Raw genomic sequence first — 238,680 nt, forward strand, 5'->3', positions numbered from 1 at the left:
GATGCGCTGCGAGGCTTCGTGTTGGCGCCTCTGTTCGTCTACCTCTTCATTGGCACGTCCTTCCTGCTGGCCGGCTTCGTGTCGCTCTTCCGCATCCGCACCATTATGAAGCACGACGGAACCAAGACCGAGAAACTGGAGAAGCTCATGGTGCGCATCGGCGTCTTCAGCGTGCTTTACACTGTGCCGGCGACCATCGTCCTGGCCTGCTACTTCTATGAGCAGGCCTTCCGCGAACACTGGGAGCGCACCTGGCTCCTGCAGACTTGCAAGAGCTACGCGGTGCCCTGCCCGCCTGGCCATTTCCCGCCCATGAGCCCTGACTTCACTGTCTTCATGATCAAGTACCTGATGACCATGATCGTGGGCATCACCACTGGCTTCTGGATCTGGTCCGGCAAGACTCTGCAGTCGTGGCGCCGCTTCTATCACAGACTCAGCCACAGCAGCAAGGGGGAGACTGCGGTATGAGCCCCGGCCCCTCCCCCACCCTTCCTTCCCCCATCCCCTCCGAGGGGGAGAGGCACGGGAAGGAGAGAACTGCTGGGGTGGGGGGTGTCTGTAACCTCCTTGCCCTCCAAGGAGAAGGGACCTGGAAGAGAGATGAAATATGTAGATTTGGGACGAGGGGTGTGTTTGGATAAGGAGGTCTGGGTGGAAAAACGGTTTGAATGAAAAGACTTCTGGCAAAGACTTGCAGGATGATGATCATGATGATGATGATAACGATGATGTTAATCACGTACGGTATGGGCCGACCGGGTTCTATCAAGATTGAACCCAGCAGAGATTGCTCTGAGTTCTTCCCGGCTCCAGGGCTGAACTGGGACTGTGAGCGGTTCCCCTGCTGCAAGACAAGTGGCCTGTCCTCACTCCTGTGAGGCCCGGGTGAAAGGTACAGCTCTGTCTGCGGCGGCGGCTTTGTTGGGAAAAGGGAGGACTCCCTGCGGTGTCCTTGTCAAGCGGTGGTCAAACCATAATCTCCTTTCACTGGGGCCAAACTGGAGCCCAGATGGGTTAATTTCCAGGGTCAGACATTACAGGCTCTCCTCCCCTGGCCCCTCCCGCCTGTTTTTCCTCTCCTACGCCTTTCAAGTTCTTGTAAAATAAGCATTTGGAAGTCTTGAGAGGCTTGCCTCCTCGAATCCTAATGTGAGGATGCAAAGAAATGAAGATAACATTTCGAGATGAGGCAGAGGAGACGAGTAGTAGGTATTTCTGCTACTTTTTTATTTCCTGCAGAAGGCAGAAGGAAGAAAGAAGGGTGTTTTATTTGGTTTAATACTCTGAAAAGAAGTAATGACTTGTTGCTTTTCAAAACAGGAGTGCATTTTTCCCCTTGTCTTTGTTGTAAGAGACAAAAGAGGAAACAAAAGTGTCTCCCTGTGGAAAGGCATAACTGTGAAGACAGCAACTTTTATAGGCAAAGTAGCACAAATCAGAGGTTTCCTTTTGGATGTTAATTTGGCTGAGATAAACATTCCTTTTTAAGGAAAAGTGAAGGGCAGTGTGCTCCCATACCCCAATCAGGCAGAGGTTCTGACTCGGCTGAAGGAAAATGCAAGGGGTTTTGTTGTATTTGTTTTAAATAAATTTAATTCAGAACACATGATCCTGTCTACAGGCTCTGTTAAAATGTTCAGGGAAATCTCTCCCTTTATTTTTTTTTCTTCCTATAAACCTACATTTAGGTTTTCTATTTTCTTCCAATTTGAATCCTTCAAGATGAAAAGAATAATACCCTCAGCCTCCATAATAAAGAAGTTAAAAAAATTTTTTTAAGTAAAGAGCCATTTTTGTCCTGTTTTCTGAGTTCCATAAATCCGTTTATAAAACATCATGTGTATGCTGACCCTGTTTTTGTGTGGCTGGGTGGGGAGGTGACCTACAGAAATGATAATGAACGAAGCGGACAATTCAAACCATGGGTCCCATTTTTAAGGAAAGTCATTAAAAGAAGGTAAACTTCAAAGTAATTCTGGAGTTCTTTGAAATGTGCTGCATGACTTAAATTTATTAATCTTAAATCATGTACTTTTTTTTTTCTATAATAGAACTCTGATTCTTTTGCATAATGCTCTAAAGCTGAGCAGAGAATCGTGGGAGCTAACCTTTACTCCACCTTTGACACCACCCTCCAATCTTGCAACACTATCCTATTTCTCAAAACAAGTTTTAAAATGCTGTTTTAAACAGTTTTCAGATCAGAGAGGGTACTGTCAGGAGTACAAGTTACTTTATATATGTAATGTTCACTTGAGTGGAGCTGCTTTTTATATTAAAGTTAACATCAACTTTGTGTTTCTTAAACTTCCAAAATGGTCTCATTTGTCAGATTTAAAACTCCCACTATACAGTTTTTTGGCATCTTTTGTGTTATATCTCTTGCATGTGAAATTTGTAAAATAGAGACAAGTGCAGTATGTATATTTTGTAAATCTCCCATTTTTGTAAGAAAATATATATTGTATTTATACATTTTTACTTTGGGTTTTTGTTTTGTTTTTCCTTTAAAAGTCTACAAGGAAGCCCCACTTTATCACATGTACAGATCACAAAATAAATTTTTTTAATACAAAGTGAATGTTTAGTTTACAATTTCTATATATATTTAAGCTAAAGAACAGAATTTTGTGTTATGAAAAGAAGGTGTGGAGGGACACCATTGGATCTGTCTGTCACGTAGATGTTCTATATTAGTGAAGTCTTATTGCCTTTTAAAATATAGTGTAATGAATGCTTTATCTGTCCTTTAATTTTTTTTTTTCCTGTTGTTGCTGCTTCCTGCCTACTACCTTCCACACAACCCTAAGCCTTTTCACATCTTGCTTTGGATAACTTATTAACTTACTGAAGGTACAGAATAAGCATCTTTTAGAGAGGTGCTGTCTGACCCTTCAGAGATGCAGAACATATTTCAAAGAGGACTAGAAAATATTTTTGGTCTGCTTTTCTGGTGATGTTTTTCTTGGGAAGAATTCAGTGAGTTCTTCGTGTGTGTGTGTGTGTGTGTGTGTGTGTGTCTTTTTAATTGATGTTTTTGTATTCTAATACACCTTACCTAATTTGTTAATTCTTAAATCCTTTGGGTTCAGGAGGCTGGTCAGATGATTCCAGTTAATAGCAAGGGCCTTTAGTATGGAGGCTTCTCAGCTGTAGGCTTCACTCTACCTTCTAGGTCAACCAAACCAGAGGTCAAGTGATTCCCCGAGGTGGCAGTGACTCAGCAGCTCCGGCAGGAATAGACTCCATGCCTGACCCCAGGATGGCCTCAAGCCACTGAAGCTATTCTTTTCTCTGGTCTGAGAGGCTAACTTTGGAATCAGATTAGACTGAGAAGCCTTCCTAACCAGGCACTTTGATATTAAACAGTCCCTCAGGGAAATGATAAAGGCATTCTAAATACTTCCAATTCCAAGAGCCTCACTAGCTTTAATTTTTTTTTTTCCACTCTTCTCTCTTCTTTAAATCAGGTGCCTATTTTCTGGCTTTTCCTAACAGTCGCTCCATTCTTGGGCAGCCATCAAGACCCAGCAGCAGACTGGACGCTGCTATTTCTCCTTCCCCACTTCAGCTCTAAGCTTCTGTAGTTCTAAAGCTCAACAGAAACAGTTCCGTTTTTGTTTTAATTAACAGGCTTGCTCACATGGCTGGCGTGTTTTACAAACACGCAGAAGGAAAACCAATGACAGTCCTCACCGGGAGGAGGGAGCCACACCGCTGCACTCTGTGCAGAGCATCTTTTAAGATCCTCCTGGGTTTTGAACATCACAATGAGTGTGAGGTCATCTGAATCTGTGAAGATTTTGGCTTCAAGGAAGGAAAAAAATAGCGACTTAAAGTCTCTTTAGGTTTATCCAGTTTTTGCTCATAAAATGACACCTTTTAGGTTAAAGCATGCCTCTTTTAACACCACACTAATACCGCCTGTTAAGAATGTTTGCTTTTAGAGTAGGTGGAAGGCTCCCAATGGGGTTTTTTGCTCACAAATTAACTGCTAAAGGCACTTAGACCTTTGTGTGGGTAGAGCAGTGTGACTGCTCCTATAAATGTGTCCCCTTACTCTTTTCAGAGCTGCTTCATCCTGAAGGACGCCCAAAGATTGAAGAGCGTTGGTCTTTAGTGAGGGAACAAAGACTGTGTATGAATAAATTACTACCTGCTTTTTTTGTAAGCAAAGATAAAAGTGTTCGGTTTAATTCTTTTCACACTGGGATGCATCCTTACACAGTTGACTCTTACCTAAGAATTTTTAGAAGCTCATGGATTTTTAAAGAGGCACATCTTAGCAGAAAATATGTGAGAGAGAGTGCTTGTGAAAGGGCATGTGTAGAGTTTAAAACATTGGCAGCAGTTTGGTGTTAATCCCTAGATAAGGAGCAGAAACACTTGTGAGAATTTTTTGTAGTTTATAAACCAAAATTATTCTACACAATAATCCTACGCAACACGTAATATTTTTAAGTGGGTATGTGGGAAATTATGGCAATAAATAAATGTGCTGTTGACAACATTTTGTAATTAAACAATTTTTTAAGTGCTCTTGATAAAAAATAGTGATATTAGAAATTCTTTGGGGAGAACTATAGGAGGACAGCAGCTGTAGGTTTGAGCCCTGTAATTATACTGGGAAATTCTCTTCTAACTCTCCCATCTTTAATTTCACTGAAAAGGCAAATGGCTATTTATAGATGGTATATTTTTATATATGTATATGTGGGTGGTGAATAAGGTCTACAGGGCTCCAGGAAATCCTAGAGGAGACCACAAGCACACCAATGTGGACTTAATTCATAGGCCTATTCTCTTTTTCTCTTATTTCACCCTTAGTGGCATTAAACTGATTTCATAAAACTCGCTTCTTCAACTGTTTTCAATTTGTGACATTTTTTACATCTGAATCTGTATTCCTCACATTTCATACAAAAATAAACTAGTTAAAAGGGCACCATTAAAATGTCCAGTGTTTTGGGGCACCTGGGTGGCTCAGTCAGTTAAGTGTCCAACTTCAGCTCAGGTCATGATCTCACTGCTCGTGAGTTGGAGCCCCATGTCAGGCTCTGTGCTGACAGCTCACAGCTCGGAGCCTGGAGCCTGCTTTAGATTCTGTCTCCGTCTCTCTGCCCCTTCCCCACTCGCTCTCTGTCTCTTTCTCTCTCAAATATAAATAAAACATTAAAAAATAATAAAGTAAAATGTCCAGTCTTTGATAACCACACATTGTATCTCTTATTCTCTTTGGTTGGAAAAAAAAAGCTCAGTCACTTGTGATTTTCTCAATCAGTACAAAAGTGGTAGAAAAAAGGAAGTTTGTCTAAAACAATGGTGGTTTACTATAAGTGATCCAGTTCAAGAAGCACTGCTCAAGAAGTCACTATATAAAAGGTGCTCTGATGGGACTGGAAGGGGACTAGAGGGACACAGATAAAAGTAAGAAAGACAGTCTACCTGGAATAACTTGTGACATAATTCATGGTGAGTAGGGTGTTTCCCAAGGAGGAATAAGCAACTAATTACATTTCTAGACAGAACTTGGTAAGTGTCATTATAGAGGTTCAAGTGCTGTTTGGAATAATATTTACTTGACATATGGTGGCATTTACTACTTTTTAAAAGCTGCTTTCACATTCATTATTTGACTATCCTCATAATTACTATAAGAACCCTTCAATATATAATCATTCCTACCTTATTTTTTAATTGATGTTCAAAGTACTGTAGTTATATGATAGAGATGTTTTTACTTATTTATTATTTTTTTTAAGTTTATTTATTTATTTTGAGAGAGCATGCAAGCCAGGAAAGGGCAGAGAGAGAGAATCCCAAACAGGCTCTGCTCAGCATGGAGCTCAATGCAGGGCTCAATCTCACAAACCGTGAAATCATGACGAGGGGCCAAATCAAGAGTCAGACGCTTAACCCACTGAGCCACTTAGGCACCCCCGAGATTTTTTTTTTTATTAAACTAATCTCTACACCCAATGTAGGGCTCGAACTCACAACCCCAAGATCAAGAGTCACATGCTTCACTGACTGAGCCAGCCAGGAACCCCTATAATAATTCCTATTTTAAAGATGAAGAAGCTGAGAGGCTCAGTGAGGTGAAGTGACACCTGAGGAGAAAGGAATCATTCTCATGTGTGCTCAGATTCTGAACTCAGTGCACTTTCTATAATATGCCACACAACCTGTCCTGAAAAGTGCTATGGAAGTTCAGTGGTAGGAATGACCATTTAATTGCAGGGGCAGGAGGGTGTCCAGCAAGAATGCATTTCCCAAGAACCCAGATTATGTGATCCATAATTTGTGCACTCTTATATTGGTTTCTTCACCTCTGTGGGTCTTGCTTTCCTCATCTGGTGAGGGTAACTTGTGAGACAAAGGTATTCCTCCAGCATCCTGTGATTCCAAGCAGCCAGGAGGAAGTATGAACTGGCCCACCCCTTTGTGGATTATCCATAGCTGGTTTGAAATCCCTGTTTTGTTTTGTTTTCTTGTGTTTTTTTCCTGTGGGCCAGTATGTCTTACTTCCTAGCCAACCAAGCCAGTGTGTGCTCTGTGAAGGAAAATGAGGATTACATTGACCTTCACAAGCCCAATTCAAAAAGTAAAATCATTACTGTATTACTATATACTGAAGCCAAAATGTAAGTTTAGGAGTTGTCTAGTCTCTTGAACTGGCTACTGTGTCATTCCTTGCTCTTCTTCATTAGCAATTGCATTCTGCCATCTGATAATTCATCTTCCTCAATACCAAAGGGGTGTTATTGCATGGAATCTTGGTTTCTCTCAAAGACCATGTCTTTATCACAACCAGGTTGGCTGCAGTCTTGTTATCCTGGAATTGCCGTTGCTGGGTGTTTCAGTGCCAAATCAACATTTTATGTGGCTGAAATAATAGGACAGAGGCTCTTGATTTGGATCAGTTACACTCAGCCAAAAACTTGAATGCTTCTTTAGGTCATTGTCCCTAAAGTCTTCTTCAGAAGACTTCAAACTAACAAAATTAAATGGAAGCTATTGTGAGGAATTCAAATGTACTTTAGCTGGGGAGTCTGCTTCACTCTGCAAAGTCCTTTTAGGGAGCTCAAGTCCACCTCTTTTGCATTTCACTTCCTTTAATGCTTCACACCTGCAAATCTCTTTATGTATCTTGACTCTGGCATCAGATTCAGCTTGGACCATTAGAAGTGATCTCTGAGAGATGGGCATTTCAGGAGCAAGAAAGGGCATTTAGGAAGCAGAAACAAAGGCAGGAGAAGATAAAGTTCCATATAGTCCATGAATGAAAACAAGCTGCTCAAATGATCTTGGTGAGACAACAACCTAATACTACTCACCTTTGGAAAACTTGTTCCCCAAACTTCAGCTTGGCCTTGCAGAGGCCAATTCAATCAGAGGGAAAATCATCTTGGGGAGGGTATGACAGGACAGGGAGCAGGAAATATAGTACCAACAATGAAAGCTTGTATGGCATAACTTAGCCCCAATTATATTTTTTTAATTTCCAAAGAAAAATAAATGGCATGTAGCATTTAGTTCCAGTTTCCAGATCTGGGATAGCTGGAAGGAGAGATGGGTGGCAGCTGGTCCCTGAGGTATAGCAGATGTAGGGAACAAGTCCTGGAGCTAAAATCATGAGTTTCTTCAGTGCCAGCAAATTGTTTCTTGAGAAACTAGAGCATGCCAGGTGCTGTGTTAGGCCTTGGGTATAGCACACTGACTTCTGGAAGGTGTTGTCCTTTGTTGAACCTTTGCCAGAGGTAAGCACACACTCCTCACCTCACTTATTTCCCACACCAGCCTCTCAAATGGAGATTGAACCAAAACACCATCTTTTGTGTTACAGATTATCTTTCTCTCCATGATCCTAAAGTACTAACAACAAATGAGGAGCAGTATCTTTATTTTACTTTTATTTTTTTGAGTAGCAGTATCTTGATCACATTCTGAAGATGGGAAATCAGTGAGGCTAAACACAGCCTGTTCAGTGTCATGAGTAATCACAGGCCAGGCCACACTGAAAGTTCCACCCAGGTCTCCCAAAGATTCTGACTCTGGCCATCTTTTCCACAAAGCAGTATGCTTTGAAGATGTGGTATGACCAGCGGGAGAGAGACCTAAGAGGGAGAGGGGAGTGACAAGTGATTTGGACCAGCTTTGTGAAAGGGAGCATGACTGTACAAATATGTTGCCAACAACAGTGAAGATTGGCCCTTCTTACTGTGTTAATGATCATTACCTTTATAACTGCTAACATTTATTAAGCATTGACATTATGCTAAGGTCTGAGTATGATTTAGTATGGTAGTTTTAATCTACACAAAGTCTTAACCATAGTACTTGGCATCTAACAGAGGTCAGTACACGTCAGCACTATTGTTATTAATATATAATTATTTCATTTATTCTTCACAACAACCCTAGGAGGTAGGTATCATTATTCCTCATTTTACATACAAGGAAACTTGGGCTCTGAAAGGTGAGCCACAGACCAGCAAATTGGCTATAGCTTGTGCCCCTAATCACCATGCTATAAATATTTACTGAGGCCTTAATGTCTTCCATTCTCTATTATTCTTTTTTTTTTAATTTTTTTTTCAACGTTTTTATTTTATTTTTGGGACAGAGAGAGACAGAGCATGAACGGGGGAGGGGCAGAGAGAGAGGGGGACACAGAATCGGAAACAGGCTCCAGGCTCCGAGCCATCAGCCCAGAGCCTGACGCGGGGCTTGAACTCACAGACCGCGAGATCGTGACCTGGCTGAAGTCGGACGCTTAACCGACTGCGCCACCCAGGCGCCCCACTCTATTATTCTTTTTAATTTAACCCAGAATTGAAGAAAGAATAAGTGAAGAAAATATTTCACATCAGGACTGAATGGAATTAAGGAGGGCATTTTCAGTGCTAGTCCCCAGAAAATTTGGGGGTTTTATTTTTGTTTTTTAAGTGAGAAGCAGAAGACTCATAAATGCTGTTTGAATTCTAGAAGGCTGGATGCTCCCTGTTCTTGCATATGCTTCTACATTGGGGTTCAAGGGCCTGGCATCAAGAATAAGCCTGAGAAGTACTTCCCAGAAATCACCAGGAACCATTTGGAAGGTTGGACTAAGAGTCCCTCCAGAGATTTCCTCCATTGCTATGGCTTCTGCCCTTGCTCATTCTAGTCTGAGGATCAGGACACAGACTTAGTGAGAAGGTTCATGCTGCTTACAAACCAAGAACCCACTGAACAAGAGCATGAGAACAACAAACCTTAGCAGCATGGAAACCCTCTTTCTAAAGGTCTATTGGAAGAATCACAAGAATCTTCACAGTATTATTATCATATATACCATAGCAGTATTATCATAATGAAATGGTAAGATGATAGCTATCCTTTAATGAGTGCTTACAATGGGCAAGTTCTGTGTTAAGCCCTTACATCAACTCACTTAATCCATACATTATAAGGTGGAAATTACTCTCATTCTCATTTTACAGACTCTTAATATGGAATTCTGGAATCAACCTGAGCATTAGCATTGAACATGAGCTCAAAAGAGAGTGTGTTCAAGCACCCCACTCTAAATACCCTTTTATTATCCACACTTTACAGAAGGAACAACTGAGGCACAGAGAATTTAGATGGCCCTTAAGGTTATGGAATGGGGAATAATTTAGGTCTACCTCCCATTGGAGTGCTCCTTAACAAACAGGAAATGATTTTGGGCAAAGAGTGAAAACAATTCCAGAGAACACAGTTAAGTTTCTCTTCTTTCTACCACTGGCTCCAGGAACTGTGAATTTTGAAGGCAACACTCTTTTTGTTGTTGTTCTTTTAAAAAAACAAAAAGCAAACAAAAACCCTCAAGTTCCAACAACAACAGCAACAATAATTTCACAAGTTCCAACAACAACAGCAAATCCAGTAAGTTTGCAGAGAAAGAAGTGAAACATTGCCTCTCTCCTGATGCGTTTTTGCAGGCTTGCAACATTTGCCAGCAAGATAACTGGATTTCCAAAAGAGGGAAGGGTCCAATCACAGGAGACTTTATAGCAGAAACAGGTAAATAAGCAACTCAAAAGGGTTTGCCAGTACAACTGTTTGCTAATCTGCTAATTAAGGCCTGTGAGTTAGATATGATGGGGATATAGAGTCCATTCTTTAGTTTATGGGCCTAGGTGAGCTTTACGTTGCTTAGAAATTATGGATTTCTTTCATAAAAGAAATGAAAGGTTGGTGGTGGTGGCGGCGGCTGCAGTGGTGTGTGTGCGTATGTGTGTATGCAGACTATTTTAAATAAAAGGGGTCTTGTGTGTATGAGACGGTTCAGACTGGTCTTTGATGATCTAAAGGAAGGCAGACTTAAGGAGAAAAAAACCTAAATGTTAAGGTAAGATCTTTTTTCATTTAATTTGTTTTTTAAAAAACTGCATCTCACATGTACATCTCCCCTCTTTGTCTCTCTCTTTCTCTATCCTTCACGATTAACATTGAAATACCATAGTTATAGCTGCATATCCCATTGTTAACTTCTGGGTTTCATTCCATGAGGCTTGACATAGATGTCAAATGGATGCACTTGACACCCTTGCACAAAGACACATACCAGCCTAAAAGGAAACTATTTAATTTTTAGCAGAATTCATTCTAAGGACGATTTGTTGCCATTTTCATCACCATTTGCACTTAGAATTTCCAAGGAATTAAATTTGTAAATAGCACACTTTTTTAGGGGAAAGTCAGTCAATGCTGTAATACTTGGCTTGCAGTGCTCTCAGCTTCTAGCATAGCATGCATTTGCCAGTGCTCCCTGTAGCATTCCTGAAAAGCCAAATGGCTTGATAAAGTCAAAGGAACCCCAGAAAATGAGAACAAATGTTTCAAACCAAACCATCCTCTCAAGTCACAAGGAAGTTTCATTTTACTGTTAGTACAAGTGAGTGACAAAAAAGAAGGTTGAAAAATAAACTTTCAAGTTCTCCATTCAGGTCCTGCTTAGGGGATCTCCCCCTATAAAAGTGGATTCTTACTTTATTTAAGGTGGGAATCTATTTCACTGTAAGAGTTAAATGGGACAGCAAGGAAATTCCGTTAGTTCATCTCTGATGAGAGAAAGGCGACCGACAATTCCTCTATTCATTAAGTGGCTTTTGGTCCACAAGTTGTACAAAATGTTTACTTCAGATAACTTAAGTCTCCTTTCAGTTCACGCCACCACTATTATATATTTATAACTGCTCCGTGTTTGTCTCTCAGGATTCCCCAAATCTGTCCAAGCAGTTCAAGTGGCTACCGAAAAAAATCTAAATGCAGTCTTTGCCGTCCAGTCAGAATGCTGTCTCAACTGCCTTTTCTTATTTTTAAATTAAAAAAACACAATTTTCTGTTCGTCAGAACACACCAGGTTTGGGCTCTGCTTATGAATAGAAATACTCAAGTTTTGGGGCACCTCGTTGGCTCAGTTGGTAGAGGATGCAACTTTTGATCTCAGGGTCTTGGGTTCAATCCCCACATTGGGCACAGACATTACCTTAAACAAACAAACAAACAAAAATAACTGCTCTTTAAATAAAAAATAAATACTCAACAGTTTCTACCTCCAAGGCACTTACAGCGTGTATAGAGGTAAAATTATTGTGTCTCTTACTCTCCTGTCCTGGACACTTGATTTAAAAAATGAAAGAAAGGGTTAGCCTTTTGCATAGTATCAGACTTCAAGAAAAATTAGAATGGAGCTAGCTAGCTTCATTCTCCTTGGGGACACTTCTTTTAACCCAGAGATCTTTCTTACCTGTCACTCTGAACCAAGAAAAAGGAAACACAAAGATGGAATGCATTAAAAAAAAAAAAAAAGGAGAAAGAAAAAAGAAAAAGATCAAAGGGAAAACCCAGCAAAGAAAGAGAGAGAGCAAGATAGCAAGAGAAAATTCTGAACACAGCACTGCTTCTGAGCCCCTGACACCTTGATTCAGTCATTCCTTCTACAAATATTAGTTGACTTTCTATTGTTATTCTCATTTCCTGTATCCAAGAGTTATAATAAATGGTAACATTGAGGGTTTTGATGCACCAGGCACATATGTAGAGTGTACTAAGCACTGTGCACTTCTTATCTGATTCTCTCCAAACTCTCTGAGATAGATACTATTATTCCCATTTCCCTAAAGCTGAGATATAGGGAAGTTAAGTAACTTGCCAAAGATCCCTTTATTTCTACACTGTATGCATTTTTCTCTTTCTGCTTTCTGCTTTTTTCCCCCCAACCCTGAGTGCTGAATTGTGGGTATCCATAGAATCAACTGTTTCTTTGAAATATCACTAAAACTGTGATTAACTTCTCTTGGGATTGTGAAATACATTTATTCCAAGTCATGTGTTACTTATTAGCAGGGAATTAGACCCTGCTTTTCCATGATCTATGTTTAATGACTTCATCCCACACGAGAGGGTATCACAGGAGGATCATGGTCACCAGTGGGGAAGCTTATACACTTGAGGAGCCAAAGTGGGTTTGATTTAGCTCACCTCATTGTGTTCTTACATAAAAGGGGTTGCAGGGGAGCCCAATAAGAGCCCCCCACCAGGGCAAAGTGACTCAAGAATTACAATATCCAAGTCCAGATGACCCATTTAATGTACTCCTCAAGTGTTCACCCTGTGTCCAGTCTCCAAACTCTCCCTGAAGATGAGAAATTTGAGAAATAACGACAGATTCTCTAAGAAGTTTGAGAGTTGTTTGGAAAAGATGAGTTAATTGCTCCCTCCAAGCATGAAAAAGTCACCAGTGTTATTCTGGTTTGGGGAAATAACTTCAGCTCACTTGTTGAATGCATAGTGCTAAAATGGTCAAGGGACAAAAGAATCTCTCACAGCCAACCTAGGCTATCACCTCCTAGCTTGAGATGTCCCTTTTCCCAACCAAGGCATCCTGGAATGTTTAAAAGTCCACCCACCAACACTGCTGTTAGAATAAGCAAAGCAAGCATCTCTCTGTCAGAGAGCCAGTTATTGTAGCTCCCTCTATGGGACTTGCCTCAGAGAACAGAGGGTGATTACAAGCGAAATCATGCTCCCCTGGAGTTGTCAGCCTTCCCCTACAGCCCAACAGGCTCTGGGCACTTAAGAAGCATCGTGGACCCCTAAGACAAGGTCAGTGGTTTGAGATCCAACAGCTGGTGCTATGTATTTTCCTCAGCCAGCAACTGCAATTTATCCTTGGCTGTGTCCTCTCCCTTAACCCCTCCAGTTGGCCAATTAACTTGGATTCTAGTTCTTCCCCATGACTACCATTTCTCGCTTAGATCATGGTAATAGCCCCCTAACTGGTCTCCCTACCTGCATTTTGGTCCCTCCTCCAATTCATCTCCACCCTGTGCCAGAAGAAATCATGGTACATGTAACTATGACTGTCTCTTCCTCACTTAAGACCATAAGCAAAGCATGCAAGTCCTTCCATGACTTCTGCCTACCTCTTCAGCTCATCTCCCAACATTGCCGCTCTGCAGAGAGTACTCTGGTAATGTTGATCTGTTCACAGTTGCCGTACATACCCATGTCACAAATTCATTTTTTGAGGAAAGAGAAAATTTGTAGCTATTTTGACCACAGAAAGTTAATCAAGCTCTGTACTGGATGAACTCCAGCTCTCTTGCTCCCTGCAAAAATAGACAGGAATGTGGGCTCAGAAGAAAATCAAAGTGAAGGCCTAGATACCTCCATAATCACCCTGGGACATTCCTACACCACCCTGGGACAACTAAAGGAATCCCAACAAGAAAGAACATTACTGGGGGAGCCACCAAGGCTGACTGAGGTGGCTCAGTCAGTTGAGCGTCTGACTTCGGCTCAGGTCACGATCTCACGGTCAGTCAAGCCCCGTGTGGGGCTCTGTGCTGACAGCTCAGCGCCTGGAGCCTGCTTCAGATTCTGTGTCTCCCTCTCTCTCTGCCCCTCCCCCAGTCATGCTCTGTCTCTCTCTCTCTGTCAAAAATAAACAAACAAAAAAAAACATAAAAAAAAAAGAAGGAACATTACTGGACTAAATAAATAAATAAAAATTAAATTAAATTTAAAAAGAGCATTAAGTATTATTATGCCTAGGCAGTGATTTTTCTTATATTTACCTTCTAGTGCCCAGCACAATATCTAGTACCTGGAGATGCTCAGTGTATTGTGTTGATAGTATCCACCCAAAGTTCATGTCCTTCCCAGAACCTCAGAATGCAAACTTATTTGGAAATAGGGTTATTGCAGATGTAGTTAATTAAGTTAAAATGAGGTCATATGAGAATAGGGTGGGCTTTTAATCCAATATGATTGTTGTCCTTACAAGAAGAGATAGAAAGACACTCCAGGAGAATGCCATGTGATGACAGAGGCAGAAATTGGCCTGGTGTGTCTACAAAGCAAGGAAATCCACAGATTGCTGGCAACCACCAGAAGCTAGAGGAGGCAAGGAAGTGTCTTCCTCTAGAAACTTCAGAAAAAGCATGGTATTATTGGTACCTTTTTTTAAACTTCTAGCCTCCAGAACTGAGAGAGAATAAATTTCTGTTGTTTTAAGCCACCTTGTGTGTGGTAATTTGTTACACCAACCCTAGGAAAATAGTATACTCAGTGAATAAGTCTGTTGGATAAATAAATACAAGAATAAATAAATGGATCACATCTGGAAAATTATTCGGAGCCAAATAATGTATTAGCACCCTTAGAGATATAATTTGTATGTTATCAGCCAAAATCTATTCCCATTGCCCCATGACCCTATAACTAGATTAGAGCTGAATGCATAGTTGGAACTCCAAAATACTAGTCTTTCTCTAGACTGGCTACAATACCTTGCTATAGCTAGAGAACAAAACTAAGAACCCAGAGTTCAAGGAATCGCAGATCCTTTTGAAAATCTGATGGAAACTATGGGCTGAGTCCCCAGAAAAATGCAAGTGCATTCATATATGCCCAAGACTTCAGGCAATTTCCTCCTACCTCCCCAAACTCATTGAACCAAGATTTGAGAATTCCTAAATTAGAAGATACATGTAGAATGTTTAGGAATTTTCACCAATTTTTTGGACACATGGAAAACAGAGAAAGGCAAGTTCCCTGTTTACGCCATGCCATGGGGTGTCTGGGTGGCTCAGTCGGTTAAGCATCTGACTTCAGCTCAGGTCATGATTTCCCCATTTGTGGGTTCAAGCCCCACATTAGGCTCTGTGCTAACAGCTCAGAGCCTGGAGCCTGCTTCAGATTCTGTGTCTCCCACTCTCTCTGCCCCTCCCCCACTCATGCTCTGTCTCTCTCCTCTCAAAAATGAATAAATGTTAAAAACAATCTAATAAATTAGGTCATGCCAAATCAAGAGGCTCCCATTACTTGGAATGGGCTCAGATGGCTCATCTAAGAGTCATAATGGACCACAGGAGAGCAACCTGGCCTGGAAATGTAGGGACCTGAATTCCATTAATTTAATGGAATTCATTTAATTCTTTTATTCTTTCTGTCTTCCATTCACACCCATACCACTAAAATAAGGTTGCTTTTAGGGTCAAAGGACAGGTTAATGAGATAATGTTGGTAAAGCACTTTGCCCTCAGGAAAATGTTGCTTTGTAAACATGAGATATTATTAGACTTTATCAAACTTCAGCCCAGCCAGCAGTGGCCCAGACAGTGGTGAGTCCTCTTTTTTATTTACTGTTTGGCCAAATTGGGTTCTTTCTCTAAGGCAGACAGTGTATGAGGTCTCCTGATGGCTGGTATAGAGGACCCTGATAAGTGGACCCTATCACCTCCCCTTGAACAGTGCAAACAGATCATTTGACTACATTTGATCAAAGTCCCCATCCTTTACTAACAGGCCCAAATCTCTTTGTGCATACATATTAAAGCAATAATCTTTAGGGAATTCTTCCTTTCCTGTGTGTGTTAATTTCAATGTGAATTATTCAAATATATCAACAAGAAAATAAATCTTATTTCATGTTCGGTGGTTGTGATTTTTTAATTACTTCTTAGGAATGATTTCATAGAACTTCCCCCTTTATTTCTGCTGTTCTTGGCCAATTTGAAAAAGGAGAAAAACATGATGATCACTGGTTTCAAAGACATTGGTTTTAGAACTTATTAAAAGTAACAAAAAGAAAAGAGTAATTTCTACAATTAGCAAATTGTAGTCAAACTTAAATGTTTCAGACTAACATTTTCTAGCCTCCCAAAAAAGGGGGGGGGGGGAGAAAGGAATTGCTTGAGTTCTATGGAAATTTGTTTTAAAAAAATCTCAAGGGAGCTTTTTTCATCATCAGAATTGACAAGGACAGAATGAACTGAGAAAAACCTAAAATGACAGCAGTAATTTTCATCAACATGAAGATGACATAGAATCTTAACTCAGACCCTTAAGAAATCCCACTACAAAGGAAAAAGAGTTCTCCCACAATTACCCACTCCTCATGCACACATACTAAGGGTACCTGACAGATGACATTAGCCAGTGCTCTGCATTTGGTCAAATACCATTTCACCAAATTGCACCAGTCAGACTTATTAACCATAAAGATGAACTTGCAAAGAGATTGTTGAATCCTAACGATAGAGTATGAGAATTTTCTCTTCTTCCATCCCTCCTCCCTCTCCATCTCCCTCCCTCCTTCCTATTATGTACCAGGCACTGTGCTAAGTAAGGGTTAATGATGTACATTCTACTACCTATAAGATCAGTATTTAAATCATTTAGATTGCAGATCTTGCAACTTTTGGAAAGATAGAGATGTACCTTGGGAGGAGGAAATTGTGTTTGGTGTGGCGGGGGACTGGGGGAGTGGAGGAGCAAGAGAAGGATAATTTGTAAGAATGGTTGCCTTTGGAAGGTCCTACTTGAGACACAAGTTTGAAAGGTGAAATTATTTTCTACTGCTAATATTCTCACCATTTTCCTTCCTCCCCTTTTCTCTCCAGTAAATCAATATTTACCAGTTACTCAGCACTATCTTAAATGACCCCCCAACCTATGATACATGATCTATGTGTATCCGGGATACATGTATTTATATTACAGGCAGTAAAGGCATGGTAGTCTCCAAACTTTGCCTCTCAGAATACTGTGTCCTAAGAACATTTATGCCTCATCAAAAAGGAGGAAGAATGAATGAAAGAGAACCCCAATAGGTTTTAGAAAAAGTATACATGAAAGTTGTTTAAATACATATTTAAATTTGCTAAAAATAGCTCTGATTGCAGGAGAAAATTAATTAAAGTAGACGAAAAGCTTCTAATCAGATTTATGCTATCTGATCCTGTAATTAGACCTGGCTTTTAGGCCATCCTAATAAGTTTATTTGAAAAGGAAGAGAGATCATTGTTTATTGGAATGGCAATAATTTGGGTTTCTTTAATTGACTCCTGGTGTGAATACGTTGATGCCTGCTGTTCTCTAAGAGGCAGCATGGAAAGTTTCCAGGAAAAGTTCACATTCCAGGGGCGGCTTTGGAATCTACTTTCCACTGCAACCCAAGTCTGCCATTGGGGCTTGAATTCGTCCCAACAAAACGCCAACTTTCAAAGGCAGGCTCACCAGGCAGCAATCATCATGGCTATGCCAGGGGGCTGGATAAGGAGCCCAGTTTTGAGCTGGGCCATCAAGATAATAGAGCGCATTTCCGAAATCTTACCTTCCCTATGTCCAAAGCACTAAAAAGCACAAAGGGTGCCAAAGGCTGTGACTTCAGGAGCCAACAGTCAGGATTTGTAGACAGCATTAACATTCTGACATTGTCAGCCGCAAAAGAGCTGCAATGAAGGGGGAGAGAGGAGTACTAGATCTTTCTCCTCCCAGAGCTCCCAAATTCCCAAAAGCAGTTTTGTCAGTTGCCTGCTAGAAATGAGTACATTCCATAGGAAATTAATAAGGTGCAAAATAAAAATAATCCATAACTCATTTGAAAGCAGAATGCATTTTGAAGTCTCTCACTACTTTAAGTGCTAGTAAATCGATGTTTTCTTTATAGGGCGTTTTGGTCAGAAAGAAGGTAGAGACCCCTGGGTAGCTCTGTTGGTTAAGTGTCCGACTTTGGCTCAGGTCATGATCTCACAGCTCATGAGTTCAAGCCCCACATTGGGCTCTGTGCTGACAGCTCAGAGCCAGGAGCCTGCTTAGGATTCTGTGTCTCCCTTGCCTGCTTGTGCTCTGTCTTTCTCTCTCTCAAAAATAAATAAAGATTAGAAAAAAATTTTTTAATAAAATTTTTTTTTAAAAAGAAAGAAGGTCGAGAAGAGAGGTCCTGAAAGAGGAAGTGGGGATTTCAAATCCTGGTTTGACCCTGAAGACCTAACAGATGACCAACTCTCTATACATGATCATAATGGCAACTCTCCTCCCTTCTTCTAAGAACATCCAGCATGCAACCCCACCATGTTGGTATAGCACTAATCATGGCCCTTTCCCTGACACAGTCCCCCTGAACATAGTTAATCATTTGAAGGTAGGCATCTGACCCACGCTGGGTCACATTGAGCTTTTCCCAAGGAATTAGAACTGGAGCTAAAGAAGAAGTCAGTCTCTCTCTGGGTCTCTGGGCTGTGGGATGTAAAGTCCAAGAGCCATTAAATGCCATCTCACTGGCTTCAGAAATGAAAGGCAGAGTAGCATCCCAGTACCATTCAGGTCCCTGATTCTGCTTGTTCCTGAGATGTAGCTCAATGTCATCACCATCATACTAGTTAACCCTTTTTGCTTAATCTAATTTGCCTTGGGTTTCTGTCCTTTGTAACCAAAAGAGTCCCGACCAATAAAACACACCTTTCTGTTTAAAAAAATAAATGTTTAAAGAAATAATTAGAATAAGAAAATAATTAGGATGTCTTTCTAATAATCTTCTAGGTCTTCCTCCTCTTCTCCACAGGATTTTCCTGATTTTTACTGCCTAAAATGTCTCTTATCGTGGAGAATATCTGATAGTGCCAACTTCTAAAGCATAGTGGTAACTGGGAAAGAGGTGGGAAATAAAGCAAATGAAAGAGTAGATCTGAAATGCATTGAGGACACCTACCTGGCACCTCCAGAAGGACTGGGTCCAAGTCCTCCAAGAAGCAGACACGAAGACAGGATTAGATGTGCAAGAGATTTATTAGGAAAAACACCTGTGAGGGAAAATGGGGAGGGAGCCAGGAGAAATGTCAGACTGGGGACAGGTCTGACCTTGTGAAGGAGAGGGGTAAAGGAGGAAAGTTAAGATGGAAGTATCTTAGACTATTTTGCAGTTTTAAGAAATTCTTTTTTTTTTTTAATGTTTATTTATTTTTGAGAGAGAGAGTGGGGGGAAAGGGCAGAGAAAGGGAGGGGGGAGGACAGAGGATCTGAAGCAGGCTCTGTGCTAAGAGCAGAGAGCTCGATGCAGGGCTTGAACTCACAAACTGTGAGATCATGACCTGACCCTAAGTTGGACACTTAACCAACTGAGCCACCCAGGCACCCCAGTCTAAAATATTCTTTAAAGGTTTGGCAAGGCGGGGGCGTCTGGCTGGCTAAGTTGATAAAGCATGCGACTCTCGATCTAGAGATCATAAGTTCAAGCCCCATGTTGGGCATAGAGCCTATCTGGAAAAAAAAAAAAAAAAGTTCGGCAAGGCAGCCAGGGAGTCCTTGAGACAAAGTTACCCACCGGAGGAGTCTCCCATCTGCAGTGTCTCCCAAGAACAAGCCTGCCCGCTACAGTATTGCTGTCATACTCAGTCATCAGCTAGGAGCAGCCTGTGGGAAGCTTGGAAGCAGGACAACTGCAGTGATGGATTTCAGAGCAGGCAACTGGGGCCCTCAGTCAATTATGCTCTGCACAGTTGGAGATCTGAGAGGTACTTTTTCATGGTCACCATGGTCTGCCTCTTCTCTCCACAGGGCCTCATTCAGCACCTATTTCTTCAATGTCCACTTGAATGCCACCTGCTCCTCTGCCCTGATTTATACAAGCAGAAGTATTCTATTCCTCTGGATTCCCACAGCATTTGCTCCATCCTTCTCTTAAACAACCTAATACTTTCTACCTTCTGTTACTTTCTTGCAATACTTTCTATTTTATATTGTGAGTGATATATGCGGCCCACCCAGATACAACTAACCCCTGTAAGCCACTATTCTATTAGGGGACCAAAGTGGGAGTAGAGGCTGCTTACTTTATTTGCCTACTCTGGGCACTTGAATTTTGACCTGAATACTCAGAGTTTACCTCATTTAGGCAGTTGCTTTATTCCCTCTAGTCTCAGACTCATATTTGTTCACATCTTAACATTTCTAAAATTGGGAGGCCACTTAGAACTTATGTTAAAAGAAATTTGCCACCTGCTGGCAGGAGAGTAAGTTGAGACAGAGCTGTTACTGTCTGCCCATGGGAGGACTTAGCACGGCATATTTACAATAAGTGAAGCAAATATTTATTGCTGAAGGCATGACTACACTTTCATGTTTTCTAGCAAAACAACAGCCAAGCACTCCAGAGGACCCTAGAAGAGGATTGCCGGTCTACACAATGGGCATAGTAATTACATACAATAAAAACTGACAGACATCTCAGGAGAAATAGCAGAATTTTTAAAGTTAAGTTGGTATGATTAACTCATTCATCACAAAATGATTCTCAGGCACCAAATATTTTTTAGAACCTTCTTTATAACTTTCACAAGAAGCTGTTTACCTTGTAGAAAGGGTTAATTTAATTAACAGTAGAACAAAATTATGAATTTAACCAAATAGGGAATACAAATGAAACCCTGGTATTCTACAATATAGCTAACAATTAGACTGCCTAAGCCTACATTTGCTAAGAAAGTCAAGATCACTAGGCCAGGTGATAAAAAGCAGAGGATCCTTGTGATGCTATCTATGCACAACTGTCAATGGTCACAAAGGATTCAGAAGAATCCATAGGCTGAATCTGAAAGAGATTTGTTCTTGGGGTGCCTGGCACAGTTGGTAAAGCATGTGACTCTGGTCTCAGGGTTGTGAGTTCAAGCCCCATGTTGGGTGTGGAGATTACTTAAAAGTAAAACTTTCAGGGGTGTCTGGATGGCTCAGCTGGTTAAGCTTCCAACTCTTAATTTCAGCTCAGGTCATGATCCCTGGGTTGTGGGATTGAGCCCTGCATCAGGCTCTACAATAAGCACGGGGTCTGCTTAAGACTCTCTCTCAGGGTGCCTAGGTGGCTCAGTCGGTTACACATCCAACTTTGGCTCACGTCATGGTCTCATGGTTCATGGGTTCGAGCCCTGTGTCAGGCTCTGTGCTGGTAAGCTCAGAGCCTGGAGCCTGCTTCAGCTTCTGTGTCTCTCTCTCTCTCTGCGCCTCCCCCGCTCGCACTCTGTCTCTCAAAAAAATGAATAAATGTAAAATAAAAATTAAAAAAAAAGACTCTCTCTGGCTCTCTCTCTCTCCCTCTCCATCCCTCTCCCCTGCTCTGCTCTGTCTCTTTCTAAAAAAACTAAAAAACAAAACAAAACAAAAAAAACACTTTAAGAAAAAAGTGAAGAGGTTTTTCTCAAACATTGAGTGAGGTACTGAAAAAGAACGTACAAATAAGTGTTATATTTATAGTAGTCTTTTCCCCCTTAAAACCTGTTATTATATTATCAGTGTATCTAAAAATGTATGGCATCTCGAACTTGAGGAACTAGGGTTACTATAATAACAATGGAATAGTTCTTCAACTTTTGACTTTAGGTTGATGCCAAAATGATTTGTTAAGAATGACTAAATGCAAACTCTGTAATAAGAATTCTGTACAGTTTAAATATTGAATTGGCAAAGCTCAGTACCAATGGTCATCAATTTGCTGGTTCAGTTTACAATGGTTCAACTTCAATGTTTCAACTTTATGATGATGTGAAAACAAGGTACACTCAGCAGAAAGTGTGCTTAAAATTTTTAATTTTGATCTTTTCCCAGGCTGGTGATATGCAGTATGATATTCTCTCATGATGTCTGGGCAGCAGCGAGCTGTAGCTCCCCATCAGACCATGATCAGGAGGGTAAACAACTGATATGCCAACCACCATTCTCCACCCATACAACCATTCTGTTTTTCACTTCCATTTCATTATTCAATAAAATTGCTTGAGATATTCAATGCTTTATTGTAAAATAGGCTTCGTGTTAGATGATTTTGCCCAGATTTAGGCTTATGTAAGTGTTCTGAGCATGTTTAAGGTAGGCTGGGCCAACTGGTGATGTTCAGTAGGTTAGGTATGTTAGTTGCATTTTTAACTTATAAAATTTTCAACTTACAATGAGTTTATTGGGACTTAACCCCATCGTAAGTTGAGGAAGATCTGTATATGCATCACAATTCACTCTCCCTCCATTGCCTATGGGAGACATAACTGATCAGCCATGGAACTCCTTTTTGCTAGGCCACAACTCTGCAGAATTATTCTCAATTAAGTGTTCTAGGAAGCCACTACCAACTGATTGGATTTAGTACCGAATAAAAAACCTGTTTGCCATCCCTATGTTCTTATATGGAATTATCTCCACAGAATATACAAGGGGTTCTGACACCAGTCTCCTCTCTCTCCACCCTGAGAGATTAGTGAAAGCTTACAATAGCATGGCCAAAGAACCATTTGCAGTTCAGCTTGGAATCTTCTTGCAGGTTCTAGAATCTATAGACCTAGTGTCCCACATTGTTTTAAGCCATCCCACCCTGTTACTAATCACAAAAAGGTGTGATTTTCTTCCTTAAAATATGCCCTATTGGGGCGCCTGGGTGGCTCAGTCGGTTAAGCGGCCGACTTCGGCTCAGGTCATGATCTCACGGTCCGTGAGTTCGAGCCCCGAGTCGGGCTCTGTGCTGATGGCTCAGAGCCTGGAGCCTGTTTTCAGATTCTGTGTCTCCCTCTCTCTGACCCTCCCCCGTTCATGCTCTGTGTGTCTCTCTCTCAAAAATAAATAAACGTTAAAAATTAAAAAAAAAAAACATATGCCCTACAATGCTTGCTGCCTGTTCTGCTAACTAATGAAAATGGCAGTGTGGTACTTCATAAAATTTAAAACTCTCACCAAGTGTTCTGTGTCTTAATTCTCTTGGTCTTTAATCAGAGTGTGCGATCCTCTGTTAGGAAGGATAAGAATCACTTCCTGCTTAGAACTGAAGCTGAAAATGTATCCCTTATTTCAGGGTAGCTTGAAATTTTTTGTGCCATACCATCAAGCTCCTCCTGGGGAAAAGCAACTCAGGGTATTACTATTTAATCACGCCAAGTAACATATAGTCTTATTGGAGCATGTCTTATTTTCCCTTGCTAGGCTGTGAGCCTCCTGAGCCCAGGGACTGTACTATTTATGTATCCCAATTATACCATCTTATATCAAAACATTTATATAGAAGGTGCTCAATAATTTTTTTCAGAAAGGGGCTCAAAGGGGAGAGAATTCTTTTACAGTACTGGGTTACATCTCCATTGTAATCTGTTGTGACTCTTGGATGTGAGGAAGGATTAAAAGAATTTTGTTTCTATAAATATTAACCTCCTCATCTCCATCCCCAAGAATCCCTGATATTCAAGGAATTCCTCAGCCTAAAAAATATTCTTTCATTTGCTTCATCTATGGTTCTCAATGCTGGCTGAACATTAGACTCACCTGGAGAACTCCTAAAAATCATAGTACCAGGGCCCTAGCTCAGAATAATTTAAGCAGATTCTGTGGGGGTGAGGGCACTGGCACATCATTTCTCCTAGTTTGTGCAACACCCCCACAGGATAGGTGCTATTATTCCCATTTTCCAGGTGAGAAAACTGAGGTTCTGGGAGGGTAGGAATTTTCCCATTACACATCTAATAGGAGATAGAACAAGACTGGTTCCCAAATAGCTCCCAAATGTGCGATGTTTTTGATAAGTGCCCTCCTTAACATATTTTAACAACATGTGAGGTAGTGCAACTGAAAGCCCTTGCCCAGCTAAGCTGTGGACAAGCTGGCATCAGATACAGAGAGCCATTCATCCACACACAGCAGCAGGAGAGGACCTTCACTTGCCCAAGCAGAGCAGGCACAAACCTTAACTGTCTCTGAATTGTGAACTGTCCTGTTACATCTCAGCACCATGACCAGGATGACTGTTTTCTCTTGAGAAACCATAAAGTTAGGGCAACACAAATACTAGGGCTGGATGGCCAGCCAAAAGTCACCATCTTTTGTAAATATTCTTGAAGTTTGAACATTTTTAGTTCCTGAATGATGCTACTATGTATTTAGATTTCAGTGAGTGTAAGTGCATGGGATAAGGTTTGATTTTTAACAAGATAAGATGATTTAAATGGATTGATATGGGGAAACCAAAAGTGAGAACAGCTTGCCTTCTTTCTCATCTCTACTTCGGTACTTTCACTTGATATATTCCCTAGACAAAACAAGAAAACTCAAAGCAACTCTCAAGAAGACTAAAGAATTTCCACTAAGAATGCCCATCTTTATTAAAGAATTTAATAAACGTTTTTTCCCCCAAATGTTGCACAAATGGCTACTTTTTCCTGCTATTCTGAAGCTACTGAGACATCTTGGGGTGGGCAGAGTCACCGCCAGACTCCCCGGGTTATAGTGGAGGCAGACTTCTTTCCCCAGCTTGTGGCTGACTGGGGACAAGCCTTCCACAATATGGATTTCGTTGTTTGAACTCCCTCAGCTCAGCAACGCCCCTTGTCAGAGCACAGAGCCTATAGTTATATCACAGATCAGCCCAGGAAACAGCTAGTCATGAATCACAGAGGCTCATGGATTTCTGCCGAACAAAGAACTTCAGCTCTGGGAAACTTTCTGGCTCAGACTTTCTCTCTGTCCCAGTGGTAAAGCAGGTAATTTCCAACCATCCTGTAGAAAACCAGTGCAAGGATCACACAAGGCAGGTGTATTCAACCCAGCCATGGCTTTATCTTCTCACAACCACAAATGCTATTTTTCATACCAGCTGCATCCCAAACCCTGAGTTAAGATGGTGATTAGTGGTGGTGGTGGGCGTCTCAGTAGGAGCTTTCTTAAGAAGAAAGGGCTTTGATTGAGCCAATGAAAGCTGTTGCCAGGGAACCAGATGCCATGAACAGGCCACTCCAGCAGCGCAAGAATACAAACCGGGAGTGCTGGACTGAGCATTAAGTGTACTTGGCAGCCGAGTCCTACAAGGCCTGTTAACCCTTTGTGCACCTAACTACGTCTAGACAGTGAATCAGGAGAAGGATTATTGTAAAATCTTAAAAGCCACTCCTGCTCTCAGTGTCTCCCATTGGAAGGCATTATTGCAAAGATGTTCTCCCTGCTTGACTAACAACTCCTCTGGGACACCTGCTTTAGAGTAGGTTGGCATCAGAAGTGGGCATGACCGAGGGCTGGCTATCAGCATGAGGTTCTACAGACGGCACTGCTCATATCTGACCACACTTGTTACATATGACATGATCCAACTTGTGATAGAGTTTTATCTGGTCTTTTGGCCCCTGGGGAAGGAATTCTGCTGCCTCAGGTGAGTCTGCTCTGTGAGATGAGAAGGAAATACTTCTCTTCTTCCTTAAATGTATACTTACAGAGTAAGCTGCTAGAAGTTGGCAGCCTCTTCCCCATTTTAAGCCTGTTGCTTGGAGGAGCGTGGGCATAGGCTGGCTCTCAGGAAAACGGGGGAGCAGGCAAAGCTGCTGTGGATGGATCTCCCAACCTACCTCCCAAGGGATACTGTCCTCAGTCTTGCCCCACTTTTTCTCCCATTTTCCCTCATTCTTCCCCCATCCATCCCAAATTCAGACATCTACCCTGGGTCCCATTCCTACACAGTGTGGTTAATTCAATCTCTACAGAGGGACTTGCATTTTAACTCCATTCTCAGGAAGACCTGACTTTCCCAAAGGAAACTATAAAAATTGAATAACAGGCAGGGAGGTCATCTGTGGGCTAGGGGCTCATGGGTTCACAAGATGACCTGTAGCAGTGCCTGGGCCTTGAGATGAAGGTTCTCCCAAACCCAGGCTCCCTGATGCCCTTTCCTCTTCCTCAGACTGTCAGTCCCAGCTCCCTGGGGCTGAGGGTGGGGACGCATAAATCCAGACATCAAAACCTTACCACTGTGGGCAAATGGTGGGAAGAGAATTTGTGTATAGCTTGGGTTACACAATACATATGTCCCTGAAAAAAATATATGGTTTAGACATCAAATTAATATTTCTCTAAAATTATTAGTAGATGGCTTACAATTTTTACTCTGTGGTGGTTAGAAAGTATAAAAATTATTCTCATCATAGAGTTTAGAGAGTCAGCTGGAAGCCAAGTGACTGAGTAGTGTCTGATTGTGCAGCCCAACAACTTAGACTTACTGTCCATTCCACATGAGACTCCCTACCATGAGGAAATGACTCGCAGAACATCATTTTGTACAGTAAAACCTCACTACTATGTGCTAATGGTGGAGAGAGAATTCATGTGTATTCTAAATTATGGAATGGAATTTTTGTTAAATGATAATTTCTATGCATTGAGCACATACTATATGCCAGACACTGCACTCAGTGCCTTACATAAATCATCTATTTGTTAATTGAATAAACACCATCATAACAATACTTGATGAGAATCAAAAGAAGAAATTTTCCTACAACCATGCTAATGACATTGATAAAATATTTTATCTTCTTATTCTAATGTTCAAATTATCAGAATTCATGTAGTTTCGATGAATGGCATCTCCTCTGAGATTATCCCTTTAGAATTAAAATCACCGCTACTCTCATCACCCTACACAGGTTGGTTCCTATGAAGGTTTGTTACTTTTGTCCCCAGTGACTGAGCTGCTAGCCAGAACAGTGATTGATTTTCCCCATGTTATGAAAGATCCAAAAATGTGTGATTTTTGTTTCATCTCCAACTTACTATCTCCCCACCATAAATTTAAAAGCTTCAATTACTGTGAGTGCTCCTACTAATAAAATGAAGCCCTGAGCAAAAGCATAGTTAAGTATTTTAGACTCTCAAAGCAAACCCTTTAGAAAGATCTAAAATAAATAGATCTTCAGTCCCCTCCCTTCTGAACTAGGCAGGCCATGGGGTCATAATTTATACATAAAGAGAGAAAGGAAGCCGGAAGTCATCAGTTTCTCCCTTGCTATGATTCTTGAATATTCTTTATTGCCTTTTGTATTTTCTTCTTTCAAACCTGACCTGCACCACATGAGAAATTAGCCCCAGCCTCTGAGCAAGCCAAGTAACTTATCCTCAGCAGGTCTGTGCTTCTTCCAACAAATTTACAGGGCTGTATCTTACACACTGATTCTCTTCGCGCTCTTTTGGCGCTTGAATACCAAGTTTTTGTTGGTCAGTCTTTGTCCTATAGCTCTTTGTACTATAGGCAAACTATAGCCTATTAAAACAGGCTTTGACCTAATTATCTTATTTTGTGTATCTTTCCTACTGGCCCAAAGATCATTGCACACCTCTCTGGGCATATGAAAAAGCAAGCAACAAATTTTATGCAGCTCCTACGATATGTAAGGGTGCTATGGAAAGTACTAGGAACCATAAGACATAGTCCTTACCTTCCAAGACTTACAGTCTAGTTGGAAGTATAAAACACAAGCAAATGGAGACTTAACAATGCAAGGCGATGCTGATTGGCATCTACATAGCCTATATTTAAAAAAATCCTTTGTTTTCACTTTCTCATAAAACTTGTCTTTGGTGCTTGTGGTAAATAACTATGGATGACTCTATCAACCTTCATTCTACTTTCCCTCTAGAACAAGAGGTCAAAAAACTGAAAATGTGATTTCCAAGACTGTCCTGTAACTAGATTTGCAAGGTAAAGTGAGAAGAAGCAAGGTTGGGGAGACAGGAGTGTTTTGAGGCCTTCACAGAGCCAGACACAGATATGGTGTCCAGTCACCAGCTTTGTATCTGAAGAGGGCATTGTGGTGACCTCAGTCATAGCAGCTTCCTGATTGCTGGATTTTAACCATGATGTAGCTTCTCAGGAATAGTTGCTACTACTCTGTTGCAGAAATGGGATGAACAACAGGCTGGGATGAGGACTGAATTTGGACAAGATCCCACTTCACCTCTGGTTTGCTCTGTGGCTTTGTGCAAATCATTTAATCTTTCTGTGCACTGGTCTTTCCTCTTTGGGTAACAAGGGCAACATCAATGACTCTTCTTGTAGGCTGCCCCTGCGGGTGATTACAATTCCTGGAAAACATTATCATACTGGCCTTTAAAGGAGAATGAGGATCCTGACACTATCCCACAGGCCACTTTCCTAGAATGGCATCCACTTACCCTGAGCACTTTGGAGCAAGGGACAAATTCCTGGATGCAGTGGGGACATGGCCATTGAATAAATCTTTTCTTTGTTTCATGTGGTTTCTATTTATTTACAGAGTGCCATGGTTATTCATGATGCTTTACAAACCATAAAAACAAGGTCTCCACCCTATAGAATTTACAGTGTAATTTAAACAGACATGCTGCATGGGCTGACAGGTCAGGCATGCCAGGAGATGGTGTTGGTGTTATATAACATGGGTGTGGAGGGTTTCTTCTTGAGTTATAAATACTTTCCAGTTACAAGGGCCTTTCATCTGAGATTCCCAACCACTTTAGAATAGCAATAACCTCGATTGCTTTCTAAATGCACTTTCCATAAACTGCTGTGGGGACTGAGTAAATGCTTTTAAACATCTATTAATTGATCTGTACATCTGTTCATTGTCCATATTAAACAGCATGGATGTAAACATGACAGTTTAGGAGAAGTCTGCTTGGGGTTGTGGTCTGACTGCTCACAGATTACAACCCCAAAGAGGCCTGGAGCCTTGTCACAGTGTTGGGAGAGCCAGATGGGCACCTGGGTATTTTGCTCACTCAAATTAGGCTCAGCAAGGTCACTTCCTGGAGTTTGCCACATATGGGTGAATTAACAATTCAAAGTCAGTGGAAGAATTTCCACTGGAGAAACTTGGAGTCATTTCTTGGCTGACAGTAGTGGTTCTTATTTGGGTCCCAGATAATCTGTCCCTTCCCTCTTGTGCTCCTTACTCTCTTCCCTGAGCAATGGCATTTTCAAAACAGCAATAATTGTAATTTAGTTCGGTTGATACAGAGTTTCACCCTCTATGTCTCACTCAAAGTTCATTTAGGGAGTGATTAATCCTGACAATTTGACTAATTCATTCAAATCCAAGAGAAAGTTGGCCTGGGCTACAAGGTCCTGCAAGTTCACCTGGAAGTTTATGAGATGAGCATCCCTCATCCTATCCATCCTTTATGCTTTACTCAGAGTTATCTTTCTACAACCCAGATGGAATCCCATCACCCCTCTGCTGTAAAAAACCTACCCAAATGAAGTATGTCAATTATTTATCAATGAAAATGGAAAAAATAAATAAATTAAAAGAAAAAAAAAAGAAAAGAAATCAATTCTACTGGAATTCACCCACTTAAGCCTACAGTGAAAAGAACCATGTTTAGTCCCCACTACAAACAACACAGCATAGAAATGGCTAAATAAAGGAATGTTTGAGACAACAAACTCTATAGTACTTTACACAGTCTTTTATTAAAGAACAAGTAGAACTAGTGTCATACAGATTACTCTGAACTACTATGTTTTATGATATATTCCATGTAATTTAATTTTCAGCAGTGGATTGGGGCTGTTCCTTCCTTTGAAATTCAAAATAAATCTCATTATGAACCTGTGAGGAAAACAAACTTCAAATCTGAAGTTCTATAAAAACATGAAGGTTAGGAAATGACATGTGTTTTAATGACCAAAATGTTTGAAATGATACTACTAAAAATAAGCAATCTAATTCTGAATCCTGTAACTTTGCTGATTTTACCTCAAAATCCTTCACATCAATTCTTTTTGTCCTTCTCCCACTCTTACATCTCATAAAATAATAAACAAACAAACCTGAAGAATAAAGTCCAAAGTGCCTTAGCAGGGCACATGTGGCCTCCATGACCTTAGCCTGCTGGCCTGTTTTTCTAGCTTCATCTCTGTCCACATGACCCGTGGCTTTGGCTACACCAAAGAAGTTGCCCCTTCTCCAGAGATCTCAAACTTTCCTGTCCATGCCTCCTGCAATATCCTCTTTCATCTTCCCTCCTTGCCATATACTGCTGTCCATTAAAGCCCACCTTTAATATCCCTCCTCTTTGTAGCCTTCTTTATATATATATATATAATATATATTATATATATATAAATATAATATATATAAATATATATATAAATATATATATAAATATATATATATATTTTTAAGCTTTATTTATTTATTTTGAGAGACACAGAGACAGTGTGAGCAGGGGAGGGGCAGAGAGAGAGGGAGAGAGAGAATCTCAAGCAGGCTCCACATTGCCAGCGCAGAGCCCAACGTGGGGCTCGAACTCATGAAACCATGAGATCATGACCTGAGCTGAAACTGAGAGTCAGACGCTTAACAACTGAGCCACCTAGGCGCCCCTCTTCATAGCTTTCTATGAAGGCCCACCACACATCACCTCCCCACCTCTTTTCCTGGAACACCTACTTCTCTCCATCTCCATGATCATATCTGTCACGTCGCCTTTTGGGTGCTGGTTCATATATGCCTGTCTTTTCACCCTTCTGGGAGCTTCTTTTTTTTTTTTTTAAATTTTTTTTTTTTAACGTTTATTTTATTTTTGAGACAGAGAGAGACAGAGCATGAACGGGGGAGGGGCAGAGAGAGAGGGAGACACAGAATCGGAAGCAGGCTCCAGGCTCTGAGCCATCAGCCCAGAGCCCGACGCAGGGCTCGAACTCACAGACCATGAGATCATGACCTGAGCTGAAGTCGGACGCCCAACCGACTGAGCCACCCAGGCGCCCCCTTCTGGGAGCTTCTTGAGGGCAGGGACCATATATAGTAATATATGTCAATTATATTATATATATAATTACATATTTATATATATAATTAATATATCTTGCTCAGTAAAGTTTTGTTGAGGGTCCTTTTTGCACTTCAAAGGGACAGAGAGGGAGTAACTGTAGCTTAAGACCCCTGTAAACGGGGGCGCCTGGGTGGCTCAGTCAGTTGAGCATCCAACTTCAGCTCAGGTCATGATCTCACGGTTCGTGAGTTCAAGCCCTGCTTGGAATTCTCTATCTCTCTGCCCCTTCCCCTACTTGGACTCTCTCTCAAAATAAATAAATAAACTTAAAAAAAAAGAGACCCTTGTAAACTATTTGGAACCTTCATTTTGTAGAATTTGTCTTACCTGCTGTGGGGAGCTCACTCCAAAATAATTATGACCAATTGGTCTTCAGATTATAAAATGATAAATTCCATTTTTTGTTTTCTTTTCTTTTTTTAGATTTTAATTGTGGTAAAACATACATAACATGAAATTTATCATTTTGATCATTTTTAAGTGTACCATTCAGCGACATTAAATACATCCATGTTGTTTTACAATTATCACCACTACCTATCTCCAGACCTTTTTCATCTTCCCAAACTGAAACTCTGTACCCATTAAACACTAACTTTCTATTCCCTCCTCCTACTTTCCCTGGAAAACACCATTCTACCTTTTGTCTCTATGAATTTGACTACTCTAAGTACCTCATATAATTGTAATCATGTAATATTAGTCCCTTTATGACTAGCTTATTTCACTTAGCATAATATCTTCAAGTTTCTTCTGTACTATATCATGTGTCCAAATTTCTTTTCTTTTAAAGGCTGAACAATATTCCATTATATATGTTATATTTTGTTCACTCCTCTGTTGATGAATACTTGAATTGTTTCCATATTTTGGCTACTATGAGTAACACTGCTATAAACATGGGTATTTAAGTATCTATTTGAATTTCTGCTTTCATTTCTTTTGGATTATATAGCCAGAAATAGAATTGCTAGATCATATGGTAATTCTGTGTTTAATTTTTTGAGGAATTGCCATATTGTTTTCCACAGTGGCTACACCATTTCACATTCTCACCAATAGTGCACAAGGGTCCCAATTTCTTCGTGTCCTCACTAACATATTTATTTTCTGTTCTGTTTTGTTTTTTAGTAATAGCCATTCTAATGTGTATTGAAGTGGCATCCACTGTGGTTTTGACTATATTCAGTTTGGGGCCTCTGCATCCAATGTCTTAATTTTCCATGATAAACCCAATCTAACTATATAGCATGACCTGTACTTCTTCCTCATGAGACTTGAGCCTGCCTCCTGGGAAAGTTGCCACTACAGAGGAAGATCTAAAAGGTAACAGGGCCCATAAGGGCACCTGAGTGGTTCAATTGGTTAAATGGCCAACTCCAACTCAGGTCATGATCTTGCAGTTCACAAGTTTGAGCCCTGCATCAGGTTCTGAGCTGTGCTGACAGACAGCTCAGAGCCTGGATCCTGCTTCAGATTCTATGTCTCCCTCTCTCTCTGCCCCTTCCCTGCTCTCTCTCTCTGTCTCCATCTCTCTCTCAAATAAATAAAACATTTTTTAAAAACCTTTTTTCTTTTTTTAAAGGTAACGGGGCCTATAGCCTGTTGTACTTCTTCACACAGGTCAGCAGGGGGCACTCTCACAGGCTGCCCTGGAGGTTCAACTGACAAATGACAGGGCAGTTTGCTTTTCCAGGCCAAAGCAAGGTCCTAGATCACCAGCAAGAGTCCTTTGGTTTCTTGACGCTCTTCCCCCATCCTGTCCTCATAGTGTCAGCATCAAGGAGAACCAAGCAGCCGAGACTATAGTCATGTTTCTCAAAGGAAGTGCTACTGGTATGCAGAGTGGGAAAATTCTGCATCATGTAGGACAATGCTACACACTGCAGAACATTTAGCATCTCAGGCCCCTGCTTGCTAAATGCCAGCAGTGGTTCCCAGTCATTGGGATAACCAAATGCCCCTCCCCCACCTACATCTCCCAAGTAACCCCCTCTGGAGATTGCAAGTTGCCCAAGTGAGATATGCAAAGGAATCTGGAGATTTCCGGTATCTGAACTCAAAGCAACAACTACCATAAAAAGGCTTCATGTCCAGTTGAGTAATGCTGGAGCTTAGCCAAGGAAAACGTCACAGGTTGCTTTAGGTGACCTGGATGACTCCCCTGAGTCTGTTAATGGTTAGTTGACAGTGTAAGGCTTGCATACCAGGAGAAAGGGAAAGACACTTTCTAAAAGCAAGATGAGTACTATAATCAAAAAAATATCCCAATATCGCCCCTGCTCCTGCAATCAAGACTTGAAATCTGAGCCTAGTCCCTTAAACCTTCCTCTCCCCCCCCCCCCCGCCTCCCTCCCCCCCCCCCCCCCCCCCCCCACCTCAGTGTGTGAGCACTGCCCTCAGCAGTCTCTGCCTTGCCTAGGCTGGTTTAAGAGACTTCACTTCCCTGTGCTGCCATAGCAACCAGGAAACAACCTCTGCTCACAATGAGAAGGATGGTGCCATGGCCCAGATCTGTAGATGCACAAAGCCGGTAACAGAGCAACAGGACCAAGGGACAACAAGGGCAAGGCAAAGAGAAGAGAGAGGTTGCCCAGAGAATAGACAATCCAGAGCTTGAGGAGTCTGAGTTTGCAGTTTATTTTTTTCTCCCGACAAAGACACACACTGTCTAAACTGTGTGGCTGGTTGTTATTAAGAAGCTGCTGTACGAAGGAAAAATGTATTTAATAAAAGGCCCAGTGTTTGTGGTCTTCTAGGGCTCACTGCTGAGCTCAGGAAATCTTGAGGTGTGACCAGTTTTCAGCCTTCAAAACCAAGATGAACTGCCCTTGAGAAGGGTGGTCAGGAGGGAAACATGTTCACGCTCTCTCTACTGAGCCGGGGACATGGGAAGTTGGTCCAGAATAAACAGAAGCTAGAAGTCTATTTTGAACCAGAGGTAAGTCTTACAGCTGAATAAAGGCATATTTTGGGGGCGGGAAAGGAATGCTCTATTTTTCCATTTGGGGCTGAGCCATGTGTGTTTTGGTTCCGTTTGTTAGTGAGGTGGTGGGGGTCACTGGTAGACTTCCCCTTCTTGGTAAAACTCAAGAAAATAAGAAAGTTTGCTTGCACATCAATATTGCCACTGGGACCCTCTTCCTTCCCATTGGACACTAACTTACAGTCTCATTTGCTTTAGACTGAAGGAGATTCCAGATTGTCTAGAATTCAGGTGGTTTGGTTCAAGATCAGAATTTCCATGTGGGTTCTAGGCAAATTGATGGCTGTTTGGTTTTGAGAAGTTGTCCTCTGTGATTGAAATGTTGCGTATGTTCATGCCATTTCAATGGCTTCCTTGAACTGTCTGAAATTCAACCCAGAGGACTCACACTTAACATAGGCCAAAAAAAATTTTTTTTTAAACAATAAAAATAAATCTCATTTTAGAAGATTTTAAAGAGGTGGCAAAATTCCCTTGTACTGGAATTTTATTTCATTGAATCCTGCCAGGAATAAGAAATCCAGTGGTGTTCTTTGAAAATTTTTGGATCATACAGAGATTTCCATTGTCTTCGTAGTTTGTTGTGATATTTGACCTTTGCTATGTTAAAAGACATATAAAGTTTCAAAGGACCTCTGTAGCCAGCAGCATTCACTTACTTACAAGATATGCAACTACTTTATAGGGTCTTAAATAGCCAAATTAGGTAATGTTACATAGCATCTGGAATGTATAGAAATTCTCCCTGTGTACAGTCAAAGTGATGGTTGGAACGGTTTTCCCCTAAACTGCCAGCTAGTCCAGCTCTAATTTCAAAGTTATCTGCTGCCCTTGATGATTCTGACTACTTATTTGCATACTAGGAAATTTTAACTGGCCTGTAGCCTACACTCTACCCTATTTAAGACTCTGAGCATGAATGGCTCTCCTGAAAGTTGCAGAGGGTAAAACAGAACAGAACTCTGCTCTGGGTTCTACTAATTCTGAGGTGTGGAGAATAAAACCAGTTGCTAAGAAGAGTGGTTGTGTTCTGTGACACCATGGAAGCATTCAGAGAAAATCAGTCACTAAAAAAATGTCGGGGTGCCTGGGTGGCTCAGTCAGTTGAGCATCTGACTTCAGCTCAGATCATGATCTTGTGGTTTGTGAGTTGAGCCCCAGAACTGGCTCGCTGCTGTCAGCACAGAGCCCACTTGGATCCTCTGTGCCCCCTTTCTTTGCCTCTCTCCTGCTTGCACTCTCTCAAAAATAAACATTTTTTAAAAATAATTTAAAAAACTAAAAGATGTCAAACACCTTGCACAAGTAGTATTGCTACAAACGGGCCTTGGATCAAGGTGGTTTCTTTCCATTGCAGGATTACTTGAACTGGAAGTCCCCAGAAGATTATGTCCTGGTCAGCAAACCGCAGGATGACGGCATTGCCAACCAGCACACCTGGAGCCTCTTTCTTCCTAAAACATTCAGTACTAGAAAGGGAGCCCTGATCCTCTACTCAGAAGGTTTAGCCTTATCAGCATGGACACCCGAAGGGAGGAGAAAAGGCCCCTACCGCTCCAAAGGCCACAGGAAGAGGCTGGGTTTTGAACTGCACACACTCCAGGACCTCAAAGAAGCCATCCTGGCATATGGAAGGGGACAGGTAGGCAGAACAGTCCTGGGTTTGGGGAAGATGCTGGCCTGTGGGTCTAGAAATCCAGTTGTAGCTTTGGCTATAATTTCTCAGACCCTAGAGAAGGTATAAAACACTTGGATCTCCATTTCTTCATCTCTATAATGGGATTGTACCCTTGGCCTCATCTGCCTCACTCAGTTGTCAAAAGGCTTAAATGAGATAATGTATGTGAAAAGGCTCTGAAAGGATAAAGGGCTATATTACCATCATTTTGTATTTTCCTTTCCGTTAGAGTAATACAAAGTCCTTTTCAGCTTCAGACAGATCCAGGCCAGCAGACATTTCATCAGAATCCTTGAAATCCTGTCTCATAGCCACAAGCATCATCATCATACCTCTGATGTTTTTGGCTTTGTGGAAATGAGAGGGAGAACATTTTAAATATTTACCTTGAGCCCTTCAGCATCTGCAGAAGTTAATGAGTTTTTCCATTCTGAATTTAATGTTAAGGGAAAATCCCTGTGCTCATTTTTCTGATTCATATGTTCTAACGTCTTATGAGATGTCCACATGGCCCCTGCTTTATATAAGTGCATGCATCAGCCCTTTGGCAAGGCCATGTGAGAGTCTAGGAAGATGTATCACTTTATACAATTCTAGGCCATAGATGCTGGGTCACTCCCTAGTTGGTTTGTGTTTTTTTTTAAGTTTATTTTTTGAGAGAGAAAGAGAGTAAGAGATTGAGAGTTGGGGAGGGGCAGAGAGAGAGAGAGAATCCCAAGCAGGCTCTGTGCTGTCAGCACAGAACCAGACATGTGGCTTGAACTCACAAACCTCGAGATCCTGACCTGAGTGGAAATCAAGCCTCGGTCGCTTAACTGAGCTACCCAGGCGCCCCCACTCCCTAGCTTAAAAGTCTGCTGGCTTCTCATTCCCCACAGGATAAAGTCATTGGCTACCTATACCAGGCTCTTCACGCTGACTTTCTCTTCCATATCCAGCCACATCTACCCCTTGTTCTTACCACCACCTGAACTGTGAACCCGAGACCCTACCCATATGAATAGCTTACCATTCCCCAAATACTCTGTGCCCTTTCCTGACTCTATGCTTTTGTATCTGCTTCTCCTGCTCCTGCTTACCCTTCAAAATATGACTCAGATGTCATTTCCTCAGTGACGTTTTCTCCACTTCTCTAGGCAGAGATATCCCATTGCTCCCTCCTCTGTGAACATTCCCATACAATCATGCATTGCCATTTATCACTTTGTCCATCTCTCACCATCTCCTTGAGGGCAGGGACCATGTCTAAATCATTTCCTGAAAATAGTGAGTACCCATAAATGTTTGTGGAATGAATAAATCGATCATGTAGGATACTTCCAGTGTTTCTTACATCATCTCCCAGTATCATTATTGGGCAACTTATCACCTACCCCACCCTAGGCAGAGCTTCCAAAAGGAAAGATTCCTCTGCCCCTTTTCATTCTTTCAAAATACAGAGAAGTATTGTATGAGAAGTATTTTATTTAATCTTCACAGTGACTCTGTGACATATGGTTTTTCTTGCCCCCTTTCATAAATGAGGGAACTGAGGCTCAGAGGAGTTAAGTGACCTGGTCAAGGTCTCAGAGCTAGTAAATGACAGAGCCAGAATTCAAACCTGGGATTGCTGACCTCTCCAGGGCAGGCATGCTTTGCACTTGTGCCCTATTGTCCATGGACTTGGAAGGGCCTCCAGATGTCACTGTGCCAGGACTTGGCCTGTTTGCCCTCACATTCATTCCTCACCTTTAACTTACTTTGCTCTACACAAAAGTAGGGTTGACCACAGACTATATATAATTCCACAAACATCTGTGTCAACTGGCTTCTAATTGAATTTGCCAGTGGGAGACACTGGAAGGAGACTGGAGAGAGAGAAGAGAAAAGCCAAGATATTTCTTCCCTTCCATTCTATCTGCAGGTGGTGAGGAACACTTGCATCACCTCTGTGGTCCAGCTCCCAACAGACAGGCCCAGTGTGACTCTTCACCAGGTTCCTCCAGCTGACCCTACCTGTTCCTCCCTCTGTCCTTGAGCCCAGGGATGGTGCTGGTTTCCTGATGTTACAAATATCAGTGTTGCTTCACCATATTTCTGGCTTCTGAGCTCTCTAATCACCAGTGCAACCAACTCCCTGAATTAAATTTTTGCTGTGTTTAAATACTTGAGTGGTTTCTTTTTCCTGGTTGGACCCTGCTGTATAGGCTAACTTATTGTCAAGAGTAAGAATACCTTCCACAGCTTTCAGACACTTGTCAATATGGCTTAAATATTTCAGGAAGCAGGGATATTTTTACTTTGTAAAGTAGAAGAGTCTATTTGGGGATGGCTTCATTTGGGTTAGACTTGGGCTCAGTGAAAAAGGGAAGTTCCTGTCTTCCTGTGGTACCCACTTAACCAGATACATAACACACACCTGTAACGAAACAGAACACTGTATTCTACCACCAAATGGGTAGAAGAGAAATGGTGTGAAGAAATCAGAAAGAAAAGAACTAGTTACAGTGTAGAAATTTAAGATTAAAGGACATTGGGGTGCCTGGGTGGCTCAGTCAGTTAAGCGTCCGACTTCGCTCAGGTCATAATTTCCCTATTTGTGGGTTCGAGCCCCGCATCAGGCTCTGTGCTGACAGCTCAGAGCCTGGAGCGTGCTTTGCATTCTGTGCCTCCCTCTCTCTCTCTGCCTCTTCCCTGCTCATGCTCTGTCTCTCTCTCTCTCTCTCTCTCCCTCTCTCTCAAAAATAGATAAACATTAAAAAAAAAAGATTAAAGGTCATTGTAGGTTGAAATAGGAGGAGCAACCTGAAGGGATCTGGGATTAAAGAAAATGAACAGCTTGGAAGAGGACAGCTTTGTGAACTGTAGACCACCATCTGATTATGAAACCTACAGACTGGCAAGAAGCTTTTAAAATCATAATATCCGGTGCTGGGAAGGCTCTGGGGAAATAAGCCATCTCATACATTAGGAACACACATTCACAAGACTTTTCTGAAGGGCATTTTGGCAAAAGCCTATATAATACTCTGATTTAGCATTCTACTTTTAGGAATTTGCCTTAGGAAATAATCAGAGATGTGCCCAAAGATTTATGCACAAGAATGTTTACTACAGGTTATTTATTACTATACAAAGTATTGAAAATAATAAACATCCAACAATGAAACATCAATTAAATAAATTATAGTACAGTCATATAATGGATTTGGGGTTGGGCAATAAAGTCATGTAGTAGTCATGAAGAACATGAGAAAATATCCACAGTATGTTTTTAAGTCAGGTTACAAAGTAATATTCATATAATAAAAACACCAAAGTTCTTTAACATTTTTTGGGTATTTACTATGTTCCTGCCACTGCTTTAAGTACTTTTTGTATGTAACTCATGTATGCTTCCCATAAGTCCTGAGGGTAGGTACTATTATTATCCCATTTTAGAGGTGAGGAAATTAAAGCATAGAGAGTTCGAGTCATTCACTTAAGATTATACAGTCATGTAGATAATTGCACCAGAATTCAAGACTAGCAATATAGAAAACATCATCTCTCTAATGTAATTCCAATTTTTAAAAATTAGTTATATAAGTAGGGGGATACATGTCAAATTTTAACGATGGGTGGTGGAATTAAAAGTCATATTTTTACTCATACATACATTTTTACCAAACATTAATTTTTTAAGTCATAGAATTTTATGAAGTCATGGTATTTTAAAAATTAAATTTAAATCTATGGGTCATCTTTCATGTTTATGTGGATTCCCTGTACATATGTAATTAAATCAGATTTCCTCCTGTTAAAAAAATGAATAAAATAAAAAAATTTTAAAGTAAAAATCTATAACTTTGAAGGAAGTAGACAGTGACAGAGAGTGAGGTTGACCTTCAAGAGCCAGATGAGATCAGGAAGGGAAATGAGATAGAAATAGTACTGTAAATTAGGCCCACCAATCACCACACTATCTGTTCCTCAGGGTCAGTATTTCCTTATCAAAATAGTATATAGTTCAAGAGTTAAAAACACCACACTCAAAGTAAAAGAACCAAAATGGGGGTGGGAGGGAAGGGGAGATAGTTGACAGAGTAGGGCTGCTTACAGAAGGATCTATACTGGCTGAACTGTGAATCAGGAAACCTGCAAAATTCCAGCTCATTCAGACCTGTAATAATAGAGCCCATCACAGGGAGGTGCAATTAAGTTTTTAAAGCATCTCACATTATCTCCAGTTCCATATATGGATCTAATGACATTCAGTGGCAGTGTGTTTGGGTTTATAGCTCAACATACACTTATTCTTTAAATTTCTTTCTTTTTTTTTTTTTTTTTGCTTTTTTTTTTTGAGAGAGAGAGAGCACTTGTGGGGGAGGTTGAGAGGGAGAGAGAGGGAGAGGGAGAGGGAGAGGGAGAGAGAGAGAGAGAGAGAGAGAGAGAGAGAGAAAGAATCTTAAGCAGGCTCCACACCCAGTGTGGAGCCCAATGCTGGGCTTGATCTCATGACCCTGAGACCATGACCTGAGCCGAAATCAAGAGTCTGATACTTAACCAACTGAGCCACTGAGGTGCCCCTTCTCTTTAGCTGTCTTGATGGCCCAACTCTTAATGAGCAAAGATAAGTGCTAAATCAAGAGATTAGATGTCAGAGTTCTCACACTTCTAGATACACACAATATGTTGCTTTGTTTTTCAAAGAAAATATTGTTAAAACATTCCTAAAGTGATAATCATTTTTCCCAAGGGCTTTAATTCATTCAGCCTCTCAGTATTTAGAAATCAAATAGTGGGGCATCTGGATGGCTCAGATGGTTAAGCATCTGACTATTGGTATCGGCTCAGGTCATGATCTCATGATTTCATGAGTTGGAGCCCTGAGTCGGGCTCTCTCTCTCCCTCTCTCTCTGCCCTTCCTTTGTCTCTCTCAAAATAAATAAATAAAATTTAAAAAAATTTTTTCAGTAATCATATAGCTATAAAACCTAAATAACCATAGTTTGGGGTAGTAGGGTAGCATCTAAATGATAGTAATAATGATGCTCTTGAAACATAGCAGAAGCAAAGCATAGAGAAAGTACTTCCCAAATCATCAGAAATATTAAATAATTTTCACATTATTTTAGTATTTCATATTTTTTAAATGTTTTTTTATTTTTATTTGGTTACAAAGAGTGTGTTTGTTTTGTCTTTTTTTTTAACGTTTTAATTATTTTTCAGAGAGTGCAAATGGGGGAGGGGCAGAGAGAGAGGGGGACAGAGTATCCAAAGCAGGCTCTGCACTGATAGCAGTAAGCCTGATGTGGGGCTTAAACTCACAACCTGGAGATCAAGAGTCACATGCTCTACCAACAAAGTCAGCCAGGTGCCCCCAGTACTTCTTATTATATTTTTAGAATTTTGTAAATCTGGCAATATTTTTTAAATATCCAACAATGGAACATTGATTAAATAGTGTGTTAAAAATAATTTGTTTCAAAAGTTCAATTCACAGAGCATCCCATTTCTCTGTCCCATTGAGGGATAGATAGGATTTAGATTACTATAGTTGATTTCAACCAAGGATATATTGCTTCTGCCATCTTCCTTATACATGTAGCTATGTTTAAGAGTAACATCAAATTTGTTCCACTTTCAGTGTATCCTTATGCATTCTACACTGCCTAATTTTTCTCCACATCTCAATACTGAATGCTCCTAACTCTTCATTTGGTGTTTTCAGCCAATGTCCAAGCCATGAAGGCATCTTCAGGCTACTATTTTTCAAGTAATATTGTGAGAAATATATTTTTCTGTTCTAAACATAATGATTCATCATACAAAATAGAAAAATATAGAAAAGTAGGAAGAATAACAAATTACTTTTTGAACCAAAGATCAGGAAGAAGAAGTTCCTTTTGCAATAACCTGCTATTTGTTCAATGGTGTTCCTAAAAAGTGATCAGAGCTTGAATGGTTATCAACAAACTGTCAAGTAGGCACCAAAGCAGTGAAGGGGAGACAGAGTGATTTGACTGTACTCCTTCTGCAGAGTGTCCTCCATCTGAGCAGCTCCTGAGTAGTTGTACTTAGGAAAGATCAAGAGCAAATCATGGTTCAGCCATGACAATGAAGTCAAAGGTATTATCAATAATAGCCAGCACTTATTGAGTGCTTAATGTATGCCAGGCATTTTATCTACATAACCACACTAAATTTGCACAAGCCTATGATCTGGGTGCTAGTTTTACCCCCTTTTTGTAGGAGGAAACACTGGGGCTTGAAGTTAATTAACTTGCCCGAAGTTACACATCTAAGGGGTGGAGCTAGGCTTAGAATCGAAACAACAGATTCCAAAGCCTCACTCCTAACTCCCAGAGGGTCTCATTTTGAAGATTCCATATGCTCCAGAGAAAAGAATTATCTCTCTTGCTTTAACAGCCTTTTTAAAAAAGAGATCTGGCTCTTCCAGGGGTGCCTGGCTGGCTCAGTTGGTTAAGCATCTGTTGATTTCGGCTCAGGTCATGATCTCACAGTTCATGAGTTCCAGCCTTACATCAGGCTCTGCACTGACAGCACAGAGTCTGCCTGGGATTCTGTCTCTCCTCTGTCTCTGCCCCTACCCCGCTTGCTCACTCTCTCTCGCTCTTGCTCTCTCTCTCTCAAAATAAATAAAAATAAACTTAAAAAAAAAAGAGAGGGGCGCCTGGATGGCTCAGTCGGTTAAGTATCCAACTTCTGCTCAGTCATGATATCCTGGCTCATGAGTTTGAGTCCCATGTGGGCTCTGTGCCGACAGCTCAGAGCCTGGAGCCTGCTTCAGATTCTGTGTGTGTGTCTCTCTCTCTGCCCCTATTCCACCTGTGCTTTGTCTCTCTCTCTCTCTCAAAAATAAGTAAGCATTAAAAAAAAAATTTTTTAAAAAGAGAGAGAGATCTGGGTCTTCCAAAACATGCCTTAAAACCATTTACAATTCTAGGAAAGCAAGTCAGATTTTCATCAAATTAATCTGGGTTATAGGTAATATGTTCATAGTTAGCCATAAATATGATTCAGTAGACTTCTATTTTTCTAGGCTTTATGTACTTCATCCACTGATCCCATGTATACTAGATTGAGAATATTTATAATGGCCAACACATAACACTATTATATCCATCACTATTCTAAGCACTTTATACTTACTATCTCATTTAATCCTCACAACAACTTTATGAGGGGTGTACTTTTTCATTGCTGTAAAATAGGCATAACATAAGATTTACCATTCAATTTTAAATATACAGTTAAATGGCAGTAAGTACATTCACATCATTGTACAACCATTACTTCCATCCATCTCCAAAACTTTTTTTTTAACATTTTATTTTTAAGTAATCTCTACACCCAACATGCACTCGAATTTACAACCTAGAGATCAACAATTGCATGCTCCACTGACTGAGCCAGCTGGCACCCCCAGAACTTTCTTTATCTTGCAAAACTGCACCCATTAAACAATAACTCCCTATTCCCCCTCCCCACCAGCTACTGGCAACCATCATTCTACTTTTTGTCTCTATGAATTTGACTAAGTACCTCATCTGAATGGAATCATACAGTAGTTATGCTTTTAGTATTTTGTGACTGGTTTATTTCACTTAGCATAATGTCTTCAAGGTTCATTCATGTTGTAGCATGCATCAGAATTTCATTTTTTTTCAGCTGAATAATAGTTCTCTATGTATATACCATGTTTTGTTTATCCCTTCATCAGTTAATAGACATTTAGATTGCAGCCAAATTGAATGGCTATTGTGAACAAGGTTGCTATACACATGGGTGTACAAATACCTATCTGTTTGGGGAGTCTGGCTGGCTCAGTTGGTGGAGCATGCAACTCTTGGTCTCAGGGTTGTGAGTTTGAGCCCTACGTTGAATGTAGAGATTACTTAAAAATAAAATCTTAAAAAATATATATCTATCAGTTCATGTCCCTGCTTTCAACTCCTTAGGGTATATACCCAGAAGTAGAATTGCTGGATCATATGGTAATTTTACTTTTAATTTTTTGAGGAATTGCCATATTGTTTTCCATAGATGCAGCTGCATCATTTTACATTCCCATCAGCCATGCACAAGTGTTCCAATTTCCCCGCATCCTCACTGATACTTTTTATATTCTGGGTTGTTTTTTGTGTTTTTTTTTTAATAGAACCATCTTAACAGGTGTGAAGTGGCCTTTCATCATGGTTTTGATTTGCATTTTCTTAATGATAAGACACATTAAGCATCTTTTCATGTCCTTATTGGCCACGTGTATATCTTCATTGGAGAACTGTCTATTCAAGTCCTTTGTCCATTCTTAAAATAAGGCTGTTTTGTTTTGTTTGTTTTTGAGTTGCAGGAGTTCTTTATATATTCTGAATATTAATCCCTTATCAGATATAGAATTTGTAAATAATTTCTCCCATTCTCTGGGTTGCCTTTTCACTCTGCTGATGGTATTCTTTGATGCACAAGTTGCATCATATTCAAGAAACTATTTCCAAATCTGATGTCATGAAACTTTTCTCCTGTGTTTTCTTTTAATGTTTATTTATTTTTGAGAGAGAGAGACAGAGAGAGACAGACAGATAGAAACAGAGTGCAAACAGGGCAGGGACAGAGTGAGACACACACACACAGAATCCCAACCAGGCTCCAGGCTCTGAGCTGTCAGCACAGAGCCCAACACGGGGCTCAAACCCACAAACTGTGAGATCATGACCTGAGCCGAGGTCGACGCTTAACCGACTGAGCTACCCAGGCACCCCTCTCCTATGTTTTTTTTAAGAGTTTTATAATTTTAGCTTTTATACTCAGGTCTTTGAGTTAGTTTTTGTGGATCCTGTGAGGTAATGGCCCAACTTCATTTTTTTGCATGTAGGGTATATACTTTTATCATGCTCATTTGACAGTTTCTTAACTGAGGCAGAGATGGGTCAAGTAATTTCCCCAAAGTCACACAGCTAGTAATCCTGGTGGAACCAGGATTCAAATCCAAGCAGACCAAGCTCTTATAAGAACTAAAGCTTAATTTTTGCTGGTTTTGATTCTAGTTGTTGCACCTTTGCATTTGTGACATATGGCTCGTCAAATCTTTGATGCTAAATTGTTTGGCCAAGAATCAAGCCCTGTTACAACATTGCAACTTTGGAAAAATTCAGACAGCTTTATGATTCTCTTTTTAATGGCTTGATATCCAGGAACATATCATCACCAAAGACATATGGGAGAGAGATAGTATCATTTGCACAGAATCACAGAAATTAAACCTGCAGAGAAAACAACTGACTGAGAATGGTAGTGTTTACACAAAGTTGATTGAAGTCAGGCTGGAGGTGGAGAAGACTTCCCAGGCACAGCTGCAAGTGGCTGAACATCTCTCCCTTCCCATCCCACCCCGACTTCTACTCCAGTTGCACTTACCTGGCATCTCCAAGGCTGGCTCCAGTCACACCTGCACAGGTGCAACAACAACGGGTGGTCACCCTCTCTTTTAAAGTTTGGACTTTGGGGCACCTGGATAGCTCAGTGGTTTCAGACCCTGACTTTGACTCAGGTAATGATCTCACCAATGATGAGTTCAAGCCCCACGTCGCGCTCTGTGCTAACGGTGTGGAGCCTGCTTTGGATGCTCTGTCTCCCTCTACGTCCCCCCGCCCCTGTTCTCACTTGCTCGCTCTCTCTCTCTCTAAAACAAATAGATATTTGGGTGCCTGGGTGGCTCAGTTTGGTAAAGTGTCTGACTTCGGCTTAGGTCATGATCTCACGGTTTGTGAGTTTGAGCCCCGCGTGCAGCTCTGTGCTGACAGCTCAGAGCCTGGAGCCCGCTTCAGATTCTGTGTCTCCCTCTAACTCTGCCCCTCCCTCACTCATGCTCTCTCTCTCTCTCTCTCTCTCTCTCTCTTAAAAGTAAATAAACATTAACATTTTTTAATAAACATATAAATACATAAATAAATAAATACATAAATACATAAATAAATAAATACCTTTGAAGTTTTATTTATTTTTTAACATCTTGACTAGTTATTAACTAGTCAGTGCCTAGAACAGTACCTGACATATGGCAGATGCTCAACAAATAGTTGTCAGATAAACATATTAGTTGCCAGGGTGTGTCAGGGAGAGGCCATAGCCTCTACCCAGTAAGGGTGTGCAATCTGGTCAAGGACCAGATTAGAGTGACCACAGTGGTATCTTGGAGGAGGGGGAATTTGAGCTGAGTCTTGTGGTAAAAATAAGTGTAGAGTAACTATCCAGCTATAGGTAAGTGAAGGCATAGAGGGAAGACAGTCAGGGAAATTAGACAGGAATGGCTCTTAGCTGGAAAAAGAGGGTGGCGTCAAGTTGCACAGGGATTTGCCTGCCAGTCCTGGGATTTCTGGACTTTTCTCTTCATCCCTCTGTCGACTTCTGCACACAAAGACTGGCCACCATCTGTGGTAAGAAAGCGGCTGGCTGTCCAGGCCTTTCTTGCTTTCCTGGGGAACCTGGAACCCTGCCACCCCATATCTGCTGAGCAGGAACACAGCCTGCACCAGCTCCTTCCATTCTTTGCAAACCGTCACCTACCATCATTGGGTCCAGGGTGGACATGACAGCCAGTGCAAGGATGGGGACAGGTGCTGGGGTCCCCTTTTCTCCTCTGCACATGGAGGACCGGTGAGCACTGGGAACATGGCTGGCCAGAGAAAGTCCCTTGTTAGAGGAAGCACTCTAGTGGAGTGTAGATAATAGGCCACTCTGCACACTAATTACTCATTTCAGAAGAAACCAGAGCTGGAGTTGATTGGCAAAGCCAAGGCAGACCTGAAAAGTTTGAAAACATCACAGCCAGCCTCCTGCTGTCACTCATTTCCCTGTTCCAGAAATTCCCTTCCCAGCTCCCTTCTGTCTCCTTTTAGGTTTTATAGTAACTTCTGGCAGTTAGAGGTCCAGGATAATGTTGGAGAAGGAACTGAGATTATACATATGAGAGGAGGGTGGGTGCAATAAAACAAATTAATTTTTTTAATTTTTTTTTTCAACGTTTATTTATTTTTGGGACAGAGAAAGACAGAGCATGAACGGGGGAGGGGCAGAGAGAGAAGGAGACACAGAATCGGAAACAGGCTCCAGGCTCTGAGCCATCAGCCCAGAGCCTGACGCGGGGCTCGAACCCACGGACCGCGAGATCGTGACCTGGCTGAAGTCGGACGCTTCACCGACTGCGCCACCCAGGCGCCCCAACAAATTAATTTTTAACATGTTTTCCATTTATTAATATAATCTAACCACTGCTGATTTTTTAAAGTATATTTATTCATCTTTGAGAGCAAGTGAGCAAGTGCATGTGAGTGGGGGAGGGCCAGGGAGGGATAGGGAGAGAGAGAGAGAGAAAGCAGGCTCCACACTGCCAGCACAGAGCCCAACACAGGGCTTAATCCCACAGACCTTGAGATCATGACCTGAGCTGAAACCAAGAGTAGGACGCTTAACTGACTGAGCCTCCCAGGCACCCCTATTTTATTTTTAAAAAGGAAGAAGAAAAAAACTAGCTGTAATCTTATGCCCAACACTCTATTACCACTGTTATTAGAATTTTAATATATTTTCTTCTAGTCTTTCCACCATGATTATATACTTATATATTTTTATAAGATTATAATTGTACTTTACATTCTCTCTTGTATCTTGCTTTTTTCTACTTAACATATTGTTTCACACCTTGGACTCCCATACCAAGTACTAACCAGGCCTGACTCTGCTTAGCTTCCGAAAGTAGATGAGATCGGATGCGTTCAGGGTGGTATGGCCGTAGACTCCACACCTTGGAAATGAGTGAATAGATTCAACCCTGACTTGTCTTCTTGGTAGCCCTAAGCAAGCCCTGGGCCTCTCTCACTGCATCAGTTCATCCAATAAGATGTGAAATTTACCAACCAACTTCACAGGCATGATTTAAGAAACTTAAGAAAAACCAGAAAACTAGAAAAAATTTAAAGAAACTGTACTAGACAAAATTATGACTCTCCAAGTTGTTTATGTCTTAATCCCTGGAACATATGAATATATTAGGTTAAGTGGCAAAAGGAAATTAAGGTTGGAGATGGAATTAAGGTTGCTAATAAAATGGCCTTAAAACAAAGATATTATCCTGGATTATCAGGGCTGGCTCAGTATACACACAAGGATCCTTAAAAGTGGAAGAAGGAATCAAAAGGGAGAACCAGGAGAGAGCAGCATGAGAAGGACTTAGCCCAACTTTGTTAGCTTTGAAGATGGAAGAAGGGGTCACAAGCAAGGAGCCTCTAGAAACTGGAAAATGCCAAGAAACAGATTATCCACTAGAGCATCCACAGAAAATAGGGCCCTGTCAACACCTTGATGTTAGCCCAGTGAGATCTATTTTAAACTTCTGACTTCCTGAACTATAAGATCATAAATTTTTATTGTTTAAAGCCATTAAGTATATGGTAATTTGTTAAAGCAGCAATAGGAAACTAATACAGAGGCAAGATCAGCTTTCAAACTACAGGCAAAAATGTATCTAAATACCCCAAATTCCAGGACAAAGGATTTTCTAACTCTTCTTGGCAACACCCTGCCCCATTTAGCAAACTTCCCAGTAAAGCTCCAGAACCAAGCTGATAACTTCAAAAATACCCATGAAAGAGAAACAATAAGGGGCTCTTGTCCAGATCAACATGTGTATCATGCTATCTACATAGGGCCCACAGACTCTCAGAGGAGGCTCAGTCTTGTGGCAGAGAGAAGTCATTTGAAGCAAAGATTTACACGGAGGAAATGAAGTTCCAATTCACCCAGAAAGATCTAATGGCTCCATATTCCAGGGCTTACCACAGTGCCTGGCACAAAGATGGTGCTCAGTAAAGACAACTACATGACCAAATGAAAAAATGGAATGAGAGAGAACTTGAATCAGTTTGCCTCAGGACTGCCTGATCCTGGGCAGGGACAAGAAGAAAGGCCAGTTTGCAGCCCTGCATGAAAATCCCGACATAATCATTGCCACCCCTGGGTGCTTGGTGTATGTGGCTGTGGAGATGAACCTGAAGCTGCAGAGCATGGAGTATGCAGTGTTCGCTGAGGCAGACAGGCTCTTTGAGATGGGGTTTGCCAAGCAGCGGCAGGAAATCATCTGCCGCCTCCCTGGGGGCCACCAGACGGTCCTGTTCTCGGCCATGCTGCCCAAACTGCTGGTGGGGTTTCCCCGGGCGGGCCTCACGGAGCCCGTGCTCGTCCGGCTCAGTGTGGACGCCAAACTCAACGAGCAGCTCAAGACCTCCTTCTTCCTTGTGGCGCAAGGACACCAGAGCCACCGTGCTGCTCCACCTGCTGCACACAGTCGTGAAGCCCCAGGACCAGACGGTGGTGCTTGTGGCCACGAAGCACCACGCGGAGTACCTCAGCGAGCTGCTGAGGACCCAGGGGGTGAGTTGTGCCCACATCTACAGTGCCCGGGACCAGACGGCCCGCAAGATCAACCTCTCCAAGCTCACCCATGGCAAGTGCTCCATCCTTATCGTAATGGACCTGGCAGCCCATGGCCTGAACATTCTGCTGCTGGACAATGTCATTGACTACAGCTTCCCTGCCAAGGGCAAGGAAGGGCATTGCCCTCCCTATAATCCTTCTCTTTCTTATCCTCTGGAAAAAGCCTCAAGATGTATGTGGGACTGAATTTTTCAGGGTCTTTTTGCACTTGAAGTACCTGCCACATAAAATGTTCAGACATCAGAGACCAGTTGATGCTTTGTGTTTGGATTCCAAACATTCGTTTAAGTTACAAATTCCTAAAGAGGACAACCAATTGAGTAATTAGCCATGCTTTCTTTTCTCTGTTACTCAAATTATTTTGTTAGTTATCAATCTTATTTGTCCCTTTTTCTCCAGTGCCTGACATATTGTTTGATGCACTGTATGTATGAATGAATAAAATGGATGAATGAATGAATGAATGAATGAATGAATGTCCTGGATACCTGTTTCTCTCTTCCCAGCAGAGATATTCCTTTATCCTATGGCCTTTGGCTTCCCAGCTCTCTCTTTAGCTGAAGAAGAGTCTCTGGTGGTCTTGAATGCTCAGCTACAGCTGTGGGCTGTCTTTCTGTGGCATTTTGATCTCCTGAATACATCGAACTGGAGCAAACCAGAGCAAGAACCCAAATCCTAAGGCCTTCCTCTCTACATCAGGCACGTTCTATATTTCCATCACATTTTTTTTTCTTTTTTCCTACTTTTTAAAATTTAAACATAAGCCTTCTTTGATAAATTTTGGCAGGATACAGCAAAGTAGCTCAGGCCACTGGCTTACTGACCTCACCTGACAAAGGTGATTACCTGATGGGTGGGGAGAAATTGACCAGGAAGTGGCATGAAGGATCTTTCTGGGCTATATTTTTCTTTTGTGTGATGGTTACAGAGGTGTATACAATTGTCAGATTTTATTAAACTGAACATTTTAGCCCTGTGCATGTTATTGTATCTTAATTATGCCTGTTTTTAAAAAATTCTTTAAGAGAAGGACTCAAGTCACAAACTGTTCATCAGTCAAGAATGTCATGATTGATTGGTGATGTCTACCACAGACAAGGGGGAGGAGGATAGATGTCAACACAAGTCCTCATGTTTGCTATTCTTGTGCTTAACTGATCATAGTTAGAGAGTTTCTGCATCATTTAAGTAGTTATAGTATTAACTCATCCACATTAAAGGATTATAATGAGGTGAAAGTTCTCTGTAGAATATATATCCCCGGCCAAGTGTAAGATGTTCTTATTCACATTTATTCCACATGATGTCTTGCACAGTGGAACTGACTTTGGCAGGTAGGTTCCCAGAAAATTCTCCTGGGCTGAAATGAAATGCAGCAGAGCCAGATATTTTCAAAATGCAAGGCTTCCCGTTAACATGAACATAGTTTGTCTGTTCCATTATTCATATTGCAAACATTAAATGCTGATGCTGACTTGTTGAGCTGACTTTCCCATTGCCCTACAGGGCCACTTTTTAAGGTGCTAAAATTCTTTCCACAGGCTGAACTAAGTAATGTGTTTTCTTTTGAAGCTCTTTATTCTTTTCTGATGCTTTGTCTCAAGATGGGGTCTGGAATTTCTCATTTCTCCTTCTCCTTCCAACTGAAAATCTACAGGGGCCTTTCAGAGCTTTGCTCTGTGGGCTCTTGGTTTATGTCTGTTGGCTGAGACATCTGTGCCTTTAGGCACCTTCCAGGAGTCTCCCAGTGTACTGATGAGGATTGTGCTAACCAGCCTGTATCACTGGGAGGCTCAGGGCTCAGCAGCCATGCTATTTCCATGGTGTCCCCACAGAGGGAGCAGGACAGAACCTGGCAACCATACCTCCACTTCCGAAGCCAACCAGAGAGCCAGGCCCAACGGCAGATGCAGCCTGGGTATTCAGCCAAGAGATACCTCCGAGGCCTCTTGCGGACATGGTCCCCTGACACAATGTACAGGCTCCAATGTGCAGGTCAGTGGGGCAGTGGGAGGACATACATCCTGAGCTGCCCTGCCTTCTGGTCGTGAGAGTCTTTTTTCCATCAAGTCCTGAAACATCAGAATTTAGGTCCAATTTTGTGTTAAGGCAAAGGTGCTCAAGCTTGGGAGCTGAGAGCCTCTATCATACCTTTTACCTTTTGTCCTCCCCAACATTTGCAGAGGAACATACAGCCTGAAGTTTTGCCTTCTCTCTAGCTCCCCTTAGGACCTTCACACTGTACATTCTAAGCAGAATTTTCTTCCCAACCTTCTCTACTCAGAGACTTCAGATCCTCCAATCAATCCCTCTCTTTTACAAGATAAAGAAAAGAGGCCCAGGGGACAAAATAATTTGCCCAAAGTCATTCAGCCAAAAGCAAAGCTGGGACCAGAAGGCAGATCTCCTCATACCGCCAGCTCCACATTCACCCCAATATTCCCTAGTTCCCATTCTGAGGTGATCCCAGATCCTCCAGGAAGTAGAAATATTAGGCTTCCTCCTCTTAAAGATGGCAGCTCTCCAGCATCATCCACTTAGGAGATGGACACCCTTCTGCTGAACAGAGACCCCAAATGCACTCTGTAAAGGCTTGAAAATGAAAACAGGAAACTACTGGGGATTCGAATTGCCAGAGATTTAGCAAATAAACAGAGACCCACACAGATAGATACATACACACAGAGTAAAACTTGCAACATTTGGTACATATTTCTGCTAAAAAAGTATTCATTGTTTATCTGAAATTCAATTTTAACTGGACATCCCATATTTTATTTGGCAAACCTACTGGGGATGAGAGGAGTGAGAAGTAGGATTTGCCAGTGCCCACTGCATGTTTGCCATTTCTTCAGCACAAACAGGACCACAAGAAGACTGACTTTCTTCTTACTTTATAGGTTTACCTTGGAAAAGGAGAGAAAACAACTATTTCCCCAATGAGTGATGACTTGAAGGAAGATGAGGTGTGGGCTTGTCCAGTAGGTTTTACCTTCATGGCAGGCCCAGCATTGCAGGCAGTTCCATTTATTTAACACTTGTGAGAAAGAGCCTCTTAACTAAAGATATGTTTATCTTTGGGTGGGGCAGAGGACAGAGCAGACCACTGCCTCAGAGCCTGGCCCAAACATCTTCAAGGACAATAACTCCTCTTAAGATAAGAAAATGTCTCCTCAAGTTGGGGGAACAATAGCAATACTGCAGTATGAGATCACTGGACCAATGGCCTCGGCTACCCCTTCCATCACATCTCAGAGCTCATTACCTTTATAATCCCAGTATGTTCTTTGGTCCCATATTTCCACCCCAATGATAATCCCTCCACACCCTTCAGACCCACATTTTCTACAAATGCTTCTCTGACAACTCTAGCCAATATTGAGCTCCTTATTTTCTGACCTTATATCACATCAACATTTGGGGCCAAACAATTGAACGCAGAAGAGCTTCATCTCTCCAACAGACTATTAGTGCCTTTAAAAGAGGCCTATGTCTGGTTCTTCTGTGTCTATCCCACTGCCTAGCAGTGGTAACCCCCAATAAATAATTGTAGAATGACTGAATGGAGAATCATGGGGCCTACGTAGCAAGTAGGATACATCCAGTAAAAACCATTAGATTCTCCCCCTGAAGCAGGAGGAGCCTTTTACCCAAACCCAAAGAAGCAGCCATGTTTCTTCCACCAGGGAGACCCAGTTCTTGGGAATGGTGAAGTGGAAGAAACACATATGTGGCACAGGACCAGAAGCATGAAAGACACTGAACAGAGAACCCTCTATGGGTTCTATCTGATTTTTAATCCCTCCCATCTACTAACTGTCTTCTCTAATGGGCAATGTCCAAGGCCAAGACTAGTGCAAGTGGGGAACCTTGTAGTTATCTCCAAGACCTCTGGACCGGTGACCACTCTTTCTACCAATAACTCCTGGCCAATAACTCTACCAATACTCTTTAGGATACATCAAGGATTCTGTGCTGCTCCAGGACAGTCAACTTAATGTACCAAAGAATCTCAGGCCACAACAGGATCTTTCAGGTGTACCCCCGAAATACCATCTCTTGCCTGTCTTCCCTTCATTTTGGATTCAACAAGGAAAATCTTTTGAACAAGGTACATGTTGATTTTATGACCAGATCTCAAATATTTGAATTTTTAACACTTTAAAATGGAGTTCACCAAAATAAGTTCTAGGGATCCTGGGTTTCATTGTCTTTAGAGTCTAGACCAGCATTATCCAAACATACTTCCTGTAATGATAAATTGTTCTATAATACGTGCTATATCCAATTAGTAGCCATTAGTAGCCATTAGCCACATGCAGCTATTGAACACTTGAAATGTAGGTAGTGTGACTATAAAACTGAGGTTTAAAATTTTACCTTCTTACAACTAACTTACATCTAAACAGCCACATGTGGCTATTGACTACTGTATTAAACAGTGCAAGTCTAGACTCTAGATTTTAGATGATTTCTTAAGCCTATTCTACTCTAATATTCTTTAATTCTATGGTTTTGTGGCAATGTTATAAGAAAAAATTCAGGCTTTGGAGCAATGTCTGTCCTTTCTCTTACTAAATGTAAGATCTTGAGTAAGTCACTTAACCTCTTTGAACTTCTGTTTACTCATCTCTGTAATGAACATGATGAGACTTGCCTCATTAGTGTACAGAAAATTATTGTGAATTGTCTGTAAGTTGTTCAGTGCTATGAACATTTTACTTATCAGTAATATTCTTGGGAACTTGCAGCATTAAAAGAGCCAGAAATTGCCTTTACTAAGGAGAAATAGGAAAAGATGACTGGGTAGCACTAATGGACAAAGAATAAGGCATTGTCTAGTGCCAGGGTTTTTGAGAAAAGAGAAGGTAAGAACAAGAGACTAACATCATATGAAGCTAATTTTTCTGAAATGAAGAAGTACTTTTCCAGAAATTATGGTAGTGCCTACCTGAGCCCTGTCCTTGGAAAAAGATCTGGCCAGGATAAGTAGAATATCTGGTCTATCAAATGAATGGAGAAGAATGTGGCAGGTCCTCAGAGCCTGGTGCCATTAAACATTCCTGCCATACACCACCCTTAAGACTTGACTCTGGAACCATGGAATTTTGGTCATAACCTTGTCCACATGTAGCTCATCTATAGGAAATATGCTGGTCAGGCAATTATATTTCTCTTTGTAAATTAATACACTGGTGTATAGAGTCACTCTACACTTTGCTAATGTGGGTCAACATCCAGACCAATTGATTCTGGGACACTGAAGAGATCAAGTTTCTGGGCCACCCATGTCCTGGGAATGGGTTCTTCCCCAGGTAACACCCAATTTTGACATTGCCTTATGCACTCTGCAAAATCTTACTGTCTCCAGTTAATATCCTTAGACTTTGATGCCCTAGGGTCTATAAAAAAAATTTTTTTAACGTTTATTTATTTTTGAGACAGAGAGAGACAAAGCATGAACAGGGGAGGGGCAGAGAGAGAGGGAGACACAGAATCTGAAACAGGCTCCAGGCTCTGAGCTGTCAGCACAGAGCCCGATGCGGGGCTCGAACCCACAGACCGTGAGATCGTGACCTGAGCCAACGTCGGACGCTTAACCGACCGAGCCACCCAGGCGCCCCCCTAGGGTCTATAAATACTGGACTGGGGACTGCAGTACTTTTATTCTGGGAGTGGATCAACACTACACACCTAAGGGATCAAGCGATTTCCTTAATTAATCCCATATGCCAAGGAGTTGTAATAAGCAGGAAGAAAACAGAGGACATATAGAATTATAATTAAACATGTGACCATTAGCACCAGATCTCAAGCCATGTGACCTCTCTGGGCTTCAGTTTCCTCACTTATAAAATGGAGATGACCACACCCACCTTCACCTCATAGGGTTGGATGTTGGAGTTAAATGGCATAAAGTAGTATCTGGCACATAGTAAGTGCTCAATAAATGTTAGTTCTAGACCTCCCTGCCTTGTGTTTTCAAGCATAATTACTAACTAATTGCAATGCTCAAATGCTCAAAATCGCAAGGATCAAAAATCAATTTGTAAAGAAGTAAAAACAGCTCAGAGGCTGTAACTTGAATGCTGACTGATTGTTTTATTGGTTTTAACTTCATCTCCCCTTGGCTTCCCTCTCTTTTCCACTTTATTTGGAAAAGTAGGAAAATCCCAGCTGCAAATCTAAGATTCCTCCAACAATGTGATATTGGTCACATCACTTATGCTCCCTGCATCCTTAGTTTGCTCATCTGTAAAATGGAGTAATGGTATTCCACCCTCTCTGTGTTGTTGTTAAAAATCACAAAAGAGGTAAAATAATAATAATAATAATAATAATAATAATAATAATAAGGCTCTCTAAGACCTCTAAATTGTTAACCAAATTCACATTATTTGGATAATCTGGATTCATATTTTGAGACAGAGAGACCAAGTTTTGTGGTCTTATTTCAACAACTGAAATTCCAATACCTTCCTTGCACACCTGTTTCTATTAAGCATAAGCAAATGAGCCAGAGATGATGTTTATTGAGAAAAATCTTGGTTTCCCTTGCATAGATTGAGTCATATATTCAACATCACCTAGAATACAGCCAAAGGGAAGAATGCTTCTCCATATCCCCCTACCTACAGTGCCCTCTGCCCCAGTTTAGACAGTTTACCATATAAGCGAGTGGCCACTTGGCCAGAGTTTCACTTCCCCTACTCTCAGAAATATATTTGGTTCCAGGTGAATCTGACCAGGAAGAATGGACCTGAAGTCTGGCTTGGCTCCAAAGGATCATTCTAGAACACACAAAAAGGTCTTTAGTGCCACACTCTGTATGGACTTGAGGTCCTCTTGGGGGCAGACCTAATGTGGCCCTGGGCCTCCTCAGATTGAGAGGTCCCAGGGCTCATGAGGCTTTCTTGGGCCACTAAAACCTGAGCAGACCCCTCTAAACATGAGCCTGAGTCTGCCTCTGTTCCACCAACATTCTCAGCTTTGGCTCAGACCCCAGAGAAGCTCTCAGGAGCCAATGGTCAGAGGAAGGAGAGTTGGAGGGAGGGAGTAGCCTATTGAGTGGGCATTTGGCCTTTGACCCACTGACACTAAGGATGGGAATGATGTAAGGGAATGACAAGGGTTGGGGGTAAAGAGGGAAGGTAAGGCTGGCTGGGAGCCTCCAGAAGTCTGGAGTTCCAACATATACAGGGCCCCTGAAAGGCTTCCAGAGCCCCTGGTTGAAAGTCAGCCTCACATTGTTCTATGCAGAGGCATGCCAAGAGTAGAGGTGTTGCTAAAACGGCTCCAACAAGGAAGGTTTGCCAGATCGTTTCAGCAATAAATCTACCTTGAGTAAGTGATGAAAATAGCTGCAGGACCCTTTACCCCATCGATGAAAGATTTGTTAACTATGCTGGAGTCATCTGTTGACTCAGATCCTTCCTGAGGGTTGCACAGACAGGGTAAGTTCAGAGAGCTGAGCAGCCGTCCATCACAGAGCATTCAGCAAAGGCTTTTCCACAAGTAAACAACCAGCAGACAGCCCAGGAAATCAAGTGCTTCAGACTGAACATCTCAATGACAACAGAGCAGGACTGCTGGTCAGCCCACCATAATCACACCACTGTTACCCTCCAGTCCCTCACAGTTTGCAAAGGGCCAGCATGTTCATTCTTTGAGTGCCAGACAACTTTGTAAGGAAGCAAAGGCAAAAGAAATCAGTATCCCCCTTTTACAGAGGAGGAAACTGAGTCCAAGAAATGAAGACTCAATCCTGAGCCTCCTGGATCCCAGTGAAGTTCTGTTCTATAGACCTGGCTGTAAGCCAACCTCCATATAAGCACAAGCAGAAATGCAGAAACAAGAAAGGAAGGGGAACAAAGGCCTTGATCAACACTTTTGCTCATAGGAGCAAGAAGGGAGGCAGTTTGGAAGCAGCTAACAGTACCATGCCCATCTCTGGCTTTACAAGGCTGATGCACTGTTCACCTTTGCAGGTCAGCAGGGCCTGGATGAAGGGGAAGCTGGGACTGGTGGACGCATGGACGAGGGCTGTGTAGCCAAGAATCACAGCCAGGGGATTCACTTGCTGCCACTCAGGAAGCAGCCATGCCAGGAAGATGAAACCCAGGCGGAGGTACCATTTCTAATAGGCTCCCCTGTGTCATTGTTCTTCTTGACTCCAGAGGGGATACTCCCTCCCTTCACCATTTCTTGGGGTTCATCCAGAGAAGGGAAGAGTACTTCGAGCCTATTGACCACTGTTTTCCAAAGGGTCACATGTGGAACACTGCCAGCTGCTCAATGAAAAAAAGAATTTTGTGGCCATATACATTTGGGAAACGCTGCATACCATATCCTCCTCCCAGAAAGTCACAGGACACATTTGAATATAAACCATTTGGGGAAGTTCTATAGGTGAAGTAGCTGGTTTAACTTTAACACATGGTTTTCCAAATTTCTTTAACCACAGAGTCTCCCTACACTCTTTGCCCCATCTAGGCAACTGGAGTCTTCTAGAAAAGAGCTCTTGGCCTTACAGTTGGAAAAGCCTTGGTTTGAATCCCGGATATGACTAGTTGTGGTGAGCCTGATAAAGAAACGTAACTGACTGAGCCTGAATTACTTATTTTGTAAAATGGAGCTGTTATCATACATACTCACTAGCTACCATGAGGATTAAATCCATTAAAATGTAAAAATGCTTTCTAAACTCTAAGGTGTGTGTGTGTGTGTGTGTGTGTGTGTGCGCGCGCGCGCGTAAGATGACAGTGGTTCAGAGCAATATAGACAACACATGCTCCTATCTTCAAGCTCAGTTGACTTACAAGAAGGTCACTGTGAGCTGGAAAGGGGGAGAAGAGAGGTGCCACATGGCAGAAGGGCAAAGGGAGAGACCTTTTACAATGCATAGAGATAAGGATCATAGAGCTTTGTTTTTTAAATTTTTTTTCAGGAAAGCACTATATGCAAGAAAAAGAAAGTACTATATGTCAGGCATGGTTAAAGGTCATTCCTCCTCTATGAATAGTAAAATGTTTTATTATAACAAACAACATTTGAGATCTTGCTATTACAACCATGTTTTTCTTCCTAGGCTGCAAAGGAGATTTCTTCCTTGGAACTACAGTCTAGCACAAGGTCTGACTGTTAAAGGAACCTGCTCTATTCCTTTACAAAGCCTGTTTACAGGAATGTGTATCTGTCATTCCCCAGGACACATCAATAGAGAATCACCCTCGTATACACACTTCAAAGGAGAGCCACAATGAAAAAATACAGCAAACCTCCAGAAGGGCCTTTGGGCATGCCTGCATCGATCATTCTTGGCTCCTGAGTGACAAATCCCACATTACATTCTATGGAGGGGCCTTCCCCAATAGAAAGGCAGATCTCAGCGGTAAGAAGCCAAACGTCTTTCTTGTTAATATGGGTAACCCTAATCATGCAGAGTTCATTTAAGAACACTGAGGCATGGCGACCATCACTTCCTCATGTCTTTTATCTTAGAAAGTAACAAAGTCCAGTCGAAGGTGGCAACAGGACTGACAACCCCCTTTTTTGCCTAGTACTCAAGCACACGCATACTGCAATTAGACCGCCTGGGTTTAACCCCACTTTCCAGTTGTGATCTTAGGCAAGTTATTTGATCTTGCTGAGGCTCAGTTTCCTCACCTGTAGATTGGGGATAAGAATAATCCCTTCATAAGACTATTGTGGGGATTAAGTGAGTTATTGCACATAAAATACTTTGTATAATTCTTTTCCTATATTTAGTACTTAGTATGTGTTAACTGCTACTATTATTATCATTCTCTCCATCACCTGACTTGCCAGCAAGAACCCAACCCAGGTAATGAGATTAGGACTCCTTGAACCTACCTCAGCCAAAGTCATGGCTGTCTCAGTGTCTGTCCTTGCCTCTATTCCTATTAACCCCAAAGTGGTAGAAGTTGAAAGTCAACTGTCTGTCCACATACTTGCAACTAATAAGTTCTCATTCCCATCCTATTTCTACAGACAGACAAGAGAATATAAAACTCTACAAGGGCAGAAGCAGTCACTTGTTACAGGAGCCTCCTGCTGAAAGATGCCTTTTCCCTCCTATAGCACCTGCCACTGGCTCAGAGAAAAACACAGCTGGGGAAGTGAAGAAGAAAAAGGTTGTGTGTGTGTGTGTGTGTGTGTGCATGTGCACATGTGCATGCATGCTTGCTCTTAAAAGATTAATCTCAATCTAGCAATGAGACAATTAAAAGGGATGTCTCAGAGAACTGGCCCTACTTGCTATTGAGCTCATCATGTGCAGCTAGAATAAAGCTGTAGTAATTTACTAAATGTTGAAAATGGTGCACTACAAGGAGTTTCAGCTGCCCCAGTTCTACCTTAAAGCATATGATATTACCGCACTCTGGTGGCAACAGAGTCCTTTGTGCTATTAAGGGGTTGGGGGTTATCTGTAAATTTGTAAGGACGGAATTTGAGCTTATAAGCAGTTGACCCACTTCAAACTCAAAATGCTAGAGATCTTGAATTTAGCAATGGATTTGCTTGAGGATCTGTCACCTTTGAAAATGTACAGTAAATTTGGCAAGTTTATCAACCTTTTCAAAAGTCAAGTACACCATTTCCCCCGAGAATGTTCCTAGCTGTCTCTGGCATCATCCTGCCTTGCAATTCTACGTGGGTCTTCCATGGTTTGGAGGTACCTGTGCTGAGCAGGAACAAGTGGGGACTCTGGAATGCTCTGCCTGTAGCAGTTGCATGAACTCAAGCCCTCTGAGCTGCAGTGACCTCATCTGTGCACATAGATAATAATGCCCACCTCACAGGGCTGATGGAAGGATGAAATGAGTTGATGCATTTTTGTGAAAGTATCTTGTCTTGGATTGGGAACTATAGCAATGTTAGTTCATTGTGGGGACTCGTCCTCTGAAGTGACACTGGAGGAGCCATGGGCATTCCAGGTGGTCCTGGTGTTGATGAGGGAGGTTATTGTCAGTCTGTTCAGGATTTTCTCAGATTTCCTGTATCTAACCTGATCTAAACCTTCCCATCCATACCAGAAAGTCCTCTGTCTTCCCCAGTTCCTTTTGAACCAGGGTAAACAGTAGGCCTGATCTGCCAGAGTCACTGCATGCCTAAGGAAAGCCCTTGATTTCATACCCCAGGTCAGCCCAGAACCAAGGCAGGCTCAGAAGACAGGAGTCCTTTCCTTCAACCCTTGTATATGGTTTAGCAGAGGAAGGCAGTATTTTCCACTATATTAAAACTCTATATAAAGTTTTAATTGGAATAAAGAAATTAAGGCTTGGCTTGTCAGCATACCTCACACAAATCATTTGGATTTCCACATAGATTTCTCAATGCAAACCTTGTCAAACAAAATGCACAAGGTCAGTATTCAGAAAAGGGCAGTTGGTGGGCAGCTGGCACCTAGACAGTTAAGGTCTCTAGGAACATAAAGATCCTATGTGCATACACTTGGTTAATCATTTTCTTAATGTCTCAAAATTATAAATATCATCCTGCATATACTTGGTTGAATTTCCTTCCTCATCCAACTCTAAACATGTAGGGTGTTTGCGTGTGTTTCTGATCATTGTTTTCTCTTTGAACACACACACAAAATGAAAAACAGTTTTCTTTTTCCTCCTGTGAAATTGAACTCCTTGAAACCCAGAACACGTATACATTTCACAGAGCCAAGTTCATATGTTAAAAGCTGCAAGCTAAAAGGAGGAATTTTCAGCAACTTTTTAAAAAAATTGTTAAATGTTTATTTATTTTTGAGAGAGAGAGAGACAGACAGAGTGTGAATGGAGGAGGGGCAGAGAGATGGAGACACAGAATTCAAAGGAGGTTCTAGGCTCCAAGCTGTCAGCACAGAGCCCACCACAGGGCTCGAACTCATGAACTGTGAGATCATGACCTGAGCTGAAGTCAGACACTCAACTGACTGAACTACCCAGGCTCCCCTCAGTAACTTTTGAGTAACTGGAAAGAGGAGACCCTAAGTACTACTACCCTCAATGTCTCATTCTCTCTCTCTCCCTGTCTCTCTTTCTCTCTGAACACACACACACACACACACACACACACACACACACACACATTTTGGGGTTTTTTGGACACAAAAAATTGGGCTAAAGTTGCCACTGATTCTGTCACATGGTGATTCATTTTCAGCTATGTTTCTATTGCAGAAATGTGAAGATACCTAGATATTCTTCAAGTGGCAAGATTATACCTAATGAGACAAGAGCCTCTCTCAAAGAAATATCCCATGAAAAATTCTAATCCCAAACATTATTGTAACTACGTGTAATTAGCTCATTCTGTACTCACAGCAACCTTATGAGGTAGCAAGTATGATTACTCCCATTTTACAGAAAAAGAAATTGAGGCTTAAAGAGTTTACATAAAGTAAGCAAACACAAAATGCATATTCCTACTTTCTGCTCTTTGTAACCTAAAATGTTGCACAGTCAATGTTCTGTACCTTGCTTTTTTCCCTTAGCAACACACACAGGGATTCCTCACTTTCCATACACAGAAATCTCAGCTATATCATTCCAACCCGGCTTAGTTTCCTCGGCTGCAAGACAAAGAAAGACTATATTTTGTCTTGAAGGCTGTCGAATTTATCATGTTTATACATCTCAGAGGAATCAAAGGATGGATTAAGGGAGGGGCATTTCCCAGTTCCCAAGAAGCAAAGCGGCACCACTCTGATCATACAGCCAGCTCCCCGGTTAGTCGGTTGGTCGGCTTTACTTCTCAGCCATGGGTACTGAAGCTACGTCACACCCAGCAGCACCTGGTGCTAGAGATACAAGAAGATACAGTGTTGTTTGTCCTCTGCAAGCAGCAGTTTTTAAATACCTGCCATGTTGGGTTTTGTTTTGTTTTCAAATTTTCTCCAGGTGCCCAAGGCTTTGAAACTACCTCCCATCTCAGAAGAACCACCCAGAGTCCTGAACCCCCTGAGGAGTCCATTTAAAGCCAATGAACCTCCAGCAGAACTCTTTATCTTCCCAGTGGAGATTCATTTCCACACCCAACATCCCTCAAAAGAAAAGTCACACAGAAGAGGTAGATCACCTGTGTTTAGGTGTTCCTGAGGGAACTCAGGCAGGCACTTGGATGTGGGTCTCCCTAATGTAAATGTCTCCTAAATCATGGTTTACCCTCCTCAGAATCATCATCTTCAGAGAACATTTTTTAAAGGAAGAAAAAGGGTAAAATCTAGAAGTCGATGCCTTCTGGTCATATTCACATGTCCCCATATGGTAGTAAAGATGGCCTCCTGCATGGGTTGGTTTTTTTTCTTTTTTTTAAGTTTATTTTTTTGAGAGAGAGAAAGAGAGTGAGAGAGTGCACACAAGGGGGAAGGGTCAGAGAGAGAGAGAGACAGAATCCCAAGCAGACACTGCACACTGTCAGCACGGAGCCAGACATGGGGCTCAAAACCACAAACTGTGATATTGTGACCTGAGCCAAAATCAAGAGTTGGATGCTTGGGGCGCCTGGGTGGCTCAGTCGGTTGAGCGTCCGACTTCGGCTCAGGTCATGATCTCATGGTCCGTGAGTTCCAGCCCCGCGTCGGGCTCTGTGCTGATGGCTCAGAGCCTGAAGCCTGTTTCAGATTCTGTGTCTCCCTCTCTCTCTGCCCCTCCCCCGTTCATGCTCTGTCTCTCTCTGTCTCAAAAATAAATAAACGTTAAAAAAAATTAAAAAAAAAAAAAGAGTTGGATGCTTAACCAACTAAACCACCCAAATGCCCTGGCCTCCTGCATTTTCATGCTAATCTCTTATCTGTTAACCCCACTAGAAAGGATATGCCCCTTAAAAGCTCTTGCAAAAGTACCAGAATTGCCTCTAATTGGCCAGGCTTGAGTTGCATGCCCAACCTGGACCCAATCATTGCAGCTAAGACAATGAAATGTGCTCATTAGCCAGTCACACACCCATCCCTGGAGTCAGGGAATGGACACAGCTCCACCCAAACCACATAGTGTGAGCAGGGGAGAGATGGGTCCCCAAAAAGAAGAGACAGTTGGCAAAAACCACAGACATCTACAAAACTTGGCTTTCTCCTTGTCTCCTAGGTGCTCCACATCCTGAGTCAGGACCAGAAACAGAAGAAAAGGTCAGGGCTTTACGGAAACCTCCCATGAAGCATGCATGCCTAGAAAAGCCAAGGGAGTTAACAGTGCATCTCCCAGTGGACACGGGCAGGGACATGCTCTCACCTCAAGGTAGCTATTCATTCCCTCCAGTATCCCACAGGACTCTCACCCCAAAAGGAAGCAAGGCAAGACACACAAGGAAGGAGCCATGAAGAAGGAGGCTGGAAGGGAAGCTAGTTGCTCCCCTGCCACTCGAAAATGGCTTAGTTCAGGCAGTGGCTGTCTTCACCAAAGTGCTATTATAAGACCAACTTAGTGTCTAGTTCATGCAACTTACTCACTGAATCATCCCCCTACTAACAGTTTCTGGTTGCAGATGTAAAACAGCACCAGACTTACTAAAACTTTGCTGCATGCTTTATAGTTTATCTTATGTTTTTAGCCAATGAAATTCCATTTCTAATCAATTTAAGAATATTTATTTATTCATTAACAGTCATAATATCAATAAAAGACTTCAATTTTTCAAGACATCACATGGACATTTGAAACTATACATATGAGTATACCTAAGGGAATCTTTTATGTGTTGATAGGTTGGAAGTAATGGGTCATATTTAGAAAGCCCCTCATTTTCACAAAACCGAATGTCCTTTCCAATGGGCAAGATGACTGTACGATAAATGTTGAGTGGTCTCTGACGGGTGCTAATGAAAAGTAAAAGGATGAGCATTCATATTTATAGAGTTCTTCCTCTGTGCCAGGTACCATCCTTAGTTTATCTCACTTACTCCTCACAACAACCTTACCCTCATTTCAGAGATCAGAAAACTGAAGGCCTGAGAGATAAGTAACTTGTTTGAGGTCACACAATTACAAGTGGCCTAGCTGGGATAGGAGCTCAGGCCTTCTGATGCCAGAATCTGTCTTCCTACCCATTACACTGTCTTTCAGAATAAACAATACAATGAACAGGTCAGAACATTCTTGAGATGTTTCAGTATTGAAAGCTTCCTTTGATTATTGGGGAAAGAGCTCATTTACTCTATCTCTTAAGTGAGAGTTAATCATCCTAAAGACTCTGAAATTCCCTTAAAAAAAAAAAAATCTAGATGTGGGCAAGGGTTGCTCTGTGTGCAAACAGGTAGGAAAGCAGCTTTCCACCTGTGGGTCTCAACGTCAGGTGCACAGTCTGAGCCACTGAGATCAGTGGCAATATTGGCAAATTTCATCTTTGGTATTGCTCACCTCACACTGCTCTCCACTTGTTTTGAGCTGCCATGTTCACCAGGTATCTAGAGCTTGTGCATCGTCTGCCACCCTGCCTGAGGGAACCTGGTCTGAAAAGTCCCTGATACGTTGGTGTGAGTTAGTTCAGTATGTGACCCAACCTAGTGGTAGAAGCATAAAGAAGAGTCTAAAAAGGCAAGATTTCCATGACAATCTTTTTTACAAGGTTCCTAGGACAAGGGTGTTTAAAGCTGCTAAGCAGAACTGCCCCATTGCTAGAGGTTGCACATACCCATTTACTTGCTTAGCCCTGGATAATCTCACCTCTAATATCATAAAAATAAAACAAGATTTTATATATGCATATACACCATATATATTTTTTTGATGAACCACCTGAGATTAAATTGCAGACTTTGTGTATTTCTTCCTTTAGCAGCACATATTTCCTGAGAGCAATGAGTTTCTCATTCATAGACACAATGTAATTACCACACTCAAGAAAATTAACATTGATGCAATATTATTTTCTTTTTTTTTTTAATTTTTTTTTAATGTTTACTCACCTTTGAGAGAGAGAGACAGAGCACAAGCAGGGGAGGGGCAGAGAGACAGGGAGACACAGAATCAGAAGCAGGCTCCAGGCTCTGAGCTGTCAGCACAGAACCTGATGTGGGGCTCGAACTCACTATCTGTGAGATCGTGACCTGAGCCAAAGTCAGACACTCAACTGACTGAGCCACCCAGGTGCCCCACAATATTACTTTCTAATACATAGTCCATATTCAAATTTTCCTAATTATACCAATAATGTTCCTTATAGTTTTTCCCCCCAAGCAATCCAGGACTCTACTCAGGATCATGTATTATATTTAATTGTCTCATGTCTTTAGAATCTTGTTCTTCATGACATTTGACATTTTTGAAGAGGATAGACTAGTTGCTTTTCAGATTGCTCTCAATTTTGATTTGTCTGTTTCCTTGTGATTCAGATGCAACATTTTTGACAAGAAGAGTATGTAAGTGACAATACATCCTTCCCAGCAATCACATCAAGAGACACAAAATATCCCTTCATATTTATTTCATTTGTTATAATTTGTTTTATTATAGGGGATGTTAAATTTCATTATTTAGTTAAAGGTGGTGTCTACTAGATTTCTCCATTGTAAAGATACATTTTCCCTTTGTAATAAATAAGTAGCCTGTGATACTTTGAAATTGTGTGTGAAGCCAGCTTTGAAACACAACAGCAACAGTGTGTTAAACGTGAAGTAAAGACCACTCTCTGAGATTAAGACAAGGTCTCAATCACTTAGATTACTGGGTTTCACCCTTCCTAGAATAGTCCCTACTGATTTTGAAAAAGAGCTGGAGGAAGAGAACAGAAGTGAAGGGAATGATGTGCTTTGTGTAGCATTATCATCAATCCCATTACCCTCTATCATCTGGAAGGTGTTACTTTGTACTTTATAACCTTCAGGAACTAAGTGATCGTTGGTTCTGCGTAGAAAAATTGCTTTGTGGTTGAAACTCTGTAATCAACAACCCCATGAGCCCCAAGATGGGGGCTTTCTAATTTGAGATTTTGGTCTAGAAGGTTCTCATAGCCTCTCTAGTCTTTTTTTTTTTTATCTCAGGAGCCTGTGAACAAGATGAGAACAATAACTACTGCTCGGGTCCTCCCAGTGCTTACAGGCTCCCCAAACTGAAGGGCCACTGTTCTAGCTAGCCACCTTGGCCATGGGAGACACCTGGCCTCCACTCCTTAGCAGGGCTAGAAAAGAGGGACAAACTTAAGAACAACTGGAATAAACCAGCCTAAGCACAAGGAGCTATCAACCAAGTAAAAAAAAAAAAGGTTCTTTCTCCTTCTTGCCAATTCAGAAATTCTCACTTGTGCTTTTTCTCCTTTTGCTCTGGAAGGTGATGATGCCCCACCCCAAAATATGACCCCACCAATGTCCCTGATTAAAGGAATAAAAAGTCCAGAGAGCCAGAGGGGCCGGGACAGCCCCAGGACATCAGGCTGCAACAGCTCCACAGGCCCCATGGACGTGAGAAGGGCCAAGGGGACACTCCCAGCAGAAGGACAAGGTAATCACTTCTGGGGTATACATATGCTCCCCACCCCCACCCCCACCCAGCTTGTCTGTGGCTCTTGGCTCATTTAAAGCATCTGCCAGGGCCACACAGCAGCTGTGATGTAAGCTGTCTGAAAGCCACCCCATTGAAAAGAGGAAATGAGCAGTGTTTCCAACAATGTCTGGGATTAATGTTCACCATGCATATTCCTAAAGAGTCAGTACATGTTTTAAGGGTTTGCTGCACCAACATGCACTGCCAAGCTGTTCTGTGCTCTCCTCACTCCTGGCAGCAGTATGTAATGACACAGCTCCCTGTGCTCATCAGGGAGACACGCTACTGGATTTACCAGGATATTCAACACCCTCCCTGGGGCAAGGGAGCCTGGTGACATGACCCTGCCAACAGGAAGAGTCCCCTGAGAGAAGCCGCCCTCCAGCCTGAGGCCTGTTCACAGAGAGAGAAGGACCCTGGGTTTCTACTGAAGGGTGAGGCAGAGCAAATCCACATCCTCTATGACTTAGGCCCACTTAAAGTTCTTATCCTTAAGGGCTGACAGTCTAGGAGGAGACTAAGATGCTTATACAAGAGCAATAATGCAGAGACAGTGCAGCAATAGCTTCCATGGGGGGCTTTGATCTAAAAGCAGCTCATAAAGCAAAAATTGCTTAGAGTCCAAATTACCCGAGAGTCCCTTAGGGAGGTGCCATGCTGGACACTTTCTAGACCATTTTCTAGAAAGTGCAGCCCAGCCAGCTATTCCTCCTTCATGGGAGTGTTGGGCTGCTTTCTCTGGCTGAGCCCCAGATGAAGGAGATCAGTGTGTGTTTGGGTGCCAGACAATGTGAAGAAAGTATCTCTGTTAACAGCAGAATCACACTCAGGGCTGCAAGAAACTCACTCTCTGAGAGGCACATGGGAACTGAGAACCACAAAGACAGCAAGTATGGCATCTTTCATTTTCATCTCACGCCACTCAGGGACAGGATGCCTCACTGTTTAAGTCTCTGACTCCCTCCCTCCTTCCCCCAAGCATGTATAGTTGAAACCTTGTAAGCATAAATTAAATACATAGATCAGTAACTCCTTTATGTGTTTGCAGCTTCTCTAACACTGCAATGGTCAAAATCAAACTCCTCTCTTTCACTACCTCTCTATCTCTTTCTCCAAAGATGTCATTTTCACTTATAAACTATTTCTGTAAGGTATCTTTCTCCTACAACACTCTCCCCTTTTATACTTGCATGGCAGTGATCCTCTATTAAATTTGATACAAATGAACCAAACTTTAGGTACAGTCATGTCAGTAACAAGGGTGTTCTAGGAGGCTGCATAGCCCAAGACAAATCACAGCAAACACACACACACACACACACACACACACACACACACACACTTGGACATTTTTATAAAGGGAGTATCTGATTAGAATGGGGGCACCTGGGTGGCTCAGTTGGCTGGGTGTCAGATTTCAGTTCAGGTCAGGATCTCACAGTTTATGAATTCAAGCCCAGCATCGGGCTCTGTGTTGACAGCTCACAGCCTGGAGTCTGCTTTGGATTCTGTGTCTCCCTCTCTCTCTGCCCCTCCCCTGCTCATTCTCTGTCTCTCTCTCCCTCTCAAAAACAAATAAACACTAAAAAAAAAAAGAAAAGAAAAAATGAATACCAGGGCCATGACTATGATAAGAATGCAGCCTAAAGCCCCAAGTGTGTTGGCTAAGTGTGTGTAAATGAATATGTATATGAGAGCACATGTGTGTATGAGAGTATGTGTATGCTTATATGCCTACATGAGTACTTGTGTGTGTATATATGTGTGTGTGATTATGCAGGCATGCATGCCTGAGGACAAGTGTGCATGTACTGATGTGTGTCCTTGTTCATGCATGGTACATGTGTACATGCGTGCACACATGCATATGTGGTTGTGCATGCATGCGTGTGCACACTCGCTTTGCATATATATGTGTGTGCACACCTGTAATCAGATGTGTGTGCACATCTGTAAATGTGTGTGTTTCTGTGTGTGCATCTTATGCCTGTGTGTGTGTGTATGTGTGTGTCCTTGTAAGCATCCACTGTGGCCAATGGCCAGCTCTACTCCTGACCCCTGTGCCAGTGATAGGGAAGGGAACGTTACAGAAACACCTTCAACTCTTCTAAGCAACAGAGGGAAATACAGCTTCCTTCTTCTCAGTGGCCTGAGGACCTGGAGTCACTGAGCAGTCCCAGCATTGATCCATAGGGTAGGCTGTACTGCAGAGCACTGCAGAGAGACATGTGATGGAAAAGGGAAGCAGAGGCTGAAATCACATAGCCCTGTGCCCAGGGGCTGGGCTACACACCACCTTAGCCTTGCCAATATAGGGCTGCTTGAGTCCAGAGAGACCCCTTTGCCAGAGTCTCACAAAGGCATGACATAGGCTAGTGGCAGTCCCACACTGACCTCCAGAGAGCAGGAAGTAAATGCTGGCCCTGCTCTGCCAAATCCCAAGAGTAGGGCTGACCCTGCACTCTGGCAAGCACCTGAGCACACTAGCATCTGCCTCCTGGGGATTCGGGGAGCACAGTCCAGGTGAAGCCTGCCTCCCCTGCACTGGGGCTAACATTGTCCATGCTTGTGTTTATTTTCAAGAAGATTCCAAAGACCCCACACCGGGACACTTCTTGCTGGGTCCAGATGGAGAAAACATCTGCCTATCCCTCCCCAGGCCTACTGAAACCGAGGAGCCTCTTTCAAGTAAAGGTAAGATGTTACACCGCAGGCCAGCCTCACTTTTATATGGAAAGATTTTACCTGTAGCTTCCAAAACTTCCCAGCAGCAGAGACATCATTAAAAACAGATGCAAGTCAGCCAGTTTCTCCCCTCTCACTGACACAGAGGTGCTTCTGTAGCTCAGACACAATAACCCAATGTTTGCATGACAAGTTTACTCTTGCTGGAGCATCTGGAGAGGGAAGTTCCTGTGGAATGGCTTGGAGGAGGTCTAATGTGCTGTGTTGATGCCTTGATGAGAATGATAAAGCCCTTTTGGTAATTGCCCAAACTAAACACTGCCTTTTCTCTTCTTTCCAGCCACCTTCCAGAGGTGGAGATGGTTAATTGGTAATCCAATCAGGTATCCTTGTTATGTGCGTTGGTTCATTGCTGCAAATCATTTGGCTTCTGACAGATATCAAAGCAGTTTCCAAAAACCCTCTGGCACATTACCTTTTTGGAGAAGAGATGCTGGCTCTGGGCAATAGCCATTTTGCAAAGGGAAAAAAAAAATGAAGTCAGAGGGTGATGAGTATCAACCACCCAGGAACCATCATGATGTGTATGTGTGAGACGTATGCCCAGCAGGCCTCTTGATGAGGGAGATTAAAATCTGTACTCATTTGGTGAGTTATGTCACCACTGGCTTAATAAAAAGAGCATGGATTCAAAGCCAGGAGATTTGAGTAGCCCTGGCTTGTCCTCTGCCTCCATCTACATGTCAGATGACTTTGGGTCAGTCCCTCCCAGTGTTCAAGGTCCCTCATCCAAAATGAGAAGATCAACTCCTCTACCTCCAGCAGCTAGGAAGTTTCTTGACTATTGCTGCAGTTTACGTATTCCATCTATTGCTTGGAAATAGATGATTAGTACATAGGTTTCCAGAAACTAGAATGCATTCAGTTCCAAATTCGGTGTTAAAGAACTTTCATCACCACTTGGGTTATCGCATGATATAAGTATAAAAATAACTTGGATCTGTATTGGCAGAAGCAGAATTTGGACAGGTGGAGGCCACTGTCAGTGTGACACAGCTGGTACAACAACTGGAGAGCAAATATGATTCTGTTCACCTGCCGCACATTTGTCCACTCCGTTCTAGGAGAAATAGCTCCCCTTTTGGTAAAGCAAAAGCCAGAAGCAGAAAAGGAAATATTTAGGCTTTAAGTTCGTTGTCACATTGTCAGTATGATGCTTCAGTCATTTTAGTATTCCCAGCACCTAACATCATCCCTAATACATACATAGCAGGATCACAATCAATTTTCATTGAAAAGTCTTTCAATAATGTCCACACAAAAGGAGGAAAGAGAAATGAAACTTATGCTGAATAAATGGAGACTTGTCTGCCATCTTGTGCTAGTTCCATGAACAATACATTTAATCCTCTCAAGCCTAAAGGCATTCACGGTAAGCTTGTTGAATGAATCAATCCATCAGTCAGTCAGTCACTGGCCTCTTGCCAGCCTTTCCTCCACATACAATTGGTGGACCTTTAGCCTTGATGGTGATTGGAATGTGTCCTGGAAGACAAGGCAGAACCTGAAACCCACATCTCCCTACGGGGGGCCCATAGAACAGGTCTAGCCTTTGGAGAGTCTCTGTGAATAGGAAAGATTTTGTTGCTGTTGTTTTCTTTCATTTCATTTTGAGAAGGAGTATACTAAAAAAAAAAATGTTCAACTCTTGCAAAGGACTTGCTCCAATTACACCAAACTCTTTGTAGCTCAGTTTGTTCAGATCCATCTCTACCATCCTCCCCTCCCTATCCTTCCAGGCTCATCTCCCATCACATTCAGGCCCACTCTTTCCTCATCTCTCCGATGGCCCAGACATTCAGGCTTCCTTCTCTTATGCCCCTCCCAGCCTTTGCCCAATTGCTCACAAATATTGAGAATTGTTTTAAGTTCCAGGCAAAGGCTCATCTTTTCTGGGACAGTTTTCTTAATAAATCCACCTCCTCTCTTATAACTGCCTCAGCCCATTCCTCTCTCTCAATCCCAGCTTTGTGATTATTGTTTTTAATCTGCATCTGTTTTCTGTTTAGCTCCCCAAATATATTACATGAGTCCCAGAGAACCTCTTATCTTTATCATATGTCCAAGAAATACTTGCTGATTGATTTGAATACCCCAGGTACCACAAAGGAAAGTTCTTTGGGGATCACGTTGGGTTGTTGTTGTTGTTGTTGTTGTTGTTGTTGTTAATTTTTTAAAAATCTTGAGTAAAGGAGACAATATGATCTGTCTGATCTTTCTGAGACTCTCAGACTCTGTCAACATCTATTTGGAAATACATTCTTAGGCAATTAGATCATGATATCTTGCTTTCAGAGAGCATAGAGAAATGGATATAAACCTTCAGAAGAAAAAAAAAAGATGTGAAGGCTAGAGATGGAATTTGACACTCTTGGTTATGTTGGGATATTGCAACACTTAGAAAATGCAAAGGCTTAAGAAAGGAAAAGTTCACTTGGAAGGATATAAGTCAAAGCAGTGGCTGTGCTCTCTGCATTGCTTATCCTTGAGTCAGATCCTTCACCTATGTTCCCAGTCATGGTGGCCACAAGAGAAGTTTTCTTTTATAAGTTTTTTTATTGCAAGAAGTTCAAGGATGTCTGTGCCAGTGATTCAGGTTGAGACTTCAGGTCCCATGTAAATTTAAATTCTTTTTTATTTAGTGTTTGTTTGTTTGTTTGTTTGTTTGTTTGTTTGTTTAGAGCGAGGAGGGGCAGAGAGAGGGAGAAAAAGAGAGAACCCCAAGCAGGCTCCATGCTGTAAGCAAGAACCTGACACAGGGCTCAATCTCACGAACCATGAGATCATGACCTGAGCTGAAATCAAGAGTCAGACACTTAACCAACTGAACCACCCATATGCCCCCATGTAAATTTAAATTCTTGATCCCTTTCAGAGTTTCCAGTTAGCACTTGTTCTTGTCCTAAATGGATTTTTACCCCAAATATGTTCTTTATGTTTTGGTCATTTATTTTATTATTTTTTAATGTTTATTTGTGTGTGTGTGTGTGTGTGTGTGTGTGTGTGTGTGTGTGTGAGAGAGAGAGAGAGAGAGAGAGAGACAGACAGAGAGCATGAGAAGGGGAGGGGCAGAGAGAGAGAGAGAGAGGGAGACAGAGGATCCAAAGCAGGCTCTGCACTGTGAGTGCAGAGTCCAATTCAGGGCTCAAACTCCTGAACCACAAGATCATGACCTGAGCCGAAATTGAGAGTTGGCTGCTTAACTGACTGAGCAACCCAGGCACCCCTGTTTTGGTTATTTAATTAGCATCCTTCTTCTTACAACTTTTTCTTGGTTCTTGGTATGGTGGTTTTAAAATATGTCCACAGGGGCGCCTGGGTGGCTCAGTCGGTTGAGCGGCCGACTTTGGCTCAGGTCACGATCTTGCGGTCCGTGAGTTCGAGCCCCACGTCGGGCTCTGTGCTGACAGCCTGGAGCCTGTTTCGGATTCTGTGTCTCCCTCTCTCTGACCCTCCCCCGTTCATGCTCTGTCTCTCTCTGTCTCAAAAATAAATAAATGTTAAAAAAAAAATTTTTTTAATTAAAAAAATAATAAAATATGTCCACAAATTCTCTGACACTTGTTCCTCCAAAAGGGAGAAACTAATACTCCTTCCCTTGAGTGTAGACGGGACATAGTGGTTCATTTCTAATAAATGTAGAATGTGACAGAATTGACCCACACTGAGCCTGGGTCATAAAAGGCACTGCGGCTTCCTCCTGGCTCTTTCTCTTGGATTCCTCACTCTGGGGAAAGCCAACCACCATGTCTGTCATGAGGCTACTCAAGCAACCTTGTGGAGAGGTCCATATGGCAAGGAAGTAACACCTCCTGCCAACAGCTAGAATAAACTTCCCAGGCTTATGGGTAAACTACCTTGAGAGGAGATGCTCCAGCCCCAGTGAAACCTTCAGATGACCACCCTGCCTGACATTGTGACTACAGCCTCACAAGAAACCCTGCACTAGAATCACACACCAAAGTCACTCCCAGAGTCCCACAGAAACTGTGCAAGATATAATAAAGGTTTCTTGTTCTTAGGTCAGTAGATTTGGCGATAGTTTTAGCAATAGATCATATACTTCGTGTCACTTCCTGGTGATCTGCAATTTGGTAAACAGAAACATGTAGGGTCTGAAGAATATTCCAGCTGGTCTCGAAACACTGGTTATTTGGAAGCAAACATACTAAACGGTTGACTTTTTCTTTGCTTTCCCCATTTGGCATCTGTGATAATGCTGGTTGTGGCAACCCATGGGTAAAAGAATACAATTTTCCTTGAGTAGTCTTTCTCTTAACAACTGGTGCCTTAAAGAAGATGACAGGAGAGTTAAAGGAGGAAAAGTCCATTGGGGTGCCTGGGTGGCTCAGTCAGTTGAGTGTCTGACTTTGTCTCAGGTCGTGATCTCACGGTTCACGGATTTAAGCTCTAAATTGGGCTTTGCACTGACAGTGCAGAGTCTGCTTCAGAGTCTCTCTCTCTCTCTCTCTCTCTGCCCCTTCCCCCACCTCTCTCTAAAATAAATAAACATTGAATTAAAAAAAATAAAGGAGGAAAAGTCCTTTAGACAAAGTAGTGTTCAGGGTAAAAAGAAAGAACTCCAGACTAAGGGTCCAAAGTCTTGGGGTTTATGCTCAGCTCTACCACCTGCAATTTCTGTGATCATGGCCAAGTAATTTCACTGCTGTGGACTTCAGCTTCCTCATATGGGAAAAGAGTAGATGGAATTAGATCCAATCCTCCCAGACTATGTCCCATAGAACTCCAATTCCTCAGAAGATTAACAGGCATTATGTAAAAAACAAAAGATTCTGAGGTCAAATAAGTGTGGAAACCAGTGAGCTAAATTAGCTAAGCAGATTCCTTACTGCAGGACTTCACAAGGCCTCTAATATGCTAATGTGAATTACTGCTCTTTCAGATGAGGATATGCATTGTTGCCCAACTTATTTGACCACTTAATTATTTATTGTTTTCAGCAAAGCACATGTGGATCTAAGTCATTTTTGGAACACTTTGGAAAATGCTAAACTGGTGCTTTCTAAGGTTCTTTCCAGCTATAATGTTGTATGTTGCTAAATGTGCCCTTTTCCCAAGGAGACTCTCCTGGTGGGGCAGTTCTGCTGTCTAAATCCTGAAGCTGGATCTCAGCCATTCAATAATTCACGACTGTTCTTATTCTCATTTTCCAAACATCACTTCTAATCATAAGGCCCACAATCCATCCATCTCTGAGTGAGAAGTAGAGGAAAGTAAGAAGCAGCCAGTGTGCAAATTTTAGACTGATTGCAAATTTTGTCCAATCAGTGTTTGTTAATAACCCATAAGAAATAATGTTGCCAGTTCTAACAATCTCAGGTCAATTGAAATATAGGAAAATGTGACTGGATATGGTCACTTGGCACCTAGCACTGTCTTTCCAGTGGGCCTTCCTGTATTGCAGAGGCAAGGCTAAAAACACTTCCTGGATAACCTTTGCCATCAGGAGGCTACACGCAAATTGGGTTCTGCCAAAGAGCTGCTCTAGCAAGAGCCATGGAGGGCAGAAGCAAGGCAGAAGCTTTGGGCTACTTGTGCTGACAAGTAAGCTCATGAAGACTGAGGTAGTTGCTACAGCAACTTTATAAGCACCAAATTCTGTATAGTAACTCCATTCCTTTTTAAAATACATGGTGGTTTCTGTTCACTAAGCCCTGACCAACATACTCTCCTTACAGAAATTATGGGAGATTCCCATGAGGCTCAGCATGGAGCTAATTTGGGTCTGTCACATAGACCACACAGCAGGCTGTGATAGCTGTGCTTATTCCTGGACTTCATAGAGAAGTAGGGTTCTTTCCCTCATCACAGTGAGGCCAGCAAAGCCCCAGCAGCCCACACTGGAAGGTGTTCTGATAGCCACCAGCAGAGAGCCACTAAAAAATACTAGGAAGCCTCCTTTCCTTTGACAAAAACCTCTCATGATTCCTATAAGCACAAAGACTCCCCTACCTCATATTTGGCTAAAAATGTGTCATCACCACTTTATGCCTGCCAAAGAAGAAAAACGTCAAAAATAATAGTTCTCTCTGAATCTGTTGGAAATTATTTTTTAAGGAAAAAAATCAATAATGAAGTATTGAAGAATATTTAGTTCCTCTTTATTTTTTTGCATATGATGATACTTACATTTTTTAGAAAGCCCGTGAAATTATGAATTCTACCTCCCTTACGTTTGTTCTATTTCGGATAACCCCAGAGTCAAGATGGAATGGAGGCATGACCTTCATCATCATTTAAGCAGAGGAAGCGCTTATCAAATAGACTTGTTGAGGACACTAGTAAATTATATGGATAACAGCAAAGCTGTCTGGTTGAAGTGGGGTTGGTCTGTGTCCCCCCCAACTTCTCCACAGCTCAGCTAATTCTTCCCCTCCTAAGATTGTTCCTGGGTAGGGGGTCTATACAGAGCCACTAGAGATATGAGACCACAGTTTGCAAACTCTCTCATTCTATAGATAAGGACACTGAGGCCCAGGAAAGTATGGTGATTTGCCCAAAGTCACACAGCTTCTATGTGGCAAATCTAAGGCTCAAATCCAGATCTTCCTGCACCCACTCAGGTCAAAGCTCTTCCTACTAAATCATATTTACCTCCAGTCCTTCTTGTCCAAGTTTCCAGGCTTCAACGACTAGCTGAATTCCCACCTTCTTTGTGACGGCTTACCTGATGTCATGCTAATTGCCGATTTCTTAGATTCCACTAATTCTTAATGCCTGGGCCTCTCACCAGGCACTCCATCACTTCCTTTACCATTTTTACTTTTTATCTTCTTTCCTCAAGATTTAAAACTTCTATGGGTTAATCCCCTTTATCTACTTCTGAATATCCCAGAAAATACCACGGGCACTCCTGGAATACTGCCCATAAATAATGGTTGAAACTGTGAGTAGCAGAGACTTTAATTGTTCACCAATATCCATTCTTTCATTATTCCTTTTATTAAAAGAATCCAGGGGCACCTGAGTGGCTCAGTCGGTTGAGCATCTGACTCTTCGTCATGCCTCAGTTCATGATCTCACAGTTCATGGGCTCGAGCCCCTTGTCCGGATTTGTACTGACAGTGCAGAGCCTGCTTGGGATTCTCTCTCTCCCTCTCTCTCTCTGCTCCTCCGCCACTCACACATGTGTGTGTATGTGCATTCTTTCTCTCTCCCTCTCTCAAAATAAATAAATACACATTTAAAAGCATCCAAATTTGGCTGAATATATAGCTGCTGGCTAGAAATTACGTTTTTCCAGCCTCTCTTGCAACCAAGTATGGCCATGTGACTAAGTTGTGGCTAATGAAATGTGAATAGAAGTAACGCGTGCAACTTCCAGGTTATTTTCTTAAAAAGGACACTGCTTGCCTTCCTCTTTACCAAAGGAGGTTGGTCTTCTTTCCCCTTGGACTCGGCTGAGGTGGTAAAACAGCTCAACCAGGTAGAAGAGGGCAATAGTCGATGAGATAATGGAGCCATAAGATATAAGAAACATCAGTGCTCAGATAACTTCATGAAGCAAAGCCACCCTGATCTGCCCACCTACCTCTCAACTCTTATCAGAAAGATAAATAAATGTTTATCTTTTAGAGTCTCTTGTCACAGCAGCTCACCATGTTCCTTAGCTAAAATAATGTGACTATAATAACATCTGCCATCCCAAACCATAAGAGACTCTTAAAAACAGAGAACAAACTGAGGGTTGCTGGAGGGGAGGTGGGCAGGGGGATGGGCTAAATGGGTGATGGGTATTAAGGAAGGCACTTGTGATGAGCACTGGGCATTATATGTAAGTGATGAATCACTAAGTTCTACTCCTGAAATAATTATTACACTATATGTTAACTAACTTGGACTTAAATAAAAATTAAAAATAAAAAAAAAGTTCATGCTACCTAAAAAAAGGATTATTCTCAAATGTGTTCCCAATTCCAGTCCTCAGAATGATACTGAAATACATGATAAAGTGTGTTTCCTTGTTACCATCAAAAAATATCTGCCATCCCAGTTCCCACTTAGTAACATACTTGCAGTACATCTTGTAAAGTATTAAGTAAACTTCTTACATAAAATATTATTGGACCTAAAAGAGAGAAGACCCATTACATGTGTGTTTAACTCCTATAATAAAATGTGAATGCCTATCATATGCAAGGGACAGAGAAAGAGGTTGAAATTGAGCACAAACATTCTCAGGCACTGTGTCACCGGTGTCATCTCATTCCATCAGCCAGTAATCCCATGAAGTGAGTATTTTCATTCACATATCAATGTGGGGAAACAAACACAAGAGCCTAACTCCCCTGCGCACTTTGATTTCACCCTGTAAGCAGTGAGCTTATTCATTCCCAGGCATCCCTATGCCAGAGCTTGCGCTCTCTCATCCTGTTTCCAAGGCTCAGCATCTGTGGCTACTGCCCAGCAGGGCCTCACAGCCCATGTGAGGACAGACTCACAAGGAATGAACTCCACCACAAGACAGAATGGCAGGAGTGCTGCATTAGAGGCCTAACCAACACGATTCAGGGGTGTTCAAGGAAGGAGTGATCAATTCTAACCTAGAGTATCCAGGGGCTCCAGGGAGGGATTTTTGCAGAGAAATTCCATTTGCACTAACCTTTGAGAAATTAGTAAAAGTGGATAAAGAGTGCAGAGAGAAAGACATGACCAGCTGAGGGACCAGCATGAACAAAGACAGGAAAGTAGAATATGTGTAGAAAATGACAAGCGGCCATGTGTATGGATTGTGAGGGGCTTTGCAGGAGGAGACGGGGCTGAAAGTCAGGCCAGGGCCAGAGCAGAGAAGACCTTGTGTTCCAGGACAAAGCTATCGATGCTGCTTTTTAGGCAACAAGGAATCACAGATGTTTGAGGAGGGGTGTCATGTAACCCAGTGCGTGTGCCAGCATGAAGGAACAGGCAAGAGAAAAGGCTGAGCACTCAGGCTACTGCAGAGCCATCCAGGCAACAGCTGATGAGGGCCTGAACATAAGGCAGTGCGCAGACGTGGGGGATGCTGCCTGGACGTGGGGACGTGCACCAGCTCTCTAACTCTGAACAGCCAGTGACAAGCCTGATACTAGAGTCTCTTTACAAAACTAGCTACAATCTTCATCTCCAATTTTCCACTCAAATTACCTTTTTTCTGTTTTCACTTTCTTTTTTTTCTCAATGTTTTTATTTTTTTTTTATTTTTGGGACAGAGAGAGACAGAGCATGAACGGGGGAGGAGCAGAGAGAGAGGGAGACACAGAATCGGAAACAGGCTCCAGGCTCTGAGCCATCAGCCCAGAGCCTGACGCGGGGCTCGAACTCACGGACCGCGAGATCGTGATCTGGCTGAAGTCGGACGCTTAACCGACTGCACCACCCAGGCGCCCCTTCACTTTCTTTTTTTCAACTTTTTTTGGGGGGGGGGGCAGAGAGAGACAGAGCATGAACGCGGGAGGGGCAGGCAGAGAGGGAGACACAGAATCGGAAACAGGCTCCAGACTCCGAGCCATCAGCCCAGAGCCTGACGCGGGGCTCGAACTCACGGACCGCGAGATCGTGACCTGGCTGAAGCCGGACGCTTAACCGACTGCGCCACCCAGGCGCCCCTGTTTTCACTTTCAGTTAAGAGGGTTTCTTTGGAGGCTGTGGGTGGGGAGGGGGAGGGGGATGTATTACACTTAAGATAAAGCAACAGTTAAGGCCCTGGAGCCCATCACCCCCACAGCAGCACACGCAGGGCCATAGCTCTCTCTTGAGTGGCATTCAGTTCCAGCCACGTCCCTCATTTAAAAAAAAATTTTTTTTTGATGTTTATATTTATTTTTGAAGGAAAGAGAGACAGAGCGTGAGGGGGGAGGGGCAGAGAGAGAGGGAGATACAGAATCCGAAGCAGGATCCAGGCTCTGAGCTGTCAGCACAGAGCCCCACGCCCGCCCGGCTCAAACCTGTAAACCATGAGATCATGACCTGAGGAAGTCGGAGGCTTAACCGACTGAGCCACCCAGGCGCCCCTCCACCCCCCTCATTGTAAGTTACACTCCCCACCAACACACATACAAAATAAATTTCAGTGTCACACACCTCTCAGCTTGTCAGTGTGCAGTGTGCCTGTTTTCTGGCTTATGTGCTCTTGGGGAAATGGTTGAGCTTCCTAGCAGACAACAATGGTATACAGTAAGAGTCCTAAGGAAAACCCTCAGAGCAAATTTCTTGGGAGCTGTAAGGCAAAGGGTGAGGTGGTAAGCAGTGATGGAAAGTGTGTGTATAACCCTGTACCCTCTTACCCCCACACACAGCGAGGTTTCTCTTTCATGATTGTTTTAGCCTCTTTTTCCTTTCCAACCACCGACCACTCAATTCTTTGAGGGAAAATTAACATTCATTATGCAATTTATCTCTCTCCTTTTAATCCGGAGTGTCTGTCTCCAAGGTCCCTACTCAATAATTAATGTTTGTTCTCATTTCCCATTCTCCAGAGCATCTATTCTTGAACTGTAGGGTCAACAATTAACACTAATTATGGCTTTTCCTCTCTCCAGTGTTGGTTCTCAGAATCCCAAATTGCCCTGCTCAGCCTAAGTTGTGTGTGTGTGTGTGCGGCTGTGTGTGTGTACTCGAGAGGTGGAAAAACACCAAGGAACAGGCTTTTCCAAGCCCACCACAGTTTAGCAAATCAATAAAAACAAACATTCTTTTTTGGCACCCTCCCTAGTTTATTATCAGTAATGAGACAAAGAAGCATAAATACATACATACATACATAAATATATTTGGAAATGAGTCTGGAGGGGGACGGTTAGAAGATTTCAAAATATTTTCCAGTTGGAATTTTCTATGATTCCTTCTGACTTTTTCCTCCGTATTGTTACCTCCTCAATATCACAAACCCGCCCTGCCCCACCCCCATACCCACCCCCCAAATTTCCCATTAAAAACTGTTCTTCCATTTCAGATCCACTCAGTTGACCCCTTTGCAATCCATTACCACCACCACCCCTTAATTTTCCTTCTCTGGTCTGTCATCCAAATTCTCCTCATCCATTAAAACAGCATTGCTTCAACGAGTTTTCATTTTGACTGACAAGGACAGCCAGAAGAATAATTTTTGCCCAAGGTAACTTTAAGAGATTGCAAAAAAAAGAATCATGAGGGCTGTGCAAAAGCCTGTCTGTCTTCTTGGCTGGAATCAGATGGGTTAGAATCCCCCCCGACTCCCCTGGTCCAACCCTTGTATTTGCACTACAGCTGCAGGCTGGGGCTCCTCACGCTTGTCTGTCATCCCCCCATTGCTGCGCGCTCTGGGGCCCCATAGCACATCTGCTGTTCAAATCTGGGCATCTCCTCACAGCATGTGTCAAGCATTAACTGTTTCATGCTCTTGCTCTGTAAAAAGTTTTCCTCTCAGAATTTCAGCATCATGGTCCCTACAGGATTTCACTCTTAAACATCTTCAATAAAAGTATTATTTTCTTCAGCACTTTTTAAATCCCAGATCAACCTTCTCTCCATGATAGCACCAACAGATTTTTTTAAACCATTCAGTTTATTATGAGGCTTACGCATCAAAGCCTCCACTGGGTTTTCCCTTGTCTTGAGGTAAGAAACATAGCTTTTTTCAAGACTTTTTCACACTCACAGGTAAAACCCTTATTGTTTTTCAGCCTATGAATCTATCAATTCAAATACCAGCCATGAAAAGGAGGGGTCTAGTATTCAACACCTCCTAAAAGGTAAGCTTTTCCTCTAAAAAGGTCACTTCTAGGGGCACCTGGGTGGCTGAGTTGGTTAAACATCCAACTTCAGCTCAGGTCATGATCTCACGGTTTGTGAGTTCAAGCCCCATATCAGGCTCTGTGCTGACAGCTCAGAGCCTGGAGCCAGCTTCAGATTCTGTGTCCCCTCTCTCTCTGCCCCTCCTCTGCTCGCGCTCTGTCTCTCTTCTCTCTCTCTCAAAAATAAATAAACTTAAAAAAAAAAAAAAGGTCAGGGTGCCTGGGTGGCTTAGTTGGTTAAGTGTCCAACTTCAGCTCAGGTCATGATCTCACGGTTCATGAGTTTGAGGCCCGCCTCAGGCTCTGTGCTGACAGCTCAGAGCCTGGAGCCTGCTTTGGATTCTGTGTCTCCCTCTTTCTTTGCCCCTACCCCGCTCACGCTGTCTCTCTCTGTCTCTCAAAAATAAATAAATGTTAAAAACAATTTTTTAAAAAAGGTGACCTCTACTTCTCCTCTATGTCATTTGACTCCCATACATATTATTTGATACCGAGACCTCCAGAAACACACAATTTCTCCCCAAATATAGCAATAAGTAGGAAAGAGGATTCACTTCTTGGAGAGCCTGAGAAATGTGGTGTCCTCATGAGTTATGCATGGGCAGCACAGTGTGCTATGGTCTGAGTGTAAATCTTAGGGGAGAAGAGAAGCTGAACCAAGTGCTTGTACTTGGCTGGCCCAGGAAGGGAAATCTGCAAGGATGCCCTGTAGGTTCTGACGGTTACACACTGCACAATTCACATTATGATGAGGTAGACATTGCCCCTCGCATTGTGCTCAGCCTGCACAACTACAAATGAGGAAACTTTGAAAAATGCTCCCAGGCATGGGTTTTTTTTTTTTGGTTGTTTTTTTTTTTTAAGAGAGAGAGAGGGTGCAAGTGAACGAGGGGCAGGGAGAGAGAGAACCCCAGGAGGGACAAAGAGAGAGAATCAGGGCGTAAGCATACAAACTGTGAGATCATGACTTAAGCCGAAGTCAGATGCTTCATGACTCAGCCACCTAGGCCCACTCAGGCATGTTTTCTAAATGGAGGACTGAGGCCAGCACTACCTCTTCCAAGCTTTCTTTCATACTTCACTCCCCCCATGCAGAAAGAAGCCAAAACGAGAAGTGTAGGCTGACTTTGCAGCTCATCCTCCACCTACCACCATTGCTGCTTCTGCTTCAGACCAGGGGTAAAGGATGATTATGTAGAGACCGCCTCTCTCTCCCCAAAATTGTCTTTGATTAATAGAGAAATGTGTATGGTCTTCCTCACTGCTTATTTGGGGACAGGCAGCAATGAATCTCCAATGAAGGACCTGCTATAGTGACAGGAAGCAAGCCACAGATGGTGTGCTGGAGCCAGAGCTGGGGGGAGGGAATTGGTTTTGCCAGATACCACAAGACTAAAAGGAGAGAAGGCACAATCATATGCTTGCCAATCCCAAAATCTGTAAGCAGAGAATACTTGAGAGCCTGGCTTTCTGCATTACCCTTCCTGCCATTCTCCTTGGATGGACATGCTGACCATGGTAGGAAGTTTCAGTGTCAGTTCTGTTCATTCTCACTTATTAGTTGGAACTGGGCCAGAGCAGCTCTTAATAGGAGCTCCCTAGTGAATGATGATGGTGATGGTGAGATGATGGGTACCACTGTTATCTCTCTTTGATATGCCAAGCATTGTGCTGAATGCTTTACATTCATTATTTCACCTCATCCTCACACCAATGATAGGAGGTAAATTCTATCATTATCTTCATTTTTCATCTAGGACAACGTGGCTCAGAGAGGTTAAGTGACTTGCCTAAGGTCACACACTAAATGGAGAAGCTGTGATTGGAAGCCAAGAACCCTTCCTTTTTTACCATGATGCAGGGGTAGTGGTGATATCAATCTAAATAGGCATGTTGCCATCTGACAGTATGGAGAGTTTAGGAAATTACTGACCTAACAACTCCTATAAATAAATGGTTTTTGTTACACATCCTTTTATTCCTCCAATTTCCCTTACTCAGCATCAGACACCCTTTTGTGGGTAACAGTGAAAATGATTTACAACTTTCAGAGACATGGGGAGGACAGAAGCTGAATAAAAGTAGGAATAGGTTGGGAGAACCAAACTCTTGAGACAGATTTTCAAGTAAGATAGGCCATTTACAGAGTAGCTCTCCAGACCAGAATCATTCTTCCTAATACGGCCAAAAATGTTATAATTTCATTTCACTCTGCTATTGAAAATCTTACTAGGCTCACTTTGAATTCAGAAGTATTCTCTTATAAGGTTGACACTTCTGAGAAGCTATAGTCATTTACACTTTAGTAAAAATTTATTTGATCAGATGGCTGTCCTCTTGCAACCTAGCTGAGAACAGCTGCTCTGAAGGACTAAAAATTCTGACAGGGGTTAAAACAGAGGTGGGTAATTTGAAGGTAAAGAGTGTTTTAAGAATTGAAACATTCCTAACTGGTGGGTTGCCCTGGAGAGCTTGGATGAACAGAAGGATATTAGCTATATGAGGAGAAGGCCCAAAAAGAAAAGTACAGAAAGGGAAATAGTAGAGTGCCAAAGACAAATTTAGACTATTTCAGAATTGCTCCATGGCAAGCTTTATATCCATGAAAGGGAAAGAAAACTTATTTTCTCTCTTCTCTACTCCTAGTAACTAAAAGACCTTAGGCTAATGCAAATCTCTTTCTTATTTCCAAGCTTTTGAACATACTGTTGCCTCTTCCTGGAATACGATTCCTCATCTCCTCCTATCTCCTGTCATTTTTAAAAACTGTGGTAAAATACATACAACCTAAAATTTACCATCTTAATGATTTTTACATGTGCCATTCACATTGTTAAGTAGATTCACATTGTTGAATCTCCAATCAATCTCCAGAGCTCTTTTCTTCTTGCAAAACTGAAATGCTATACCCATTAAATAACAACTCTCCATTCTAATGGGACTGCAGATATAAGCACCTCTTTCGGGGCTTAGATGTAGGAACCATATTTGTTCCTTTGATTTGCTCAATGACCTTAACAAACAATTCTTGCATCTCTTTGTGCGTGACATTCCCCATTTGCTTTTAAGTAAATGGATATAACACTACTTTGAAAATACTTGATACTCCCTGGAATTGAGTTCAAAGAGCAATTTAAGACATCTATTCATTGGAATCACCTGTAGATCTTTCACAACTTTTTGTTTTCTTTTTGGTCATTTGGTTTTAATGAATATTTTCAGGAAAAAATGATATGATTCTAAAAAATTATGTAGATGGTGGAACTTGGGTATTTGTGGACTGGAAGTTCAGTTTCAACTATTGCAAATGACTTCACAAATCAGGGACACATACACTATGTCATCTTACAGAGGCATGAAGTCATATCATAGACATTTTGAAGCTGGAAAACAGAAGACCATCACTAAGCTAGTGAGTGAACCTAGCCCTCCTCTGAGTACCCACATCTCACTGCTGTGATCCATGTTTATTATAACACCTGCAATTGCTCTTGAGAAGTTATTTTTCAAAAAGAACACTGATTTTTTCATATAAATATTTTTTAATGGCCCGAAAAAGAAGGCCAGCTCCTTGGGCTGGTAATGAACGTAAGAGAAAGTAAAGTGGTTTAACATTTTGATGATTCTCTGCCAAGAAAACAGTTTTATAAATCACTCTAATGCTTTATTTATAGACTCATTAAGAGCTTGAAAAACTCCCCCTCATTTTTCATTTATACTTTAGTTTTATTGGGGATATGATATACACTAGGGGTATTCACAAAACTAAAGATTCTTGAAATTCGTGGAATGTGTCCCTCCCAGGTAGCCAGAATCTGCTATTCACTTAGCGTATAATATGCACAAGGGATCAGGGCCTTGCTCAAGCAGTGAAGTAGTGCTTAGCACAATGCATTATAAGGCTGGTGTGGATTTTAATGTGTGTGTGTGTGTATCAGTTATATTTCTCAACCTATGAAGTTTATAATATGTTTTCTTCTGTCAGAATGATCAAAAAATTGTAACTTTCCTTAACTAGTAATCCATAAATACTCTTTCCTGTTTCACCACTCTTCAGACATTTGTGCTATAAAGAAGCATGAGGCTTTTCTTTAGGAATTTTTGCCTCCTAGCTTCTCTCTTGCTTCTTTCAGTCATCTCCCTGTGGCCTATGGATTTTCGTTTGCTGTTTTCTTAGTTCTCTACAATTCCTTATTTGAAAAATAATGAAGATGTGAGCATTGGACCATGTCCAACAGAAAGAATTAGTGAATCTGTTTTACAAAGCACATAAGCTTGCTTATTCATTTATTCATTCAACAAACACTAATCGATCATCTCCTAATGCCATATACTGTATTAGGCACAAGAATAGAATTGAGAGACAAAGTCTATTCCTTAGTGTCATCCATAGTAGTAACGTGTGGTGAGAGCTATGAATACTCAGAGCTAACTCAGCCTGCAGCTTGAGAAGGCTTTGGAAGTAAGAGAGCACTTAAGCTGAGTTTCTAAGGGTATACATAGCCAAGTGGAGAAGAGTTAAGGCTGCTTCAGGGAAAGGGATCACATTAAGGTTAGAGAACATGGTGACACGGGAGAAATGTAAGCAGCTTATAATGACTGGCCCTCAGGGTACATGTAGGGAAGGGAGTGGGGAGAAATGCAGTTAGCTAGTGGGGTAGGCAGAAGCCAGATCATAAAAAGCCATAGCAGCAACTAAGAAATTTTCCCAAAGACTGTGAGATCCCATTTAAACAGGAATTGGTATAACCAGATTTTTATTTTAGAGAAATGACTCTTCCAGCTATCTAAAAAAACAATTGAAGGCAGTAGGATTAGAGGCTAGACCAGATGTCTATTCTTGTTTGAGAGTGAGTGACCAAGAACAGTATCTTCTACAGAATTAAGATCACCACATGAACTGAAATGACCACTTTGTGTGTAGCTCCACCTTTAGCCTCTTTTGTTAATTCCCTTCTTCCTCACAGTCTTCCACCACAGGTATACTTATTAATCCTACCTTGACTGGAGGGTTTCTCATGTAGTTGATATTTTGTTGCCATACAACTTATATTTAAATCCCATCATCTAGCTTGTGTTCCATTTGGGGCGTGGTAAACTGCCATGTACCTTTCAACCTCTCCATAAAAAATAATTCATGAACTTTGAGAGAAGTTGGTATTCCCAAAGCTAAAGCCAAACCCTTGAGACTGAGCTAGAGTTGATCTAAGAAGAAAGACGTAAGTAAAAGAACTGTTATTTCAACTTGGAAGAAAAATATTGCCCTTGCATTTACTAGGCATTTCCATATTTACATTCAGACTGACTTATAGCTTCTAGATGAGTCTACTTGGCTCCTTTAATAGACCTTCCTGGGGTATGTCTTTAGCTTGGAGATTTTCTCAGGTCTTTAGTAACTGTTTGATATGCCCATCTCACCCTCCTCGTCATCTAAGAAGATTTAAAGTAAAAATGTGTAGCATAAATAACGTCTTAAATCTTATCCCAAGTATTTGATAGTGACAATACCAAGAGGCCATCGTGGGTCTTGGTTTCCTGCACTAAACAAGCAGATCAAGATTTATTATAGCATGTCCAACACTCCATAGGTCATAGACATCTTGAGTCATATCATATAAAATAAGTATTTTTAGATATCATTTTTTTTTAATTTTTTTTTCAACGTTTATTTTTATTTTTGGGACAGAGAGAGACAGAGCATGAATGGGGGAGGGGCAGAGAGAGAGGGAGACACAGAATCGGAAACAGGCTCCAGGCTCTGAGCCATCAGCCCAGAGCCCGACGCGGGGCTCGAACTCACGGACCGCGAGATCGTGACCTGGCTGAAGTCGGACGCTTAACCGACTGCGCCACCCAGGCGCCCCTAGATATCATTTTTAAGGAAAGGTCATAGCACTATGTAAAGGAACCAGAATTACCCTTCCTTTTATGGTTTAATCTATACTGGGAAGATTTTTTTAAATTAATCTGGAATTTGCCTTTGCATTTTCCATCTTTGACCAAAAATACAAAACCATGAAGGTACAAAGGCTGACTTTTAGGACTTCTTCCACTGGCTTCGGCTGGGCTCAGCAGGTCCAAGTGCAAAGCTGTGAGAAGGCAAAAGTGCTTTCTGAGATCTGCTTGGCAGTGGATATATCCCCTCTCCAATGAGGAACCACTGCAAATTATGAAGAAAGTGTCATGGGAGCATACTAAGGATCAAAGAGTAATCATGCCTTAGAAATGGCATGTGTGAGAAAAGGCCCTACACATATTTAAAGAGGCTCCTGCCAGCACCTCCAAAAGCTACTGCCCTTGTAACCACAGAATGTTTGGCCACGTGGAGCCTGCAAGTCTCTTGTTCTTTCCAAGCCCTGACACACGACCATGAAGGAGCCAGGTGGCCCGGTTTGCCTGATAAGATGACTTTTTGGTTTGGTCTCTATTCTGATACCAGATGAGGCCCACCAGAGTATCCCATACCAAGGAAAATAAGTTTTCTGAAACAATGGGAATAAATATGATTATATTTCATTTTTATCAAAACAATGAATGATAACTTCAGTATTAAACACCATTAACATAAGTTTAAACAGAAGGAAATTTTAAGGCACCCTATTCCACGCTAGAATCAGATACTCTTTCCTGCTTTTGAGTGTTTGGTGAAGGATCCCATGATTTGAAGAAGGCAGAAGAGTTTGGGATGAGACCCCATCTAGCAAGGGTCATCTCTGAAACTGCCTGATTATCTGGTGGGAATGCTATCTCCTTGCTAAAAGCCTGTGGTTAGATTAATGCTAGCAGTTGAAAATCTGCTCTGGCCTGATGGTGGGCAGCCAGAGAAGGAATGTGTTTTCTGTTTATCTCTTTAGTGGCAGAAATATTCATCACAGAAAGACTCCAAGCTCCCAGTTTCAGGCAGGCCTAGAAGTTGTGCAGTCTGTAGTCTGTGAATGTACACACCAGCTCAGAATGATGAGAAAGAGCCAGGCCTGTGTTCACAGCCAGTTGCCTGCATTGGTTGATGGGTCAGTCAGTTCCTTCAGCTTGATAACAGGGGTAGATCCTGCCTCATTGTTCAGAGAGGAAGTTTTACCACCCCCATTGCTTTATCTCCCAGGAATGTAGTTTGAGCTGTGTCTCCTCCTTGACAGCTTGGACCTCAGTAAATTACCAGGGTCTTGACCCAAGAGATGGAGAAGTCCTAAGCGATTTTTTTTAGTCTCCTATCTAAAAATGTGTTTACATTTCTTGAACTCTGGCTGACTGATTCATTCTCCTGGTGTTGCAAGAACTTTCTTTATGCATTAGAATTTATAAGTTTCATTTCTAAGAAGCCCAAAGTTCCTTCCAAGCCACAGTGAAGTGAACCTCATCTCAATGCAATTCTACTGGGCTGGGTTTGTCCAGAGGATGGATCACGGCCAAGCAGCTGTGATGTGGCAAGCACAAGTCAGGCTAATGGAGGGAGTGTGATGTGGAGGGAAAAATATTAGATGCTATGTTGGGAGATCTGGGTTCAGGTTCTGGTCTTACACTGTTTCAAGGAACAGCCTTAAGCCAATCTCATGAAGCCACTCTCTGGACCTCAGTTCCCCCAGCTGTTTTAAAAAAGGAATGTTTTAAATCTGTCCTAAAGCCATTTCAAACCAGAAGAACAGGACAGCTGAAAAACAACAGAAAACGAAAGGTTGGCCCACAAGGAATGAGTAGAGGTTTCAAGTCAAAGAGACAAAGATGCCACAGGCTCTTAAAAGTAACAAGCATGGAAATAAGTTTTTGTTGGACACTCAACCCACACCAGAGACTAAAACCCTTGTTAGTGGAGCCATGTGCTTAGCTAAATCTGCTCCCCAAATAAACATTCCTTTATAAATATTAAATTTACTTTCTTAGGGATAAAAAGAAAAGCAAAACAAATTCTATCCTTTTGCAGCACGGGGTTTGAGTCTTGGGCTCAAATCCTTACTCAAAACCTCACTAGTGGTACAACCTTAGGTAGATTAGTTTACCTTTCAAGCCTCAGCTTCCACACCTGTGGAAAGCAGCGATAACTCAACCATGGAGGAAAGCCACACAGATTAACATCGTCTGCGAGGCACCTGCTTTATGGAAAGTTCCATGATCTCCCACCAGCCCTACTTTGGCCTTTGCCTTTGTTTGCTTTATGTTTCCACTTCTTTTCTTTACTTTTTTTTAGTGTTTACTTATTTTTGATAGAGAGAGAGGGAGACCCAAAATCCGAAGCAGGCTCCAGGCTCTGAGCTGTCAGCACAGAGCGCAATGCGGGGCTCGAACCCACGAACCAGGAGATAATGACCTGAGCTGAGGAAGGACACTTAACCAAATAAGCCACCCAGGCGCCCCTTTATGTTTCCACTTCTGTTGCCCCTCCACATTATGAGGGAAAAGGGAAATCTCTGATCCCTCTATCTGGAAGGTTGCAGAAGCATTTTCTTCAGTGAAGTACAATCATACAAAATTTATATTCAACAGTATCAGCAGATTTTTTTTCATCAATATTTCCTTTTTAATTTCAGCTGTATCTGAATTTTAGTAGCACAAAGAATTTACTTTTGTTCTTTTAAAAAGCAACCAAAACAAGAAAAATAGAAATTTGAGTGTAAGTTCTCAACACTATACTTAACATGGTATTTATACTGTGCTTATAGTGGGGTCCAGGTGTCGTTTAGTGAGTAAATATGAATGCCATAGGTGTATGTGTGTTTATAACCCTATATACATGAACTAGGTGTGTTTGTATATAGTATATATAAAAATTAATGAGACCTAGATCTGACAGCTTTGATCCTTTTCTGATTTTCACCATAGCAAACAATGCATCCAGAACCTATCTTCACACGAATCTTAATGAAACCTCACCTTTGACCCAAAAGCCAGAGAAGCAGGTACAGTATTGACTCTGAATGAGCATGAGACTGGGAGGCTGGACTATTGGGTTCTTGCCTCAGCTTGCTGTGTGACCCTGGGTAAGAGTCTTCACCTCTCTGGGCCTCATTTGCCTCTTCAGTAAAATGAGACAAATGGACTACAAAATCACAGAGGTTCCTTGGAATGTCTTAACTCAGCTTGGACTGTTTTGTGTGGCTCTTCATGTGCCTGAATAAGTTGAATAGGCCTCTCTCTGACTTCTACAAAGCCAAAAAGGGAAGAGGGAAAACAGAAAGGCAATAGCCACTCAGACTCTGTACTAAAGGGCCCATTTTTTTCCCATCCAATTCTCATTCCTAATGGGGAGGGAAAAAAAAAATAACAATCAAGAAAAAAATGTAAGGCTACTGTGAAAAAAGGAGAAGTATGTTTCATCTGGATGGGTCAGAAATGTCTATTGGTGTTTCAAGGACATACATTCATAAGTATCAGTTTGTTACTTCATTTGAAGCTTTGAGGCTGGACTGTCTTCAAATTCACTCTAGAGAGACAACTCAGGAGGAATTCCTGGAGCTGTATCCAGGGTCTCAGAGAACCTGAGGCAGAAACAGCACAGTTCCAGGGCACGCTCAGGTCTCTCGACCTGCTGGGCCACAGCCTGGGCGGACAGAGGGGTGCATGATCTCTATTTCTCCCTTATCTCCAACTTCCTGCCACAGCCTGGCTTTCTCCTCTTTCCTCACATTTATTAAAAAACAATAATAATAAAAGTAGTTTTAGTTTCATGTGTGTGCCTAGCTGGGTTCTGAGAAAGGACCTGAACTCTCACTGTTAGAACCCCGGGCTGGGTCAGGCCTCCACTGAGGTAAAACACAGCTGAGCTGACCCTTCTTGCTACTGAGGAAACACTGAACCAACGTTTGCATTTTTTTTTTTTACATGCCTGCTTTGAAGACAGCCTTTATGAGGGATCTAGAAGGTTTTCTTTTTTAAGACAGTCTGTAACCAAGGAAAATATACCCTGCTATATTTTGATAATTCCACAATTCCAAAGGCCTTGCAGATGCCTCACTTACCCGAAACGCACTCCAAATTCACAAAGCTCCCCTGGTTGTATTTCAGGAGACCTAATATGGCCAGCAATAAAACAGTGGCTCAGTCACGTCAGATGAAGCCCTAGACTGAATTATTAGCCTTGCAATCAGAAAGAGGAACACCAGGCCGAGGGTCTTAAACCCTAATCCTGGGTTTCCCCGGAGAAGCTGTGGCAAACCAGGTTACTGAGAACCTCGTGTGCCTTTTTTTGTGAAAGGAGGGCCGTTCCTCCCAACAGAACCGGTTGGTTTGTTCAAGTCACAGTGGTCTTACTTCCTTTAGAAGTAGCCCCCAAGAGGAAAGCCATTCGAGGAAAAGCCTAGGAAGCCCCACCAGCCCCTAAACACAGAGAAAATGGCAGGGGGCAGGGGAGACTGAGGAAGGTGGAGGCTGCTCCCATGCCTCCCACCCCCTTACTTCTTGAGGCTAATGGCCCTTTATTAGATTAATCACTGACTTCAATTTTAACTACTTCCTCAACCTACTCCATGTAAATGACTAATTTCATGTTTACTATAAAGCATCTGGAAAGGATTTAGAAACAAATTTCTGCCCAGCAGATTTCAGTTACGTACCTTGATGGGCCGCTGGCAAATCCAGTGGATTCCTTGCAGGGTTGCCTTCCCACTCTGAAGCAGGCTAGGATAGCACACAAAATTGATCTTTATCAGCATCAGCAGTTTCTACTTTTCTTTCCTTCCCATTAATTCCTCACTGACTCGCCCTCTCCCTCCTCTCACTAGGGTCTGACCTTATTAGGAGTTCAGTCACATAAAGCACTTTTACTTTTTATCATTGCGCTAGCTGTGAGGAAAGAAAGAGAGAAAGAAAAAACCCAGAGGTGGAATATATGGGCATCCCTATGTTTCCATGAGAAGTCACAGACCTAGACGTGGAAAACAGTTTCTGACGCGTGGGTGAGAGGAAAAGCCAGCCGTGACCGGGTTCGTGGATTTAGCCCCTGGGCGCGGGAGGCTGCCTCCGGGCGCCCCCTAGCGGCTGCATTTGAAGCCTCGAAGGCTCGTGTGCGTCTGTTCCGTGGAACCGAGCGGGAAGGACTGGGGCTCCGGCCTCCCACACGCGGGGTGGCGAATTGCGCGACTAGGTCCTGAGCCGCCCCTTCCACAGCCGGCCAAGGATCAGGGCCTCGAGGCAAATCCACAAGTAGAAATCGGAGTGGCAACGACATCAACAACTTCCTGGGAGTTGGAGGAGGGGGTTAAGCGGAAAGAGGGGGAAGAAACGACAAGGGGGAAATGTGCAGATGAAAAGAGCAGTGAAAAAAGAAAAAGGAGACAAGCAGACATGTTTCAACTCCAAGCTCCCATTTCCTCTTTCAAATGAACGGCCTCCCCACTGTGAACAGAATCAAGTATTTATGAAGGCATTTTTTGCATATTAATGGCTGCACACGGAGCATTGCCAGTTCTGAAGTCCTAAAGGTATGATGCCCTTTTTTTAATGCAGGTCCTTCAAACTCCTCACAGAATTTGGTATTCTCCTTCACATATATTTTCCTTTCTGCCTTGTGGCTCCTCCTCGGGTCTTTCATTTGATTAAGAGAAATGAGTTTCCACTACCGTCAGCGACCGAGTACTGCTCTTACCTCGGTGGCTGACATCAATCGCGAGAGAAGCTTCTCCTCTTCCCCAGGGCCTCTCTGTATAGAGGCTGCAGGTTAGGTGAGGTGACCAGCACCTAAAAAGAGTATTAAAATTGTAAATGAAAATACCAGCAGGAAACGTTAACATATCTATGCTGGAGGGGCAGAAAAAGCAAAACTGAAAAAAAGAAAAGTTTTTTAAAAATTGCGTTAACTACAACAGCATTGCTATCTATACTTGATAAAGATTACATTAAATGTTAAAAGGAAAACATTGAGAACCAGTTAGAAAAATAAGTAAAAGACATAAACAATTTATATCAAAAATAATAGCAATAGAAAACAAGTATGGAAAATATTTATCCTGAGTAGCTAAATTAAATGCAGATTGAGGGAAACTGGAGGTACCATTTTATATTTGAGATGTATGCCTCCTCTCACTTTTTTTTTTTAACATTTTAAAGTTTATTTATTTATTTTGAGAGAGAGAGGAGAGAGAGAATCCCAAGCAGGCTCTGTGAAGCCCAACAGGGGGCTCGATCTCACCAAATGTGAGATCATGACCTGAGCCAAAATCAAGTGTCAGAAGTTTAATAGACTGATCATCCTGGTGCCCCAAAGTTTTTTTTTAAGTTTGTTTGTTTGTTTGTTTGTTTGTTTGTTTTTAAGTAATCTCTACCCCCAAAGTGGGGCTCCAACTCAACTCCAAAATCAAGAGTCACATGCTCTTCCAACTGAGCCAGCCAGGTAGTCCATCCTCCCACTTTTTTTTTTTTAATGGCAACACCCAGTACTATGTTTTGGTAAAACTGGTACACTTATACACTTCTGGTGAGTTGCAATTTGGTTCAATCCAGTTGTAAAGCAAAATGGCAGGCAATATAATTTGTGAAGCATGATAAAATATTGCTACTCATTTATTCAGTACTTCTGACTCCTAGGAATTTATTTTAAGGAAATAATTCAGCTGAAAAAATGAGTGAAGATGTCCACTGCAGGATTATCTATAATAAGGAAAAATTGGAAACAGCCTCATAGTCCAACATCAAAGAAATGATTACATTAATTATGACATATCCCTCTCGGTGAAAGGTTTAATTCATTCATTAAAAATGATACTTGTTCATACTAGAAACTGTAATTTAATACTAACAGTTTAACACAAGGTTTCTCAACCTCCACCCCATGAACACTTTGGGCCAGATATTCTTTGTCATGGGGAGCTTTCCTACGGGTTGTAGGATGTTAAGCAGCATCCCTAGCCTTTACCCAGTGGATGCCAATAGCACAATCTCTCAGTTGTGACAATAAAAAATGTGTCCAGACCTTGCCGAAGTCCCCTGTAGGGGAAAATCACCCCTAGTCGAGAGCTATGGATTAAATTTTAAAAGTGGAAATCAATGTAATTATTAACTAGAACTGCAACCATGTAAAAAAATAGAAAATTTTCCTGGAGAAATTCAGTGCCATGCCTTTGGGAATGAGTAACAGAGGGTAGGGAGTAAAGCCTACTTCTCTGGACAGGGAGATGCAGACAGCTAATTCTCTTAGAAATCAGTGCTGGGCCCAATCTCACTTATTAGCTTCAAAAATATCTCCAAGAAGGACGCCTAGTGACATCTTCAATCTGCAAAGAAAAGACTTGCAAATAATGCATGCAAAAAATTTCTGTCATGCTAATTTGAAATTAGGGCTGTGTTGAGTTGAGGTTTTTTTAGTTTGTCTTATTTTTCACTATTATTCATTTTTCTTTCAAAATCCTCCCTGTAAGAAGGAAAAAGGAATCAAGAGGAAAGCTAGTTTTATTCACATCTGGCTTTAAATGATCTAGGAGTCGGGGCTCCTGGGTGGTGCAGTCGGTTAAGCGTCTGACTTCAGCCAGGTCACGATCTCGCAGTCCGGGAGTTCGAGCCCCGCGTCAGGCTCTGGGCTGATGGCTCAGAGCCTGGAGCCTGTTTCCGATTCTGTGTCTCCCTCTCTCTCTGCCCCTCCCCCCGTTCATGCTCTGTCTCTCTCTGTCCCAAAAATAAATAAACGTTGAAAAAAAATTTTTTTAATGATCTAGGAATCACAGTAAACAACAAGTATACAGAAAGCTAAACAAGAGGAAATATCATAGTGCCATTATTTTTTAACTAACTGTTAAAATTATTTAGTTTTTACTAAATTGTTGGAGAGGGTCACCAGAATTCTTCTTCTAAGGATCTCAAACCCTTTTCACTGTTTTATCCCACTGACCCTAGACTTTGGGGGACAATGAATTTACCTCTTTTTCTGAAAAGTTTGGATCTCAAACTATGAAACTCTCTTGTCCACACAGATCTATCTATGTAAGCTTGGAGCAAGAAGGGTCCTTAGCCCAGTGGTTTATAGAGCTATCAGGGCAGAGAGGTTGTCAGTAAAGAGTATCAAAGTACAAGCTCAAACCTTAATTAGATTTCCCAAGAATCATTGCATCTCTTTGTTTAAAATAAGAAAGAAACTACCTCACCAGTTTTCTCATTGTCAATTTTCTCCCTTTGTTAAGGAAAGCAAACATCCTTTCTTGCATGCTTTATCTTGGGTTTTGTTTTGTTGCTTTGTGGGGATTAGAACTTTGGTAGTGTCCTAAAAATCCTGTTAAACTGGAATTATGTCCTTTTTTCCCACTTCTCATAGCCACTTCTATTTCAATGTGTATTATCTCTTAAGTTCAGGTTTCATGAATTTACAAGAGTATGAATTCATATTTGATCTTAGGTGTCCTAAATTTACTTCTTGGGGATTTCAAAGAGTAGCCTGTAATTCTAGCACACTAAGATTTAGGTTGAATAAACCTATGTTTACCCCATCTGTTTCCTTGGTGGTTTGACAGATGGTGTTCATATCCCCTTTCAGCCTTCCTCTTTCAGGACAAAACACACACACACACACACACACACACACACACACACACACACACAAAACCCACCTGTAGACACGCTAAGTTTTTGTACAAAAGGGTACAAAGATAACCTTTTGTTTCAATATCCTTCTGAGCCATATCCTGCTTTCTATTGAATTTTTTGGCTATTATCTAAAAGAACAAGATACTAATCTTTAAAGACAGATGCCCCCCACCCACCACTTCTGCCTTATTCATCTGTGTATCCCTTGTGTTTACCACAGTTCTTGGCACATGGTAGCTACTGGGAAAAAACTGACCATCTTTAGTTGACATTAAGGACCATGTTCTGGGTAAAAAAGCCATAATCCTCCAAATAGGATTTGAAGAATTGCACTTGTTTTATTTCCAGTGATAATGATACGGAAGTTCAGCTGACATTTCTCTAACAGCTCACACAATCTCCAGACACTTCCTGCTGTTGGTTGGCACAATTTGGTATTTCAATCTCTGGGTCATGTGCAGATTGAAGATGTCACCAACCATCTCCTTCTTGGAGATCTTTTTGAGGCTGATAAGTAAGTTTGGGCCTAGCACTGATTTCTAAGAGAATTAGCTGTCCTCATCTCCCCACCCAGAGAAGTGGGCTTTGCTCCCTACCTTTTGTTACTCATTTCCAAACGCATGGTACAGAATTTTTCCAGGTTCCATGCTGGTCCCCTCTCCCTCTTCTTTCCCTCCTCTCCTCTTTTCTCCCTCCCTGGATTTGTAAATAGTTTTGGTTGTGAAGCTTGATTCAAAGGTTTTTTGAAGATCTAAGCAAACTTCAACTTCTGGTTCAACCTCACCCACAAGATTATTTTGTCAGCCCCAAATTCCATTGACAATTTAAGGATAATTTACTGAGAGGGGTTTGTTTTTAATTACAAAACCAGGCTTTTATTACTTGAATTTTCACTGTGACTGTCATTTATTCCAGGACATCTGTATTTATTAATCTATTGGCTGCTAGTTCCAACTAGACACATGATATGTGCCTAGTTGATTTCTTTTTCTTTTTATTATGGAAAATTTCAAACACATGCAAAAGTAGAGGGGCTAGTAAAATGAACTTCCATTATATTATAAGTATCTACAGTTATCTCCCCATTATCTTGAGAGGGTCTTTTTAGATGGTAATTACAGCCAATGTTTTTGAGGTTTACTATGTGCAGGGTTTTAGGATTATCTCCTTTAATCCTTACAACATCCCTATGAGGTAGGTATGGGTATTATCCCCATTTTACAGATGAGGAAACAGATGTCACAACAGACAGAATCCCATTCAACATGTGACCTGCACTTGTAAAGAAGCCTGCTGGTTTGGGAATCCCACAAAGCTGCATTTAGGTCCCTGCTTCTTGCATCCTGGCTGTGTGGTTTCAGGAAGGTATTTAACCTCTCAGAGGCTCAATTTCCTCATCAGTAAAGGATAAAAATATGTCCCTCATGGGGTCATGACAAGAATTAGATGAAACAACATATGGAAAGGGATTAACACAATGTTTGTCACTAAGTAATCCCATAATTTACAATAGTAATTATTATTCCATTGCCCTGCTCTCTGCTTGAAAGCCATTATAAAACAGAAGTTGGGGAGTTTATATATCTAAGGGGTCAGATGTGGAAAAGGAGAAGCTTGAAAAGCAGGAATAATTTAAAGCACTGTGAGCCAGTCTACCTAACCATTTTCCCCACCCCCCATCACACCCAACCACCAAGCCCAAATATCCCCCCAACCAAGTATCCATGCTGTCTGGATTTTGTTTCACTGCTTACAGGTCTACCTATCAGAGATTCCTTTGGGTTTCTCATATCTCATTGTGATTTTTTTTTAATTGTTTCCTGTCTTGCACCCAAGGAAGCACAGCTGAAGGCCTGAGACGGGGGGAGGCAGAGAATTTTGGCACCAGGAGCACTGGATCCAGCAGTGCTGCCCAGGAAAACTTAGAAGTCAGAGGACAGGAGGACCCAAAGGAAAGGAAGGGGCAGGAAAGAAAGAGAAAGGAGATTTTTGTTTCTCTTCTTCCAGTCCTCTGCCATCCCAGCACTACCAGGGCTACTTCAGCTTTTTAGTCCAGCTAAATTATGGGTTAGATCAACTTCAATGGGCCAGTGTAGAAATCAAAGCAACATGGGCATCATTTCTTTTTCTAGTGAAAATCGGCTGATTTTAAATGACCTATTACAGTGGAATCAGTTTGCAAGTTGAGATTCCCTGTCTCTTGGTTGTCTGTCAGATTGGAAAAGTCACACCAGATCCAATGTAAAAAGGAAGTCACACAGTTTGGGGTTAAAGTGTTGGGTTAGAAGCAGGTAGGGACTCGTTCAGATTTCCCACTCTGCATCCCACCACCTCCCGTCTCCCAGTCGAAAATAGGATGTCATCTCTCAATCACAGGCACAGTTACAGCCTGAAGGCAGCCAGACACCCCCTCACAGAAAAAGCTAGTTTCTACCTCCCCTGGGGCAAAAGAGATCACTATTTTGGCTTAAAATTTTTCTCCTCCAGCTCCTGCTAAGCCAGATAAACAATGATTCTGTTGTGTCAACAAAGCACTTAATTAAACTGAAGACAATATCAATTAGAACTGATGGATAAGATTTACTTCCAGATAGTAAAAGCCCTGGAATTAAGGTGTCCTGGGTTTCATTATTCAAATGCTCCCTGAGTGGAACATTATTCAAATGCCCCATTTTATAGGTAGGAAAACTGAGGCATAGAAACTTAACGAAATGACAAAAGTCAATAAATGAGTTTCTCACAAAAGCTAAGACTGGAGATTGCAGTGTTTCTCTTCCTAATCTAAGTTTGCTAGCTATGAGGCTAATTTGTTAAACACTCAGGAGGATGTCAGATCCTTTTCATAGAGTTGAGGCATAAAAAAGTAGAGACCAAAATTTGTGACAGGAGGAAAAATAAGAAGGCTCTTCTCTGGTTTCCAACCAAACTGTCTCTCTACCATGCCTCCTTGCACAGCCCTCCTAAAACTGTCCACTCAGCACATCTCACCAGCAGCAAATTGCCTTTAGAACACAAAACACAGGCCAGGATGTCAAGTGGCCAAGATGAACAGCATGAACCCAAGTGACAGGCACAGGGACCACAGGGCAGACTTGTGATGAGTGGAACCACACCATGGCTTGGGGTCCTTTCTCCTCAGAAAGAGCCTATGCAGGCAAATGGGGTTTTGAATTGAGATCCTGGTGTTCCATCAGGCCTCCTAAAGACTAGAGGTCTTCTGTTTCTCCAGGCCAGGGAAACCTAGATTGAGACAAGTTCGCAGAGGAGGACCTAGGGTGGCTGGGGTGACTGACCTTGCACAGGCAGGGTCTCCTCCCAGTTACCCTGAGTTGATAGTGTATACAAAGCCCCTGGCCCACTGAGATCCCCCCCCAGGCAGCCCAGTCATAGGGAGCCCTATAGACCTACATTCCCTTCTTAGCCCCCACTGTGTCCCCATTCCTACTGCATCCTTTTAGTTCCACAGGCTTCCATGGGCAAGAAATAATAGGGCCTGAGAAGGCCAAGTGCTGGGGAACTGGCCAGACCCTTCAGACATCAGGCAAGAGTGACCCTTTCCAGGATTTGGTCCCCACCCCCCCAGCAGGGAACATGGTGAGGGGGAAGTTCAGAATCCTAGTCCTCCTCACCCCTCCCCACCCCCAGTGACTAAATCTCTCAGATCTATTCATCCCCGCTGGGATTCAGAGTCCCCCAACCCCCAGGAAAGTGGAAGGACAGACTCTCAGCCAAGGAGGGGGGCCTGGTGGTCCAAAGGAGAGACTCGCTCTTTTCCTTTTGTTTGCTCACAGGAGGGGACAAATGCCCTGTGTGCACAGAGGTTTGATGTGACAACTTGATAGACCACATAAGGGTTTCAGCAAAGGCCTCCCGACCCTGCTCTCCATGCATTAAGATAATGATGGGGTGTGTGCCCCAGTACATTTCAGATCTTGGCTACAAAGGCCTTCCTTCCTTCTGTTTTCTTCCTCCAGCTCAGCTTGCCCACAGGTTCCCAGAGACTCTTGGCAGCTTTCTCTCAGGCAGAATGAAGTTGTGAGCTGCGTGGGAGGCAGTTAGACAGCGAGAGTGTTGCAGCCTTCTTAATGAGGGACAATAGCTCCTCTTGGAGCCATTAAGCCACAGCTACAGAGATGGGGAACCCCAATTAGAAAGGAGTGGGAGAAGTAAAGAGGAGGGTCTGAGAGACGCCTGCAGGACAGATCTATATCTTTGGGGCTCTGTGGGCCCCATGGGTAGAGATATAGCTGACTGCGTTTAGGATCTGCTTTCCTTCTTAAGGTAAAACATTCCATTGACTAGAGAGCCAACCCTGGGTGGTGACCCTTCAAAATACACAAATTGAAAGGAGGAGGCAAAATTACCAGAGAGAAGGGTTTTTCTTTAAGTTTGTGGCTCAGAGATTATAAGAGTAAGAAAGGAAATTATATTTATTTAATGGACATCCTCTGTAAGTTTTGCTACATTATGTATGTGAGCATATGGATATTTGTATTACAGCCGATAGCTCTCTTTTGTTCTGGCATTCAACTGAATCACATTATGTTTACAGCAAGATAATAATCCTGGATTTTCCATGGCTCACTCTGTCAGAGTATAAGATTAGCTCTCGAATTCATTAAGAGCCATCTCCTTTTAAATGTCAGATAACTTTTTAAATGCCAAGTACTTACGCAACACCTTCTGTGCAATTCAAATCAGCTTTACCAAATTAACTCATTAATCTTTATTGTTTCACTTACTGACGAGAAAGGCTTCCAGGTGTTTTTAGCAGAACATGAAAATATTAAGGTAGTTACAATACAATACAGGTGGGTTTTGATTTTCTGCTAAACATTGACCCTTCCACTGGTTTTGTAATCATTCCCAGCAAAGCATCCATGTAAAAGAAACATAAAAGCTTCAGGCATCTCTCCTTTCTTCTAATTCCCCCATTTTCCTTCCCTTCTATTTTTCCTTGTGTTTTCTTCCCCTTTCTACATCTTCAGATACCTTGACTCCTGTTTGCTATTTATCCTGCTGTCTTTGCTCTCAAAATAGCCCAAGAGCTGCAAGTGTCAATTATGATGGTTCTCCCACCCAGAAACAGAAGGGCGCCTTGCAGGATCAGGGATGGAGCTCAAAGGGCTGCTTAGAACAGGCCTAGAAATCAGGAATTCCACTGTCCTTTCAGAGAACCCCCACCTGGTTTTACCTCTGAATAATCAGATACAGGCTGCACTGACTGCTAAAGATAGATCCTTCCAGAGTTGGCTTCTTCTTGTCCCCCAGTTTTCTGTTCAAGTCACCCTGGAAAGGTTTTCCCTCATCACCCAAAGGCAAGTCCCACCCCTCCCCATCAACTTCCATCTTATTCCATTTCACTGTCTTCATAGACTTATCTAAAATCATCCAGCTTGGGGCGCCTGGGTGGCTCAGTCGGTTGAGCGTCCGACTTCGCTCAGGTCACGATCTCACGGTCCGTGAGTTCAAGCCCCGCATCGGGCTCTGCGCTGACAGCTCAGAGCCTGGAGCCTGCTTCAGATTCTGTGTCTCCCTCTCTCTCTGGCCCTCCCCCTGTTCATGCTCTCTCTCTGTCTCAAAAATAATTAAATGTTAAAAAAAAAAATTTTAAATCATCCAGCTTGAGGTTCCTGGGTGGCTCAGTTGGTTGAGCGTCCGGCTTCAGGTCAGGTCATGATCTTGTGGTTCGTGAGTTCAAGGCCCGTATCAGACTTGCTGCTGTCAATGCACAGCCCATTTGGGATCCTTTGTCCCCCTTTCTCTGCCCTTCCCTCACTCATTGTCTCTCTGTCTCTCTGTCTTTCTCTCTCTCAAAAATAAAAATAATTAAAAATAATAAAAAACAAATAAAATCATCCAACTTATGTATGTGTTTGTTTGCCTGGCACATACAATATCACCAAATAAATATCAGTTTAATGAATAAATGAAAAACCATCCCAACACATGGCTTTGTCGCCTGATTTTAACTTTCTGACTTTTTCTCTTCTTCTTACCACCTCCCAGAATCCTCTTTATATATTCAATCTTTTCTTTCCTCCAAACCCCCAAACCCCCAAACCCCCTTTCACTATCATTTATTTGTTAGAACAGTTGAATGTAATAAGCAAAAACAGTTCTTCACATTCCAGTGACTAGAGAGCCTTCACTGAAGACATTCCATCAAGCTAGAATTCATGGCCCCTAATGTTAAAGAGGTGAGCCATACAGTTGGAAGAATTGTTTTATCACAAAATTTATGGTCAGATAATTTGGAGAGACTTTTCTCAAAGCCTCTCAACTGCCCACTCTTCAATCTGAGCTCCACATAAGGAGTTAAAATAAAGTGTCTGATTCTTGATTTCAGCTCAGGTCATGATTTCATGATCTCACGATTTGTGAGACTGAGCCCTGCATCAGGCTCTGCACTGACAGCATGGAGCCTGCTTAGGATTCTCTCTCTCCCTCTCTACCCCTTCCCTGCTTGCTTGCATGCATGCACGTGTATATGCTCTTTCTCTCTCTCTCAAGATGAATAAATAAATAAACATTTAAAAAGAAAGATTTACAGGTCAGATGATTTGGAAGGACTTTTGTTTTAATTTTGTTTATGTTTATTTTTGAGAGAGAGACAGAGCATGAAGGGGGGAGGGGCAGAGAGGGAGACACAGAATATGAAGCAGGCTCCAGGCTCAGAGCTGTCAGCAAAGAGCCCAACATGGGGCTCAAACTCGTGAACCACACCAACACGATCTGAGCTGAATGAAGTTGGACGCTCAACAAACTGAGCCACCCAGGTGCCCCTTGGAAGGACTTTCCTCAAAGCCTCTCAACTCCCCACTCTTCAACCTGAGCCCCACATAAGGAGTTAAAGTAATTCTAACCATTGGAACTGGCTGTGACTATGCTTTTGTCTTCTGGGCTAACACAAAACCTTCTCTGGAAGATAATGGAGAAGTTTCCCTCAAATCAGTATTGTCTGATTTCTATTATTCCACCCAGTGATTCATGCATGATTTTGGAAGCTAGAAAGCTTCAAATTTTTTGTGTGATTCTAGCTCAGACCAAATGTTTTCATTTGATCTAGAAACAGGGAGGGGCTATCTTACTCCAAGAAGCTAATCAGATATATGACTGAGATGACAAAAAATTGGATATGTAATTGTCCAGGAAAGTCTTTATCTCTAGCCATATTTCAAAACAAAGGAAATGGGTGGGGGCGTGCATCAAAATGATGGCTGCTTGTGGGGGCCCAACAGTTAATTCATCATTAATACTTTAAAGTAATATAAATGTTATAGGAGGGGGAGTTTATAATGGCCCAGAGAGACAGACATCTGAGATTTAGTCTACTAGAAAACATGGAAATGATCAAATCCACACCCAGGGTGATCTCATGGCACACTAGTGACCCCAGCAAGTCAGCCCTAAAGAATAACAAATAACTTTCTTCTTTGTGAAGGAGGAGCCAGTGCTATGCAGAGGATAGGCCTCTGGAGGTCAGCACGTACTTCCTGTTAACGATGTTCTCACTGGCTGTACCCATTGTAATTGAATTGGTCTACAACATGTAGCTTGCGCCCAATGTGATTGTTACTCTTTTGTTCAGCAAATGTGTATCAAGTATCTGTTTGTTTCCATACCCTGTGCTAGGCACTACTGTTACCTAGAAACAGCACAGTCATGGTTCTTGCCCTCATGGAGCTTGTAGTCTAGTGGGGAGGGGAGTTGGCTGCACAGCATGAGCATCATTGTGGGCAATGAGGGAAGTGCTCAGTGCTCTGGATGTCATGGAAGGTACATGGGACAAGCAAGCCAGACCGGAAGGATGAGGAGGAACCCGAAGGGAGGAATGCGTTCCCAGGAGGGGGAAGGACAGTCTCCAGGAACTGGCCTTGGAAAGGTCAGTATTGATGGTAGTTCTTTGCACTTGCTATTCCCACAGTGAAGTAAACAGTTCCTGCAGAGAGCCCCACAGAACCTTCCCTGACCTTCAGAGCTTTGCTCAAAAATCACTTTCTTATGGGGACTTCCTGCTTAAAATTGCAGCCTACACTGCCATCCCAGCTACTCCTTACTCCCCTCTCTGCTTTATTCTTCTCCAAGTCACAAATCACTGGCAGACATAACTTATGTTCCACTTACTTGTTATCTCTTCCCTCTCAATGAAATCTATGTGCAGTTTTCATGGGGCTGGAGACTTGTTTGCTTCTTGCACTGCTGTATCTGCTCTACTGGGCATAGAAAAGGCACTCAATAAATATTTCTTGAATGACTGAATGAGGCAGGAGAGATAGTCCAGGGCCAGGCAAGAAGGGTCTTATAAGCTTTTTAAGTGGGTTGGCCTTCATGCTGAGGGCAAGGGCCTTTGAATGTTTTAAGCAGAGTGGTATGGTCCACTTTGCATCTTGGAAAGATCAACCAGGTTGCAGTATGGAGCATGGCTGGAAAGCGACATCAGATCAAACTTTGTAGTGTTCTAAATCATGACATCATTTTCATGTTGTGGTAACAGGAGAGAGAGCATGGCCCGAGACATTGGAGAGGCCCTAGGCCCCTGTATTAGCCCATTCTTCCTTCCTTGTTGCTACATTCATCCAAATCACTCCTCCTAACACATCAAATACATTTTAAGGTTGCAAATAAACTGGAGTATTGCTGTAACTTTATCAGCAAGGTAGATTTGATAACCATTTGTGGAAGCTATATGGAGTCTGGGGCACACGGTAATTACCAGCTGCATAGCTTTGGGCTATTTACGTTAAATAACTCTCAGAGCCTGCAGTTCCTCATCTGTGAAATGGGAATACCAAGAACTGCCTCACAGGGTTGTTATGAGGATTCAATAAAATGATTACAATCCTGAAACACAGGAAGGTCCTTTTTTCCACTTTCCTATTACACTGACCCCAGGTATGAATTAATAACCAGTCTTGGATTATCCTCTATATATATGTGGGTCCCCTGTGTCTTCAATGATAAAAATAGGTGTTATGACTAGTGTTCCAACGATGAAAAATTACTTTCTATAAATATTTGGGGATTTAGACTAGCTCTTGTCGCACTGTATATCATTCCTATGAAAGTTGGGCTTTCTGCTTCTCTTCACAGGGAGCCCAGCAGTCCTTGGAGGCAGCAGCTCAGAAGAGAGGAGAGCCTCAAAGTTGTATAAATAAAGGGCTGATATGTTCAAACAGAAAAGAATTTTACACGCGCAAGCTGCACATCGACATGACGCCGTTCCTGAAGGTGATCTCACACTGAGAAGACGAGGAGTTTTATAGACACATACACAGGCATCCCAGTTAATACATTTCTGCATGGTACAAAAACAGCTTCAGAAGTCCCTCAGAGTTCCTGCTTTATCAGAAAGGACAGAAAATAGGCAGTTTGTAGCAGATGAAGGAAGAACAAATTAGGACGGTAATCACAGCCAGCCATCGGGGACAAATCAGTTGGGTGTCTGGTTTGGGTGGTGGGGGACAAAAAAAAGAGACGAGAAAGGATAACCTTGAACTACCTCATAAAACAAACAAATATAACTCATTTTATCTTGACAGTAGCTAAAATAATTGTTACTGTTTTATCACTGTAACTGAGTAGAGCTGGTATTCTGACTGGAGAAGATTTATTTTTGGTAACTATTTACAAGTCAACTGCATATCCTCTTTGGATGTCTGACCTTATTGTCTGTTCTCTGAGAGTTCATTATTCTCCTAAGCTCAGTTTCATATCTAGTTAAGGGTACTGAGAGTTGCTATGGTGGGGATGTCATTTGTCCACCTTTGCAATACTCTGTCCTGCCCCAGCATCTAACACAGTGCCTGGCACATGGAAGGTGCTCCCTAAATGCTCCATAAATTGACTGCCTTCTTATCCAACAGCTCTTTGGGCTTAGGGTTCTCTTCTTACCCATTCTTTGCCCCCCTCGGAGCTAAATGGACCAGAAATAAATGATCAGGGAGTAAAAGAAACTAATCAGGAACAAAGCAAGGCTCCATAAATTGACTGCCTTCTTATCCAACAGCCCTCTGAGCTTAGGGTTCTCTTCTTACCCATTGTTTGCCCCCCTCAGAGCTAAATGGACTGGAAATAAATGATCAGGGAGTAAAAGAAACTGATCAGGAACAAAGCAAGCCTTGGCTTAGAAGGATCTCAGATCCTTTATACTACCCTAGAGAACAATATCCCAGGCCCTTGATAGTGACGAGGAAAGACAGAAACAGAGGAGAGGAAACCAAATATATGTAGGTTCGTGATGGTGGCACTATTCAATGCTATAGACTGTCAGAGACTTCAGGGGTCATGAGGGTCACCCTCATAACCTCAGCTAATCCAGAGTTCTCAGGTTACATCTTCTCTGGGCTACTCCAATCCCAGCCAGAACTGACAATGTGGGGCTTTGATGAAGAGTGATGTATTTGCCCCAAATCTGTCTCACTCTGTGGCTGGGCTCTGCTTTCTTCTGTTTCCTCTTAGATAGGCTCTTTCCCCATGTAACAAGAGGACTATTGACTTCTCTTTCTAGATCATTCTGGAACTGAATCTTATTGACCCAAGTTGGGTCACATGCTCATGCCCAAATGAATCACTGTGGCCAGGAAATTGGAATACACTAACTGACTCAGCTTGAGGCTACAGGGACTAAAAGTGGGGAGAGGAAGAATGTTTCAAAAAAGAAAACAGGGTCCTTATAACCAGAATAAGAAAGAATGATTCTGGGCAGGAAAAAAAATGCTACAAGTATTCAAAACAATTACTTTGATTCATTTCTTATTATATTAGTTTCTAGGGCCACCAAACAAAGTACCACAGACTGGGTAGCTTAAACAATAGAATTTATTTTCTCACAGTTCTGGAAGCCAGAAGTCTGAGATCTAGGTGTTGGCAGGATTGGTTTCTTCTGAGACCTTCCTCCTTGGTTTGTAGATGGTCATCTTTTCCCTGTGTCTTCACATGGCCCTCCTTCTGTGTGTGTGTCTGTGTCCTAATCACCTCTTCCTCTGAGGACACTAGTAATATTGGATTAGAGCCCACCCTAATGATGAATGCATCTCATTTTATGTTTTAAAAAAAATTTTTAATGTTTATTTATTTTTAAGAGAGAGAGACAGAGTGTGAGCAGGGGAGGGGCAGAGAGAGAGGGAGACACAGAATCCAAAGCAGGTTTCAGGCTCTGAGCTGTCAGCGCGGAGCCAAACATGGGGCTCGAACCCACAAACCATGAGATCATGACCTGAGCCAAAGTCAGATGCTTAACCTACTGAGCCAACCAGGCATCCCTGTTTTTAAAGACTGTATCTCCAAATGCATTCACAGTCTGAGGTACTGATGATGGTGGACTTCAATATACAAATGTTGGAGGAACACAATAGAGCCCAAAACACCTACACTAATGAAACTATTCTTTTTTTCCTTAGCATCAGTTTAGTTCTCCCTTTAAGGCCTAAAGAATTCTGGTTGGTACTTTCCAGGATGAGGTATCATCAGTATCATCACTATTCATTCCATCTATAGTGAGCATCTACTGCTACTCTGTGCCTGACCCTTTCTGGGCATTTGGAATACATCAGCAAACAAAACAGACCGAGATCCTTGTCCTGCCCCAGGCAACACGTATAGTATGTTCAAAGGTGATAATTACTATGGAAATGAGATAAGTATATTTAGGGAACATCTGGTAACTGCAGAATTCAGAGTAGAGAATTTATAATAATTGTTTTGCGTATTTAATGTCCACAGTGCTTTTGTGGTACACTTTTTGTTCAGTAATGTTGGTACCATGTTACCGAGGGAAGGGGATGATCATCCCTAAGGTCCACTTTCTGGTCCACCCTTTTTAAGACTAACAGAAATTGTAACTCAGTCTGCTTTTACAGGGGACTTATAGGGACACACTAGGCTTTCTGACTCCCAAACTGTCCTTGTCCAAAAGAGCACACCCTTTCTTGCAAATGTTCAGTGTTAAAAATCTCCTTAGGTAGACTTTTTATTTGACATGGTAGCTCCTAGATTCTTAGGGGTTGCCTTCTAGAAAAGGACAAATCTCAGGGCTTGTATAGAAAAGGATGGTGAATTCAAACAGAAAGTTCTGTCCTCAGTATCTTGAGCTTTATAGAAACCAATTCATTCTACACATGTCATTTGTGTATTTCCTGTCAATCCACACAACATTTCATTCATTTTTCCTGGTGCCTATAGGAAGCATTGCACATTTCAGGGGATAAGGGTGGGAGATAAAAATATCGAGGCTGAAAAGGGAAATGGAAAGAGATGCAAATAATCATAATTGCTAACATTACTGAGCACTTTCTCTGTGCCAGACTCTGTTCTAAGTTTTACATGCAAGAACTCATTTAATTCACAAAACGAATCTAGGAAATAAGTAACATTATCCCATTTTACAGGTAAGAAAACTAAGGCATTGAGAGGTTAAGTAACTTCCCAAATGTCATACAGTTGGTAAATGACAGGAACAAGATAAAGACAGCCCATCTCCAGAGCCCATGTTTTCAACCATCTGCCACAAAGCCTCACTGCAGACGCCAAATGAGTGACAGTCATTTCTGTGACTGTGCTTCCTTTTTAGTAAAATGGAAATCATAATACTGGGACCTCCATACCCATCTCTCAATGGTGAGGCAAGGGTCACATGAAACAATAATTTTGAAAGAATGTTCACACCTACAAGAGATTCAACTCATAAAGGAGAAATGAACAAACATTCATTGACTCCTGCTTAGGACCAGGGCCCTCACATATTGGAAATTTATTTAATTTTCCTACCCCTTTCCTGGTGAGTGTATAGATTCCAGCTGTACAGATGAGGAAATTGGGGACTGGTAAAATGAGACAATGATCAGTGACATGGCTGCCAGCAGAGAGAACTGGGATTCAAAGCCATAAAACCCACAATACGTGATGTCGATGAGGTCTATCTACTACATTCCTATGAAAATTTAATTATACATCTTTGTTTTGGCTTCAGAACCTAGGAGAGGAACAGAGATTTAATAATATATTTTAATCTTAACACAAGATACCTTATGATTTTCATAAATTGGTTTTCTTTATTAAAGAAAATGTGTGGGGTCTTTTTTTTAATTTTTTTTCTTTATTTAAAAAAAAATTTTTTTTAACGTCTATTTATTTTTGAGACAGAGAGAGACAGAGCATGAACGGGGAGGGTCAGAGAGAGGGAGACACAGAATCTGAAACAGGCTCCAGGCTCTGAGCTGTCAGCCCAGAGTCCGACGCGGGGCTCAAACTCACGGACCACGAGATCATGACCTGAGCCGAAGTCGGCCGCTCAACCGACTGAGCCACCCAGGCACCCCTAAATTTTTTCCTTTAAATGTTTATTGGTTTATGAGAGAAAGAGACAGAGCATGAGTGGGGGAGGAGCAGAGAGAGAGGGAGACATAGAATCCAAAGCAGGCTCCGGGCCCTGAACTGTCAGCACAGAGCCTGACATTGGCCTCAAACCCACAAGACGACATCGAGATCGTAACCTGAGCTGAAGTTAGACATTTAACTAACTGAGGCACCCAGGCGCCCCCATGTGGGATCTTTTAATGCATAAGAAAAGTTGTACTACTGCCTTGAAGTTAAAACTCTTAAAGGAGATACTGATTTTCTTCCATTATTAAGGAGGTCATTTAGATGTATGTATTGTGGTATGTTACACAGACTTTCTAAACGTATTTTCCTAAACAGGCCTTTTAAGAACTCTGTATGTATTTATTATTACTCCATTTCAAAGGTGGAGAGAGTGAGTTTCAGTGATAGGTCATGCGGCTGGCTCCTGGCCCACAGGAGCCCCACATCTGACTCCAGCATCCCATGCTCCTCCAGTCCCCTGGCAGCTCCTCATGAAAGCCTGCTGTGAGCCTAGAAGTACCATGCTCAGATAGGGTGCTGTGCATGAGGGTAGTGGGCAAGACCAGAGGAAGATTCTCCAAGGAGAGATGAGAACTTAAGGTCACCTGGCCGAGCCCCTGTCAGTTGAAGCAATTGAGGCTCAGGGTTTAAGTAACTTGCATGATCTGTAAGGCATGATGTGTAGGAGTCAGGGCTTCCAGGGCAGGCAGTCCGACTCCAGGACCTGCACCCCAGCCACTCAGGCAGCTGTGTCTCATGTCTGGTTTCGGTGCTGCAGTTTGTGTTTTCAAAGTGTTTGTTACTATCCCCACCCACCCACAGCCCTATAATACCATACTGCTGCCAGTGCTCTTTCTAAATACAGCTCAGTCATATCACTGGTTTGCTTGAAATTCCTTACCATGTCCCCATTGGCCTTCTGGTTAGATCCTGGCATCAAAGATGTATTTCTTTCATAAATAGAAAAATATAACAAATCAATTTTTTTTAACTCCATATTGCAACCGGCAAAACCTGGCCCCTGTCTAATTCACACTGTCCGTGCACTGCAGCCACCCAAACTGCCCCCTGACCAGCACATGCCTCTTCCTCTGCCAGGAACTGCCCTACCTCCCTTTCTCTGCAAGACTTAGCACCATGTCCCCTGGTAAACAAACATTCCCCAGACTAATTTAGCTTCACCTTCTGAGGTCCTGCAGAAACCTGTCATAATCTGTCACAACATTTATCACACAGCATTGCAATGCTGAGGTTTTATGTCATTTCTCCACAAGCCAGCAAGCTGCTTGCGAATAGATCTTTCATCCTGGTGCCCCCAATGCCTAGCACATGACCTGGCAAACAACAGACACTCAATAAATGTTCATGGGCTGAAGGAACAGATGAAGAGCAAATGACTTGGCCAGAATAACTGAGGATTGAATTTTCAGTCCTTCAGCTTCTTTGGCACACTCACCAAGTGTCATTACACTTGTTTCAATGTTTCAATCATTCAGTTTAGTCATTGCACTTGTAACTCATATTAAAAATGACAGATTGTGGGGTGCCTGGGTGGCTCAGTCTGGGAAGCATCCAACTCTTCCAGATGAGGTCACGATCTCACAGCTCCTGAAATGGAGCCCCGTGTCCAGATTTACGCTCAGTGCGAAGCCTGCTTGGGATTCTCTCTTTCCCTCTCTCTCTACCACTACCCCCACCTCACCCTGTGCTGTCTCTCTCTCTCTCTCAAAATAAACTTTAAAAAAAAAAATGACAGGGGCACCTGGGTGTGTCAGTCGATTGGGTGTTTGACTTCAGCTCAGGTCATGATCTATGTCATGGTTCATGAGCCCCACATCAGGCTGGCTGCTGTCAGCACAGAACCCACTTCAGATCTTCTGTCCCCATTGCTCTTTGCCCCTCCCCCACTCACACGGGCATGCGCACGCGCTCTCTCTTTCTCTCTCTCTCAAAAATGAATAAACGTTTAGGGAAAAAAATGACAGGTTGCATTTTGTTTAGTTTTAGGTGTTGTGTGTGTGTGTGTATTTAAGTGGGCTTCACACCCAGCATGGGGACTCAAATTCATGAGCCTGAGATCAAGTACTGGGTTGGGATCAAGAGTTGGTGCTTAACTAACAGAGCCACCCAGGCACCCCTGTAAAGAGATTATTTTTAACAGTTGTGTAGTATTCCATTGTATGAATTACCATAATGTATTTGACTAGTCCTCAATTGGTAGGACTTTTAGGTGGTTTCAGTCTGTTGCAGTGAATAACCTTAGGTATAAGTCATTTCTCATGTGTGTTCATATATCTAAAACATGACAGGTTTTTTTTTTTATAGTTTTCTAAGCAACAGACAGAATTTCAAATTAAGACTACTTCTTGGGGCACCTGGGTGGCTATCAGTTAAGCGTACGACTTCGGCTCAGGTCATGATCTCACGGTGTGTGAGTTCAAGCCCCGCATCAGGCTTTGTGCTGACAGCTCAGAGCCTGGAGCCTGCTTCAGAAAAAAAAAATTTTTTTAATAAAAAAAATAAAAAAAACTATTTCTTTTTCTAATAGGGATGTGCCAGAAGGTTCTTTCAAAGTCCCTGACTCTCTCTGCCTCCATCTCCCCATCTGTAAAATGAGAAGAATATTTCTTGCCCCTGAAGGCTCATAGCTACATATTAAGACTGAAGGTTTATTCTTCTTGCCTTTGAAATTCTTCCAAAGGAGCAAGCTTGTTTCTCCCTTTTAATCCAGTTTCCTGTTAGATTAATAGGGCATGTCTTTCCGTTTATCTTTTTTCTACTCTTATAACTTAGCAGTTTACTATGACTGAGGTGGGTTTTCCTGCTGTAATTTTTCAAAAACCTTTCCATTTATTTAGGGATGATTTTTTTTTCTTTACTGCACCAAGACCAAATCCTGTTTGTCTCCAAAATGAGAAATAACAAAAGAAAGAAAATTACTTTGCTCACTTTAGCAGCACATATACTAAAATTGGAGCAATACAGAGAAGATTAGTGTGGCCCCTGCATGAGGATGCTATGCACATTCCTGAGCATTCAATATTTTCTTGTATACCTGAAACTAATATAACACTATGTTGACTAACTGGAATTAAAATAAAAACTTAAGGGGAGCCTGGCTGGCTCAGTTGGAAGAGCACGAGACTCTTGATCTCAGAGTCGTGAGTTTGAGCCCCATGTTGAGTATAGAAATTACGAAAAAAATAAACTTAAAAAAATTTTTTTAGAAACTTATAATAAAAGCAAAAAAGGAAGGAAGGAAGAGAAAGAAAGAAAATCACTTACCTGCTCTAGCTCTTTTATGTCAGAATCTCATTGGCTACAAACGGTAAGCTAACAAGTGAAAAATACACAGGGTAAAAAGCTATAGGGTGAGAAGAGAATGTCAAACAAATTAGATTAATTGTCTCTTTCCAGAGCAGCTTGGGTATTTGATAATTAAGTGGAAAAACTGATTGTCACTAAAGGTAGAGGAACTTTAGTCCTAGGAGAAACTTCCAGGGCTCTCCATATCCAATTCCTTCTTTGTAGCTGAAGTGAAGCTAGGGACTCAGCAGAGATCCACGTGACAAAGACCAAGAGCTGACTTCATCAGACACATTGGCTTTACTTAAGTCTTTGACTCTACCTGTCACATCACTTTGGCTACCAACGAGTTTCTCTTCTAATCTCTAGAGGAGATCAGTGACTCTCAATCCTGGCTACGTGTTGGAATCACCCAAGAAACTTTAAAAATGCCCTAGTTCCAGGGGCGCCTGGGTGGCTCAGTCAGTTGAGTGTCCCGACTTCAGCTCAGGTCATCATCTCACAGTTCATGGGGTCAAGCCCTGTGCCAGGCTCTGTGCTGACAGCTCAGAGCCTGGAGCCTGCTTCAGATTCTGTGTCTCCCTCTCTCTCTGCCCCTTCCCTGCTCATGTTCTGTCTCTCTCTGTCTCTCAAAAATAAATGTTTAAAAAAAAATTTTTAAATACCTTAGTTCCAGATTTTATTGTTTGGGGGTAAATATTAGATATCATACCTTTTAAGTAATTCTAACTCATAGCCAGGGTTGCAAACCACTATTATGGAAATTTCTAGATGGTGGATTGCAAGCAATTTGTATGACTGAGAGAAAGAAGGAAGAGGGGATTCAATGTGATAAGAAACCTAATCCGTGGCAACCTTGGAAACTCCACAAAAGGCCAATCTGACCCTTTTGCTTCCTTGCCTTACACCTTCAGTACTTTCCATTTGTTCGAGATAAGACCAAAGCCCTTAATCTGCCTTCAAATCCTTGGGAGTCTGATTCAACCCACCCTTCCTATTCTTTCTGCCTCTGCTCTCATCACATCAGTCATCCATCAAGTCCCTAGAGGTACCTTGCTTCCTTCTCCAGTTGGTCTGTGCCTGTGGCATTCTTCTCCCCACCCCCTCCCCCCAGTTAACGCCAGGCATGGAACACTGTACATGTGGATGGGACAAGCCTCCCACAAGAGAAATACAACTAAGACCCCATAATGCTCAACAGTGCAGTTAAGCCCACCTGGCTCTTTAGGGCTATTCACACTGGTACTAGACTTCTTGGACACTGAAATTAAAATAAGTTGACAAAGAAGGAGAAGAACTGGGTTTCCAAAGGGCATAGACAATAGGAGTGTTTGCCTTTATTTTGTCTTATGTACTTTTTTTTATTGTGTATTAACCTAATAGGAAAATGGAGATGAAATGGACTATCATGAAGAACCAGGAGGACCCCTCAGAGAAAATCATCAAGACACCCAAGGTAGAGACAGCCAGGTTGGGTTTTAAATCTTATCACAACAATCATCTGATGAGGTTTGCATTGGTTCAAAGATGTTAATGGGGAATGACCCTTCCATTTCCTCTCAGCCTGGAAGTCAGAAAACAGACCAATGTGCTGAGTTCAGACTCTGATTGTTCTTACTTAATGCATCACAAACCAACTGATGACGATAACATGCTTTCATATTTTTGGACTTACTGAAAGGTTTCTTTCCTGCCAGAGGCCACAGATTAATGGAAAAGAGCGGAGACTCTGGGGTATCACAAAAAGGTCACATAGGCACTTCACAGGGGCGTGGATATGCAGGTACAGGAGCTGAGGCTCCCTGGCTAGAGGGTTAATATTCCAACGATGGTGGGGGGCAGTATCTTTAGAGACACAGACCCTGCTGCCCACCGCCTTGGGTGGTCAGGCTGTTTGAGTGTGGCTTCCTCCAAAAATGATGCTGCATTTAATAATGATGATTCTAGGAAACATTGGGCCCAGAACTGGGCTTTTTGGCATAGTTCATATTCCCAGACCCTGAGCTAGACTCTAATCTCTTCCCTGGGGGTACCTGTGCATGCTGTGTGATACTGCAGTTGGGTAGGCCCAGGTACCAGAACTGTTCTTTATCCTCACTGCATCTTGCAGGAATGGAAATAGATAGGTGAGAGACACTTGTGTTCTCAAGGAGTGGATGCAGTGCCAGCCAGAAAGAATTGCTTATTGTTTGCTGTACAAAGTCATCCATCAGAGAGAGCAAATAGGGGCCTGTGCTCTGCCCCCTAAGCCATGCACCTCAGGACTGGGGGTATCCATGCAGAAGGGGCTCCTTTCCCCCTTCTACCAGCCCTTCTACTGGGGTGCCTTTCTTGAATTCACATAAGGTGCTCTATATAGGCTAGCAACAGCAGCTCTGTTCAGCTGAGTGGAGAACGTGGGCTCTGCAGTTGGACTACTGCCTTAACCCCTCTGTGCCTCAGTGTCCTTAACTGAGGCTGAAAACAGTATTCCCCTCCTAAGGTTGCATGAGAAATAAATGAAGTAATTCATATACAGTAACCCTTTAACAAATACTGTATTATTTTTTTTTAAGTTTATTTATTTATTTTGAGAGAGAGAAAGAGTCAGAAAGGGGCAGAGAGAGGGGGGGAGAGAGAGAGACTTCCAAGCAGGCTCTGCACTGTCAGTAGAGAGCTCAATGTGGGGCTTGAGCTCACGAACCTGAGATCATGACCTAAGCTGAAATCAAGAGTCAACCATTTAACCAACCGAGCCACCCAGGCACCCTAATACTGTATTATTTTTTACTTGGATATCATAATGATTAAATGTCTACCCTCTCGGGGTCACAGTTTTCCAACCTTGAAATGACACCATGACTCTTCCTATCTCCTCTAGACCCCATGAGATGAGGAGACCATGAGAGCTCACTAGAAATAAAAGTGCAAAGTCATGGATTTGGAATTTCACCTTAAATTTGATATTTTTCTGTTTACATATTTTACTGTTTCTTTCATTTGATATTCTAAACAAAAATAATTTTATACTCATTTAAAAAGATTTCACTGCTGGGTACGTGGGTGGCCCAGTTGGTTAAGTATCTGACTTCAGCTCAGGTCATGATCTTCAGCTCAGGTTCATGAGTTTGAGCCCTGCTTCGGGTGAGCAAGAGCCCTGCTTCAGGTGAGCCCTGCCTCACTCCCTCTCCCCCTCTCTCTCTTGCTGCTCCTGGCTCACTTGTGCCCTTTCCGTCTCAAAAACAGAATAATAAAATAAAAGATTTCACTGTTTCTACATATCAGACAATAAAATATTATGGTAGCCCAATCTCTCGGTTTGGTCAAGCTTTTAAGCAGAGTTCTTGCTAAAATAAGTCTCCTGCCCCCTCCATTTTCAAAGCTGAGTGACAGTAACCAGGGAAACAATGCTCCAGTCTTCAGACCTTCCATATCATAAGTCACATATGCAGAATGTGAACACTGACAAGGCTCCAAGTGCAATGGGGGTTTTAGGCAGTGCAGAACATGGCCAAATCTAAGCAATGACCACATCAGTTGAAACAGTTTTCCTTTCTCATGACAGAGGAACAGGCTTCGGCTGTTCCACAAAGGTTATCCAGACAGTCTTTAATGCAGTGAAATATCACTGCAGAAAATTAAAGAAGGCATTTGCCTGTCCTGAATGATAAATGCTAATGTTTAAAAAAAGATTTCAAATCTTTGTAGGAAGAAAAGAGAGCTTGCCAAGGAATTTTTTTTAACTATTTAAGGATCGATTTTCCCCATATAGGCCTTACATCTAATTGCCAAGATTTTATTCTCTACTACTCTAAATTAAGTAGTGATCTTCATGTTTAAATTATGAGCAGTGAGCCAGTGCCATATCTACCAAGAATACCTTGCATCTTACACTTGGTGAAATCACTGCATGCGAGTTTTCACCAGACAAATCAAATTGGCAACCTCCAAATCAAATCGGGTTTGGAAAATTGCTCATGTTAAATACAAAACTTTCCTTTCCACCTCTTTTCCCCAACCCCTCAGTCCAAAAAAAGAATAAAATTTCAAGTCTTGTTTATTTCCTAGGCCAGTTGTTCTCAAACTTCAGTGTGCATCAGAACCCCCTGAAAGTCTGGTTAAAATAAATTTGGGGTCCTGCCCCTAGAGTTTCTAACTAGATCTGGGTTGAAGTCATCTGTAAAATGGAGGTGCCAATACTACTTACCTCATGAGGTGGCTGTGAGATAAAGGAGTTAATACATGTAATGTGCTTATGAGAGTGCCTAGCACAGAGGAAGTGCTCACTATGGGTTAGCTATCAGTCTATTTCTTAAAAACCTTAATTTAGTAGCTGTAAGTCTTGTCTCCTTGTCAGGAGAGACTTGTTCTAAGTTGATAACATGATGATTACTTTCTAGGTCAATCTCAATGATGGGGGCTTGAACTTGGCAAGACTGGTTGAGTCCGTTGTGTAAGTCCTTCTTTTACTTAAGTCCACATGTGGACAGCAGACCCAGTCTGAACAAAGCAGCCTTGCCAGCCTCTGCCTTCTGTGAAAGGCTATGTTCAATAGTGATGTAACCCCTTACTATGTGGCAGAATTTGAGATACTCTTAGAAAGAGTGAGAGATTTGAGGAGCCCTGCATGAGATACAGGGGGGTCCCTAATGAGTAGCCTGAAACAATGGGGGAAAGACAAAAGGCAGGTCTTACAGAAACCCTTAGAAACCAGTGAGCCATTTCTATTCTACTAGGGAAAAAGAGGCCCAGAGCATTATTGCTTTATTGAAGAGATGGGTATGCAGTACTTAGGATATTGATGCAACTGTTCTAACAAAGACCAAGATAAAGTGACTTCAAATAAGATGGAAGGTTTATTTCTCTCTCTCGGAAAAGTCCAAGCTGGCAGACAAGAGGTAGGACAGCCCTGCCCCAGGTTCCTTCTCTCTGCCATCCCCTTTGCCATTACCCTTCTCTACATCTTAAAGCTGGCTCAGCATCTCCTCATCCTGAGGACAGGAGAGAAAACATCAGTGTTGGGCCCACAGCTGCCTTGTAGGAGCATAAATCCCATTGGTCCACTTAGCTGTAGGGAGGTTTGAAGGCCTTTCCTCGGGGGCAGTTCCTGGCTCCAGGAATAAACAGCTCCAGAAGGAGCAGATATAATGACTGCCCAACTTGTGCAATGAACTAAGGAGTAGCCAGTGTTGCAAAAAATTTCCCTTAAAGCTGTGGGAAAAATAGATCAGAAGTGTGTGCCCAGAAGTTGAGACAGTGCCTCTGCCCCAGAATCTACAACCTGGAAAGTGGCACCCCTGTACAGGGCTGCCACCTGAGGTCAGTCAAGACCCCTTGCTCCCCGATTTGCTCTATATGAAGCCTACACAGTCACTGCACACTGCCAGTACTGGGTTCAATTCTGGTGCACACTGCCAGAATTATCTGCTAGTTCCTAGCAGCCTAGATGACCTCCACGCTCTGTTACTGCTTTATCTTTCCTTCTGAAAAGTATTTCAAAGCCCTCCTCCATGTCGAGCAGTTGTACATCCTTAAGAATGTTTCTAGCTTAGGGCGCCTGGGTGGCTTAGTCAGTTGAGTGTCGACTTCGGCTCAGGTCATGATCTCGTGGTTTGTGGGTTCAAGCCCCATGTCAGGCTCTGTGCTGACAGCTCAGAGCCGGGAGCCTGCTTCAGATTCTGTGTGTCCCTCTCTCTGTGCCTCTCCCCCACTTGTGCTCTGTCTCTCTCTCTCTCTCTCTCTCTCTCTCTCTCTCAAAAATAAATAAAATGTAAAAAAAAAAAAAAAGAATGTTTCTGGCTCACTCCACTTAACCCAAAATAGAAACCCCAGGGAAGTCCCCAAAATCCCAGAACACAGCTGTTGCCCCTTGATCCTGAAAATTCTCTTCACCTTCCAGGAAGTAAAATTTATTTCTAACTTGAGACCCAAATTCATCAAGACCAAAAAGCAGTTGAACCTACAGATAAAGACAACGTAAGAAAGGCAATTTATAGACCAATCTCACTTATGATCCAAGATGCAAGACTCCTAAATAAAATATAGCCAATCAAATCATTAAGCTTACGTTTAAATATGTAATATTTTATATAAATATACAAATATACATATAGTGTGTGTGTGTGTGTGTGTGTGTGTGTGTGTGTGTGTGTGTGTATACATATACCATGACTGAATTTGGTTTATCCCAGGAATTCAAAGATGGTCTAACATGTGAGAGTCTGTTTATGTAATTCACGTCAAGAGGCTAAAGGAGAAAAACCTTAGGGTCATCCCAATTGATACAAAATGAAAAATAACTTTATGATATCCACCCATTCATAATTTAAAATTATCAAACTGGGAACAGAGGAAGACTTCCTGATTTTAATAGAGTGTCTATCAAAAATCTGAAGTACGCATCACACTTTAATGGTAGAACTTTAAAAGCATCCTCTTTAGAGAAAGAACTAGGATAAGGATGCCCTCTGTCATTGCTTCTATTTCAACATTGTAGTAGCACAGTAGGGAAACCAAAAGAAAGGAAAAGGAAAAGGACAGAAAGGAGGAAATGACACTGTCATTATTCCCAGACAATAGCATTATATGGAAAATCCAAGGGCCTCTACAGACAAGCTATTAAAAGACAAAAAGTCAGCAAGATTACTAAATATAGATCAAAACATAAAAATCAATTGTGGAAAAAAGAAAGTGTCAAAACATAAATTACAATTTATAATGCAATTGTAAGATAATTGTTATTATGAAAACCCCCAAACATACACAAAAATCAGCATAGGAATTCCACATATCCATATCCTGGCTGATATTGTTCACCCACATCCCTAACTCCTTCCTCCCTCTCTTCCATATTATTTTGAAACAAATTTTCCAGCCTCATGTCATTTTATGTATACACACTTGAGTATCTATCTCTAAAAAACAAGAAAAGACACTTTGGGGGCACTTGGGTAGCTCCGTCAGTTGAGCGTCTGACTCAATTTTGGCTCAGGTCATGATCTCATGGTTCATGAGTTAGAACTCCATGTGGGGCTCTGTGCTCACTGCTTGGAGCCTGCTTGGGATTCTCTCTCTCCCTCTCTCTCTGCTCCTCCTCTGCTCATACTCTCTTTCTCTCAAAATAAATAAATACCCTTAAAAAAAAAGACACTTTTGACATAACTGTAATACTACTATTGCACCTAAAAATTAGAACTATTCTTTAATATAATTGAATATTCAGTTTTTTTAATGCTGTAACTGTCTCCCAATTATTATAATTGTTTCAGAGTTTGTTTGTTTGTGATTGGTTGGTGTGGCCTTCAAGTCTCCTTTAATTTATTGGCTCCCTTTCATTTCTTTTCTTAACTCTCTTAGTTTATTTTTAGGAAATTGAGTCACTTGCCCTATAGAGTTTCCCACAATCTAGATTTTGCTGATTGCTTCCTCATGGTGTAGTTTTACGTGCTTCTCTGTCTTCTATACTCCCTGTAAGTTAGTACTTGGATCTAGAGATTGATCAGATTCAGGTTTGGTTTTTCCTTTTGGAAGACCATTTCATGGAGGGCATTGAGCTCTCCCATCAGGAGACATCGTGTCACCTCATGGTGCTCGTAGCTTCAGATCCATTCATTCATTACAAGCTGCAAAATAGTGATATTGAAATTCTATCATTCTTTTTCCACTTATTACTTGGAAAACTCCTACCAAAAAAACCCAAAACAACTTTTCCTCTTCTATTAGTTATCCACTGGTACAGTTTATACAGGAAGGTAGGATAAATGTAATTTTTAAATATATATCTGTATAGATAGAGGTACATATATCCTACAAATAAATGTAAAAAAAGATATGTGAGACTTTCTTGAAGAAATTACAAAATCTTGTTAAATTAAATAAAAATAGACTGAAATAAATGTAACATTCTATATAATGTTGTATGTAACATTTATAAACAGGAAGGTTGAAAATTCTCCCTAACTTAATCTATAAATTCAATGCAGTTACAATTTTTTTTTTAAATCCCCAATCAGGTTTTGGTGGAACATGATAAGTTGATCCCAAAATTCATAAAGGGGCCCAAAATAACCAATAGAATTTTGAAGAAAAACAAAGAGGCCAAATACTAAAATATCAAAAATATTAAATATCAAAAATCACTTTAAGGCCATATGATATTGGCTTAGGGACAGACAGAATAGAGAATCCAGAAATAAATGCACCCATATATGGAAACAACATATGGCAAAAGTGTAAAGAATGAGCTATTTCTCAGTATATAACTTTGAGATAAATGGTTATCCAATTTTTAAATCTTTATCTCACATTATCAGGTGTGTTTTTTGAAAAAGCAAAAAAAAATTTTTTTAATATTTTCTTTTTAAGTTATCTCTATACCCAACTTGGGGCCTGAACTCACAACCCCAAGATCAAGAGTCTCATGCTCTTCTGACTTAACCAGCCAGGCCTGTTTCTGAAAAAGCAAAAATTTTAAACTTTTTAGAAGAAATATAGAAGAACATCTTTATGAATTTGAGAAAGGAAAAAATTTCCTACCCCTGAATCAAAACATAAACCATAAAGAAAATTACTGACAAATCAGGTTATATTAAAATTTAAAGTTTTTGACAAGACAGCAAAAACAAAGTTAAAAGACAAATACAGGGGTGCCTGGCTGACTTAATTGGCAGAGCAAGCAACTCTTGCTCTTGGGGTTGTAAGTTTGAGCTCCATGTTAGGTATAGAGATTATTTTTAAAAAATAATAAAATCTTTTGGGGCACCTGGGTGGCTCAGTCGGTTATGCGTCCAACTTCGGCTCAGGTCATGATCTCATGGTTCATGGGTTCAAGCCCCACATCAGGCTCTGTGCTGACAGCTCAGAGCCTGGAGCCTCCTTCAGATTCTGTGTCCCCCGCCTTTCTCTCTCTGCCCCACCCCTCTTGTGCTCTGTCTCTCTCTGTCTTTCAAAAATGAATAAACATTTAAAAATAACATAAAATAATAATAATTTTTAAAAATCTTTAAAAAAGAAAAAAAAAGACAAATCACAGACTATAAGACAATATCTTATAGCGCATAAAACCAATAAAATATTGGTATCCAAAATGTGGCAAGAACCGCTACAAATAGAGAAGGAAAAGATCAACCCAATGAAAATGGCTGAGATATGAATAGGCAATTAACAGATGAGGAAGCCTAAATAAATGGTCATGTGAAGAAGTCAACTTGCTGCTAATCAGGAAAATTGAAATTACAACAAAAAGAGATATCATTTCAGGTATATATCAGATTAACAAAAATTTAAAAGTCTGCAAACACCCATTTTTGATGAGGATACAGAGTTTTAGAAATTCAGAGCAATTTGGAAATATCCAATAAATTGAAGATACACATACCCTGCAACTCAACAATTTTATTCCCATGTATACCTCAGAGAAACTCTTTTATGTATGAAAAGTGACTCACTCAAGAAGGTTCATTACAGCATTGTAATCACAAAAAGTTGGAAATAATCAAAACAGCCATCGCCAACAAAATGGATAACTAAATTGTGGTATGTTTATACAATGGAATAGTGTCAATAACTTAAAATAAATGAATGGAAACTACATGTATCATTATGAATTAATCACTAAAATGTTAAGCAAAATAAGTTGTAAAATATATAATGATTTAATGTATAAAATAGTATATGTTGTTTTTTAAGTTTTATTTATTTTGAGAGAAAGAGAGCACAAGTGGGGTAGGGGCAGAGAGAGAGGGAGAGAGAGAATCTCAAGCAGGTTCCGAGCTGCCAGCACAGAATCTGATATGGGGCGCATACCCATGAAGCTATGAGATCCTGACCTCAGCTGAAACCCAGAGTCAGACATTTAACTGACTGAGCTACCCAGGTGCCCCTGTTATTTATAAGTGTATTTATATGTGGCAAAGATATAAACATATGCCTGAGGACACTGTAGGAAAAGAAAAACTTTTCCTTGACCCTCTTAGGGTCTCCTGGCTGGGCCTAAAAAATTAAACTGACACAGATTTAAGAGGAGAAAAGCACACAAATTTATTTAATATAAATTTTATGTGACATAGGAGACTTCATAAGGAAATGGGGACCCAAAGAAATGGTTAAGCCTGAGTGTGTGTGTGTTTGTTTTTGTTTTTTTAAAGATTTTTTAATTTTTAAGTTATCTCCACACCCAACATGGGGCTTGAACTCACAACCCCAAGATCAAGAGTTGCATGTTCCACAGACTGAGCCAACAGGCACCCCAAGCCTGAGTGTTTTTATACGAGGTTTGATGAAGAGTGGAAAGTTGTGGGATAATGTGATATTACTTAAAGGGAATGGGCTAAGGAAGGATAATAATTTGGGAGAAACTGAGCAAGGCCTGTTTGCTTGGATTCCTCTTGAAGTTTATCCATCTTCAGAGATAAGGATGCCTCTTTCCTCTAGGTGGCACTTCTGGTGGGCACCTCTCAAATGAGGCTCTTAGAAGGGGGTGCTTCAGGGGGAGAAGGGGGTGGTGGTCAGAGAATCCTTCCTTCACCTGCCATTTTTCAAATTCCTTCAGCTTGAAATATTTAATATGTGAAGGTGCCATATTTGGAGTAGTGTGTTCAATGGACAAATACCAAATTTAAGAAAACGGTTACCACTGGGAGAGAGTGACAGAAATGAGATCAAATGTTATACAATGAAGTCTTGGACTGTATCTGAAATGTTTTATTTCTTTAGAAAAAAATGTGAATCAGATATGGCAAAATGTTAAGATTTCACAAAGCTAGGTGGTACTCATATATAGTATTTTTTCTATACTCTGCATTCTTAAAATATTTTACAGATTTTTTTAAAGCAGTTAAAAGTTGTAAATTATTATTCAAAGCACTGTCTTAGTTTATCCCAATATTTCCTAAATACCAGATTATTTTATTGGGGAGTGAGGGGAGCTCGTTTCTATGATCCACCTCCCAGAATTTTCAATTCTCATCAATACGGTGAAATTACACTAATGTAGAAACTCAGCTTTTGGTCAATACAAATGCGCCCTCTGCTGGTCCTGTAGTGCCCTGTCCCAGAGTTCAAAACAGCTATAATGAGCCATGAATGTCCAGTAAAACAGCTTTTACAGCCATGTTAGGGAATGAAACTCCCACAGAATTTCTCTTATCACGAAGATACTTAAATCACCTCCAACTCTCTGTAACATTACATATGATCCAAAACAAAATAAATTCTAAGTAACCACCCCAATCAACCTTCCCAGCTTCCCCAACCATCCTGTACATTAACAATTTTGTCCCCACTGCTATTTCTGGAGGTTGATGTGTGAGATGCTATCCTTAAAGTTTGGGAATGGCAGAAGAAAACCCAAGCTACAAAGGCGCTCTGGGCTGAGAAGGAGTGGGGGTGTCATGGACAACTTTGAATGCTGAAAAATGGATTAACTATCATATTAAGGAGATGATTGATGGTAGGAAGACAGGTGAATTTTTTCTTTTCCAATCTTTCTTTAAAGTTATAACCTCTTTAAATAAAGAAAAATGAGGAAAAATAAATGAATTCATGCAGGAATCTGCTGCTCAAAGAGAAATAGGGATTGAATATTAGAGTCTACCTTTTGAAAAGTTTTTATTTTGTGTTAATATCCATCTTCCCCAATAAAATTTAAGCTCCCTGAGACCAGGGGCAGGTAGGGGGGTGTCTGTCCAACTCCCCACTCTATTTCCAGCATCTAACACAATTCCCAGCATGTGGTCAGTATTTAATAAGCATGTGATAAATGAAGAAATAGATGACCATTTTTCTCAGAGTGTTAAATCAGTACAAATTTTGGGGGGAATGATTTGGCAGTCAACATTGTGCCTTAAAGACTGTATATCCCTTAATAATCATAGATGTGAACAAAGAGTAGGTCTTTTAATAATCAAAACCATTCCTTTCAATGAAATGTTATGCAAAGTTCTTTATAATTATAAAAACTTTGAAACAATCTGAATTTTACAAGTTACATGTCTGATTAAGGTATGGTACATCTGTACAATGAAATGCTATGCTGTTTATTATGATAATTTTTAAGAATATTTAACTATATGGGAAATTCTAATAACATAAAAGTAAATTAAAATTATACATATATTTAATTCTATTAAAATGAGTGTATATGGAGATGGATTAATTTTTTTTAATGTTTATTTATTCTTGAGATAGAGAGAGACACAGAATGTGAGCAGGGGAGGGGCAGAGAGAGAGGGAGACAAAGAATCTGAAGCCAGCTCCAGGCTCCAAGCTGTCAGCACAGAGCCCAATGCGGAGCTCGAACCCACAAACCATGAGATCACAACCTGAGCCAAAGTCAGCCGCCCAACTGACTGAGCCACCCAGGTACCCCAGATAGATAGATTATATATGCATGAAAGTATATGCACCAAAATATTTGCATTAATTGTATGTGAGTAGAGTGATCATGGGTGAGGTGTTTTGGTTCTTGTTTGTTTTTACCAAGTGCCAACACTGTTTAGGCACTTTATTTGTATTAATATTTTTTCTTAAGTTTTTTTTTAAGCAGATTTATTGAGGGATAATTGATATATGATAAATTACACTTATTTAAATTTTATGATTAGATAAGGTTTTTAAAGTGTTAAATAATACTTTTTTTTTCCTGTAAAGATTTTAATGCAGTCAACTTTCCTTTTTCTTAGGCTTTAATGATGTGTAATTATTTGGTAGCGTATAAAATTATTCAGCCAATAGATTTTCTTTCATTGAAATACTAAATATTGCTATGATTTGGGGGTGGTTCCTAGTTTTATTGAGATATAATTGACAAATAGCATTGTATTAGTTTAAGGTGTACAACATGATTTATGTGTATGTTGCAAAATGATTACCACAGTAACTTCAATTAACATCCATCACCACACACAGTTACAATTGTTTTTTCTTATGATGAGAACTTTTAAGATCCACTAGGTAAGTTTTGATATGTGTATATACCCATGAAACCATCATCATAGTCCAGATAAAACATTCATCTTTCCCAAACGTTTCCTCATGCCTCCTCCAACTCCAGCCTCCCTTGTCCCCAGCCTCCCAGTATCCCCCATTGATATGCTTTCTGTCACTATAGATTAGTTTGTATTTTTAGAATTTTCTATAAATGAAGTCATACTATATATACCCTTTTTTGGGTCTGGTTTCTTTCATTCCATGTAATTCTTTTGAGATTCATCCATAGTGCTGAGTGTATTAATGCTTCATTTCTACTTACTGCTAAGTAATATTGCTTTCTATGTATATACCAGTTTGCTTATCCATTCACCTGTTGATGAACATTTGGGCTGTTTCAAGTTTTTGACTATTACCAATAAAGCTGCTATGAACATTTGTGTACAAGTCCTTATATGGACATATGCTTTCATTCCTCTTTTTTTTTTAAGTTTGCTTATTTATTTAAGGAACCTTTACACCAAACATGGGGCTCAAACTCACAACCCCGAGATCAAGAGTCACATACTCTTCCAACTGAGCCAGCCAGGTGCCCCTCATTCCTCGTGAGTAGGATACCCAGGAGTGTAATGGTTGGGTGATATGATATATATAACATTTAATTTTTTAAGAACCTGGCAAACTGGGGTACCTTGGTGGCTCAGTAGGCTAAGTGCCCAACTCCTGATTTTTGGCTCAGGTAATGATCTCATGGCTCGTGGGATTGAGCCCCATGTCGGGCTCTGCACTGGCAGTACAGAACCTGCTTGGGATTCTCTCTCTCCCTCTAACTCTTTACCCCTCCCCCAGTCACACTCTCTTTCAAAATAAATAAATAAACATTAAAAAGAAAAAAGAAACTGCCAAACTACTTTCCTAAGTCACTGTTCCATCTTACATTCCAACTAGCAGTAAATGAGAGTTCTAGTTCCTTTGCCTCTTTGTCAATACTAAGTATAGTCAGTCATTTTAGTCATTCTAATAATTATGTGTTGATTGTGAGTTATTTTTTCTTCCTTATGCTTCTGTTTTTCAAATTTTCTGCAATGAAATATATCTTTCATAATAAAAATATTGTTTAAAGTGAAATAAAAGGTAGCCTAGTCCAATATGAAGTCTTAATCTGAGGACTCTTCTCATTTTAAAGGAGTTACCCAGGGGCACCTAGGTGGCTCAGTCGATTGAGTGTCTGATTCTTGATTTAGGCTCAGGTCATGATCCCAGGGTCATGAGCTTGAGCCCAGCGTCAAGCTCCATGCTGAGCATGGAGCCTGCTTGGGATTCTCTCTCTCTCTCTCTCTCTCTCTCTCTCTTGCCTCCCCCCGCAAAATAAAAAATAAAGAGCTACCCAGTTTGGTCTTGAGAGAGTCCAGCAAAGAGTGATAGCTGTGTAGCCTGAGTAAGCCTTCCTTATAGGGTAACATTTGTTTTTCATTTTTTTATTTTAATTAAAATTTTTAAAATTGAGAGAAAATAGATATGTAGCATTATATTAGTTTCAGGTATACAACATAATAATTTGATATTTGTATACACCACAAAGTGATCACCACAATAAGTCTAGTTATCAACAGTCATCATACAGTTACAAAAAAATTTTTTCCTTGTGATGAGAACTTTTAAGATTTACTCTTTGCAACTTTCAAATGTGCTAAATATTATTGACTATAGTCACCATGCTTTACATTATATCCCCATGACTTATTTATATTGTATATCTAAGGTTTTTTTAAGTTTATTTATTTTGAGAGAAAGACAGAGATAGAGAGAGAGCAAGCAGGGGAAGGCAGAGAGAGAGGGGATGAGAGAGAATCCCAAGTAGGCGCTACACTGTCAACACATAGAGCTCAACGCAGGGCTTGAACCCATGAACCATATCATGACCTGAGCCAAAATCTGGAGTCCTGATGCTCAAATGACTGAGCCACCCAAGCGCCCCTATATATATAAGTTATTACTGCTTGATCCCCTTCACCTATTTCTCTCAGTTCCCAACCCTCTTCCCTGCTGGCAACCACGAATCTGTTCCCTGTATCTATGAGTTTTGTTTTGTTTGTTCGTTTAGTTTTTTTTTTTTTAGATTCCACATATAAATGAAATCAGGCAGTATCTGTTTTTCTCTGACTTATTTCATTTAGCATAATACCCTCAAGGCCCATCCGTGTATTTGCAAATGGTAGGATTTCTTTCTTTTTTATGGCTTTTTTTGTATATATACCACATCTTCTTTATCCATTCATCCATCAATGGACACTTAGGTCGTTGCCATATTTGGCTATTGTAAATAAGGCTGCAATGAATGTAGGGCATATATCTTTTTGAATTAGTGTTTTCATTTTCTTTGGATAAATACTCAGAAGTTAAGTTGTATGTAGTTGAAGAAGCTACATACTGTTTCCCATAGAAGCTGCACTAATTTACATTCCTACCAACAGAGCACAAGGGTTCCTCTTTCCCCACATCCTTGTCAGTACTTATTTCTTGTCTTTTTGATACTAACTATTCTAACAGGTAGGAGGTGATATCTCACTGAATAGCATTTCCCTCATAATTAGTGATGTTGAACATCTTTTCATGTGCCTGTTAGCCATCTGTATGTCTTCTTTGGAAAATGTCTGTTTAGATTATCTGCCTATTTTTTAATTGGATTGTTTGGGTTTTTTTGCTATTGAGTTGTAATGTTTGGGGTTTTTTAAGCAATTTCATTTTCAATGTTATAATCACACTAGGATTTTAAGAAAAAATTTAAACAAATATAAACTTCCTAATCTATTATTTTCTTTTTGTTTTCTCTTCCAGCCCTTATTCATTTACATACATATTTTATAGTGTTCTACCACAATATTCTATATTTTACATTTTTACTTCTTTATGTCATGTTTTCCATACTGCTTATCTTTTAAACCATAATTTTAAATGTCAAATTAATGCATCATAAATTGCTTCCCCAATCTCCCATTGTTGGGGAGATTTTTCATTATTAATAACAAAGTTATAAAAACTTTGTACAAAAAGCTTGTCCTTTTGAATTATTTCTTCATGATAAATATCCAGGAGTAAGATTCCTGATCAAAGACTAGAACATTTTTCTGGTTCTTGGTACACACTGTCGTAGCACTTTCCCAAAGGGTCTACTAATTTTAATGTCACTTGCCTTGTGCCAGCACTGGTTTGTGCAGGATTTGCTAATTTTCTAGGCATAACATACTTTATTGTGCTAATTTGCATGTCATTGACTACTAACCAGGTAGACATTTTCCCATGTCTGGGATTGTTGTCTATTGTCTTTGGCTGTTAAGGATCCTCTTTGTCTTCACAGACCAGGAGCTGAGGAATATGAACCTTGACCCTCCTAGTGCTTCCCTGGATGATCACATCCAGACCTTCAAGTCAGATACTGTCCAAAAGACGTAAGTGTTAGAAGCTGTAATGATATGGACTGCTCTACTTTTATTTCATTTTTTTCTTTTTTCTTTTTTCTTTTTAAAGTAATCTCAACGCCCAATATGGGGCTCAAACTCATGACCCTGAAATCAAGAGTTGCCTGCTTTACTGACTGAGCCAGCCAGAGACCCCTCATTTTTGTTTTTAATTATTTCATTTCTGTTTTTTCTAAGCATGAAGATTCTCAGGCTAACTGCATTCTCTAACAGCCAGAATTGTTGTCTAAGAAACGGATTCTTGGGGAGAATTATATTGTGACATGTTTCCTACATAAGCCATATTCTTTCGCTGGGTGGGTGAAAAGTGAAGTTTAACAGTGTGGAAGCAGCTTTCTCCCTTTGTCTACATAACTGGGATCTACAGACATGCCTAGTAAGGTGATTTCTGTCAATTCAACTTGGTTTCTCCTCTACACATTCACTCTGCTTTGGGTAAAATAAATAATACTTAAAAATACTAAAACTAATTGCTGACATGTAGTAAGTGCTTCCTATGTGCTCACTATGTCCTTCCAATGAGCTCACTAACCAGCAGCTTGGCCAGTCAGCTCCTAAACCCCATTTGGCAGTGGCAGCTGGAACTATAGCCTATTGTGACCTCCCATGAGCATCAGTGACTTGACAACCTGACCTCACCTACCTCTTGATGTAGGTGTCCCCTCCTGAGTCAAAAAGGATTTATGATCCTTAGGAACAAAGAAAGAAAGGCACTTGATGGGGGGAGGCAGCTATCTGAAAAATTCCAGTTTTCAACTTTTATACCTCAGTTTCTTCCACAATGGATTTAAATGGCTTACAACAACCTCATCAGCAAAAAAAAAAAACAAAAACAAAAACAAAAAAACAAAAAAAACAAAAAAAACAAGCCAAAGTGAGATAACCAAAAAGAAAAAAAATCTTTAATCCAGAGGAAAAGAAAAAAGAATATCAACACCCAACAAAAGTAATTAGAGTCATTGTGACTAAAGATCAGACTTCCAGATTTGATACAGAGATTCCTGAATGTAAAAACAAAAAAAGGAGGAGGAGGAGGAGGAGAAGTAGTAGTAGTAGCTGTAGTAGTAACACAGGTTTCTGGTTCTCATTTGCAGCATACCTGTTCCTCAAGGGAAATAAAGATTTTCCTAGCACTAAATTCTAAAGGATACACCTTCTGTGGGTTTTTATAGAGTGACATTGAATGATTTAAAGACCCATGTGTTTACAGGAAATTCCGTTTTTACCTCATGCAACAAATATTTCTCAAGTTTCTATAGTAAGACCCTGTACTAGCACAGCACAATGAACAAAATATTGATTTGGCTAAAAAATCAAATGCCCAGAACCAGGTTTGGCACACAGTAGCTGCTGCTGCAGCTGTTACTGAAACCACATAGCTATTTCTTAGTGACCTTTTTACCCAGAGAACATAAGTCAGTTATTCTCAAGGCAGATAGTCAGTGACTGCAATTCTACAAGGGATCACACAAACACAGCACATGACCTTTTGGTGGCTAGTTTTGACCAAGAATAGAACTCAAAAAAAAAAAAAAAAAAAAGAATAGAATTCAGAGGGCATAAAAGAATGGATGGATAGTTGCATGTTCCTAAGACTATTTTTTAATCAAATTTTATGTATGTATTTGTTTATTTATTTTTCAGGAATAGAATTTAGTGATTCATCATTTACATATAACACCCAGTGCTCATCCCAACCAGTGTCCTCCTTAATGCCCCTTGCCCTTCCCCCAACCAACACCCCACCAGCAACCATAAGTTTGTTCTGTGTATTTGGGAGTCTCTCATGGTTTGTCTCCCTCTCTGTTTTTATATTATCTTCCCTTCCCTTATGTTTATCTATTTTGTATCTTAAATTCCACATATGAATGAAATCATATGATATTTGTCTTTCTCTGATTTATTTTGCTTAGCATAATACACTCTAGTTCCATCCACATTGTTGCAAATGGCAAGATTTCATTCTTTTTGATTGCCAAGTAGTTTTCCATTGTGTATGTATGTATGTATATACATATACATCTATATATACACGACATCTTCTTTATCCATTCATCAGTCAATGGACATTTAGGCTCTTCCCATACTTTGACTATTGTCAATAGTGCTGCCATAAACACTGGGGTGTGTGTGCCTCTTCGAATCACCATTTTTGTATCCTTTGGATAAATACCTAGTAGTACAATTGCTGGGTCGTAGGGTAGTTCTATTTTTAATTTTTTTGAGGGACCTCCATACTGTTTTCCAAAGTGGCTGCACCAGTTTGCATTGCCACCAGCAGTGCAAAAGTGTTCCCCTTTCTCTGCATCCTCACCAACATCTGTTGCCTAAGTTACTAATTTTAGCCATTCTGACAGGTTTCAGGTGCTATCTCATAGTGGTTTTGATTTGTGTTTCCCTAATGATGAGTGATGTTTAACATTTTTTCATGTGTCTGTTAGTCATTTGGATGTTTTTTTTTTTTGAAAAGTGTCTGTTCATGCCTAAGACTCTTTCTTAAAGGTCATGTATTTTTCAGCTAAGCCTTTGATAGAAGAAATTTCAGTTAGATAACCCTGTGTCATTCAATTAAAGGCATAGATATGCAACCACAGGGAGACAAACTATTTCTTCTGCTCCCTAAATTGAGGATTAAGCTGGAGAGAACCCCAAAAATGAAGACTCAAATTTCTAATCTCCCTTATTCAGGGATGTGTTGAAAAAAAGAGGGTTGACCAAGTGTGTAATATGCCCAACACAGTGCCACAGAAACAGTGTTTGTTCACTTTTCCTTTTCCTTGTCCACTAGTTTTGTGGGGTTTGTTTTGTTTTGTTTTTTAGTTTGGTCCTGTTGTTTTGCTCTTTCTTAAAGTGGCAGAGATCATGATGTACATCATCTACAAAGAAGACTCCCAGGACATGAGTCCCTAGAGAGGTTGGGTCCTAAAGACACATCTCTTCTTCCAAGAGGAAGAGAAGAGAAAACCGAACCAAGATCATTCAACCACCAGGCACTAGCCAACATAAATGTAAGTGTAAACACCTACCAGCTTGTTCCAAAAGCCCTGCCTGGATGTTGCTCTCATTAGGGGTATCATGGACAGTTGTATGTATTGCTTAGTATATACACAAGGGTACCTACAATGGGGGCAAGTGAGAGCTGAAACCCATTCTGTGGTTAACAAACCATGCCCTGAACCCCAGCATTGGGCTGCATCCTTCTGAAGGATGGGGTGCCCATTTCTAATTTTACAAAGGTGCTAATAGAAAACTTCAGTTTTCCTACACACACCACTTCTGACACCAGATGTATGGAGTCTTTTTCCACATCGATCAATTCTCCAGCTCGAAGGACACCAATTGGGTATCCAGTCCTTTTTTTGCGTGGGGAAGGGATGTCTGTCCTACAATTCAATTCTGACACTACCTGGAGTTAGCACAGACTCCACAGGTTAAGGGTAAGCTCAGTCCTACAAGACTGCTCCAACTTCAGACACTAGTCACAAGTCCCAGGTTGTCACCTGTACTTCTGACCAACAAGCTATAAATAGAGGGTTCCCACAACCCCTTCTTCAGCTTTGACAATTTGTTAGAATGGCTCACAAAACTCAGAAAAACATTTACTTACTATAATTGATTTATTACAAAAGATATTTTTTTTAACAGTTTTAAGTAATTTCTACACCCAGCTTGGGGCTTGAACTTACAACCCCAAGATCAAGAGTTGCACGTTCCACTGACTAAACCAGGCAGATGCCTCTCACAAAGGATATTTTAAAGGATACAAAGGAACAACCAGATGAAGAGATACATAGGGCAAGGTCCCAAAAGCAGGCGCTTCACTCTCCATGGAGTTTGAAGTGTGCCACTCTCCTAGCATGTGGATGTGTTCACCAACTCAGAAGCCATCCAAACTCCTTTGCTTCAGGTTTTCATGGAGGCTTCATTACATAGCCATTGACTGATAAAAGCATTGGCAGATGTTACTTAACTCAACCTCTAGTCTTTTCTCCCTCCTCTGAAGTTGGGAATGTTGAGCTGAAAGCTCCAACCAACATGGTTGGTTATTAGAGGGGTAGCAACCAGCAACCCCCCACCTTAGGTGCTTTCCAAAATCATCTCATTAATACAATCTCAGGTGTGGTTGAAAGGGGTTTGTTAGTGGGGCACCTGGGTGGCTTGGTTGGTTAAGCGTCCAACTTCGGCTCAGGTCATGATCTTATGGTCTGTGAATTCGAGCCCTGCGTCGGGCTCTGTGCTGACAGCTCAGAGCCTGGAGCCTGTTTCAGATTCTGTGCCTCCCTCTCTCTCTGCCCCTCCCCTGTTCATGCACTGTCTCTCTCTGTCTCAAAAATAAATAAACGTTAAAAAAAAAATTTTTTTTTAAAAAGGGGTTTGTTAGTGAATAACAAAAGCCACTCTTTTCACATTTATGCTCCAGAAATTACAATGGTTTTAGGAATTCTGTGCCAGAGACTGGGGATGAAGACAAGTATATATTTCTTATGTCAAAATATCACAGGTACTAAGGTACCCATTCTGCCATCCTCTCTTTGGAGGAATCTCCATTGTTGTCCCAGCCCATAGGGAAAGGTAAAGACTGACATGGCTGTGGTCGTCTGCTTGAGAAACTTCTGGAAAGTTAGCAAATGATGCAAGAGTGAATAAAGCTGGCTCTGATTTAAACTAGTTAAACATTAATTGTAGCAATAGCAATCTATCAAAGTTGAAAAGTGCTTCACTTTGATCCACTTCTGTAGATCGTGATTTAGCATCCAAGAAGGGGACAATCATAAAGTGTATTCTGTTCCTCTTTCCTCCTATGACATTATACTTGGCAGTTTTAAATGAAAGGCTGAACCTTAGGATCTCCTCACCAGCTCCATTCTAAGACTCGCTCTCCAGCTTCATGTGGAACCCAGAAATTCCATCTAAGCCATTCTGTCTTGTTCAACATAGTCACCCTTTGATGGGTTTTTTGTTTGTTTCCTACTCATATCATGGTCCTTTCCTTAATTTTTCACCTTTAGGAGATGGAGTTGATTGGCAAAGACAAGAGAAAGAAAAGAACCAAGACAGACAAGTCCAAGGCACCCCAAGGGGAGAGAGAAGGAAAGGTCCACAGGAAAGCAGAGGCTTCTGTTGGTAAGGCAGTGTGCTCTTGAGGAATGACCCAGGAAAAGACACCTAATGGGAGCTGAGAGGTGTCACAGAGAATCATCATGAATCTAATGAGACAAACTACCTAATTTTGAGTCTTTTTTTTTAATATATGAAATTTATTGTCAAATTGGTTTCCATACAACACCCAGTGCTCATCCCAAAAGGTGCCTTCTTCAATGCCCATCACCTACCCTCTCCTCCCTCCCACCCCCCATCAACCCTCAGTTTGTTCTCAGTTTTTAAGAGTCTCTTATGCTTTGGCTCTCCTGTCTTTTTGACTACCTTGGCCAAGACAGTATTGCAGACTTACTTCATGTGAGTATCTTAGGAGATAGAGAAGAGGAGAGAGGAAACCAGGGTTACCCAGAGACCTGTGATCAAGAGAGGAAATAACAATAGCACCTATTTACTGAATACGCACTGTACTAAGAGCCCTGCATATATGACATCATGAAATCCTTAAAACATCTCCATAAAGTAAGTGCTATTATTATATCATGTAGTGGTTGAGGCTTGACAGAGATTGAGTGGCTTGCATAACCCCAAACAGATCAAACAGTAAAGTGGTGGATCCAAATACATGCTCTTACCATGGTCTCTATGAACTAATAACTGTACCATAATTTGAGAATTGGGCAGTGAAAGCATTGGGAAGGGGAAGGATAAAACAAGCTCTGAATTATTACCCCAGTTACCATTTTTCTTCTTGGTTCCCTGTGTTGCACCTTACTAGAAATTTATATTCCCATGCTTCTGAAAACTTTCTTTAGCCTAAAATTTACACCTGCTCTTTCCTGGCCACATGATTCAGAAGACAAATCAAAGGTTGTCAGAAAGGATGACACTGGATCATCTCCTAGGCTCAATCTATTTTTGAGATTTACTTTTTAAAGTCTTGCTGACTTTACATAGTTGTAGCCCATAACTTGGTTTGCATTGGCAGGACTGGGAAAAGAAATACTTGCAGTCCCCAGAGGTGAACTGAGGAAGAGTTCTTAGAGTATGGAAGGCTTAAGCTTTGCCAGGTTACAAAGCTACAACCTCAAGCCAGACTCTTGAGACAGGACTTTCCATCTGTATCTGTAGTTTTTCCTCTGGAGAGTCTTGCCTCTACCATAGGTCAGAGTGAAACAACTTTTTTAGTAACAAGACAGTTGATCCACATAGGATAAGGCAGTTTCTCAAAGGGTGGTCTGTGCACTACCCTTCTCAAAACACTTGGAGTGCCTGTGAAAATGCAGATTCCTACAGAGTCCGACTCTAGGAGTGGGGCTTAGTAATCTTCACCCCAAGTAATTCCATTGCACACTAAAGTCTAAAAGCTACTGAAAAGGATACAGAGATCACATTTACTTAGCTACACTTCTGTCTCCCCAATTATTCTCCTCCAGGAAAGTCAAAGGAATCAAAGACTGAAAAGAAATCAGGGCTAATTCCCAAAGAAAGGAATCCAAGAGCCAAAAGGAAAAGGATACGGAAGGAAAGGAATCTGGAAATAGCAGCAGAACTGAATGGGCCTGATATCATTAACTCTAAGGAAATAGAAGACACTTCAGATAGAGGTTTCTCTCCTTCCAGTTCTCTTGTAGAGGACCCTTGGCTTTCCGCCAAGTATGATGCTCCAGAGAGCCAAGTGTCCATAGATGGAAGATCATCACCCATGCAGACTGTACCTGTCACTAGAAACACGGAATCTAAAGAAGGAAGAAGCTATGATGACCCTTCCAAGGTGAGGTCCAATATTCTCAGTTTGGCCAGAGAGATTTCTGTTCTCACTCGTACAACTGCAGATGTGGGAAAAACAGCCCCAAATCATATTGCAGTTGTTGAAACAGCAGTACTACATAATGGTTTTATTTGTTCTACTTTGATACCTTCTGACCCTTTAAGAAGCCAGAGCTGATCCAAGACACAATTTGTCAAAGCCCCTCTGAAATGATGCATTCTGTGAGGCCCCCAAACTGCCACAGCATATACTCATCCCTTAAAGAGCAGGAAGTTGGCACAGGCCTCACAGTCACAGGGAAAGGTGGGTTCTGGCCATCAGAGCCAAGTACATGCATATCCCTGACTTGGCCTGGAACTAAATCTTTGCCTGCCTCCCAAAGGCTATGGAAATTTCTCCTTTCCTGATTTGCTTTTCTGTGGCACACAGCTGTGCCACAGGCAGTTTATACACACATGTCTGTCTTTACAAGGTGCTTTGGCATATAAAAGTAATTTTGTTCCAGGAGCCTTGATTCTAATGTCAGGTATTTAAGAGAAAAAACTGAGTCAGTGTAAGGAATATTACCCTTGAAAATCCCTGCAGTGAATCAAAAATAATACCATACAGATACATCTCTCAATAAGACCAACCCAACCAATTTTTCCTCTGCTCTTGGGATAAATCACAGTTTTTCCCACTGAGATGAAGGTGCCAAACTGCATTTAGAGGTCTTGTTGTAGGGGGGAAGAGAGTATCTTTAAACACTACAATTATACCCACAGCTAAACCACTATGGTTGAACTCACATAAGTTACATGTATGTATGGTACAACTCTGCTGAATCTCATTTAATCTTTACAGCCACACTTGTGAGCCAGATGTAGTTATCCCCATTTCAGAGACCTAGAAACTGAGGCTTGGAGATAAGAGACCATTTCCAGAAGCCACACAACCATAAAATCATAGAGCCAAGACTTAAACCCAGGTCCTTTGGCTCTAAAATCAGGGTTCTTGTCAGTTTTAAATCATTATATTTTTCTTTATTTTATAATCCATGGTCTTCCAAAAAGGATTTCAAGAAAGATCTTGACTTTATAGTTCCCAATATTCCCAGCTGCCTACACTATGGAATTCTGCTCTACACCACAGATGAAAATTTTAAGCTGTGGGTAGAACATTCCTGAGCCTGCCAGAGAATCAGAATTTCTTAGCTTTATCGTTAATCCATAGTACTGTTCTGCCTCTGCACAGGCTAAAAAGCCAGGAAGTTTCACCCCAAGTTGGATACACCGAGCTCCCATAGAAGAGTTGCATTCAAAATTGCCCTTGTGGCTTCTGACTGTGGCGGGGACAATAGGGAGAAAAAGAAAGCTAAAACACTTCACATAAACCGAGGGAACCTTTCGCTGAGAAAGTGGGTTTGCATGGGATTAAATGTAAGTCTAACACATTTATATCTAAAACCGTCCCTGGTAAGATAGCCTTTGTCTAGAACCTGTGGGTCCCAGGGCTTCACTAGGATCACCTGAGAAGCTTTTTAAAACCAAGGCCTCCCACCTAGATATTCCCATTGAATTGGTGGGTGGGGCCTTGGCCTCAAGTAACTTTTAAAAGCTCCTTACGTGTCCATAAAGTGCAGCTAGCATTGAAAACTCCAGACATATGATGTGTCAGACATTATTTTGGCACTTTCACTAATTCAATTAATCCCAGTAACAGCCCCAAGAAGAAGACAATGTCAGGGAAATTAAGTTGTGACCTCCAAATCCTGAAGCAAGTAAGAAACTTGGACCCAGGCCAGTCAGACCCCAGAGCCCAAGCCAGAGGCTGCGGTCTGTGGGGAAAGCACTCAATGACTCCATCTCTGATGAGAGACAACGTACCCGGTGGGGTGGAGGAGGGCTCACCCTTGAGACACGCTCTCCCTTTCACTAAAGAGCACTCTGGTTCCACAGACCCTCCTCGCCAAGAGAGAGCAAGAAGCTTCCAGGGACAGGCTGCGAGCAGAGAGGGCTGAGATGAGACGCTTGGAGGTGGAGAGGAAGAGAAGGGAGCAGGAAGAGCAGAGGCAGCTCTTGCAGGAGCAGCTGGAGAGGGCAGAGAAGATGAAGGAGGAGCTGGAGCTGGAGCAACGCGCCCGCGCGGAGGAGATCCGGTGGGTGGAGCAGCGGGAGGCTGTGGCCACACCAGGAGGCAGCAGGAAGAGGCTGGGGTTAACCTCCACCAGGGACAGAGTTGGTTCTGAGGCTAATGCCCGGTAGTAAAACAGCACATCTCATTTTCCTCTGTCCTCAGTTATCCTAGGAACAACCTGGCCCAAAGATCAGGTGTGGTGTCCTGACCATTAGAGTCTTCCTGGGAGGGCTTGGTGACGCAGCCCAGCAAACGTTTGTTGAGCCCCTACGACTGTCTGCATTGCGCTAGATTCTCTCAGAGGCATTGACTCATCTAATTTAATATTCTTCTGTGAGACTGGAGCTGTCTGGTGAAACTTCAGGCTTCTGGTTCCGGGCTGGTTGTGCTCTTGCTTCTGCTCTTTACTCAGGCTTCCCTTAGAAACCCCACTGTCCTCTGAATGGGATGCTCCGTGTGGCCTGTAGCTGCCTGCAGGGCCTCCACCAGGGGCACTGCCTGCCAGCTAGTCTCACAAGGTTGCCCCCGTGCTTTCCGCCATTTCCCTGACCATCTTGTTGGTTTTCTCAGGCTGAGGAAACAGAGACTCGAAGAAGAACGGCAGCGGCAGGAGGAGGAGGAGAGGAAGCAGCAGCGTCAGTTGCAAGTGGCCCAGGAGAGACTCCGGCAGCAACAGGACAAATTCCGGAGGAAACTGCAAGAACTGCAGAGAAAAAAGCAGCAGGAGGAAGCCGAGAGGGCTGGTGAGGGACGTTCTGGAGGAATCTGCATCTCCTGTCTATCTGGGGCAGAAGTATTTTTATCCCACTGTGGGTGTTCACTTGAATCTCCCCAGAGTTATTCCTATCTAGGCCTAGTGTGTGAAGCACTCTAAATGTATAAGCTATTTTTTTTTCCAAAGTGATTGATTAATATGTGTGACTGCAGTGAGTTGAGCTACAAGATCAAACTAAGACAGACTCACTTGTGGAAATGACTCTTGGGTCCCGCTCCCAATTCAGTCATCTCCCAAACTGGGATTCTGCCCCTCCCATTGCCCTTTTAGCATTGCTCAGGAGGTGCCTAAACTGGAGACAGAGCCCTGCCCCTTGCTTCTTTCCCTAGCAGATAGAAACAAAACATCCGGATAGCTTCAGGGCAGCCTTTCAGGTGCTTAAATGTGGAATCTCTACTGCCTCACTTTTGAGGAAGTGGAAGGAACGTCAGTAGATGACACTCTTTATAGGCTGGTCAGTCCAGCTGAGTAAGCACCCGGTTTCTCCAGACCCCGATCTGACGCCCCTCCCCAATGATCTGCATACCACCTGTGAGTACCCCAGGCTCTGGAAAATTCTCCCCTAAGGTTTTGTACTAATTGCACAGTGTAGGTGCTTGACACTTAAGGACTCTTAAATTTATAATTTAACCCCAATATGATCCCCACAGAGGATCTGGCAGCCTGCTGGCAGGTAGGCAACACAATCTCATGGGGAGTCCCTGGGAATCACAGTGAGAGAACTGTTTTCTCCAGTAATGAGACCCCTGATGAGCCTACTCCCTTTCTATTCTGCAGAGGCTGAGAAGCAAAGGCAGAGGGAATTGGAAATACAGTTAGCAGAAGAACAAAAACGCCTGATGGAAATGGCTGAAGAAGAACGGCTAGAGTACCAGCGGAGGAAACAGGAAGCAGAAGAGAAGGCTCAGCAGGAAGCAGAGGAGAGAAGGCAAAGGGAAGAGGAAGCAGCAAGGCTGGCCCTGGAGGAAGCTATGAAACAGGTGCAGGAACAAGCCAGGTAGGGGCTTATTTGGGCAACAGTTGCCATAGGGGGATTGTTTCAAGGTCTTGATTCCCTGGTGCTAGTACTACACTTGCACTGCCTTTGGACAAGTGAAGTTCTCCCACTTTCCATAAGCTTGTTTTGGAAGAACTAAAAAACAAAAGGCTCTTTTGCTGCAAATGTCACAGAATTGCTTCATGGCTTATATAACTTGTATTGAAGCTGGGAGTTTAGATTTCATCTGTCTCAGCCCTCTGGTTTACAGATGAGAAAACTGAGTCCCGAAGAAGGGAAGGATCTTGATCAAGGCCCAATAGTGTTAGAGGCAGTACCAGGACCACATCTTAGACCCCTGATTCTGAACCACTGTCCTTGGTATTTTTTGGTTACCTATTGTAACCACTGGGAATTCAGGAGTGAGCAAGACAGATGTCTCTTCTCCCATGGCATTTATATTCTAGTGCTGGGGCAGGGAGACAAATAAATAAAAATAAAGATTTGTTTTAGATAGTAACAGATGCTATACAGAAAACATTTTAAACATGTGATAGGATTGCAGGAGGCTTAGGTTAGATTGGTCAGCCAGGGCAAAACTTCTCAGAAAAAGTGGATATAAGGTGAGACCTGAATGACAAGGAGTTAGCCACATAAACATCTGGAAGAAAAATATTCTACAGGCAAAGGTTCTAAGTGCAAAGGTTCAAAGGAAGGAGACTGGCATGTTGGAAGAATATAAGAAAGTCAGTATGGCTGGAATGAAGTGAACAAGGCACAAAGAATACTTTCAGATGAGGTCATATTAGTAAGCTAAGGCCAGATCTCATGAGAGCCTTGTTAGGAGAAATAGCACAGAATTAGTTAGTTCTCAAGGGCCAATGACATTTTCCCCCTTTTCTCTAAAAATAGTAATGATCATTTCATCATCGTTGATAATAGAATTTCTTGAGGAATGTGGTTTCAACTTTTTTTAATAAAGAACTTTTTTGTTTACTTTTTTAAAATATTTGAGAGAGAGAGGGCATGTGCACAAGGAGGGTTAGGGGCAGAGAGAGAGGGAGAGGGAGAATCCCAAGCAGGCTCTGCACCGTCAGCACAGAGCCCAACACATAGCTTGATCTCATGAGCTGTGAAATCATGACCTGAGCTGAAATCAAGAAGTGGACGTTTAACCAACTGAGCCACCCAGGCGCCCCTCAACTGACTCTTTAAAAACTAGGTCTTCTATAGTTGCTTTCTCATGTATTTCTACTCCTTAGTGAAAGCAACAAATAGACATCCCCCTTTAGAACTATCAAAATTGAAGGGCAAAGAAGCACAACACAGAAAACCATGTGAGTCCAATCTTGACTGTAAACAGTTTACTCCCTGCAATGTATTTTCTACAACTTAAGCTGAATGTAAACTCTTTAAGGGACCAAAAAGAGAAGGCAGCCAGAACAATTCTATTTTGAGGTTTTCCAACCTAACCAGAGTTGTTCCTCTCCTGGACTTTACTCAGATGGTTTTCTGTTGTTTTCCAGCTGTTGTGTGAACTACAAAACAAATCGTTAGAGAAGTCTTGATTCAATTTCAAAATTATGTATTCCATGTATCACAGCAGCAGGACTGGGTTCTTAAGTATTGAGACCAAAAGCAAGCGAAACTAAGGCTAGTCCAAGTAGCTGAAAGCAGAAAACCTAGTGACTAAAGTGGTGTGTGAGGGGTAGAGTCTCACTCCACCAAGGGTTAGAACTTGATCCCAGTTGGCTTTACTTCATCTTCACTTCTGGGACTTTGGCCCAGGTACTTTTAACTTCTCTGGTCTGTTTCATCTCAAAAGCAAGGGAGTTCCTTCCAACAAGACAAGTTTAAGAACTTTGAGTTTGCCCTTTCCTTTAACTTTCCCAGGAGAAGGTTCATGAAACTCTAAACCTCATGTGTAAAGTTACTAAATGAATGGAGTATAATCTTCCACTAAAATGAAAGATCAGTAATCTAACTGATGGTTGCTCAAATCTTAAGTTTTTCTACTGGCTTATAGGGACTATTTCTAAGATGCTTAATCATACTGGGATTGTGGGTGGGTTGTCTCCTTAGGCAAAAAGCTGCTTTGAAGAAACATCTTCAGTTCCACCAAGAACTCTCGAAGGAAGCCAGTGGCCTACAGTGGACACAGAACATTTCCAGATCATGGGTGTTCTCTTACTTCCAATTCCTACAAATACCCAAACCTTAAGGCTGGAAGAAACCTTAAAAGTAAGTTGGGAGGTGGTGACAGAAAAAGAGAAACTTCTATAATGAAGTTGCATTTCATTTGGTTCACCTCAACCCACACCCAGCTTCACTCTAGGACCTCCCATTCCCACCACCCTTCCCCACCACACATAATTAACTAAAGTCTTCATTCACCTAAATCCATCATGTTCTGTAGAACCCCATAAATCCAGAAACTTTAGTGCCTAAAACTGCCCAATAATTTCATTTGTTTGAATTTCAGCAAATTCAGTTTAACTTCAGTAAGAAACTAACATCATCTTAGGACAGTCAAAGTATTTGATTTTACAATGTGTCTGAAGGAGTTGATAAAATGGAAATTCCATAATGCAAATAATTCTGAATAGGTTAAGGAGTTAATTCATATATACATACTCTTTATAAGGCAAAATCACATCTATTTCAGCCTAAACATCTAAAATATGCTGCCTGTTGAAAACAAGGTAAGCCCTTGATAAATGTTCGTTTGAGTAAAATTAGCTGTTGAGGGTATTCTCACTTCCTCAAAGTATAGATTCTAGAGCTGCACTGGTTTGTAAGTAGCCACATGTAACTATTTCAATGTTAAAACATTCAATTTTCCATTCACAATAGCCACATTTCAAGTGCTCAATAGCCACATGTAGCTACTGGCTACCTTACTGGACAGTACAGATGTAGAACATTTCCATCATCATAGAAAGTTCTACGGGACAGCACCATTCTAGACTCTTGATAATTAACAAATCTTGAGGGTCTGTTTCTGTCCCTTTAAGATCCAACCACTCACATAATTTCCCCATTTTTAAAATCATATGGACACTATTAAGGAACAGACTTAATTTTTAACATCTCTTTAAATATCAATAAGTATTAAGTATCTGTCATAGAATTATCATCAAAAGGTATGAAAGATGATTACAAGATCTATAAAAGGATGTTAGAGCAAGCAGTATCTGAACCAGAATTTTCCCACAAATTTCCTTTGGCCCTACTCTGTATCTGTGTGCAACTGAAAAAGTATTTACAGATGATTCCCTCAAATTTCTCACCAATGCTTGTAAAGTATTTACTCTCTATAGGAACTGTATTTCTCCAATCCTGATGTCAAGCTTAATTTCAAGTCTGTATTGCTGACTTGCTGTATTGCTTTATGTAAAAAATAAATAAAATGGCCAAAACACTATCAATCATAGTAATTTTAAGTATGTCACAAAATTTCTCAAAATTGTCCATCCTACTTGCACATTCATTCATTCATTCGAGTCATTCAGTAATACTTAAGCAGATGAGAAAGGAGCATGTCAAATAATACAAGAACAGAAGAAAAAACACTCAAGGAAAACATCCTTGTGGGGGAAATTCCCATTACTGACTTTATTTTCTACCTTCTTTTACAAATTGAGGATGTTGCAGTCAAGCACCAGGTAGAGCAGCTACACTAAATGTTATTCAAGGTCCCTTCCAAATCTGATATTCTATTAAACTGTTGCTATGAAAGTCCTATTTTATCAGCACTACTACACCAGATAAGCACACATCAGTAAGTTAACCATAGCAGAATGCGATGCATTTTAGAAGAATCTGATAAACTAAAAATGAGATTATTTCCCCAGTACCTAAGCTCCACCACCTAAATGCTGAGAACCTTCAGAGATGCAAACAAAATTAAGACACCAAACTATATACTTACACGTTCTGGATAGCTCAAATAGCCTTATCAAGTTTGTTACTCAGGGCTGACAGAAATATGCAATTCAATGAGGATTTTCCAGAAATGGGCCTAATTCCTAGTCACTATTTAAATGCCAGGTGACAGTCTAAAGGCTCTATTTTACCTAGACTATATACGTATAACACAATTTTTCAGCTAGGGTCAGACTTAGGAATTTTAAGGCAAGCCAACTATTTCTCAGGTGACTTGAGTAGGGTTATATAAGCTGTAACAATTTTTATAAAATGTGCTAGAGACAGGTTTCACCTGCTCTTCTAAAGTACTCAGATGACTATTCTATCTAGGATAACATGAAATTAAATTATGTGTATGCATACATATACTAAATTCTGTGATTCATTAGAGTTAAAAGGTTATACTCTCTAATAGGAACTAATTTGGTACTTTAGTTTTACAGAGATTAAATATTTAAGATATAAAGTAATAAAAGGAAAATATAAACAAAGTATACCAAACTTTAAGCAGAGAACATTTTGTAAATTGTTAAAGGAAAAACTTAAAATTATCAATATAAATCAATTAATAATTTTTGGCATGCCCATTTATTCAATATGATTGGGTAACTAGATCATATATATGCACCATACAAGAATATCAAGTTTTTAAAAAAAACAGAACACTGAGTATTTAAGAAGGTAGTGTGGCCTTAATTAAATCCTTGATTCAAAGGCACTTCAGTAACTTTCAGTGCTTCAAAGTCATGATCATCATCACTGTACAGTACTGAAAAATTTATTTGTACCACGTACAAACAATAATTTCCAGTATTATGCAAAAAAGACCTTATGTTTTAAGCATTTTCTTTTTTCTTTCTATACAATTAAAAATAAAATGAACATTAGTACGGTTTTTACAAATATTTTGTTTATTTTAATGAAGCTGGTACAGACAATGTCCATTTAAAACCCATATCCCAGGCCAAAAAGTACAAATAAAATCAAAAAGAGCAGTGTTCTGTTGAATACACTTCTGCATGAATAACTTTATTAACTGCTAATGAAAATTAGAACTTTTCTGGGATCTTCTGACAAGACTTTTCTTTTATCTTAAAATGCTTTCTCTTCAGTGAAGCCATCTTTGGAGTTAGTCATTACTCTCACGATCTCTGTCATCTCGACTCCAGCCTGCTATTTCTCTTCTTTTGGTCCAGACCCTCAAATTTTAAAAGAAGCTTCAAGTTAAGGAAAAGTCATTTTTCCACAGTTCAGTTCTCTGAAAAACTTCCATCTCCCACTGAAAGTCATAGTCCAGGAGTGAAGCAATCACATACTAGAACTTCAGGGCCAAATGGAAAGTCATTATGAACACTCGCATTGGTCGATCTTATTTATCACAAGCCTGAAAATGCACAGTCCTGGAAAAGGTGGTGGCCTCTCTGCGCACACATGTAATTTTTTTAAAAAGGAGAGGGTGACATGAAGGGGGCTGAGGTTTGATCACCAAAAATCAGCACAATGAAAACAAGTGATAATGAATAATGGGCACTAGAATTCAAATTACCAGATGTTTTAAAGAGATGGGGTGCCAGTTTTCATTTCCGTTTTGAACACCACATTACAAAAGAACTATTTTTAAAAATAAAAAAGGATTGAGGGTAAAGAAAAAAAATAAAAAGAATATCTAAATCGTTGAATGACCCCCTGTTTGTTCCTGATAAACTTCAATCACATCTTCTTCCTCCATTCCCAGCTGTAAAAGAGGGGGAAAAAATATGTTAGAATACAAAAGCACTATTTTTTAACTGGCTGCAATTATGTGGCCACTGTTTTACTGTTTTAAAGTGCAAAAAAATGCTGAAGTGATCCACAGTTACCCTGTTCTAAGATTAAGAATCTGGGTTTCCTTTATTTTTTTTTTTAATGTTTTAATGTTTATTCATTTTTGAGAGAGAGAGAGAGAGAGAGAGAGAGAGAGAGAGAGAGAGAGAGAGAAGGTGGGGGAGGGGCAGAGAGAGGGGGAGACACAGAATCTGAAGCAGGCTCCAGGCTCTGAGCTGTCAGCACAGAGCCTGACGCGGAGCTTGAACCCACAAACCATGAGATCATTACCTAAGCTGAAGTCAGAAGCTTAACCAACTGAGCCACCCAGGCACCCCAAATCTGGGTTTCCTTTAATATAAAGAACATAGAGGTGTATCTGTCCTCCTGATTCTGTCTATGAAGTCATTCATCTGACCCAGCTGAGCCAAATTCACCTCCTAGTATACTTAGCATATAAAGTGTGTTTTTTAAAAGTACCTCAAAAAGAGCTTCAAATCTAACAAAACATGTATTTAACAGTTTAAGCAACAGTTTGATAGTATTTTCTAAAAAATCATTTTTTACTTCTAGATGTAATTACCTTATAGAATCTCTTTCATTTATTTCAAAAAAACTTGATCTCACTTTGAAATATATGTGGTTTTAGTTAGAAAAATACTACCTAAAGATTCATTTCTAAGTAGTTTGCTTTGTCATCTACAATTTCTTCTGGCATATAACTATTAGTTTTTGGCAGTGACCACTCTCAATATAGAAACGTTATCCATACATCTACTGTTACTTGATAACTCCAATTTTATACGCTAGATTTGTCATCCTTGCCCTTCTCAATTCTTAAAGAAAAAAAGGGGAATCCTTCAAAATGCCTTTTACAGAACACTAATAAGCAAAGTAGAGGCAATTATTGTGTGGTTGTTTGTTTGTTTTTAATGTGTTTATAAGCACTGAAATATTCTGGAATTTTTTCATAAAGACATTAACATGGTTGCCTCTGAGAAATGGGAATGTAGAGATATTCAGAGTGGTAATTACTTCCTACTTTATATACTTTGGTATTTTGTTTTATTACTTTTAACTATGATTATTCTTTATTTTAAAAAAGAGTACATAAAGGGGCATGGTGTCATACAGAAACCTAAGTATGACCCTCAGTGAGGGTAAAGGACCATGAATCTGTTGATTCTGTTGTGCCATCAGGGTTCAGAAGCACTGTAACAGGCACACTGAAAACAAAAACTAGCCATTGTTTCCACTAAACTACAGTGGATCACAAAAGCAAATGAAAAATAAAGGAAAGTCTAAGATCAGCGAGAAAAGTTATATAGGTGACATTTTTGGTGCAGAATTACAAAATATGAAAAGATACTCTAAGAAATCTAAAAATAAAACAGACATGGGGGCACCTGAATGGTTCAGTCGGTTGAGTATCCAACTTGATTTCGGCTCAGGTCATGATCTCACAGTTCCTCCATTCGAGCCCTGCACAAGGCTCTGTGCTGAGAGCAAAACATGCTTGTGATTCTCTCTGCCCCTCCCCCACTCTCTTTCTCTCTCAAAATAAACTTAAAAAAAAACTAGACATGGATTTAGGACTTTTTAAGTGATTCAGGCTGGCTCTAGTGTTATGGATATCTTGGTTGTGGTCTATTTATGAATGTTAAAATAATTATTAAAGATGCTGGGGCGGGGGCGCCTGGGTGGCTCAGTCAGTTAAGCGGCCGACTTTGGCTCAGGTCATGATCTCACGGTCCGTGAGTTCGAGCCCCGCGTCGGGCTCTGTGCTGACAGCTCAGAGCCTGGAGCCTGTTTCAGATTCTGTGTCTCCCTCTCTCTGACCCTCCCCCGTTCATGCTCTGTCTCTGTCTCAAAAATAAATAAACGTTAAAAAAAAAAAAATTAAAAAAAAAAAAAAAGATGCTGGGGCGCCTGGGTGGTTCAGCTGGGTAAGCCTCCGACTTCAGCTCAGGTCATGATCTTGCAGTTTATGGGTTCAAGCCCTGCATCAGGCTCTGTGCTGACAGCTCAGAGCCTGTAGCCTGCTTCGGATTCTGTGTCTCCCTCTCTCTCTACCCGTCCCCTGTTCACTGTCTCTCTCTCAAAAATAAATAAACATTAAAAAAAAAAAAAGATGCTATTAAAACAATTTTATTTATTAAAGATTTTTTAAAGTAATCTCCACACCCAAAGTGGGGCTCGAACCACAACCCCAAGATCAAGAGTTGCATGCTCCACTGACTGAGCCAGTCAAGTGCCCCAAACTAAATTTTAATTGCACATATAGCCCGATAAATAACAGCAAGGAATAAAATGTCAAACATTACAAGATGCCTTTAAGTCAGGAAGGTAGCAAATATCCTTCATCTATGGAAAATAGGAAGCAATCAGCTTCAAGAAGTTAGGGGATTACTCCCTAAATACCTATTGTCTCACTCTGCCCCATTATGCTTCTGAAAAGATAATCTCGGGGCGCCTGGGTGGCGCAGTCAGTTAAGCGTCCGACTTCAGCCAGGTCACGATCTCGCGGTCCATGAGTTCGAGCCCCGCGTCAGGCTCTGGGCTGATGGCTCAGAGCCTGGAGCCTGTTTCCGATTCTGTGTCTCCCTCTCTCTCTGCCCCTCCCCCGTTCATGCTCTGTCTCTCTCTGTCCCAAAAATAAATAAACGTTGAAAAAAAAAAAATTAAAAAAAAAAAGAAAAGATAATCTCATAATAATAGCGAGGAATGAGTCACTAAAATGTAGTAAATATCTACTGCGTTGAAGAGATTATGTCAAATTAGGACAGGGAAAATACAAGATGAGTATTTTATATCTTATTGTGCCAGACATTAAGAAAGTACTCAAGGGGCACCTGGCTGGTTCAGTCGGTGGAGCATGAGACTCAATTGCAGGATTGTGAATTCAAGCCCCACATTAGGTGCAGAAATTACTTTAAAAAGAAAATCTTTAAAAAAAAAAAAAAAAAGAAGGGGCGCCTGGGTGGCGCAGTCGGTTAAGTGTCCGACTTCAGCCAGGTCACGATCTCGCGGTCCGTGAGTTCGAGCCCCGCGTCGGGCTCTGGGCTGATGGCTCAGAGCCTGGAGCCTGTTTCCGATTCTGTGTCTCCCTCTCTCTCTGCCCCTCGCCCGTTCATGCTCTGTCTCTCTCTGTCCCAAAAATAAATAAACGTTGAAAAAAAAAAATTAAAAAAAAAAAAAAGAAAAAAGAAGAAAGAAGGTACTCAATAAAGTAGGTAGATATTAAACCAGGAAAAAGTTTGATGACAAAGAGGATATTCATGTAGTTTCAAAGTACGTCCCCACAAATTACAACAGGAAAAGTAACAACTACATTGTAAAGAAAAAACAAAACAGTTAAACTGAGTGATAAAAATAAACATTATCAATAAGGGACTTGGGGCGCCTGGGTGGCGCAGTCGGTTAAGCGTCCGACTTCAGCCAGGTCACCATCTCGCGGTCCGTGAGTTCGAGCCCCGCGTCAGGCTCTGGGCTGATGGCTCAGAGCCTGGAGCCTGCTTCCGATTCTGTGTCTCCCTCTCTCTCTGCCCCTCCCCCATTCATGCTCTGTCTCTCTCTGTCTCAAAAATAAATAAACGTTGAAAAAAAATTAAAAAAAAAAAAATTAAGGGACTTCATGTATTCCAAATGCTATACCCTAAGAAAGACATATCACCATTTACGTAGTATTCCAGCCCAAAATACATAACTTAAATCTTAGTCATAAGGAAACCAGTCCAAATTGAGGGACTTTCTAGAAAATAACTGGTTTGTATCTTTTTAACAATGTAAACGTCATGAAAGACAAAGAAAGATTGAGGAACTGTTCCAAATTAAAGATGATTCAAGAGACACCTAAATAAAATATCTTGATACTGAACTGGATCCTGTGATAGAGAAGAAAATTTGTTATAGAAGACATAATTGGGACAAATGACAAAATTAGGTTGTAAAGTATTCTAACAGTGGTAAGTGTCCTGAATTTGATTAAGAGTACTGTGGTTATGTAAAGGAGTATACTTGTTCTTGAGAACTACACACTAAAATATTAAGTAGTAAATGACCATGGTGTATGCAACCTAACTCCCACATGGTTCTGGTAATAAATACACACACATATACATGGGCGAGAGAAATAATTAAGTAAAGGTAGAAAATGTTAAAAATAAGCCAATCTAGGTGGAAGCGAGTATAATTTTTAGTACTATTCTTGCAAGTTCTCTGTAAGATGAAAATCATTTCAAATAATAACTTGAAAAAAGATGGAGACATGTCAAAAAGAATTTACAGACACCAACTGGCCACTATCTAAAGAATATTCTCAGAGTTTCAATATCTCCCCACAAATTACTTACTAATTAAAAAGGAAAATGATAGGGGTGCCTATGTGGCTCAGTTGGTTGGGTGTCTGACTCTTGATTTCGGCTCAAGTCATGATCCGAGGGTTGTGGGATTGAGCCCCACACTGGGCTCTGCACTTAGCGTGGGGCCTGCTTAAGATTCTTTCTCTCTCTTCCCCTCTTCCCTGCTCATACTCTCTCAAGAAAAACTTAAATTTAAAAACTACAAAAAATAAGATAAGAAGGAAAGTGATAACTTTACAATGAACAAATCTGGCAGTTACCACCTTAACTAAGGTGACCAAAGTTAATGTTACCATAACAGGACAAATGGACATCACCTACCTCCTGATGTGATTGATACACTCAGAAGTACATAATAGCTTCACTCTGTGCTGCTCCTACCAAAAATGCAAAACTGCATCTAATCATGAAGAAACATCAGACAAACCAAAATTGAAGGACATTCTAAAACATGGCCTGAACTCTAAAAAATGTCTGTCTGAGGGGCATCTGGGTGGCTCAGTCGGTTAAGCATCCGACTTCGGCTCAGGTCAGGATCTCACAGTTTGTGAGTTTGAGCCCCTTGTCAGGTTGTGCTGACAGCTCAGAGCCTGGAGCATGCTCCAGATTCTGTGTTTCCCTCTCTCTCTCTGCCCCTCCCCCACTCACACTCTCACTGTCTCTCGAAAATAAACATTAAAAAAAAAATTAATAGATAAAATAAAAAATGTCCAGCTGATGAAAAAGAGGGTAATAACTAGTTACAATATACTAATCCCCTAATAAGGGATCCTAAGTCAAGTTTTTCTAAAAAGGCTATAAAGGACCTCACTGGGATAAATGGCAAAATCTGACTATTCTGATTGCATACTTGATAACAGTATTGTATCAATGTCAAATCTCCCATATTTGATCATTTAACTGTGGCTCTTAGGAGGTAACACTAAAATACTCAGGAGTAAAGGGTCATGATATCTACAAAATTAATCTCAAATAATCCATCAATGATAATATGTAATATAGAGAAACTGATCAAGCAAATGCATCACAATATTAATAATTGATGAATCTAATGAGAAGGTTATACGGGAGAATATTATACTAGTCTTATAACAACTCCAAGTTTGAAATATTTTGAAAATAAAAAATTAATAGGGGCATCTAGGTGGCTCAGTCAGTTCAGCATCAAACTCTTGATTTCAGCTCAGGTCATTATCTCAGGGCCATGGGATCAAGCCCCATGTCAAGCTCCGTGATGAGCATGGAACCTACTTGAGACTCTCTCTCCCTCTCTTCTCCTCTCTCTCCCCCTCCCTCTACTCCACTCACACTCTAAATAAAAAAAAGAAAAAAAAATTAGTAATAATCATATATTGTTCCCACTATCAGAAATATCAGAAATGTTATTTTGTATTTGGAGGGGGAAATCTGTATAAATATAAATAGATGTTGGGAATGAAAGCTGGTGTAGCCACTCTGGAAAACAGTATGGAGGTTCCTCAAAAAACTAAAAATAGAACTACCCTAGGACCCAGCAATTGCACCACTAGGCATTTATCCACGGGATACAGGTGTGGTGTTTCGAAGGGACACATGCACCCCCATGTTTATAGCAGCACTATCAACAATAGCCAAAGTATGGAAAGAGCCCAAATGGCCATTGATGGATGAATGGACAAAGAAGATGTGGTATACATATACAATGGAGTATTACTCAGGCATCAAAAAGAATGAAATCTTGCCATTTGCAACTATGTGGATGGAACTAGAGGGTATTATGCTAAGTGAAATTAGAGAAAGACAAAAATCATATGACTTCACTCATAGGACTTTAGGAGACAAAACAGATGAACATAAGGGAAGGAAAATAAAAATAATATAAAAACAGGGAGGGGGACAAAACATAAGAAACTCATAAATATGGAGAACAAACTGAGGTTTACTAGAGGGGTTCGTGGGAGGGGGGATGGGCTAAATGGGTAAGAGGCATTAAGGAATCTACTCCTGAAATCATTGTTGCACTATATACTAATTTGGATGTAAATTTAAAAAAATAAAAAATTAAATTAAATTAAAATAAATAAATAAATGGATGTGCACATTCACAATCTCTCTCATACTTTATTACTTTCAGATGCTTCTAAGGGAAGGGGGGTATATAAAAAAGAAAAGAGACCATACAATGAAACAAACGAATACACAGAAGCATTAAAAACATAAATCAAGATGACAGAGCCAAATATATTAATATACACTAAGCTTTTGTATTAAGTTCTCAAAATGGGCCAAAGATCAAAGATCAAACTTGAACCATTAAGGTCACCAGCACCATGAAAGTGTACCAGAAATCTACCAAATTTGAGGAACACCTATTCCTCTTCAAAACAATGTACATGCCTTATGATTTCAGTACTCAATTCCCACTTGCCACCTCTTTTTTTTCTAAACATTTTTTTTTTTAATTTATCTATTTTGAGAGAGAGAGCATGCAAGCATGGGGTGGGGGGGGGGGGTGGTGAGGAGACAGACTCCCAAGCAGGTTCCACACTGTCAGTGCAGAGTTTGATGTGAGGCTCCAACTCACAAACCATTAGATCATGACCTGAGCTGATCAAGAGTTGGACGCTTTTAGCTGACTGGGCCACCCAGGCACCCCTCACCTCTTTTTTTTTTTTTTTTTTTTTTTAAGATTTTGTTTTTAAGTAATCTTTATACCCAATGTAAAGCTCGAATCTTGCATGCTGTATTGACTAAGCCACCCAGGCGCCCCTCCACCTCTCTTTTTATTGGCAATTTTTAAGGCAATATATGGGAAGTTCAACCCAAAAGACTATCTTTCTCTCTGACAAATCATATACCACTTAAATCAGAAAATATTCAAGAAAGGATAGTTTACTACCAGTGAACCAATGATTCAATGCAGAATTTAACATTTTGGGGGAACACCTGGGTGACTCAGTCAATTGAGCATCTGACTCTTCATCTCACCTCAGGTCTTGATCTCAGGGTTTTGAGTTCAAGACTCACACGGCTCCACACTGGGTGTGGAGCCTGCTTAAAAAAAAAAAAAAAGGAAAGAATTTAACATTTTTTTCACCCAAAGAAGAAATTATACTCACTTCTTTTGGAGTGTGATTATCAGCAATTCTCTGACCTTCAAAGAGAAACCTGAGTGAATTCATTGGAACTCCCTAAAAAGGTAAAAACAAAAAAAACAAAAACAAAAACAAAACCATATATATATATATATATACACACACACACGCACACAAATCTTAAAAGAGATAGTAGGAACTTTGATGCACAAAAAGCAAACATGAGAGCTTCAACAGAATACACTGAACATAAAGCATATCTATCCTATCATAATTACCATTTATTGAGTACCACCTATTTGCTGGGCCCTCCCTATACCAAGTATTTCACATACATAATCATGTTCATCACAACAATCCTGGAAGGTAGGTATTATCACCTTATATTCACTTTACAGGTAGGGAATCTAAGGCATGGTAAGGTCATACAGGCCAGATACCAATTTAAGGCCCATCTGTTCTTAAACCTGTGCTCTTAACCACTATTCTATAGTTTCCTCTAAAACCTGTATGCTAACATAAAAGATAAAATCAGAAATTGGATAAGCACTCTCACTAGTTTCCACCTATACAATCAAAATTAGTTTTAAGCAGATTAAATCACATATATATGGTAAAGCACAGTAGCTAGCCAAGTAAGCTACAGTAAACCTGTGATGACCCAGACAGCATTATAACTATCAACTATTCAACAAAAAGAGCTAAAAGCGAAGAAATGACTCATTTAAAGAAAAACTGCTTCACTAGTAAGTATAAATCAAGAATCATTTCTTTAGTCTAAAAGTAGAAAAATTAAAACTATCTTCCAAGCAGTATATACATAAATATATGAGACCCTGCAAACTTATCCTTCATTTGATTTTAAATTCTTTCTAGGCTTATACAAAATAATAAACATAACTGACAAGGGCAAAATATTCTTTGTTTTAATTATAGAATCTTTTAAAAAACTTTATCTTGTGCTGAAGTCAAAAAGAAACCAGTCTATAACATCAAAATTGAAAAATGACTCAATAATTACTTTATATACTTTTCAATCTCTATTGCATGTTACATACTTCAGAAAAATTAAGTTTCCTGTTCCTTGTATATCAGTAAATACAAGAAAAAATTATCAAGCCTCTTTGAACAAAGCATAAAAACTTTTCTGAAGACTGTAAAGTATACTCTGAAGCATAAATAGGAAAGTTAAACCCCCAAACCCACCATCTTCAATCTTGGATCAAAGTTTAGCTTTCACTTTAGCACTGTGATTTACCTCTTTGCATTGTTCTTCCTCAGTAACCAACTCCATCATCTATAGATGGGGTGAAAAGACTAGCTGTTGTGAGGATTAAAAGGCAATGTCTTTAAGGACCAAGCATAGTGCACTTAACATATGTTCTTTCCCCTGTGAACATCTCCATTTTAGCTCCCAGCAATATTATTAAAATATGAACTAGCTGAGCACCAATTAATCAGATTTTAGTGAGTTTAACCACTAACATCAAAAACAAAGAAATATTTGTTTTACTCACCCTAACACCTAAGTGATCTCTTTTCTTCTGGCAAAATGAGTTTTATGTTGGTTACAAATGTGAACTATAAAAAGCAAAGTTTCTAAACATAAAACCTGTAATACCTAAGTTAATATCATGTAATATAATTATTAAAATCTTGGTTGTCTCCTCTAAATACTAATTACAATTACATTTTCTATTTTATTGATAATAATGATTAACATTCATTGAGCATTTTTAAGCATCATGTTAACAGCTTTATGTAGGTTATCTTCATGAGGTAGGTACTACTATGATGTTCCCATTCTACTGAGGGAGAAACAAGGCACATAACTTGTCTAAGATCCCACAGTCAGACAGTAGTACAGCCTGAATTTGAACCCAGGCAGGTTAAAGAATTATTGATTTAATAATCGAGCTCATGAAGGCCAGGATCTGAGAATTTATATTAATAAATTAATAAGCCTTCTTTATGATTTAAAAACATTTTTTAAAGTTTATTTATTTTTTGAGATAGAGCATGAGCAGGGGAAGAGAGAGGAGACACAGAATCTAAAGCAGGTTCCAAGCTCTGAGTTGTAAGCACAGAGCCCAACGCAGGGCTCAAACTCACGAACCGTGAGATCATGACCTAAGCGGATGTTGGATGCTTAACCAACTGAGCCACCCAGGTGCCCCTGATTTTTTTACAGGAGAGAAAATTCCTTCATGTCGAAAATACATAATGTAATTAGCAGTAACCTATAGTACTATATATAAAGATAATAAACTAATAATACTACTACTTACATTTAACATATGGCTACCTTGGTTAAAAACAAGGAAATTTCATAGTGATCACCAAAAATTACTTGCCTTTACTGTTACATACACTGGTAAGCCATTAAAATAGAAATATTCATATAGCTATTTTTACAACTCTGAATCACTTTTCAAAATAGTTCCACAAACCTTATGAATTTAAATTCTGAAATGGGCCACAATGGGGAAAAAGGCAATTAAACAAGGTATAGTTTTCTCCTTCGGCTGCTAATAGTGAAAATAATAAAAGATCATTTTTCTTTTAACAACCTTTCTTACAAGAAAAATTAATGACATATAAAACATTGTATCTTATATCATTACATACAAACCTGTCTTTGACAGTATGATTCTTTGAGTTTCTTGAGATGTGTTGTCATTTTCACTTTAAAGTGAATCTCACTGCTATCCTAAGGAGATGAAAGAAAAATAATTATCCCTTTGTGTAAACTATTTGCTTTGCTTGAAAAAAATTATTTAAGTACACATATAGTACAAATAGAAACATAAACCCTGTCACTTTCCCACCAAAATACTCTTTTTAAAATACATGAATATATATACATGTGTATATATATATACACACACACACACAAACACACATACATATATATACACACACACACATATTCTTTTTAACATTCCTAACAGGGTTTATTAGAATACTCTAAGCATCCTCAAAGTTACTTAATGTCCATTTCAAAAAAATTTACAGTCTGTCCTGGATGTTAAAATTAGCAGTATAAATAAACACATGTATATCAAAGAATGTATTCCTTCATAGTTACATGTCTATTCTATTTTCAAAATAAAGAGAAGTTAAACTATCACAAACACCCAAAAGCAACTCAAAACAAAAAGTACCCCCCCAACAACTGAAGCACTGTTGAAGGTGGTCAAACCTATAAGAGAAGCATATACCATAAAATAACACACAAGAAATTCATTTCTGCCACAAAGTCACCCCAGAGTCTGGTTTCTCTCACATAAGTAACATGAATAAGAACCTGAGTGAGTCAAAGTAATTTATGGTGCCAGGTTCTTTTCTTCTACCCAGACTGCCAAACAAACCATCAGGCAACCATCCAAAAAAAAAAAAAAAACAACACAATACTGGAGGGTGCTTAGGTGGCTCAGTTGTTGAGCATCTGATTCTTCATTTAGGCTCAGGTCATGATCTCAGGGTCATGGATTTCGCTTAGCATAATACCCTCCAGTTCCACCCATGTAGTTGCAAATGGCAAGATTTCATTCTTTTTGATTGCAGAGTAATACTCCATTGTATATGTATGCCACATCTTTATCCAGTCATCCTCGATGGGCATTTGGGCTCTTGCCATACTTAGGCTATTGTCGATAGCACTGCTATGAACATTGGGGTGCAGGTGCCCCTTCAAAACAGCACACCTGTATCCCTTGGATAAATACCTAGTAGTGCAATTGCAGGGTCGTAGAGTAGTTCTATTTTTAATTTTCTGAGGAACCTCCATACTGTTTGTCAGAGTGGCTCCACCAGTTTGCATTCCCATAAATCAATAATTCTTAAAAATGTAATTCATGGCATAGAACATATAGATCAATGTTAGAATAAACTGACAGCCCAAAAATAAAGCCACATATATCTATAGTCAAATGATTTTTTGCAAGGATGCCAACCAACTCAATGGGAAAAGGATCAACTTTTCAAACAGTAGTTTGGGACAAATGGATAGCCACATGCAAAAATAAAAAAAAGTTAGAATCTACCTCAAACTAACACATAAAGTACTCAAAACCATCAAAACTTAATGTTAAGAACTAAAACCATAAAAATTTTAGAAAAATCTACAGGTATAAATCTCTGTGACCCTGGATTAGGCAATAGTTTCTTAGATACAACTCCAAAATCACAGCAAGAAAAGAAAAAATAAATTCAATTAATCAAAATTAAAAACTGTTGGGGCGCTTGGGTGGCTCAGTCTGATGAGCATCTGACTTCGGTTCAGGTCATGATCTCACAGTCTGTGAGTTTGAGTCCCACGGTGGGCTCTGGGCTGACAGCTCAGAGCCTGGAACCTGCTTCAGATTCTGTGTCCCTCTCTCACTCTGCCCCTCCCTTGCTCATGCTCTCTCTCTCTCTCTCTCAAGAATAAAAAATTTTAAAAATTTTTCTAAAAATGGAAAAAAGATCTGAATAGACATTTCTTCAAAGAGGATGTACAAATGGCCAATAAGAACATGAAAAGATGCTGAACATCATTAGCCATCAGGGAAATACAAAACAAAAGCACAATGAGGGGCGCCTGGCTGTCAGAAGAGCATGCAACTCTTGTTCTCGGGGTCGTGAGTTCGAACCCCATGTTGAGTACTGAGATTACCTACCTACCTACATACATACATACATAGTGCCACACCACTTCACACACACCTGGATGACTATAATTAAAAAAAGATAAGAGCAAGCATTGACCAGAATATGGAGAAAGTAGACCTTCACACAATGCTGTTGCTGGGAATGTAAAATGGTAAAGCCACTGCTGAAGACAGTTTGGCAATTCCTCAAAAAGTTAAATAAAGTCTGGAATATTAGACCCAGTAATTCCACACCTAGATACATACCCAAGAGAATCAAACACATCCCTCCACACAAAAACTTATACATGGATGTTCAGAGCAAAATTATTCAGAATAACCAAAATGAGGAAACAAAAAGAGCCCAAATGTCCCTTAACAAATGAATGGATAACAAACTGGTATATTCATACAAAGAAATATTATTCAGCAATAAAAAGGAATAAAACACTGATTCATGCTGCAACTTGGATGAACTTTGAAAATATATTAAATGAAAGAAACTAGTCACAAGAGGCCACATATCATGTGATTCCATTTATATGAAATGTCCAAAACAGGCAAATCCATAAAAACAAAAAATAGATCAGTGGTTGCTAGAGGCTGGCAGGGGAGAGGATAGGGAATAGTGCTAATGAGTAGAGTATGTCTTTTGGGGATGATGAAAATGTTCTGGAACTAAATAGTGGTAATGGTGCACAGCATATCCTTGTGGAATATATAAAGGCCACTGAATCATACACGTAAAAATGGTGAGTATTGGTATGCCCAGCTGGCTCAGTTGGTAGAGCATACAACTCTTGATCTTGGGGTTTGTAGGTTCAAGCCCCACATCAGGTGGAGATTACCTAAAAAAATAAAATCTTAAAAAATAATAAAATAAATGGTGATTTTTATGGTACACGAATTAAATATTAATTAAAAAATTTTTAAGTAAGGGACACCTGGGTGGCTCAGTCAGTTAAGCATCCAACTGTTGATCTCAGCTCAGATCATGAACTCACATCAGGCTCTGCACTGCCAGACTGAGCCTGCTTGGGATTTCGTCTCTCCCTCACTCTGCTCCTTCCCCACTTGTGCACTCGTGCTCTCTCTCTCTCAAAACAGATTAACTTTAAAAAAAATTCATAAAAATTATCAGTTAAGATAATCACAGAAAATGGGGAAAGGATATGAACAAAGAATATAAACATAGTAGGTCAGTAGTAGCCTAATGCTACATCACAAAGCCTGCATCACTTACCTCACTTCATCTCATCATGTAGGCATTTTATCATCTCATATCATCACAAGGGTGAGTATAGTACAGTAAGATATTTTGAGAGAGAGATCACATTCACATGACTTATTACAATATACAGTTATAATTGTTCTATTTTATTATTACTGTTGCTAATCTCTTACTGAGCCTAATTTACAAATTAAACTTTACCAGAGGTGTGGATGTACAGGAAAAAACATAGTACAAATAGGGTTCAGTACTATCCACGGTTTCAAGCATTCAATGAAGGTCTTGGAAAATACTGCCGCAGATACGGGGGAACTACTATATGAAGATTCATTCCTCCAACAATTTTCAACTAACCTTAATTATCAGTTAACATCTCAAGAAAGGTCAGTAAAGATACAGTCTGAGGAAAAGACATGCCAGGAAAGAGAAAGGGGTCAGTAAAAGGACTACTGAGAGGCCCTTTTACGGTTGGCCCTAGCTTTATCACTCAATAGTATTTACTATATTTGCCACTGAAGCATGCTAACCAAGAAAAGTTTTTTATTTGGAGAAATTAAGATAATCTAAATCTGCCTAGCAGATCTGCCTAGCAGATCAATAGAACAGTATGAACCTCTTCTACCTCCCACAACAGATGCATGTATAGTAAATGAAAATGCCATTTTTAAATAATTTGCCTTACTGAAATCATTTTTTATGTATCAGAAATTACTCACTTTAGAGAGTTAAAGGAGAAAAATAATGAAACTCACCTGTCCAATGACTTTGAGTTTAATGTATTCTCCTTCCTTCTTATCCCCCAAGTCTTCAGTTGAAGGTTTTGCCTCCTGAAAGAAAAGTATATTCAAAGATAAAGTTCCTATATGCTATTGTAATTACTTACTCATGAATACCCATTACTTTCACTGAGTACAAAATCTGTACTTGAGAATAAAACAGCATTTATTTTCTCCGCCACACCAATTAAGCAAAAAACCTAAGTCAATTACTGTTTCAAATACCAGTGTTCCAGAAGTCAAAATAGAGGTCTCTTATTTGACAATAAATTTCATATAATAAAAAAAAAGATTAAAAAATTTGACAATAGGGGTGCCTGGGTGGCTCAGTCGGTTAAGCGTCCGACTTCGGCTCAGGTCATGATCTCGCGGTCTGTGAGTTCAAGCCCCGCGTCGGGCTCTGTGCTGGCAGCTCAGAGCCTGGAGCCTGTTTCCGATTCTGTGTCTCCCTCTCTCTCTGACCCTCCCCCATTCATGCTCTGTCTCTCTCTGTCTCAAAAATAAATAAACGTTAAAAAAAATTTTTTTTGACAATAAATTTCATATAATAATAAAAAAAGATAAAAAAAATAGAGGTCTCTTAATGTGATATCCTACAGTAATACGTCTAAGACCCCACCATGCATAGGAATCAACTGAGGGACTTTTTAAACAACTGCTGGGCCCCACTCCCAACTTTTTATTCAGTAGGTGAGGGATAGGGCTGTAAATACATTTCTAACAAGTTACCACTTGGTGCTAATTCTGCTGGGCAGAGGACAACCTACCCTACAGTCAACTCCTATTAGTCAGAAGTTCATTCTCCATCAACCAAACATTCTGAACCCAAGATTCTCTTTTCAGAGCCTATCAGAGAAGTTAACTACTCCAATTGCAAAACTATACTAAAAAACGTAAATTAATCATATTAGTATAAGCAAGGTCTATTTAGAAAGGAAAATCAAACAGCATATTGGTCTAATGTACTCTAGGATCAAAACAAATCAATTTTATATCATCTATTATTTTAGACTATCTCAAGCAGTCTATCCAATTTTAAAACATTAGGCTTGGCTGAAAAAGCTTAGGGTAGTAAGTAGAATAAGAAAAAAGTATAGAGTAGGTAGGAAAAAGAAAGAGGAGACAAAATTTGAAGAGAGAAAAGAGGGTTATAAAATAATTTCTAATTAAGGGATATTGAAAAGAAAATGAAGTTAACAGAATAAACTAGTTAAAACAATTTCATCATGAAGTATCTAAGAAAAGCCATTTTACTAAAGGAGGTAGCTTGGAAAATTTCACTAAATGGTACATTAAAAGTATCTTTCCTGGGGCACCTGGGTGGCTCAGTCGGTTAAGTGTCCGACTTCGGCTCAGGTCATGATCTCACGGTTTGTGAGGTAGAGCCACGCGTTGGTCTCTGTGCTGACAGCTTGGAGCCTGGAGCCTGCTTCGAATTCTGGTACCTCCCTCTCTCTCCGCCCCTCCCCTGCTCATACTCTGTCTCTGTCTCTCAAAAATAAATGTTTTAAAAAATTTTTTTCTAAATAAAAAAAAAAAGTAGCTTTCCTGTTTACCTTAGTTTGGCCACCAAATCAGCCACTTATTTACACATATGCTCTTCTGTTAAATATATAACAATTTCTGTTAATCCACACTTGATAAGAATATAACCAACCATATTATATTGTACAAGTAAAATAACAGGGCCATATTACCTGTGTACCTCATGCCAGAAACTTAAAACTAAAACTCTTCAACATTCAAAATTTAACAGAACATTTTAAACTAGAAGTAGCTTTTAACTTTAAGACACAGGCTAGAGTCCAAGGAAATGCTTAGACAACAGAATTGACTTCGTTAGTGTAAGTCCTTGCCTGTTTTTCATTCTGCAGTGCTTTCAACATTTGCTGACTACTGCATATTATGGCAACAGACAAAATGAACCCTCTTTAGTGAGACAGTCTTTCACCTGAAAACTAGAAGACTGTCTTCAAATACAGTCACATCACCACATTTCTATGAATTTATATTCATAGTTAACAGCTGCTTCTTCTTTAAGTATCTAGAGAGGGTTAGGACAGCTTATTCCACACAGTGAAGAGCAATGAAGCGGAGTTCTCTTTAACTGGGAGGAAAAGGGGTGTTAGGAAGCGTTGTTTGAATTAATACAAAGAAGGAGCATCGCCACCCCCACCTCCAGCAGCAATCCATCAGTACAATGGGAGTGATTTTGCTCCAGTTTTCTTAGCTAAGATGGCTACAGAGGCTACTCAAGGAAAGACAAAAGAGTTCTTTCCCCTCCTCCAATCCCTCCTCCACATTGTTTTTCTCAACTACAGCTTCTCTAATTGGATAACTACTCCTATCAAAAAGCATTAATAGCTCCCAGTTCTTTAAGGCCTAGAACCAAACTCCACAGCATCAAATTCAGTTTCCATTACTAAACTCAATTCTCATTTTTCTACCACTTTCTTTACAAACCTGAGGATATGGTTAAATTGGACTATTTGCTGTTTCCTGAAAAGTCTACCAGCATTCTTCCACCTTCAACCCCTGTTTCCACTACCTAGAATATACCTCCTCCCCTCAACTTTTCCTGAAATCACCTCAGAGAAATCCATCCCCCATGTCATTTGAAGTCCAGTATTAAAAACTCTGGGGGTGCCTGGGTGGCTCAGTTGGTTAAGCGTCCAACTTCTCATAGTTTGTGAGTTCAAGCCCCGCAATGGGCTCTGTGCTGACAGCTCGGAGCCCGGAGACTGACTGAATTCTTTGTCTCCCTCTCTCTCTGCTTCTCCCGTGCTCGTGCTCTGTCTCTCAAAAACAAATAAATACATTTTTAAAAACTCTAACAGGGTGCCTTGGTGGCTCAGTAGGTTGATCATCTGACTCTTCATTTCGGCTCAGGTCATGATCCCAGGGTCATGGGATCGAGCTCTTTGTCAGGCTCTGCACTGAGTAGGGAGCTTACTGGAAGTTCTCTCTCCCCTCGGCTCCCAATCTCTCTCTAAAATAAAAAATAAATAAAACAAAATTCTTCCAGGAGATTAAAAAGCAAAACAAAACAAAAACTCTTCCAGGAACCACAGCACCCCCCCAACCTTCCAACTAGGATTAATATTTTCCTTTATGTTCCTATCTGGAATTTATTCTTACCTTTCATGACATTTATTTTCACTTTTAAAATACTCCTTTCTCTTAAACACCTGGGTGTCTCAGTTGGTTAAGTGTCCAATTTCAGCTCAGGTCATGATCTCACGGTTCGTGAGTTCAAGCCCTGCGTCAGGCTCTGTGCTGACAGCTTGGAGCCTGGAGTCTGCTTCGGATTCTGTGTCTCCCTCTCTCTGCCCCTCCCGTGTTCACGCTCTCTCTCTCAAAAATAAACAAACATTTAAAAAAATTAAAAATAAAATACTCCCTTCTCGACTATCTTCTCTAGTTGTTGTCCTCATCTTTTTCTTTTAACTTCTTACAAGAGTAGTCAGCATTAACTGTCTCCACTTTCACCCTTAAACTCACAAAATCTGGTTTATATTTCACCATTCCAGTTGATACTGCTCTCATCAAGGTTACTAGTTCAACTCCTTATTGCTAAATTTATTGGACAATTTCAAATCTCATTTTTAACAGTAACAGAATAGACACTTAGTGATTTCTTCCCTGAAAACTCTCGACCTTTGGCCTCCAAGATTCCATTCTCTCCTTATCTTGGCTATTTCCTTAAATGCTGGGAGTCTCCTCTGGATTCCAGGTCCTCAATCTTCTGCCTTCTCTCTTGGGTGACCCATGATTCCAACTACCTCTCAGATCCTAATGACTCACAGTCATCCTCTCCAACCTGACTTAGAAGAGTTTTACATTCATTTATCCAAATGCTTGAGTATCTCCACTTTAGATGTCCCATGGGTACCCAAATGTAAGTACCTAAAACTGAATGCATTATTTCCAACTCCTCTGTAAATTTTAACTCCTCTTCCTGAAAACCACCTTAAAAAAACAAAACAAAACAAAACAAATTTCCTCCTGGACTCTCAATTACAAAAAACGGTTACCATACACTCAACTGTCCAAAACAGAAACTCAGGTGTCATCTTTAGCTAGACTTTCTCTCTTAAATCTCACACTTAATCATCCATCCTTCTGACAGTGTTATTATCCCTTAGTGGCTCTCAAGTTTATTCTTCTCTCCATTCCACTGCCTTATTTCAGGTACTCATTGTTGTTCCTTAATATTACTGCAACAGTCTTGCTCCCTTCAATTCTCCAACTACCACCAGAGCCACCTCTCTAAAATGCAATCTGATCTGCCCATAATCTTCAGGCAGAATCTTAAATTCAAACTTCTTAGCTGACATACACTGGTCCTTCATGTACTGGTCCCAGCTAGCAATCCAGCCTTAATCTCCTATCTCTCTTGGTAATAATATCCTTTGCTCCAGCCATATTGATCTACAATCCCTTACACATATCACCTCTACCTTATCTTCATCATATCTATACCTGTTAATCACCTCTGCTTAGAAGCCCTTTCTTACCCTATTTTCCTTTCACTCAGGCATCACTTCCTACAAACTGATTTCTCTAATCACCCTCTTAAACATCCCCATGCTTACTTTTATCTATTATAACCACATGTTGGCCTATTTGTATCTTCTACCAGATTGAGTTCCTCACTGGCATACTTTATTTCTGATCATGCACAGTGGCTGGTTCTTTGAAGATATTCAATATTCTTGTTAAATAAATTAATGTTTTCTGTGACAGTTTTGTATGTCTTGACCTCCCTACAAGTTTACAAGGAGAGGACCCAAGTTTTTTCATCTTTATAATTTCTGTAATGCCAGGCAAATACTAGGCTATATAATGCTGTTGGATCAAAGAGACAACATTATTTTCTGTATCACCCCACAAAATCTTACTAAATCCTTTCAGTTTTTTATATTTACAGTTGGAAATACAAGATAATTCACTTCAACTGCATAAGAACATGTGAACAGCCTTCCTTTCGGCCGGAACCGCCATCTTCCAGTAATTCGCCAAAATGACCAACACAAAGGGAAAGAGGAGAGGTACTCGCTATATGTTCTCTGGGCCTTTTAGAAAACATGGAGTTGTTCCTTTGGCAACATACATGCAAATCTACAGGAAAGGTGATATTGTGGATATCAAGGGAATGGGCACTGTTTAAAAAGGAATGCCCCACAAATGTTACAATAGCAAAACCGGAAGAGTCTACAATGTTACCCAGCATGCTGTTGGCATTGTTGTAAACAAACAAGTCAAGGGCAAGATTCTTGCTAAGAGCATTAATGTACATATCGAGCACATTAAGCACTCAAAGAGCCGAGACAGCTTCCTGAAGCGTGTGAAGGAAAATGATCAGAAAAAGAAGGAAGCCAAGGAGAAAGGTACTTGGGTTCAACTGAAGCGCCAGCCTGCCCCACCCAGAGAAGCACACTTTGTGAGAACCAATGGAAAGGAGCCTGAGCTGTTGGAACCCATTCCCTATGAATTCATGGCATGATAAATGTAAAAAAAATAAAAGACGTCAAGACTGTAAAAAAAAAAAAAAGAACACATGAACAATCAGGATATGAAATTTCCAAAAATAAGTTACCACTTTCCCTAGTCACTACATTTTGGTGACCTCTTCCCAACTCTGAAGCACTATGGCAATATCATCTATACCACTTGTTTAATAGCCTCATGCTTGCTTAATGCAGTCATCCAGCTTTTCATGTACTACCTTTTTTTCTTTTGACAAACTAGTCTGAAAAATGAGAAGATCTTGGCCAAAAAAGGCCAATGATCATTTCCAGTGATCTCAGTGTCTTTTGTATGTCTTCTTTCCTTCTCTCCCCTGTGAAAAAGCAGCCAATACAGAATGGTATGGCACACTAGCTACAAAACAGTGAAAGCATTCAGCACTGGCTCTGGGACACTAGGTCATCAGAGAAAAGAGACTCCCAGAGAGGGCTGGTTGATTTGGCTGGAAAGGATACACGGCCTTAGAACAGAAGAAACAGGTAAATGGAAAGAAAAGTAAATATATGTACAAGATAAAAGAAAGGAACCAAAAACCTCTAAATTTTCAGGTTTGTGTCATCCAGAGCCTGAATCATGGTAACTGGAATGATAAAGGAATTTACCACGCTACAGGCAATATCAACTTTTCTTTCCAAGCCATAGAGGGAATAGCTTGTAAATAGAAGATGGTTGGATTTGGAAAGAGAATTAGGCTGGAAAGAACGAAAAACACAACAAATGTACAAAATCCATTTACAAACGTACAAAATTCATGAGAATTTTACTGTGCCATTTCAAAGTCAAAAGAACAAGAACTCTGCTTAGGGGCACTGGCAATCAGTATGTTGACAATTTAATCACATGAAAGGACATCACACTTAACTACCTCCCATTTGTCAATGACCCTTCCAGCTACACAAGAGTTGTTCATTCTTCTGAAAGAGGTGGGGAGATTCTTGGGGAAACCCCAAAAGAAAGAATATATTTACTCTTATTTGAGGACATTAACAAATCTGCTCATTTTTTAAGGTGTGATAACTATTATCACATATCAGATACATACTGAAATATTTATGATGGAATTATACACCTGGGATTGTCTTCAGACTATGAGGGAGTAGATTAGAGCAATGTAATGTAGATGAAATAAAATAGGCCAGGAGATGGGTATATGGATATAATTACATACACATTAAAGTTTTCCATAAAACCTTTCACAGAAAATGCAATCACTCAAAGTATCAAAAAATCTGTTAACCACAGGTCTGACTAGAATTCTTCAGTTTATTTCATTTTATTTCCTAATGAAAAAAATTCAACATAGCTCAAGTTGGAAATTCTTACACCCATTATTAAAAGATATAAAACCCAAAATACAATAACATCAGCCCCCTCCTATTTCAATGGATTTACCACAATTCTAAAAACACAAAATAAACATACATTTTCAGATTCATGCTGTGTGTTCAAACTTAAGACACAGTACTGGAAATCTGGAATGGAACCAACCAGACCTAGCTCCATAACTTCAACATTTAAGTCAAGCTGTCCAGACACTGGATCTTCTGCAAATTTACATTCAACTCTAGAACGGTGGTTAAACACTAGATGTGCAACTTACCAAGAACTAAAAATTGTAATTGAAAATCACATTGGTTGTGCAAACCACTCTTTGAGCCTAGACTATGGACCTACACAAAGCTTGGAACAAACTGGCTTGACTGTATACAAAAGTACCAGCATACACATTTAGAGGTTGGCGGACATTGTTAATTACCTATCCAATATCCCCTTTCTCCATTTTCCTTACAAAGGGAAGCCTAGGTATGCCTAGCCAAAAAGCATATTTCTCAGCTTCTATTATGGCCACGTGACACAGTGCCAGCCAATGAGATAAAAAACACTGACAGATTTGTTGTTGGCGCATACTTTTTCCCTTTGCTCCATCTCTTTCTCCTACCTGGAACAAATACACAAAGTAACTTCTCTGTGCCCACAGGACATAGGCATGAGGGTGAAAACACCTGTTATGGATTGGGGAGAAAAGAGTATAAAGGCATTGTGGAGCTGCCTTACCAGCCCTGAACTACTTATGTCTAGACTTCCTTTTTTTTTTTTTTTTTTTTTTTTTTTGAGAGACAGAGTGTGTGAGTGGGGGAGAGGTAAGGGGCAGAGGGAAAGAGAGTATCCTAAACAGGCTCCACACTCAGCACAGAGCCCAACGTGGGGCTCAATCCCACGACCCTGAAATTGTGACCTGAGCTGAAATCAAGAGTCACTTAACCAATTGAGCCACCCAGGCTCCCGCAGACTTCTCATTTCATGAGAAAAATAAACACATACTTGTTTAACCTACTATATATCACGTTTTCTGTTACTCGGCCGAAAAGAAATCCAAACTGACATAGGAGGTACTGTAAATAGGTATCATTTGTCTTATGTTAAAAACAGAAGCTAGGGTACCTGAATGGCTCAGCTGGTTAAGCAACTGACTTTGGCTCAGGTCATGATCCCACGGTTCATGAGTTCAAGCCCCCGCATCGGGCTCTCCCCTGTCAGTGCAGAGCCCACTTCAGATCCTCTGTCGCCCTCTCTCTCTGCCCCTCCCCTGCTTGTGCCAACGCGTTCTTTCTCTCTCAAAATTTAAATAAACATTAAAAGAAAAAAAACAGAACTTAGAAAACTACCTCCTTGTGCATCGAAAGCAGGGTGGAGAATTGTGGTACAGTCACACAGTGGAATATAATTAGCAATGCAATTTAAGAACACAATAATATGGACGAATCTAACAATGCTGAGCAAAAGAAGTCAAATACAGAAGTATATACCATATGACTCCGTTTACATAACATTATAATGTCTAAAAACAAGCAAAACTAATCTAATTAGTAGTCAGGGCAGAGGATCTTAATCTGAGTACTGGCTGCATGAATGTGATCAGTTTGTCAAAATTCAGCAAGCTATGCATTTATGTGCACTTTTTGATACATATATCAATCTTTGGTAAATCTTGAAAAATAACTGTGCCTAGATATTGAAAACAGACAGAGTCCAGCAAACAGAACTCCACTTTTCCTACAGATTCTCACTAGCTCAGTAAAAGCAACTGACCAAAAGAATGGTCAAAATAAAAAAGTATAATAAATATAACACATCTTTAAATAACCTAAGTTATGTTGCAGGAATATCCACAATTTAAACTGTAAAAGTAAGAGGGCACTTGGATGGCTTAGTCAGAAGAGCATGCAACTCTTGACCTTGGGGTCATGAGTTCGAGCCCCACATTGGGTATAGGCATTACTTAAAATAGATTTTTTTTAAATGTTTTAACTGTAAAAGTAAGGTGCTCAATAGTAGATGTGAGAATGTACCCATGACTTTTTAAAGATTTTTTTTTAATGTTTATTTTTTTGAGAGAGAGACAGAGCATGAGCAGGGGAGGACAGAGAGAGAGGGAGACACAGAAGCCAAAGAAGGCTCCAGGCTCTGAGCTGTTAACACTGAGTCCAATGCAGGGCTCAAACTCACCAAATGCAAGATCATGACCTGATCCGAAGCTGGACGCTTAACTGACTGAGCTACTCAGTAGCCCCATACTCATGACTTTTTTAAAGAAGCAGAATATCAAAAATTATCTACCTCCCAAAAACCACAATTTCAGAAAATTCTAAAATGGGGTACTAAACCTATCTTAGAGAAAATTATCCACAATAATTCTAATGTTCTGAAAGAAACAAATGATTTGATCTTAGAAATAAAGTTTCCAGGTCTATTGTTAGTAGAAGTAAAGATCAAGAAGTAATGTAAAATCACCACGAAAAGAAAACTACTCCATGACAACCAACTCTTCCTCAATAACAAAACATCATGGAGGCTAAAAGAAGAGGAGGAAGATACCAGTTGTTTCAAGTTTCTGAGGCAACCCTCCAATTCTAGGGCTTAGCATGGTGCCTAGAACATTCAATAAATAACTTGTTTAAATGAATGAATCTGACCAGTCATTCCTTCAAAAAAACTAAGTATCCAGTCACTGTGCTGGGCACTTCAAGAAAAAAGGATGAATAAAAAAGCCTGATTCCTGACCCTCAAAAGCATTCTAATGAAGAACACTTAAGTAAATAATTTTAACACTATATATAAAAACTATAGTCGAGGGGCACCTGGGTGACTCAGTCAGTTAAGCGTCCAACTCTTGATTTTGGTTCAGGTCATGATCTCATGCATGGTTCATGGGATCAAGCCCCACATTGGGTTTTGCACTCAACGCAGTGCCTGCCTGGGATTCTCTTTTTCCCTCTCTCTCTGTCCTTCTCCCACTTGTGCTCACTCTCTCTGAAATGAACATTTTTTTTAAAAAGCTATAATAGAGACATTCTCAGCTTTGCTGGCAGTATCACAGTCAATGAGGTTTATCTGGGATGCAATTATTGCTAATATAAAAAACATTCTAAATGCTAAGGGGGCTAAAAGGTATGAAGACCTATTTGACAATGGCTTTATAGTTCTGAATTTGAACTACTCATCTACCTTCACGAGTACTACAACCATTACAATCATACTCAGTTTTCAAAATACTATTAAATATTGTTTAGGTAACATTTTATTTGCAATGTTTTATTAATAACTTTTATGTTTGCAACATCCACTAACAGCACCTCATGTATCTATCAGGGAGAAAATAGAATATATCTATCAATCCTCTCGCGGGGCATGCAATGCTTACTGTATGTATCACTACATGCTTAAGTTATAGTTACAGTTTTTAACATATAAATAGTATACATAATTATTAATTTTAATATATACCCAATTCATCATATTCTCCTACTATTTCAAGCTAACAGTAAGATAAGAAAACATGAGCAACAGGAAGATACAAAGAATATTGCAGGGAATAATGCAATCCTGACAGAAGAAATACAATTAATGTGGCAGATTAAAGATAACTATGAATTCTTTGTTACTCTTCCCATTGAGAAATGAAGTCTAAATGCCTTTCCCTTGTTGACTACAGCTAATATTGTACTGCATATTTGAAAATTGCTAAGAGATTTAATTCTCATCACAAGAAAAAAAATTGTAACTGTGTGGTGATGGATGTTAATTAGACTTATGATCATGATTTCACATTACATACATCAAATATCACATCATTATGTTGTATACCTGAAACTAACATATTACAGGTCAATTAGATCCCCCAAATAAATAAATAAATGCCTTTCCCTTGAATTTGGGCTGGCCTTAGCGATCTGCCTGACCGACAGACTATACAGAAGTGACTTCCAAGGCTAGGTCCTAGGAAGCTTGAGGTTTCCAGCCAGGGTTCTCTGGGAACATTCACACTCTTATGAGCCCTGAGCTGCCATAGCTCAATATTCTGGGGTTCCTATGCTGAGCAAAACACATGGTGAAACCACTAAGAGAGGCCTTGTGACTTTATGAAGAGCCCATCCATTCCAGCACCCAACCATGTAATCCCAGTTGAGGCCCTACACAACAAGGAGCAATGGTTAAGTCCAGCCCACAGGGCTGCCCAAATTGCAGATATATGAGCAAAATAGAAAACTGTTATTTTAAGCCTCTAAGTTTTGAGGTAGTTTGTAAGGTACCAACAGATAACCAGAACTACATAATGCTTCCAAATCCTTGACTAAAAGGAAAATAAAAGAAAATCATTCAGTTTCTCTCTGAGGTGGGAGTGGGGAGAGTGAAAGTGCTTACTTACAATAGTTAGCATTTGAAGTAAATCAGTCATCTAATTATTACAAATTAATAGACCTGAATTAAAGAGCTGAAGTCCATGCTGCCTTTGATGATTTGGGCATGGCAGGAACACTATAAACTTGAATAAAGGGAATAAAAAAGGGAAAATATTTGTACAAATTACCCACACCAATTTTGATAGCAAGCTTCTGGTTCTATATAAGTGCTTAGATTTGCTTGAGATCAGGCAAAGGAGAGCACCCAATGAGATCTACTATTGGTTAAAGGATTGTCTTTATCCTTTTTGAGAGATCATGTACCTCTGATGAAAGCTATAAGCCTTTTCTCCCTAAAAAAATACAGACATACCAGGGCACCTGGGAGGCTCAGTCAGTTAGCCATCCAACTCTTGATTTCAGCTCAGGTCATGATCTCATGGTTTGTGAGTTCAAGCCCCACGTAGAGCTCTGTGCTAACAGTGTGGAGTCTGCTTGGGATTCTCTCTCTCCCTCTCTTTCTGCCCCTCCCCTGCGTGCTCGCACACTTGCTCTCAAAATAAATTAAAAGAAAAATACACATGGCACAAAAACAGACACACAGACCAATGGAATAGAATAGAAACCCCAGAACTAGACCCACAAACGTATGGCCAACTCATCTTTGACAAAGCAGGAAAGAACATCCAATGGAAAAAAGACAGCCTCTTTAACAAATGGTGCTGGGAGAACTGGACAGCAACATGCAGAAGGTTGAAACTAGACCACTTTCTCACACCATTCACAAAAATAAACTCAAAATGGATAAAGGACCTAAATGTGAGACAGGAAACCATCAAAACCTTAGAGGAGAAAGCAGGAAAAGACCTCTCTGACCTCAGCCGTAGCAATCTCTTATTCGACACATCCCCAAAGGCAAGGGAATTAAAAGCAAAAGTGAATTACTGGGACCTTATGAAGATAAAAAGCTTCTGCACAGCAAAGGAAACAACCAACAAAACTAAAAGGCAACCAACGGAATGGGAAAAGATATTCGCAAATGACATATCGGACAAAGGGCTAGTATCCAAAATCTATAAAGAGCTCACCAAACTCCACACCCGAAAAACAAATAACCCAGTGAAGAAATGGGCAGAAAACATGAATAGACACTTCTCTAAAGAAGACATCCGGATGGCCAACAGGCACATGAAAAGATGTTCAGCGTCGCTCCTTATCAGGGAAATACAAACCAAAACCACACTCAGGTATCACCTCACGCCAGTCAGAGTGGCCAAAATGAACAAATCAGGAGACTATAGATGCTGGAGAGGATGTGGAGAAACGGGAACCCTCTTGCACTGTTGGTGGGAATGCAAATTGGTGCAGCCGCTCTGGAAAGCAGTGTGGAGGTTCCTCAGAAAATTAAAAATAGACCTACCCTATGACCCAGCAATAGCACTGCTAGGAATTTATCCAAGGGATACAGGAGTACTGATGCATAGGGCCACTTGTACCCCAATGTTCATAGCAGCACTCTCAACAATAGCCAAATTATGGAAAGAGCCTAAATGTCCATCAACGGATGAATGGATAAAGAAATTGTGGTTTATATACACAATGGAATATTACGTGGCAATGAGAAAAAAATGAAATATGGCCTTTTGTAGCAACGTGGATGGAACTGGAGAGTGTGATGCTAAGTGAAATAAGCCATACAGAGAAAGACAGATACCATATGGTTTCACTCTTATGTGGATCCTGAGAAACTTAACAGGAACCCATGGGGGAGGGGAAGGAAAAAAAAAAAAAAAAGAGGTTAGAGTGGGAGAGAGCCAAAGCATAAGAGACTGTTAAAAACTGAGAACAAACTGAGGGTTGATGGGGGATGGGAGGGAGGGGAGGGTGGGTGATGGGTATTGAGGAGGGCACCTTTTGGGATGAGCACTGGGTGTTGTATGGAAACCAGTTTGTCAATAAATTTCATATATATAAAAAAGAAAAATACACATGTAAAAATAACAAAACGCCCCATACAATTTCAATGATTTTCAGCCTTTAGGGCCCATGAACTTTAGGTTTAGAACCTGTTGTAGACGATTATTCAGCAATGGTTCACAAATCCACTAGATAATGCTGGCAATTGTTAAAATTACAGGAAAGGTATTTTACTCAAATTCACAAAATAATTTTTCACTCATCAACAGAAAACCCAGCAATTCAAGTCTTGTGTGATTTTAACGTCCACCTGTATTTTAACCTAAAATTGTTACTCAGCTGCAATGTCTTAGCGCCAGATAACAAATTTCTGAGACGTGCCTCAGAAAATGCATCCTCCTTAAAGAGGTTGGTTTAAGTTAAGATTGTCTCTTGGGGACAGTGGGTCAGTCTCGTGCTGCTGATATTGCACAGTAATAACTTGAGATTCTTATTCTTGCTCATAAGCCTCTTAAGGGTAAGAGTTCAGCTTCATATCTCTTTACATCCTTAGCACCCAACACTGAAATTGTACTGGGTCTTGATTATTAATAATGATGCTAGTTAAACAGAATGGAGCAACAGTTCTCAAACTTTTTGGTCTCAGGACTCTTACACTCTTAAAAAGTTATTTGGAACTCCATAAAGTTTTTGTTAGGTTAGTTATATTTATTCAGGTTTACAGTTAGACATTGAAACTGAGAAATGTTTTAATTATCCGTTTTAAAAGCCCCACTATATATTAACAAATAATATATTTTTATTGAAAATAAAATGAGAAGAACATCAGTTTTTTCTAGTGAGAAGAACAGCACTATTTTGCATTTTTGCAAATCCCTTTAACGTCTGGATTAACAGCAGCTAGATTTTCACATCTGCTTCTACATTTCAATCTGTTGTGATATCACAGGCCACGTTAGTGTTTAAAAAACGCCACTGAAAACACAGGAAAGGATCAGAGTGAAAAAGACAAATAATGTCCTAGTATTATCATGAATAGTTTTGGCCTCAAAGACCTTCTAAAACAGAATCTAAAGAACTTCTGGCCACCTGTTAGTGTACTAGGTCCTTTATTTCTTCTTTCATGTCTCTCTCAATGACTGGAATTCAATGACTGGAGCAATAAATTCTGTAATTTAGTTTATAATTCTTTCTGTACATTGCTCTTTCATCAGACTATAGTAAATTTCAACATGCTTCCTAGCATCAAAATAAAAGGCTGATGAAACTAAGCATTTACACCTGTTCTTTCCTCCCTGGTAACCAAGTAAACAACTATCCAGGGAGATACTTATAATGCCACTTATAATTCCCATACCAACTTGGGAATTAATCTAGATTGTTAAGAGCCATCCAAAATTAATCTAGATTATGATTAAGCTTTAAAAATACCAACGTACATTTTGCACAATAGTACAAATCCACAAAAGCCTCACTTGCTTTCACAAACTGGTACAAAACTGAACCGGGTTAAAAGCCAGGGAAACAAGTGTGTTAAATTTAAAAGTGCAAGTACATTATGGAGTTGAATGAAAAATAACTTTTCTAGATAAATATCATTAAACAAGCGAAAGATCCAAAGAGACTTTAAAAAGTCACAGTCATCTGAGCAAACAAAACGAGGTCCAGACACAAACGTTATGAATTAAAAACTAGCCATAAACGTGGTTAACTGAAAAAGGATGAGGAAGAAAAACTTAACAGGCAAAACTGAACACTCCTGATCGAGTGCAAATCCCAAGTAAATTTTTTATATTAACACTGAGATGGAGCACTTTGCCATAATAGGCAGCTTTCGGTGAATGTTATGCAACTGCTCTACATTGAGTTTTCCTATCCTTTCCTTCAAAAGTATCAGTCAGCTTCAGGTTAATGCCCAGATGAAATGTTGCCCTAGCAGTTTCTTTCTACTTTGTTTCTTGGTTATTCTGAGTGCTCTCTTACAACTGGAGAGTTTCTGAACCAATCCCGAGTAAGAAATGGGAAAGTACAAGAAAAGAGGCGACAGCTCTGCACCAACACACTGCAAAAGACTCAGCAGAGCAGCGGCGGCCCTACCCAAGCTGCAATCCGAACAGAAAGCAGAGCTTTTTAGGTTCCCAGCAACACCAGACGTCTCCCGCCCCCACGTCCCCACTCCTGGACAATCTAAACACCGAGAACCAAAAAGTGGAGTCCATCCGCTTTTCAGGGCCACAGAGCCTCCCGGGCTGGGATGGTCTCCCGTTACATAACTGGGGCCTAGGGCCCTGCTTCTACAGTCAGTCCCCAGGACAGGGAGACAGACATGTTCCCCAGGGACCCTCTCAGGGAAGCTGAAGCTGGGCCCTGCACCTGGCCGACCCCGGAAAAAGAAGGGGGAACGACTCGAGGGAGGCCGCGATCACAGACGCTGGGGCGGGAGGGGGGGGGGGGGGGGGGGGGTAATGAGCAGGCCGGGAGAGGAGCAAGGGCGGCTCCCCGAGGCCCGCTGCAGGCCCCAGCGACTCCAACATTAGTCCACTCCCCTCCCTCTCCGGCCGAGTCCCCACCGGCCGCCCCCTCCCCCATTCCGCGCTCCCCTCCCCCGCGCCTCCATCCCCGGCCCCAGCCGAGAGGCAGGCGCACCAGCCGAGTTAAGGACTCGGCCACTGCTATCAGACCGCTCCCAGTCCGGTACCTGGTCAGACATGGTGACGGTGGCTTCACCCAGGGTCTCCGCACAGCAGCGGCCTCGGGTAGGCAGAACCTCGCTCCGGGGTTTACAAATCCGTCTCTCTTCCCCACAGCACAACACCGCGGCTGGAGGGACTTCCGCTACGCGTCGCGTCACTTCCGCTCCGCGTTGGGAGGAGGGATCGGGAAAAGAGGAAAGGCGAGGCGGGAAAACGGATGGGGGACGCTGCCGGGAGGCGGGAGGGCCGGAGAGCTGCTTTATTGGTGGTAGCGCGAGTGAATTAACACCAGTCTCCCCAGCTCTACTGACGACCCTTCGCTTCCGTCCGGAGCCTGTACTCCAGGGGAGAAGTTCCCGGTCCCCAGTCTCACTGTTTGGAACCGTACTGACAGCCCGCACTCCCACCCCTCCGACACCTTGCACGTTTTTGAAAGCTGAGCCAAGATATTTCTATTGTCCCTTCCTGGCTTTGGTCGTCAACTTCCCTAAATAAATTCTATTGAATACCAGTACTTCTTACCTTAGAGATAACTTGTGGTTAATCAGCCACCTGGCCTGACACATGACCTTGATTTTTCAAAAAGCAAAACAAAACAAAACGATCCCATTGGACACAATCTTGATGGCTACTGATGAAAGAGATTCTTGGGAAAGTTCTAAACTGGTAGGGAGGAGGAGGTAATTCCAACTCTAGAATTGGTTGCTCTGAGCTAAAAAATGATTCTTACATAATTTCATCTTTAAAATACAGTGGCCCTACTGGCATAGGGTAGAAGATAAGGATCTAGGTAAATGAAATAAAATTGAGAATCTGGAATTAAATCAAACCCTCATACACTGATTAATTTTTGACAAGAATACCAAGACAATTTAATGGTAAAAGAAGTCTTTCAACAAATGTTACTGGGACAACTGGATATCCACATGGAAAAGAGTGAATTTGGATCACTACCTCACAACATATGAAAAATTAAATGGATCAGAGGCCTATATATAAGAGCCAAAACTTAAAACTCTTAGGAGAAAACAGGCATAAATCTTCTAGACCTTTGATTAGGCAATGGATTCTTAGATATGACACCAAAAATAGAAGCAACCAAACGAAAATAAATAAAACTTCATCAAAATTAAAAACTGTCTTTCGTGTTGAAAAAATCTGAAGAATGAAGAAAATATTTGCAAATAATATATCTGATAAGGACCTCATATTCAGAATACATAAAGAACTATTACAATTAAATCATAAAAGATAAATAATATAATTTTTTTTAATGTTTATTTTTGACAGAGAGTGTGAGCAGGGGAGAGGCAAAGAGAGAGGGAGACAGAGAGACCCAAGCAGGCTCTGCACTGTCAGTGAAGGGCCCAATGTAGGGCTCAAACTCATGACCATGAGATCATGACCTGAGCTGAAATCAAGAGTCAGATGCTTAACCACCCAGGCACCCCAATAATACAATGAAACAATTTTTAAATGGACAAAAGATCTGACAAGACATTGCTCCTAATGAGATATGCAAATGGAGAAATGGACATGGAAAGATATTCAACATCATTAACCATCAGGGAAATGCATATTAAAACTGCAGTGAAGTACCATTTCATGCACACTAGAATGTCTATAATCAAAAAGACAAGGCAGATGATGATAAGTATTAACAAAGATATGGAGAAATTGGAACACATACACCACGTGGAAATATAAAATGCTTTGGAAAATATTCTGGCAATTCCTCAAATTGTTAAAGTTATCATGACCCATCAATTCTATTAGATATATACCCAAGAGAATTGACATGTCCATACAAAAAAACAGTTACACAAATATTGACAGCAACATCATTCATAATAGCAAAAAAGTGGAAATATCCAAATGCCAACAGCTAACTAATGGGTAAACAAAAACGGTATACATTTAAAATGGAATACTACTAGGTCATGAAAATGAACTACTCATACAATGTGGAGAACCCTTGAAAACATGCTAAGTGAAGGGAAAGAGCCACAAAGAATGATTCTTTTTTTTTTACTTATTTTGACAGAGAGAGAGATAGAGACTGAGCAGGGGAGGGGCAGAGAGAGAGGACAAAGAATGAACTTTTTGTTCTCTATTACATAAAAAATCCATTGCTCTATCTTACACTTTGTATAGATATCTTACTCATGCATAATTTTGTAACATCATGGATTGCTCATTTAAAAAACATTGATTCAATGAATCGTATAATTTCCTAAATGTTGACACATTTCATTATGAAACATTTTAAAATCATATTCATTATTGTCACAGATTCATCAAAAAACATCTTCAATAATACTATTTTTAGACTCATCAGAAAAAACTTGTATTCATCACTGTCAAATTCACAATGATGAATACTAGTTTTCTAAAATGCTAATTTTTTTAAGTTTGTTTGTTTGTTTGTTTGTTTGTTTGTTTTGAGAGAGAGAGCGCATGCATATGTGCTGCACAGAAGTTGGGGAGGGGCAGAAAGAAAGGGAGACAGAATTCCAAGCAGGCTCTGGGCTGATAGTGCGTAGTCTGATGCAGGGCTTGATCTCATGAACCATGCGACCATGACCTGAGCCAAAATCAAGAGCCAGACACTTAACCAACTGAGCCAGGTGTCCCTCAAAATGCTAATTTTTATGTAAAAGCTCAACTTCTGTCATTGACAACAAATATTGGCAGTTTTCTTTGCTAGGCTCTTTTGTTCATTTTTTGAGAAAATAGCTGCTCTAAGTCTGAATAATGATTGTTGACCTGCCATATTCTGTCACTTAAAAACAGTGTTCCTCTTTTTAAAGTGGCTAAATCAGCTTATACCTCAATCTTTTGTGTGCTTTTCCTAGAGATAGCCATCTTATGGAGAAGAAATGGCTGTACTTCTTCATATAGAATATTTTAAAATGTTATTTGAGCATGAAATTTAACAAAATTAATGTTTCTGTCTTACTGCTGCTAGGAGAAACTGCCACAAACGTCATGGCTTAAAACAACACAGTTTATTTTCTTACAGTTCTGAGAGTCAAAAGTCAAGGTGTTGCAGGGCATGTTCCTTCTGGAGCATCTAGGGAAGAATTCCTTTTCTTACCTATTTTAGCTTCTGGATGCCACCTTCGTTTTTTGGTTTGTGGTCCCTTTCTTCATCTCCATGCATGCTAGCCCCCCTCCATGCAACTAGCCCCCCTTACTCACCCTCCCAACCCCTTCGTCCTCACCTCTCCCTCTTCTTCTCCTCAGCTTCTGTCTGTGATCACACCTGCTTCTCTGACTCTGACCCTTCTGTCTCCCTCCTGTAAGAACTCTTGTCAGTCCATTGAACTATCTAGATAATCCAGGATAACCACCTCATCTCAAGATTCTTTTTTTTTTTTAACGTTTATTTTTGAGACAGAGAGAGACAGAGCATGAATGGGGGAGGGTCAGAGAGAGAGGGAGACACAGAATCTGAAACAGGCTCCAGGCTCTGAGTGGTCAGCACAGAGCCCGACGCGGGGCTCGAACTCATGGACCGTGAGATCATGACCTGAGCCAAAGTCAGATGCTCAACTGACTGAGCCACCCAGGCGCCCCTCATCTCAAGATTCTTAATCACACCTGCAAAATCCTTTTTGTCATGTAAGGTAACATATTCACAGATTTCAGGGATCAAGAAGCGAACATCTTTAGGGGGCCATTGTTCAGCCTACCACAATTAATTTTTTACTCTTTCAAGAACATTCTTAGGTGAAACTAGGTTTTTGTTTTCAAGTGCATCACAGTGAGGAATACGATGAATGCTAGTATAGTTGGCATCACTGTCTTGATTCATGCTAAAAGGCCAGCAGTTTTACAAACTACTGCTTTGCACTCTCAGTGCTAATGTCCACACAGTGAAAAAAGCAAATAATGTCTAAATATCATTACAAAAATAGTTTTGAACTTGAAGACCCCCTTAAAAGGTCTCAGGTCCTCCAGTATTCCACAGACCATATTTTAAGCTAGAGGAAGTAAAATGAGATCTTTTTCCTGGCCGAGACAAATGGGAAGAGGGAAAGAGGCAAGCATGACAAGTTCTGTATGATAGGACCACGGTTTGGGAGGTAGGAGCTAGAAAGAAAACTCCAGAAAGGAAAGTAAGAGACCGTTCACTGAAAATCTAGTAAATCATATTAGGAAATGTGGTCTTAATCCTGAAAGGCCTGAGGTTGGAAGTAGAGGGAGGAGGAGTAAGGGGGGCATAATGTGTTTTTAACCCGGGGAAGAAATTATACCAGATTCCAGTGGGGAAAAGCAAGACAACCAAGGGAAATAAGGTAGAAAGCTGCAGCAGTAATCCAAAAGAAAAAAAGAGAATTACAGGGAATTAGAACAATGGTGGTAGAAATGGAAATGAAGATGATACAATCATCAGGTTTGGATATTTATTAGATTCTAACTTGGGTAACCTGATATGGTGATATCATTTAAAGATTTGATAGAAAACCTTGGAGAAGAAGAGCAGATTTGCAAAGAAAAAAAAAAGATAAGTTTTAGATGTAAGTGTGCAGTACCAGAGTTATTCAAGGCAAGATGTCCAAGAGGCAATTGATAAGATCTGGAGCACTGAGAGAAGTCTGGGCTGAACGTAAGAGCTTTGGAAATCAGGGGCATATAAATGTTGTTGATGATAATTATTAACACTTACTGAGTGGCAGATGCTCTTCCAAGTACTACACATTTATTATTTCACTTAATCCTATAAAGTAATAAAACTATCCTCATTTTATAGATGAGAAAACAGAGACAAGAGAGATTGAATTCACCCAAGTGATGGAGTCAGTATTTGAGCACAGGAGATCTTGGATCCAGTTCCTTCAGTGATATATAACAAGTAAAGAGGGCAGGAGAAATGCTCTTTGCAGGATACCCATCAAAATCACCTGTGAGGGTTTTCAAATTTAAGTAAACCTCTGAAATTTAGATGAATGTCCTCAAGAGTTTATTCCTCTTTTTTTTCCCCCTCACTCCTCACCTCCAGAATCACAGCCACAGTGAACCACAGTTATTGCCAGAAGTGTCTTACATTCCTTAGGTGTGTTATGTCAATAAGAGAGTGGTCTGAATTTAGGATCTCAGAAGTGAAGAAAGTCTTGGTGACAACAAGGACTAGGGTGTGGACTTGGAAGTACATGGCTCAAGTGCCCTAAGAAATGAAGAGACAGAGGAATAGAAGACTAGGGTGTTGGTGGGTTATCACATAGAAATTCAATTCACTCGAAAGAAAGAAAGAAAGAAAGAAAGAAAGAAAGAAAGAAAGAAAGAAAGAAAGAAAGAAAGAAGGAAAGAAAAGAAAGAGAAAGAAAACAAAAGAAAAGAAAGGGAAAGGAAAGAAAGAAAGAAAGAAAGAAAGAAAGAAAGAAAGAAAGAAAGAAAGAAAGAAAGAAAGAAAGAAATTGAAATCACTCTCAGCGACTACAGGGCCTGGAGTGTAAGGAAGCCAATGGCCAAGTGAATAAGTTTGGTGATAGTAGTAAAGAGGAAGAACAATTGTTTGTTTGTTTGTTTTAAATGTTTATTTATTTATTTTTGAGAGACAGAGCTCTTGAGCTGGGGAGGGACAGAGAGAGAGTGAGACAGAAAACCCCAAGCAGCCTTGTGCTGTCAGCACAAAACCTGCCTGATGCAGGGCTTGAACCCATCAACTGTGAGATCATGACCTGAGCCAACTGAGCTACACAGGCACCCCAGAAGGACAAATTTTTAAACCAAATGGAAGAATGGTGTTCTCAAAGTAATATTGGAGGGACTAAGAAACACCAAGAACTTGGACCAATTTTCTATCATTTCTCAAACAAGATTCTTGGAGAAATTAAAATTAAACATTACCTGCACATCTGCTATGTACCTATGCCTTGGTATTAACAGCTCTTTATCTCTCCTCTCCTTCCCTTCCCCCACAAAGATTCAAAACAGGTTTTTCCTGCACTAACATGGCACTATGGGTAAAGCAAATTCCACAGTTGTATTAATTGATGAACAAACTAGCCAAGAATAAATTCCTGAGTTCAGGGATAAACAACCTCTTTGCTGTCTGAAGGAGTATTTATTTATTTATTTATTTATTGAATGGCCTCAGATGCCATTCAAAAGCAAAGTAACAAAAAGTGCAAACATTTCCCATCCCTCGGCAGATCATCTAACAAACTTAAAAAAAACTTCAACTACCACAATTTTAAAAATAATTTCCCTCTTATAATATCAGTTCTCAAGAAGAGGCCTTTTAAATTAAACTTACAGGTGCAATTAACATATTGTCTTCTGGGGCACCTGGGTGGCACTCAGTCGGTTAGGTGCCTGGCTCTTGATTTCAGCTCAGGTTATGATCTCATGGTTCTTGGGATCAAGCCCCCAGTGGAACTCTCACGGATCCTTCTTGAGATTCTCACTCTCCCTCTCTCTCTCTGCCCCTCCCCCACTAGCATTCTCCCTCTCTGTCTCTCTCTCTCTCTCTCTCTGTTTCTCAAAAATAAATAAAGTTAAAAAAATATATTGTCTTCTATGAACAGAACTGCCCATATAATTAGAAATTAGTGTAGCTTGCAACTCTGCACTCATATTTTCTCACAGGGGAAAGAAATCAGAAGATACAGAAGTTTAGAAGAAGGAGGAGGGGGGAGAGGGAAGGGAATGAGAAGGAAAGGGGAAGGGAAAGAAGAAGAAGAAGAAGGAAGAGGAGGAGGACAAAGTGAAGAAGAAGAAGAAGAAGAAGAAGAAGAAGAAGAAGAAGAAGAAGAAGAAGAGGAGGAGGAGGAGGAGGGGTGCTTAGGTGGCTTAAGTTAAGTGACTGACTCTTGATTTCAGCTCAGGTCATGATCTCAAGGTTGGTGAGATGGAGCCCAGCATCAAGCTCCATGCTGTCAGCACACTGTCAGCACAGAGCCAGATTGGGATTCTCTTTCTCCCTCTCTCTCTGCCCCTTCCCTGCTCTCACTCACACATGCTCTCTCTCGAAATAAATAATAAACTTTAAAAAAGAAAAAGAAGAAGGGCACCTGGGTGGCTCAGTCGGTTAAGTATCTGACTTCGGCTCAGATCATGATTTTAGGGTCCATGAGTTCGAGCCCCGCTCCCAGCTCTGACAGCTCAGAGCCTGGAGCCTGCTTGGGATTCTGTGTCTCCCTCTCTCTCTGCCCCTCCCCTGCTCTCTCTTTCTCTCAAAGTAAATAAACTTTTAAAAAGTAAATTTTAAATAATTTTATTAATAATAATATATTCTGAAGCTATTATGTATCAAGTATAGAATAAAGCATATAAATATTGTAAGCCTCTAGAATCTAGGATTCCCCCCTTTTTGTTCCTGATATTGCTTGTTTGTACCTTCTCTATTTTTTCCCAGTCTCATCAGGGGTGCATTAGTTTTATTAGTCATTTCCAAAAACAAAAACCAGAAACAGAACAACTTTCACTTTCATGATTCTCTATATTGTAAATTTATTGCTTTTTAAATTCTGCTTTTATGCCACTTTCTTCTGCTTTTTTTTTTTGCATTTAATTTGGTCTTTTTCTAGCATTATCAGATTAATAGTGAGATCACTGATTTTTAAACTTCCTTTTTTTCTAATAAGTGTATGTATTTTTGAAGGTAAATATTTCAGGGAAATAGTCAGGGAATTTAAACTTTCTTTTTTTCTAATAAGTGTATGTATTTTTAAAGGTAAATATTTCAGGGAAATATTCAGGGAATTTAAACTTTCTTTTTTTCTAATAAGTGTATGTATTTTTAAAGGTAAATATTTCAGGGAATATTCAGCAAAAAATAAAGGTAAATATTTCACTCTAAACACAGCCTCAGCCTCATCCCATAAAATTTGACATATTGTATTAATATTTTCATTATTATTTAATTTAAAAATTCTACTGTTCACTGTAATTTCTCCTTTAACTCATGGATTATTTTAAAAGTTTATTCCTTTGGGAATCTTGGGTGGCTCAGTCTGTTGAACAACCAACTCTTGATGTCAGCTTGAATCATGATCCCAGGGTCATGGGACTGAGCCCCTCGTTGGGCTCTGTGCTCTTCTCTATTGGAAGTAGTTACCTTGAGGGAACTGAAAACTAGAAAGTACAGCAGGGAACTTGTTGATTTTCATAGCAAGCCTTGTAGAAACTATTTGACTCTAAAGTCTGCGGGGTGCCTGGGTGGCTCAGTGGTTGAGCATCTGGCTTTGGCTCAGGTCATGATCTTGTGGTCTATGAGTTCAAGCCCTGCATTGGGCTGTTTGCTGACAGCTCAGAGCCTGGAACCTGCTTTGGATTCTGTGTCTCCCTCTTTCTCTGCACCTCCCCTATTTATTCTCTGTCTCTCTCTCTCTTAAAAATAAATAGGCATCTAAAAAATTTTTAAAAATAAAATCTGTGCATGTACAACTGGAAAATATTTAACATTAAAAATATATAATTGGAAATAAAAAAAGATTCTCTCTCTCCCTCTGCCCTCTCCCCCACTCACATGCATTCTGTCTCTAAAACTAAAAATAAAAAATAAAAGTTTATTACTTAATTTCAAAATGTATGATAATTTTCAACATGTCTTTTTATTATAAATGTCTCACTTAATTTCACACTTGATCTTAGCCAAAAGGCCGAGAAGCAATTGTCTCACTTAATTTCACAGTGGTCAGAGAACATACTTTATATGATTTCAGTCCTTAATGATTTGTTGAGAATAGCATATGGTCAATTCGGTAAGTGATGCACATGTACTTGGGGCGGGGGGGAATGTATATTCTTCAGTTGAACTCCATGTTTTATCTGTCTAGTCCAAAGCTCTGTTCAGCTTCTCCATCTCTCAGCCGCTGCTTTCTGCTCAGTTTCTTATCCTCTTAGCCATCACCTTTGGGTCAGCAAATTCCACAATGTGAAAAATGGCACCAAAGTAGGGCTTGCATCTCTGGACTTGTCTCTGCCACCTTTTCCCTAAAAATCCTCATTGCTTTGGTAAGTCTCAGATGCTTTCAAATAAATGTGTTATTTTTCTTTTTCTCCATCTTTTCTAGTAGGTCTCAACAGGTAAGTTAGTTCAAAGCAAGCTAGTCTCCCTCTGCCAGAAGTAGAAGTTCCTAAAAGACTTGGGTTCTTGAAAGAGGTACACTGCTTCAAAGAAACCATAATTCTAGATTGAAAAAGTCAGCAAATCTTGGGGCCCCAGCACTTTGTAAGCAGAAAGCAGGCTAGCAAAGCTGAGCAAAACATCCCTAAAAAAGTATGCTTCACAATGTCCACTATTCACATATGACCAAGGAGAGTAACAAAAAGAACCTCCCAGAAGGGCAGCAGCAAGAGACCTGGAGAACAATGGACAAAGGAGTCCCTCCCAAAGACCAGGATTAAGGCCTAAACAAGACCACATTCCTCACCACAAGGATAAAACATCCTCGGACAAGTGACTACTCTGTCTTCCCCTCTCTAAAGACTTCCATTCTTCCCCTCTCTAAATGGGGACTTTATTATAGTTGGCATGTCAGTTGGCATACTGAGTATGTGGATGCAGATAATTTGCCTCTTTAGTTCACAGGTCTCTAGATCACAAGAGACCCACACCTGGACTAATGGGATGTTCTCACTGCTTCCCTGACTGCAGACTACTGCTTGATGCTGTGACTAGATGACACTGTTGGTTTGTCTCTCTAGGAGTATGCCGAGTGTATTTTACCTGAAAGAAGGAGAGTGAACCAAGTATTTTATGACCAGAAGGGCAGACTCTGGTATATATGAGTGCTGCTTACCAAAGATATTCGACCCTCAACCTTCCAAGCACACAATAGGATTACCAGCTTCCCTGTGGTTGAATGAGGTCCTATGACTAGTATTGGCCAGTGAGTCGTGAATGGAAGTGACAAATATCATTTACAGGAGAACATGTAATAGAATATGTAATTTGGCAGTGTGAAACAGCCCCAAAATCTGTTTTCCTCTAGTACACAGTTTAGCACCTTTAGAGATAGTGACTGCTCCATTAGCCTAAGAGCCTGAGTGACCATGATGAATACAGCCCCTTCCTTTGCCAACACACAGTACACATGTAGTGTGAGAAAGAAATAAACCGTTATTATTTTAATTCATTGACTTTTGGAACTTTTAACGCTTATTTATTTTTGAGACACAGAGACAGAGCACCAGCGGGGAAGGGGCAGAGAGAGAAGGAGACACAGACTCCGAAGCAGGTTCTGGGCTCTGAGCTGTCAGTGCAGAGCCTGACTTGGGGTTCAAACTCACAGACTGTGAGATCATGACCTGAACTGAAGTTAGATGCTTAACTGACTGAGTCACCCAGGCACCCCATGGAACTTCTGGTTACCACAGCATAATCTGTCCTATCCTGACTAAAACACAGTTTTAAAAGTTCCTACTACATTTTGATTATAGACAATGATTGCCCCCTCACCCTACATACAAAAAGTGCCACTCATATGATTCTTTGCAAGAAAAAAACAACTGTTTTAATAAATTAAAAGAGGAAATCAAAACCATAATGAAATACTACCTCATACCCTATAGACAGTTTTGTGGGTTTTTTTAATGGAAAATAGCAAGTGTTGTCAAGGATGCAGAGAAATTGAAACTCTCAAAATGTAGCTGCTGGGGATGTAAATGGTGCAGATGCTATGAAAACAGGTTGACAGTTTCTCACAAAGTTAAACATAGAATTATTTTTTCTTATTTTTTAAATTAAAAAACTTATTTATTTTTGAGGGGGGGGCATGAGTGGGTGGGGGCAGAGAGAGAGGGAGACACAGAATATGAAGCAGGCTCCAGGGTCTGAGCTGTCAGCATACAGCCCAACTCGGGGCTTGAAACCATGAGCCATGAGATCATAACCTGACCTGAAGTTGGACGCTCAACTGACTGAGCCACCCAGGCAGCCCAGTATAATCTTATTTTTCTGTAAAGAAACATATAAATGTGCACACATAAGAAAAACTCTGACAGTGTATTCACTGAAGAATTACAAGTGACTGTTTCTTAACAGCAAAATCATTTACGTATTACTTCATCCAGTAAATGTTTATAGAACACCTATTATATATAGCAGGCACTGTGCAGATAAACATAGAATTAAAAATGACTCAGGAATGTCATGTATATACTAGGTATGTATCCAAAAGAAGTGAAAACATATGTCTACACAGAAACTTGTACATAAATGTTTGTAGCAGCATTATTCATAATAGCCAAAAAGTAGAAACAATTCAAATGCTCCTTAGCCAATGAAAGTAGCATGATTGCTGAATCAGGAATTTGAAATTTCCCAAGCCCCCTTTATTATATTTATGGTAGTGACTTGACCATCATTGATTTGATAAGGTATTCTTGTTTGTTTTGTTTTGCTTTGTTTTGTCTTAATTTTTAATTTTTTTAATTTATTTTTTAATTTACATCCACGTTAGTTAGCATATAGTGCAACAATGATTTCAGGAGTAGATTCCTTAGTGCCTCTTACCCATTTAACCTATCCCCTCTCCCACAACCTTTCCAGCAACCCTCTGTTCTCCATATTTAAGACTCTCTTATGTTTTGTCCCCCTCCCTGTTTTTATATTATTTTTGTTTCCCTTCCCTTATGTTCATCTGTTTGGTCCCTTAAAGTCCTCATATGAGTGAAGTCATATGATATTTGTCTTTCTATGACCAATTTCACTTAGCATAATACCCTCCAGTTCCATCCAGGGAGTTGCAAATGGCAAGATTTCATTCTTTTTGATTGTTGAGTAATACTCCATTGTATATATACCACATCTTCTTTATCCATTCATCCATCGATGGACATTTGGGCTCTTTCCATACTTTGGCTATTGTTGATAGTGCTGCTATAAACATGGGGGTGCATGTGCCCCTTTGAAACATCACACTGTATCTCTTAGATAAATACCTAGTTGTGCAATTGCTGGATCGTAGGGTAGTTCTATTTTTAATTTTTTGAGGAACCTCCATACTGTTTTCCAGAATGGTTGCACCAGTTTGCATTCCCACCAGTTGATAAGGTATTTATTATTATTATTTTACTGTTTATTTTGAGACAGAGAGAGGCAGAGTGCAAGTGGGGGAAGGCCAGAGAGAGGGAGACACAGGATCTGAAGCAGGATCCAGGCTCTGAGCTGTCAGCATAGAGCCTGATGTGGGGCTGGAACTGAAGAATCACGAGATCATGACCTGAGCTGAAGTTGAACACGTAACTGACTGAGCCAGCCAGGCGCCCCGATAAGGTATTTTTAAAGGAGACATTTTGGGATAAAACAAAACTATCATTTAAAAAACACAGTAGTAGAGGAATGAATGTTAGCCTTTGCAATGGTACAAGGGTTGATAATGTTTCCTAAGTATCAGTTTAGTCTTCATTGGTTCCCTTGCTCAAACACTGAAGGAGTTGTGAGCTTTCTTTGTTCTCAAATAAGTCTAACCAAGTGTGATGTTTTCAGAGCTGATTGTTTTTATCCTAATCCCTTTCCTATGAAAAGAAGGATAGCATCTCTAATAATAATAAAAGAAATACACATTAAAATAAGATACAGGGGTGACTGGATGGCTCAGTTAGTGGAGCATGCAACTCTTGATCTTGGGGTTGTGATTTTGAGCCCCACGATGGGTGTAAAGATTACTTAAAAATCTTTTTAAAAATGAGATACAAGCGCCTGGGTGGCTCAGCCAATGATCAGGTCATGATCTCATAGTTCATGGGTTCAAGCCCTGCATCGGGCTCTCTGCTGTCAGTGCAGAGCCCATTTCAGATCCTCTGTCTCTGTCTCTGTATCTCTCTCTCTCTGCCCCTCCCCCACTCATCCTCTCTCTCTCTCTCTCTCTCTCTCTCTCTCTCTCTCCCTCTCTGTCTCTCACTTTCTCTCTCTCTTTCTCTCTCTCTCAGAAATAAGTAAACATTAAAAAATGAGATAGAATATTTTACCTACCTGTTTTGCAAAGATAGATAATGCCTATTATTGTCATGGGTTGTTAAGATGAATACTCTGAATCATGAATAGAAAGAGTGTAAATGATACAGTTTTATTGGAGGACAAATTGAGAATATCAAAATTTTATATATACAGAAAATTGACATGACATTCCTGTTCTAGGAATGTATCCTTTAGTAGTGCTGACACAATTGTTCATAGCACATATATTCAAGAATGTTCTCTACAGCATTGTTGGTAAGAGCTGAAAAACTGTATACAGTTTCCTATCAGTGGGGAATTAGATACATAAATTATACTACATACGTGGAATAGAATCCTATGCAATCACTTGTTAAAATGAGACGAATCTACCAACAGCATTTTTCACAGAAGTGGAACAAACAATCCCAAAATTTGTATGGAATTACAAAAGACCCTGAATAGCCAAAGCAATCTTGAAAAACAAAACTGGAGGTATCCCAATTCCAGACTTCAGGTTATATTACAAAGCTGTAGTAATCAAAACAGTATGGTACTGGCACATAAATAGAGACATAGAGCAATGGAACAGAATAAAAAAAACAGAAATAAACCCACAATTACATGGTATTCATCAAAGGAGGAAAAAACATACAAAGGGAAAAAGACAGTCTCTTCAACAAATGGTGTTGGGAAAAAGAATGAAGTTGAACCACTTTCTGACACCATAACACAAAAATAAACTCAAAATGGATTAAAGACCTAAATGTGAGAACTGAAACCATAAAAATCCTAGAAAAGAGCACAGGCAGTAATTTCTCTGACATTGGCCGTAGCAACATTTTTCTAGATATGTCTCCTGGGACAATGGAAATAAAAGCAAAAATAAACTTGGGACTACATCAAAATAAAAAGCTTCTTGGAGCACCAGTCTGGCTTAGTTGGTAGAGCATGTGACTCTTGATCTTAGGGTTGTGAGTTTGAGCCCTGCATTGGGTGTAGAGATTACTTAGAAAGAAAAAAGCTTCTGCACAGCAAAGGACACAATCAATGAAACTAAAAGGCAGCCTACTGAATGGGAGAAGATATTTGCAAATGACATATCCAGTAAAGGGGTAGTACCCAAAATATATAAAGACCTTATACAACTTAACACCCAAAAAACAAATAATCCAGTTTAAAAATGGGCAGAAGACATGAACAAACATTTCTCCAAAGAAGACATACAGATGGCCAACAGATACATGAAAAGATGCTCAACAACACTTATCATCAGGAAAATGCAAATCAAAACTACAATGAGATATCGCCCCACACTGTTCAGAATGGCTAAAATCAACAGCACAAGAAACAAGTGTTGGCGAGAATGTGGAGAAAAAGGAACTCTCATGCATTGTTAGTGGGAATGCAAAGTGGTGCAGATACTGTGGAAAATAGTATGAAAATTTCTCACAAAATTAAAAATAGAACTACCTTATGATCCAGTAATCACACTACTGGGTGTTTACCCCTAAAAATAAACAAATAAATAAAACCACTAACTCAAAGGGATAATGCACCCCTATGTTTATTGCAGCATTATTTACAGTAGCCAAATTATGGAAGCACCCCAAGTCTCTATCCATAGATAAATGGATAAGAAGATGTGGTATATATACACAATGAAATATTATTCAGCCATAAGAAGGGATGAAATCTTACCATTTGCAACAACATGGATGGAGCTAGAGAGTATAATGCTAAGAGAAATAAGTCAGTCAGAGAAAGACAAATACCACATGATTTCACTCATATGTGGAATTTAAGAAACAAAACAAATGAGCAAAGGAAAAGAGAGAGAGAGAGTCTTAACTATAGAGAACAAACTGATGGGGTGAGGGGATTGGTGAAATAGGTGATGGGAATTAAAGAGTACACTTATCAGGATGAGCACTGGGTAATGTAGAGAATTGTTGAATCACTATATTGCACACCTGAAACTAATATAACACTGTATATTCACTATATTGGAATTAAAATTTTAAACTTAATAATTAATTAGTTAATTAAAGAAGATTAATCTGTAGATACTGACTTGGAAGAATGCCTGAGATATATTTGGTGGGGGAAATTCTATGATTCATATTTCTGTGGGGGAAGAAAACTGCTACTAAAGTAGTTCTATTACTATTACTATTACTATTACTATTACTAATAATAGCAAACACCATTTGTAAGATACTTCCTTAAGCATAGTACATTATTTTATTTAATCTTCACAAGGACCCTGTGTGATAAGTGTATAATAACACCATTTGTAAGTGAGCAAAATGGGGAATAGTTTAAGTAAGTAACTTGTGCAAGAGCTCATAGACTAAAAGCTAGAATTTGAACCCAGGCAGTCTGGCTCTAGAGTCCATTATCTTAATCCACTAGGTCAAGTTATCTGATATATATACAGATGTGTGTGTGTGTGTGTGTGTGTGTGTGTGTGTGTGTATATATATATATATACATATATATACAAAACTTACAATCATATACATCAAACTCTTAACAATGGTTATTTCTTGATGAAGGATTACAGGGACTTCCAAATTCTAAGTTAATTTTTTGAGGTAATATTTAGATTGTTTGTTATACTGTGAATATACTACTTTTGTAGACAAATAATTATTTAGTTCCTGCCATGAGCCAGGCACTAATCTAGGTACTGGGGAAAGCAATATTTTAGTAATAAGGTAACTAGCTGCTAACAAATAACTCAGTTATTTCAATATTTTAACAAAATTAAACTATTTTTCATTCATATCACAGCCTGAATTGAGTGTTCAGCAGGCAGCTTTTCATATTTTGATTCAAGGATTCTGTCTCCTATCAACTTATGGTGGCACCATCTTCTGAGGCAGGTATATGCAAACATTTTCTTTTTTTTTTTTTAATCTTCATTTATTTTTGAGAGAGAGACAGAGTGTGAGCAGGGGAGGAGCAGAGAGAGAGGGAGACACAGAATCTGAAGCAGGCTCCAGGCCCTGAGCTGTCAGCACAGAGCCTGAAGCGGGGCTCGAACTCACGAACCATGAGATCACGCCCTGAGCCGAGGTCAGATGCTCAACCGACTGAACCACTCAGGCACCCCGCAAACATTTTCTACAAAAGATAGTAATATTTTAGGTTTTTTGGAACATACTGTCACCGTTCTGCAATTGTGGCATGAAAGCAGCATAAAAAATAAACAAATAAATGGACATGGCTATGTTCCAATAAACCTTTATTTACAAACACTGTGGTGGGCTGGATTTCACCCATGGGTGATCATTTACCAGTCCCTGTTCCAAGGTCTTCTCAGAGATGTGGACTGGATCCTCTCTGCATTCAAAAGGTCAAAAGAAATAATAAGGCAGGCAAGAAATGGGACATGACTTCTACCCATATCTTCTTGGCCAGAATCAAGACTCATGGCCCCAACCAAGTAAGCCTGGAATATGTCATTTTCTTGTGACTTAATGAAAGGAAAAGAGATTTGTGACCATCTAGGCAGCCTGTGGCAGAGTCAGCTCTTTTTGTCACCAAATATTTTTCCTTTGTATAGATAATACTCTCCCCATCCCCAAAGAGGACAGCCCAAAGTTCCACCCAGTAAATATATTCAGCTCAAAGTCCAAGCTCTCCAGGTAATGTCCAGTTTTCTCTATCAGGTTCAGATATGGCTCTTTATGGTCTGGTGACCTATGAACTAAAAAGACAAATAATCTGCCCAGACACATCCATGCCCATTGGTAATGCAACAAAGACAGGAAAATTAAAACACTCTCATTCAGAACAAGGAAAAATTGAACACACAGTTCTCACTGGATCACATCGTTTTGATACTACACTTGATCTTAGCCAAAAGGCCAAGAAGCGATAGGATCACATCATTTTGAAATCCCACTGGGTAAATATTGTAAAGTTCTCTTTCTGTAGGGGTGAGTCAACACCTCTGATGGTTCTGATACCTCATAACAGTCTGTTACTCCATAAGGATGCCCTTACTCCACTCAACCTCCAATATCCTGTACTGGGCAACCATCTGAATGAATGTCTCCCTCCCCCTATCCAAGTTCTAACATCCATTGGTAGGTCTCCCCACCAAAGGACACCCTTCTTACCCCAGTCAGCCTCTGACCCCTCTGTCCAGGTGACACCATGTTGTCACTTAGCTTCTCAGCTCCACCTAATGACTTTGGGATGGAATAGTGTTCAGGAAGGGAAAAAGAAAGAAAGAAAGAAAGAAAGAAAGAAAGAAAGAAAGAAAGAAAGAAAGAAAGAAAGAAAAAGAAATGAAGGGGAAAGAAAAAGAGGCAAAGGAAAAGCTCATAGCCTTCCTTAACTAATTTCTTATTTTTTTTAAAGATTTATTTACTTTTGAGAGAATGAACACAAGCGGGGAAGGGGCAGAGGTGGCAGCGGGTAGGGAAGAAGATCCAAAGCAGGCTCTGAGCTGACTGACAGCAGCAAGCCCATTACAGGGCTGGAACTCATGAACTATGAGATCACGACCTGAGCCAAAGTCAGACGTTCAACCGACTGAGCCACCCTGCTGCCCCTAATTTCTTATAATTGAGGTATAGAAGCAGAAGTTTTACCTGCGAGTTTCCAAATTTTAGATTCTATTCCCTTCTATTTCTTCTTACAAACCCATGAGGGAATTCTTTCCTGATCTCATCCCTTTCTTATAATATCTTGCCACACACTGTTAAAAATAACCTCTATTAAGTTTCTATTTTCTATTCCCTCAGGAGTCAGTAGACACATAGTCTGCTGCTCAAGTCATCTCAGGCAATAATTCTGCCAAATGTTTTGCCATTGCATCTCATGACTAACCATCTTTTCATCGACAGATACTGGGTTCATTGTAGCCCACCATCCACTTGCCATGTAAATGCCACATAGGTTTGTTTGTTTGTTTGTTTGTTTGTTTGTTTTTTACAGTTGCATTCCACTTTCAGCAGTGAACAAAACACATAAAGTCTCTACTTTTGCTGAGCTTACATCTGTAGTATTCTTCTAACTCCTCATATGGTTTTGTTTTAGGAAGGGCATGATTACTTTAAAATGTACTCGAGATTTGTTTTAGTCAGGTATCGTAAGACATGGAGACACAGAAACTGGCATAAAGGAAGAAGTTTTTATACTCATGGATCCCTAGAAGCAGGAGGCATGGCACACCACACAAGACCACACGGCAAACACCATGAGGCAGACAGAGTGAGGGGAAAGTGTAGGCTAAAGCTTTTCTTTGGGTTTTCATGGGAAGGAAGGGGTGAGGCAGGATAAGCAAACTAAGCAGGTTTAGGATTGGATAGTTTTATTTCCCTGGGCTCCCAGCTATAAGAATGGTTCCCTGGTGCCCAGTACCTGGCCCTAGAGTGATTTACGGTGGGAGGTTAGTGTCCTCAATTGCAGGAACCTGGTAAAAGGAGGGTTGGTTGGTTTGGACCAGGATTGGTTGGTTTGCTTATCAAAGGCTTATTCTCAGGCAAGTTCTTTACTACCTCTGGGAGGGGCAGTTCCTCTCTGGGTCCCTAAGGTCCTAAGATGTCAAAGCATCATAAAATACAAAACATTTTAAAAGGTGAGGGAAAGTTCTCTTCACTTGGATCACTCTCTATAGGTTTCTCATCTATTTAGCAGGACTCAAATTGTATCTTCTTTAGCCACCTTTTCACATCCCCAAATATACATCACCCAGATACAAAAAACATCAAGATTTGGCAAACTTCCTTCCTCTCTGTCATCTTCTTTCTCTCCTGAATTCTCTTAGGGCAAACTCCAGACATGTCATTTCATCTCTACATACTTTAGAATGCTTTCCTTGACAGTTGATTGTCTGACTCTTCATTTTGGCGCAGGTCATGATCTCACAGTCATGAGATGAAGCCCCCTGTGGGGCTCAGTGCAGAGTATGGAGGCTGCTTGAGATTCTCTTCTGTCTTCTTCTCCCTCTGTCCCTCTGCCACTCATTCTTTCTCTCTCTCTTTTAAAATAAAATAAACTTTAAAAAAATGGGGGGGTCTGGGTGGCTCAGAATGCATTCCTTAAAAAATGGCTGTTTTTCTTAAATTACCATATTATTTCCAAGTACCTAGAAATAAAATCACTCATCTTTTTAAAAAGAGTAACTGATTCAAAAAAAAATTTTTTAATGTTTATTTATTTATTTTTGAGGGGGAGAGGGAATGAGAGAGAGGGGAGAAAGATTCCCAAGCAGACTCCACACTGCCAGCGCAGAACCTTACACAGGTCTTGAACTCACGAACCGTGAGATTGTGACCTGAGCCAAAACCAAGAGTCAGACACTTAACTGACTGAGCCACCCAGGCCCCCAAGAATAACTGATTTTTTTTAAGAGTAACTGATTTTTTGAGAGTTATGGTGCCTCTCTGTGATAGGCAGAATAATGCCCCCACCAAAAAATGCCCATTTCTAGCCCTAGAACCTGTGAATGTTACCATACATAGCAAAAGGAATTTGCAAATGCAATTAAGTTAAGAATCTTGAGATGGGAGGGGCGCCTGGGTGGCTCAGTGGGTTGGGCGTCTGACTTCGGCTCAGGTCATGATCTCGTGGTCCGTGGGTTCAAGCCCCGCGTTGGGCCCTGTGCTGACAGCTCAGAGCCTGGAGCCTGTTTCAGATTCTGTGTCTCCCTCTCTCTCTGCCCCTCTCCCAGTCGCACTGTCTCCCTCTGTCTCAAAAATAAATAAGTGTTTTAAAAAATTTAAAAAAAAAAGAATCTTGAGATGGGAATTGAGGTCTATCCCAACGGGGCTTTTTCTGTAGACCTACATTGTTGGAAACACCTCATAGAGTACATATGTGGTTTCCTTTATTCACATTTCTTATATGTTAGATCTGTGGGAAAGAACTATAAGACATCTACCTGCTAAAACTTGTGAGAGACCTAATAGTATTTTTTTTTTTAATTTTAGGTATTGGCATATCTCAACAATCTGTACAGTTCTAGGGTGTGGTAGCTTAGGAGTGAATATGATTTGAACTCATTCACATTCAGAGGGTATTTGAAATTGAGAACCAGGCAGATCCATCGACTGTGACCCTGAACGTGGCCCGAAAGAAATTGGATCCCAAAGATTACAGGTGGAGAATTTTAAAAGTCTGTCCATATTCAAGTGGAGATCAAAAAAGTCCAACTGAAAGAACTCTGGACTGACAGTGACAACTGTGGATTGAACAACAGTTCTTTTTTTTATTTTAACTTTATTTATTTTAGAGAGAGAGAGTGGGGAGGGGGCAGAGGATCTGAAGCAGGCCCCTGCACTGACAGCAAAGAGCCTGATGCAGGGCTCAAACTCACAAACCATGAGATCATGACCGCAGCCAAAGTTGGACACACAACCAACTGAGCCACCCAGGCACCCCCAAAAAGTTCTTTTTAAAAGGAATTTTTTGAAGATTATGATTCTGACTTTGGAGGAACTATGGTGATTGGCAGTGGCAGCAATAACATGTAAAATTCCTTAAATAAAAAGTTATTGGCTTAAATAAAAAAGAATCTTGAGATAGGGAGGTTATTCTTAATTATTCAGATGCACCCAATATTATCATAAGAGTCCTTATAATTAAAAGAAGGAGGCAAGATAGAGTCTGAGGAGGAGATGTAACAACTGAAGCCGAGCCATGAATGTGGGAAACCTTCAGAAGTTGGAAAAGGCAAAAAAAGATTCCCTCCTGGAGCCTACAAGCTCTAGATGTCTTGCTGACACACTGATTTTAGCCCCATGAAGCCCATTTTTTACCTACCACTATCAGACAACAAATTTGTGTTGTTTTAAGCCACTAAATTTGTGGTAATTTGTTACAACAATAGGAAACTAATGCACTGTCTTTGTATGTGAACATGAGCATGTTTTAAAATGGGGTCATTTATAGTCACTCCAATACCCGTCATACTGTTCTGAGAACATACCAGGCACACTCCTGCTTGGTTTCTTTGAATAAACTGTTCTCTTTGCCTGAAACACTTTTCCTCTAGATATCACGATGGTTGGCTCCCTAAAGTCATTTTTTTTAATTGTTAGTGTTTTGCCATATTTGCTTTCTTTTTTAAGTTTATTTATTTGTTTTGAGAGAGAGAGAGTGCGTGCATGTGCACAGGAGGGGCACTATCATCACAGAGCCTGATGAGGGGCTTGAACTCACAAATCGTGAGATCATGACCCAAGCCAAAACTACGAGTTGGACACTTAACTGACTGAGCCCCTAAAGTCATTTATTCAAATGTCACTTAAATGAGGCCTTTCCTTACCATCCTAGAATATCTTATTCCCCTGTCCTGCTTTATTTTTCTCTGTAGTATCTAGTACTCTCTAATATACTAGATATTTATTTATTTAGTTTCCCCTTACTAGAATATAAGTTTCATGAAGTGTGGAGGTTTTTCCATGTTTTATTCATTGGTATGTCCTTAGTGCTTATAATAAAGCCTGACAGAGAGTAAACATTCATAGTTGTTGACTACATAAAAGATGTTTACTACTTGAACTACATGAAAGATCCAAAACATCTCCTTCTATTTATTACAAGGCACATCAAAGGTCTCGAAACAGAAGGATCTCTTTTGCTATTATCAGTCCATCCCCAAAAGTACATGAAGCCTCTACTGGCACCTAGAAATAATTTAATCCCATTATTCATTCCAGTTGTTCATGTACCCATCACTATTTGTACTTATGGAGTCCCTACCATGTGCCAGATACTCACTTGGTACTGGGCATTCAGCAGGACAGGGATAGGGCTGGAGGGTGGGGAGTGAACAAAAGAACCATGTTTCTTACCTTTGTCCTTTTACCATGTTAAACCACTAATAAAGTAATAAATCCCTCTTCTGGGTTATCTATACTCTCCCATATTCTCCTCCTTATACTTCTTTGTGCTATCTCCCCTTGATCTAGTACTTTGTTTAATTTAATAAAGTATTGAATCTCTTACTTTTCTCTTGCAACAGGGAATTTTTTCGGAGAATTACTTTATTTGGCCAAGATCCAAATCCAAATCCAGAGTCAGCTCAGAACCCCTGACTAATGCATCACTGGGCTGATTATATAAATGGCAATGTGCAAAGACAACTTTTTGGAGAAGCACAGTAAAAAGGTTTCTTATTGAATAAGTGGTTTCATTTCTCTTTGAGCAAAAGATGCAAACTTTAGATGCAAGAAAAAGAATTTTACTTCCTGCAAACGTTCATTCATTAAATGGTTAAGAATTATTTAATGAGAGCCTACTTGGTGACTAGTACAATATGATGCCCTATACAGATATAATTAAGTGTAAGATACAGAATGCTCCTTCTACCAGATAACTCTTCAGTTAAAACTAGACAGGGGCACCTGGCTGGCTCTGTCCATAGAGCATGACACTTTTAACCCTGGGGGTTGTAAGTTTGAGCCTCAAGTTGGATGTAGCGATTACTTTAAAAAAAAAAAAATCTTCACAAAAAAAAACTAGATAAAAAAAGATGATATATATTGTGAAATTATATAACACCACAAACAGACACGGTGCTTCCACTTCATCCAGCCACCCCATTCACCCTTCCTTTCCTAATCAAGCCATATTAGTATCTCTTTCCTCCCTGATCACACCGAATCCTATGGCTATAATCAACCATGCTCTTGTCTGTACTCCCTCCCCCCATCACTTGATTCCCCCCAGCCCCCATTCCCACCCCCACGCCACCCTCGACCCCCGCCACCTTCATCTTTCCTGTTATTCAGTCCAGGATTTGATCCCAGGTTGCGGAGCTGCTTGAAAAAAAAATCAAGTTACTTGGTGTTCCAAAACTTTCATCAGGTTGCAACTTAATGCTTTCACGCAATCCGCGTATAAAGCCTGGGAAGTGAGGAAGGAAATTTCACTCCTATTGAAAGCCAGACTTGTGGAATAATTGAGGTATTGAAATCAGTCACTCAAACTGAAAAGTCCCAGAAAAGCAAATTACACTAAGACAAGGACATAAAGTCTAAATGCATACCCTAGAATCATTGCAGCAAAAATGGGAGAGGCGTACGTATGTATGAAAGACATTTATGCTAAAAATCAATTTGCCAGAGAGAAGAGAACGGCCAGGAATGCTCGCAAATACAGCGACTGTCATGGATGGTGTCACCCTGAGAAGTTCACTTCAAGGCAGGGCTATCCAGGGAGCAAAGTTAAAGGGCTAGCATTTCCCAGATTCCAGATGCCTGGGGTAAACAGACGAGACAGCTGCGCATTTCTCTTAAAGTAAAATATATCCTATGTGGGCCTTTCAAAAATAATAAAAAGGGAAGTTTTTCCCCTTTTGGATTTCCCTGCAGTCCAGCCACTTAAAAGCTCGCTTTAGTCCCTAAGAAATCTCGCAACAACACGGTCTTTTTTTTTTTTTTTTTTCTCCTCCCCCTCCCCCCCCAACTCCGATGGCGGGAACGTATCGGAAGCAACGGCACGCTCTCCGTCGGAAGTGACGCAATATCCCAGAATCCTTGGAGAAGGAGGGGCGCTTTCAGGCGTTCTTTGCGCAGTGTGGTGTGGAATCTTTAGGCAACGTGGTGTGGTCCTTTGCAAGAAGGCGTGCTGCTTTGTGCTTGGCCCGCTGCGGCCTTGCGGACCTTTCGGGCCGAAAGTTTGATTTCTTTTCACTGATAACAGAGCTCGCGGCGGGCCGCTCAGGGCCCTAATCCGGCCTCACCATGTTGGTGCTATTTGAAACGTCTGTCGGCTACGCCATCTTTAAGGTAGGTTGGAGATTGAGCCATTGGAGGGGGGAGGCTGGTGTTGGGCCGGCGAGGACAGGGAAAGACGTAAGAAGAAGACAGCACTGCTCAGGATCGCGTGGGAGCCGTTTGTGTCCTCCTGCCTTGAAAGGTGGGGGAAGGCTTTGGGCCTGGGAGGCATGTTTCGGTGAACACGTGGCTCCGCCGTTTGGGGCGCAGGGTTCTGTGTTAGAGCATTTAGCTTGGTGAGAGAGGTGAGCGGGAGCTGTATTAGAATTTCACAGGTAAAGGTGAGGAGTTTGGGGTTTATTCTTAGTGGTTTTGAGCAATGATTGAAAGGTTTTAAGCAGAGGAATGACTTGATCTAAACTTGTCTTAATGAAGTTGCTTTGCTGTGTGAAGAATAGATTATAGGAGGCAAGAAAGAAAGGAAGAATATTTTTGCATCAGTGTAGACAAGATGAAATTGCTTGGATTAAGGTTGCTACGGAGGGAAATAAATACCAGGAGAAATTTTGAAGGTAGAACTGGTGGGTTTGGCTAATGAATGAAGTGAGTGGGGTATGATGGTAGCGAAGAGAAGAAAAAAACAAGATGGTTGGGTTTTTTTGGAGACGGGAGGATACTAAAAAGGTCCAGTTTGGGCTGTGAAACTTGGGGTGTCTGTTAAATCGTCATTTTTTAAGTTTAATACCTAAGGGAGATATCTGGGCCGATGGTAATCAATTTGAGATTTGATTGTCTTAATAAAGTTTGAAATTTGAAGTTTATCAGCACGGAGCTGATTGAGCAATGGGACATTCGTGTAGTAGGATGCTATAGAGTTGTTAGAAAGAATGAGAAACTGAGTGCTATCCATGTGCTAGCCAGTCTTCTGAGTTCTACAAATGTAGCATCGAAAAACAAAATTTTCGGGGCGCCTGGGTGGCGCAGTCGGTTAAGCGTCCGACTTCAGCCAGGTCACGATCTCGCGGTCCGTGAGTTCGAGCCCCGCGTCGGGCTCTGGGCTGATGGCTCAGAGCTTGGAGCCTGTTTCTGATTCTGTGTCTCCCTCTCTCTCTGCCCCTCCCCCGTTCATGCTCTGTCTCTCTCTGTCCCAAAAATAAAATAAAAATAAATAAACATTTAAAAAAATTGAAAAAAAAAGAAAAACAAAATTTTCATATATGTGCTGTTAAGGCAAAAATGGATAAAATATGTATAGTAAGATTCTAGCTATGAATCAAAAAACTGTGGTATGAGTGCGGAAAATCTGCAATCAGTTTTCCAAAATGTTGGTTTAGAGAAAACTTTAAGGTTTTCTTCAGACTTTTGAAAATACAGTTCCATTTGCACTTGGTACATTACTTATTATTTTTTAAGAGATAAAATGGTAAAAGCCAAAAGCTAGCTTTGCTTATTTTTTCTCATTGGGGTTGTCTGTAATTGCAATATTAGAAATTTTAAGGGACTTTGGAAAGCTTTGGAATGTGGAGTATGTCTATTTTACGTTTTCCCAGCTTCTTGGCAATCTTTTCTAAATTCTTATAATAGAATTCTGCACATGTGCCCAAATTTTCTTAGCCAGCATGGTCTGTCATATTTTGAATTTGTGTATATGGATGAATTTCATCTAAATTGAAGTCATTGTGTACTGTCCACTGGATGCTGATAGAGAGCGGGGCAACTCTGCAGTCCACTGTGTGCCTCTGATTGTTAGGAAGGAATTGACTTACAATTGTAGTGACCTGGGTCATAAAACACTTAACCATGTTTCTTAATAAATTACTGGTTTCTATTAATGAAGAGTGTTCTCCACAAAAATAAGTCTTGAGTATTCTGTCAGTTTCTAATGCTATCTATCTGCAAGTCACTGTTCAAATTGTGGTTTATGGTTCCATGTAATGGATAAATAACTAAAGGCTTGAGTATATTGAAATAATGATTTCACTTCCAAATATTTGCGATTAATAGCAGTTACTGATTGTTAATAAAAGTCATACAAAATGTTCTGGAATTAATAGTGGTTGCACAGTTTTGTGAAAATATGCTAAAAAGTAAGTCATACACTTGAGAAGGGTGAATATTACAGTATATAAATTATATATTAAAGTGCATATGTAGTAAAAAATTATTAGCTCCCTTTTCATGATCTTTCAGGACACTGGGGTATAAAATTATATTGGTTTGCATGAAATTCATGCTTTAATACGAATGCTTTTGTTGTTGTTGTTGTTTTGGTGTTTTGAGTTTGAGAGAGAAAGAGAAGGCACACACAAGGGTGGGGGTGAAAATCTAAAGCAGGCTCCATGCTCAGCAGCAGAGTCCGATGCTTGGCTGGATGTCACCACTCTGGGATGGTGACCTGAGCCAAAATCAAGTGGACATTCAACCGACTGAGCCACCCAGAAGCCCCAAGAAACTTTTAAAACTTTTTAAACCTCAGGTCATAGTATGGAATACATTTATTCTGTTATCATGTTCCAGTGTGTATATAGCATATATACGCTGTGTATGTAGCCACATATACAGAGTGATTCACAAAGAATTAAATACTTTCTAAAAAAATTACTGTGTTAACATGGTTATATGTGAATACAAAGACAATACTGAAAGAACTGTTGTTAATTTTAGAATATTGTAAAAACTCAACCTGTGTTCCTTGTTGTGTGGCACACATAGCAAGATTAAAGGCATCTTTTGGTTTTAATAATCACATTGTAGAGTGCAGCTCTCTGTGTTCTTTTATTTCCTCAAGGCCATGAGGAAGAGATTTTTTTTTAGGTGTATACCACAGGTCATGTATAATATGATTAGTGAGCAGTATGGTTTTCCAGCTGCATTTGAATATAGCTTACATACTGTATAACTCACTTATTGTAAATGGTGCAGTTTGATACATTTTAGTAGAATTTATACACCTGTGCAAGTTACAATCCAGTTTAGAGTACTTCCTCTTAAAAAGTAAAGTTCTGGCCATTTGCAAGTCAAAGTCAGACCGAGCTCTAGGCAACCACTGTCTGTATAATTTTGTCATTTCTAGATATTTCATGTAAGTGAAGTAATAGTTTTTTTGTGTCTGGCTTTTTTCACTTATGCTTTTGAAGCTAATCCATGTTGCATGTATCAATTTGTTCCTTTTTGAATAATTCACACTTGAAACTATTCCAAGTCATCCTGTGTAACAACTCACACAAGTTTCATAGAACAATGGTTAACCATTTTGTTTGTGAAATAAAACTTTAAAAGTTAGCATTGAGGGGAGCCTGGGTGGCTCAGTCAGTTAAGCATCCCAGCTTGGCTCAGGTCATGATTTCGTGGTTTGTGAGTTCAAGCCCTGCTTTGGGCGCTATGCTGACTGCTCAGTCTGGAGCCTGCTTCAGATTGTGTGTCCCCTCCCCCCCCCCCCCATTCCTCCCCTGCTCCCTCGCTCACGTGCTCTCTTTCTCAAAAGTAAATAAAGATTAAAAAAAATTTTTTAGGTTAGCATTGAATGTTTATTTTTTAAAATTTATTTATGTTGTGAGAGCGTACGTGGACACACCCATGAGAGTGGGGGAAGGGCAGAGAGAGAATCCCAAGAAGGTTCTGCACCAGTGCAGGGCTCAAACTCATTGAGATCATGACCTGAGCCCAAGTGGGGCCACCCAGGCACTCCAGCATTGAATATTTAAATAAAACATAGGAAGTGTCAAAATAACCAATTAAAAAGTGAAAATTAGGGACAGTCACTTTTGATAATAATTTGCCCTTTCCTGCTTATAAATTTCATGCCTGTGTGGAATAGAGGAGGATACCCTAGGACTATCTGGCATGCTGTGGGATGCGTTTGTTTTTACTTTTTATTGTGAAAGTTTTCAAGGAGACAAGTAGAAGATTATATAAAGACTCTCCATGTACCCCATTACTCAGCTTCAGCAGGCCCATTTTGTGTCCTCTCTCATTCCCCTCCCCACATTGTTTTGAAGCAAATCCTGGATATTTAGGTTTTTTTTTTAAGTTTATTTTATTTTATTTTGAGAGACAGAGCACAAGCGGGGGAGGGGCAGAGAGAGGGAGAGACAGAATCCCAAGCAGGCTCTAGGCTCCAAACTGTCAGCACAGAGCCTGACGAGGGGCTCGAACTCATGGACCGTGAGATCATGACCTCAGTCGAGATCAAGAGTCAGATGCTTAATTGACTGCGCCACCCAGGAGCCCCATGGATACTTAGTTTGATCTGTAAGTAAGTATGTCTCATGCTGTGAAGGCAGGCACACAAATGAATTGTGTCTTTCCACAGTATCAGCTTTTTTCAGTGTTAGAGCAAGGTTAATATAATTATAACTCAGGTTCAGGATTCCAGACTCAACATTTCACTACCTGTTTAACTTGACTTCTTACACATTACAGAAAGCAAAGCACAAGACAGGTTACACAACAAATAAGATAGAACAGGGGAAAGGAAGTCTTTGATTGCACAGTTGAGATGTGGCCTTGGTCTGGTCCAGGTCAGCTCACAGAACTTACTGCTTATTATATTCAAGCAGTGGAAGATCTCTGTTTTGTTCAGAGATCAGTCAGGCAGGGTCTTGGACAGCAGCTACCTTTTTGATGTGGTCAGATGTGAAAGGGTCAGTGTTAAGAAAGTTTTGACAGTTTACTGCAGAAATCTTCCATTTTAAAAAGGACTTAATAAGTCCTGATTGACAAACCTCTTATGTTTCTATTGGCTATCTTTTCTGAGTATGTCTCAGCTGGTGCTGGTTTCGGCAGTATGGGGTCTTAAGTGGAATGCCCTTGGTTGCTTGTGACATAAGTTACTGCTTGACCTGAGTGAGAGACAATCTTGCTCTCTACAGTATGTATAAGATATAAAGACCAGTTTTAAAACTAAGAACAATAATAGCCTGCTAAATTTTTTTAATGTTTATTTATTTTTGAGAGAGAGAGACTGAGCACAAGTGGGGGAGGGGGAGAAAGAGAGGAAGACACAGAATCTGAAGCGGGCTCCAGGCCCTGAGCTGTCAGCAGAGAGCCTTGACGCAGGGCTCGAACTCACAAACTACATGACCCAAGCTGAAGTCGATTAAGCCACCCAGGCTCCGCAGCCTGCTAAATGTTTTAATGGTAATAACTACACACTGTTTCTACTTGGAAATGGAAATTATTGTATCTTCATCCAAAATGATAAAACTTGAAATGGACTTTGTATACAAATGTTTTCAGATTTCTCTGTCTGAAAATGACTAAAATTTGAGGCACATTTTACAGAAAATGTAGCAGTTACCTCTTACTTTGTTCAGACTGTCTTTATTAGTAATGTTCTCTTCAGTATGTTGTAGCACAATTGGAAACATTTAGTAACAAGGTTTTGTTTGTAACAGTCTTTGGAGACCTTTGAGTAGTCATGAATGTTTTCATTACATTTCCCTTGTTGCTTTTAGAATGCTGATAATATCTCTTAACTATGCCAGTTGTTACCCAAATGTTATCTTGCTTTTCAACTAGGAAAAAATGTAAATTTTACTCATGAGTCATGTCCCCTGTTTGATACATACGCTCTCAGCAGTTCATGAACTTTTTGGGTATGGTTTAGCTGCATTCTCTAAACAAACTATTTCCAAAAGTTAGGACTATTCTATGAACTTACTTAATCAAAAAGTAACAGTTAATGTTTCAGTGCATTCATGAGATTTGTTGGAAGTTCTCCTGATACACAAAATAGAACTGTTAGAGGTGCCTGGGTGGCTCAGGTCATGATCAAGCCCAGCATTGGGCTTGCTCACTCACTCTCTGTCTCTCTTAAAAAAAAAAAAAAAAAAGAGGGGCGCCTGGGTGGCAGTCGGTTAAGCGTCCGACTTCAGCCAGGTCACGATCTCGCGGTCCGGGAGTTCGAGCCCCGAGTCAGGCTCTGGGCTGATGGTTCGGAGCCTGGAGCCTGTTTCCGATTCTGTGTCTCCCTCTCTCTCTGCCCCTCCCCCGTTCATGCTCTGTCTCTCTCTGTTCCAAGAATAAATAAACGTTGAAAAAAAAATTAAGAAAAGAAAAGAAACTGTTAGTGGCTTGTAATTTTTGTAAAGATTTCATTTTTAAGTAAACTCTGTGCCCAACGTGGGACTCGAACTTACAATCCCAAGATCAAGAGTCACATACTCTCTTGACTGAGCTAGCCAGACACCCCAGCTTGTAATTTTTTAATACAAACACTATGTTTTGTGATCATGTAGTGCTCTTACTCTGTTCTTTTAAGTTTTTTCATTTCGATTTGTTTTGACCGACTTCTCAAGTTTTGTGAATATATGTAATTTGTCTGTATGAGATTAAATTTAAAGAACACAACAAATCCTCTCTCCCTCTCCCTCCCCTCCTTTTTTAAGGAAGAGAGGCAGAGGGTGATGGGTGGGGCAGGGAATCCCAAGCCCGTCCCCACACCCAGCACGGAGCACAACACAGGGCTTGATCCCACAACCCTAGGATCATGACCTGAGCCCAGATCAAGAGGCAGATGCCCAACTGACTGAGCTACCCAGGCACTCCCACAACAAATCCTCCTTAAAATCATCTTGCCATACTTGTCTGACAGAAATTAAATGCAACTTGAAGTATTGTAATTATGTTTATCACAAAAATATACACTAGATGTAACTGGGCAATAAATCTTACTGTGTAAATATTCTGTGATAATGGATTTGATAAAATGTTTATCAGTAAGGTATAGTTTTAAATTTATCAGTTGAGTATTTTTCCCACAAGAAGACATAATATCTGTGTATTATATTTCACCAAATTTAATATGCTATTATTTTACACTGCTAATTAAATTTACCTCCCATCAGTTGTAAGGCATGTCAGTTTCAAGGATGTTAAATCCAGAGGAAATGGTTTTTAGGATTGAGTCTACCCTGTGTTATGCTTGGGCAGTTGACTTATCCCATCAAGAATTAGTGAGAGTGTGGGACGTTTTATTAACTCTTTGTTTGTTTGTTTTTAATGTTTGTTTTTATTTTTGAGAGACAGAGACAGAGTGTGAGCAGGGGAGGGGCAGAGAGAGAGAGAGAGAGAGAGAGAGAGAGAGACAGAATCTGAAACAGGCTCCAGGCTCTGAGTTGCCAGCACAGAGCCCAACGCAGGGCTCAAACTCACCTGCGAGAACATGACCTGAGCTGAAGTCGGAAGCTTAACTGACTGAGCCACCCAGGCGTCCCTTTTAACTCTTGATTTAAATGAAAGTAATAGCCTCTCTTGAAGGCATTTTGGTAGCATCTGTCAAATATAAAATAATGCATTTCCTATATGATCAATTAACCGCACATCTAGTAAAGTATGTCTTATAGAAATACAACATGTATACATACAAAACTGTTTTCTGAAGGAGAATAAGGAAAATTTAGAAAGACCTTAAACTTCTATAAGAGCATAAGATGGTGATATTTTCATACAGTCTAATTCTACGTTGTCAAAACCTATAATTGTGTCCATGTTATGCTAAATGGTATAGTGTGATTCTGAAAAGTATGCATAAATAAAATGTTGAGAAGACTGACAAAAAGCCTTAAATATATATGCCTAATTGTTAATGACTGTTTCATAGATTTAAAGTGCTCCTTTTTTCCCTTTTCATTTTAAGTTTTCTTGTAACAGGATGTAAATTGATAGTATCTCAGTTTTAGAGAAATCCTTAGTACTTTGATGTTAGGGTGATCATAAGCAGTAAGTAAAATTTATTCTTTATTCTAGAAAGTAGGGAAATAAAGTCTTTTGTTGTTCTATAAACATATGCTGGTGCGCCTGTGTGGCTCAGTCGGTTAAGCATCCGAGTTTAGCTCAGGTCATGATCTCACGGTTTGTGAGTCCAAGCCCCGCATTGCGTTCTGTGCTGTCAGCCCAGAACCTGGAGCCTGGTTCAGATTCTGTCACTCGCCCCTCCCCCACTCACGCTCTGTCTCTCTCTCTCTCTCTCTCTCTCTCTCTCTCTCTTTTCGAAAATGAATAAATATTTTTAAAAAATTAAAAAACCTGTGTTTTGTGAAGGTGTTAGTGACTCCTTCGAAATGGGAAGTTTTAAACAAAGTCATCAACTGAATTCCATCCAGTTATTAAATGGGCCACTTGAGCTGCTAATTTGATCACGCATTTATGGTGGGTAAAAAATTGGTGTTATTTCAATGAGAACATAGCTTTCACCACTCTCATTTTACGTGTACAGTTGTACTTGAAGAGTGTAGTTATATATGTCTAAGCTATGCCATTTAAATATTTGTTACAGGTTTTGAATGAGAAGAAACTTCAAGAGGTTGATAGTTTGTGGAAAGAATTTGAAACTCCAGAGAAAGCAAATAAAATGTAAGTCATCTTGAAACTAAGAATTTAGTTAACATTTAGGTGTGTTTTTTTTAAGTAATCTCTACACCCAATGCAGGGCTTGAACTCATGACCCCAAGATCAGCTGAGTTAACCAGGGGGCCCAAGTAATAGAATTGCTGAATAAATTGTAGTATATCTATAGATCCTTTGGTGACCTGGGGAGAGGACTGTGGTATACCAAGAAAATCATGCTTCTCAGTGATCCATATGTGATCCCATTGTTTCCAGGTTCTCTTAGATCTGTGTGTGCGTTTATGCAGGCATAGACACCAACAGATGCCCCTTCAAAAGGGTGGAAATGGGGATGGGGTGAGGCACAATAAGTCGAAATTATTATTTTTTGCTAAAATCTTTGTATTGTTAAATGTATTTAGGGGATCACCAGGGTTTTTGTTCCCTGGCAGATAAGAAAACCTTCCTTAATTGAGACAATACTATTTTAGGGACAATAGAAGACTAGTTTTTCTTTTTAAAGGGCTGTATGCTTCATTTGGCTGAGTTAATGTGATTCATTGTTGTCAATGATGTATTCTTGTTGGAACTGAATATAAATGATCTAACTCAAATATTCGTCACTACCACTGAGACAACAATGAATTATGAATTAACTGTATATTTTTGTTGAATATAAAATGATGTGACCTTGCACATAAGTGTGTTGGGAAGGAGAGTAAAATAAGGGTAACTTAAGTAAAATAAGGAGTCAGATTTGACCATTAGCTATTTGTTGTTGTTGTTGTTTATAGAAGAGTTTATTAAACAACAGGAGCTTAAGTCTCATCTTCTAAACAGAAATACACCTGAATTATTTGTCACATTTCTTACTGTGTGTTAATGAAAATCATAGACAAAATAGATTAATTTTATATCACTGTCTTCATAATTGATAGAATGATTAGATAAAAACAATAATGAATACCTTGATATAATTGATAAACCTCACAAAATTCCGTATCATACATTATTTTCAATTTCCGATGGAATGCTTTTTTAAGATAAACCATATGCTGGGTAATAAAATATGATTCAGTAAATTTCAAAAGCTTGAAATCTCACAGGGCATGTATTATAATGTCAACAGAAATATATTACAAGCTAATAGTAAATTGGTTTTAAGAATACAAATATTTGGAAATTAAGCAACATAGTTCTTTTTTTTTAATTTAATTTTTTATTTTTTAAAATTCACATCCAAATTAGTTAGCATATAGTGCAACAATGATTTCAGGAGTAGATTCCTTAATGTCCCTTACCCATTTAGCCATTTAGCTCACCCCCCCAACCCTTCTAGTAACCCTCAGTTTGTTCTCCGTATTTTTAGTCTCTACTGTTTTGTCACCCTCCCTGTTTTTATGTTATTTTTGTTTCCCTTCCCTTATGTTCATCTGTTTTGTCTCTTAAAGTCCTCATATGTGTGAAGTCATATGATTTTTGTCTTTCTCTAATACTTAGCATAATACCCTCCAGTTCCATCCACGTAATTGCAAATGGCAAGATTTCATTCTTTTTGATGGCTGAGTAATACTCCATTGTATATGTATGCCACATCTTTGTCCATTCATCCATCGATGGCCATTTGGGCTCTTTCCATACTTTGGCTATTGTTGATAGTGCTGCTATAAACATGGGGGTGCATGTGTCCCTTCGAAACACCACACCTGTATCCCATGGATAAATGCCTAGTAGTGCAATTGCTGGGTCGTAGGGTAGTTCTATTTTTAGTTTTTTGAGGAACCTCCATACTGTTTTCCAGAGTGGCTGCACCAGCTTGCATTCCCAGACCATTAGCTATTTCTTAATGACATTTGTACTAGATGGACAAATCAGTGTTGTGAGATTCCTGACCTGAGAGGTACTCTTAATTCCTTTTCTAAGGTCTCCTATTCCATATAGTAAAAGGCATCTGTGTCCAGATTTAAGCAACAGAGGTTATGTTCAGGCTTCAACATCTTTCCTGTGGTTGAGATGGGGTACCAAACCTCTTAGCTATTTTTCCTTCAAACCCTACAATCTTCTCTTAGTCCAGACATTACTGACCTAGTATTTGGAGAAACTAGTTGTTTTAATATGAATTTATCTAACTTTGCACCCTCATGCCCAGTGACAGGAAAATTTATTTTGTTGGTGTGTGCTTTGAAAACAGTCCAGAACCTCTTTCCTAAATATATGGCTTTTGAGGAATCAATTTGCCCTCATAACTTTTTTTTTTTTTCCTTCTAGAGTAAAGCTAAAACATTTTGAGAAATTTCAGGATACAGCAGAAGCATTAGCAGGTAAAGTGAAAGACTAGCTTTTTTTGGTTTTATTTATAATCTTGTCAATGTATTATCAAAAGATTATTTGCTTCAGTTGCCTGAGTTAACCTTATTCAATGTTGTCAATGATGCATTCTTTTTGGAACTGAATTTAAGTGATCTAACTCTAATTCGTCACTACCACTGAGACAACATTGAGTTAGCTTTTTTCACCATAGGGCTTGTTCCCCCCCCATGTGATGAGTGTGAGAAGTGGTTAAGTTGATCTCCCTGTGGAAACCAACAGCATAATGCTGAGGCACAATTCAGTAAAAGCTGTTCTACAAGGGACCAAGGTAATGTAGTCAAGTGCACAGCCCTCTGATGATTTTAATTCAAGGGTAAAGTTGAGAATAGCCAGGATTCACAGTTGAAATAATAATAAAGCAGCTTTTTGGAGTTTTTTTTAGTATGAAACCTACACAGAGCCTTAAGAGTTAATCTGAAGGGAACATGAAGAATGGATGGCTCATATCCTTCAACCAGTCCTCCTAATGGGAGAACAGACATAAAGTAATAGGGTGTATCATCTAGGTTTGGCTTTAATAAGCAGTTGGTCTTAACAAGGTTGTTCCCCCCCCCCCCCCCATAGTGTTAGGGAAAATAAGAAGACTGGATATAAAATTCTAATCATGGATTTTTCAGTTGCTTAAGTTCTATATATTAAGTCAGCCAACTGCTTGTTGGTATAATCTGAAAATGTAGACTATAAAGAATATGGCTTATAATTAGGCAAGAATATGATAGACCCAAGGGCGCCTGGGTGGCGCAGTCGGTTAAGCATCCGACTTCAGCCAGGTCACAATCTCACGGTCTGTGAGTTCGAGCCCCGCGTCAGGCTCTGGGCTGATGGCTCAGAGCCTGGAGCCTGCTTCCGATTCTGTGTCTCCCTCTCTCTCTGCCCCTCCCCCGTTCATGCTCTGTCTCTCTCTGTCTCAAAAATAAATAAACGTTGAAAAAAAAAAATTAAAAAAAAAAAAAAAAAGAATATGATAGACCCAGATAATTTTGTTCATCACCCACAAAAGAGAAGTATAATTCTCTTGTAAAAATTAGGAATCTAACTAAACATGCTAGAATATTAATAGACCGCCCCAACATTGGCAGAGGGGTAGCTGAAGGAAGACCCAATAATGAGACCAATTTTTTAATTTTTAAAAAGAGTTCTAGGGCTGCTGCATCAGTAAGTCAGTAATTAAAGCCTCATAGAGCTATTAAAGCACAACAATGTTAATTTTTTTAATTTTAGTTTTTGTTCTTATTTTTTTTTAGTAATCTCTACACCCAACTTGGGTCTTGAAGTCATGGCCCCAAGATCACAAGTTGCATGTTCTTTCAACTGAGGCAGCCAGGTGCCTCCCTGCCTAGAGAATTTTTTAAAAGATCTGTTTATCACAGCTTTAAAATTACATGGGTAGAGTTTTGTTAAAACTCTATGGAAAAAGATTGTGTTCGCTATTTTCCAACTCAGGTGGGGTGTGCAATATTCACATAGACTGATTTGAACAGTTCCTGCTGAAGCTATAAAGTGCAGTGGCCCTGATACCAAGTGACTTCTTTTGAATTCCCTTTTGCATATTACTTCTTTAATCTTTTTTGGGCTATTTCCGACCAGTCCATATTAAATGGTCTACTTCTACCCAGACATGAAGCAGATTTTTACTATTTTAATTTTTCTTTATGTTTATCTTTGAGATTGAGAGAAATAGCATGAGTCAGGGAGGGGCAGAGAGAGAGGGAGACACAGAATCTGAAGCAGGCTCCAGGCTCTGAGCTGTCAGCACAGAGCCCGACATGGGGCTTGAACCCACAAGCTGTGAGATCATGACCTGAGCCGAAGGCAGACGCTCAACCAGCTGAGCCACCCAGGCGCCCCCAGATTTTTACTATTAATAGCTAATATGTTGATTATGTAGTGTGTGTCAGATTTTGTACTCATCATTTCAAAATTGTTGTTTAATCCTTGAAACAATCCTGTGGGATACATATTAATAACTATTTTACAGAAAAACTGAGGCTTGAGAGGTATCTCATTTCCCTACTGAGCTTTTGGTATACCTTAAAATACTGTAAAATAAATGGCTAAAATGCCATACTAGCTAAGAATTTAAAGTCAGCCCCCCTCCACCCATCTTCCTTCCAGGAAGGCAGAGACTATATTGTTCTTCGCTGTCAAATTGCTAGATTCTAGCATATAAATACTTTGGATAAAGGGATGAAAGTAGTGAGCTCTGTCAGGAATCTGCCTTTTCTCATCTATTTTTACCAGAAACTCAACATCACCTTATTAAGAGAGTAGTCTTTCCTGGAAATTAACTTCCCACTCCCTGTAAAAAGCAATTATAGTATGACAGAACCAAAACTGAGTGGTTATAGATATGGCAGTGTACATTTAAAACTCCGTAGCCCAAGAAACAGTCTGATCTGTTGTGATGTCAAGAATTTATATGGGGTGGTGGGGGGGAGCTGGCTGGCTCAGCTGGTAGAGCATGAGACTCTTGATCTCACGGTCATGAGTTCAAGCTTCTCATTGGATGTGGAGCCTACTTAAAGTCTTTGGGGTTCTTGGCTGGCTCAGTTGGAGGGGCAGTGTAACTCTTGATCTCAGGGTCATGAGTTCGAGCCCCACATTGGGTGTAGAGATTACTTAAATAAATAAGTAAATAAACTTTTTTCTTTTTTTAAATAAAAGGTTGAATTTTAAAAAAAGAATTTATATTGGTCCTAGAAATTCAAATATGCTGTTGGTATGGAGAGCTTTATCTTTACTCTCGGTCTAATTTCCAAGTTGCAAGTCTTCCAAATGCCACAGAAAAATTTGGTGCCAGCCTACATTTGGATGAAGTAGGAAAATTACTGGGAAGTGGCTAGTGAAGTAGAATAAAGACTCGGTGTCCTCTATTTTTAAAAAAAAATTTTTTTTTTTTAATGTTTATTTTTGAGACAGAGGGAGACTGTGCAAGTGGGAGAGGAGCAGAGAGAGAGGGAGACACAGAATCTGAAACAGGCTCCAGGCTCTGAGCTGTCAGCACAGAGCCCGACACGGGGCTCGAACCCATGAACCGCGAGATCAAGACATGAGCTGAAGTCGGACACTTAACCGACTGAGCCACCCAGGCGCCCCAAGACTCAGTGTCCTCTTAACTTCATCACCATCTCTGTTTCCCATGTTTTATTTATTTATTTTTTAAGTCTATTTATTTATTTTGAGAGGGAGAGAGAGCAGGGATTCCAAGCAGTCTCTCCAATGTCAGGCAGGAACCTGACTCGGGGCTCAATCCCACGAACTGTCAGATCATGACCTGAGCTGAAATCAAGAGTTGGATGCTTAACCAGCTGAGCCACCCACATGCCCCTGTTTGCCATCTTTTAAAAATACATATTACAGGGGCTCCTGGGTGGCTCAGTCGGTTAAGCGTCCGACTTCGGCTCAGTCGGTTAAGCGTCCGACTTCAGCTCAGGTCACGATCTCACGCTCCGTGAGTTCAAGCCCCGCGTCGGGCTCTGGGCTGATGGCTCAGAGCCTGGAGCCTGCTTCCGATTCTGTGTCTCCCTCTCTGCCCCTCCCCCATTCGTGCTCTGTCTCTCTCAGTCTCAAAAATAAATAAACATTAAAAAAATAAATAAATCGGGGCGCCTGGGTGGCGCAGTCGGTTAAGCGTCCGACTTCAGCCAGGTCACGATCTCGCGGTCCGTGAGTTCGAGCCCCGCGTCGGGCTCTGGGCTGATGGCTCAGAGCCTGGAGCCTGTTTCCGATTCTGTGTCTCCCTCTCTCTCTGCCCCTCCCCTGTTCATGCTCTGTCTCTCTGTCCCAAAAATAAATAAACATTGAAAAAAAAAATTTATAAATAAATAAATAAATAAATAAATAAATAAATAAATAAATAAAAATAAAAGTACATATTACAGGGGTGGCCCAGATCGAGCTCTCCATCAGGGTTCTCACTGATAGCACACAGCATGCTTGGGATTCTCTCTCCCTCTCTCCTCCCTACACTGTCTCCCTCAGTCTCAAAAATAAACTTAGCAAAAAAATATATATTATGAAAAGTAATTAACAGGTTTTCTCATAATAAAGGGAAGATAAATCTAAGCATAAATGATGGTATGCAAGATTGAGAATAGAAGCTGGAAGTTGAAATTTTTTAATTATAAAAGCAAGTAAGATAACTCCTATTAGAAAGGCAGATCATAAGGAGTCAGTATTGTACAGTATGGTTGGAACCTAACAAAATAGCTTGAGTCTCAACTTCTTAGAGTGTCTCAACCTCTGTAAGAGCTTAATGGTAGCCAGATGATTTTTGTCCTCACCTTTCATCTTCCCAGACAACAGGTGAAATGGACTTGTAATTCAAATGGATGGAGATGTGGTCAGGAAAGAGCAGATACCTGGCTGATAAAGCATAAATTGCCTGGCCTTAGAAATTGTGACAGAATTCCTTCCTGCCAGGAGTACTTTAAATTCAGCCAGAACCATCACAGATAACAGGAGGTGTCAGTCCATGTGGGTCCAGAAGATCTAAGTGTAAGCCTAAAGAACAGTGAGACTTATAAATTAGCAGATTTAGAACCTTCCAAAAATGAAAGCAGTCTCAGATTGAAGAGGCTGTCTTTAGTGGGGAATTCCCCATAACTGGAGGTTTACAAGCAGAGGCCTGATGACATATCTGAATCAGGATTAGCAAAAGCCCTCCACTCAGACATCCTTACCCCACAGCAGGACCTTCCAAAGGAATATACTCCTTTTACAGGCCAGTTTGTTTATAATGATATAGGAGAGGGAATTTACTTTTGATTCCAGAATAGATTGTTTCTAACGTTTTATGATTTTAGCTCTGAGTTCAAGAGTAGATTTCCTATTACATAGGGAAAGGAATGTTGGTTCTGCTTTAATTCCCAATTCTAGAGCTGAAATGGGGGTGGGAAGATCAGATGAAATTCAAATGTGTAACTCCTTCAGTGTTTTTTACATTTATCATTTCATTTTAGAAGTAATGTTAAATTCACCCTTTTTGAAAGGTAAAAGGAAGTGTTTATTTTGCTTTATCTTTTAAGTTTAAATGAGAGCTTAAGTTCTTAAAATTAGAAACTTGAGAATTCTTTTGATTTTTTTTTTTTTTTTCCTCAAAAGCATTTACAGCTCTGATGGAGGGCAAAATCAATAAGCAGCTGAAGAAAGTTCTGAAGAAAATAGTAAAAGAAGCTCATGAACCCTTGGCTGTAGCTGATGCTAAACTAGGAGGGGTCATAAAGGTATTTTTTTTTTTCATGCCTGCTAATCACAGTTCACCATACAGCTTAGCAACTACAAAGACTTGGCTTTGCATTGAGTTGGTTGTTTTAAGTTCTCATACTTGATCTTTTCTCCTTTACCTATAGAATAATTGATTTCCAATATGTACTAAGCATATAAAAGTAATGCCTGGTCATTGTAGAAAATATTGATACCCCTAAAATGATTAAAAAAAAAAAATGGTTTTAATCTTGCTGCCCAGAGATAATCTGTTAACACTGTATCCTGCCATGTCTTTGTTCAGCCACATTTCTTTTTCTTTCAACAGAAATGGAAACATGACATTTCTTTTGAGTGTGTGTGTTTATTAGAAAACTTTAGCAGGGTGTAGAGTTTCTAGAGATTGGTAGAAATAGTGGAAAAATGGGCTCCCAAGAACGAAAAGAAGAGTTTGAGAGCCGGTTGCGATAGTTTGATCTTCAGTGGTTATTGTAGATCTTACAGTGACAGGTTAATTATTGTGTTTGTGAATATACCTCTGTTTTTTGGGTTTTTTTAAGTTTGTTTATTTAATCTCTACTCTCAACATGGGACTTGAACTCACAACCCTGAGATCAAGACCCTCTGTGCTCCTTCCAACTGAGCCAGCCAGGTGTTCTATACCTCTAATTCTTGAAGTAAGGTTTATATTATGTTGTAGGGTTTTGTGTTTTTTTTTTCATTTTTTTGTTTTTGTTTTTTTACTGTTTTATTTATTTTTGAGAGAGTGCACGTGTGCGAGTTGGGGAGGGGCAAAGAGAGAGGGACAGAAGATCCTAAGTGGACTCTGCGCTTACAGCAGCAAGCCCGATATGGGGCTCAAACCCATGAACCATGAGATCATGACCTGAGCCAGAGTCAGATGCTCAACTGACTGAGCCACCCAGGCACCCCGTGTTGTATAGGTCTTTTTAGGTAAGAAAATGCTAAGTAGATTTGAGGGGGTTTTTTGTCCAGGATTGTGAATTTAAGAAGTTCAATTAAATGAATTTCTAACACTGTCTGGTAAGTAATGAAGTTTTCTGTGATGATGTCAATCTCTATCTTCATTCTTTGGTGTGCCCACAAGTGTTTGTAATTTTCTGTTGAAAACATTAGATTTTAGCATAGTACAGAAGAAATTGTTGAATGGTGGGATTATGGGTATTTTTATTTTTTTCTTTTCAGTTTCTCTGTTTTAAAAACTTACACTGAAGATCACTCATACATACCAAATATTTGTTTCTTAAACATGATGTAATACATCTAATTTTGCATGCATGTCATTATTTGCATTGGATAAACTAGCACAATACAATGAATTATTGAATTGAATACCAAATACAATGCAAAATGAAAAGAAATGAATGGGTGCAGAACAAAATTTATTGTGTGGAGGTGTGTGTGTAAAAAAATTGTATAGTAAACCCTTGAACAACTTAGGCGTTGGGGTGCCAACCCTTCCCCCCCACACACGCACACACAGTCAGAAATCTGTGTATAACTTTTGACTCCCCCAAAATTTTACTACTAAAAGCCTACTGTTGATCCGAAGTCTTACCAATGACATACATAGTTTATTAACCCATATTCTGTATGTCAACACATATTAGATACTGTATTCTTACAATAAAGTAAGCTAGAGGAAAGAATGTTTCTTATTACTAAGAAAATCAGGAGTGCCTGGCTGTCTCAGTAGGTGGAGCATGCAACTCTTGATCTTGGGATTGTGAGTTTGAGACCCATGTTGGGTATAGAGATTACTTAAATAAAATATTTTTTACAAAGAGAAGAATCGTAAGGAAGAGAAAGTACATTTATAGTACTGGACCATGTCAAAAAAGTCTGGGGGCCCTAGGTGACTTACTTAGTTAAGCATCCAACTTCAGCTCAGGTCATGATCTCTCGGTCTGTGAGTTTGAGCCCAGCCTGATGAGTTCCAGCCCTCTGTTGGTCATTGTGCTGACAGCTAGAACCTGGAACCTACTTTAAATTCTGTGTCTCCCTCTCTCTCTACCCTTCCCCTGCTCACATACTCTCTTTTTCAAAAATAAATATTAAAAAAAATTCTTTAAATCTGCATTTGGTGTTCTCCCCACACACTAGAAACTGCTTTTTAAGAAACTGAGAAATATATATTTAAATCTGTTCTATTTTAATAATTAAATGGTTTTAGGAACTTAATACAGATAGATAATTCTTATTCTTACAGGAAAAGCTGAATCTCAGTTGTATCCATAGTCCTGTTGTTAATGAACTTATGAGAGGAATTCGTTCCCAGATGGATGGATTAATCCCTGGAGTAGAACCACGTGAAATGGCAGCTATGTGTCTTGGATTGGCACACAGGTGAGATTTACTGGAAAACAAAGTCTGCTTATTTCTGTTTAATAAGCAATTATGTTGCACTGGTTTAACCATATTGTAAATACTAATTTAATTCTCATAATAATTTTATGAGGAAGGTAGTAGTAGTAGTATCCTCGTTTTATAGATGAATCTGATGCCCAAAGTCAGTTATCTGGTAAGTGACGAAGCCAGGGCTGGAAACCAGGCAGTCCTCATCATGAGCATTCTCTGCCTTATGAGCATTGGGTCCCACAATACTTGGGCTTTCTCTTTTTTCTTTTCTCTGATATCTGCTGAATCATTTGCTATCCCTCTGTCTTCATCTTCCTGAACTTTCTTACCTGCTATGGTCTGCTGTGTATCTGTGTTGCTTGTTTTACTGATTTTAATTGAATTTTTATAATAAGGCAAAGAGAAGCACATTGTCCTATCATGTTTAACCAGAGGTCCATTAGAACAGGCATTTCTTGCAAATTGGTGCAGCCGCTCTGGAAAGCAGTGTGGAGGTTCCTCAGAAAATTAAAAATAGACCTACCCTATGACCCAGCAATAGCACTGCTAGGAATTTATCCAAGGGATACAGGAGTACTGATGCATAGGGGCACTTGTACCCCAATGTTTATAGCAGCACTCTCAACAATAGCCAAATGATGGAAAGAGCCTAAATGTCCATCAGCTGATGAATGGATAAAGAAATTGTGGTTTATATACACAATGGAATACTACGTGGCAATGAGAAAAAATGAAATGTGGCCTTTTGTAGCAACGTGGATGGAACTGGAGAGTGTGATGCTAAGTGAAATAAGCCATACAGAGAAAGACAGATACCATATGGTTTCACTCTTATGTGGATCCTGAGAAACTTAACAGAAACCCATGGGGGAGGGGAAGGGGAAAAAAAAAAAAAAAAAGAGGTTAGAGTGGGAGAGAGCCAAAGCATAAGAGACTGTTAAAAACTGAGAACAAACTGAGGGTTGATGGGGGGTGGGAGGGAGGGGAGGGTGGGTGATGGGTATTGAGGAGGGCACTTTTTGGGATGAGCACTGGGTGTTGTATGGAAACCAGTTTGACAATAAATTTCATATATTAAAAAAAAAAACAAATTTTAAACAATAAAATAAATAAACATTAAAAAAAAAAAGAACAGGCATTTCTGTTTTACTGTGGTATGTTTTCCCGAAAAGCTCGGCATATTGTGAAATTGTACTAAACTATCAGGATTTTTTGGTGAAGAATAGATAGGATTAAAAGTAGACTACTCGGAATCTATGCAACTTTATAACCAGAGCACTATCAAAAATAGCCCTGTAATCCTGGCTGGCTCAGTTGGTTAAGTGTCCTTTTGGCTCAGGTCACGATCTCAAAGTTTCATGAGTTCAAGCCTAACGTCGGGCTCTGGACTGATGGCTTGGAGCCTGGAGCCTGCTTTGGATTCTGTGTCTGTCTGTCTCCTCTCTCTGCCCCTCCCCCATTAGTGCTGTCTCAAAATAAACTTTTAAAAAAACCTCTGTGTTAATACAGTTAAAAAGACACGTTAAATTTATATAAAAGGAATAATACTATAAACAGAGATCTGTACCTTTGAACAAAACATAGCATAAATCAATGAAAGGGTTAAAGCTACTGAGTTACGGAGATGAACAAAATACATAAAAGTCAAGAAGAACTTTGTAACAAGCATTTTTTTTTTTGAGCGAGAGAGCAAGCACGTGTGAGGTTGTGGGGAGGGGTAGAGGGAGAAAGAATCTGGAGCCAGCTTCACTTACTGTGGCGTGCGAGTGGCTGTATCTCAGGACTTACTGTGATATCACTACCTGAGCTGAAGTCAGGAATCAAGATGTTCAACTGACTGAGCCACCAAGGCGCCCCTGTGTAATAAGCATTTTTAAAAGAACATTACTAGCTGAACTGAGTCAAGATACAAGCTTTTGATTAGTTGGCATTGTATAACAGTAGTGGTTCTCAATCAGGGGCAATTAAATATCCCGTAGAGGAAATTTGGTAGTGTCTAGAGATATTTTTGGTTGTGACATACGGGTTCAGGTCTAACATAATGGGTAGAGGCCAGGGATATTGCTAAACATCCACTCTACACAGAATAGGCCCCTACAGCAAAGAATTATCTGGCCCGCATTGTTAACAGTGCCAAGATTAAGAAACCCTTATGGCAATCCTATCAAAATAACACCAGCGTTCTTCACAGAGCTAGAACAAACAATCCTGAAATTTGTATGGAACCAGAAAAGACCCCGAATAGCCAAAGCAGTCTTGAAAAAGAAAACCAAAGCTGGAGGCATCACAATCCCATACTTCAAACTGTATTACAAAGCTGTAATCATCAAGACAGTATGGTACTGACACAAAAACAGATCAATGGAACAGAATAGAGAGCCCAGAAATGGACACAAAATGTATGGCCAGCTAATCTTTGACAAAGCACGAAAGAATATTGAATGGAATAAAGACAGTTTCTTCAGCAAGTGGTGCTGGGAAAACTGGACAGCGACATGCAGAAAAATGAACCTGGACCACTTTCCTACACCATACACAAAAATAAACTCAAAATGGATGAAAGACCTAAATGTAAGACAGGAAGCCATCAAAATCCTCAAAGAGAAAGCAGGCAAAAACCTCTTTGGTCTTGGTCACAGCAACTTCTTGCTGAACACGTCTCTGGAGGCAAGGGAAACAAAAGCAAAAATGAACTATTGGGACCTCATCAAAATAAAAAGCTTCTGCACAGCAGAGTAAACCGCAAAACTAAAAGGCAACTGACAGAATGGGAGAAGATACTTGAAACGATATATCAGATAAAGGGTTAGTATCCAAAATCTATAAAGAACATATCAAACTCAACACCCAAAAAGCAAATAATCCAGTGAAGAAATGGGCAAGAGACATGAATAGACACTTCTCCAAAGAAGACATCCAGATGGCCAACCAACACATGAAAACATGCTCAACATCACTCATCATCAGGGAAGTACAAATCAAAACCACAATGAAATACCACCTGACACCTGTCAGAATGGCTAACAATAACAACTCAGGCAACAACAGATGTTGGTGAGGATGTGGAAAAAGAGGAACCCTTGTATACTGCTGGTGGGAATGCAAACCGGTACAGCCACTCTGGAAAATAGTATGGAGATTTTTTTAAAAATTGAAAATAGAACTACCCTACGACCCAGCAGTTGCGCTGCTAGGTATTTATCCAGGGGATACAGGTGTGCTGTTTTAAAGGGACATGTGCACCCCAATGTTTATAGTAGCTCTATCCACAATAGCCAAAGTATGGAAAGAGCCCAGATGTCCATTGATGGATGTGTGTGTGTGTACACACACAATGGAATTTTACTCCGCAATCAAAAAGAATGAGATCTTGTCATTTGCAACTATGGATGAAACTAAAGGGTATTAAGCTAAATGAAATTAGAGAAAGACAAATATATGACTTCACTCTTATGAGGACTTCAAGATACAAAACATGAACATAAGGGAGGGAAAGCAAAAATAATATAAAAACAGGGAGGGAGACAAAACATACGAATAAATAAATATAAGTAAAATTTAAAAAAATCCTTATGTACAATTTTGTTCCTCCATGGCTTTCTGTTTTCAGGTGTTAACAGTGCTGTACTTTTATTTACCTACTGGTGTAAAGCATTGATGCCTTGTAAAAATCATGTATGAGCCAATATGACTTGCATTGCACAGCATCATCCTTTTTGTCTGTCATAAATTAATTCATGTTTCTGAAATATAGGTTATAGCAGGACAGATGTATTTTCTTTTTAAATGTATATTTCCACGTTGCTCTTGAGTAGCTCAGTTAAGTGAGTCTGTTAAGTGACTTCAGCTCAGGTCATGATCTCACGCACTCTGTTGGCGCATGCTCTTTCTCTGTCTCTCTGTCTCTCTCTCAAAAATAAATAAACATTAAAAAATTTAAATGTGTATTTCCTGGTTTTGCATAATTATATTCTGTTTGTTTTATTTATTTTGAGAGATCATGGGTGGGGCAGGGGTAGAGAATCCCAAGCAGGCTCTGCACTGACCTGGGGCTCGAACCCAGGAACCATGAGATCACAATCTGAGCCGAAACCAAGAGTTGGACGCTTAAACTGACTGAGACACCCAGGCGCCCCTGATTTTGCATATTGTATTCTTGTTCAACTGATTTTCTCATGCTGGGAAAATTAAAATAATGCAGCTCCAAGAAGAGGGGATTGGTTTTAAACAATTTTTTAAGCTGTTAGTTCTTTTCATAGATGCTGTCAGTAATTTCTTATTTTTCCCTTTTATCCCCAGCTTGTCCCGATATAGATTGAAATTTAGTGCTGATAAAGTGGATACCATGATTGTTCAGGCAATTTGTAAGTATAATCCATGGGAGGCCTAATCCTCATGACTTTTTCCTCCTGTTAAAACTGTATTTTTTGTAATGTTAGCACTTGAGGAAGGGAAAGGAGATTAGTTAGAATTTTTAGTAATGAAGCAGAGAAACTAGAAAATGCAGAATTGAGAAGGAAAACCACCCATAATTTAACTAGGTAGAAATAACGTGAATTAACACTAGTGATGTTAACAGATGTGTGTTTTTCCGTGAAGTAAATGACTAAGTAGGATCTATTGCATTGTGCTTTTTTCACTTGGCTTTGTAATAGGTCATTTTCCTAAGTCATTAAATGAATTTTGAAAACATCAGATTCTTAACCGTTTCTAGTTTTAAAAATCCCTTTAAATGGCAATTGCATTTCTGGGTATATACTCCAAAGAATTGAAAGCAGATACTCACAGGTATATATACATCTGCGTTCACAGTAGCGTTATTCACAATAGCCAAAAGATGGAAACAACCCATATACCCATTAACAGATGAATGGGTAAACAAAGTGGAATACATACACACAATGGATTATTATTTATCTTTAAGAAGGAATGAAGTTCTAATACATGTTACAACATGTTATATGAGTTTTGAAAACCTGCTAGGAGAAATAAACCACACAAAAAAACATTACTATTGTGTGGTTCCACTTATGAGGTACCTAAAACAGGCAAGTTCATAGAGAATGGAAGTAGAAGAGATAACCAGGAGATGGGAGGAGGAGAGGATGGCGTGTTATTTATTGGGTGCAGAGTTTCCATTTGGTATGAGGAAAGAGTTCTAGAAATGGATAGTGGGTGACTGTTGCTCAACATTGTGAATGTACTTGATGCCACTGAAACCTACACTTGAAAATGGTTAAAATAGTAAATTTTATGTATATTTTACCACAGTTTTTCAAAGCCTTTTTAAAAGTTCTTTTCTTTTCCATCTTAATCTCCTGCAGCCTTGTTAGATGATCTAGATAAAGAACTAAACAACTACATTATGCGGTGTAGAGAATGGTATGGCTGGCATTTTCCTGAATTAGGAAAAATTATTTCAGATAATTTGACATACTGCAAGTGTTTACAGAAAGTTGGTGAGTAACTTTATCTTTTAAGGCATTGAAAATAATTATTTGCATCCAAAAACATGAGTTTATAGTAATGCTTTTTCCTTGAGCTTCCCAGAGTTCCTTATGACTTTTATGTGTTTGGGAGTGTAGTGATCTTAGTGTCTGTTAGAATTCAGATACAGTTATCTGTGATTTTGATGGCCTGTACAACAGAGCATCATTCTCTAATTTGGTTTTTCCTTTTTCTTTCTTTCTTTCTTTCTTTCTTTCTTTCTTTCTTTCTTTCTTTCTTTCTTTCTTTCTTTCTTTCTTTCTTTCTTCAAGTTGATTTATTTATTTTGAGAGAGAGAACACAAGCGAGCACAACCTGGGGAGGGGCAGAGAGATGGGGAATGAGAGAGAATTCCAAGCAGGCTCCACACTTACAGCACAGAGCCCAGTGCAGGGCTCAAACCCACAAACTGTAAAATCATGACCTGACACAAACCGTAAGATCATGACCTGAGCCAAAATCAAGAGTCAGGTACTCAACCGACTGAGCCACCCAGATGCCCCTCTAATTTGGTTTTTCTGAAAATGGCATCTTCAGATGAATATATCTCATAGTGAATTTGCCATTAATACGAACAACTGTAGACTTCGAATATTGTGCATTATATTAATAATAAAACTAGTATGCTGTCTATGCTGTTACTGTTATATTCTATATTAATACAGTAATATTAGTAGAGGGGCTTGGGCATTGTTGATAAATAGGACTTACCAGGTTCATGTTATATTACCATATTACCACCGCAAGAATTCATGGCGCTGGCTTTAATGAAACCTTGGCTACAAATTGTCACAATATTATCAGTCCTATTTCATGAGGTATTTTGTTTTTATCTAATTCATATTTTTTTTAATAGAAATGTGGGGAGAGGTTTTAAGCTCTAAAATTAAGCCTTTACATAAGAAAAATATCCAGGTCAGACTTGTTTGCTTTTTGTTTTGTTTAGGTACCCTTTTCATTGGCTTATTTCTACCTTTGTTTTGTTTTGTTTTGTTACTATTTGGGTTTTATATAATTTGTTGAAGAGTGATTCTTCCTCATCCTCTGCAAACATTCCATAGGCGACAGGAAGAATTATGCCTCAGCTAAACTTTCTGAATTACTGCCAGAGGAAGTTGAAGCAGAAGTGAAAGCAGCTGCAGAGATATCAATGGGAACAGAGGTTTCAGAAGAAGATATTTGCAATATTCTACATCTCTGCACTCAGGTAAACTATACATGGAGAAATTAGTTGTGTTGGAACCAGCTATGTAATAATTTTCTGATGGCAATGATGATTTTTAAATTTACTAATCACCTGACAAATATGAGGGTGTTCAGTCACTACCTCATCTGATGCCATCTTGATTTATATACTTAGTGGGGGAAATAATACTGAAGTAAAGTTAATAGAACACTATCTAATTTATTTGTATTGTCAGCATTGTCTGGATAATGAATTATAAATCCATTAAGAAGACGGAGAATTACAGTTTGAATTATTTAATTCCAGCCTCTGTGTTTGTAGCCTGGAGCCCCTTTTTGCCCATTTGGAGATAAACAAGAATCACAAAGAAGGGGCACTTGGCTGGCTTAGTTGATAGAGCATGTGACTTTTAATCTCAGGGTTTAAAGTCTAGCCCCATGTTGGGTACAGAGATTACTTAAAAACAAAATCTTAAAAAAAAAAAAAAAGGTACCAAAGAGGATGACACAATGTCTAGCCCTTGGAGTTTTTGTTTTTGTTTTTTTTAATGTTTGTTTTTGAGAGAGAGCATGAACAGGGAAGAGGCAGAAAGAGAGGGGGACAGAGGATCTGAAGCAGGCTTTGCTCTGTCAGCGCAGAGCCCGATGCAGGGCTTGAACTCCCAAACCGTGAGATCATGACCTGAGGCAAAGCTGAGCACTTAACCAAATTAATAGTTGACTAACATTTTTAGGCAGCGTATTAGGTTGTTTACATTTATTATCTCATAAAATATGTATTAAAATGAGAAACTGAAGTAAGGAGTGGGTTCATTTTCCCAGGATTGCCCAGCTGTTCTGTGATAATTTAGGAAGGACTGTAATGTTTCAGACGGTGGTTTTTATATAATTTTTACTCAGATCATTTATGACATATCCACTTTGTTCTTTATACTAGGTAATTGAAATCTCAGAGTATAGAACCCAGCTCTATGAATATCTACAAAATCGAATGATGGCCATTGCACCGAATGTTACAGTCATGGTTGGGGAATTAGTGGGAGCACGGCTCATTGCTCATGCAGGTGATGATTTTAATGTGACTGGTAAATAGGAATATTTAGAGTTGAGTTATTTTCTACTAGGATTATTTTTTACTCTTCAAATTACATTTATTAGAAATTTTTGGTAAAAAATAGAAGTAGATAGTATATTGGGGAGAACCAAGGACCAAGTAAGTGTTCAATGATGATTCTAATTTGTATGCCTGATTTCCTTTTGGATAATGAAGGCATCTTTAGTCACTACCTCTTCTGAGACACTTATGGTCCATTTTCAGAAGTTTGTTACCATTAATTAGAATATTCAGATGAAGTGCAGGAGGATGAAGTCAGTTAATATTTCCTGATACTAAAAACTCATCAGATTAAAATAGGAATAGTTATCACAAGGGTTGATATATATCTTTATTGAGAATTTGGTTCACTATTAAATATGCTATTTTAAAATATGCTATTTTAATATATTTGATGTGCAAAATATTTTTAATAATTTATCATAAAACTTCAAACATGTATATAGTGATTTTACAAAGAGGGTATGCTACAAAATACTATAAAATTGAATAGTTGCAAATAGAGTGAATTACTAGCTCGTTATATTATTGGAGTATAATCCATCACAGAAGATCTTAACATATCGTCTGTCACCATGTCTAAACTAGAATAGCTCCTGTAACTGCATCATTAAATAGACAAATATGCCATTCAGATACCTTCAGCTGCAAGGTTGGGATCATCTGGCAGGTTTTGTTGTCTACATATGAAATTTCATAGGCTTAGCTAACCTTTTGTTGTAAGAGATATAGGGATTAACAGAAGTATGTTTTTAATTTTAAATATGTATTGTGTGGTTGAGCATTAATGTTGGGGGTGTGTTCTTACGAAATCTGTGTAATAAATTTAACAAACCAGCACCTTTTAGTACCCGATTATACTTATATAAGTGTATCTCCATCTCCATATCTTAAACAACAGAGGTAAATAAAGTGTGAGAAGATTATCACATAGTTCTACTACTGAGATGTCCTGAGAGTTTCCATTTATTTGTATATTTTTTTCATCTCTAAAAGTAGAATATTTGATGTCCAAAATCATCCCCTGTGGTATGGTGGTGGAATGTGGAATAGTAGTAATACCATCTCTCAGGCAAATAAGTATAATTGAACTGATAGTCTTAACCTTCAGTTACCATAAGCATTCATTACAAACTTCTGCCCGTGGTGCTACATGGATGAATCACAAATGCTGAAGCTTTTTAGGGAATCCCAGACTATATAGGAATCTGAATTATTTTTATTTACTGTAGTGGCTGTAAATACTTAGACTATATGTCTTGTGTTTAATACATGGAACTTTCAAATACTTGGAATTGCATTCCTTGTAACTACCTCTTTTCTTTTGAAGGTTCTCTTTTGAATTTGGCCAAACACGCAGCTTCTACAGTTCAGATTCTTGGAGCAGAAAAGGCACTCTTCAGAGCCCTCAAGTCTAGACGAGATACTCCAAAGTATGGACTCATTTATCATGCTTCACTTGTAGGCCAAACAAGTCCCAAACACAAAGGAAAGGTGAGTTACAGTTCTCCTGAGGTGGGTCGTTTTTCTTTTTTTTCCTCTAAATAACCCATATCCTACTCTGTAATATGCAATAAACCTTTCTACTACTTCTTTTCATTAAATAGAGAATGGTGAATTCTTGAGCTTTTTAAAAAGCACTTCTATACACTGAAAGTGTACTCAGGGCTCCTGGCTGACTTAGTCAGTAGAGCATGGACCTCTTGATTGTGGGGCCATGAGTTCCAAGCCCCTTGTTGGGTGTAGAGTTTACTTTAAAAAAAAAAAAAAAAAAACTACCTATGAGAAGTAGGTATCTCGGTTTTACAGATGAGAAAGCTGAATCTTACACCAACTAAGTACTTTCAAGGTTTTTGGTAGGATACGTAATTTAATAGAAACTGAAATTTTATAAAATTCAGAGCAGATAGAAGAAGGAGGTTGGTAAAATGTTAATTAGCCTAAAAAGGGGGCTACGTGTTTTCTGGATGACCTCTTGATATAGAACTAAGGTCACTGAGTAGAAATTAAAAGAAGACATTAGACGAGCAGTTTGAGCTCATTTTATTTTTTTATCTTATTTTTTATATATGTAATTTACTGTCAAATTGGTTTCCATACAACACCCAGTGCTTATCCCAACAAGTGCCCTCCTCAATCCCCATCACCCACTTTCCCCTCCCCCCTACACCCCATCAACCCTCAGTTCTCAGTATTTAAGAGTCTCTTATGGTTTGTCTCCTTCCCTCTCTAACTTTTTTCCCCCTATCCCCACCCCTCCCTGGTCTTCTGTTGAGTTTCTCAGGATCCACATACGAGTGAAAACATACGTTATCTATCTTTCTATGCCTGACTTATTTCACTTAGCATCACACTCTCCAGTTCCATCCACATTGCTACAAATGGCCAGATTTCATTCTTTCTCATTGCCAAGTAGTATTCCATTGTATATATAAACCACATCTTCTTTATCCATTCATCAGTTGATGTAGATGGACATTTAGGCTCTTTCCATAATTTGGCTGTTGTTGAAAGTGCTGCTATAAACATTGGGGTACAAGTGCCCCTGTGCATCAGCACTCCTGTATCCCTTGGGTAAATTCCTAGCAGTGCTATTGCTGGGTCATAGGGTAGATCTATTTTTAATTTTTTGAGGAACTTCCACACTGTTTTCCAGAGCAGCTGCATCAGTTTGCATTCCCACCAACAGTGCAAGAGGGTTCCCGTTTCTCCACATCCTCTCCAGCTTGAGCTCATTTTAGATATGAACTACAAGATACTTTTTTCCACCAAAACGAATGTAGTTGTGTATATAACCAGTTACCCATTATATGGTGGCAGAGATTCAGATATAAGATAGGTTTCTTGAGTTGTATGATTTTATAATACTTTTGTAATTCCTGATTTGGAAAAATCCTAGAGTGAATGATTGAGTTCATGACTTGCTCTAGTTTTCTCATGGATAACTTATTGAGGATTTTTATATCTCAACTTGGAATATAGTTTGAATGCCTCTAACTTCAAGTTCTCTTTTAGATTTCTCGAATGCTGGCAGCCAAAACTGTTTTGGCTATCCGGTATGATGCTTTTGGTGAAGATTCCAGTTCTGCAATGGGAATTGAGAACAGAGCCAAATTAGAGGCCAGGTTGAGGACCTTGGAAGATAGAGGGGTAAGAACCACATCCTGCCTATTATTGCAGAAGTGTTAGCTATCAAAAATTAATAAACTTCAAGTGTATGTACTTAATTATTTCACCTAAGCAGCTTTTTTTTTTTTTTTTTTTTTAATTTTTTTTTCAACGTTTTATTTTATTTTTGGGACAGAGAGAGACAGAGCATGAACGGGGGAGGGGCACAGAGAGAGGGAGACACAGAATCAGAAACAGGCTCCAGGCTCTGAGCCATCAGCCCAGAGCCCGACGCGGGGCTCGAACTCACGGACCGCGAGATCGTGACCTGGCTGAAGTCGGACGCTTAACCGACTGCGCCACCCAGGCGCCCCTAAGCAGCTTTATTTATGAAACATTTCAGCATATCTAACAACATTTTTTGTTTCTGCTGTTAACAATTTCCCTTATATTTACCAAAAATTGATATCTTTTCTTAGATAAGGAAAATAAGTGGAACAGGAAAAGCATTAGCAAAAACAGAAAAATACGAACATAAAAGGTGAGTACGTTTGGGGGAGGATGGATGATCAGTTTCTGCTTATTTAAATTATAATTTTTGACAGCACTTTTTTATTATAAACGTAAACACCTCAATGTCTCTAATTGTTTCTTTGCTCCTTACAGTTTTCCATATTTACTTTTTTCTTTAACTTTATATTATTCTTAAGGGAGAGAGAGAGTGTGGGAAGGGGGAGAGGGAGAGAGAATCCCAAGCAGGTTCCATGCTGCCCAATGCAGGGCTCAATCCCATGAACCTGTGTGATGATGACCTGAGCCGAAATCAAGAGTCAAATGCTTAACTGACCGAGCCACCCAGTCACCCCCCAATTTTTAATCATATACATATTTTTACATTGTTGTACTAAGTACACATATAGCATACTTGTTTTGGCTTTCTATACCCAACGTGGGCTCAAACTCAAGACTGTGAGATCCAGATTTGCATACTCCTTCGACTGATCAGCCAGGCACCCCTTGGCTTTTTTTCTTCTTAATATTTAACTTGTTCATTTTCAGATGTAAAGGCAGAAGAGTCTAAAACTAGCTAAGAGGCATAGTAAAGTATTCAGACCACCATGAAATTAACAAAAGATACGTGTAGGGAGAGGTATTTTGCTTGTTATTTGAGGTAATGTTCAACACTGGTAAGGTTGTGATGATGGAAGTAGAGAGTGGTTCAACTTTTCTGGGAAGCAGTTTGACAGTATGTATCAGGAGCCTTTAAAATGTTTCTTGTCATTAACCCATAAATTCCATTAATACTCTTGTAACCCTTCTAAGAATTTTAATAGTAAAATTTTAAACTCTAAGTGGGCAAGGAGAACAAAATACCGTAACATCTTACCATATATATTCATATGTCTGTAAGTGTACACATTTAGAAAAATTGTTTTCCTTTATTCTGTTCAAGGTCTAATTTGATGTGTTTAGTTGATAAGTGTGGATCTTTGTTCTTTAAATTCTAAATGTTTTTAATCTATAAAAATTAAACAGCCACAAGTCTACAATTTAAAAAATGAAACATTCGTTAGCTTGTTTTGAACAATTTTTTAATATTCCCATACCATGGGACTTTAAACACATGATCTTAGGACTTTAAACACATGGTGTTAAAGCACCAATTATGAGGTTTAGTTCTTAGGCACTTAGTACTTCAGTTTTTTCTTTCTGCTACATTAGAGCGAAAGCAAATGTTGCCTTATTTAGGGAATGTTTATCCATATGTATCCCTGCTTGTTCTACCTTTTGGGATTTTGTGATGAAGTCTTTTATATTAACTTGATTAGGTTTTTTGTGGGTTTTCTGTTTTGTTGTTGCTGTTTTCATTGAATTGCCCCTATGTTCTAAAACTTGAATTGCTTCAATTTTTACTTTCTAGAAGTCATTTGGTATAAAGAGATTTTTTTTCCATCTTTCCCCATACTGATTGAATGTTTTTCTGTACCATAGTCACTACATTGATTACTAAACCAAAATTCATTTTAGTTCCCCACTTCTCTTGAAGTCTGATTGATCTGCTTGGAAAATAGTAAAACCTCTTTACCTTTCGGGAACTGTTAGTTTTCATAAACTGCCCCACAGCCACTAAAGTAAAACAGCATTGTATGCTTATGTAAGTATTATCTACTAGTATTTCCTTTAAATCTGTTTAGAATTATTTCATACAAGTATTTGTAGAAATTTTCTATAATTTGGCTCTTTCAGTGAAGTGAAGACATATGATCCTTCTGGTGACTCCACACTCCCAACCTGTTCTAAGAAACGCAAGATAGAACAGGTAGATAAAGAGGATGAAATTATTGAAAAGAAGGCAAAAAAAGCCAAGGTTAAAATTAAAGGTCAGTTTAAATTTTTTGAATGTTCTTTATATATATATTTTTTAATGTTTATTTATTTTTGAGAGAGCGCACATGCGAGTGGGGAAGGGGCAGAGTGACAGGGAGACACAGAATCTGAAGCAGGCTCTAGACTCGCGAGCTGTCAGCACAGCTCAACACAGAGCTCAAACCCATGAACCATGAGATCATGACCTGAGCCGAAATTGGACGCTTAACCGACTGAGCCACCTGGGCACCTCTATATTATTTTTTAAGAAAGACAGACTTCAGAAATCTTGGGAAAGTACATGCCACTGAACTTTATTGTAAAATCACCCATATTGAAAGCTAATGGTGTTTTAATAAGCTGCCATGTTCTCTGGGAATAGTTCAGGTACTATTAGATATATCAGACTTCACAGAGGAATGTGAGAAGCATTTCTTTCAATATGTGGAATCCTGTATTATGCTAAGTGTACCAAACTTTAGTTAACTACCATGTGAGCTATTTTGAGAATAGCTTAAAACATAAAAAAATGCTTATGGTTTCTACGTTATTGAAGTATTTTTGTTATATAGTTAAGGGTAGAATTCACAGCAGTGGTTTTCTTCATTGTTTCTGTCACATAGAACGGACTATAGTAATAACATTGGGTAGCCTGCCGTTACAGTAATATTTAATAGGTGCTCTCCATTGAACTAGGCTGTCTCGCAAAGTTGATAAGCCAGTAATTCTGTTTACTAGCAGTACTTGTGTTGAATGCCTACAGACTAGTCCAACAAGAGTATCATGCATTAAAATAATGACTGATTTAATTTTTGGTTTCTAAATAGCTTAGTGGTCAAAAGTATACTATCAGCAAATGGGAATTCTTACCCTGGCTGAAGAGAACATAAACAAGTTATTCAGCTTCTACACTTCTGTTTACTTATTGAACAGTAAGGTGATCTCTAGGTCCCTTAATTAGCATTTGAAACACCAGACTCCAGGATTGTATCTTCACTTGTATATCCATCCAGTAAGCTTTTTAAACTTGAACTTTCGTGGATCCTTGTTACTCTCAGTCTGTTGCTCTCCAATTTATTTTTCTTATAAATAGCAATTCTGGTTGCTTTGGCCTTTAACTTTCACTCTTCGAAAACCTACTCTGGCAACAAATCCTTTTTTTTTTTTTTTTTTAGAACTTATATTTTTGAGTAATCTCTATACCCAGTATGGCGCTCATACTTAAAACCCTGAGATCAAGAGTTGCATGCTCTGTCAACAGCCACACACCCCTATTTTGGCAACAAATCCTTTCAATTCAGTTCTACTTTGGAAATATATCCAGGGGCACCTGGGTGGCTCAGTCGGTTAGCTGTCTGACTTCAGCTCAGGTCATGATCTCACAGTTTGTGAGTTCAAGCCCTGCGTCGGGCTCTGTGCTGACAGCTCAGAGCCTGGAGCCTACTTCAGATTCTGTGTCTCCCCCTCTCTCTACCCCTCCCCTGCTCAAGCTCTATGTCTCTCTGTCTCTCAATAATAAATAAACGTTAAAATATATACATATAAAGGGGCGCCTGGGTGGCTCAGTCGGTTGAGCATCCGACTTCGGCTCAAGTCATTATCTCGCGGTCTGTGAGTTCAAGCCCTGCATCGGGCTCTGTGCTGACAGCTCAGAGCCTGGAGCCTGCTTCGGATTCTGTGTCTGCCTCTCTCTCTGCCCCTCCCCCACTCATGCTCTGTCTCAGAAATAAATAAACATTAAAATGTATATCCAGAGTCTAACCACTTGTCATATCCACCACTGCTGTTCTTAATGTAGCAGCCACCGTGACACCCATTAGCTCTGATTCAGTCCTACTCCTTGCTCACTCTGCTGCAGCCACACTGGCCTCCTTCTTATTCCTTAAACCTGCCAATTCCCCTTCTCTCCCAAAATAACTTTAGCATTTGCTATTCCCTATACCTGGAAAAATTTTCCTCAGGATAATATTTTTCCATCATTCACTCACTCCCTTGCTTCTTCCAGGTGTTTGTCTGACTGCCCTGTCTAAACTATCCATATGCATTGTCTTCTTCAATGTTCCCCTTCCTGCTTTATTTTTACCTTTAGCACTGATTACTGTGTAAAATATTGTATAGTTGTATCATTTTGCATTTTTTCTCTACTCCTAAAATAAAAGATATATAAGGACAAGGAGTTTGTCTGCTTTATGCCTTGTTGTATCTCAAATTGTAGAATACAACCTGGTATTTAGTAGGTGCTAAATGAATTTTTGGTGAATGACTTTTTTTTTCCCTTAAAGGTGAATGAGTTTCTAATGATAGCTACCTATTATTGAGTCCTCATTCTAATGCCCCAAGTATTATATCTTATCTCATTAAGTCCTAGTTATCATCCAGTGAGGTAGACATCACTAAATTTTACAGATGAGTAATACGAGTTTACAGAAGTCAAATGACTTACTCTCCAGGTCCCACCAGGTTGAATAAACCCAAGTGTCCTAACTCTGGAGCATAAACTCTTAATCATTTCTAATATAATTGACAGTTTGCAAAAATAGTTTCAATGTGTTTTATTCCTAATTTCTATACATAGCTACCTGATCTCATGAGAAATTTCTTTGAGCTTTATATCATTTAAGTTAGAGTTAATGGACTAGGCAGGAGTTCCAAGGACCTTTCCACTTATAGAATTTTATAATAAACATTGGCTAGTTAACCAGAATGTTGGGGGGGGGAGTGAGATTCCAAAAGTTTGGGGTGGGGGAAGTGAGGTCTGACACAATGTTAATTGTTGTGTCTTTATACTTACCCATTCAGTTGAAGAAACCACAACAGTAGCAGCCGAAGAAGAGGAAGAAGAGGAAGAAGGAGTACTAGTGGTGGAAGAACAGGAGACATCTGTGAAGAAGAAGAAGAAAAAGGACAAAAAGAAACACATTAAGGAGGAACCACTTTCCGAGGAAGAACCGTGCACTAGCACAGCAATTCCTGTATGTTTGTTTTTAATTGCCAATACTTTGTTGGTATGGACAGGGTCTCTGTATTTTATTCTATTCTCTTTATCAGAAATGAGCAAGCAGTTACGGTTTTCAATGATGGAATAGTAAAAATAAAAATGATATTTTTACAAAGAGCCATTTCCTAAACGTAGAATCTTATTGCAAAATAGGTTTGCCTTGAGAAAGAAAGAATATGATTTGCTACAGATCACTTTTGGTTTTTATATTTTTTGGGTTTTTGGTTTTTATATTTTTACTAAAGATCACTTTCATAGAGGTGGTTTTTATATTTTTAGGTTTTAATCTTTAACCCAAATTTATTTTTAAGGAAAATAGATCTCCTTTGTTCTTATAGGAAAAGTTATTGTTACCCATACATTTACAGCTCTTTCAAAAGCCTTCTTGTTGGTTATTTTCAGAGTCCAGAGAAAAAGAAGAAAAAGAAAAAAAAGAGAGATAATGAGGACTAATTGAAGGGAACCATCTTTGAATCACCTGGATACATCACACTTCAGTCAGGAAATATCAGAGATGCTCTCCAATTGAGAGAACGTTGGATGAAACAAAGTGATTGATCATCTATAGCTTTCCAAACCTATTTGTGTCTTGACACCAATTCTGATAATTTGATTATGTTATCATTTCTTAGAGTCTTTGTTATACAAATAAAAATATTTTCTTTGTATTTTGAGGCAGTTCTGTGATCTCTGTATTTTAGGTAGACAGCCTTGGCCCTTTATTCTATCTAGCATTTGACGGTTATTGCTTTGATAATTAAAGCTGAGAAGTGAGAGTTGTGACTTGTTAATTTGAAACTTAGCCTTTTGGGAGATCATGTAGATGGACCAATTTGAGAGCCTCACACTAATGTTTCTTTTTTCCTTTTCGGACTCTCTTTCTCCTTTTCTCCTATTTTTCCACCTCTGTATTTATTTAAATAAAGCTGTGTTTTGTGTTCAGAATTTTTAAATTAAGTGAGCACAACTTTTCTGTATCTCTTCAGAAAGAAAAAAATTGTGTTCATAAACTTTATTTACTTCAGAGTTCTGAATGGAGCAACAAAGTAATTATCATAGATGCAATTTTTTTCTAAAGTGACAGTTTTAAAAGGATAACACAAAGTAATTTTATAGTAAAGAATGGGGGAATAACAAGAAAACAAGACCAAAAATAAAATGTCCATGGGTATAAACCAAGATACAGAACACCAAAGAACAGTCTTTTTTTTTTTTTTTTTTTTTTTCAACGTTTATTTATTTTTGGGACAGAGAGAGACAGAGCATGAACGGGGGAGGGGCAGAGAGAGAGGGAGACACAGAATCGGAAACAGGCTCCAGGCTCTGAGCCATCAGCCCAGAGCCTGACGCGGGGCTCGAACTCACGGACCACAAGATCGTGACCTGGCTGAAGTCGGACGCTTAACCGACTGCGCCACCCAGGCGCCCCAGTCTTTTTTTTTTTTTATTAAACAGTTTATTTTTAGTTTTTTAATTTTATTTAAATCCAAGTTAGTGTAACATATAGTGTGAGAATGGTTTCAGGAGTAGAAGTTAGTGGTTCATCACTTAAATATATCACCTAGTGCTTATCCCAACAAATGCCCTCTGGGCAGTCTTTGTTTCTAAAATGCAGTATTTAGTAAGTGAACAACAGCCTGATTGACAGCTCTATAATCATGGCAGCCACAAGTTTCATAAGACTGTTAGGTCTTGCATCCCTGTGTTTGCCACAGGCATGATGCTAAAGCCTGGTTCGAGAAGCATCCAACAGGTGGAGGAGCCGAAATGATTATAACTTTGCGTTCCACCTCTGCTTTTCATGTAACTGGGAGCAAATCCACAGCCCCTCAACTTTAGTTTCTCACTTGGAAATTAGAGATGATGGTCAGCTTTACCTCTCCACCAACATTGGTTTGTAGAAAATTAGAGAAATTTTCAGAGATGTAAGTACAATTAGATATTTAGAATATATGCTACATGAAGTACAGGTAGATACAATTGTATAATAAAGCTGATTATTTTGCTTCTAAGAGAATGTTATCATTTTGCATGGTTCATTAGTACCCCAGACACATTCTTGATATGGAACATAACAGATTTTTAACAGCTTTTGATGAAAGTTGCCCTTGAAAGGGCTTTATGGTCAAAAGCTTTTTATCTGAAAGATAGACCTTGAGAATGCTAATAAACTTAAAAACCTCGTTGAATCACAGAGCCATCAGCTTTGTTAAGCACTAAAGTCGTAACTGCTTGAAACACTAACCTGAAGGTAGATTCTGGTTCTTTGTGCTAAAATGATGTGCTTGTTCTATTGAAGAGCCTTGGGATCTTAGCCTGAAATCTAAATGTGAAATGGGAAGCACAGGTGAATTTTATATACCTAATTTTGATAGAAAACTTGAATTTCTGTGAGTGGGCCACATAAAATGTTTTAAAACTTAATGATTCTCGAGCACCTGGCTGTCTTCAATTGATAGAGCATGGGGCTTTTGAGGTGTCGTAAGGTCAAGCCCACATTGGGCATATACTTAAAAAATCAAAATTTCCTGATTCTCAAAAAAAAAGATCTAGTCCACATTTTTCCCTTCAAAAATGTAAATATAGGGCACCTGGGTGACTCCGTTAAGCATCCAACTTTGACTCAGGTCATGATGCAGTTTGTGAGTTCAAGCACCACATTGGGCTCTCTGCTGTCAGTGCAGGGCCCACTTCAAATCCTCCGTCTCTCTCTCTGTCCCTCTCCTGCTCATGCACTCTCAAAAATAAAAAAAGTAAATTTATATTTTTTGGCTGAAAGTATTTCTATATGTATCTACTATTTTCTGGGTCTTCAGTGTGCTTATCAAGATTTTGGATAAGCTGTATTCAATCCAGACTCCAAGCTCAGATCACTTTTCTGCAGTTCTTTATTCATTTGTTGCTTTTCTAAGGCCATTTTTTAAAACTTGGCTCAGGCCCATCCTCTATCCCAGCTGTACCACTTATAATAATGGGCCTTAGGGCCAAGTACCTAAAACTTCGAACGTGCATAAAAATCACCTGGGGATCTTGATAAACTAGATCTGAGTCAGTAGATCTGAATTGGAGCCTAAGATTCTTAATTTTTAGTTAACTCTTAGGTGATTCTTGTTGGAGGCCACACTTAGGATATATAGTAAGGTACTCAGGCAAATTACTTAAACTCTCAGATTTGTCTGAAACTGGGTTGCTCTAAGAATAAGGTGAGAATTTTTAAAGGGAGTTTTTTAAAGCCATTAATTTCCTTTTGCATCCCTTGAATATCTTCACTTCCCAGTTGTAGACCTTCCCTGTGTGTTCTTACCTGTCCGGGTTTCTGCAATATAGTAGGGCCTTAGTGTTTGTGTAGTGATGAGGATATGACCTGTGGATGAATTAACTAAGTTTTTCATAACTGTTACATTCAGAAGAAAGCAAAATTAAGAATGCTGGGGTCCCTGGCTAACTCAATCAGTAGAGTTATGTGACTCTTGATCTCAAGGTTGTGAGTTTGAGTCTCACGCTGGGTGTAGAATTTACCTTTAAAAAAAAATTAACAATGCCACTTTTGATGGTTTTTTTTTCTCCCTCCTCATGAGCTTTTTTCTTTAAAAAAAAAAAAAATGTTTATTTTGAGAAAGAGTATGCGAGCAAGGGAGAGGGAGAGAAAGGGAGAGAGAATCCCAAACAGACTCTGCCGTCACCGCAGAGCCCAGCGCAGGGCTCAAACCCACGAACTGTGAGATCATGACCTGAACGGAAATAGAGTTGGATGCTTAACCGACTGAGTCATCCATGCGCCTCTATCATTTCTTTATATATTTTGGATAGTAACCCTTAATCAGATACATCATTTGCAAATATCTTCTATTCAGTAGGTTGCCTTTTAGTTGTTTGTTGTGCAGAAACCTTATTTTGATGTAATCCCAATAGCTAATTTTTGCATTTGTTTCTCTTAAGTTGCTTTGGCCATTGTCAAAGAAGTTACTGCCTGTGTTCTCTTCTAGAATTTTTATGGTTTCAGATCTCACATTTAGGTCACTTAATCCATTTTGAATTTATTTTTGTGTATGGTGTAAGAAAGTGGTCTAGTTTTCCCAACACCATTTGTTGAAGAGACTTTCTCATTGGATATTCTTTCTTGCTTTGTCAAAGATTAATTGGCCCTATAGTTGTGGGTTTTTTCTGGGTTTTCTGTTCTGTTCCATTGATCTGTATGTCTGCTTTTGTGCTAGTACCACACTGTTTCAATTACTACAGCTTTGTAATATAACTTAAAACCCAGAATTGTGATGCCTGCAGCCTTGCTTTTTCAAGATTGGTTTGGCTATTCAGGGTCTTTTGTGGTTAATACAAATTTTAGAATTGTTCTAGTTCTGTGAAAAATGCTGTTGGTATTTTGATAGGAATTGCATTAAATTTTGATAGGAACTGCATTAAATGAGTAGATTGCTTTGGGTAGTACAGATATTTTAACAATATTTGTTCTTCCATTCCATGAGCATGGAATGTGGAATGTCTTTCCATTTCTTTTTGTCATCTTCAGTTTCTTTCACCAGTGTTTTATAGTTTTCAAAGTACAGGTCTTTCACCTCTTTGATTAGATTTATTCCTGGGTATCTTACTGTTTTTGATGCAATTATGAATAGGATTGTTTACTTAATTTCTCTTTCTGTTGCTTCGCTGTTGGTGTATAGAAATGTAACAGATGTTTTCACATTGATTTTTCTATCCTGCAACTTTACTGAGTTTATCAGTTCTAGCGGGTTTTTTGTTGGAGTCTCTCGGACTTTTTTAAAAGAAATTTTTTAGGGGCGCCTGGGTGGCTCAGTCGGTTGAGCTGCCGACTTCGGCTCAGGTCATGATCTCGCGGTCCGTGAGTTCGAGCCCGCATCGGGCTCTGTGCTGACAGCTCAGAGCCTGGAGCCCGTTTCAGATTCTGTGTCTCCCTCTCTTTGACCCTCCCCCATTCATGCTCTGTCTCTCTCTGTCTCAAAAATAAATAAACATTAAAAAAAATCTTTTTTTCAATTTTTTATTTAAAAAAAATTTTTTAATGTTTATTTCTGAGAGACAGAGAGCATCAGTGGGGGAGGGGCAGAGAGAGAGGGAGACACAGAATCAGAAGCAGGCTCCAGGCTCTGAGCTGTGAGCACAGAGCTCGACGTGGGGCTCGAACCCACAGACCTGAGCAGAAGTTGGACGCTCAACCCACTGAGCCACCCAGGTGCCTTATCGGACTTTCTATATATAGTATCGTGTCATCTGCAAATCGTGAAAGGTATACTTCCTCTTTACCAATTTGGATGTCTTTTATTTCTTTTTGTTGTCTGATTGCTGTGGCTAGGACTTCCCAGCACTGTGTTAAATAAAAGTGGTTAGAGTGAACATCCTTTTCTTCTTCTTGACCTTAGGGGAAAAGCTCTCAGTTTTTTCCCATTAAGGATGATATTAGCTGTGAGTTTTTAGTTGGACTTCATTATGTTGATGTATGTTCCCTCTAAACCTACTTTGTTGAGGGCTTTTGTCATGAATGGATGTTGTACTTTGTCAAATGCTTTTTCTTTTTTCTTTTTCTTTTTCTTTTTTTCTTTTTTTTTTTTTTTTTGCA

At 40.2% G+C, this 238,680-nt stretch overlaps 4 protein-coding genes, 1 long non-coding RNA gene, 6 other non-coding genes and 2 pseudogenes across 13 annotated transcripts in view; 10 read left to right on the forward strand and 3 right to left on the reverse strand.

Moving 5' to 3' along the window:
- FZD7 (frizzled class receptor 7) overlaps positions 1-22,096 on the forward strand; it is a 23,382-nt gene extending 1,286 nt beyond the window's left edge. The window contains exons 1-3 of the mRNA XM_043577505.1: positions 1-465; positions 9,969-10,050; positions 21,916-22,096. The exon at positions 1-465 is cut by the window's left edge and continues 1,286 nt beyond it. Of these exons, the coding sequence (XP_043433440.1) occupies positions 1-465; positions 9,969-10,050; positions 21,916-21,923 (555 nt within the window). The 3' untranslated portion in view covers positions 21,924-22,096. The remainder of the gene's footprint in view (positions 466-9,968; positions 10,051-21,915) is intronic.
- An 11,223-nt stretch (positions 22,097-33,319) lies between these two features.
- Positions 33,320-142,776, forward strand: KIAA2012 (KIAA2012 ortholog). Of its 2 annotated transcripts, XM_043577508.1 has the most exons (23): positions 33,320-33,862; positions 35,265-35,549; positions 50,894-51,053; positions 53,014-53,169; positions 57,047-57,186; positions 58,266-58,449; positions 59,070-59,212; positions 61,976-62,144; positions 63,161-63,310; positions 66,338-66,508; positions 69,134-69,244; positions 80,956-81,024; positions 89,881-89,957; positions 104,659-104,796; positions 113,617-113,689; positions 128,498-128,588; positions 131,470-131,626; positions 133,628-133,742; positions 135,152-135,489; positions 137,424-137,623; positions 138,172-138,344; positions 139,154-139,373; positions 141,435-142,776. In XM_043577508.1, the coding sequence occupies exons 1-23, from the start codon at positions 33,779-33,781 to the stop codon at positions 141,571-141,573; spliced, it is 3,543 nt and encodes a 1,180-aa protein (XP_043433443.1). In that variant the 5' UTR covers positions 33,320-33,778; the 3' UTR covers positions 141,574-142,776. The 2 variants fall into 2 exon arrangements, with proteins under 2 accessions (XP_043433443.1, XP_043433442.1); XM_043577507.1 differs by lacking the exons at positions 33,320-33,862; positions 35,265-35,549; positions 80,956-81,024 and having other exon boundaries at positions 50,138-51,053.
- Positions 63,645-91,994, reverse strand: LOC122481654. The gene is made up of 2 exons (XR_006296907.1): positions 91,611-91,994; positions 63,645-64,572 (listed from the first exon to the last, which is right to left on the reverse strand). It is a non-coding gene; the product is annotated as an uncharacterized LOC122481654 (long non-coding RNA).
- On the forward strand, positions 111,869-111,975 carry LOC122482264. The gene has a single exon (XR_006297067.1). It is a non-coding gene; the product is annotated as a U6 spliceosomal RNA (small nuclear RNA).
- Positions 142,777-144,167: 1,391 nt separating the features above from the next.
- Positions 144,168-175,115, reverse strand: SUMO1 (small ubiquitin like modifier 1). The gene is made up of 4 exons (XM_043577509.1): positions 174,981-175,115; positions 159,132-159,206; positions 155,150-155,227; positions 144,168-145,014 (listed from the first exon to the last, which is right to left on the reverse strand). Exons 1-4 carry the CDS (start codon positions 174,990-174,992, stop codon positions 144,946-144,948), a joined length of 234 nt encoding a protein of 77 aa, XP_043433444.1. The 5' UTR covers positions 174,993-175,115; the 3' UTR covers positions 144,168-144,945.
- LOC122481652 lies at positions 164,152-164,693 on the forward strand (annotated as a pseudogene).
- Positions 175,116-191,605: 16,490 nt separating the features above from the next.
- On the reverse strand, positions 191,606-191,754 carry LOC122482174 (annotated as a pseudogene).
- A 2,880-nt stretch (positions 191,755-194,634) lies between these two features.
- On the forward strand, positions 194,635-194,766 carry LOC122482362. The gene has a single exon (XR_006297147.1). It is a non-coding gene; the product is annotated as a small nucleolar RNA SNORA18 (small nucleolar RNA).
- Positions 194,767-198,349: 3,583 nt separating this feature from the next.
- On the forward strand, positions 198,350-233,758 carry NOP58 (NOP58 ribonucleoprotein). 2 transcript variants are annotated; one of them, XM_043577510.1, is made up of 15 exons: positions 198,350-198,621; positions 206,828-206,904; positions 209,146-209,198; positions 214,351-214,472; positions 216,683-216,819; positions 221,131-221,195; positions 222,156-222,290; positions 223,380-223,525; positions 224,441-224,567; positions 225,948-226,111; positions 227,633-227,767; positions 228,205-228,266; positions 229,973-230,106; positions 232,892-233,064; positions 233,493-233,758. In XM_043577510.1, the coding sequence occupies exons 1-15, from the start codon at positions 198,577-198,579 to the stop codon at positions 233,541-233,543; spliced, it is 1,626 nt and encodes a 541-aa protein (XP_043433445.1). In that variant the 5' UTR covers positions 198,350-198,576; the 3' UTR covers positions 233,544-233,758. The 2 variants fall into 2 exon arrangements, with proteins under 2 accessions (XP_043433445.1, XP_043433446.1); XM_043577511.1 differs by lacking the exon at positions 198,350-198,621 and adding an exon at positions 209,399-209,515 and having other exon boundaries at positions 206,863-206,904.
- On the forward strand, positions 207,434-207,522 carry LOC122482370. The gene has a single exon (XR_006297155.1). It is a non-coding gene; the product is annotated as a small nucleolar RNA SNORD70 (small nucleolar RNA).
- On the forward strand, positions 209,293-209,379 carry LOC122482371. The gene has a single exon (XR_006297156.1). It is a non-coding gene; the product is annotated as a small nucleolar RNA SNORD70 (small nucleolar RNA).
- On the forward strand, positions 223,581-223,662 carry LOC122482379. The gene has a single exon (XR_006297163.1). It is a non-coding gene; the product is annotated as a small nucleolar RNA SNORD11B (small nucleolar RNA).
- On the forward strand, positions 224,721-224,804 carry LOC122482377. Its single transcript, XR_006297162.1, has one exon. It is a non-coding gene; the product is annotated as a small nucleolar RNA SNORD11 (small nucleolar RNA).
- Positions 233,759-238,680: the final 4,922 nt, after the last annotated feature.

This window comes from Prionailurus bengalensis, chromosome C1, assembly GCF_016509475.1.
Source record: "Prionailurus bengalensis isolate Pbe53 chromosome C1, Fcat_Pben_1.1_paternal_pri, whole genome shotgun sequence".
Classification (NCBI taxonomy): Eukaryota; Metazoa; Chordata; class Mammalia; order Carnivora; family Felidae; genus Prionailurus; species Prionailurus bengalensis.

Coding starts and splice junctions, on each gene's coding strand:
- KIAA2012 (XM_043577508.1), top strand. CDS start 33,779: ATGTTCACGCTCTCTCTACTGAGCCGGGGACATGGGAAGTTGGTCCAG. Junction 104,797..113,616: donor ACATGACGCCGTTCCTGAAG/GTGATCTCACAC, acceptor TTAACCTAATAG/GAAAATGGAGATGAAATGGA. Junction 131,627..133,627: donor AGGCACTAGCCAACATAAAT/GTAAGTGTAAAC, acceptor TTTCACCTTTAG/GAGATGGAGTTGATTGGCAA.
- SUMO1 (XM_043577509.1), bottom strand. Junction 155,228..159,131: donor AACTCAAAGTCATTGGACAG/GTGAGTTTCATT, acceptor TCATCTCCTTAG/GATAGCAGTGAGATTCACTT. Junction 145,015..155,149: donor AATCATACTGTCAAAGACAG/GTTTGTATGTAA, acceptor CCTCTTTTACAG/CTGGGAATGGAGGAAGAAGA.
- NOP58 (XM_043577510.1), top strand. CDS start 198,577: ATGTTGGTGCTATTTGAAACGTCTGTCGGCTACGCCATCTTTAAG. Junction 216,820..221,130: donor TGTCTTGGATTGGCACACAG/GTGAGATTTACT, acceptor TTTTATCCCCAG/CTTGTCCCGATATAGATTGA. Junction 221,196..222,155: donor CATGATTGTTCAGGCAATTT/GTAAGTATAATC, acceptor AATCTCCTGCAG/CCTTGTTAGATGATCTAGAT.